The following is a 232,822-nucleotide window of genomic DNA, read 5'->3' as shown; positions in this document are numbered from 1 at the left end:
ATGGATGGCATGCTAGGGGTAGCTAGGGGGTACACGAAATTTAAATTAGTTAAAAGGTTGGGGCAATCAGCTGTTTCTTGAATTTATGAAAACGTTAGTTTATTATGAAATTAGTTATATTTTGAGTCTAAAAAGATCTTTCAAAATGTAACATTATGCTTAGGCAAATTGTTGTTTTGTTTTATTTCCATCATGAGATTATAGATTGGGTATTAATATTTTTGTTAAAATCGTCGAATAGTATTTTAGATATTCTCATCGCAATTCGATTTTCTGTAATAAATACTGGCACCGAATGCCAACCTTGCCAATGTGACAGTGCAAATATTCTTCTAATAAATCTGATGATAGGGGTGGATAATTAGATTTTCAGTGGCTAATCAACCCTCAGGGTTCTTAAGTACTTTATTTACTTAATACAAATCGGTTTAGTCGCTATATATATTTAGTTAATACAGTAAATTTAATACAAAACAGTATTTTGCAAATAGCGCTTTATAAAAAGTGAAGCGGCTGGAAATTGATACATAGTAAGGCTAATTTGGTGTCTTGAATGTAAATTTTGGACAATTTTTAACTAATAAATAAAAGGTACAAGTTAAGTAAGCGACATAGCTATACCATCCTTTTCTCGAAACAGTTTAGGCCATTTTTGATAGCTTCATTGTGGAAACCAGCCTGAATTTTAACTAGTAACCATTGCATTGTATAAAACGGTTAAAATAAATTTCATTCAAATTGAGCCAGTAGTTTAAGAGTTTAGACAAAGTTTATCTCTTCTTTTTCGTGCCCCCAGATTTTAATTCTGACTTTATTAAATACGTCCTACCGTGTCCTTCAAGAATCTGCGTCACGGTTCGGGGACCTTAGATGTGGATAAGTGCCAGAAGATGCCTTTGCTTATACGACAGATTTATTTTAACGCGTTTACAGTACTCCGTATACATATATATATATATTATTTCTAGGAAACATTATTTAGTTCAATAAAAATATCTATCTTTTATGATAAAAAATAGGGGTTGATATTAGAGGAGTGAAAATTAGGGGTTGTATGTATTTTTGTATCATAAAAAAATAAAAACAGAATTTTGGGTGAACACCCCTAGTCACTACCGGTTCTATACGGTTCTCAGACTTACTGAATAAGATTAAATAATTTCATAAGAATCGGTCGAGCCGTTTCGGAGGAGTATGGAAACGAACATTGTGACACGAGAATTTTATATATTAGATATATGCATGTACGCCAGAGATATATAAAGCATTTAAAAAATGTCTTAAAATACATACAGGCATGCACATTATCATGTGGCGGAGACAACATCAGGAAAACTTCTGCCTTTACTTCTAATTAAAAAAACTTTCTATAAAGACGGCTCATTGGTCTAGTGGTTACTACCCCTGACTGCGAATCCATGGGTCCCAGGTTCGATCCCCGGCTGAGACAAACATCGATGTGATGAGCATTTGGTGTTGTGCTTACACAATCTTCACCAGCTTAGCATGGGACTACGTCAATTGGTGTGAATTGTCCAATAAAAAAAAAAAAAGATTTTTTGTTGATGACATCTAGACAATAAAACTGATAGAATAGTTTGTGCGATTACGTCCCAGTTTCGATGTCTGCGTGTTTGCGTGCCAGTGACGTTTGATGTTGCGTGCCACGGCGGTCGCGTTCATTGTCGCTGTGTCAACAATTAGTAACAGACAGGCTTATATATATATACATATATACATATATAGTATTTATTCAAGGTTGGACGTAGTGTGTTGTTCCATAAGTAAGTACCACAAAGTCGTTGTAAGCTTTGTTTATTGAAAATGAAGTATTTGTTATGGAAGCAGGAAAATAAATCGTGAACAAAATAAATTTTGTCTGGTCTTTATTGCCCTCACTGTTCGTGTTCTCTAAAGCCATCGTGACGTGGTATAGGGTTCGATTCCCGACGAGAGCGTGTACTTTGTTGACTATGATATCAAATTTTTAATTCTCTTTCTTGGCCGATACAGTTTTCACAAAAACAAGAGATTTTATTGCGAATTACTTCTCAGAAACTTCTTTGTTTGTTGTATAGTGTATTCTGTGTTTGGGAACCTGGTTACGATACCTAGAACACCCCTTTAAGGTTCGTTTAGCTTAAGCGAGCTAAAAAAAAATTTGACTAATAAAAATGTTATTTACTCTTTTCTAACAATAATATGAAAGGAAGGATGTTTAATAAAAATAAAAGCTACATTTACAAACATAAATAAAGATTTAATTGAAAATAGTACGCAAATTGTTACCGATATTAATAATTAAATTCGGAAGATAGTATTTCAAAAGAGCCTAATAGGGCGGGCGGGCTACGTATCGTGTGCAAGGTCGGTGGGCGGGAAGAGTTCGCCTGATTCAATTCTCTCTACATTACAATATTTTCTTCAAATTAAAATATAATAATGTTGAAGAGATTTCTCCGAAGCTGGCAAATTGCATGCATTTGCAATTTCTTTTCCACTCCGCAATGAGTGGTCTTAGTGTCTGCTACTCAGTGCATCTTCATTTACTTTATGTTAATAAGTTGGTGCTTAGCCGGGGAATAGTCAGCAGTTTTAAGGAGGCAAGCTGCAACCTTATCGCAGGGGCGAAGGAAGCTCTGGGGATGAAGAGGGTTCGGGGGGAGGTCTGTGCCCTGTGGACCTGTCAGTGCTGGCCGTCCCGCCCTCGCGTGTGGACGCTACGTCGCTGTTTCATTTCGATTGTCGTGCTTTTCACGAACACATATTTCAATTCAATTAAGTGTGATAAACATTGCAGGTGGATAAAGTTTATTAAGGGATGATAACGGCTGAACTATCGGGTTTGTAAACAATGTTTTGTTATTTAACTTTTAATAATATTTACACATACAATTTTGATCATTGTATGTACATATATTATAAAAAAGTCTTTAACTTATATGGTAAACTATTTATAATGGTATATTAATTACTAGAAGTAATCATAAAACTCCTATTTTTCCTTCATACATAGAATGTTATAATACTGTTTTTCCGGAAGTAAATGAAGAGATTTAATTAATAAAGTATATACGTATAATTCTTCACAACTTGCAACAAAAACAGGCATAATTTGTCTTAATTTATATTAATATAAAAGTTTCGAAAAAATCTTTTCTTGATTAAGTAAAGAATAAAATACAATAAGGTTACGACGTGGTGTAAAAGACTGCAGTTAAATTGAATTTAAACCTTAAGTTAGGTGGATACGGTTGATATTTCAGAATGGTTGTGTTAGTGACTATCTAATCGTGTCTGCGCAGACGAAGATTGACGACATAGGTACCATAATACATTTGCGGTTGACCTGAAACTTTGAAACGACTTTTCCACTATCAGATAGGTAAAATTAAGCTCTAACTTGGCAGTAATTATCATTTTTTTATTTTACAATTATAGCTTAAACTTCTTTTGTTGCCTATTACTGGAGGTTGACTGTCAGTCTCGTGAAACCACTTAACACAGCCTAATAGTTAAGAAGTCAATAATGTGACTCTTTATTAAGAATGAGATTGTGATGAAAATAATAATAAAAATGTACCTTTTGAAGGAATGGACTGTAGAATCACCTGATGTTAGGTTTATAAAAGGGCCTGGGACTAGTGCTAGACAGGCTACTTCTAATTAATTTGCGATATTTTTTTTAAATAAGTGTTGTTTGATGATTTGCTATTTTTAAAGAGTACCGAGAGTTTTCGCCGGCTTTTTCTCTCGGCCTACACCCTCTGTCTTCTTTGCCGATGAGTAGGGATGCCTACAGATTCAAATTTAATGACGTGGAATAAGTGATACCTGTATCTTATTTCCATAATAAACATATTTTTTTGACGTGATAACGTCTTTAAAATCGTTTTAGTCGGGTGACATGTTCAGAAACTTGTGTCACACCAAAACCTCACGAGCGCGATCGCAGGTATAACGAGAGAGAGACGGACCGATCTCCCGTCTCATCTCGAGCGCTGCCAGTCATTCCGTGAATGTATGAAGAAAAATGTATATCATAGTCGAATAAGTAAACTTGTCATTTTACACCCGAAACTTATCATCAAAAGTGTGAATAAAACGATAGATGTAATTTAAAATTTGAAAAAATTGTTATCTTCATTAATTCCTTACTTCCCAAAAACTTATATCACCAATAAGACGTTATCACGTAAACATCTCAATCGTAAACCTACTTTACAAACAACCAATATTTTTTTTTAAGTGACAGTGTCTCCAATGGACTCTCACATTGCCACGTGGATCGCAAGTTCATAGTCGTCCTTTGTAGAAATGGTACTCTTCAAACCTTTGAGTTAAGATTCAGAGTCGAGACTTTGAGAATTATAAGTCCCGTAGGACTTTGACTTTGTCTATATATAGTATATACTTTAGTCTCTATATACTTAGGTGTACTTAATATACTTTTCAATGCCTTAAAATTAATAGTAATATTTTATCAGACTTGTTACGTACGTACAATGTTCGTAAAGTAACCTCTATGACGACGTAACATTCAAATTAGGGATGCATCGATATGCCCTTTTTGCCGATACGATACTAATGCTGATACTCTTATAGAAATATCGTCGATACTGATACCAAAGCTTAGTGAATTAAATAATAATATTAAATAATGTAAATATATCAAGTTTGGTTAAAGTTTTTAATTTTTATTAAAAAACAAAAATAGTCACAAACTTTGAATAAGATTAATGCTCGATATTAAAATTAAGAATTATAATTAAAATAAAACAAATAACTCTTGATAATTTAAGTTAACATTGATACGATTTTTGTTTTAAAAACAGAATACTCATGTTTTGGGGAGCAAATCGATTACGCAATGTCTGTGTAAAACGCGGGGATTCCCCGGACATAGATAGACAGTGCCTCATTTGCAAAGAACTAGATCAAACAACAGACGTTCCGCAACCACGACTTCTTCCTTCTACCAGCCCGTCTCTTGCCTTGAATTTTGCTCATTATTATAAGCTGCAACAAGTCGTATCGATGATGACACAAAACGTTCCCGAGAAATGCGACTTTCCATATTTTATAATAATAATAATGATTTATTTATTGCAAGAATATGGTAGAAAAATGTGTAAGGTAGTACAATCGTAAGTTCGCATATTCTGCCACACAATGGCGCGCAAATTTGTCTTAAGGAATTTTACATTATTAGTCAAAGCCAATTCTTATATTATTTGTATCGTACATGCCATCATACTATTACTATTAAATTTTTATCAACCACAGTGTCTCACGCAAATAATCATTAATAATAATAATAATAATTATACACCAAGTCGCTTTTTAAAGACTCTAGTCGGAAGATCCTTTAATTCCTTTGATAATTTATTGTAAACCTTAATTGCCATACAATTAATTTAATTTAACAGTATGCATAAAATTTCTTCTCTCTGCTCGTTCACGGCAAAGCGGCAGGCAAAAGGAGACCTGGCCGCAGACGCACATCCTGGTTATTCTATGTATAGAATATAAAACATCGATATATCAGAATAAGTCTTATATTCTTGGCGGGTCAAAGGACGACGTTTCTTAAAGTTTTGTGCTTGTCTTCGTCGCGTTTTCATTCACGACAATTATACAATGGAGTTATATTATATATATTAGGTATAACACATTGTTATCATATATCAGAACATATCAAGCAAGGATTATCAAGATAATTACGTGTGCGGTAATAACGCTTTTGCTACTCTCAATGTTAGTAGGCACTTAATTAATAATGTACGGCACTGTATAGCTCCCTGATTCTGTCCATACGTATATAAGGAAAATTGTCCTCAAGGGGCCACTAAATTAGCTCGTTAGATTCAGAATGTAAGGCCGAGGTTACATAATGGGATTAAGTACGGCCATCTAAGTAAATAAAGCCTTTTTTCTGTTTGGTTTGAATAATAGATGTTAATTCTATTATAGTAATTTACTAGCCACCGATGTATCTAGTCTAAGTCTTATTGTCTTGGACACTTTATTCAAATTTAATTTTGAAATATTTACGTATAACACGTGTGTAACTAAACAAAGTGAAAATACATTTTTTGTGATTTTCTTGTTTGTCTTTCGTTCATCTAAAAAAAAAAAAGCAAATTTTAGGTCTGTATATATCTGTATCTGTTTCATGTCAATAGGTGATCAGCCTGTGCCTGACACACGCCGTCGACTTTTTGGGTCTAAGGCAAGCCGGACCCAAAAAATCGACACCGTATATGACAGAAGGTCTATTAAAAAATCCAATGATCACGAAACATGCAGAAATCTGAAGCTTAGACCTAAAAAGGTTGTAACGCACTGTTTATTTGTAATTATTGTTTTATAATTATTAGGAAATCACTAAAACAATTTCACATTAAACCTTCGGTATATTTTTTCATATTAAAACACATATTGTTTAAATTCTCAAAATCTATTGAATTCTGATATACGGGATTCATACATAATTTCTGAACCTTCTATATCTTTGTTTTTTTTAAGACAATTGACCTAGTCCCATGCTAAGCTGGTGAAGCTTGTGTTATGGGTACTAGGCAACGCATAAACATATTATACATAGATAGACCTAACACATATAAATACATATAAGGCTCGCGAGTGCATTGCCAGCCTTTTAAGAATTGGTACGGGCATTGGTATGGGCAGCTGGTTCCACATAGTGGTGGAAAAATCTTACCTTTTGTAGAAGCTAATTAGTGTAGCTTTTGACGAAACAAAAATCTTGCCCACAGCTATTAAAAGTTACATAGTCTAGCTACATTCATTAGCAGAGGTTCGGACATAAAACGCAACAGTTGCACGCGGACATGCTTTCGTCTCGCAATTACTGTTTTGTTGCCTCTACTTCACGTTATGTTTGGCCGATGAGCAACGTTTCAAGTAGGGGTACTGTGTACAACAGAGCAACAAATAAATAGTATAGAACACATTTTGTGTTAAACAAGAGAAATTCTCTGTACAGCATAACACGTATGAATTGTGTAGAAATAATTAACATTTAATTTACACACACAGTTTTAACACAAAATATGTCATAATAAGAAGTAGACGTAAGATATATATAGGAAATCTAACTAAAAGCAGTTTTTTCTAAACCCAGATGGAAATTGGCTATCAAGAAACATTAAAAAAATGTACATTAAAATCACGAACATAAAGAATACAGCAAAGCTTTAATCGTGGAATCGTTTTAGTGTTACTTTGAATGTGTGTGTTGTTGTTGAGTAGAACCAGCTGCCCACTGAAGTTTTTCCGAACCGATACAGCTAAGGGTCCTTTAAGAAAAGAGCGTACCAATTCTTAAAGACCGGCAACGCACGCGCCCTCTGACATTGAGAGTGTCCATGGGCGGGTATCATTTAACATCAGGTGAGCCTCCTGCCCGGTTGCCCCATTCTATACAAAAATGTCCAAAACAGTAACTACAAATAAACCACAGCGTTAAAACCTTAAAAGGTTCCGCCTCAGATTTCTGAATAGTTCGGATTTATTGCTTTTTTCTTAAAGCCTACTGTGCCTGATATACGGGGGTTTATTTTTCGGGTCTAAGGCATGCCAGTTTCCTCATAATTTATTTATTTATTTTTATTTATTTATTTATAAAAACACCTGCCTTAACAGGGGACCCTAAATTGACACGAGCGAACAATAAGGTATATACTGTACAGACGAAACACAAAAAAACAAACATATGAAATTACATAATAAAAATACAAGAAATTTACTAACTACTATAGGCACTAACAAATAATATTACTTTTGTCAGCTCACTCAACTCACTCAACGGACGATAAAAAAGGTCATATGTATTTCGTTATGTAAATTAATACACCTGTACCATACTGTTTCCTTCATCATACAAGCGAGTGTTAAATGCGCACATAGACAGAAAGTCCATTGGTGGGTTTGAATTTACGATCTCAGTGATGGTACACTGATGCCACTAGGGCAACCGTGCATTCATATTGAATTCGAGGGAATAATAGGGTAAGCTTACATTGGAGGTCGTAATTAAAGTCAATATAACATTATTGTGAATGTAACTTTATCAGTTAAGTATAGGATTACGTGTGTAGCGGGTTTATATTGGCTTATTGTTTTGTTCATTCAATAAAAAATAAAAACAAATCAGTGGCGCTTCAACCTTTTTAGGCCTAGGCGTCAGATTACTGTATCTGTTTCATGATCATTTGTCAATCTAATAGGCAAGTAGGTGATCAGCCGACTGTGTGACACACGCCGTTTTTGGGTCTAAGGCAAGACGGTTTCCTCACGATGTTTGAGCAAATGTTATATGCGCACATAGAAAAACAGTCCATTGGGGCACAGCTGGGGATCGAACCTTCGGCCTCAGGGATGAGAGTCGCCCGCTGAAGCCACTAGACTAACACTGTTCATGCAATACTATTATTTATACACAGAAATATATTCCTTATAGATTGTGTATAAACTCACGATTTGACAAAGTATAAAACAAGTGAAGAATTTAATATTTATACATACAAATATCGAAATGTATGGAAATAGGATTATGCAAAAATATTTGATCATTCACAGAATTTGATCACCTAGTCTAAAAAAGAAATAAAAAAATTCGTTCGTCCCATGACTCTTTTAGCCATAGTCATAGAGTATGTTATAGTGTATGCAAAAACATATTCAAGATTTTTTGCTTAGAATATAAAAGGAAGAAACTAAAAACTAGAGACTTTAGGAAAGTAAAGAGACAGTGTTTTCTTATCTACGCGAACGATCGTATCTTGATGAACGTTAGGTCACGACACACTTACGATACATGCTCCAACTGAAACTTGTGTTTTATTACTTTCTCTAAAAGGGTCTTGTAATATTCCTGTAATATTATTACACATAAAATGAAAGTCATATTGGACACGTTTATTAATCATAACTAAAATTAATAATAATAAACTTTTTTTGCCTCATCACAATATTGCATTTTACAGGTTTACTGCTTAATGCTGCAGGTTTTCACCACGTTAGTCATTGACTGGTGGCTATAATAACTAGACCGGGACTATAGAAGTCCTGTCGTAACAGATCACCAGCCTTCCATCGCGGATGGATAATATACAAAGATATTTCTAATTATAAATGATAATAAAAATTGACTATAAAGTTCCTAGTTCTATTTAAGTGGGTTTGAACTATCGGAGGTATAGTTGGTATTAATAAAACCATATGTTATGAGTCGAGTTCGGTGGCAGTTGTTGTTTGTATATGTACAAATATATGTTAAATAAAACACTTTGTTTGAAGCTGGGTGTCAACTGGCTTTAATTGTTTGAAACATGAGCTTATAATAAAGATAATAATAGGGGTAGTGGGGTTGCGACGCTGGATTAATAAAAAACTAACTTGACTTATTGAAGAGTTCGTAAATCTAAGTGACACTTATGTTATTGGACATTATCGGAATCGAGAATGTTAATGTTATGTTAAAAACTAAAGGATGGCCTTTGCGAAGTGCGATGATTGTACATTTTGTTTACGCTACTAATTATTAACTACTTAACTAATGTTAGGTAACATAACTTAAGTTTAAAAAAAAGCATAAATAATAGAATCAGAAAAGTTTCACATAATATTAATTGTATATTTGCGATCTTAGTTGTAGCATGTTCTAGAACACCGGTCTAAGAACAATCCAAAAAAAATAACTTTACGTAAATTAGTGTGCGATATACCCTCTCTTAAAACAATAATAATAATCTTTATTCATTTTCTCACAAAAACTTAGTACATAAACAAGGGACAGTTATATACTATTATAAATAAATAATTGTCTTACTTCTATTTAGGGAAAATGCTACTTTGTGTGAGACTGATGCCTGCTAAAGGTAAGAGTACCTGTGTTACAGTTCAACAGGCCTCTACCACTTCGGATCGACAGAAGGTCATAAAAAGTAGAGAAAAATTTAGTGAGAATAAACAATCATTATTACATAGGCTGCAAGCGATCGTAAACCACATGTAATGCTTGCATGCTTGCTTAAAATCTTATGTTGTAGAAATAAGAAAACATTTCAGTCACTCTATCTTCGTAAAGCAAAGGCGATGAGAACTAGGAGAAACTGATCGTGGTTGGACACAGGAGGCAAAAGATCACGTGGCCCTTCACCAACCAGATGGACCGATCAAGTGAAAGACTCATCGTCCTCAAAACTATACAGTGTTATAAGAGAGGCGTTGGACAGAAACCGGTGGAAACAGATCCGTTCCAGATGTTTCCTTTACCTGAAGAGAGAGAAAGTATTTTTAACATTAACCTACGAAGGCGCACAGCTGCTTAACTACCCACAGATATAAAAAATATTACTTCTATCAATTCATTAAAAGCTAAGTGAATATGTTAGACAAAATAACTTTTAAATTCATTTCTTATTACTTTTAATTCTGATTTCTTTGGTTACTTTTATTTTTAAGTTTATTGCATGTACGGCTATCTTTTATTGTGATTATTTTAAGAACGACTACAATGTTATGTTAATCTAGAGTATTATTCTCATGTACGTGACATTTTTTGTCTTTTTGAGAAATAACGTCTTTAAACCTAACATTAGTATACGTCAGTAACTCGTTTTTAAGTATTGTTCATGCAAAAGTTTCTGCTTAAAGATGTACCAGAGTGTATCAGGCGCTATTGCGCTACAAAAAATCTAATATTATTTTAGCATACATATCTTAAAATGAGACGCATTGTAACTTTAACCGAAACCCTTTAATAAAACTGAGAATTCTCTTGAATTTAGCTTCATTAATTCCTAAGGCGAATACTTACTTTAGCAATAAATACTAAGCATTAACGTTTATCTCAAATTTAACAAAACAGTTCACTGAACTTTACTGACAATTTCTTGTAAACGGTCAAACAACACTAGTTGGAATAACCTAATAACCTCATGAAGCTATGAACTCGTTTCATGACAAAACGCAATATAATTTTCACGTGGAAAGTCAATGCAAAGCTTAACAGTCTTAATATCATTTATGCATGCACACATAATTCATTGAAGCATAAATAATAATTTAAAAATAGAATAGTATTTTTATACGTTTAAATTTAAATGGTAGCCTAGCTCATAGCCTAGCGGTCTTATTAAGTGGCAGCTAGGTGAGGGGTACCGGGTTTGATTCCCGGTTCGAGGGAAAGTTTTAATTTAATTTAAATTTGTTCTCGGCCTTTGGGAGGGTTGTGCGGTACCGGGCGAGTGCCTAAACCGTACATGGAGGACACGGTCGAATTTCTAAAGACAAGCACGAATTATAAAAAATCCCATACTTGACGCTGGCTAATGCACAAATCGTGCCAAGCCATAAAAAAAAAAATTATATGGCATGAAATGGAAAAGGCAAGTTCGAATATAGAATTCACGTCGGCGAGGTTTCACATAGTGTGAAAAAAATTAATGAACATATATAAGATATCAGATTTTGTGCAGTGGGCAGTGTTGGCCTAGTGGCTTCGTGTGTCATCCCTGAGGTCGTTGGTTAACGTATGTCTGCATTTGCTATTACTTTTATTTTGACGACTCATTGGTCTAGTGGTTAGGACCCCTGACTGCAAATCCATGGGTCCCGGGTTCGATCCCCGGCTGAGACGAACATCGATGTGATGAGCATTTGGTGTTGTGTTTAGGTCTTGGGTGTTTAAATATGTATTTATATGTCTATCTATCTATAATATGTATGTATATCCGTTGCCTAGTACCCATAACACAAGCTTCACCAGCTTAGCATAGGACTCAGTCAATTGGTGTAAATTGTCTTTAAAAAAAATATTCTCTTCGGCGAAGGAAAGTGAGGAAACAGAGGAAAACACAAAAAGTCAACGGCGTGTCTCAGGCACAGGGCTGATAACCTACTTGCCTTATAGAAGACAAAAGAAGCTACCTACATACTTACTATATTTTTATACAAACAGAGTAAATTTTTTCCACGCTTGAGTAGTAGGTATAGTTTATGGTGACGCATAATCCTTAAACAAATTAAGTATTAAAAAACGGATTAAATAAACTCTTATTTAGACCTAGTTTATACACCTTCTAGACGAGATACTTGTAGCGTTAGAAAACTATAACATTTTAAGAATTCCACGTTCGTCGCATATTATTTTTTATTACTTTGTAGCAGTCTTCTAGGCTCAGTGTGTCTTTACTAAATTTATCAAATGAATTGAACTCACAACCTTACTAGAAAGAGAAAACCTCGTAGACCGTTGGTAGGATGGAGTTGTCAAGGAAATAATAATAGGGTATCGAAGTTGGACGCAATAAGGCCGAATTAGACCAACAAAGGGCTGTATCTGATGATCATGATGAAATTTATGTAACAAAGATGCATTGTAGATATTCAGAGAGTTTATTCAAAATTCGTTGTGGTACGGATGGCTTGGAATTTCACGAGGTCGACTTTATTTCGCGCTATTGAGCACTGAGCGGTGCACGGCGCTCTCAACGCAGAGTACTTCAAATACGTCTTTCGAATCGATCGATGTTTAATACTTTTTTATTCATGTCGCCGCAGTGTGAGCTAACTCTTTGGCTTATGAAGAAAATAAGAACTATTTGGTAGTGGAAATATTCACTATTGTTTTGAGAAATGGTTACTAACAAATTTGTTTTAATTTTCTCCATTTGTCAAATCTGTATTGAGAAATGTTAAAAATATACTCTTTTATGATGAAATGGAATTCATCTCTATTTTCACTGATGTTGATTGAGAGACAAACCAAATATCAAATAGACTTTTATCTTTACGCTGTGTAAAGTGTGGCTTCATTAACTAAATGAGGCTTGTAGTACGTTCAGAAATTAAGATCACTTAAAGAAGAGTATACAAGCAAATTAAAACTTTATTAACAATAAAAATAACATTAATAATAACACAAAACAGGTAATATTAATTTGTCAAGTCATTTGTAAATATCATTCGCAAATTAAAGCTTTATTATAAACAATTGTTATCTTAATGTAGACGTAAGCTAGGAAATACCTTATTTTCGTCGAGAACATTTTGTTAATTGATGGTGTTTTGAGAAATAAAGGATGAAAATAACATATTTCATTTCAAAACACTGTTTTTCAAGAAAATAACACAATTAGGGAGTTTACAGGAAAACAACATGAAAATTGAGTGCTTTGAGTGGCTTCCTTTAAACTTTATCTAACTTTTTACTTTTGAAATAACGACCTTATCAGCATAATTTAATATTTGTAACGGATTTATAACGAATCACACTGTGTAACTAAGGTAAAGTTAGTTTAGAGAGCATTTAAGGCAGTATTTGCACCACCACTATGTGGAACCAGCTGCCCACTGAAGTATTTTCGGACTAATTTGACTTAGCGTTCTTCAAGAAAAGAGCGTACCAATTCTTATTAAGCTGGCAACGCACTTGCGAGCCTTCTGGGAATGTAAAAGTAATTTTTAAAAAAAGTTGTAGTCAAAATCATTTATTCATATAGGTTCATAAGTGTTCATAACACTGCCAAAAAAGAAATACATTTCAAATGCTTCTATTTTACATTTACTGCCAGTTCTCAAATCAAGGGCGTAGAACGGAAGAGAAGGACTGGCAATCTCTCCGCCACTCTTTTTAATCGCCAAGTTTTTTATTTTACACAACGTTTGTAAGAAGCTGCAATCATTACACCTTGTTCCACATGACTTCTTAAGTAATTAATAGTTCATTAGTAATAAAAGAATAAACTAAAATAAAAGATGTGTCCTCTATCAGCAGGAGGAATGGTGAAATAGGAGCACGCACTTACATTCTCGTGGGGACATCACGCAGCGGCGGTTATCACATTAACATCAGCTGAGCCCGTTTGCCCCAAGTTACATAAAAAAACAATCGACAGCCTGTGGGCGGTAGTATGAACTTGTTTCTAAGTGACCCATCTGCTCGTGTCTCATAAAAAAAATTTAAACTTACCTTAAACCTTCTCCTCGGAATTTTATTTGTTAAAAATACTAACACGCTTAACCACTAGGCTAGCTATATATCGACAATATAAAACTCATAAGGGATAAAAGCTTTTATAATATCAACGAAAGCTTTTCAATAGTATTATACTATCAATTTAATCGACTTCTATTGAGTTTATACAAAAATATAATCAATTAAAGGTATCAAAACGTATTCATTGTTATAAATGAAATGTGGTACATAACAAAACACGATTTATCTAATATTTATTTTCTTCCTTTTGTTAGGATAACATTTTATACCACACAGCTATCCATGCAGTTTAAACGTAAACAAAATTTTGTACTTTAGAAAGCAGTAATAATTATTACTGTAGGGGAGTTTAATTTTATGATATGAAGTAACTAGCAAAAATAAACAGTATCTTACGTATTTCATATTATAATGGTAAGTTAGTAGTTGGTATTTGTGAGCAGTGTTGGCCTAGTGGCTTCAGCTTGCGACTCTCATACCTGAGGTCGTAGGTTCGATCCCCCCGGCTGTGCACCAATGGACTTTCTTTCTATGTGCATATTTAACATTTCCTCGACGGTGAAGGAAAACATCGAGAGGAAACCGACATGTCTTCGACCCAAAAAGTCGACGGCGTGTGTCAGGCACTGGAGGCTGATTACCTACTTGACTGTTAGATTTAAAAATGATCATGAAACAGATTCAGAAATCTGAGGCGTGTAAACGTACTTTGGTATGGACTTGTATGTACCACCTGTACGTACCTCTGTTATAATAAATAAAGGTTTCTAATAACACATATTACTTAATTACGAGAAGAGGCATCAGTAGTAAAGAAAACATTTGTTCCTGCAATTATAATACTTATTATATGATTGTAATTATATAAGTTATTATATAAATTGTATTGTAATATATTGTATATACAATGTACATTGTTTTATCTAGAAAATACAGTTCTAGGCTTAAATAAATGAGGATAAGGTTTTGTTATTAATATAACATGCCATGTCTGATTGCTAGGTATATTAAAAGCTACCGTTCGATAACTAAAACTTTGCCATTTTAATTAATAATGCAAGGAAGAAAAATAGATTCATTTTAGTTGGATTTTATTTGATTGCTGTAGATAGTAAAATTATTTATTGTACGCACTAAAATGATAGAAGAGTTATCTTGCATTACGGAGCGTTCAAGTATTACGTATTATGGGAGGGGGGGTTCTTTTGTAAAACGTTACGATGCGGGGCGGAGATTAAATTACGCGTTATTGTTAATATTTTTGTCGACTTACACCACAATAGTAACTAAAGAGTCAGTAGGTGGTCACGAAACGTTTTACTATACTTGGGTACTGAAAAACGTTACGACGAGTTACATGGGGGAGGGGGGGTCAATAATCTCCAAAAATTGTGTTACGTAATACTTGAACGCTCCCTTACCTAAAGTACGTACGAACTACGGCAAAAAAAAGTTTACCTACGAAGGCGCACCGCTGTATAATTAACTACCCACAGATATAAAAAATATTACTTCTATCACTTCATTCAAATCGAAGCTAAGTGAATATGTTAGACAAAATTACTTTTAAATTCATTTCTTATAATGGTAATCCATATTTCTTTGGTTACTTTTATTTTTAAGTTTATTGCATGTACAGCGATCTTTTATTGTGATTATTTTAAGAACGACTACAATGTTATGTTAATCTCGTATTATTCTCATGTAAGTGACATTTTTTGTCTTTTTGAGAAATGTAGTCTTTAAACCTAAAATGATGCAAAATAAAACATGACACATTACTAAATCAGATTTTGCAGTGTACAACTTGAATCTGGAGCAGCGGTTAATATAACAGTTGAAATAACTTGACGAATAGCCGAGTTTCTGTCGTATTACCGCTACCAGCTCCGTCTTCTATTGACCGGTTAGGATATTCAACAAATACCATTCATTGTTCGAATTTCAATTTACAATTAAAATGTTACAGTGGATGAATACACCGGCCCAAATTCGATGATTTTCGTGAAACTTGAATTTGACAGCAAGTTTGAATAGCACGAATGAATGCGTATATGTTTGTGTTATTAGAGCGTATTTTATCAATAATAAATAAATATAAATAGTACTGGTATTATTGTGAAAAAGCGTGGGTTGCTCTATAGACGAAAAATATGGCACAGAGCGCCCCGCGCTTTTTCACAATAATACCAGTATTTTTTGTTCATTACCATTTGCCTAAATTAGGAATTATTTTTCACTTTTTAGTTTGATGTGCTTTAAAAGCGTGTTTTTTAGTTTTTTTAAACTATTATTTATTTTTTAGTTTATTTTTTTTTCGGATTATTGCATTGTCATCGATCTTTGACAGGTGCGCAAAATTTGAATAAAATCTGTCCGTTTAAAGTGGGTCAAAATCGAGTCCGAAGGAGTCGGTTACATACATACATACATACATACATACATCCATACATCCATACATCCATACATCCATACATCCATACATACATTCATACATACATACAGGTGAAGCTAATATAAAGCGTGTAGAAATGGTGCGTATTTCAACAATAGAAAGGCTAAGGAAGACAAAGTTTAAATAATTGTGAAATTGAATCGGAAATTATTATGGTTTCTTTTAAATGTACTGCTTATTTAGGTAGTTTGGTCGATGGAAGGTTTGTGAATAAAGATGATCATATATTTTTATGGGACAGGAGCAAACGAGCAAGCGGGTCACTTTAAGTAGTGCGGCTGCTCATGAGCAACAAGAGTTATTAAACTCATATTTACTGTAGATTTCCTTTGCTTTCTTTGTAATTAAATGTCTTCTATACGTACCTACGGCTTGCTTCAATGCAACTGGTCCAGTGAATACAATATTGATTAAAATATTGAAATATTTTACAACAATCTTCCAACTTACCGTGTCTTTGTTTATCATGCTTCTTAATGAGGTTTAAGTTTCTATTTAGTCTTAGTTATTTTTTTTTCATCGTTTAATTTTTTCACTTAGCTTGCTTATTTTCTAATATAATTGATGTGTATTTGGATGTCATACTTTCTTGTATAATTGAAGTGAAAACTTCTTTAGCGGCGTTGTACACTTTTTTGTAATGGGTAAAAAATTTTAAACCCGCGTCAGGACACGTGACCTGATTGAAAATTCGTAAGACGGATGGAGAGTAGACAGCTGGAACGGCGTATTTAATGTAATATAAATTGTCATGTTTGTGTACGATAGCGCAATAAATAAATGTTGTATTCTACCACATAAATGATAGTACTTTTATACTGTAAATTAAAGCAATTCCTGCAAAATTATTCCCTAACCATTCCAAAATATCAAAAAAGTACAACGTTAATATTCAAGTTTTCACTTCTGCCCGCACTCCCGGAGTGCATCCCGTCGTTTTTTTTTAATGCATACACGTTGTTTTAGAATTTATAAATACATTAATTTATATTATAGTTTTATTTAATTTATGCTCCCAAACAACACACATGTTAAAACTAAGATAATATAACACTTATGATATTTTGTTAGAAAAAAGAAGTATGTGAAGTTGACATGAGAACTTAAGAAGGCAAATACATTACGATCGAGTAGCCTGTAATATCGCATTTTTTTTCGCATACAGACTCGTTTTTTCAAAAGCAAATGCAAAGGATAATTAATAAAATAAGGAGTACATCATAGTCATAGGTTGAAGGTATATTTGCTGTACACAACACGTTTTATAGAAGAGGGGGCAAACGGGAAGGAAGCTGATGTTAAGTGATACCGCGTATTGAACACTCAATGCCAGAGGGCTCGGGACTGCGTTGCCGGCCTTTTAAGAATTGATACGCTTTTTTCTTGAAGTCGCACTGGTTTGGAAATACTTCAGTGGGCAGCCGGTTCGATATAGTGGTGGTGCGCGGCAAAAACTGCCTTAAAAACGCTCAGTTGTGGAACGATGGACGTCGATATGGGTGGAATTACGTATACTGCCTCAACGTCCGATGATAAAACTCAGCTGCAGGTATTAATCCGAATGACTCCTCTGAACACTGTCCATGGTAAACGCAGTAGAAGATGCAGAGTGACCCCACACGCAACGCCAAGGGATCAATTGCCCGTCAACGATTCGAACTACTCTTTGTTGAATACGGTCAAGTGGAAGGAGCTGATACTGGGGGGCTCCCGCCCAGAGATGAGAACAGTACTCGAGATGCAAGCGGTGGCCCGGATTGAAGTACCGTCTTGCCTTGCTGAGGACACTAAGCTTTTTGGAGGCTAATTTAGCCTGAAGACAGTCTTATAATATTTAATTCAAAATCATAATAAAACAAGTTTTAATCCAAATGAAAGTCTTGAAAATATATATTTTTAAACCACAGGTATAATTGGACAGACTATTTAAGGCATGAAATTAAATAAAAAATTCAATTAGAGGTGCCTGTTCGTTGAGCCTTTTCCATGTAAATTTTAGGGGCTTAAGGGAGTAGGGATCTCGTAGCTGCCGTGGTTAAATAGTAGACAATAATATAATTTAAATTTTTACTACAGTGTTATGTAGATGTAATTATAATATGGTATTGAATTTGTAATGTTTTATAATTTGTATAGGTTTATAATTTGTGTAGGTTTATAATTTCGGATATATCTTAAATTAAATACACGATGTATTTCAATTTATCATCATCAAGATCATCAAGACATCGTTTTTAATTTGATTAATAAACCATTTATTAATTTTAATTTGACTGGTACAATTGTTTTTTTTAAATAGAACATAGGGCAAACGGTCAGAAGGCTCACCTAATGTTAAGTGATTCCGCCCGCCCATGGATACTCTCAATGCTTCAAACGCTCTGTCGCCAAAGAGGGCACGCAAGTGCTTTGCCTTTTAAGAATTGGTAAGCTCCTTTCTTAAAGAACAATTAGTCGAAATAGTTCGGAAACACTTCAGTGCATAGCTGGTTCCAAATAGTGGTGGTGCGCGGTAAAACTGCCTTAAAAACGCTGATTTCATTTAATTATATTACACATCATACACATCGCAACCTATATATAAGCTACCCAAAAACGCTTTTTCTCCTTTATTCCCTAATGATTCCAAACTTTAGACATTCACTAACAGTCTTAAACAACATCTTCTGAACCTGTAAATTGAAACAGAAAATATTCTAATTAACTAACAGTAGTAATATCATAAGTGTTATGTAGTTATTATTGTCAAGTACCGTTAACTTGTAAAAAGGAACAGACTAGCTGCCTACCATACAGGGAATCTTTCTTTTACCTAAGACACTTTCTTTTTACCTAAATATACTTTTATTATATAATAAAGTTCTTTCTTTCATAATAATGAATTGTATTGTTTGTAGAAAAACACTTTTTTAACGGATTGAAGTTATGTGTACTCCCTCAAAGGCCGGCAACACACCCACTAAAAATGGGTGTCTATGGGCTGCGAAGACTGCTCTTTTTGGTCGTCCCGCAAGCTCGTTTGCCCCCCTATTATATAAAAAAAAGTATGTATCATAAATTTACAATTATTTTATATAATTTTAATAACCGACGTTTAAGACAGAAGGTGTTGAATGTCAAAAAGTATCACAGCTGTAGAAAAAAAAAAGTTGTTGTATTGTTTGCATAAGTAAAATATCTAAGTGTAATACAAATGTAAGGAATGTATATCCTTATTAATAATAAAAATTACGTCAAGCAAGAGTTAGGAATGCCTTTGTAATGGTAATAAGAGATACGGGACTCTCCCAGAGGAGCACGCAACAAATGAATTTCGGTCTCAGCTTTTCGGATAGATTACACCTTTAATCGAAACAATTGAAAACGTTCATATATTTATGTTTATTTAAAAATACACAATTTAATTAATTACACTGAACACAATAGTGCCAAAAAAAATTATTACACTCTTTGCATATCAAAATTAAATATTGATAAGTACATAAAGTAATTATAAAATATACAATATACGAGATTGTATATAAAATATACAATATTGGACCATATGTATGTTAAAAAGAACCAGTGGCGTTACAAACTATTAGGCCTCAGATCTGTGTATCTGTTTCCTGATTATTTGTTTTTTCTAATAGGCAAGTAGGTGATCAGCCTTCTGTGCCTGACACACGCCGTCGATTTTATGGGTCTAAGACACGTCGGTTTCCTCACTATGTTTACCTCCACCGTTCGAGCAAATGTTAAACGCGCACATAGAGAGAAAGTCCATTGGTGCACAGCTGGAGATCGAACCTACGACCTCAGGTATGAGAGTCGCACGCTGAATCCACTAGGCCAACACTGCTCATGTTAAGTAAATACTAAAATAAAAACCCGCTAGGTCATATTATTTTCAGAATTTGTCTAATACATACAAAAAAGCCAGCGATGTGTACTCATGCGTAAATGCAATTATAAGTTCAATTAGCTTAATTGAGGGCGCATTTGTAAAAACCCACTCTAGGCCTTGTTAAGTCATTATCGGTTTATGTCATTATTAAACAGGCATTTAATTAAATTCCATATTTGATTTCGAAGTTTGTGTAAGTCGGGGGCTTTGAGATTAATTAAACACAAGTTGCGAACATTACATTGATTGACAAAAGGATCTCGCTGTCAGGATTCTCTTTGTTTGCTATTGAATTAAACAATAGCTTGCATTCCCCATTATTATTTGTTTGTCCTACGGACATATTTTAGTTCTATAAACGGTCAAGGTAAACTTAATATAGAGAAGTTCTGTTCCATTATCCACACACGCTCACAAATTTTGTACTAAGAATTTCAATGCTAAACATATTATTAATTGCTTACACTCTAACTATGTTTTTATAAGAGGTAAATGACAAAAGCGGCGCTTATAAAACAAAGAAATCCCTGCGATGACACAATATTCTTAACAAATTTAACTGCAAAACTGTAATCAAATGTCCAATGCACATACTTTTAATTTTAGAAATTAGTTGCCTAAAGGGGCAGAAAGATTAATGCGAATTAAGAAGGAAGATATTTATAGGACGTACGTGCTCCTTTAGAGTACATAGTTATATCTTGAGTCCGTAGTGCTTTAGTACAATACAATATAGAGATAGTATAAAAAACTAACACAGGGCACGCTTATATCAACTCTTAGGTACACTCAAATACATGCGCACACACACCCATTCATACACTCACATATTCACACGTACTTAATGTCTTATAAGACTTGTGTTTGATTAGATGTAACTTACTTTTTCTCAAACTGTTTTAATGTACCATGTACCACTGACTAATTTTTATCAAGTTACCCACACAGGGACTCCCTAGTGTGGGGACTAGCGATAAATGAATTTTGTCACTACCCTTTTGTCATGAATAAACTTTTTATTATTATTATTATTATTATATAGTTCAATAGTAAGTTCTATATTATTATTTTTTTGTATCCCGGCTACCCCCGAGTGGTACCTCTTTTTATAATTCCAAAATAAATCGCCACAAATCAAAACATCAATCAAAGTACGCCAGTCTTTTTACACTGTAAACCATTGAGGAATCCAATCCGTACTGACTTTACAGGATAAAATTTGCGAACTATTGATTAAATTTACGGACCCAAGCGACGTAAACAAATAGCCGAAGCCATTTGTCACGTGGTAAAATACTGCAGTGTGACAAAAACAGAGCAAAGCAACTGATCAAAGATTAAGCGGGTAAACTTTTCAGTGCCCCCATTCCATTTTCAAAAAGTTTCATTAAGGAAAAGTTGACGGGTACTTGCCGCTTTATTGTCCAATTCATTTGTGTGAAAACCGCAATGGTAAATAATGAAAATGCTGCGCGTCCGACGCCTCTGACGATGATTCAAGCGAGATTATTGTGCACTAAGTTTGCCTTGCCGCTTATTTCATTTCAGAGTTTCAACAAATAAGTTTTTGCATCCCTATTTAATTATAATAAATTCACAGTTATGTAATAGAATGTTTAAAAGTGGAATTATCGTTTAATTTTAAATTTAGAATTGTAAAACTGTTTGGTCATAATACAAGTTTTCGAATCCCTATCTAATTATAATAAATTCACAGTTATGTAATAGAATGTTTAAAAGTGGAATTATCAATTAATTTTAAATTTAGAATTGTAAAACTGTTTGGTCATAATACAAGTTTTCGAATCCCTATCTAATTCTAATAAATTCACAGTTACGTAATATGTATAATGATTAAAAGTGGAATTATCGTTTAATTTTAAATTTAGAATTGTAAAACTGTTTGGTCATAATACAAGTTTTCGAATCCCTATCTAATTCTAATAAATTCACAGTTACGTAATATGTATAATGATTAAAAGTGGAATTATCAATTAATTTTAAATTTAGAATTGTAAAACTGTTTGGTCATAATACAAGTTTTGGAATCCCTATCTAATTATTATAAATTCACAGTTACGTAATAGAATGATTAAAAGTGAAATTATGAATTAATTGTAATTTAGAATTGTTAATCTGTTTGGTCATACTAAGGCAAAACGTTAGGAAAGTTTTAAAATTCTAAAGTAAATTTTGTTTAAAAGCGCTATCAAGTTTATTCTTTGTGTATTTGTATCACGTGTAATGCAAAGTAATCCAAATAAGTACAGTACAAGAAACTTCGAGAATTTGTCTACAGTGCCAAATGTCCAAATAAAAACTTCGAGCATTATCTTAAGCGCAAACAGTTGGAATATTTTAAGGATATTCCACACAAATAGTAGGTAAGGAATGCTAAATACCTGTAATTACTGTTCATCCTTCCAAACATCACAAAACTCATTTGGCATTTGGCCACCTGAAATAGTCACGTTTATGAGGCTCCGTTTTTAAGCCATTTTTTCACCCAAATTTCGAGGCAACTTGCCATAACAAAGTTAAGCGAGATACAAAATTAATTATCACAGTACGCTTATATACACGGCCGCATAGTTTATTTAAGTACTTAGCGGGCTTATTTCGAACATAAAGATATATAGTGGTTGGTTAGTTGTTTTCCACGAAATACAGGTGGGGAGTTTTGAGGCAGTTTTAGAATTTAATTATTTGTAATACTGTGTTAGTTAAATTCTCCAACGTTACGGCTGTGATCTGGCACCAATTAGTGATGATGGGGTAAGCATCTCACTCTCTTCTACCGTATTAACCATGGACAGAGAAAAAAGAGTCGTTGGGATGAATATTTGCAGCGGAGTTTCGTCATTGTACGTCGTGCTAGAATACAATATTCCATCCGTATTACCTCGACGTCCGTCGTTCAAGTGTTTTAAGAATTTTTTGCCGCGCACCACTAAGTGGTACCGAAACAGCTTAACAAATAAATAAAAAAAGGGTGCGTGTACTTATGTACGCGCGTAAGAAGTTATACTTCTTTGGTATTATTAAAAATAGTTTTTGATTGCATGCAAATAATTAATTACAATTAAATAAACAAAGACTGGAAAAAGAGTCATATTATAGTCAATAAAGTTCAGTTTACATTTGAAAAATTAAATAAATAAATAATTTCTTAAGCATGTGGATAAATATTATAAATATAAATACACAGTGAACAGAGGCGGCGTGCGTGCCAACATGCGCCACTAACTTCATTCTGTTAATTTTATGTCACACGGTGCGCGCGCATCGTAATATTTCACTCTCATCAATTTTTCATAACGCGCCTATAGAAGTATAACTTTAGTAAATACAGTTAACTTAGTAACAGCTAATCTTTGGTAAATATCTTTTTATTTGTGTTATCATACTTCCCTGTGTGTTTTGTTTGTTAGCCTAGTTGACACCCCGAGGTGTCTAATTACGAATGTGCACTAACGGATCTATCTATGTGCGCAATTAAACTTTCTACTAATGAAGATAAACATTAACAGTATCCAACTCAAAACAATTGACGGCATTTCTGAAGGCTGATTAGACTCTAAGAAACCAATGAAATCGAAGGACATATATATATATACCTAGTCCAGCCAAAAGTTCAGTTACAAATGAAGTACGATATAGCATTAAAATGTATACCTATTTATTAAAGTCTAAGCAAAACATAAAATATATTCTTAAATGGTCACCTTTGGCTTTTATATAGGCTTTAATCTGTTTGTCCACGAATCTATGGATATACGCACAGTTTCCAAGGAAAATAACGCCACTGCTTACTCCAAAGATGTTTTAAGACTCAATGTCGCAGAGTTGTTTTGAGCAGGTTCCTCTAAAACTGACCATAATTTGAAGTCTAAAGGGTTGAGGTCTGCTCTTATAAACTCCGGAAATCGAGTCACGGGGAAATCGGTATGACGGTATTTTTGATCCCCAACAGTTGTTATTTGAAGAATTTTTTAAATATTTTGGAAATAAATTTAGTCTACGTGCGTCCTAATGTAGCATTCTAGACCGCTGCGATTTGAGGTGGCTACTATCCTAAATTACCTTTTCTGTACTCAACACTGTCATTATGGCAGCTTGACCCTTATTATGAAAAATTAAAAGTATATATTTTGTGAATAAAGGACGCGTAGCAATGAAGAAAATCGCTTCGCTTAAATGCTGTTTCCGCTTGGAATCTAATTGTGAAAGAGTTTGTGTAACAAACATACAACATACAGTTTGTGGAATTTAAACACGTTTTCTAATATAAGTTAATTGTCGTTATTCTATCACAATCTTGGATTTATTTCTAAATGCGGTATTTAGTCATAAAAATTATAATAAACCATATAGGTTTTCCATTAAGTATTATAATTAGCCTGATAATTGATGACTTGTGTTCTGTACCATATTTGCCGTTGCACGCGAAACATAACTTCAGTACAAATTCGAATATTTGCCAAATCCGATATTGTGTTAGGATTTGCTGAATTTTCTAAATTAAATAGACTAGTCATTCATTTTGTATGGATACACTTACACTTATTTGATATTATTTAATTGCGTCTACTGCTTGTTGCGGCGTCCATGCGTCGGGTTGTGTCTCTTCCTAAAATATGGCGAGGGGACCGATGGCTGGCCATGCGTCATACTCGTGAACGGGTGCTACTTGTGGTGACTGGTCGTACTTGAATTCGTGTATGGGATGATATTAGTTATTTCGACTATGTGTTTGCGTGTTGTTCCCACGAGTATGTAAGTGCGTGCTCCTATTTCACCATGTCTCCTGCTGATAGAGGACAAGTCTTTGTTTTTAATTTATGTTATTATTATTAATTACTTAAGATGTCATGTGGAACATGGTGTAATGGTTGCAGCTCCTTACAAACGTTGTGTTTTTTTTTTTTTTTTTTTATGTAATAGGAGGCAAACGGGCAGGAGGCTCACCTGATGTTAAGTGATACCTCCGCCCATGGACACTCACAATGCCAGAAGGCTCGCAAGTGCGTTGCCGGCCTTTCAAGAATTGGTACGCTCTTTTCTTGAAGGACCCTAAGTCGAATTGGTTCGGAAAAACTTCTGTGGGCAGCTGGTTCCACATAGTGGTGGTGCGCGGCAAAAACTGCCTTAGAAAACGCTCTGTTGTGGAACGACGGACGTCGAGGTGATACGGATGGTATTTTGTATTTTGCCTTGACGTCCGATGATGAAACTCAGCTGCAGGTATTAGACCGAACAACTCCTCTGAACACTCTCCATGGTAAATGCGGTAGAAGATGCAGAGAGATCCTACATCTCTACGCAACGCCAAGGGATCAAGCCGCACGGAAAGTGACTGGTCGTCGACGATTCGAACCGCTCTTCGTTGAATACGGTCAAGTGGAAGGAGCTGGTACTGGGGAGCTCCCGCCCACAGGTGAGAGCAGTACTCCATGTGGGGCCGAATTTGCGCCTTATATAGTTGCAAGCGGTGGCCCGGAGTGAAGTACCGTCTCGCCTTGCTGAGCACACCAAGCTTTTTGGAGGCTAATTTAGCCTTTCCTTCCAGATGACCGCGAAACTGAACGTTATTCGATATGTCAACGCCCAGTATTCCGATGCTAGCTGAGGCTTTAAGGAGAGTGTCTTCGAAGAGGGGAGTAGCGACAAAGGGAGTTTTTTTAGCGGAAAACGCGCATACTTGTGTCTTCTTGGGGTTAAATTGGACTAGATTTGATTAAATCGGACTAAATTTGGAATAGATTGTGTAAAAAAACATGGCAATTAAAAAGACTGGCGGACTACGCCCTTGATTTGAGAACTGGCACTAAATGTAAAGTTAGAAGCATTTCATATACATTTCTTTTTTTTTGACGATCATAAGTATACATTGTGTTACCTATATGATTAAATGATTTTTGAATTGGAATTTATTACGTTTTTAATTTATGAAATTCGATATAAAATTCAACATAAAACTTTTTCGACACGCTATATTTCTTTCATAACCTTTTTTCGTGTACGGCAAGTAATTGTATATTTATAAAGGACAAATCGCGTTCTTTCCTGCAGAATTAAGTTTTGCATAGAAAATGAGATTTCACCGGCTGATGTATCAAGGCCTAAAGGCAGGTTTCGTATAATTCAAACTTATTAGGAGACTTTAGCTTTTGTTTTTTAAATATCGAACAAGTAAATATTTAAATTTGGAACTGGTTTCTTTGACTTGGCACGTTACCGACGACATTATTTTTTAAATATTCTATACCATACAAAGAGTTGCTTGAAAACCAGAAATTCTAGCGCTGGAAGATTCTCATTTCGGAGCCCAAAACACTTTTTGGGTAGCAGAGCCAGCAGCGGGAGTGAGTGAATAGCGATTCTGTTGTTAAATTCGTCATTTATTGAAAAAAATTACAGGTGTTGACAAATTTTGAAGTCATTTGACATTTTTAAAGAATTGTAATAATACCACGAATTCAAGGCATTAATTTTTTATATACCATACTTTACAACCTTCTAAATTATAATGCAATAACAACTAACTTAATCATTGACAAAATCTTATTTTATTAACAAATTAACAGAACTAATCTAAGCGTACGACCAACCAGGCTCCAGAAGATAAAACACTCCTTATATATAAATTGTATTCGTTTTTACAACAAACTCCCGAGCGAAATTAGAGAATTATAACTGAATAAATTCAAGCTATTTAAATGATCCTAATCCTTGGAATTGATTTGCTCCAGTTGCTCCTCAAAACTTAGCGATTAAAAAGAGTGGCGGAGAGTTGCTTGCCAGTTCTTCGTGCCCTCTACGCCCTTGACTTGCGAACTGGTAGTAAATGTAAATTTAGAATCAGTTTATCATCTTTTCTGTTGACATTTATAAGTGTACTTGTTTACCTACATGAATAAATAAAGAAGACTCCAAAGAAGCACTCGTAATTGCAACTATATTTTAAACACAGAATCTCAAAGCATTGCCAAATCTCTCAGTACATAAAATATATCTCAAAGTTTGTAATGACTTTAATCACAAGCGCTGTGATATTCTGCACGATATTTTAAAAATCCTATGTTAGTAAATTCTAAATGAAGTCATAAAGCTTGCACGACCTCGACATTGACGTCACTATTTAAACAGAAAAACAACTAGAACGACCTTACTTAATTACACCGTTGAAAACTTGCTAACAATGCTTCATTTTTTATTATACTCTGCTATAATACAACCTTTTTGTTGAGTCAGAATTTTTGAATATTTAGAATTTTTTATCGCTTTTTTATCTTTGTTTATGTGAAAGTATACTGGGGGTGATTTATAAAAAGTAATAATGAGCTTGACGCAACTATCTTTTATCAAATGTTTCTTTCTTCTTAATTCTTTTATTAATTTTATTTTAAACCGTGTGAACTTCACTTTTAAGAACACGACAAGACAAAAAAATACTTCTATTTTTAAAAACAAAAGAGAATTTATTGTTTATTTTTTTATTTCTGGGCTATGCCTGCCAGTATTTATGTTTTTCTTTACAAGAAGCCTGTATAACATTATCACTATTTATTAAACACATATTATTTATTATTTGTATTGGAAAGATCTAAACATTTTTTTTTTATATCAAATATATAAAATTTTCGTGTCACAATGTTCGTTCCCATACTTTTCCGAAACGGATTGACCGATTCTTACGAAATTTTGTATGCATATTCAGTAAGTCTGAAAATCGAACAACACCTATTTTTCATCTCCCAAAATGTTAACCCCTAAATTTTAATTTTAATTTTTTAGACAAATTTTTTTTTTTTATTCAGCGTACAAAAATACATACAACCCTTAATTGTCACCCCTCTACGATCAACCCCTATTTTTTATTATAGTAGTTTAGATAGTTATTTTTATTGAACTAAAAAAATGTTTCCTGGAAATAAATAAATGGCCTACCATGGTATGTAAGCATTCCCTCTTTTTAAATGTAGGTTTCCCTCCAATATTGCCCTGATTAAAAAACAAATACGAATGCGTGAAGTTCATTATGGTTCCTAAATGGAAAAACTGTGTTTGTGTCATCGCATATTCATGGGGCATTTTCGTGAGTCGACCTCCCAAGATTTGCGCAACGATTGTGTAAACAATGTCTAATGGAAGGATTTTCAACTGGTTACTTGATATATTAATGTGTTATATAATGGTGAACAACTCAAAACAATTGACGGCATTTCTGAAGACTGGAAATTAGAATCAAAGACACCCATGAAATCTAACGTCATATAGAGTTATTGAAGATTATTATTATATATTAGCACTAGCAGACCGGCCAAGCGTTGCTGTGGCTAAGGTTTTTGTTATATTACATAGTAGTAAACTATTCAAGGGAATCGGTAGGAGAACACCAGTCATGGGGACCACCATGATTCTTGGTGGTTATGCCATTAAATTGTAGCTTATGTGAAACGTTGGTGCTTTCAACACAGCGCCATCTGTTAGAATTGTGACTATCAAATAATAAACAAATATTTTGCTATAAAATAATATTGCGGGTATAAATTGAGATGTAAGCGTTTCCTATCTTTTAAGTTAGATCAAAGTGCACACAATGTGCAAATTTGATTGATATCAGTTCGGTAGTTTAGGAGTCCATAGCGGACAAACAACGTGACACGTAATTTATATATATTAAGATTTAAAACTTGCTTGTTTTTATGTTTGTCTACATCGCGAGAAAATTGGTATCACGGTGATGATGTATGTCTGATATCAAACTGTTGGCCTGTGAAGAATAAAATATCAATAAAACACAATGTGTCTGCCCCACAATATACCAAACTAAACCAAAATATAAACCCGTTAGGTGGCTTGTTTGGCATTATTTGTCTAATGGCAGAGACTAGCTACCCTACCCTAGATTAGGTAGTTCCTAATTTTTTTTTCTTTCGTAGTCTTTTTTATATTTATCTATTTTGATAATTACTATAATTCTTCGTAACTGTAGTTCACGTACGCTGAGTTGCTTGGATAACAATAAGAAACTGTTTTCGGACGTCAAGGCAGAATACAAAATAACAAGTCATCACATACAAACAACCCAAAAAATTATACAATTGAAGAATATAGGTGGTGGTCGTGGGTTAAGTGTGGTACTACTCGTACATTCCAAATCTGTCAGTGGAAAACACATTACTTCTAAGAAACATATTGTCTTCATGGACGTAGATAGTAGAGACTATATAAATGGTTTAAAATACAAATTAAAAAAAATAGTGGCGCTACTACCTTTTTAGGTCTAGGCCTCAGATATCTGTTTCATGATCATCTGTTAATCTAATAGGCAAATAGGTGATCAGATTCCCGTGCCTGACGCAAGCCGTCGACTTTATGGGTCTAAAGCAAGCCGGTTACAAACGACCTCTTCCAGGCAACCCTAGTAAGGAAAAAGAATAAAGAAATAATAAAGGTTAAAGAGTATAACTAAATAAAAAATAAATTTACAGATAACAATGTAGACTTACACTATTACAAAACAAAACAAAAAGGGTGCGTGTACTTTATGCACGCGCGTAAGAAGTTATACTTCTTTGGCATTATAAAAAATAGTTTTTGATTGCATGCAAATAATTAATTACAATTAAATAATCAAAGACTGGAAAAGGAGTCATTATAGTCAATAAAGTTCAGTTTACATTTGAAAAATTAAATAAATAAATATTTATTATTATTCTCTTACATTAAGTGTAACATAAATTCTATTATTATTCGAATGGTGTTTATAAATTATGTTCAATGCATGTTCCGTGGGCAACTTCATTCTGTTAATTTTGTGTCACGGTGCGCGCGCGTCGTTAAATTTCACTCTAATAAATTTTTCATAACGCACCTAAAGAACTGTAACTTCAATAAAAAAGAGTCATGAATCACAATGCTACATTCAGAGCATAAAAATAATACACGGTATCTATACTTTTTATGATAGCTATAATCTCTTTTGGCTTTGTATATTGTCTAAGTGTATTCTTTTACAATATGTGTAGCTGTAAGATTACTTATAAATAAATAAACTTAAGTGAATTCACGATCTTTATATTACGGTAAATAAAAACGACGTAGAATTTTGAATCTGTACCAGTCAGTCACGAACTCATTGGGCTTATTTCTTTTACGTCCAAAGTACTATAAAAGGCAGTTTAGTGTGAAGTGCCAACAAAAAGTGTGCCATTGTTTTCCACTCTTTATCAAGCGTTAGCGACGTATTCTACGGTCAACGACTTGTCACTGACATTTGAAATAAAAAGAAACGGAAAAATGTATTTTTGCTTCAAGTTTCTGTCAGTGCTACTTTGAAGTTTATTAAATCATGTTAGATCGTGTTCTTATTTCTTGATGTCGTGTTACTCGTGGAAACTTAAGTGTGAGCTTTTTAAATATATCTTTATGGTGTTATATGGTATATGTTATGTCTATGTAATGTTTTATTTGTAATGTCTTGAAATTGCTGTTAGCAGTTAGACCGCTTATGTCCATCATTTGTCATTGTTTTGTGATATTATTTGTGATCAAACAATGTTTATGGACAGGAAATTAAAAGCTTTCATTTATAAAAGATATTGACCTACTCTTCTGTAAGAAAAATTATATTGTATAGTTGAAACTGACTTATAACTCAAACTCAAAACTCAAACTCAAAATATCTTTATTCAAGTAGGTAACCAAGTACACTTTTGAATAGTCAAGTTAAATTAATCGTAAATTTACATTTACTACCAGTTCGCAAGTCAAGGGCGTAGAGCGGGTAAGAAGAACTGGCAAGAAACTTTCCGCCACTCTTTTTAATCGCCAAGTATTGTCATACAAATTGTTTGAACTGGAGCAATTCAATCCCAAGGATTAGGATCATTTAAGTAGTCCTCAAATTTATAAAAAGCTTTGTTGATTAATTTTCGTTTAACGAGGACTTTGAATTTATTTAGTGATAATTCTCTAATTGCGCTTGGGAGTTTGTTGTAAAAACGAATACAATTTCCATATAAGGAGTGGTTTATCTTTTGGAGCCTGGTTGGTCGTACACTCAAATTAGTTCTATTTCGCGTATTATACTGGTGAAAGTCACCATTTGTTTTAAAATCGTTTATATTTTTTTGGACATACAACAAGGCTTCAAGAATATATTGACCAGATAGTGTCATAATATTTAATTCCTTAAACTTATTCCGTACCGACTCCCTCGGAGAAACACAACAAATACCCCGAACAGCCCGCTTCTGCAGCACAAATATGGATTGAACCTCTGCAGCAGCACCCCACAGTAAAATGCCGTACGACATAACGCTATGAAAGTAGCTATGATACACAATTTTAGCCGTGTCCTCATCAGTAAACTGTCGGATTTTCTTTACTGCATATGCTGCAGAGCTCAGCCTACTCGAAAGAGTCTCTATGTGTGGGCCCCATTGGAGTTTACTATCTATTGTTATGCCTAGAAAAACAGTTTTGTCAACAAAGTTTAGTTCACTGTCCTTAATTTTCAGGTTACCAATATCTCGCTTTACGCTAGTAGTTGTAAATCTAATACATTTTGTTTTATTCTCATTAAGCAATAAGTTATTTACATTAAACCAGTTAACTATACGAGAGATAGAATTGTTTACATCGTCCAATAATACGTTATTCCTATTCACTTTAAATAGAAGTGAAGTGTCATCAGCAAACAATACCATCTCATGAACTTCGTTGACAAAGAATGGGAGGTCATTTATGTAAATCAGAAATATTTAACTAATCTACCTGCCAATTAAAGGTATATCTCGATATATTTAACTAAGTAGTGTTAAATGATTAATCGCCTCTGTGGCTATTGCTTAAAGCACAAGGCGTATAACGCAGTCGATTCCCTGCGAAACATTTAATGTTTCGGGTGGTTACACACAGATGACTAAGTAAATATTGGCTTAATAAATCAGACGCAGAAATAAGTTTGTCTTATGAAGGGTGTTCATTTGTTAAATAAAATCTAATACATACGTTAATCAGGTTTTTTTCTATATGTTAATAATTTTAATTCGGCTCCCGGGGGGAGGTCTTCCCTCAGAGATACGACCTCCAAATGTTTAAAAAGCGAGTCTACTCCTCCCTCAAAGGCCGACAACGCACCCACTGAAAGTGGGTGTCTATGGGCTGCGAAGACTGCTGCTATCATATAAAAAAAGATAATAATATCCTTATAACGGCCAAAGGAATTATATATGTTTATCTGTATACATATAAATACATTCATACCGATGGGGCTATAACTTTTTTGTCAGAGTCAGATTTCTGTATCTGTTTCGTGATAATTTCTAATTGGCAGGTAAGTGATGAAGCTTCTGTGCCTGACACACACACCGTCGAGTTTTTGGGTATAAGACATGTCGGTTTCCTCACGATGTTTTCCTTCAACGTACGAGCGAGTGTTAAATGCTCACATCGACAGTAAGTTCAATGGTGCACACCTGGGGATCGAACCTACGACCCCAAGGGTGTAAGTTGCACGTTAATACCACTAAGCCAACACAAGATTACACAAAAATATACCGTACTAGCTGGCCTGGCGAACATCGTACCGCCTAACAGTCGATACTTTTTTTTTTTAAATACTTATTTTGCTATAAGGGACACCGGTCTAGCTAGTAAGATAAAGAGAAAAGAAAGAAAGTTGATAAGACAACAAATACATTATGTCAAAAAATAAAAATTTACCTTCCCGGAACCCCTCTACTAACACTTGAACTTTATAATATGGTATTAAAGTTCAAATTGACTTTTAAGTATTATTACGAATATTTTGTATGGGAATATAGAAAAGTGTTGTTTTAGACTTTTTCACTCAATTTTTTTAATTTTTTTCTCCGTAAGAACCATCCTCGTACTTCAAGGACTATTATAAAAAACGAATTGGCCAAATTAGTCCAGGCGTTGTTGAGTTACGCGCTTACCAACACATTTTGCGATTCATTTTTATATTATAGATAAGCTTCTTACATAACAAAACTGTATAATAATGCAAAAATAACTGCGTTCTGCGTCTGTTGACCTTTTTCGCTCCGGATTCCGATAATAGGAACCGAATTGGGGCCTTCAATGCGTAAAAACAGTTATGCAAATGTTTATAACAATAACTTGTGTCTATATATAGATGATCTCATAAAATAGAATACTATAATAGCAGGTAGTTTGAATGGTGCAACTTCCTCTGAAAAACGGAAATTGTAGCGTAATAGCGCGACGGAAGTGATAGTTACGTAAAGTAGGTTTCGACTTTGCAATATTAAATTTGAAAAGGGTTTTTTTCGTTTGAAGGTTTAAAATTTTATTGACATTAACTGAATAAGATATATTTTTGATTGAGTTAGTTACCTTTTTTAAAAATAAGTAAGGTTTTCTTTAGCTGTTTTCTTTTTTGTGTTGTGTAACTGTACATAGTCGGTACAGAGAGATTAATTATAGGTATATAATTGTTTATATGTAGTAAACATTACAAATTGTAATGTGACGTAACGTATCTATAACCATAAGGTTAAATCAAATTCAGTATAATTGGACAATTTTGACTAAAATACTTTCTTGTCATAACGTCAATAAAAAAATTGTATAACTACATATTTATAATAACTTATGTCTAACGTGTCACACCTACCTAGACTATTTTAATAATTGGATTTCATTGTTTGTTTTGCTTTACCTGCGTCGTCTTCATGAATGTGGCGCCATCTCTGATTAAACCATAAAAAGTTTAACGTAAAAGTTTGCGAATACTTGGACATATAACATAATATATATCAAATCAATTATACGCGTATATGTTATATATAGTATAATATACATATACACGTATAATTGCTAAATATTTGTAAATTCGTCGGAGAAAATTTAACTCGCTTGGGTTTCTCACTTAATGGCGCACCATTCTTCTTGAACATGTCCTTACTAAACTAAAATTATCCCGTTGTTCATAAAAAAACTAAATCAGTCTAATTGCACTCTTTTCACTATAGTACTCTTTCATCTCTTTTTGTATAAATATGTTTACGCTGTGATGAAAAGAGACAGCTCATCTGTACTTTATTCAAAAGTGCAATTTTGACTTTTTATACCATAATGGGAAAACTGGCAGGAGGCTTCCTCGCCGTCTTCTTTCTAAGGTTGGTAATCATCATGACTTGACCAAACTGACTTGAAAAAACTATTGTCTAAGATTCTTCATCGAAGACGTGCATCTACGGCGAGGTCTCCTGCCACTTTGCTTTGTATGATTAGTTAAAGGAGCTCGTATTATTCGGTGATTATTTCAGCTCTTTTCTTGAAGGCGCCTAAGTCGAATTGGTTCGGAAATACTTCAGTGAGTAGCTGGTTCCACAAAATGATGGTGCTCGGCAAAAACTGCCATAAATTCCACTCAGTTGTAGAACGACGGACGTTGAGGTGATGCGGGTGGAATGTCGTATTCTGCCTCAACGTCCGACGTCCGTTTTGGTCAGCTTTGCTTGGCTTGGAATCGAGTTGACGATGAATAGCAATCTTTCAATACTCATAGATATCTTGGTCTTGTTTGATACTTCAGACAAAGAGAAATAAAATATTAAAACATGACTTTTTATCATGGGAAGAAGGCTACTCTAATTTCTACCGTGGTAGCTTTTACGCGAACAACGATTATGACTTTTGATTTCATACTAATAATTCGAAAATTTCATCTCGGTATAAAAGTAGGTCGCGCTTTGTGATTTCGCAAATACCTATTGTATTTTCACCTTGATTGTTCTGTCATATCTGTATCGAAAGGTGACAAAAATGCTCTTTGTAATCTTGAAATGAATGCCCAAGCTTTGTTTTCATTAAAGTATTGTATTAAGGAATTGTCATAAAGCAGTTTTAAACTATGATTACTACAAGAACTGGAGTTCTAGAACTGGCTTGTAACCTTCTTGCCTCTTCATAATAAAGGTTACAAAAACAAATACGACCTTCTTGCTACATTTTCTTTTGTAATCCAAGAGTTACTAGAACTAAAAGTATTTTATACGTACCTACGGTTTGCTTATCTATATTTAATGCTCCAGTGAATAGGTTACCTCGATCTTACAACTTAATAAACATTAATTAAAATATTGATATATTTTACAACAATCTTCCTACTTACTTGGTTTTAGGTTATCTTTAGTTTTATTTATTATTTAGTTTTATATATTTATTGCTGTTTGCTTGTGTTTATTTTTCCTTGGTAGTTAGTAATCGTGTGTATGTGTGTAAAGTTTCCTTTCAGTCCGTTTCATTATCATTTTAAAGTTGATTGATTGATTACTGTCAAAATACCGCAAAATTTGATAAATTTCAGCGGGTATTAAAAGGAATGTTTATTTATTTTATATATTTATAAGTCCTAATGTATGCTTAAAAGGTACAAAAAATTATGACGTCATAAATTTTACACATTCTGAGCCTAGGCCTCAAACTAAGCATTTATTTTTGATCATGAAATAAAGTACTTTAGACAAACCGCCAAGGCAAGATAGTGTTTTTTGATATCATCAGCCGATATTTTATCGAACCACCATACCATAAATATATTTGTTGGAATGATAAAGTATCATTTCTTGGTTATGTTTAAATTAAGTTGTCGCAAAGTGACAATTCTTTCTTGATTATTTTCATATAGGTGCCTTCTGTCGGAGGTTTACGACGCCGTATCTCTTGCGAGGGCGATAACTTAGTCATTTTATGTTCACCTCTTGCCTCGCTACTTTGGAAGTTCAACGTGCGACTCCCTACGGACCATAAATACATATACATACATATTGCATGGAAATATTTTAAACTTGTGAATTAAAATAAACTTTGCATATAAACAAGGTTAGAACTTCAAAGGAATGATAATTTTCAGTATATTTTCCCCGTTGTGAAAGGTCTTGTCAGCGTTAACCGACTTTAAATAAAAGGTGATTAATATAAATATTTTATCGTTCACATAAAATACACTTATATAGATTTCATAATTTCACAGCAATATTCTGAAATCATTAAAAACTTACATGGAGTTTTATATTTTGACTTGTTACGTTGAATTATAAATATTGTCTATATGAAGTTTCCATAAATTTGATTTGATTATTATTATTTTCGTGTGTCTGTGTTTGTGTTTCGTTGGTTATAAATGTTATATTATGTCTATCTCTAAAGTAATTGTTAGATGAACCACTGTCCGCATAGCTTTTACCGTTTTTGTTAATCTCAACTCGCAAATTACTGCTCAATAAATGCGACTATAAAAGGTAAGGTTCAAGCAAAAACCGTAGGTTGGTCGTGAATCGTAAGGCTGAATCGTTTGCAAACCACACTTTATAGTTTTAATATCTACGCGGTCCTGTGGTCACCGGAGTTTATAGCTTGTCGAACAAGCTTTTTTACCAGTTCAATATTAGTTAAATTTACGGGACTTGGGTATTAAATGTAAGACGTATTTTTTTTTTTTTTTTTAAGCCTTAACTTAATTTCCTAATACAAATATATCTAGTTATCTCATGTGTTAGTGAATAACTTTTACAGTTAGTAATTATCAGGAACCCTCTCCGGTAAAGGCCTCCTCCAAGGCTTGCCATCTTTCTCTATCCCGAGCTATTTGGACCCAGTGAGGACCCGCGATTTTTTTGATGTCATCATCCCATCGAGCGTAGGGTCTGCCTCTGTTTCGTTTGCCTGGTGGGCCACTCCATGTAGTTACTGTTTTCGTCCACCTATGATCTGTGAGGCGCGCTACATGACCCGCCCACTTCCACTTCAATTTTTTTGCGTGGCTTAGAGCATCAATCGCTTTCGTCTCTTGTCTAATTTTAATGTGTCTTATTTTATGTACCTTTTTAATATTTAGCATGCTCCTTTCCATTCCTCGTTGACATGTATTTATTTTATTTTTTGTTTTATTTGTAAATTTCCATGTTTGGCATGCATATGCCAGACATGGCAGAAGGCATGAGTCCATAACTCTCCTCTTGAGTCCTATAGGCATGTCACTTTTAAATATTTCTTTGCAACTTCTTTGTAAGACGTATTAGTATTAGACTACAAGCCCATGAACAAAAAATACCTGTGAAATGACCCAACCTGAATTACGCTTAGAAGGCTGTTACTATATCTGAAAATAGCTCTGAGCACTATGCCGTCATTTCTGAGCGGTACATGTGAGTACGTGAGTGAATGGACTTTCTCAGGTACAATGGGGGAATTCCGACTAATTATTAATGTACGGCTTTGTTATAAGTGTATAGATGATTAAAAATAAATGTCGAAAAACCTAGTGCCGTACAAAAGTGATGGTGCTGGAAGTCGGTGCAAATTTTTAATTCGACGATAGTTGCAGGGGCAATATAGGTCATTTATTACTGTACGGCATTTGTGTGATTCCTTTTGGACACATATACAGATACTTTACCCGTAAACGCCGTACATATTCCCAGCGGAGCGGTCGAAAGCCAAGGGTCGCAACATATGTCTGATTAGCATATAGGTGATGATGATATGAAACAACATAAAATTAAATGATCTTGAGAGAACTTCACAAATAGATAACATTTTCCAGCATGCCGTACATTTTTTGTGGAACACATAGGTGTATGGGGTAAATTACTTTCCTCAGAAAAGAGTCATTTTCCGGTGACTTTTATCTGTACGGCAATAACACAGGTTATTAATACTTTAGACAATCTTCAATAAAAGATAAATGCCGTACACTTTCGATAGTCCGCTACCATCGCCTACCAATACAGGGCGTGCCAAAGTTATGGGAAATGAAGGGAAAGTACCTTAAATATCGTACATATGGTATTTTACTAAAAGAAGACTTTATGTTATTTTTAAAAGTTATTAATTCTGCATTCAAAGATTTTTAAAAATAACTTGCCTCGTCTGGGAATCGAACCGACTTAAATGTAAAAAAAAAACACCCCTACTTTTATGATGCCAATCGAAAGAATGGCCAAAAACTAATAACTCTTCTTAAGTAACATAGTATTTTAAAAGAAAGTAACAGCGTGAATATATCTTTTTAATCAAATTAAAAACATTATCTATCGTATTCGGCCTAAAAAAATCCCCTACGAGTCTGTTACTTTAGAAAAGTTATTAGGTTTTGGCCATTCTTTCGATTGGCATCATAAAAGTAGGGGTGTTTTTTTTTTAATTTAAGCCGGTTCGATTTCCAGACGAGGCAAGTAGTTTTAAAAAAATCTTTGAATGCAGAATTACTAACTTTTAAAAATAGCATAAAGTCTTCTTTTAGTAAAATACCCTATCTGCGATATTTAAGGTACTTTCCCTTCATGTCTCATAACTTTGGGACGCCCTGTATTATATTTTTATTTTTGTTAAAAATATTTTTCCTTTACCTCTCTCTGCTGGTACGATAAGGCTGTAAATATACTTTACAGCCTTATGGTAGTATACTCAGATATGTTCAGTTATTAATGACCTTAAGGGACACCTCAAACGTCGTCGAAGTTTTTATCAGCTGTAAAGAATAATCTGGAGTAAAATGTACGGCATCTGGTTTTTTTTGTTTATTTATATTTGTTACATATAAAATAACAATAATCTTTGAAAATATTACTCCCCATTTTACTCTAGGAGCATTTGAAAAGTCATCTAAATTTCGGAAATTTCATATATTTTTTATCATAATATTTTTATTTGTTACCATTTATAATGAACGGCTATAATGTACAACGGTAATATTTAGTAACATTATGTAAAAAACAAGTTGCCGTACATTATTCTCTGATCTTACAGCAGTAAGAACCTGGTAAATCCTGAAATTTCGATAAATATTTAATTACAAAAATATTAACTATAATATTTGGACGGCATAATTATAAAACATTATTGTCCGTGTTAAATAATGTTTTGAACATGTTGCCGTACATTTTACAATGACCTTAGGGTATATGGGTGTAGGGGTAGGGTTCCGACCCTTGGCTTTCGACCGCTCCGCTGGGAATATGTACGGCGTTTACGGGTAAAGTATCTGTATATGTGTCCAAAAGGAATCACACAAATGCCGTACAGTAATAAATGACCTATATTGCTCCTGCAACTGTCGTCGAATTAAAAATTTGCACCGACTTCCAGCACCATCACTTTTGTACGGCACTAGGTTTTTCGACATTTATTTTTAATCATCTATACGCTTATAACAAAGCCGTACATTAATAATTAGTCGAAATTCCCCCATTGTACCTGAGAAAGTCCATTCACTCACGTACTCACATGTACCGCTCAGAAATGACGGCATAGTGCTCAGAGCTATTTTCAGATATAGTAACAGCCTTCTAAGCGTAATTCAGGTTGGGTCATTTCACAGGTATTTTTTGTTCATGGGCTTGTGGTCTATATTTGACAATAGCTAAAATATAAATTTTGGAATGGTTAGGGAATAATTTTGCACGAATTGCTTTAATTATTAGTATAAAAGTACTATTTTATACAATTTATATTACATTAAATTTGCCGTGCCAGCTGTCTACTCTCCATCCGTCGTCAATCTGACCAAATCGTTAGTAATAAAGCTTTAGACGTTTCGCAAAATTAAACCTTGAAATATTGACTTAAGGTCCAATTCCCCATGCATCAATGTATCTGAGGAAAGAGACAAATTAATTAAAACCGTAACTATATAGCGCAAAGGTTCATAATTCTTTAAAAAAATATCCGTCTTACGAAATTGTCCTGACGCGAGTTTAACATTTTTTACCCATTCCAAAAAAAGTGAACTTCAAAAATTATATCCAGTTTTAATTAGGTAAACATTATATTTTAATAAAAGTCTTTAATGAATTTATATAAGAATCTATAACATTATTTACTGAAATAGAAAGTATTAAATTAACATTTAAACGGATGAATTTAAAATAAGATCAAAGAAAAATTCCCACACACCTTTTATCTAAAACCGTCTAAAAACTCTCTGAATTTAAAATAATTCCCACACACCTTTTATCTAAAACCGTCTAAAAACTCTCTGAATTTAGAAAAATTCCCACACACCTTTTATCTACAACCGTCTTAGAACGATCTATAAGTCAGAATCAACACACTCAAGGAAACAGAAAAGTAATAAGAAACATTTCCAGCGAAAACGCTATATTTATCGCCCTCATATAAAAATGTATTTACATGGCTTAGGCGGGCGTAAGTTATTTTCGTTTTTACGTTTTCCTTAAGTCGCCTGGGACGGTTTCTCTCGGGGAAGATAATTTCGTAGCTACGTGCCACGACCCACATTATTGGAGCAACTTGACCTGAAGTGTCTTAAATGCTGATTCCATTGTATTGTAAGGTAAATCCAATTAAATAAATTCTTTGAATGGAATTAGCTTTCTATACTGGATCTGGAAAATGAGCTTAAGCTGTTCAAGGATGTTCACTATTGTTATGTATGACTGTTATTTGAAATGTTGATTTGTTATAATTTGTTTTTGTCAGTTATTTTTGTTTCTTTTTCGTGTGGTGTGTTTAGGTAAAAAAAAGGACTACCTGGGGTTGCTTGGTTCCATAAATGTATGATATTTAAATCTTACAATACATTTTTTATGTTTCACTATTTATGATTAAGTTAGGTTCGATTCCGTTGTTTTTTTCTTTTTTTACGCAAACGGCCTTACCTGATGTTAAGTGATAACGCCGCCCATGAACACTCACATTGCTAGAAGGCTCGCAAGCTTGGTACGCTCTTTTGTTGAAGGACTCTAAGTCGAATTGGTTCGGAAATACTTCAGTGGGCAGCTGGTCCCACATAGTTTATGGTGCGCGGCAAAAACTGCCTTAAGAAACGCTCAGTGGAACGACGGACGTCGAGGTGATAGGGATGGTATTTTGTATTCTGCCTTGACGTCCGGTGATGAAACTCAGTAGCAGGTATTAGTCAGAACAACTCCTCTACATTTAACATTCGCTCGAAGGTTGAAGGAAAACATCTTGAGAAATCCGGCTTGCCTTAGACCCAAAAAGTCGACTGCGTGTGTCAGGTACAGGATCAATTACCTTGTTGCCTATTAGATTGACAAGTGATCATAAAACAGATATAGAAATCTGAGGCCTGGACCTAAAAAGGTTGTAGTGCAACAATAGTGTTGAAAGTAGCAGTAGTACAAAAAGGGTTTAAACTAGGACCTAAAAATTAGTTGTGTCCCAAAATACAATATATATCTAACCTTCAGGCAAGGTTAAATCTCCCCCCCTACCACCCAGATAAAACAATAGCAAATAAAAAACAATTGAGGATCCTAGGTGAACAAAGTAAATCTTATATTTGATAAAATTATGTTCATTAAATAAAAGTATGAACATGAAAAGCATATCCAGTTAGACTAGCGTTCTTAATTACCTCTCTCGATAAAATTCAAAAGACCAAGTGTTTTTACCTTGCTCCAGTTTGTTCTGTATGGACTTGTTTATTCTGGTTGTTAGTGAAAGATTAGAAGCTGACAAGTGAATAATACTCGTTATATTATTACAACATTTCTTATAATTTCCTGTAAATCAGTGTAAGAAGCTAGCGTAATCTAAATGTTATTAAAATAAATGCAAATGAAAACATGAATATTATGAGTACTTAGTTGAGAGGCTGTTGTTAATAAATGTACGCAGTATGTTCTGAAAAAGTACTGGCGGAGGGAGAACCAGAGAAAGGGGGGGGGATGTCTAGTCATACTATGTCTGGACTCTGGGTCTTATTCTTAGCCATCAGGTGCTGCAGGTTTCCAGAAGCAGTGGTTACTTTACTTTAAGTGCCTAGTTTGCTTAGACATATCGCATGAAACACAGAAATGTTACTGTACTTGATATTATCGTCTATACTAATATTATAAAGAGGAAAGGTTTGATTTTTTGTTTGTTTGAAATGAAAAGGCTCCGAAACTACTGGACCGATTTAAAAAATTCTTTCACCGTTGGCAAGCTACACTATTTCCGAGTGACATATACTGTGTTTCATTTTCAAAAAAATTAGGGATGCTTACTAAAACTTGAATAATCTAACCCAAGGTGTAAAAAATAAACAAAAAACTTCCGCCGCTAGAAAAGGCTCTTTATTCGTACCTAGGTATTGATCCTTATCAAAATAATTACCAACGTTTCACATAAGCTACAATTTAATGGCATAACCACCAAAAAAGCATGGTGGATTGGTGTTCTCCTGCCTTTTCTCTTGAATAGTTTACTACTGTGTAATATAACAAAAATCTTAGCCACAGCAACGCTTGGCCGAGTCTACTAGTAGTAAATAATACAAATAATAGTTTACAAATAAATTGAAAGATTTGCTTTGCCAAACAAAAATAAAAAATCAACAAAGGTTCTTTTTATGTTTATGGCTTTACGTGATTCGAAAGTAAGTGGCGGCCATGTATAAAATTAGCAATGAGACACCTAATTGCATCCATGAATTGAATTTAAATGAACGTTTGAATACTTAGATTCGGAGTCGAAACTTAGCCGCTAAATCTATGAACTGAATACACACTGTCAGGACATCTATAAAATTCTCGTGTCACAACGTTCGTTCCCTTTCTCCTCCGAAACGGCTCGACCGATTCTTAAGAATTTTTTATGCCTATTTAGTAGGTCTTAGAATCGGTTACTATCTATATTTCAAACCTAAGTGATAAAGGGTCCACCCCAAAAATAGTTTTTTATTTTTTTGAACAGCATTTTTTGGTTTATTTTTTATGATACAGCATACAAAAATACATACAACCCTTAATTTTCGTCTATCCTCTACGATCAACCCCTATTTTTATAGTTAGTTAAGAACTTATAACATGAACTCCGAGGTTTATATAGAGAAAAATTCACAGAAAACCTAAAAAGTTTTAATTCCGCAAAACTGAACATTCACTGGGGTAGCATAGCAAAATGTTTCATGTTGGTATGTACTAAAAAGGTAGGCTAAGTAAAATCACATTAAGGAGAAACGAAGTTCACTGAGGCGCCAAGTATATACAATATATATATATATATATATATAATTATATAATATAATAAAGTTATTTTAATGTTATGTGTTATTGTTTCTCAATATTCGATTTTCATTACTCACACTTCTAACTTTAATATTATTATTATTTATTTTATTTTATTAGAGGCGCAAACTAGCTGCTGTGGTCTCTGGCAGAATGACCAGCGCTGTGGAACTTTTTGCTCCTTAGCATAATGCTGAGCCAGGGCCAATTACAACCACAGTACACACACATTGCACACTGGAAGCGAACCGAATGGCAAAAGGGAGTTTTTAATTTTTATTGTTTTTGATGTCTTATTTTTTTTTAAGAATTTTTATTTTGTGTGTTTATGTGTGTGTGTTTTCGTTTGAAATAAATGTTATGTCTATGTCTCTGGATTATGTCTAAAAAACACAAACGATCCCGAAAAAAAAATATACGAGCTATTTAAAGATTTTGAAACGAATACGAAAATGTGAGCACTTATAATTAACTGTATAAAAGAGAGTTAGATAAATTGTGACCAGGGACACTATAAAACAGAACGGAAGGTAAGCCACACGCCCGTGTCCTAGATACGACCTTTTTTACGACAGGACGCTATCGACTTTCGTAACTCGAAACTTTAGATGATAACGTTCATGGTAACTTTATACGGCTTGGCCAAATATTTTTCTACGCAACGCCTACGAGTGTTTGAAGCCTGCGAAAATAAGTTGTTAACTAAAAACTATTTATTGTGTTTTCGCAAAAAATAAAGCGAAGTATGGGGTTGTGTACAGTTAAAAGTTTAATAAACATCGTGTTTGATGAATAAAAACTTGAAGAAAGAAATGTAAATCACGTAACTATGGTAGATTAAGTCCTTTACTGTTCTATTCTATCATGATATGATATTCCTGAATTTGTTCAAAAATGGTTTGACACGTTTACTTTCTGTGCAAATTAATTAAACCGCGCATACTCGTTTGATTTGCAACTAAATATTTAAAACTACACTAGTAAAAAATTAGTACAAATAACAGAGTGTCTTCCACTTAGTAGACTGTAAGTCGTTTTATTGGATACTTATGTTAAATATCCTTTTTAGTAAATTAAGTTAGTTTTAAATTACTTATAAGTCTTAGTTAAGCTAGATCGTATAAATTGTCTTTGTGCAGAGACAATTTATATTTAAAAAAAAGTAAAAAAACACTGAATTTCTTCCCCTTATTAGAGACTGTAAGTAGTTATTGGACACTTTCTCGTGTTAAATATTTAGTAAATTAATTAGGTTAGTTTTAAATTATGTCTTTGTGCAGAGAAAATGAACGACTGAATATTTAGAAATGCGATGTAATAATTATTTCGACTTAGGGTCACGAAAGGAGCCAATTCATAAAAGGCCGGCAACGCACTTGCGAGCCCTTCGGCATTGAGAGTGTCCATGGGGGGCCCTTAGCATCAGATGAGCCTTCTGCCCGTTTGCCCGCTGTTCTACATAACAACAACAATAATGGCGCTACAACCTTTTAGGTCTCAGCACCTCATACTTTATAAGTTTTTCTAAAAGGCAAGTAGGTGATTAGCTTCTGCACCAGACTCACAATGTTTTCCTTCACCGTTCGTGCGAGTGTTAAATGCGCATGAAGGAAAAACCATTGATGCACAGCCGGGGATCGAACCACGACCTCAGGAATGAGATTTGCGTGGTGAAGCCAATAGGCCAACACGTCTTCTACCTTATTTCTTCAATCTGAATGATCTATAAACATACAAATACTTAGTATATATTTTATGTAATATATGTTTCATTTCTTTATCTGTCTCATTGATAGGTTTTTTTAATAGGTCAACCTGCTAGGGCTGACGTCATCGATTTCTTAAGACATGCTATCGTATAGCATGGGTTAAATGCGCATATGCTTCAATACAAAGAGTCCCTTCGAGAGTTGTGTTCTCCGATATTGCGGGCTCCTCGATTGTAAGAAAATTGCATGGATCTGGTTAGCGCCGCCCCTTCTTAAGTACTTACGTCATTTTCACACATGTATATCCATTCTATAACATATTTTCAATTAAAAATAGAACAAAGGCACGACTTTTAGCCCGTTTAATAGGTCGTGAATCAAACTAAAACTAAGTCTCACAATCAAACCATGTTTTCACAATAAAGTCTGACATACAGCGCTCAAAATTAACTGGAACGTTTTGGAATTGGAACCTAGAATCATACGGCACTTAGCTTTTTCTTTCCTTTATTATTTTTAGAGCAGTGTTGGCCTAGTGGCTTCAGCGTGCGACTCTCATACCTGAGGTTGTAGGTTCGATCCCCGGCTGTGCACCAATGGACTTTCTTTCTATGTGCGCATTTAACATTTACTCGAACGGTGAAGGAAAACATCGTGAGGAAACCGACATGTCTTAGACCCAAAAAGTCGACGGCGTGTGTCAGGCACTGGAGGCTGATCATCTACTTGCCTATTAGATTTAAAAATGATCATGAATCAGTTTGAGAAATCTGAGACCAAGACCTAAAGATGTTGTAGCGCCACTGATTTTTTTATTATGTTTAAACCTATAAAATGGTAGTGAAATTCTTTTAAATTTAAAAAGATGTATTGCACACGCTTCTTTCCCCAATAAAACTGTGAACCAGTGACACAGATTGTGTCTCACAGTTATGTCAGCAATTTTCCTCTAGATTTATGATCGTCACCCCAACTTGTAGTAATTCACAAGTGCGCGAGAAAATGTGAAAGTTTTAATATAAAATCACAGATTTTAACATACTGTTATATTTCCCTATATTTATAATTAAATATTAGTTATTATATACAGTTGTCTATTGATACCTAGAAGTAGATTAACTTAGTAAATATATCTACGTAAAACAATAAATATTTTATTATTATTTCAGCATACGACTCTCATCCCTGAGATCATTGGTGCGATCCTCGTCCCTGTGCATATCTGACACTCGCTTGTACATAAAGGAAAACATCGTATGGAAACCGGCTTGTCACAAAACCAAAATCGATTACAATCGTCAGGCAGAAGTCTGATCACTTAATTGTCTATGAAATAAAAATGATCAAACAAATGCAATTTGACGCCAAGATAGGGATTTAGCACGACTGGATTAATAATATAGCCTGTTATTCAGATCGACTTAGCTACACACATAAACATAGAGCATTCTATTAAAATAGATATTAGAAGGTTGAAAAAAAACTATTCTAATACTTGGATCTTGCTTTCTGCAGATCTGTTTGCCAGTCGGCAAAGGCCTCCTCCAACCTTTTCCATTCATATATTTCTTGGGCCACTCTGCTTTTCATCACTCCTGCCGCTTGTCGGATGTCGTCGTCCCATCTTTTTTGCGTTCTCCCTCTACTCCTTTTGCCTTCCCTAGGGCAAAACTTTACTCCATCTGGATTTTCCTCTTATCATGGGTCCAGCCAATCGCCATTTAAGTCTTCTGATTTTAGAGGTAATGTCTATGACTTTTGTCTTTTCTTATGTCCCAGTTTTTCAATCTGTCTGATTTTTAACGTTAAGTATACTACTTTCCATTGCGCGTTGGTAATACTGGGCTGTTATTATTATAATAAATAAACTAACATTTATCAAGCCGCAAGTTAGTACCGAAAATATACCCGATGACGTTACCGGACGATTTAAGGAAACTACCATGCCTTCCTTTATCTGTATTGAGTCTTCAAGATTAATATATTTAAACTAAAGTTTTATATTTTTATTTTTACTGGATGCCTTGCATGCTATTGACAGGCGGGCTAAGCGAATTATAGACGACGATTCACTCGTTGGATCTCTTAGTCTTGTCTATTGCCGTTTTTTGTGCCTGCCTTTCAGTATTCCATAGATTGCACTCTATAGAATGCTCCATGGAACTACATTAACTCAATCCGTCATCCCCTTTCAACCAACGCTCATCTAGAAGCACGCCGGAGTTTCACCCCTTCGTTGTTGACATCCTCAAGTGCCGCACTGCACGATTTGAATCGTCGTTTCTTGTAAAAACAGCATAGGAGTGGATCGCACCATCCTTCTATCTTCCTTAGACATTTTAATATATAATAGGCATATCCTGGATAGGCGTGCCCTCCAATAGGCCGCATCTCACTTAACATCAGGTAAGATTGCGGCCACACCTCTCTCCAGTTCTGTATTTAAAAAAATAATAATATAATTATTCTGCGTGTACACATTATATCTCCGCATGTGTTACATAATTCACAGGGCCAATCTACTTCAATAAAAGTGTAGTATTTAAACATTTTACAGGTATAAAAGTTAATATTCGTGGAAATTCGATGAAAGCATTATTACTGTGATAAATGCAATTTCGCTTAATGAGGTTAAGGTAATATTAATATCGGTGTAAGTGATTTTTCCTTGAATGAAATAAAATATTAAATTAAAGCAAACTCTTTAGGTATAAGTGGAATAGATTAAACAGAGCGGAAATAGCAGCATCTATTTGAGGTCCTTGAAAACCTTCATAGGTATAGACAGAGATATTAATTCTCAAGCATTTAGTTGCTATAATGTAATAATAGTAATTGTAAAAATCGTTAAGTAGTAGATTGTAGCCCAGCGGAAATCTCTAAGAATTAATAATTGGTTCGTAATTGTCAAAAAGAATTTTATCGAGTCGTAATAAAAAGGCGAGAGTTTCTGGCTAGTTCTCTTAGTCCATTCTATACCCTTAATTAGAAGTAATAGTAAGGTTTAATCATTATTTCTATTGAAGTGACGTGATATTGTGATTCGGATTTATAGCTTTATTTACAACTAGTAGACTCAGCCAAGCGTTGCTGTGGCTAAGATTTTTGTTATATTACATAGAAGTAAACTATTCAAGAGAAACGGCTGGAGAACACCAATCCACCATGCTTTTTTGGTGGTTATGCCATTAAATTGTAGCTTGTGTGAAACGTTGGTATTTATTTTGTTAAGGATCAATACCAGGTACGAATAAAGAGCCTTTTCTAGCGGTGGTATTTTAATAAAAAAAAAAAAAAAGGACGCTTATTGTGACGTAACTATAAAAGATAGAGACATGCTGTCGCTACATTTTTTATAGATAGTGATGTGTCCTGAAAAATTGTATCATTCTCATTCTCATTCTGTATCATTCTTATCATCAAAATCATTTTGTTCTATCATTAATACTCTTCGCAGCGCACGCGATTGAAGAAAGTTTTTTGTTTATTTTCTTACACCTTGGGTTACATTATTCAAGTTTTAGTAAGCAACTCTTATTTTTTTTAAATAAAACATAGCCACTCGGGAATAGTGTAGCTTGCCAACGGTGAAATAATTTTTGAAATCGGTCCCGTAGTTTCGGAGCCTATTCATTTCAAACAAACAAAAAATCAAATCTTTCCTCTTTATTATATTAGTATAGAAGTATGCTGCTCACTTCACCAGGAAAAATATGAAGATACTTATTACGAAATTAAAAACCAATAAGGTTTTTTTTTATTTAGAACACGTACAAAAGTATTACATGAAAGTGTTGGAAATGGAAATCTTTGTTTACGGTCAGAATGTACAAAACAAATAGGAAGGCAGTTCGGAATCTATAACTCAATGCCAAGTTTTCTGAAGTTTGGCAACTCGTATAGAAGTACTTTGCCCGAAGCAAACAGCCAAAGTCGAAAATTCGTTGTTCTAAACTTACCTGTAAACAAAAACATTTCTGCCAATTCACCAATTACGATCCCGAGAATATATTTTGCGATCGGAGTGATTTGTTTGACTATACACTTTCATTATTATTATTTGACGACTCATTGGTCTAGTGGTTAGTACCACTGACTGCGAATCCATGGGTCCCGGGTTCGATCCCCGGCTGAGGCGAACATCGATGTGATGAGCATTTGGTGTTGTTCTTAGGTCTTGGGTGTTTAAATATGTATTTATATGTATATCTATCTATAATATGTATGTATATCCGTTGCCTAGTACCCATAACACAAGCTTCACCAGCTTAGCATGGGACTAGGTCAATTGGTGTGAATTGTCTTTTAAAAAAAAATAAAAAAATTTGTCAAAATTAGTTTTTAGCCGATCATCCTTTTATGTTATTTGTAAATGTGAACTTTGAAATAAACGATTGTCTACTGGTGCATAATCGGGACAGAAACCTTCGACATCAAGACTCTCCAGTGTTGCAAGTGTAACATTGGTCAAAGGAATATGTATTTGATTAAATTCAAATGAAACATTTATAATTTCAAGGACTCGCTAAAACGCTTCTTTAGGCAATACACACCAATTTATGTACCCGTTTGTTATTTTAACCTGTATGTATTGTTATATTGAGTAGTTTAGTGTATATTGAAGCTCTGTATTGTATTTAATTTTTATGTACATATTATCTACGTTTGAGTTGTCTGGATGAAACCGTTTTTAGCAGTAAGACCGCCCAATGACATCCGCGGTCTTAATTTATTTTAGTTTACTGTTCTCCTGTTTTGTGTTATAGCGATGTAAATAAAGTGATATTAATATTGTTACGACTACGTCACATTTACCTGTTAATAATCATTCTTGAATTACACAAATACACATATTTATCGATCCTAAACAGTGACCAACGAAATCAAAATCCAAGATTTGATGTAAATCTGAATTGCAAAAGGGGTATTAGGATTATTAAACATATTATTTCCTGGGTTCATCGTCGATTTGGATAATTCGTGACGGTTTCGTGTCACATATATTGATATGTATTTAATTATTTGAAAAATTAATGATTATTTACAAGTTATTTTACTTCATAGAGCCTTTTAAAGTCTTATTTTATAAAGTGTACATTATAACAGTATATGAATAACATATTTTTAATAATGACAAGTGTTAGATGAAAAAAATGTGTGCGTGTACTAGTGTGCACACGTAAGAAGTGAAACTTCTTTATGACCTTAATTTTAGAAAAATGATCTACTATATGCAACTTTACAGAAATTGGTTAAATAAAGTTAAATTAGATATAGTTTAAAAAAAGGCTTTTATTATCATAGACATGAACACAAATAATACAATTATTATTTCATTTTACCTTATTACTACTAAGATTGTTACAGAATTTCATTAATTGTAATAGAATTCTTACTATCATTGTTATCGTTATTATATATTTTTGTTATTTCTTCGAATCTCTTCGAATCAACCGAGATAGGGACAAGGAAAAGATGCGCGTAACGGAAAAGTGTGACGCGTAAACGAGAAATTTGTCGGTAATTTTTTTCCAACGACGATAAAGAAGTTTCACTTCAAATTCAAATTCTAATAATAATATTATTTTGGGTTTTAGGTAATTAATATACTTTGGACTCTCTCTGAAAATGGTGTGTACAGCAAACTTAAAACATTTGTTAAGGATTATCTGTGGTGTTTTTCAAATTATATTACATACTTATTTTCTTAATATACTGTGCCGTAATGTACCGAGCATGCACTTTGTAATTAAAAAAAACATAAAATACAGAAATCTGAGGATGAAAGTTAAGTAATAGTATTACGGAAAAGGTACACACATTCATTTCATAATGACACAAGCTGTTACAGGTTTCCTATATGCCCATATCGTATGCCGCTCTCACTCCGAACATAATTTATTTTTAATCTCATTGCTCATGTTTCAGCTCACGTAGAGCTGTCGACGTAAAAGTTCACCACCTGCAAATTGGAAACTGTTCATGTCATTTTAATGCACGTTTTTACAGGCCTTATGTGGTTAAGGATGTGTGTTTAGAATTTTAATTAAGCATTAGTTGAACAAAACATTTATTATATTTTTTATTGAAGTTCAATGGGTTACGAACGATTCATATTTTTAGTTACGAACTTCGATTCTACCATGACGTTCACTGCAAATAATTATTATAATTAAAGCAGACAATCAAATAAGTCCATATGGTTATTGTGTTACTTACAATATTGCCCTGAATATAATATTTGTAGATTAGCTTCAATCATAAAATTAAAAGTAATGTAATGGTAATACAGCCTTCCCGCTATGTCCGCCAGCATGCTGTTAGGGCTCCACCGCTCTCGCCTTACCAGAGATATATTTCGCTTGTGTCATAACTCTAATTACAAAAATTGTAATCAATTATTGGTAAGTTATAAAGCACATTTTAAATCAATTAAAATCACTGTGTGTGACACACATCATTTGTGAGTGTTTTTTTTTTAATTTACCTCATCTTTTAAATAGAAAAGAAGGCTTTGATTGGCATTATATTTATATATTGACAAAACAACACCTTTAAAAAAATTATCAACCTTTAAATAATTCATTCCCACCTCCCCGTTCGCCTACTTTTTAATACAATTATTGTATGTTTAGTTTGACACTTTAGTATCTGTAAGAACTACTAAACTTTATAGCTTCACTAGAAATCGATTCCCCAATATCAGAGTGACACGCGTGCATTACCAGAGACAAAGGCTAGGACTGGTGTCATCGAAATAGAGTAATACATTAGTTAGTAACTTTTTATCAGCGTCAAGTTAAAGCTGTGAGCTACTGCGGTTTTCTCGACCTGAATAGTTTAGTGAATTTCACCGAATGGTCCGCTGGCCGCGTGCCGAATGTTGCAGTTAAATAATTTGTGATAACCGCTTTCATTTATTCAACTAACTTGAAATTTCATGAGTAATTGGTGTTTGTATTGTTCACGTCTGAAATGACTTAATTGTGAAAAGTGTCAGTATATTTTTTGTACACTGTTTCGGATGAATCTTGTAGTTAAGTGTATTTTTAAAATTAAAGTTTTATTTGGTAGTAAAGATATTTTGTAGACGTGGTTTTGCACAAATTTATTGCATTGAAATAAATTAATAAATCATGGTCTTAAAGTAATTAACGACTCGGTACCGTGAATTTAAGAGCTTTCAAGAATGTCTTTTCTCTACTAAGAAAAGTCGTACATTATGCATAGATTTCATAAATCTTTATCAAAACGTATGAACGAAGCAATGACGTGTGTATATTTTGGTGTATAAGAGATATGGTTTAATGGACCATTACCGGTACAAAAACATGCTTTCAAACATTTTAGGACTAATGACAACCATCTTAATACGTAAAGCATTTTACGAAAGAAACATTCAAATTAGCAAATTCAAAAGCACCTATGTAAGCTAATTCAAAGTCAGACACATCACTAAACATTCCAAGTTTGAATTTTTATATAAAACTAGTAGACCGGCCAAGCTTTGCTGTGGCTAAGGTTTTTGTTATATTACATAGTAGCAAACTATTCAAGGGAAACGGTAGGAAAACACCAGTCATGGGGACCACCATGCTTTAATGGTGGTTATGCCATTAAATTGTAGCTTATGTGAAACGTTGGTACTTTCAACACAGCGCCATCTGTTAGAATTGTGACTGTCAAATAATTTGCAATAAAATAATATTGCGGGTATAAATTGAGATGTAAGCTATCCTATCTTTTAATTTAGATCTAACTGCACACGGTGTGCAAATTTGATTGATATCGGTTCGGTAGTTTAGGAGTCCATAGCGACAAACAACGTAACACATAATTTATATATATTAAGATAACGTAGACATTTTCCGATTGAAAAATATTGTATTGCCAACAATAGAAGTTTTCATTGCAGTTAGAGTCTATTACTATGAATTTGTATTCTTCGAGTTGTAATTGTTGGAAAGTCTTAACAATTGCTGACTTATGTCAAGTTGCAACCAGACAGGCTCGGTGGCCTTCCCATTATCCCGCACTCTATTCTTGAAAAGGAAAAAGTTGAACTCTTTATGAGATTTTGTTTGTTTTCCTCCGAGTTCTTATTAGCTCCCCTGTTTGCGTCATGTTGCTTTAAAATTGCTAATTACCTTGTTTAACTTTACAAAGGAATTTAAATAAGGTCTTGTAAAAATTAAAACTTGACGTTTTGTAAATAGCTGTTAATTACAAAATAAAGTGGCATTTTCATGTTTAACACTGTCTAGAAATAATGTTGAATTATTTGTTTTGTTCTTTTAAAGTCCATTCGTCATATATCACATTCAAAGCAAAAATTATGATTGCATATTTAATAGATATATTTAATTTAAAACACAGGTACGGCGGGATCTGGAGGAGGCCTTTGGCAAAAGGGTACAAGGATATTTAAAAAGAATGAGATGATTGACATATAAACGTGTTTAAGTGTTAAGGTACTAATAATACAAGAGGAAATACAAGATACTATTATTAAATATCAATTTAGTTTCAGTTTATGGCCCTGATCAGGTACTGTAAAAAGTAAATTAATTTTAAAAGTATTTAATGAAAAAGGATTTTACTTAATAAGGATACCATTGTGTCTGTGTAAAATCGTTACGATTTGACAGGTATTAAAAAAAAGATACGTTTTTAAATCACAATATTCACTAATCCATCACGAGCCAGCGCCTGGCGACACCTGCTAATGGAATACGAATAAATTTGTAACAAGATCAATGGTTTTTTTTATTCAGTAGGCTCACCTGACATTGCCAGAAGGCTCGCAAGTGCGTTGCTGGCCTTTTATAAAGGTTATTCTGTTTCTTACTCATATTCTTAATATCATGGTTCATTGTTCCTTATATGGAATAAGTTTTTGCTATAAATATTCTTATTAAACTTATTTGTTATACATGAAAATATACCTAACTAAAGTTTTGTCTATTAAAGTTGACTCTTATTAAGTTAAGCATTTTAATCATTTCAATAATAATAATAAAAAAGTGATTCACGACAAATTGGTTATGACAAAATTCATCTATCGCTAGTGTGGGGCTAAGGAGTCCCTGTGTTGTGGGTAGATAGATAAAAAAAATCCGTGGTAATAAAATCAAGTTCAAAGTTTGATCATTACGCACGATATATATATAGCTTAGAAATACTTAATGAGATAAGTAAAACAAAGGTCTGTCACCTTAACAATAAGAATAAAATTAAGACTAATAATTAATTAATATTAGGACGGCTCATTGGTCTAGTGGTTAGTACCCCTGACTGCGAATCCATGGGTCCCGGGTTCGATCCCCGGCTGAGACGACCACCGATGTGATGAGCATTTGGTGTTGTGCTTAGGTCTTGGGTGTTTTAATATGTATTTATATGTCTATCTATAATATGTATATCCGTTGCCTAGTACCCATAACACAAGCTTCACCAGCTAAGCATGAGACTAGGTCAATTCGTGTGAATTGTCCAATCAAAAAAAAAAAAATTAAAAAATTATTGTTTCATGTAAAGATTGTTAGATATTTATGATCACCGTTCATTCCGATGACAGTGGAATTCATTACGTAGAGCCCTAACTGTTATCTCAAAAGATGTGCTTTTGTAATCACATTACGCAAATGAGAGCTCGAGAATTCACGGCTGCTTCAAGATAGGGTCGTGATCCCAACAAATGTCTCACACTTCACGACAAGTAAATCTGGCTTTTATCAATGGCACAAAACCGCTGATTTTGATACTTTATTATGTAAATTACGCGTTAGCTTTGTTGGCCTAGTGGCTTTATGATGCAATTTTTACTCTTGAGGTCTCAAATCGCGGCTGAGAACTATTATATAATAGCAGACCGGCCAAGCGTTGCTGTGGCTAAGGTTTTTGTTATATTACATAGTAGTAAACTATTCAAGGGAAACGGTAGGAGAATACTAGTCATGGGGACCACCATGCTTTATTGGTGGTTACGCCATTTAATTGTAGCTTATGTGAAACGTTGGTACTTTCAACACAGCGCCATCTGTTAGAATTGTGACTAATAAATAATAAACAAATGTTTGGCAATAAAATAATGTAAGCTATCCTATCTTTTAAGTTAGATCAAACTGCACACGGTGTGCAAATTTGATTGATATCGGTTCGGTAGTTTAGGAGTCCATAGCGGACAAACAACGTGACACGTAATTTATATATACTAGCGGACCCGACAAACGTTGTCCTGCATGATATTTCAAGCCATTAGGATATTAAACAAAGTATGAAAGTACCGACTGCAGTGCCATCAGCCGGGCGGATTTGTAAATCTAAACCATCCAGGGCTCCACCCAAATGCATACAAAAAAAAAATTCCCGTTTAAGAGGAGTTCAGCGACATACACACGTACAGTAGAATTATATATATATGTAAGCTATCCTATCTTTTAAGTTAGATCAAACTGCACACGGTGCAAATTTGATTGAAATCGGTTAAGTAGTTTAGGAGTCCATAGCGGACAGACGTGACGCGTAATTTATATGTATAAAGATTTCAATGTGCGTTTCTAGCACTCGTACGGTGAAGGAAAATATAATGTAAAAATATAAATATATAAATCGGCATGTCTTAGATCCAACGATTATACACAGAATACTGTTGACTACAGTTTATAAAAGTTGAAATGATCACAAAACTGGATCAATGGAAAAATGGAAGTCTCATTTTTATGATTTTTTTATCATATGCCATAGAAGAGTAATGTAATTTATGGTATAACAACATTTCTGCACAACTTAATCAAAAGTTTAAGTATAAAATTTCATTTACCTTGGTAACGCTACACTCGCAGGCGTAGATGCGACACAACATGAGCGCCACGCAATGTTATGCGCTATGACGTCGGGCACCGCATAGACAAGACGAGTTCCTATATCATTTATTAATTCATTTATTTTGTGAAGACAATACTCTTTATTTTGAGTGAAAATACACATTTAAGGGTAGTTCTTTAAAACTTAAGACTACTCGACATAATACAAATTCCCTTAAGAACCTTCTCCCAAACCGAGTAGTGGCCGACTGGAATAGGCTTCCGGAAAGTGTAATCAGTGCACAATCTTTGAACTCTTTTAAAAATAGATTGGATAGTTTCTTCAAATCTCAAAATACGCGCGCATCAGCTTATTAAGCTGCTAGTGTTTTTATATACATAATAATAATACTCTAATACTGTTTTTGTTTTGGCGTCTTAACAACATAATTCAATTCATTTAAAAACGTTATTATAATAGTTTCTGGTTACCTGGAAGAGATCCCTTTTAGCAATAAGGTCACCTGACTAGTGCTTTCTATCTATGTTTGTGTTTAATATTTATGTGCGCACTAAAGGTACGCAAATAATTTTATTCATTCGCGTGATAGGGTAGCGACATAAAAACCTACGGTTTTTCGTTCATAGTCAGTTGTTGGATGTTTGGTCTCCTTTATTTAGTCTTGACTAGTGAAAAGGACAAAACATTTTAGATTTACAAAACGCTTATAACGTTTATAATTTGTATAGATAACAAAAACACTATGCTTGATTTGTTTCCTCTTGGATTTCGGTAACGTGCATATTTTTTACTCAAATTTATTCTGAGGTAAAATACAATCAGAAGTATACCGTAACAGCCAGACTAAAATCGTCTATCTAAAGTTCGTGCGTAATAGAAACGTTTTGTTTAATTAAAGCGTAAAATTACAGCCATTACCAGTTAACATTTAATGGATTTAACTGAAATCCAGAGTGCGCCGCGAGAGTAACTCCATTTCCTGCTACGTGCTACGATTGCTACGCCGTAGCTCTAGTTCCGTAGCTTCGAATGCCGTTCATTGTGAATAATTATTCTTTACAAATTGTTCTCCATTTTTATTTGAGATTTAAGCATGTAGGTCAAGCATCTGCGTTTATTTCACTTAAAGCTTGGTCAAGATTCAACGTATGTTTGCTAGAATACACATGATTGAAATCACAGAATTGATTATCAAGTGTTTATGTTACTGTAAAAGCTCGAACTGCAATAAATCCTAAGGTATTCCAGTAAAACCTAAGATCTACTAATTCCTAATGGTAAATGTCCCTAATCATTCTGTGGTAAATCTTAGGATTTATATTAATGGCACGGTAAATGTTGAAAAACAAAACACGTCATAAGTTAGGTTAGGTTAGATATTCAGAGATATACGTAATGTGTTTTTTCAAAATAAGTTGGTATTAGTTTATACTTATTACTTTCATATGATAACTTTATAATACTATGTACCTGTTTTGTCTAATAGTTCATTAAAGTAAATAATTAAGAATAACTCATTGTTTTATTCCTAAAACCAACATCTACCAGCTGACAGTGGTAAAACCTAGCATATACTGAATTCAAATGGTAAAAGCTCGAAAAAATCGTCGTATTTTCAGAAATACTTACATTTACATGTCGGTAAATCCTAAGACTTACACTTAAATCTTAAGATTAATCGTAGTTCGAGTTATTTATAAGTAAAACTTGTTTTATTTAAATCAATGTATTCTTCAATATAGGCATTGAAGCATAGCCGGAGTTCAAAGGCGCATTCATAGTTGAGTACGCGCGATAGTTACAACGACAAAATTGTTCTATGACAATCAAACGGCTCGCTTATCTGCTACTTTGAATGGTTCAGTGAATAGGTTATCTCGCTCTTACAACATCGATGAAAATATTGATGTGTTTTAAACAGTCTGCCAACTACCGTAACTTTGTTTATCATGCTCTTAATAAGGTTTATGTTTTCATTTAGTTTTGGTTATTATTGTTATTATATGTTTTATCCATTAAGTTTTAGTTATTATTTTATTGTTATTTTGTAGTTGTTTGTTTCTTTTTTTCCTTTGATGGCTCATGCTCTAATGTAATTGATGTGCATATGTATGTGTGTCAATTTTACATTGTTTTGGAACGTATAAATAAATAAACGAGGCGGCTTAAATCTTGGTTCCCATTAAGCAGCACTTCATTTTGAAGGTCTGTATAAATTAATAATTAAATTGCGTAAATAGACAATAAATAATAATTTACAAGAAAAGTTAAAGTTTTCCACTGATTAGAGATTTTTAATTATCAAAGCTAAACTGTGAGTGGAGTATTAGCAGCGAGGCGAACGCGACAAAAACAAAGCACTGTCGGTCGCCACTTAGCACTGTTTGTGTATGTTGCTTCTTCATTATCTACTTTTTATTTTCATACACAATATTTACAAATGTGCTAGCCTTTTACTTTGATAGTAAATATCTAAGCGTCTACTTCTTGTTCAAGTCATGAATTATGACTTACTTTTTATAGTTTTATTTATTGATGCATATTGATTTAATGCGCATTTAACATTCGCTTGAACGGTGAAAGAAAACATCGTGAGGAAACCGGCTTGCCTTAGACCCAAAAAGCCGATGGCGTGTGTCAGGCACAGGAGGCTGATCACCTACTTGTCTATTAGATTGACAAATGATCATGAAACATATACAAAAATCTGAGGCGCCACTGATTTATTATTTATTTTATAATTTTTAATACTACTGTAAAAATAACATAGTATTAGCCATAATTTATATGAAAATTCACATTCATAGTTTTGTGTATGTTGCTAACTAGACATATTATCATAAATGATATATTAATATCCGAATTTTGTACATTCTATAAGTTTGAATTTTTACGTTAATACATTGAACACTGAAAATCCATAATGCCTTTTATTTTTCTACACACACAATATTTCATATTTTATAGTTGTTCATTATGTTGGTACATAATGAATAGGGTACTATAAAATAAAGTAATCTATGGTTTCGTGAATTTTTAGGTCCTACAAGTTTTCTAATGATGTTTTACTTCACACCATAGTCAAAGTCAAACGTCAATCTAACCAAGTTTTTTGTTTTACACAACGTTTGTAAGGACTTGCAACCATTACACCAGAGTAAATGCGTTAAATTAAATTAAATGAAGTAATATACCAAATGGTTGAAAATCAAGCTTAAATCTAACATCGCATCGTAATAATACTTATTAAAAGACAATGTAAAATTTCCACACAGGAAATTAACATGTGCGTCGGCATTTATCAAGTATGTAACATCCGGCGGAGATTAAACCATTCATTATTTATACTAAAAACGCTTTATTAATATTGCAGTAATAATTACTCGTTGAAAATAAATTTATTTGAAATTACGAAAGCACATTAGTTTTCGTCAAACGTATTATTTTATGTGAAAAGGTAAATATTCATCAATTTATATTGAGTTCTTGACTAATTCAGAAATTTGTCGGTAAGGTTTTATTTTTTATCAATACTTTTAATTAATTTATCAAACCGAAATATTAATAAACCATAATATAATAAACCATACTGCGTTCGAAGATATTCTAAATAAAGTTTATACCTCCGAAAGTGAAAAATATTTTTAATTCGACAAAATACAAACTCCGCCATAATTGTACCAATTTCAGCATCAAATATCTTTAATAACCCAATATTTCACTATAAATTAAGAAACTAATAATTAGCATTACAATACCTACTAACTTAATTTTTCAGAATTATTGGTTTCTCTTACTATTTTGTTTTACTCAAAAATACCTTCGAATTTTTACAGGCACTTAATGCCAATAATGAAAAAAAAAACAAAAAAAATAATCATTAATACGCTAACTAAATAAAAAGTTGAAGTGCGCCTATTTATATAACTTTATATTGATATCCTTTATAATATATAACTTCACCTTTGACCTTGTTTTGCACTGTAGTGTAAATAAATTATAATTTAATTTCTTCTTGGTACCATAGGTATATTGATGCGTGATCGACGCAGATGTCACCAAAATAGAAATACTTTTTTTTGTAGCATCAAATGTTGTGAAAAGTGTAATACTAAATACGTTTTGTACTATACAAGAATATATAGTTTATACATTTTTTACCAGTATTCTTTATAAAATTATTTGAAATTATGTTATCACAGTTGGAAATTTCTTGTGAACGTACTTACCTTTTAGCGTTGTATTGTTGACCAAAAATAAATTCTTTAGGATTAACTTACCGAAAAAACAGTTTTTTATAAAAAGAAAAAAATTACGCGGCAATGAAAAATATTATGCATGCAAAAAGAATTATGATACAGTAGCAAATTCGCAAACATAAGTAACTAACTTTGGCATTATTATTTTTTTCCCGCCAATTTCTTGAAAGATTACTCTTTTGTCATTGTTTACTATCTAGTCTGTGCCTATCAAGACTAATACTATGACCAAAAAGGTATTGAGCGCGAAGGTTTTATTAGCCTCATACTCATTACATGAAGTATTATGAAGTTTAAAAATCGAATGTTTTTTTTTAAACCTCTTCATGCAACCAATTTAATTTGAACAAATCAGGACTTCGTCACCGCGATGAGGGTCACTTGTTTTTTATATAAGCTTTGCATGTTTTAATGATTTACCTTTGAGTTGAGCTTTTTTATACAAAGGTAATAATGATACGAGGTGATGAATATGTATGGGTTTATTAGCTCTTTTGCCTATAAAGCGTTTTTGCATGATCTTGCATAATTCATTCAGGTCATTCTCTTTTTTCGTATCATAGCGATTTTAATTGAGTCGAACAAATTTCTCATTGATATTACATGTATAAGATTTTTTTAATTTATTTTTTTTATAAATGTTTTAGGGCCAATTTTTACATTAACATCCTAGTAATTATAAATGTTCTATCTTTATAGTTTTATATAAAATTATAAATCACATTAAAAAAAAAAACAGTGGCGCTACAACCTCTTTAGGTCTTGGCCTCAGATTTCTGATTCTGTTTCATGATTATTTTTGAATCTAATAGGCAAGTAGCTGATCAGCTCCCAGTGCCTGACACACGCCGTCGACTTTTTGGGTCTAAGACATGTCGGTTTCCGCACGATGGTTTCCTTCACCGTTAAAGCAAATTTTAAATGCGCACATAGAAAGAAAGTCCATTGGTGCATAGCCGGGGATCGAACCTACTACCTCAGGTATGAGAGTCGCACGCTGGACCCACTAGGCCAACACTGCTCTAATTAGTAAAACATAACGATTGTATATTCATATTGTCACGCTATTTTAAATTAATGGAAAAACTAATAAAGGTTTAAGCAAAGTAACAATTCAAAGAATAATCCGATTGTAATGGAACGAGTTGTCAAATGGGCACGGCCCATGTCCGATGCAAAAATGACGGTATCAATTAAAAGGATGGTTCGCGCGGACCTCCATCCATCAGACCGAAAGGGGTGACATGGACAAATGAAGCGCGATTTGATCATTGGATCCATAGCCCCATTCACAACTTATGCAGCCAAGAAAAGAATTTACGCCTTTACTTTCAAATACAATAATATTCTAATCCTTACATGTAAAATGAAAAAAAAACATGTGTGACTTATGTACACGCGTTAGAATTATAACTTCTATAATAATATAAGAGCAGTATAACGCGTAACAAGATAAAAATATATAAAAAAAAATTATCCTTAGCCTTATTATTATATAGTATATATATAGTATTGTAGAAAATACGACACTAATAATAGAAAAAAGGTGTGTTGAAAGTTTTATTATAACGCATTATCTAGTTAAATAAAGTATATTTAAATATCACAAAACAAATATTTCTATATAATTAAAGAAATTGACATTTTTATTTTAAAATGTTGAGTATGCTAACTTCAGGGTGTCGGTATTTTGTGACGGTGTGCGTGCGCATCGAAAAAAGATTAATAGAGAAAGATGGAGCTGGATGAAGGCCTTCGCTCTTTCAGAGGTGCAAAAAAATATAACTAGTTTATGTAAATAGTATTATTTGAATTAATAAATAATTAGTATTATTAATTTTAAAGAGGTTGGAAAAACGTCTTGCCAATATCCATGCAATCTGCGCGGCATTCGGATAGTAGCTAGCAGATATTATAAAAGTTTGTTTGGGCGAATGCAGTAATCAAAGGAACTACTTTAAAAGTCCGCTTGGCACTCTATGTAACATCATGAAATGACTAAATTAACTTGGTAATACTACAAACCACGGATTATATTAACCTGTGTTAAATTCTTAAGTTAAGGCACTTGTCTCACCGGCAACGATTAACGAGTAACGAGTAGAGCTAGAACTAGAAACGAGTTAGCGAGACGCGGGGAGCGAGTGCGTATTTCCGATATTTGTGTAGCTCGGCTATAAGCGAGTGTGCGAGTGAGGCGGGCGATTACTCATCATCATCGTTGTCTGCACTAGATAACAATGATAATTCAAATGATTTTTCGATATTCATATTAAATAAAATAAAACGTGTACTTTCAGATACGCACTGTAGAGAAATAACCACTGGTTGCTCTCTCGCCGTGAGTTCTAATCGCTTGGCGACTATCGCCGAGCGAGTGTAATCTTTCGTAGCTCTTGTCGCTCAGCGACAAACTAGTGAAGCGAGTGCTCGCCGGTAGTGTGAACAGTCAGCGATCAACTGTTTGTATATGCATCTCTTTTGTTCACACGGAAAGTATATCTATTGTACGTTTCTTGAGCGAGAAAATAGCCGATAGTTAGTCGTTTTCTCGTCGTTGGTGGGACAACTGCCTAAAACTCGATTTTTAAGCACAACTTATATTTGGAACGTTATACTTATGTATAACGTTCCAAATACGATTCAGCAAAAGAAAACCGAGTAGAGTTATACATTGTCTATGCATTTACTGATTCCTATTTTAAAAACAAAAAGAAAAGATGTTTCACACACAGGAGGGGCTGACATGGACAAATGAAGTGCGATTTGATCGAATGGGCGCCAATGACCCAACTTATGCAGTCAAGAAAAAGAAGCCAGCTCATTAGGACAGCTAAAGTCTGATGTTTTATTCAGACGCTTGAGAAAACGCTAACCGAAGTAATTTAACTTTTAAACGAGTGACGATTGTTCGATTCAGTGCATTTTTAATAGTCACTCTTAAGTTTCAGCAATTAGGACTAGTTTAGAAGTGATTTGTTAAATAATAAATGTTCTATTGTTTTATCTTTGCGAATACAGTAATGGTTTGAACGTGAATATTGTGAGATTTTTGTTCAGTAACACAACTTCAAGAATACAAAATACGATCCGTATTTCAACAACGCGTTTCTTAAGGCAGTTTTTGAACCAGCTGCCCACTGAAGTATTTCCGAATTCGACTTAGGGTTTTTCAAGAAAAGAGCGTACCAATTCTTAAAAGGCCGGCAACGCACTTGCGAGCCTTCTGGAAATGTGAGTGTCCAGGCGGCGGTATCACTTAATATCAGGTGAACCTCCTGCCCGTTTCCTTAAATAAGTCTCAACCTATGCCGACATTAAATACTTTTTAAATATGTTTTGATTCTTATTTTAATTATTTCTATTATTACTTTGTAGGTTACGAAAATTTTAAATACTGTATACTTGATTGTGAATAAAATTTATTCTTAAACTAAAAGTACTGTAAAGAGGATAAAACAATATGATAAAAGGAGCAGCCGTAGAGTTTACAACTCATTATGTAGAACATTCATTATTACAGTCATAATATTATGATGAAAGTTGGCAGGTGTCCCGATGACCCGCGCCGGATAATTCTGTTTTCGACTACGTGTTATGAATAGTTAGTGGCTACTAACAGCCCGCTAACCAATGCATCTTAGAAGTTTTGAAACTGGAAATACCACTACCCATACAAAATGCTGTGAAGCACTAGGCTTAGTGGCAACATCCCTGAGGTCGTAGGTTCAAAACTGCGTACTAGGCTTTTCTTTCTATGTGCGCATTTAACGGAAAATATCGCGAGGAAACCAAAATGCCTTAGACCCATAAAAGAAAAGAAAAGAAAAGAAAAGAAAGGAAAAGAAAAGAAAAGAAAAGAAAAGAAAAGAAAAGAAAAGAAAAGAAAAGAAAAGAGAGAAGGTAGGAGCTTGTAGTTTATTGTTTATCAGAATGCCAAATCATAAAATGACTGCTTCACGACTGATTTGAGAGCGACCGCCGATGCGAAAACCGCTGTGTGAGTTCGAAAAGTGAGTTACAGAATCGCAAGGCTGTATCTTATGTTCCATAATAAACATATTTATTTTCTTTTCTTTTCTTTTCTTTTCTTTTCTTTTCTTTTCTTTTCTTTTCTTTTCTTTTCTTTTCTTTTCTTTTCTTTTCTTTTCTTTTCTTTTCTTTTCTTTTCTTTTCTTTTCTTTTCTTTTCTTTTATTTTCTTTTCTTTTCTTTTCTTTTCTTTTCTTTTCTTTTCTTTTCTTTTCTTTTCTTTTCTTTTCTTTTCTTTTCTTTTCTTTTCTTTTCTTTTCTTTTCTTTTCTTTTCTTTTCTTTTCCTTTCTTTTCTTTTCTTTTCTTTTCTTTTATGGGTCTAAGGCATTTTGGTTTCCTCGCGATATTTTCCGTTAAATGCGCACATAGAAAGAAAAGCCTAGTACGCAGTTTTGAACCTACGACCTCAGGGATGTTGCCACTAAGCCTAGTGCTTCACAGCATTTTGTATGGGTAGTGGTATTTCCAGTTTCAAAACTTCTAAGATGCATTGGTTAGCGGGCTGTTGAGAAGGTAGGAGCTTGTAGTTTATTGTTTATCAGAATGCCAAATCATAAAATGACTGCTTCACGACTGATTTGAGAGCGATCGCCGATGCGAAAACCGCTGTGTGAGTTCGACAAGTGAGTTACAGAATCGCAGGGCTGGTATCACTTATTCCACGTCATTAAATTATTAATACCTACTCCTCGGGAAAGAAGAGGGTGTTGGTCGAGAGAAAAGCCGGCGTAAAAAAACTCTCGGTACTCTTTTAAGGCGAGTGTCACAGAACCTACTTGCCTATTAGAAAAAAACAAATAACAAAGCAGATACTCAAATCTGTGGTGCAGACCTTAAAAAGGTTGTAGCGCCACTTGAATATAAAAATGTCTTATTCATGGACGTGAGGCGATGAATGATTAATACGTGTTAATTACCAAAAAACGTATGAAAATATCTTCATTGGTAGTTCTTTATTTGTTTGTGTAAGTATATTTATACATTAGTTAGGCACTAGATTAGTTAGTTATAGATTCGGTATTATTAAGGAATTATTGTATTAAATAAAACATAAACTTTTTCTTTTTCATGTGTCCTTTTTTATATTGTCCTTTTTACTGTTTACATGTCTTAATTGCTTTGTTTTGTTCTATTCGTTTATATGTCTTATGTATTTTTGCACTTCTTGCGCTTGCCTTATCTAATTGTATTTTCTCACATTGGTTGCCTGGAAGAGATCGCTCGAATGCGATAAGACCGCCAGTTGCCCTCCTTTTGATTTAATAATGTCCATTGTATTGTATTTCTATATGCACCTAAGTGTTAATAAATAAATAAACTATGCTATAGTAAGTCTTAATAAGTTAATTATTCCATAGAAAATGTTTTCTCTGATTTGTCCGGACACATAAAGTTGTTAAACATATTATTCACATTGACCCCAGAAAAGATTAAAAAGTAGTCTAGTAAGAGAGTGATTAAGAGTAAGGATATAAACAACTTTAATCGCTGAATTAATAGTAAACAATTACGTTGTTTTTTTTCTCTTTTTGCTATTCGATTAAGGTTAAATTTTCGACTCTGGTCTACCCTGATGTTTACTTGTATGGAAAATATATTATACTAAATGTTTATGCTTATCGCGGGTATTGTTAGCATTCTAATGGTGAAAGAATTATTCAAATCGGAACAGTACCTAGTTTTTGAGTTTTTTCATTACAAACAAATCCTATATAATATTAGTGTAGATCCTAAAACAATATAAAGGACATAAAAGAAAATAGAGTAAACATAACAAAAACAAACAATGAGAAGGAGAATTAATGGGCGTTGGAGAGTTATAAACATTGATTTGAGGGGATTTTTCGTTCAGTTATTATGTTCGTCTTTATACGTTTATATGTTCTACCGACGCTGATATGTTACACATTTTTAACATTATTATATGTTTTTAAAAAGGTTTGTATAGTAAAAGCTTACATCTACGAAACACACAGATAACAATAAAAACTGATTGTACGTTTAACAGTCAAATACAGCACACAACATATCAATTTCGGGGGGAAATTAATATATATACAACAGCAGCAATGTGAGCAGTATTGGCTTAATCACCCAGTTCAGACTGTACACTTATGAATTTCTGAAGCTTCGCTTGTACGGTGAGCGAATATCGTAAGAAAATCTGCATGATTTTGACCCAAAAGTCGACGTATGTCAGGCACTGAAGGCTGATCATACTTGCCTATTAGAAAAACAAATACAGATCTGAGGCCCAGACCTAAAAGGGTTCCAGGACCGCTGTATTTTTTACATAGTCGTAATGATCTGATTTTTTTTCTTTGGCCAAATTGCCAGGAGAGAACTGGATCTCGACAAGCTCGTCATGGTAAAGAACAGTGAGGGCATTAAGACAATTACGTGTCTCAAGATATGCCTTGACACAAGCGGATAAGGTAGTCTGGAAGCAGTAAGTTGACATATCGTTTTAGACTTTTCTAGACTGGTACGACCTTCAGTAATGAAGATTACGCAGAAGAAGTCTGAAAAGTCCCTTCTTAAAATCAGAATCAGAATATAAATAATTTGCGTTTTTTTCTAAATCTCTGTCCAAATTGTTGGATGATTCTACTTTATATTTAACCTCAATATATTTAACGTCTAATATACAATAGGCATAAAAGCCGTAAGTAAATTAGTTGCTGACCTCATAAATTTTGTGGGCTTTACGAACACTGATATTGAATAGGGCTATAAATTCGGGTTACTTTAATATTTATAGTTAGTGAAGCGGTAAGAGACAACTATAACCTCTATAGTTAATCTATACGAGTTAATTTGTTTCTATTACATTGAGATATAACAATAACCGTCTATGTTTGTATGAGATATTTTTTAGTACTTATTAAATAAATTGTTATATTGTATTCGCACATACTTTTCGATTTCGTCAAGTGTCAATACCTACTCTATACGCTACGCTACGTTTTCCGTTTGCAAATATTATCGAAAGCGAACATCAAGTTTTCATATTTAGTTCCAACTGAGCGCAATTTCCCTTACAAACTTTATACCTATACGTCAATCATCATCATCATTAATGGCCATCATCTAGCTACTTATAGTCTCCGCAATCTTTCGCCATCCCAAACTATCTCGTGCTTCTTGCGTCCAAATTCGAACAGCTGTTTTGAGATCCTTGACAACTCCATTCCAACGCTGCCTCGGTCTACCGGGATTTTTCTTGCCATCAGGCTATGAGCACATACTATAACTATTTAAGCTTGTTAGATATAGATAGAGGACAACTCTTTGTTTTTAATTTATGTTATTATCATTAAATACTTAAGAAGTCATGTGGAACATGGTTTAATGGTTGCAGCTCCTTACAATCGTTGTGTAAATAAATAAAAACCTGGCGATTAAAAAGAGTGGCGGAGAGTTTATTGCCAGTTCTTCTCTTCCGTTCTACGCCCTTGATTTGAGAACTGGCACTAAATGTAAAATTAGAAGCATTAATATGTATTTCCTTACTGACAAGTCATAAGTGTACAATGTGTTACCTATATGATTAAATGATTTTTGAATTTGAATTTGTTAAATTGGACGATGTGGGCGTCGTCAAGGATGTTTTAAAGTTCTTCATTACAGCGATTACGCCAAAATTATTTACGATACATGAATACCAGACAAATAGTTACTTTTTAAGTCAGTAACATAAACGATAATATTGTCTTGGGTTTAAGCGAGCACTACACAGTGTTAAACAACAGTCGTAGGCGGCGAGGGACTGTAAACGCATGTTATGATATAACATATACTGTGCCGTTGCCTCCATAGAGACTGTAAGAACTGTTATCGGACTCTCTCCCTTTCTCTATCTCACTATACTACTACTCTATTATTCTTATTTTAGACATTTAAGATGTTATTTCGTCTAATTTAGACTATAACAAGGCATGTGAGGATTGATTTCAATGAATAAAAGCTACTTTAAACACAGCGGCCTATAGTTTCGAGGTTTTTGAAACATTAAATAAAATTATATAGCCTATGTTATTCAGGATATTTTATTAAAATCGGTCCAGTATTCCACTTAAGAATTAGTTAATAATGTAATAAACACACATTTACATCCGTCAAAGAAGTTTTATTAAAAAGATCATAAAATTGTTTCGTGAAATTAACGTTTTATTGCGTATGTATAAATGTTTTAAATGAAAACTTTTCTGACAGTGTCACGTGTCGAATTAAGCCTCTTATTCCCACTAGTTTAGGTTTGTTATCACTACGGCTTATAGACCTTTTGAAGCAAAGGGTACTTTTGACGGCAAAACCACTGAATTATTAATGCAATACGGTGACTGTGATGTACGACGTCACGAATGTAACTAGAATTCGTTCACATGAGAATTACGAAATATTTCTATGGAATAAGAGGAACCAGTAGCAGTACAATCCTTGGTGCTGGCCTTAGATTCCTGTATCTGTTGTCATTTGTTTTTTGTGCGCAAAATAAATGCGCACGTAGTCACAAAAGGCCTGTGGTGCCGGGGTTGCATGGGTACAGAGACCCAAGCCACTTTGGCCTAGTCTCTGATCTTTCATTCTTATTTTGAATAAGCGATAAGGGAGAGAATGCAAAGACTAAATCGTGTGTTTGTTATTGGATAATATATTCTCATGAAGTATCGGAGGACACACCTATCCAGGAGACGCATATGAAGCTGTCATGTCTTTTTGACTATGACAGTCAAACGCATATCGCACGTTTCTTTCCTTAAAATACCTAGCATGACTATCAATTTCAATAGAATATATGCTTTGCTTAAATTGAATATCATACCGATTATATTCGGTTTAAACACAAAAACACTTTACAGGCATGTGTAACTCTCCAAGTTTGATGAGTTGAATAGATCAAGCGATTAATTTCACTAAGAGAGAGAATTGATAAAATAAAATAAATCAGTATCGCCTTTTTAGTTCTGGGCCGCAGATTTATCTGTTTCATTATCATTTGTCAATCTAATAGACAAGTAGGTGTTCAGCCTCCTGTGCCTGACACACGCCGTCGACTGTTAGGGTCTAAGGCAAGCTGGTTTCCTCACGTGTTTTCCTTCAACGGTTGAGCTATGTTAAATGCGCACATAGACAGAGAGTCCATTGGTACAATGCCGGGGGTAGGATTTACGACCTCAGGGATAAGAGTCGCACGCTGAAGCCACTAGGCCAACACTACTGTATTTAATTTTTATTATTAATACTCCATAAATTTTGTAGCAAAAAATATCGGTTGTCTGTAAAGTCGGTTTACTGACGATAGTTGAACGTGACAACGTCATAAGAAAATACTGATGGAATGGTTGCATTTTTTTCAAAAGAAAATTTTAATTTTATTTGTTTGATAGATATTTTGTATAGATATAGAGTAGGTAAATGGACATTACAATTGAATTGATCAAGTTACATTTATTTGTACGCATAAATACAATTATGTCAATTTTTGTGTGCAAGAGAGCGCGGAACGAGTGCTCTCGCTTGCACTTCAAGCCTTAAATGGAACGCCTCAGAGGTAACGCCGCATGAGTCATGTTTTTTCGTGCGTGCAGCCGGCTCCATCGAATTATGAGACGTTGTCACGTCAAAAACGTAATTATTAAGAATACATTAGCGGAACACAAAACGTATCCAATGTATCGGGTTTCGGGACTCATTCTATGCATATATACATGGTGGAATATTCATATATCAATTCCCGTCTCATACGGCTGTCAAGCGTTCTAATATAAATGTTAAGCTCTTCATAAAAATTGGTTCCGGAAAAATATTGGGAACTGACATATTATGTTGCTCATATGCGTTGTTCCCTGCGTACGATCCGTCGAACGTGTCTCACGTATCTGACATATTTCCCAAATAATTTGCGATGTTTGCTCGCGTTTCGTAATGTGTTTATATTACGACAGCGTTTACGAATTACAAGTGTGTACAGTGGATCGAATTGAATTTTTTTGAATTTGGAATGACTGAATGTTATGATGAAGAAACATGAATGTTTTTTTCTATTTATTGTGAGTGAAATTGAACTATTTAGGAGTGAAATAAGTGGAATTCGAATTTTGAATTCACAAAAAACAATTGAAGATCACTTTAGAAAAAACCTTAGTGTTTCTCTATTTAAGACTTCTATAGTACGTATTTTAATATCTTTAATAGTAATCATAACAATCAAATATACAGTATTTACAATTTTCTTTACCTTTATTGTAATATTAAAAATAATTAAAAACTTATAAAAAGAAAATTAAAAAGTTAAAAAAAAACGGAAATTCCTCGCTGTATCGATACTTATTCGTTGACCTAGGAAAGCACCAGCTCTTGGGTCACCTATCTACTAGGCCCTAAAAATAAAAGTAAAATTAACTAATTAAATTATTAGTTTTCATTAGTTATTAAAATAACCATTAAGATATTTGAATACAGAAAATTACTAACCTTTGACTGACAGTTAAGTTTTTTAAACTTTTGCTAGAAGAATATAATAAAGAGCAATATAAATATATTTCCTATTAACAGATATGTAAAGGCTTATTTACTGAATACGGTTTTTGAATTCGCCTAAATTAGAAATACTTTAGACTATTTAATTTTTCACATTTTCTATCAAAGCGTATTGCCAACTGGTAATTTTCGAATTATATATAGAAATGAGCTGAAATATCCACAATTCATTACTTTTCATGTTTATACTAGCGAGACCTGGCTTTGTACGGACTGATTATTTCTTAACAAATATTTATTGTACATAAAGAAGCATTATAACGGTGACAGTATTAAAAAGACGGCCAGCGGTTCTTTTTGAAGTTATACTTCTTTAGGCGCGTTCTGAAAAATTGATGAGAGTGAAATTTTACGATGCGCGCGCACCGTGACACAAAATTAACAGAATGAAGTTGCCCACGGAAGATGCTACGGCATTGGACATAATTTACAAACAATATTCGAATAATAATAGAATTTATGTTACACTCAATGTAAGGGAATAATAATAAATATTTATTTATTTAATTTTTCAAATGTAAACTGAACTTTATTGACTATAATGACTCCTTTTCCAGTCTTTGATTATTTAATTGTAATTAATTATTTGCATGCAATCAAAAACTATTTTTAATAATGCCAAAGAAGTATATCTTCTTACGCGCGTACATAAGTACACGCACCCTTTTTTTATATGCCACACACCCAATGATTCAAATATCTGCTCAAAATAAGGTAAATAGCATTTATGCGCATACAATTTCTGCTGTAGCTAAGAGCTGATGACCTTGAAACTCCATAACACCATTGCAGCTGCAGAATGTCAGCTTTCTTCACTCCACTTAGGAGTCAGGGTTCCTAATACACATTTCGTTGGAAGTTAAAAATAGTTTTTAGATTGACTAACTAATCGAAGACATTATTAATGCGAATAATTTTATTGTTGATATCAAAAATTCTTTGTCGAAAACAGTTATTTTGTTCGAACTACTAAAGTTTTTGATGAAACACGTACAATTAAAACTGTCTGAACAACGTTTAAAAGCGCACCGTGTATAATTTACGTAATTCTTAAGCGTAGGGCTGCCAAATGGCTGGTGGTGTTAGTGCGGGTTTTATCGAATAAACGAAAACTGAGAAGAAATAATAAATCTAATATATACAATTCTCGTGTCGGCGGCTTGACCGATTCTCAGGAAATTTTGTGTGTATATTGGGTATGTCTAAGAATCCGACAACATTTATTTTTCATCCCCCTAAATGTTAAGGGTAGTCCACCCCTAAGTTATTTTTTTAAATTTTTTGATATTTTTTTTTATGATACAGCATTAAAAAATGCATACAACTCTTAATTATCACCCCTCTACGATCAACCCCTATTTTTTGTTACAAATGATATAAATGGCAAAACGACGTTTGCCAGGTCAGCTAGTTTTATTATAAAAAACAGGGTGTTTTGTTAATAACAAAGTGCACTAGCCTCCACACTAGGATTGTCTGTCGTGGGCAAGTCTTCCATTTGCCACGGCACTTGACATAATAATTTCTACATAAACTTTTATAATAAAACTACTGTTGCACATTAAAATACCTGAGAAGATGTTGTTTTAGATTGTTACTAAATGTTTAAAGTTAACTATAGTTGGATTAAATACCTCAAAGGAAATTTACTATAATAAAAGTTAATAAAATCATACTTTGAAACAAAAGATTTTTGGTTAAAAAGTCAATTTGACTTGTCAAATTATAGCGAAAGAGTCATTTTTGTTTGTTCTTAGTACAATTGAAAATTATATTATTTTTAGACAGTTGAATGATAATTTCAGACCGTAAATCTTCAATAATTTTTTTGCGATCATAAATGGTTTTTCTTGCATGTTGCGCATCAATAAACGTTATATCGCGTTAGTGCAACCCCGCTCGATGAATCTCGTACTAGACCCTCTAAGGTTACGCCTTTCATCTTCCAAGATCCACTTAAACAATGCCTAGGTGTAGTAAAATGTAGCTCAAAATGCATGCTACAATGTCGGTCGTATAATGAGAGGCGGAAACATGGTTTTCTAAGACATTTGTAAGTGAAATGTATTCAGGACTGGCATACCAAGGTGAATTTACAATCTCTTGTGTAAGGTAAAGTGCAAGATAGCGTATGCAAACTGCTCTATTCAACTAGATCCATACGAGATATCTAGAAGCGGTTTTATATAAAATTTGCGATTTATGTCCAGTTGACTTATTCAGGTAATAGCCTAGGGAGCGTACAAGTATTACGTCACGCAATTTTTGGAAATTATTGACATATGTAACGCCCCCATGTAACGCGCCGTAACGTTTTTCTGTAGTCCATAGTAAAACGTTTCGCGACCTCACTGTATGGTGTATGTCGAGGTGATACAGATGAAATTTCTTATTCTCGACGTCAGATACCTCACCTACCCTCCACATTCAATAAAACACACGCTACCCACGGTTACGACGGCTACACACACATCCACGTACTCAATCAACACAAATACCTTCATACATCACACAGGCGTGAGTCAGACTTTAAGAGATTTAAGACAAGTAAATAACAAAACATAATCTGTCAGCAGAATACAATAATAAGACCTGGATACAAGTGATTTCTTCTTGAAAGATTTCAGACGTTGCATTCAGTCTTATGAGAATAGATTTCAACTATTTCTCCCCATCTGCATTGATAGATCCTAGCTCGTACAGCTCTCAAGGGCTTATCGGAACGTCTATTCAAAGAGACAAACGTTCATGAATATTTTGACTAATGTAGTTCAGCTTCTAGTCTCTAGGTATTACGATGTTCGTAACGTAGAAAATAATTAAAATCAGTGGCCTACCTTTTTTAGGTCTTGGCCTCAGATTTCTGTATCTGTTACAATTACACCAAGTAAGCAAGTAGGTGATCGACTTTTTGGGTCTAAGGCAAGCCGGCCTCACGATGTTTTCGATCCCTGTTCGAGCGAATGTTAAATGCGCACATAGAAAGTCCATTGGTGCATAGCTGGGAATCGAACATACGACAGGGATGAGAGCCGCACGCTAAAGCCACTAGGCCGTGTAGAAAATAATTAAAAATATATTTTAAATAGCTTTTATTTTTCGTAAATAGGCGTCAATGTTTGCGGACACGAAATGGTGGTACCTACTTCAATAATTATTAAAAGGGTATCTTTATTACATCAAAGTAATAAACAACACAACCAAAACTGTTTTGGCCAAGATACATTCGAAGCCGAAGATTACAAGTAGGTTCGATTCCCGTGTGTGCACCAATGGACTTTCTTTCTATGTGGGCATTTAACATTCGTTCGAACGGTGAAGGAAAACATCGTGATGAAACTGGCTTGCCTTCAACCCAAAAATTCGACGGCGTGTGTCAGGCACAGGAGGCTGATCACCTACTTTCCTGTTAGATGGAGAAATTATCATGAAAAAGATATGGTAATTGGAGGCCCAGACCTTACTGATTTATGTATATTATCTTTGATACATCACGTTCGGCACTAATGCGTATTGGTGATATAAGTTTTTGGGAAGTAAGGAATTAATGAAGATAACAATTTTTTCAAATTTTAAATTACATCTATCGTTTTATTCACACTTTTGATGATAAATTTCGGGTGTAAAATGACAAGTTTACTTATTCGACTATGATATACATTTTTCTTCATACATTCACGGAATGACTGGCAGCGCTCGAGATGAGACGGGAGATCGGTCCGTCTCTCTCTCGTTATACCTGCGATCGCGCTCGTGAGGTTTTGGTGTGACACAAGTTTCTGAACATGTCACCCGACTAAAACGATTTTAAAGACGTTATCACGTCAAAAAACAAAAATATGGTGTTTCGTTTGATGGATAATATCCTTCATTCCTGAAGCGTAATAATATAGGCAATTGAATTTGAATATTGAAATTGTATTGAGAACGCTAGAGACATATGTATTTTTATATAACTCGAATAACTTACAGTGCCTTACACAATTTGATAAATTGATATTATTAAGTCTACGGAAATATTAAGATTAACGCCATCTATTGACCCAAGGTAGGAACTACAATGGATTGAACAAAAAATTACATTGTGTCCCCGTTGACCCCCGTAAACCAGAGATATTCTATTCACGATATTATTTGTCTAAAGTTGTGCCTAGTAGTTGTTGACTGCGAAACCTCTAGGAAAAGAGGCCATTATGTATGCATTTCACACCAAGTTCGAATTTCTAACGCCATTTTAGAATACGCTCATTTGCATGTATGAAATAGGAATATGGAAATGCCTACGGTAATTGCATAATTGAGCTAATTTAGCAAGTTTGATAGTAATAAATCTAGTTAGACATAGTTTGCGGTCAGCGTAACTTAACATTAATTTCGTTCATTCGGCTTGCCTGTTTGTATCGACATTTGACGAATAGTTTCATTAGGCCTATTACCAATGTTTGTGAAACATTGGGAATAAAATCGTCATGATAATAATAAAAGCCTTTATTGCTGTAATACTAGTACATAAAAATGTGAAGTTCTAATAAATTAACACAAAAAAAAAACCGCCGGCAGAAGTGAAAACTTGAATATTAACGTTGTGCATTTTTGATATTTTGGAATGGTTAGGGAATAATTTTGCACGAATTGCTTTAATTATCAGTATAAAAGTACTATCATTTATGTGGTAGAATACAATATTTATTTATTGCGCTATCGTACACAAACATTACAATTTATATTACATTAAATACGCTGCGCCAGCTATCTACTCTCCATCCGTCTTACGAATTTTCGATCAAGTCACGTGTCCTGACGCGAGTTTTTTACCCATTCCAAAAAAGTGTCAAACACCGCTAAAGAAGTTTTCACTTAAAAAAAAAAATCACTAATAAAATTAATCGGCAAGCCGGTTAATTTCTGTCATACAGCTTGTCCTTGGAAATATGGCTCCTCTAAGAGGTTCTACTTTTCTCTATTTCTAGCTTTACGTAGCCACATAGGGCCAGCTGCTCTTCGCACATCATGTTCTTATCTTTTATTTATTTATTTTATTTATTAACACTTCGTTGCTAAAAACAATAAATCAAACACAATACAAAAAAAAAAAAATAAGGGATGCAACGGGCGGCCTTATCGCTAATAAGCGATCTCTTCCAGGCAACCCTAGTTAAAGAAAAAACTAAAAACAAAGAAACATGATTCGTGCGAGAAGTGCAGTAACAGGTGTTATATAAAAAAATACATATATACATAGTACCTTAATCTAAAGTAATACAAAAAGAAAAAAAAATTAACAACAGACTAAAAACTTAAAAGCTAATCTTACAAATACATGGACAGCAAATAGTTATGTAAAAGGAAACATAAGATTTATACAAGTCACGATTGATGAGGATAGGATAAGGTTAAGAAATGTTTATGCAGAAGAGTTTTAAAAGATGATAGAGAGGTAGCCAATCGTACGGAGTCGGGCAGCGTATTCCACAACTTAATGGCGGAGATCGTGAATGAATTGCCTAAGAAGGATGAAGTGTGAGATGGAATTTCCAATAAACATCTATTAGAAGAGCGTAACATATAGTTAGAAGGACCTAAGAATTTAAAGTGATTTTTGAGATAAGAAGGGGTTTTCGGATTGAAAAGAATTGAGTATAGAAGTTGAAGAAGATGAGCGTGACGTCTGAATCGAATAGGTAGCCACCCCAGCTGCCTGCGGAATTTAGACACATGGTCATATTTCCTAAGACCAAATATGAACCGTAGAAGAACCGTTGCAGAAATTTTGCAGGCGTTCGATCTTGTCAAGTAGCTCTTCGTTCAAATCAGAGGAGCATGAGTCCGCATAATCGAGAATAGGAAGCAGAAGAGACTGCGCTAACATAGTTTTAGTGCGGATAGGAAGGAAATTAGAAAGACGTTTCAGAGTAAAAGAAGCGGCGTAAAGTTTACGGCTGATCTCCTTTACGTGATGACCCCAGGAAAACGTTTGGTCGAAGAAGACCCCAAGGTTTTTAACAGTCTTATTGAGGGCCAAGGCCACACCGTCAAGGTAAATACCAGGGAGCTGAGCCCATTTGACTCTTGAAATAAAGAAAGGGCTTCCGATGATGATGACTTGACTCTTGGCAGGATTAATTTGAAGACCAAAGTCTTTACTCCAGTTGGCTATGTTTTCAAGATCATCATTCATCGCCTGTATTGCAAGAGGAAGCTCTACGAGTGTCGACTGAACGTAGATTTGGAGGTCATCAGCGTAAAGGTGATAACTAGCGGATAGATGTGCAGTCAGGGTATTGATAAAGATAGAAAAAAGAAGAGGTGAAAGAACGCCACCCTGCGGAACACCAGCACTTATATTATTCCACTGAGAGTAAGCATCATTCATTTTAATACGCTGCCGACGACCGTTTAGATAGCTATGAAACCAGTCAATAGCGGATGGACAGATATTCATAGAGCGAAGCAACCCAAGCAGAATTTCAAAGTTCACAGTATTGAAAGCATTGCTAAAGTCAAGCAGAGTGAGAACAGTGAGCTGCCCACCATCCATCCCTCGGCGAATGTCGTCACAAACTTTAACCAATGCCGTAGTCGTGCTATGCCCCGGGCGGAATCCCGATTGGAGAGGGTCTAGAATTGAGTTTTTATTCAGAAATCTGCTAAGCTGCGAGTGTATAAGGCGCTCTAGAGCTTTAGATAGGAATGGTAGAATAGAAATGGGCCGGAAGTCAGAAAAGTTAATGGGATCGGGCCGTTTGGGAATAGGAATAACTAAACTATCCTTCCAAGAAGTAGGGAATTTACCACTAGTAACTGAATAATTAAAAATATGAGTAATAACTTGAAGAATAGCTGGCAAGATAGGTAAGATCATAGCACGACTAACTTCATCACATCCAACAGCATCCGACGAGATAGACTGGATGCAACCCTCCACTTCGCGCTCGGTGAATTCAGTGAAATTAAAAGGCATGAAGTTTGGAGTTGGAAGAGAAGCTAGTTTATTGATTGTCTTCCTAAGAGAAGACTTATCGTGGGCAGGAGAACAGGTGAAGTGAGAGTTAAGGTTGTTTATATCTATTGCTGAAGAAATAACATTCTGTGCCGATCTGCCAATCCCCAAGGTTTTGAGGAACTTCCAGATTTTTGAGGTGTCGCCATTGGATACTGAGTCGTGGATATGTTTCCTTTGAGCATCACGACAGCGAGTATTACAACGAGTATTACAGCGAGTATTACAGCGAGTATTACAATTATCTTTTATTTGCCTTCCTAGTTTTCTTTTGTCATTTAAGCCATTCCGTCACTTTCTTCGTCCATTTATCTTTATCTTCTTGCATATGTGTCCTGTCCATTTCCATTTCAATCTTTTAATAGAAGTAACAGCATTTATCTTATTTGAAATCGTCATAATAGTATTATTTTAATATTGTGACGTTCCAATTATCAAATTAGAACGTGTTTTGATAGCAACAGCTACCACTAATAACATCACAAAAAAAATATGTAGAATAAATTTGGTATTAGTAATCATAACAATCAAAAATACAGTATTTACAATTTTACTAACCTACATAGTAATAATAAAAATAATTAAAAAGAAAAATGATACAAATTTGAAAAGTTTGGTCCCTGTGGCAGTGTACCTTTAACGCTGGCAGCATTTACTCGCTGTATTGCGATACTTATTCGTTGAGCGAAGAAAGCACCAGCTCTGGGGTCACCGGTACTATCTACCCACTTGAACCCACGGCCCAAGAGTCTCTACTCCAAAGGGATTTAAATCGAAGTTGGAAGAAAAACTCTTATATTCTAATAAATTAAGTTATTGTGTATCTTAAATATTCATTAAAAATTTCCATATAAAATATTTTAGTATTATTCAAGGAAAGCATAATAGCGTAACTTATCTAATTTTCTTTTCTAATCCAGTTTAATAAACTAAGTGTTATGTATGCAGTAAGCTGCTTAACTGAAAATGAACTGCCGGCTTAATTTAATTGTTTGCGTATGCTATTTAGTAGTTATAATAGCATTAGTTAGTTTTAAATTCCTGTTTATTAAACAAAAATAAACGATATCACAGACCACGTTGCTAGATTGTGATTGGTTAAAATCAACCAATGACAGCAATGCAAATTTCGTTCGATTTTTAAAAATGCATTTCAAATCTCACATTCACACAAAATCAAGAAATAAAAAAGGAAAATTCCAAGAAATAAATAGCCGACTTCTGCCTTTATGAGCCCCTTGTTAGCTTCCCCTTAATAAATTATTTATTTCGCTCGAACCTCGGTCCGGACTCCGGAATGACACAGTGTTAATTTTGTTGATTATTTTTAAATAAGTTTAGACAACTCTCTCGTTTGCCTCATAATTTATTCCTTTAAAGATGTTTGAATGTTTTAATTATGGCTTTTGGATACTTTCTTGTTGAATATTTATATTTTACTAGCTGACCCGGCAAACGTTTTTTTGCCATATATATTATTTCTAGAATTTTTTTACTAAAAAGACTAAAATTTATATTACATTCGGCATACTTTTATACCTATATATTTGACAAGAATTACATTTTTTATAATTAGTCAAAATATTTTGTTTATATTATGTTTTTAGTCTAATTTTTATATACGTTTTCTATTTATAAGTTACTGTATAAATATTTTTAGAAAGAGTTCTGGACTCAATTTTTTTTGTGCTCTGCTGGTAAGTGCTCTGCTAACTTCACAGACACCTTACTGGCAGTGTGTGTACATGGTATCAATTAACATATCGTGAGCCTCTTGTATAAAAAACAAAGGGGAAAATAATGTCTAACAAAATGCAATATGATTTCAACAGATTAGAATCACCGTTGCATTATAACCCTACCCGTGATATGTATTCATCTTAGCATAAGTAGAATGAATGGCGTAGGTATATTTGCGGAAAAGATTTTCCAGCAAGAAAATTTGATTTATCAGCACTTGAGGCCGGACCTTCAGCTATAAATTTTATTGTTATGATTTAGGTGCGCGTTTATGGTAAACACTTTCTTTGTTTGATTTATTTCGTGTTATGTCAATAGGAATGGTTTGGCAGGATAATAATCCAGCAACGCACTATGGTCTCAAAAAACGTGGACTAAGGGTGCGTACAGACTATGTAACATATTATATAACTTGTGTTTTATAACACGTCCACATTATGTAACCTTGTTATTCAACATTATAACATAAAACAATACTGTACAGTGTACACATTAGAATAACAATGCAATATAACAATGTTATATAACCATTTTAAATAACAAAAGAAAAACAAAAAAAACGTAGATGCTGGGTTAACATCTTATTATAACATGTTTTATAACATTCAGTGTCCACATTATCTGAAACATGTTGTATAGCAATGTTATATAACATGTTATGTTATATAGTCTGTACGCACCGTAAAGATTAGTTTCAATTTCATAAGAATGACAACCATAGTAACGAATACAATTAATGTTTAACTTTCTAACTAACGTTGTCTTTCGATTTCTTCGCGATTTTAACGGATTAAACAGTACTTATTCGGAGCTGGATGTATTCGGTAGTGGGGTGATCGGTTTTAAAGAAAGCATTTATTTATTTATACTTTATTACCTTAATCAAAAACACACACATAACAAAATTAAAAAAAAAAAGGTTACAAAAGTTATAAGGCAACGGGCGGCCTTATCGCTAACAAGCGATTTCTTCCAGGCAACGCAGTGGAACAATGAAAATGAAACACCTACAGAGGGTAGAGTACAAGTAATGAAAAATTATTAACAAAATAACACGTTACTACCTATAACTAAAATAAAATAAAGTATAATCTAAAGATAAAATAACAATAATAAATAAAAATATGTAGAAACAAAAATTTAAAATACAATCAAAAGGTTAACAGAGTCACAATAATTAATACATATCAGCAGATCTAATTACGAGGCAGATAGAAAATGATCAAAAAGAAGCTTCTTAAATAAATATAAGGCATTGTAGGCATCTCGCACCAAATCCGCTGTTTTGCTGGTAATTCTTTTCTGCTTAACAAAAATTTCTGGTATTTTTAATTTATCTTGTAAGTATATAATTTAATTGTATTTTTTATTTTTATTTGTAACCTTTATTTATATTTAAATTATAGTACATTTTAGATAAAATTGTTTGTAATATATAACGTAGATTTAGTACCTTGTATAATGTGGTAAACTTTAATAAATAAATAAACGTTTTACAATGATGCCATTTGGGTGTAAAAAACAAATTTATTTTTATTTTTGACTAAATACAGATTAGGCAGTAACTATGTACATTTATGCCACATACAAAACAACACACACAGAAAAACCAACACAACACTAAACAGTAAATGATTAAAATATTTACAAAAAGGCTATTTCTTAAAGTATAGGAACTGACGTGATCTTCTAAAGAATAAATTAAAATAACTAACAAAATTTGTTCTATAACCATTGTTTGTAAATTTATTTTAATACAACAGAGGTAAATATGACTAGTAGACTCGGCCAAGCGTTGCTGTGGCTAAGATTTTTGTTATATTACTTAGTAGTAAACTATTCAAGAGAAACGGCAGGAGAACAGCACCATGCTTTTTTGGTGGTTATGCCATTAAATTGTAGCTTATGTGAAAGGCTGGTATTTATTTTGATTAGGATCAATACCTAGGTACGAATAAACAGCCTTTTCTAGCGGTGGTATTTTAATAAAAAAATAGTAATAAAAGGACGCTTATTGTGACGTAACTATAAAAGATAGAGACATGCTGTCGCGACATTTTGTATAGAAAGTGATGTGTCCTGAAAAATTGAAATACATCATTTTGTTCTACCATTTATAGTTTTCGCAGCGCACGCGATTGAAGGAAGTTTTTTGTTTATTTTTTTATACCTTGGGTTAGATTATTCAAGTTTTAGTAAGCATGCCTAATTTTTTTGAAAATCAAACAAAGCCTATGTCACTCGGGAATAGTGTAGCTTGCCAACGGTGAAAGAATTTTTGAAATCAGTCCAGTAGTTTCGGATCCTATTCATTTCAAACAAACAAAAAATCAAATCTTTCCTCTTTATAATATTAGTATAGATAACGTATCTCTGCAAGTCGTCCCAATAGTATATTATAACACATATAGTATATATCCCGGGTCAGCATAAGCTGTCAATATTCGTTGATTTGAATAACAAAGCGTAACGGGTATTGGTTTCGAAAAATGTATTTCGAATAAATCAACGCTTAAATGTGAAGTACAAAGACACTACAGTGTATCTGCTTCCTGAATCGAAATATATAATATTTTATTCAGTTATTACAATTTATATACGAAACTAAAACGAAACTTCTACTATAGTATCTGCCTGTACGCCGTAAACTTATCGCCGATGTCGTTGAAGTAATCCGTCTCAGCCTGTGACAAAATTTTGATAACTTTTTTTTGACACTAAGACATATTCAAGATGTGATAAATTCAGTTTTTTAATTTAGTCCGATTCACACAGTACTAGTCACAGATAGGTAAATAATCGATCATAAGTCCGAATCGTTGTTTGTAATTCTTCCTAGAAAGATATTAGAGCGACTAATGGCCATGTGTAATACCTTTTCAGAATCCCTATTAAATGCGCAAAAACTTACAGGGTCACTTTTCGGTAGAGTATTTTTTTTTCACAGTGGAGTCCGAAGTAAACAAAAAGTTTTGATTTGATAAAAAATTCTATCGTATAACTTAATATTATCTTCAATACACTCAATAAACAACTATAAATAGTATGTCTAACGCAAGAACTCATCAGTACCAATCTAGTGGATATTATGAAAAAGATACAGGATGTATTTTTTTTTCGAATTTTTATAAGAATTAGTAAAAAAATCGATTTTATTATAAAAACACAAAATAAATTATAACTCTGCAGGGGTTGAGCTTAGAGACCTCCCGTAGAACAATTTTTTGCAGATGATGACCTCATCTATCCCCTATTTACGCATGAAAAATTGTTTCAGCTCGGGTTTGAACGTAGTACCGTAGGTTGTAATCGTACGCTTAGACACTATTGAATCCAATTAAAAAACGATTAGAATAAATTTGACATACAGAAGTCATACTTAAGTCTTGACTTTGATTAATAACATCGCACTATTCCGCAAAAATACTGCACTTTAAATTAGTTCCAACTTTCAACAGAAGAATTTAAAAATGCGCCGCGTTCATCCATAAATTTTGTACGGTAGCAAATTTAAAAAATTAAATGAAATCCTCTGAGCCAAGTTTGTTGGAATTTCGATTGTACATAAATATACACCTTATATAAAGTGTTATATACATTTATATAAATCACTATCACCTTGAAGCTGGAAGTCTTCCACGGTCCGCATCACAAGACTCTTTTATTGCAATCGAGTCGAGTTAAAGAAAGAATATACTTCTCCCTCAGAGGCCGGCAACCTACTTACTACAATGGATGTCTATGGGCTGTGATGACTGCCTTTTGCAGGCATTCCGTAGGTGCGTCTGCCCCCTTATACTATAATAAAAATAAACCCATAAGTTGTAAAGGTTGACACAACGAAGCGTTCTATTAACTAATCGTAATCATTTGACCAATCACACTAGAACTAAGCGATTGTCCATCAGTTCTATCGCTTTACACCCGCCATGTTTAAGAATATTTTTCCTCATCTAGGACATTAAGAACATAGGTGCTTTAAGAAAAGTGCTTTTGGCGCTTGATCTAGCCTTAGAATTCTGTATCTGTTTCATAATCGTTTTCTTCTTCTAATTGGTTATTGGGTGATCAACCTTCTGTGTCGGAATGGCCGTCGTCGACTCTAAGGCATATCAGTTTTCCTCACGATGTTCTTCACCGTACGAGCGAGTGTTATATGAGCATATAGAAAAATAGTCCGTTGGTGCAGCCGGGGTTTAAACCTACTATCTCAAGGTTGAGAGTCCCACGCATCTAATCCAACACTGTGATCATAGCTCTCAAAGATATCAAAATAAAAGTATTTGTTTTAAAATAATTTTTAATAATTTTAAATTAACATTTCTCAAACCATAAATAAAAGCTGAAAGTAAATTAAAGTTAAATTCATTCTTCGAAAGTAGAATGTTATTTTTATACGCCAAAGAACTGCTTTAAAAATTTCAAATGCGACATTTCTCTAGTTTTCTTAAAAGAGAATTTAAGAATTATTTCCCACTGAAGCCTGATGGACGGCTGAATATTCTAGAGCGATCTTTTCATGAAATTCACAAAACACACCTTTTAAGAAAATTATAATTGTACATTTCTAAAGAAATATGATTAAAAGGTTATATAATTGTATCGTAAACCTGACTCATTGTTAAGAGTTATTGATTACTTAATAGCACCTTCCGGGAATTGAATCCAGTGCCTCCAGATTAATTATTAGATATTTTGCTATGCGTTATCTACTAAGCTACGGAGCGAACACATAATTACACTAATATAATACAAATTCTACATAAATTATAGAATTTGTATGTTTGTAACGAACACGGCTAGCTGTATTTATTTTCAATATATGTATGAAAAATATTTACTCTATAGGTACACTATAATTAATATGCCACAAGTATACATGCCGGCGATGACAGCCATGTTGTATATGTGCGAAATGGTGAGTGGGCGACGCGATACAACGTGCTTGATTCCTGATAAATAAAGTAATAATTTTTTTGTTGGGCTGCTAACAATGGACTTTTTGATTTCGAGTAATCATGTAAATAATAGTCTTTATTAACAGTATTTGTTACAGCATAAAATATCATCGTAAGGGCTCATGCCCACGAGACGGTTTCAACACGGCCCGGTTTTTTGCCGGCGTCGGGTAAAAACCGTCCGAGCTTGCACACAAGACGGTTTGTACACGACCCGGTTTCATCGAGGTGCCGCCTTCATTCGCTCATTTCTTTCAATGAATTGTGGACGTATAAAATGTTAAGTGTCAAAAAGAGGAAATGCATTATTGCGTGGTACATGTATAAAAAGCTAAAAAAAGACGAGAAAAAATACATAGACGACATTGGATACCTCCCATGTTAACAGAAAGAGAAGATCATGGTGCATTTCATACGCTCATTCAGAAGCAACTAATGAAATATGACGAGAAATTTGAGAAGTACTTTCGAATGAAAAAATAAATATTATAAAAATTTACATATTTTGAAACCCACCGTCTCGTGGGCATGAGCCGTAACAATGTAGTTCAGGATGTTTTATAAAGGCCCATGTTTTTTACATAAACGCAATTATTTTGCACCCACACACGCGTATTGTGATGTTAAAAAGCATTAAGAAATTAAAATATCGTGTTGTTTTACACCAAGAAAAAATATCTTAACTTTGTTATGGCATTAACTGTTAGGTATGTTACGGAAGAGCTGGGAACCCTGACACAGGTATTTTTTAATAATAATAATCGTTTATTTACAAAGAAAGTGGCACATTTATATCGATTAATCATAATAATCCGCATAATATATAAATCATATTAATTTTCATAATGTCATAATATAATAAGAACATTACCATAATGTCAGAATAATAACTTCAGTTATTTATAATTGTTATCAAACTTATGGTCTACTCGCCCACGCTATAAATTGCTGATTATATAGTTTGATCACCTTCCTTAAAAGGGTTCTTAAGAAAGGTTTAAGAAAAACTGAAAAGGGTTCCTACCTTTACATTATAAAGTAATAGTGATTGTTTTGCAATACTTGTGATTCTAATATAAGCTTTTATATCGCTATTAAACTAAGTAAGTATTAAGGTAATTATACAAAATCAAAACTGTAACTTAAGTACAAGAAACGGTATTCATAAAAACATGTTAATTAAAGAAGAGCAAAGCTCACACAGGTCTTTGACTAACTAGGGAGGCCTCAATCTCTACTATGTATAACTACCATTATATGTATACTAGCTGATCCGGCAAACGTCGTTTTGCCATGTTTATCATTTATAATAAGAAATAGGGGTTGATCGTAGAGGGGTAAAAATTAGGGGTTGTATGTATTTTTTAATGTTGTATCATAAAAAAATAGAAATTAAAATTTTTGTCTGAAAAATATAAAAAAAATATTTAGGGGTGCACTACCCCTAACATTTAGGGGGATGAAAAATAAATGTTGGCCGATTCTCAGACATACCCAATATGCACACAAAATTTCATAAGAATCGGTCAAGCCGTTTCGGAGGAGTTTAACTCCAAACACCGCGACACGAGCATTTTATATATTAGATGTAAATAAAATATTTTTTCATTTAGAACCCAAAGACACGACCGTAAACCAATACGCCTTGTATTGAATTGCCATTTCCAAAGAAAGATGAGTGAAACGGAACGCATCAAATTTCTTGTTGCGCTGTCTGTTATTATGGTTAGCTAGTAATTACTTGGTTGCTTGTTACTGACAGATCCAATTACAGGCAAGTAGTCAAACCATACCGATACTATATTGTTCTTTGAAGAATTCCAGATAGTTGCTTAATGTAAATACAAATTGTTGAGAAAACCGCCGAGTGATTAACGCATATTTCGAGAACGCCTTTTGAAAGGTAGAAAATACTTTTATACATAATTAAAAAGGATGTATAATTAAGAAAGAAAGTGATCCCCCCCTATCCCCCCAGGCTGGGATTCCCTGTGTCGTGGGCTTGTCTTCAATTTGACATAGTAATTATTTTAGGTAAACGTATAAATTCTACATGACACAATTTTATAATTAAAGGGCTGTACAAGAATAATACTTTCAGTTTCAGGACAGAACTGCCTAGAAGATTTTACAAAGATAAGATAGGAAAGAAACAAATGTCTCATGTGTGTAAAAATCGTTCCATGAAATTATCTGTGGTTCGATTTTTTTCTATTTGCGTAATAAACATTTGTTCCTCAATGGAGGCAAACATTGTAAGGAAATTGGCATGTGTCCTATATCACCCTAAAATCAACGACATGCTTCATCAAAGAAAGGGACGCAAGCTATATTGCACTACTCTGGAGTTTTACTCTTTGCTAATGACAATATATGTATAATAATATAATATCAGACAAGTTTTAAATACCTATTTAAATACAGAACATACTCTAATTAATGTTATCTCATAAACATTAAAACGATTCTAATAATTAATATAAAATCAATTTGACAAGCGCTAAATTGGCGGCAAAGTTGACGCAGCCACAGATTACTAAACAAATTATGTCATCAAATTTTGACGTGTACTTTAGCAATCCATAGATGATCAAAATTTAATAGGTAACAGGTATTAAATCGTCTTCAGTTGTATGACCTATCAACATGGACTTTGATTAAGTTTAAGAAGTAAAAACAGATAAGTTTAATCAAGATGGGTGGGCGTCAATCGGGCACATCGTTATCTTAACGAAGCGTAATTTATTTGCTGACCTAACGCTTCGAAAACCGATCTAGCTGTCTTCACCTTTAATCGAAATCATTTTATTGTTTGCCCAAAAGTTAGAAGTTGTAGATTATAGCCACCGCTGGTATTTCACATTTAACATAGTTTTCAATTTCGTCACAGATATTTTTTGTTGTAAACAATGGCTTCTCCAATGTCAATGGTATATGTTGAGAAATTAGTATTAAAAAAATAAAATATTTATTTATACTTTATTAGGTACCTTAATCAAAAACATAAATATAACAAAAATAAAAAAAGCCGGTTACAAAAATTATTAACAAAAAAAAACTCAAAATAACATGTTACTATAACTAAAATAAAATAAAGTAAAATCTAAAGATAAAATAACAATAATAATAAATAAAAATATGTAGAAACAAAAATTTAAATACTATCAAAAGGTTAACAGAGTCACAATAATTAATACATATAAGCAGAGCTAATTACGAGGCAGAAAGAAAATAATTAATTTATTATGGAACATAAGATACAGGTATCACTTATTCCACGTCATTAAATTTGAATTTGTAGGCATTCCTTTTATCTGCAAAGAAGACAGAGGGTGTAGGCCGAGAGAAAAAGCCGGCGTAAAAAACTCTCGGTACTCTTTTAAAATAGCAAATCATCAAACAACACTCTTTTAAAAAAAAAATGTGTGCGTGTAGGTGTAGACACGTAAGAAGTGAAACTTCTTTATGACCTTATTTTTCGAAAAATGATCTACTATATGCAACTTTACAGAAATTGGTTAAATAAAGTTAAATTAGATAAAGTTTAACAAAAGGCTATCATAGACATGAATACAAATACAATTTTAACTTATTACTGTACTACTATGTAGTACTAAGATTATTACAGAATTTAATTAATTGTAATAGAATTATTAGTACCTATTACTATCATTGTTATCGTTAATATATATTTTTGTGGTAGGGACAAGAAAAAGATGGCGCGTAACCGAAAAATGTGACAAATGTGTGTAAATTTTTTTCCAACGCCGATAAAGAAGTCTGACTTCAAAAAGCAACATGGCGCGTAACCTTCTACAAAATTACTCCCATAAAGAAGTTTCACTTCAAAAGATGGCGCGTAACGGAAATATGTGACGCGTAACGAAAAAATGTTACACTAAATTTTTTTCCAACCCCGATAAAGAAGTTTCACTTCAACAAATGTTGCAAAAGCTTCGGATTAAATTGTTTAGTCTATAAATAAATGATTTAGAAAATAGTGCACCATAGATGTACAGTGTACACAGTTCACAGAACATTATATTATAAGATGTATCGTCTGTATCTCTTTAATAGCATAAACAAAAAGATCGAAGGCTTTTGTCAAGTTCCATACTAGGTTTTGCCTGTCAACATTTCATATTCAAACTATGAGAGGTGGGTGAGAGCTAAGTGATTGGTTCCCACACACGAAGTATATACGCTGTACCAGAGAGATAATAACGCTATGCTATTACGTTGTTTTTATTTACATGCCATATTTTTAAAAAAATTGCATAAGTTTGGGCTCGATAGTTGGTAACAATTTTGTCAACAATTTAACAAGTACTTAAAGATAGTATTGTCTTACTAACATAACCTAATTAAGTATGTAAAATATTATAAACTTATAATTATTTTACATAATTATTCTATTGTATAACATAATAGAATATACATAACATCAATCCGAAAAAAAAATATTTTCTTTAAGTTTTTAAAGATTTTCGCTAAAATTTTCTTTTTTTTATATAGCATACAGGGGCAAACGAATCTATGGGACACCTAAAAAGGGCAGTAGTGGGTGCGTCGCCGGCGTTTAAAACTTGTTCTTAGATTAATGAAACAGTAGTGTATTTATACTCTTTGCATATATTGTTTGACGATATTTTTATTGATACAAAAACATTAAAATATTTTTCATATTTATCTAAGGAATTTAACATTTCTATCGCTTACCATCATAACTAATAAAACACGTTCTAATTTAATTTTAAGTCTATCTTAATAAATTGCAAACGATAGCTTAATCTCAAAGTGAATTTAGAAAAGTCGTCGAAGATAGTATCTAGCGAATAAGTTGCAGGATTGCAGTGCCAACCAACGGGTGTGATTATCCCGAGCGCAGACTCCAGGCTATAATGATAGCAATAATTTGACCGTAATCGGCCGCATGCCGCTTTGTAGCCGCCTTGGGATCCAGGTCCGATTTTAAGCTCGGACTATTTTGCGCATCAGTGGACAACTATCTAAATCAACCTGGATAATTGCCTCTGTTGTGTCGTTTGCTTATCGAATGCTTTTAAAATTTGGAGATGGCTATGGAAGTCTAAAGTCAAAATCATTTATGAAGGTCAAAAAGAAATATACATTAAATGCTTGTAATTTTACATTTACTGCCAGTTCTCAAATCAAGGGCGTAGAACGGAAGAGAAGTACTGGGAATAAACTCTCCGCCACTCTTTTTAATCGCCAAGTTCACTGTTTATTTTTTATTTTATTTTTGCAAGGAGCTGCAACCATTACACCATGTTCCACAGTACAGCTTATGAAATAAATAATAATCAAATAAAAAAACTATAGTACGAACAGAAAGATCGCCTAGTCTATGCAGAATCGGGGCTATACGAACTAATATAACTATTGTTTGCTTTTTTAAGTAGTACAGGGGGCAAACAGGCAGTAGGCTCACAAGTTGCTGGTCATTCAGGAATGGGTACGCTCTTATCTTGAAGGACTCTTAGTCGAATTGGTTAGGAAATACTTCAGTGGGCAGCGGGTTCCATATAGTGGTGGTGCGCGGCAAAAAGTGTCTAAGCGCGCAGTTGTGGAACGGCGGACGTCGAGGTGATATTAGAATTGAGGTGTAATTATTATTTTTCCTCGACGATCGATGATGAAGCAACGGGCTTTCATTGGTTGAAAATATATATACTTTTAATTTTTCCTATTTCGTATCAAGGCTATTACTGTGTTGCATATCAAAGAAGGTATTTTACCACTGTGTACAGACAGAAAGAAAAGAGATTGAGAGAGCGATTGAGACCGATTGAGAGAGAGTGAGAAGGGAACCTTATAGAAATTCTATTTTTAAAATTAAAATTTCGTAAAGAGAATTTATGAAATATTAGTATTTTATATTTTATGCAAAATAATTTATTGAAATCTCAAATGACGTATTGTAAATTAAAATGCCACATGTTTTTATTATCGAAGAAATAAATTATAAAATTTAATTTATAATTTGTATTAATTGTCGACACTTAATATTTTAATAAGAATTAAATTAATTAAATTCCTAACATATCTTACTTTTTCCCTCCCTTTAAGTCAATCGGAAATCTAAAGTTTCAGATTTTTATAAATATTAAAGAGACTTAAAAATTAGTTTGCCAAAGAAGTTTCACTTCTAACATGTGTACATTGTACGCACGACCTTTTTATCGCAATAAGAAGCAGATGATCAGCTTCACGACTAGTGATGAACTTGATGATGAACTGTCATGTGTGACATCGGCGTTTAAAAAAAAATGACGGCGTTAGTTTGAAGCGATGTATGATTTAATAATTCTCTAACTTACAACTTGTTAGACATGAATGATTTAGTGAGTCGTTAATGGGATAACTTTGTTTAACTTTGCTAGTACCAGTTCATGATTTAGTTTTCAGCTCAATAATGTAAATTTTGACGGTTCATAGCACGTTCCTAGTTAAGTTTGATAATGTGTGGGTTGAGCCTAGTGCTCTCGTATGCGATTATCAATCCGGCGTTAGTTTTTTTTTTATAGAACTGGGGGCAAACGAGCAGCACAATTTAAACCGATTTTTACACTTCTTTTTGTGTTGTCTTCTTATTTGTGTGTATCTCTTTATTGTATCTACTTTTCCACTGTTCTGCTGTTGTACGTAATTATTATTTCCTCTGTGAATTTTTTTTAGGATACATTAAACTAACTTTTTGTTTTATTTCTATTAAAGTGATGTTTCAGTTTGTTTCTTCTCAAGAAATAATTGTTAGCTTACATAAAATCTATAAGTATTTAGTTAGTAGATAGAAGAACTCCTTACAACAAACTCCCAAACGAAATTAGAGAATTATCACTGAATAAATTGAAAACTCTCGTTAAACGTAAACTATTCAATAAAGCTTTTTATAAATTTGACGATTATTTAAATGATCCTAATCCTTGGGATTGATTTGCTCCAGTTCAAACAATTTGTATGACTCACAACTTGGCGATTAAAAAGAGTGGCGGAAAGTTTCTTGCCAGTTCTTCTTGCCCGCTCTACGCCCTTGACTTGCGAACTGGTAGTAAATGTAAATTTAGAATGAATTTAACTTCTTTTCTGACGTTCATAAGTGTACTTGGTTACCTTTATGAATAAAGTTATTTTTGAGTTTGAGTTTGAAGGAGACGAAACAGTACTAAAAACCGTTTTTATGTATACTTTAGCGACTTTAGAATCAATTATTTTACTCTATTAAAAATTTATACATAATTTTTAGTATTCAAAAGTGTGTAGTCGGCGTAAATATTTAATACGGCTTCATTCTAAAAATGTTACGCAATATTTCGTTACAAAGGAAATTTAAACATTGCAGTTTACGTTCAAAGATATACAAAAATATATCTCATATAAAACCTATTGACCCAAGGCGGGTGTAACTCACGTGCACACGGGACATAGACAATAATGGCAGCCATAATTTGCTTGTAATGGGCCTTACACTATCGCACTGTCAGTTTCACCAAAAATAAGCTTGCTTAAATCTTTTTGGCGACGCGACGCTGAGATGAATCGTTTAGTCCGTTAGGCCAGATGCTAAAATGCTCTTTTGTTTTCTCTCTACAGCTTCGCACAGCCCGACATTTGTTTTTCAAAATATTTTGATAATTATAAAGCAAATAGCTTCCCAATTTATCATACAAGTTTAAAAAATAAAAATAAAAAATGTGTGCGTGTACTAGGTGTACACACGTAAGAAGTGAAACTTCTTTATGACCTTATTTTTCGAAAAATGATCTACTATATGCAACTTTACAGAAATTGGTTAAATAAAGTTAAATTAGATAAAGTTTAACAAAAGGCTTTTATTATCATAGACATGAATACAAATACAATTATTTCATTTTAACTTATTACTGTACTACTATGTAGTACTAAGATTATTACAGAATTTCATTAATTGTAATAGAATTATTAGTATTACTATCATTGTTATCGTTATTATATATTTTTGTTACTAATGGCTTCGAATCTCTTCGGATCAACCGTGGTAGGGACAAGAAAAAGATGGCGCGTAACCGAAAAATGTGACAAATGTGTGTAATTTTTTTTCCAACGCCGATAAAGAAGTTTGACTTCAAAAAGCAACATGGCGCGTAACCTGCTACAAAATTTCTCCCATACGTCGATAAAGAAGTTTCACTTCAAAAGATGGCGCGTAACGGAAAAATGTGACGCGTAACGAAAAAATGTTACACAAAATTTTTTTCCAACCCCGATAAAGAAGTTTCACTTCAAAAATAATAAATCAGTGGCGCTACAACCTCTTTAGGTCTTGGCCTCAGATTTCTGAATCTGTCTCATGATCATTTTTAAATCTAATAGGCAAGTAGGTTTTCAGCCTCTAGTGCCTGACACACGCCGTCGTCTTTTTGGGTCTAAGACATGTCGGTTTCCTCACGATGTTTTCCTTCACCGTTCGAGAAAATGATAAATGTGCACATAGAAAGAAATTTCTATTGGTGCAGCCGGGGATCGAATCTGCGACCTCAGGTATGAGAGTCGCACGCTGAAGCCACTAGGCCAACACTGCTCATCATACAAGTTTACATAGTAAAATATTGACAATCTGTGTGAGGCTGGCGCCTATAATACTGTAGAAGTATAACATAACCTGTGTAACCTGTGATAACAGGACATCAAAATAAATATAGCCTACGAAAAGTGTAGCATTGTAATGGTGAAATGATTTTATATCGGTTCTGTGGTTTTTTCATCTTTATCTTCAAAAATCTTTCTTCTTTATGATATAAGTATAATAGGCTTTATTGAACACTGGCTAACTCTTTTATCCGCGTAAGTAGCGTGATGTTATCGCCAGCCTTTAATAACGGGACCATCCAAAACCATTTTTGTTTCACATCCGTTCCTTACTTAAAAACGCATTCAAACTATTTCTTCAACGTTATGATAGTATTCTCGTACCTGACCAGTCTACGGAGAAGGGAAATGATTCAGAAACGACACATGATATGTTTCCCGTACGTCAAAAATGTATTGGATTTTTCATGTTATAGTTCCTCACCCTTGTCTCGTCGGCGTCAATATTCAGTGTCAGAGAGTAAAAACGTAAGACTTCACATACAAGAGTCACCATGTCTCTTATCTGAACATATATCATCATCATCATGTATATATCTGTATATGTATTCAAGCGACATTCAACAATTAGCGCGATAGTATCCTTAAGTCCTTATAAAGTATTTTATTTAATTATCTTAGTCATAAATCCACTCTAAGCCACTAGGCCACTACTGCTAGTGTCAGCCTTGTGGCTTCAGCGTCAGTCGTAGGTTCGATCCCCGGCTGTGCACCGATAGACTTGTCTATGAACGCATTTAACATTCGCACGAATTTCGCGCATTTAATATTCGGTAAGGAAAAAATCGTCAAGCATGCCTGAGACCGTAGAAGTCGACGGCGTGTTAAGCACAGGAGGCTGATCACCTAAGTGGTTACTTCACCAGAACTAAAAAGGTTGTAGCGCCACTGGTTTTTTTATATTTTATTTTATTCTCTTATTAAAACTATTTAAAAAATACTTTTTTTTACTACGGGGCCGTTCAAGTATTACGTAAGCAGATCTACTGCAATTTATCCCCTCCCCCTCCTCTTTTCAGCAAAATCCACGAAAATGAATTGCGTTTTCAGGCATAGACAATGTGTGGGTAATATATGTAAAAAAAAAAAAATTATTGTTGACGTAATCACCAATAAGAAAATCAAAGATGGGGGTCTCCCCTATAGTGCTAACGTAACACTTGAACATTTTAATGTAATTTAGAATAATTTATTTAGGAATAATGAAAACTTTAAACGAATATCACAAATATAATAGTAGTTTTAGGGTAATCAGTACTTTTGGTTCAATCAACACAAATTCATATAAAATTATTAAACCCAATTCAGTATTATTAAACTAATTAGGTGCCAACTATGATGAGCTTAACGCCCATATAAAGCTCGTAATGTTTAATATAAAATGTTTATTTTTTACTTTTAAAACTATTTCCGGATTATCTATACTAATACTATAAAGAGGAAATATTTGTATGTAACGAATTGGCTCAAAAAGAACTGGAACGATTTAAAAAAAAAAACACCATCTAAATGCTACATTATCACTGATTAATGTCTATTTATTATAATAGATAGGCTATTTTCATTGCAAGGAAAAAATAAAGAACCCTACTAAAGCTACGATAATGTTACCTAAGGTGTAAATGAATTCGTTTAAAATATCTTTCATCGCATGCGCTGCGAAAACTATTGATCATAGAAAAAAAAAATTCCACCATATTAAAGAACATATCAATATCTACAATTTTTTTTTAAACTAAATGTCCATCCGTGCGAAGCCGGGACGGGCCGCTAGTGTTGTAATTAAGTTTGATTGTATAAATTGTACATTTACAATAAATAATGACTTAAAATCTGGCTAATTTCTCAAGATCTTCTTTGATTCTCTTCTTACGTCTAACACTTACAACTTAAATTTTCAACTAATAATAAATAAATTTATACGCGCCTAAAAATACGCGTACTTTCATAGATTCTTTCTTTGAATACTTTAGTTTATCAAAGTTAACAAGTCCATCTATCGCTCTGTCGCCAAATGCTACAGTAGATACCACATTGTGCTTGACGCACGTTATTAAATTTTTAGACATACTTCTTACCTCATTTCCTTCGACGTATTAACATAAATGATTGCGCACATAAAATCTATTAGTAGTACAACCAAGCAACATCAGGTAATCCAGAAGTCGCATCACCTAGCCACTAAGCTAACACGACAAGTGTTTACGGAAACTGCACATGAATTCAGAATTGTATTTTTTCAACCAATAAAATGCACGTGCGTGTAACATATCAATTCAAATGAATTGTTTTCCTAACAATCAGAGCCTACCATGAAAACCGGTACGAAAAAACATGTTATTCGAAAACTGTGATTATATCAATCGTTCTAGAGTTCTATAACTAATAATAATAATAAAGCCCGTTTATTACAAATGTTGAATATACAGTTTAGATTTGTTATATTTTTTTTCTTGTTACTCAATTTTCTATCTTCCTTCAGTACCATTGAGTGGAACTCCTACACGTTTGGTTTTCTTTCTCCATTCGCTTCCTGCTAACGTATCTATATCTTCTATTCACTTTTTTTAGGGCGCCCTGCCCTGCGATTCTGTAACTCACTTCACGAACTCACACAGCGGTTTTCGCATCGGCGGTCTCTCTCAAATCAGTCGTGAAGCAGTGATTTTATGATTTGGCATTCTGAAAAGGTTTGTACTTTATTGTTTATCAGAATGCCAAATCATAAAATGACTGCTTCACGACTGATTTGAGAGAGACCGCCGATGCGAAAACCGCTGTGTGAGTTCGTGAAGTGTGTTACAGAATCGCAGGGCTGCTCTCTTTCTACCCTCTAGATCTTTCCATGGTCCATTTCCATATTCCATCTTTTATCTTTGCATCATGCTATATTATGCATTCTTCTAATTTTTACTAGGCTTATTTTCATTGATTTCTGGCATGCTACTAGTTTGGTTTTTATTTTTCTGTTGTAGGTCCACGTTTGGCAGCCGCATGTGAGAGATAAGTAACAAGTATCTATAGATAACATAATAGAACTATGATTATTATCATCGGATAACAATACTTGCTGTTGGCCTAGTGGCTTCAGCGATCCTTATCCCTTAACTTTATGCTGGCTGAGCTCCAATGGACTCCTTTCTATATACGCATTACACATTCACTGTTACGGCGACGGAAACAATGCGAGACAGAAGGCATTCCTTAAGCTTAGGTTTCCTAGAAAAGCGGTGCCGTTAACTAACGGCCGTCATTTTACGGTTGTTAATAACGGCCGTCTTTACTTTTTAACATAAAGCAAAAAACAATCATTTTTGCTCGTCCAAGTCACGTTTCCACTCATTGTATTAATTAAATATGGGCACCGCTACATGCGAAAAACTTATTACCGCTATGACGGCCGTCATGCAAATGACAGCACCGCTATTTGACGTTACGGAGACACTCAACGTTCTCTAGAAAACCTACTCCGATGTTATTTATAGACAACGTATGGGTGACGTCACCCAACCTTACATTACGGCAGTTACAGACAGCTGAGGCTATCGGTTTTTAAAGAATACTTAATTTTGACATTTATTAATTACCGATAATGTATCCTTACGGATATAGAAGTTCAATGTAATGTTGGTTTGAAATTCGAATTTGATAAATTAGAGTAATCGAAACTTTTCAAATCAAACTCAGTGATAGTATTATGTTTTTTGCAATGTTGCCATACTATAAAATTAAAAACAAAATTCCGCAATGTTTATGAATTTGAAATCGGGTAGTGTATTATTTAGAATCAACAATAAATGTTAGTAAGGGGCCGTCTCCACAAGCGAGAGAATCGCGACGATACAATCGTCCTGCCACGCATTTCTATACAATGCCATAGAACGTGTCTCCACACGGCGATCTTAACGCGGCGATGCGACGGGTGGTTGAGTGCGAGCGAAACGTCAATACATCGCTGCGAGCCTGTCGCTACTGGTGGCGCGCACGTCGCGCACTCGCCACGGAACGTGGCGCTCTCGCAGAGAGCGCGCGACGTGCGTGACCATACATCAATAAAAACAATACAGCCATAGTAAATAATTATTTTATTGACTGATTTAGACACTACTTATTTCGGTCTCGTCTTGCACCACTGAACTCTAAATGAACACTGAACAAAATAGGAGCACAACGTGTCGTCAAAGAAACGCGGCGATTCCGTTACGAGTCGTTGCGGATACGCTGTGATTCCGTTACGAATCGCGACGATACGCTGGCGGAATAATCGCTCGTTCGTGGAGATTACCCGACGATAAAAGCGCGGACTCGTCGCGATTCTCTCGCTTGTGGAGACGGCCCCTATACAATGTTTTATCCCTGATGTTATCATAGTCTACAGTATACTAGTTGAATAGCAAATTAATTAATGATAAAAAGGCCTTTTTTCAAATTTGCTTTATTCTGTGGATATTTAAAAAAGAAATGTCATTTTGAGTTGATTTAACACTATTATTATTTAGGATATTATATTATAGTCAAATAAATTTAATAACAATAACACGAATTTAAACGTACGTGATAAAAATCCACAAAATCGTCATACAACCGGCAAAAATACTCATTCAAAATTTTTGGATATTTTTGATTAGTAATTAGATTTAAACTTATGTATCATAATGTATATTTTACGATACAGTTATTAATAATAAAACCTTTTGGGTTTAATAACTATGTTGAGTTTTTTTATTATAATCTCACTTTGTAAATCTTAAGTATTTTTTATTTCATCGGCAAGTAAAATAATAATACACTTTCAAATATTGTCTCTGGTTTAAAAGTACATCCTTTTAAATTAATGCAGAATAAATCGAGTGTGACAATGTAAAACGAGAGACGACAGACAAATGCAAACGTTTGATTGCGATTGGCAAATGGACGCAATGTCAATTGTCATGACGTATTATGTCACGTGTCAACGCGTATTAAACTAGAGATGCTGTTGACTATAATCTGCGTAATCTGTCTGGGTTTTATATTCTCTCAGCCTATGGCAGTTGGATAATTTAATTTTAATTTACAAATGAATTCATGTGAAACTTAAATCCATCATATATGTAATTTTAAAACTGAAGTTAAACTACCTTTATAAAGTAAATAAGAATTACTTTATATTTACATTAAACAACGTTTCGAGTTCTATTTAACCATTTCAACTTCGTCATATATTCATTAATAAAGTTCTTTGTAAACGTGACGTGAACGAAAGACAAAGAAAACATTATGACGGTTTTTTTGTCTATGTTATGTTTGAGTTATCTGTAGTTTCTTATTTACTTAGTGTCATCTTCACTTCTTGATTCTCTTCTTCAAAAGAAATAACCGTACAATAGGATATTTAATATTTATACCGTACAAAGGCTTGAACAAAGCAAAATTATTCTTATTGTAATATTGTTCGCTCCATTGAATCGAAATATCTATAGCGAAATGTAACTGTCCGATTTCTGGTCGTGGAAGGTTTAAAAATAAAGAGTTTAATTCAAAAACATTTGTGTTCGATTCACGGTGTAACAGTTTGTTACGCCTGATCACCTATTGTGTCAATAACGAAGTCATTTTATGAGTTATTTTGGTGCATTTATAATGGATATTGAAGTGTAGTACGTATACTACTAGTTTAAATAAATTGTTGACAGTTGACACTCGCTGACAGTTGAAATTTGTTGAGACGTCGTATGTAGATAATGTATTAAAATTGCGCTTTTTAAAATTAATTCTTTATTATATATGTGCGGGAACCTAGCTTAAAATGGCCTGGGACTAGTGCTAGACAGGCTACTTCTAATTAATTTGCGATATTTGTTTTAAATAAGTGTTGTTTGATGATTTGCTGTTTTAAAAGAGTACCGAGAGTTTTTTTACGCCGGCTTTTTCTCTCGGCCTACACCCTCTGTCTTCTTTGCCGATGAGTAGGGATGCCTTCAAATTTAATGACGTGGAATAAGTGATACATGTATCTTATGTTCCATAATAAACATATTTTTTATTTTTTATTTTAATGTAAACTGTCACCCACGTGGCCCAGACCCAGTGAGCTTTGTAGAACTAACCCCTTGTTATAAAAACTAAATCACTTTAATTGCATTCTTTTAACGTAAGAAATCATCTGCTTCTATTAATAACAGTTTAAAGAACTATACTGACGGACTCATAAACATGCAGTTTATGAGTCCGTCAAACTTCAGGATTACTTTGAAATGATTTTTTTAATGAATGCAAACTTTATCGATTAAATTATATAAATATGGAGAGACTGGCCCTTAATCTTAAAAAAAGCAATATTTAAAATTAGAACTGCAGTAAAACAAATGAATATAGCCGGTAAAAGAAAATTACCTCGTAGTATCAGATTTGCGTGTTTTTTAAAATTGATTCTTATTGATTTTTTATTCTTTTGACAATTGAATTATTGTTACCAGCAGGATTGTTGGGTTAGCTTCTTAACTCATCGAGAGTTTCTGAACCATAATATGGATACTTCTTCCGAACAAGCTGTCCAAATTGTAGCATTGGTGCGGGACGGCTTGGATCAACGAACGATTCTTAGAAATCTAAATTTAAACCAGTCTACGGTTTCAAGAATATACAGAAGGTTTGTGGAGACAGGTTCTTACAAAAGGAGACGTGGTACAGGCAGAACTCGAGCAACCACCAGTCGTGATGACCGATTTATTGTTACAAATTCCCAGCGAAATCGTTTCCTCACGTCAGTTAACATCAAAACAGAGCTTAATGAAGTGCGTGGAGTAAACGTTACTGCACTAGGCCAACACTGCTGCCGGTGGGTAGACCCAGATAATATTTGAACACTCCGATCTTCACCCATTCTCTCAAGATGACCAGTTTAACGGAGTTTTGACGTGACAACGTCTTATAATTCGATGGAGCCGGCTGCACGCACGAAAAAACATGACTCATGCGGCGTTACCTCGCTCTGAGGTGTTCCATTTAAGGCTTGAAGTGCAAGCGAGAGCGCGAAGCGACAGAGAGCGCGCGCTCTTCAGCGTTCGACATCTGTCTCTCTCCTACTTGAGTGAGTGATTCGTGACGTTGTCACGTTCAACTATCGTCAGTAAACCGACTTTACAGAACACCGATTTTTTTTTGGGTAAAGCTTTCTCGTTTCTCTTAACTCTACATGCATTTCTTTGTCTACTAATAATTTCTTCTCTTTCATGGTCAGCGTCTTAGTCTCCCATCCGACGTAGAATCTTATATCTGTAAATGCGGAGTTTGGATGGTAAGAAGGTTCTAGTTTCCGAGCGGAGTAAATACATATTTATTCGTATGGGCAAAGTCCCGTAAAAGAGCCATACGATGGGAACCTATCCAAGTGTGCCGTCTCTATCTTAATTAATAGCAGTCTTTATTGCAATGCTCACGCTTGATTTAGCACCATTCGCTCACGCAATGAACTTTGATTAATTTGTTCGTAATAAACTAATATCTCCAGTGAAGTAGATATTTTTATATAGAGTTACGGAGATGGAAAAATAAGGACATATTAAATGTCTGTCATTGGATTCCAAAAGAAGAGTCGATTCTTCGATTGAAACTTAAAGACAAAGACGGTGTGATACGAAGCCGTACAAACATAAGACGTCGACACATACAAAAGAGTTAAAGTGGAAATGGGCCGGTTATATCATTCAGCGTGCGACTCTCATCCCTGAGGTCGTAGGTATCCCCGGCCGGGCACCAATGGAATTTGTGCGCATTTTACATTCGCTCGAACGGTAAAGAAAAACATCGTGAGGAAACCAGGTTGCGTTCTATCCAAAAAGTGGATGGCGTGTGTCAGGCACAGGAGGCTGATCACTTACGTGCCTAATAAATTGACAAATGACTATGAAACAGATCCAGAAATCTGATTTATTTATTTTAAGAAACGGTTTAATTGTACTCGCATAAGGACGAGTCTTCTAATTCTTAAAAGGCCGGCAACGCACTCGCGGGCGCTCTGGCATCGAGTGTCTATGGGCGGCGGTATCACAATCTTCAATCTTAATATCAGATGAACTTTCTGCACGTTTGCCTCCTGTTCTTTAAAAAATACTATTTCTTTTTATATATATTGATATATTTGGTTTCAAATTCTATAGTTTATTATAATGATAATATACATCGGGATTTAAAACATATCAACGTTGACACGCTGCGGCTAACGCAAATGGCGGCGGCTTAAGTGTAATGCTCGCTGTGATGTATTTCGACAATATATATTTAGTGAAATCTCTGAATAATATAAAATTTAACTGGTTATACAATTTATTTGAGGCAATTTTTGCCGCGCTCCACCACTATGAGGTACCAGCCACTGAAGTATTTCCGAATCAATTCGACTTAGGATCCTTCAAGAAACGACCGTACCAATTCTTATAAGGCCGGCGACGCACTCGCCCTCTGGCTTTGAGAGTGTCTATGTGTGGCGTTTCCTAACATCAGCTTCATGGCCGTTTCTCCTGTGTTAATAAAAAAAAAATATACTGTTTCACGTTGGATAATATATATATATGTTAATACAAATATATATTATTATAATTAATGACGCCCACATGCGTTGTCAAATTTAGTTTACTTTCGCGCGCTTCCAGTGACAAATTTTTGTTAATTTCTTAGTGAACTACTAATACTACTACTTAAATCATTAATTCGTGCCAATAATTATTGAACCCAATTTAAGAGTTATTACGTCCATAAATATGTCAATTTAAATATGGGAAAATAATAATTTGTATCACAAATATAACAAATAAATCATAACTAGATGGTTTCTGACGAAATATGTCTCGTCTACTCAGTAAATTGGTACATTTTATTGAAAATATAATATTTTAATATATTTCCATTTTAATAATATTGGTAAGTATCGTAAATTGTTTGTATCTGTTTTTTTGTATCTTATGAATTATATCACATTATCCTTGACATATTATAATTAAAATTAGTGTATTTAGCTTCGTCGGCATTTTGTTTGGTCCTACTTTATAATGCACTGTGGACTTGGTAACTTTAAATAGATCACACTGCTTAGGAAATCGTAGCGAAAATAAAATGCAACCGAATAAAGATTCGAAATAATAGCGTGGATTAGTATTAGACCAAGATGAGCTAAATTAAAACAAATTTGCTAATGCTATGGCACCTAACGTTTTGGCGGCACTTCTAGTTTTAACATATTAACGTAATACACCGTGTTACCGCTAGATGGCAGCTTATAACATAAACGTTATCGTAGTTCAATTGTTACCTAACAGATGGCGCTGTACGCAATTTCTATTATAGCCGCTTTTGTTATTTTTCATGAGATTTTAACAAACGAATATAATGATAATACAAAATGGAAAGTGTAATGCGTACCTATAAACTTGAGCGATTTTAACCTGGTTTCGTAAAGATCAAGAACAAGACCATATAAAACGAAATAGTACAATATTTTGTTAACTCACACATTCACTAACTTCGAAATAGTTCGTATTGCGATCTAGTGCAATTGTTTAAAAATTTAAATTTTTATTTCTTGAAAAGTACTACAAGAGCCCAAGATGACCTGTGTCTAAGTGAGTTTCTGATGTTCCCTGTCAATATCGGACCTTGTTTGAAAACTTTTCAAAATTGGAATTCCGAACTTTGGAGACGTGCCGGCTCGTAGCACTCAGGGTACGCTCGAGATCTCAAAGGAAATTTGGTAACGGGCCATATAGCTATTTAGAACGAAATTGAATTATTTTGTTGTGACTCAGGTGATTGTATTTATGGACCGTGAAATCACATTTAGAGATAATAGAACGCAGCTAATTTTCCACTGAAATGGGCTGTGTTCATAATGTTACTTTTTAATGATAATTTACATTCATGATATTGTTATAAGTACGAAGTATTTAAATTCAAAATTGTACATTTAATTGTAAAAGTAGTATATCCTAAATAGTTTTTACATTTTTTACTCCATTTCCAAATAAATCGTACAAATAACGGCAAGAGTATGATGACGTTTGAGGGAGCACAACCATTTAATAGCCTGCCTGCGTCGAATACAGGTGCCCTATAGTTAACGTTTACGCTGTATAGAGTTGTTCGGACTAATACCTGCAGCTGAGGTTCATCATCGGACGTCAAGGCAGAATACAATATACCATCCGTATTGCCTTGACGTCCGTCGTTCCACAACTGAGCGACTGAATTTCTGCCGCGGACCACCACTATGTGGAACCAGCTGCCCACTGAAGTATTTCCGAACCAATTCGACTTAGGGTCCTTCAAGAAAAGAGCGTACCCATTCTTAAAAGGCCGGCAGCGCGCTTGCGAGCCTTCTCGCAGTGCAAGTGGCCATGGGCGGCGGTGTCACTTAACATCAGGTGAGCCTCCTGCCCGTCTGCCTCCTGTGACATAAAAAAAACCGATAGAGATAGATTTTAATGAAAATAATTGGGGTTCCACAATTTAAGCAAACAAAAAAATTGAAAAAATCCCGCTTTAGCTGGTTGGGCTTCTCCAACTCCTTCGAGACGCTCAGAATCCTCCTGGAGGGATCATATTTCCGTTGATTATTTACTAAACGATGACGTGGATACTATTCTCTTAATATCAGTAATTAGAAAACAGTGGAATTTGACTGATTCAAATGTAGAAGTTTTCGTGTATTCAACAAAAAAAAAACAAAATACTTAATTGCCAAAGTACCTACTGTTGAGTTGTTATTTGAAGGTTTAAAAAGAAATTTCAAAAATACCAAATTCCACACAAAGCATTCTAGTTGACACTTATAATTCCGGTAGTAACTAAGCTTTCAGGGCATATTAAACGCGACAACGACTCTAAAGTTGCATTGTGGATTAAACGCAACCCAATTAGCTAGGAGTCCGTGCCTGAGTCGCTTCGATATCAGATTAGTTCCTCGCTGGATTACATTAGTGGACGTCATACCGGTTAGGTACAGCCTTCACGTATATCCAATTATAGCACCATGGAGCTCAATAGTCATGGAGATTGGATCTGTCAACATACGTGTCTTATGTGAATTACATTATATAGGTTGTGTGAATCGGATTAAGTTCTACACATAAGCTATACAAATCTGTAGTAGAGGACTTTATTGCTATGCGACAGATTAGCTCTCTTTATTATATCTCGCTTTACATTATACCCACAGAAGTGGCAATGGGCGGGGCATATAGCAAGATACATAGATAATAGGTGGACCTTAGAGACGAAAGGAAAGGAGCAAGATGAAGAAGGAGAAGAGGTTAATAGAAGAAATAGAAGCGGTAACAGGAAACGAATGGAGAAAGAGAGACAGAGTCAGTTGGAAAAAGCTGGAGGAGGCTTTTACCTGTGAAGGGGTTCCCGACGGTACTGAAGGAAGCTAGGATATAGGATGACAAGCAAAAAGTAAAACTAATCTAAGCTGTATATTATAATTTGTTTTTGCCATGATTGGAAATAAAACGGGCATTATTATTATTATATCTCGCTTCATGATGTATTTTTTAAATTCATTCAATGATTCATAGTTTCTTATACCTTCTAGTACCGTTGCGTTTCGTAGTTTTGTAATTGTATGTTATCTGCCCGTTTATTCTGAAAAGGGGCGAAAATTGCCCAAACACTGCTAGAAAGCCAGCTTTAAGAAGGCCTCATTATTCTTACGCGTAAAGCTATACGATAGTCCTATTAAAATAATTACGTTTTGTAGTTTTGTATTCATATGTATGTGTTAGTATTATTTGCCCGTTTATTCATAAATGGGGCAAGTAGGTAAAAACTGCCCAATCACTGCTACAAAGCCGCTTGTTTTTCTAAAGCCTCATTATGCTGAAGCGTAAAGCAATACGATAATCCTGTTAAAGTAGTTTTGTAATTACATATATGTAGGTGTCAATTCTATCTGCCCGTTTATTCATAAATGGGGCAAGTAGGTAAAGATTTCCCAAACACTGCTAGAGCTTTTGGAAAACCTCATTATGCTAAAGCGTAAAGCAATACGATAGTCCTGTTAAAGTGGTTTTGTAATTACATACATGTGGTGTCAATGTTATCTGCCCGTTTATTCATAAATGGGGCAAGTAGGTAAAAACTGCCCAAACACTGCTAGAGCTTTTGGAAAGCCTCATGCTTACGCGTAATACGGAATGTCCTATAAAAACAATAGATTAGATGAATGTGTCACATTTTATCGTTGGTTATCAATAAAATCTGATATAATTCACCCCTAATAGAATATTAATCCGCGTTATTGGGTTGGTAATTATGGCGTGTCGTAAATTAATTAACTCCTAATACAGTGTTGATATCTGTCTCCGTTGATACATTCCGAGGCAATAATGTAACCGTGGTATGATCAGTTAGCGAGCGATTTATATACTTGTAATGTTGTATGCATTTAATATGTGCAATCAGCTTGGCCCGAATAATTTTGATATTTTTTGGAATGCCTATCCGATTACAGAAAGGGCATTCTGTTAGCTCTGCCATGTTTTGTAATCTAAGGTCTCTTTTGTAATATTTATCTTTAAAAACTTATTAATTATAAGCATTATGTTTGTGCTGTCCGCACCTATCGAGGAAACACGTTTAACTTCTTTCTTTATTTTCTTTTTTTATGGGAAGGCACACCTTGTTGGTGCGGCTTTAAAAAATAATAAATTTTTGATTGAATACGCTAATGATTTTCAAAGCTCTTAATTTTTATAATATATATTGTAGATTATCTAGGCACATTAAGCCTATGAAATCAATATAATAAAGAAAAATACTATAGAAAAATTCATAAAATATGCTGTATGTAATATATTTATATCTGTTTATTCATTTATAAACAATCTTAAATGGTTTGCGTTTAATCGTTTTTAGACAAAATCAAAACAATCGTTTTTGGGTTAAAAATTAAGTTAGCACATTATTTTGTGAGATATTACTTTGTGTAGGTCAACCTCCTATGTATTTAAAACAAAAGAAGACATTTTTATTTTCCTAGAGCTATTGACACTTGACATAGACAAAAATCGAAAACATAGATTATAAATATAGACGAGTAACCTTGTTACATTTTCCCCTATTCTTGTACAAAATGACGTTGCAAGTTTAGTCAATGCGAGCTGGGAGTTTGGGACTCACGTCGCTGAACAAATCTCGCTGCTTGTACGATCATTTATTATACTATTTTAAGTCTGAAACGAATCTTTTTAGGTTTACATTGAATCACCTATAAAGTAATAGGAAAATGTATTAAAATTTCTTATACATTCACGCAAACGTCTGCTTAATTTTTAACTGTATATACAACATAATAATAATAATAATCTTTATTTATTTCTCACAAAAACTTAGCACATAAACAAGTGACAGTTATATACTATTATAAATAAATAATTGACTTACTTCTGTTTAGGGAAAAGGCTAGTTTGTGTGAGACTGAGGCCTCCACCACTTCGGATTGACAGAAGGTCTTATAAAGTAGAGAAAAATCTAGTGAGAATAAACAATCATTATTGCAATACTTATAGGAATACACATATAAGGAAACCACATGGGGTATGTGTGTTTGCGTAAATTATGTGTATATGTGTGGGTAATAATAAATTGTCTTTGACATATGGAATGGTTAATTTCTCTATTTGAGCAATGACCGCTCGGAAGAACCCTGCCAAAACGACGTGTTAGATACCTGCAGCCTTATAAAATGATAAAAAATACACAAGGCTGTGTTCGCTAAAACAACATCTAAAGATTTACTTATTAATGTGATCGGGCTTAAATTTTTATTTTATATTAGTTCTTAAACCTCACACATGTTATAATGAGGATAATAATACTTATAAAAATATGTTATGGAAATGCTATACACGTGTGAAAATGACTTGAGAACTTATGAACCCGTTAACCAGTCCAGCAATATCGCAGCACACAACTCTCGATATTTATATTATACTCTTTGTATTTAAGAAGACGCATGGGTCCGCCAAGCATTCGCAAATATATACTGTAAATACATAATTATGTAGGAATAAATAAAATAATAATAGCAAATTATATAGCAAAATAATTTCAAGTTTTGAAGTTCCGACTCGGTATACATCAACACGGGTAAAACATTATTTTTGTAGATATTGAAACCTTCTATAATACTGTACAACATTTTTTATTCCTTCATCAATAGTTTCCTCAGCGCACGCGATAGATTTTTTATGGATAATTTTTTCACACATATCATTGCATTTTTGCTAGGGATCCTTAATTTTTTGTTGTAATATAGCCTATGTCAGTCAGTGAAGATGATTCTATTGGCGAAATCGGTCCAGTAGTTTTTTTGTGAAAACATTACAAACATACATACAAAAAACACAAATGTTCCTTCTTTATAGATTCATCGATTTTAGGCTGCTATGCCAGTCTACTATTTTTTTTAAGTAAGGGTTTCGTTCATACAATTCATTAATTTATAGTATACTAAATCCCAATATGTAAGAAAAAGTATGATAGTAACCCCCGTTTACACTAAGCGAAAGATGCAGTTTTAATATAGCAAACTCTGCGTTTAGCTCATATTTCTTATGCCTGTCTTGTTCCCCATTGGGCTCACGCTTATTTTATACGTGACGTGAACCGCAATTTTGAGTATCTATTTCTAATCTTTTGTTTTGGTTAGCGTAGTCCCGTTTAGGATTTAAGTTACTTGGTTGTAGACTTTGTGAACATTTTTTTTGAATATGAGAAATATTTCATTGACTGAATGATTATACGTATGCATTTGTTTTTGAAATGAAGCTGTCAAATACATTTCAGTTTTTTGGAGTACGAAACAATTCGATTCAATTTAGGAATATAGGTTGAACTTGGTCGTTTCAATAAAACTAAGAGGTAAATTAATTAATTAATTTTGGCAATTACGGTTATGAGTTGACAAAATGTCTTCACAATAATTACAATAAGTTTTTTAAAATGTGATACTGGCGTAAAAAATAATAATTACTATATTTTGTAATAACCAGGCCTTAAAAATATAAGTAAATCATCTTAAAATAGCACAAATATGTAAAAATTATAAATATCTACCGACTATAGTTTTTAAATCATGCTATATGATAAAAGTGTAGTGAAACTAAACCTAAATGATGTTACAGCAATTATTTAAGTGATAAGCAAACAACATAGCGCCATTAAAATGAAAAGTATCGATCGTCTCAAATTTAAAAATAGAATAAGTACACAGACCAGTACTTGTCTATAAAAAACAATCAAAGAAAGTCTGTAACCCCAAAGAGGTTAAACGAGTCTATTATTATAGTCTTAAAAGTTCCCTTTAAGGTTCAAGTATTCCAAATTAATTTGGGTGCATATTAATTGAGGCAGTCCAAATATTTGGAATGACAGTGGATATTAATAAATTCTTCCTTCAGCATTTTGTTTCCGTTTTTAATATACACTCCCGATATACATATTCATTATTATAGCGTACATCAATGAAATTGGATTTTTGTTGAGTAAACTCCCTTTGATGTCGACTTTACATTCCCGACGGCACATTATACGATTCTTAACGATATTTGCTTTTAGGAAGCTATTTTATAATTACGATTCTGTATAGAAACAATTAAAAATGTGATTAGAATATATTTCTCTTTGTAATTAATTATAATAAAATACAAATATTAACAAAGAATTCATTTAAAAAAATGACTTCACTAATGTTATTATGGAAATCAAACCTACGCATAACTGAGATTTTAGAACAATTCTGCTTTTCCTAGAAAATGAACAAGATTGTTCTCTTTAATGCTTTAACTTTGCAATGTTATATTAGATACTAGCTGATCCGGCAAACGTCGTTTCGCCATGTATATCATTTATAATAAAAAAATAGGGGTTGATCGTAGAGGGGTGAAAGTTAGGGGTTGTATGTATTTTTTAATGCTGTATCATAAAAAAATAGAAATTAAAAATTTTGTCTAAAAAATAAAAATAAAAATTTAGGGGTGGACTACCCGTAACATCTGGCGGGCTGATTTGTGAATCTTAACCATTCCCAGATCCCCTTGAAGACACACAAAAAATTTCATCAAAATTGGTCCAGTCGTTTAGGAGGAGTTCAGTCACATACACACGCACACAAGAAATATATATATTAAGATTAGTAGTGTATTATCGTAATTTTCACGTGAAAATAGGAATACTTCAGAACTTAGGATTTTGAATATAGAAGGTTTTCTCTTACACACTTAAACAAGATTTGAATTTAGAACACCAATAATTCTGCAGTTTTCTTAAAAACAATTGAACGCATGAAGATTGCTAGATTCTGACTGAATCGATATAAGTTGTTTTAGTGCGCAAAACGATCGTCGTCTGGACGGAATCCTATGGATTAGGCCTCGAACACGCACCCTCACCATTTCACCAACTTTCTATTTATGTTGGGTCGCTAAGCAAACAACTTGTAGGCTCTTTATTACAGTTGTTCGTTTCCGCTCACGACGTCGTTATGCTATAAAATAACGTGTCAGTTTTTATTTGGGGAATGGAATTGAATAGGGTTTAAATTTTGTTTCCATAACAGAACTATACAATTATTTCTAATATAGGTATATAACTTTAGTTTAGTTAGAAATTACTTAGATTTAGATCTCTAGGGCTTACGGCTGTACTGTCATATATCAGAAATAACCATAAGAGGTGTGTACTAGAGTGTTTGTAGATTTTGATATGTTCTTTAATATTGTAGAACATTTTTTTGTTCTATCATCAATCGTTTTCGCAGCGCATGCGATGAAAGACTTTATAGGCATTTGTTTTACACCTTGGGTAACATTATCTTAATTTTAATAGATCCTTATTTTTCTTGAAATTAAAATAAGTTAATGTAGCATTCAAATTGTGAAAGAATTTCTAAAATCGGTACAGTACTTTTTGAGCCAATTCGTTACAAACATACTTACATACAAATCTTTCCTCTTTACAATATTAGTATAGTTAATATACGATTATTTAAATTAGGAATAATGTATGCATTTATATCAGCATGCTTAAATTTGATTGGGCCCAATAATAACGTAACATTTTTGTCCTCAGAATAGCATGATGTTATAAACATCAAGGATGGAGCGGTCCGGTCGGCGGTCAAAGGCGGGTTCGCTGAGCGGACTGTCTGGCGGGTTCCCCAATGGAGTCGCGAATTCGGGGAGTGTACGCCGTCAGCGCTCGCTAGAATGGAGTGGTGATAGATATAGCAGCAGCGATGATGACCGACCCCAGAAGCAGATTGATGATCGGGTGTTTGCTTCTCTTCTGGCTCAGGCTACGCAGCAATTTGATAGTAAGAATACATTATTATTCAACTTAGATTAAAGACAAAGGAAGATCGTAGAAAGAAAGAAGAAAAACTTTATTACACACAAGTACACCCATATAACTTTATTTCTATAGGAATCTAGTTGACTGATTATTTTTAGAAACTTTAAATTTTCTTGCCTCCTCAGATACCTATGTACTTTTTTGTTACCACTCAATATGGCTTTTCTGTAGAATGAAAGCCTGGTTATCCACATCACAGATTCTTATCTAGCTTGGAAACCTTAATTGTAATCGTACTGTTTATTTCAAATTTTATATGGGAGAAAAGAATTTATTATTATTACTAGAAGACCGGCCAAGCGTTGCTGTGGCTAAGGTTTTTGTTATATTACATAGTAGTAAACTATTCAAGGGAATCGGTAGGAGAACACCAGTCATGGGGACCAGTCATGCTTTATGGTGGTTATGCCATTAAATTGTAGCTTATGTGAAACGTTGGTACTTTCAACACAGCGCCATCTGTTAGAATTGTGACTATTAAATAAGAAACCAATATTTTGCAATAATATAATATTGCGGGTATAAATTGAGATGTAAGCTATCCAATCTTTTAAGTTAGATCACACGGTGTGCAAATTTGATTGATATCGGTTCGGTAGTTTAGGAGTCCATAGCGGACAAACAACGTGACACGTAATTTATATATATTAAGATTATTATACATAATAGAAAAGATGTACAGTTAAAAGTGAAAATACACTGGCCACTAGAATGCCCCGTGTCGTGGGCAGCTACTTCCCTTTGACATATTTATGATTTTAGGTACTTGACGTAATAAATTCTATATAACACTTACTATAACTTAACTACTATTGCACAAGAAGATATCGTCAGCGACCAGTCTTTCTTCCGACTTTCCGACGAGACTTTCCAAGCGGTTTGATCCCTTGGCGGTGCGTAGAGATATGGGGTCTCTACCGCGCACCACCAATATGTGAAACCAGCTGCCCACTGAAGTATTTCCGAACTAATTCGACTTAGAGTCCTTCAAAACAGCGTTGCAATTCTTAACAGGCCGGCAACGCACTTGCGAGCCTTCTTACTTGAGTGTGAACACTAGTTGTGACCAAGTGGTGTTTTCTTTCTATATGCATATATAACAGTGACTCGTTAGGTGATGGTGAACATCGTGTACCGGCCCGAATGGATGGCGTCAGATGATTTCTGTGTCAGGCACATATAAGGCTGATCATCTACCTGTCTATTAAATAAAATTAATCACGTCATCACGTATAAGAGTGTCATATTATATCTATGCTGAATGAGTGCCCCGAATAATCCTTTCACAAAAATTACTTATATTGTAATTTAGTAAAATTAATTATATAATTAATTTATATAATAACGTAACGTACGTTTAACTAAACGTAATCGTAAATTATTAATTAAAGTTAAGTTAACTAACAGTTACACACTTCATATAAAATAAATCAATCTCTTCGTCACTCGTCTTTTTCAACCACAGCGTAAAGACAATTTGACGGAAAGAAACATAATAACTTATAGTCTTTAAACTCTTTACATATGCACAACCTTGCAACACACACACACATATACAGCTATATTTACACGTTACCCGTCTGTATTAAAGCGATTGCAGCCAACTAAAGCGTAGGATCAGTCCAAAATTTGTTATTCATCGGGTGACACGGTCGAAGGTCCGCGTTGAGCCCTAACAAGTGGCATCATTAGAGGAACATTGAGGGATGGGTCGGGGGGCAGGGGCTGAGCAATTGATAGGGGTGCGCTGCGGTGAGCTTATGAGGAAAACTTTGTAGAAACTTCAGCTTCAGTTATCATCTTGTGTCATGCTAAGGCACTGTCTCTTTGAAATTAAGTTTATAGGCAATTTGTAATGTATAATTAAGCATAAATATGTCTATACTAAAGAAATAATCTATGTAAAACGAATTTAGATTATTGGTTGCGAAAATCTTCTATACCATCATGCGGTAGAAGTAATACCCTGATATTATAATCAGCCCTGCGATTCTGTAACTCACTTTTCGAACTCACACAGCGGTTTTCGCATCCACGGTCGCTCTCAAATCAGTCGTGAAGCAGTCATTTTATGATTTGTCATTCTGAAAAGGTGGGAGCTTGTAGTTTATTGTTTATTAGAATGCCAAATCATAAAATGACTGCTTCAAGAATGATTTCAGAGCGACCGCCGATGCGAAAACCCGTGTGTGAGTTAGAAAAGTGAGTTACAGAATCGCAGGGCTGTTCTAATAATAGACTATAAATGAAAGAAATTTCTTTGCATGCAGCAGTATTGTTGAGTAATTAACCAATAAACAAAACCCTCATGATTCTTGGTGATATTACATGTCAAAATAGCCTGTGTTACGTTCTTATACAAATTGTTAAATGGTTAAATACATAACATTAACTAATATTCATTCTCTAGGTTCAAAACCAGCAGCATTTTCCAAATTCCGTCTGCAAAAACCAACCTAAGAGCTCAGACACCTCTCACTCGAATTCTTCGCGAATTCCTAATTCGCATTGTGTAAAAATACTAGGAAAATTAAAAATAAAAATAATATTTTTTGTAACATTTATAGTGACCATAAATGTCATATATTTTAGAATAATAGCTTCTAACATATACGGTAGGTAATAATGTTAATAAATAAAATATTATTAAAATTTACATACATTGTTAATCTAACTTCAGCTATTAGTATTTCCCCTACCTAAGAGAAAGATTGTTAAATTATTTTGCTTTGAATATTTCTTCCATTTCAATACACTTAACATTGCCAAGTATAAACCTTATGACATGATTACAAGTCCATAAATTCAAACGTTGCTTTTAGGTGATAGGCATTACCTTTGGCGGTGGCCCCTAATGTGATTAGTCTGGTCATATTTGAGCTTTATATGCACCACTAGATGCCATAACGTGTTTTCATATTCGGTATGTCTGGCACGTTCCGTTATCCCGATCAACTAATCATCTGCTAATGGATTCCTATTAATTAAGTTTCGCTTTAAGCGATAAATAAACATTGATAGAGTGGTTTAGGCGTTATATATGTCTATTTAAATTATTAATTTAAATAGTCAGTAGCGCTACAACCTTTTTAGGTTGGGCCTCAGATTTCTGTATCTGTTTTCTTGTTTCATTCTAGGCAAGTAGGTGACCGTCGACTTTTTGGTTCGAGCGAATGAAGAATGCGCACACGGACATAAAGTCCATTGGTACTTATTATTCAAATCATATCATTTCAGTCTTCATCATTAATTAAATTCCACCATTAAGTCTATATTTATCATTAATTCAGTCTTCACCATTAACTCAATATTGATGGAGACTGAATTAATATTGACTTAATGGTGGAATTGTATTAATGGTGTTGACTGACTTTATGATACCGATAATAGTCAATCACCGCCTCAATTTCATCACGATGTGTTCCTTCACCGTTCGAGCGAATGTAAAATGCGCACATAGAAAGAAAGTCCATTGCTGCACAGCCGGGGTTCGAACCTACGACCTCAGGGACAAGAGTCGCACATTGAAGACCACTGCCAACAGTGCTCTTTTTAAATTCCATTTATTAATATCGGCTATTTAATATCTTCATTGCTGTTAAACTCTCGGCTTTTTAATTAATTACATGCCTAAACAAGACAATATTGTGTTAGTTTACTAAGGTTATTTTTTAATTGATTATTATTTATTAAAAATACCCGAAAAATTGTTTCCTAAGTTTTTTCATGGTCAAGAAAAGCTTCACTGTAGAGTTTTAGCAACTTCACTGTAGACTTTTAGTAATGTTCTTAGCAAACGTGACAAGTGCAAAAACAAACTGAGTGAGTATATTCGATCGAACGTAAAGAGTGACATTCGTAAGAATTGTTTTAGACTATCTTCAAGCTATGATACTGTAGGTTGGCAAGATACCATAAAGGTACTATAAAGATACTATAAAGATACCATAAAGATACTATAAAGATACTATAAAGATACTATAAAGATACTATAAAGATACCATAAAGATACTATAAAGATACTATAAATAACTATAAATGGGTAGGTGTAGAGGGTTCTACGCCGTAGACTATGAGAGCTACACAGTAGTCCGTAGTATTGATTCTGAATGTGTTTCATGATAATTTTATTTCTCATAGATAGTAGATGATCAGTCATGCTAGACACACGCCGTCGATTTGTTAGGTCTACGATATGCGCTGAGAGATACACACAAATTTTTTTTAACGGCGTTTGATGCCTAAAATTTTGCTGAAAAAATGCATAACGTCTGATCTCGTATCATCGAAGCTAGTATCATGGTTGGGAAATGTTTTGATGTTACATAATGGGTATACTAAATAAATACATAGTATTTGGACTATCTGTGTTTATTTTTTTGCATGATGTATATCTTATATATATATGTTTATAAATATAGAAAGCACTTTACATCTGATTTTAGCATTAGAAAATTGTGATTAATTTAAAGCGTAAACCTTTAATTCAATAGAGTATTAACCGTGTACGAAAATCTATTTATTTAAGGATTTTATTTATCATTTTTAAAATATATTATGTATTCCATCTCTGGCTATATTTTCAGTGTAACTGTTTGTTATTATATATAATTTATGTTAGCTGTAGGATTACGAAATAAATAAATAAATAAATATTACCTACCAGCTAACTAACTTACTAAAAATAACTCTTAATAAACCAGCACATCGCACAGATATAAAATCTGTATTAGACATATTCAGCAAGTATAGTTTTCTTAGTTAAATAATATACTATTTGCAAAAGTATCTACATTAAAGTCAATCTAAAACATAATATATTTAATAGATAAAGGCTAACGAAGAGGCTAAACTTAAGTGAAGGCTTGCAATTACGCACTTTTAATAATAATAAATCGTTTATTTGCAAAGAAAGTACATTTAGCTTGATTAATCATAGACATAACATTAAGAAGAGTTAATTATAATTGACGCCAAAAGATATAGTCTAAATACTCTTTCTAGAGTTAATAGATATGTTATTAAAGAAAGAAAATCCCTTAAAACATACTCACAATACTCGAAATAATATAAGAAGTCTCCATTACATTTCCCTCCCGTGCCGTTGTTATTAGAAGGCCTAGCGCAATATCACGAAGCATGCTCCACAAGAATCCTTACCGTTATTGCATGGAAATTCTTCGACGTGCAACTTCATTGAGGGACTCTTTTGTATAAGGAGAATGTTTCCCAGTTATTGTTTTTCGAAAGCGAGGGAGGTGATATTACCTTTCTGGAATCAAAATAGACGGTTTATTAGATTAAGGCGGCTCCGTATCTAGGAAAATATTAGATTTTATAAACTGGTTTCCGTCTGCGTTTTATATACGCTTAAGCGATATTTTGATGTAAATATTAAACAGTTGTTTAATGATTAAAAGGGGAATACTATGTCCGATGTCCAGATTAAGCATTCTTATAAACGAGCTAGGTCTAGATATACATAGTTGCTCACTTCACAGTATAAAAATATGGATTTTTGTTTAGTTTTTTGTAATTAGAATTTTTTCTTTGATAAGTTATTGTTTTGTTTTTTTTGTTGGTTGGTTTTTTTGTGGGTTTGTTGGTTTTGTTTAATAATCTCTTTATGATCTCTATATGTATGTCATGTTTTGCCTATAAGTGCTTGACACATTAAAAATTGTATTTTGTGTTTGTTTTTACCAATGTATCAGTGTGCCAAGCGTTGGCAAGCTTTTTCTCAATAAAAAAAAAAAAAAAATATATAGTCATTTATAGCTAGTGGTAGATTAAGGGTGAGGTCATTAACTCAAGGCCTTGCGTTCGTACCTCAGCTGTCATGATTTGTTCTTTTAATCTTTATGGTTGAGTGAACCAGCAAGTACTATCAACACGATGTACACTTATGAACATCAAAAATGGCAATAAACTCTCCGCCACTCGTTTTAATCGCCAAGTTTTTTGTTTTACACGACGTTTGTAAGGAGCTGCAACTATTACACCATGTTCCACATGACATCTTAAGTAATAAATAATAATAAAATAAATTAAAAACAAAGATTTGTCCTCTATTAGCAGGAGGCATGGTGAAATAGGAGGATTCACTTACATTCTCATGGGAAGAACACGCAAATACATAGTCGAGATAACTAACATCACCGCATACACGAATTCAAGTACGACCAGTGACCACAAGTAGTGGTTATGAGTGGTGTTGAGTTATTGTTATGATAATATTATAAGTGTAATATTTTTATTTTTTGTAACATTTATGTTTATCAAAATTGACATATTTTAGAAAAGATAACTTGTATGATGATGATGTGGTGAAGTTATAAATATATAATTTCTAGCCAAAAAACCTAGCCGAAAATTTAACGAAATTGAATTACAGAGGCCGAGACTATGTAACTATACTATATACCATGATATATGTCCGTTAAAAGGCCATATGCTGAGCGAAACGTGATTATTATAAATGTTGGTAACCTGTCAGGTGGTTGAGAACGCCGGCAGGTGGGGCGCTTTATCGGCAATATTGATACATTATAAAGTCATGATGTGTCCCGGTTCTGAATAATGAAATGATAGGGAGAGACGGGAATATTACAATGTGTAACAAAACCCACATAAAAGCTTTATGCATAAAATGAAACAAGGATTTACTGATAGTGGTTTTTAATAAGTCTAGTTTTGGGTCAGTAGTTTATTATAGGTACATATATATAAAGTTTATTTATTTATTTAACTTATATACATATAACAAAAACAGGTTACAAAAGTTATAATGCAACGGACGACCCCGCTAACAAGCGATTCCTTCCAGGCAACCCTAGTATGAAGAACACCTACAGAGGGTAAAGTACAAGAAGTGCATAAATAATTATCAAAAAAAACTTAAAATAACGTATAACACTAATGGTCTAAGATCCCGCTATACAACGACCTTCACCGAGATGCTTATTTAATGAAACTTATTTTATATATAATTTAATATGTCAATAAATATAATCCATATAGGTTGCCTAGCAAATTTCAGTCCAGAGTATGTTTAATTAAATAAAAAAAAAAATTTTTTTTTTAACATTTCACCGGTATGATTACTAGATAAATTCTATACCAATCGAAAGTATGAAGCCCATAGAATATGCAAACGTTAGGTTGTTTTTAATCAATTAATTATTTATGTGTATATTTTTTATGTGACACTAAAGTATATATACATCTTTAGTATAAAAGAAGGTTATAGTGATACATATATAATACTACCCTGATTAAAAATATTGATTGAAAAAAGTTCAAAAAATTTACTACATGCAAATTATAAAAAAAATTTTTTTTTTAAATATTAATTAAACATACTCTGGACTGAAATTTGCTAGGCAACCCATATGGATTATATTTATTGACATATTAAATTAAATATAAAATAAGTTTCATTAAATAAGCATCTCGGTGAAGGTCGTTGTATAGCGGGATCTTATACTATAACTAAATTTAAAATAAACTAAAAAAGATTTAAAAATAATAATAATATAAACAAACATGTAAAAGCTGTTCTTAGGTTTAATGAGTCACACTTATAATTATTATAAGTAGTGTATCAACAACTTTAATCGTTGAAAATTTTTGTTATAGAAATAGTAGGTTTTTTGATTTATTTATTATTGCTTAATATATATAAACTAACAGTACAAAAAAAGCACTAAGGGGTTTAACCTTTCTAATAAACAGTAAAGAGTTAAAAAGAATAGGAAACAGGTAAATACCTACGAAACTGTTATTATTTTGCCGTACAACGAACACAAGTTTTCCCGGCTTAAATTTTATTTAACATACATACAAGTATATATAAATGAGATTTCTACTTATTGTTTTAAGAAATTAATTTGTAATATCACTTTATAGTTTATATTTAAAACTAGGAAAGTTTGATATGTAGTACAAATTAATTATTTTATCTTATTTAGACTTTTTAATTATACTTTAATTTATCGAAACATTCTTGGATCAGGTAATTTTTATAGTACAGGGGGTAAACGGGCTAAATGCTCACCTGATGTAACCAATGACACCACCCGCTCACGGACACTACTGCCAGAAAGTGCGCAGGTGCGTGGCCGGCTTGAAGGACCCTAAGTCGAATTGGTTTGGAATACTACTGCAGTGGGCAGATGGCTCCAATTAGTGGTGGTACGCCGCATGAACTGCCTTATGAAACGCTCAGTTGTGGAAAGTCGGACTTCGAGAAGATACAGGTATTCCTCCATGGTAACTGCGGTAGAAGATGCAGAGAGTTATATGAAGTTATATGCTATATAGGGTCTTAGAGTATCAATAGAAAATGTCATAAAAATTCAATTCGTAAAAGCGTATTTCTAAAGATATCAGCGAATCCGAACGATATTCCTATAAAAAGTCTGAAACGTAAAGCAAAGTTCAATAAAATCTATTTTATCGGACTTCAATTAATTAAATAGGGGTATTCACAAACAAAATCAGTATTGTGTCAATGGCCTCGATCTATGCGGGCTGTACTCGACTGTACTTGGTGATAAGCCACCGACCTTTCACTAATATAATTGGACATTGACTTAATATATTAGGGCTCTCAGTGACCTCTTGGTAACAATTACAGCTTTAAGAATGCATTAATGTGTCCGTCGCAGGCCCCATTGGGGCTACGAAACTTCAGTCAATCAACGCATTGTAAAGAGAATGATAAATTAGTATGTACACACAATTTCTATAAATATAAAAATTAATCTCTATTTTCCACCACGCGCATCACGCGTGAATGCATGGAACAATTTAGCAATTTTTTTTGTTGGTTATTGTCAGCAGAAGATTCTTAAGAAAAAAATGAAGGATGTTTAAGAAAACTTAACGACAATATTGATTAAACAAAACTCTTAGTTGTTTAAAATAACGTTGTTTGATGTAACTGTCAGTTTTTAGATATAAGTATCATTTGTTTAATATAAGTGTCAGTGGTTTGATATAACTGTCAGATTGAGAGAATAAAGAAGAAAGACATGTTTTTCTACATATTTTTTATTTAATTATACTAAGTCAATATTTATAATAGGACAATATCCCTCGGGTCACCTCTATCAGCCAGTGATATATAATTTAATAGCTTAAGAGTTTTATATTTAATATTTCTTATTTGATATATAAAATGTTCATTAAAGTTTCTCTTATAAGTCGCTCCCGTTGCTTGTGAACTCTCGTTATATAAAGCTCTTATAATAAGTGCTCATTAGAATCATGGTATCTCAAACAAAAGCTTTTTCTTTCAAGAAAAAAGATATTCGAGGATAACATTGAATGGAATCCCATAAATCTTGAAGATCAATTGCATCGCTTGTTAAAGTCTAAATGCGTTTTCCATTCTTAGGTAGATTTATTTTCAGAGATTTCAGAAAACCACAGACTGCGTATAAAATTTATACGATATTTATGCTCGTATATAATACTCCGGCTACGACCGATAGATGGCGCGACGGGTCAATTATAATTTACTTAACGGCGTTAACTTAATACGTTCATAAATGTGAATAAGTGTTGTATTATAAATAATAAATTATCCCATTTCGGCGGAGCTAGGCTCGTTCGCAAGTCAAGGGGGTAGCGAGTAAGCAAGAATTCCATCCCGTTGGTACGTTTCCTTACGGATCCAAACGATCTTATTTAATTAATAACGATTAGATTAGGGTAAACAACCTTCACCAGGGAAAACGTGGACCTTTACTTCGTACGTCGCTCACTCCAGTGAGCTACCGTTCTACTCTTCAAGCGGTTGACCACCTCGCGACGGCCCAAGCCGAGGCCCACAGAAGACGCCCATTGCCAAAACAGCCCGAGCTGAGCTGTAAAGGCCCTTCAGGCCATCAGACGGATACCATTAAAAACAAATGTTGTTCTAGTAGTCCTTTCAGGTCACTTCTGATAAATTCAAAGTAATATATAGTATTCTTATTTATCTAAGGTACACTTATGAACATTAATAGAAAGCTTTTTAAATATACTACCAGTTCTCAACACAAAGGCGTAGATATAACGGACTGGAACTCTTTGTAAAAGAATTTTGAGATGTGAGAGCATTGTTAGCTGTGCACTAACGGATATTTCTCCGTGCGAATTTAATACTTAAACGCGATATTAATGAATGTTTGATTGATATGTCTGAATCGATTAACATAAGTTCTCTTCTCTTCGCGTGCATTGATACAATACTAAAACAGCTATAAAAAACATTTCCGAGGTATAGTGGTGCGTTAGTTATACATTAACTGATACAATTCAGGCGATATATCTCGACGGTAGAAGATTCTTTAGGCTATTTGACTACATTAAAAAACAATGTAAGACACAGTGCTACAATGGGACTCAAAAAAGAAATTAAAAAGTCCCAAAAACCTAAGTGAATAAATATCTAAAATTGTTCTCTTTATCATTCAAAAATAATTCATCTACTTAACATTTTCTTTTATGCTAAAATACTTTGAAGTCGAGAAAAGCTCCCAAAAGTAATTTTATTAATTACGAGTCAGGAATTCAAAAGTTCCAAGCCCGGAAGGTTCTTTTCTTTTGAAACGATCCATTATCTTATAAGATTTAGAAATTCCTGCGGTGAGGCACGCCACGGGAACACAAAGTCAGAACATTTTAGCTTCACGCTCAACGATAATTTATATGAAAAAAATTAGATGAAACTATAAATAACGCAATCTGGTTTTTAAATAAAACATTGGTATACATACGTGCTTTACAGTTTTATAATATAACTTCTGATATCTATAGCGATTGTGATTCTGACTGCAATTTTCATTTTTCATGAGCATGATGCTGCTGGAAAGTACTAGAATTGTCGAATTATGTAAAAAAATATATTTTTTTAGTCTAGGTTGCCTGAACTTTTAAGCTAAGATTTACTACCGAAATATATTATCTTCCCGTACAAGGAAGTGTTAAAAAATGTATAGTATAGTCAATCAACATTTAAAAATAGAGGACGCCAACCAGAAACCTGGGGAGATGAAACTAAAGAGATAGCGGGGAAAGATTGGAAAATAATATAGATTATTTTTCCGACCCAAATATCGGCCAATAGAATTGCACCATTCGACGTCACGTGGTACAACCTACATGGTATTATACTGAAATTTTTTTGTGAAAATTTTCTCTGGTCGTTGCTTCAAGAAAAGTATTAAGTAGTTGTTTTATTCATTATGAAATTCTTATTTGTTAACTGTACATTTCGTCTCATGGTGCAATTGTATTGGCCGACATTTGGGTCGGAAAAATAATCCCCCGAATACCACACGAGCTTCAAAATTATCGGCCATTTCCCTCAAGGTTCCCTGCAAACAAATAATATAGTCGTCATGACGACTATATTAATTGTTTGCAACGAACCTATCGGGAAATATCCGATAATTTTTAAGCTCTTGTGGTATTATAAGTGAAAATTTTATTTATTCCCTAAACCTACATCTATCAATAAGCATGTCTATATAATAGACAACTTATTGATATAAAAATGACCTAAAAACATAATATAATCAAATGAAAAAACCAAAAGCCTTAACAATTTTTCTGCATTATTTTAACTAATTATAAATAATGCAATTCTTATGAATTCAGTTAGGTACGTTACGTTTAAGTTATTCAGTCTCACGTGCAATCATATTCATGGTCTTAATATGTTATTAAATGTGAGACAAATGGAAGAATTTGATGAGGCCTTCCTCTGTAGGAGGTCGTAACAATAAATAAATAACTAAGTTAATGTAATCCAGTACGATAGTACTCGAACACAGGCTATTTTTAATTATTTATTAAAGTGAAATTTTTTAGGCGCATGAGGGTAACATTTTTACGGATATAATAATAATAATATTAGAGTCATGAAAATGAGCAGCGTTTTTGTCGAAGAAAAGGGAGAGAGCGATTGAGAGAGAGTGAGAAAGGGCGAACTTAGCATGAAGGAAATAGCTTTGGAGCGAGAGGTGGTAGAGAGCTATAGTGAGAAAGATTGAGAGAGAGTGTAAGGAGATCGAGAAAAATACACGCTATTTGACGATGTATTCGTTTAGTAGTTACATATTTAGACGGCAATTCTGTCGCTTAACGTCTTGTGCAGTAAACGCAGATTTTTTATTAAATTATATTATCATTAGCACGTATACAGTGTGTAAACAGTGTGAATATAGATATACAAATACATGGAGTGATCATATACTGGTACATGGTCGTCTATTGGGGTTTTTACCTAAGTAATAATTAATTTACAAAGAAGCTTCACTTCTGTGTACTTTTACGCACGCACTTTTTTATAATAAGTCAACCGTTCGACCTTCCGCATAATATGGTTGTATCAACGCGCTTAACCCAAACAAACTCAAACAGAAATTCAGAGAAATTAATTACCCTTTACTTATTGCGGGAATTCTCAGCTGGTCACCGTCGAACTGGGAAAACAAAGGGCGTAGGGCCGCTTGCTGCCTTAGGGCCGTTTTCTCTATAAACGATTGAAGTCGGTCTGTTTTGTTTCTGCACAAGGGTCATAAAACAAAGGAAGCTGGAAGCGACTGGTCGCGGCTGATTAAAAGATAAGGCTAGGTACTGTTTTCTCGACCGACTTGACCATATCTGACATACACAATCAGTCAGAGGAGTATTGCAAGGAGACGCACTTGTACCGATAAGTTTCAATGCTCTTCCGAATCACACCTTACAGTGTAATCCCGTAATATTCATTTTATGATTATTTTTCTCATCCCACACAACTCCGTATATAATCGACCTCTGTGTCTTTGTATTGACTGTATTCAGAATTGTATATCTTAAGTCTTTAGATTTAAGTAATGGAATTCGTACAGTGGTGTGCCCCGACAGGACCTATCTTGGTGTTTATGTCATTAAAAAAGTTTTTATTTATTAATAAAAGTACAGCACATCATATAAAATAGATTTTCTAAAGTCTAAATTACAATCTATGCTAAAATACTTGATAATTAAGGTGAACATAAATTTTACAAAAATTAAAATACAGTTCCATAATAGAGAAGACAAAAAAATAACTTACAAATTTTAGTTTTATTTTTGTTATGTAATTATATAATAACCAGTCTACGGGACGCCCATAAAGGGCAGGTATTGCAGACCACGGACAACAATTTTTAACTTTTTAACTTCTACCGCATTTACGATGAAAAGTGTTTAGAGGAGATGTTCGGATTAATACCGGCAGCTGAGCTTCATCATCGGACGTCGAGGCAGAAATTCCACCCGTATCACCTCGATGTCCGTCGTTCAACAACTGAGCGTTTTACAAGGCAGTTTTTACCGCACACCACCACTGTGTGGCTATGTAGCTGCCCACTGAAGTATTTCCGATCCAATTCGACTTAAGGTCCTTCAAGAAAAGAGCGTACCCATTTTTAAAAGGACGGCAACGCATTCGCGAGCCCTCTGGCATTGAGTGTCCATGGGCGGCGGTATCACTGAACATCAAGTGAGTGCCCGTTGGCTCCCTTTTCTTTAAAAAAACATTGTTTTTAATTAAACTAATTTGCACTTGGGTAAATTTTTTTTTTGTCTTTGGTGTAATCGAATACTTTTCAGCTTTACCGGCAATAAACCCGAATTTATTACATTCTTAACTTAACTATGCTTCAGAAGGCATGAACTTTATGTGTATTATACGTCTCTACGCAAGTTAGATCGAATTTCCATACAATTTGTGAAATATTTCCGTATTCTATTCAAGTAATGCGTGTTCGCGCTATATAGTTCCAACGGAGCGCTGAGATCCTACGTAATTTTTTTATTACTTTAGATTTTGGCATTAAGGCACATCGTTTAACATTCTACTCTAATTAAATTTCATTTGATTAGTTAATTTATCGACACGTAAATGAAGATCCGAGGTAAGGTTAATTTATGGATGTCATCACATCCACCTACAGCACATAGGTAGAGATAGTATTTTGCTGAGTCTTTTGTTTTAAGTGTTTTTTCATTACTATGTTTGCCTGGAAGAATTCGCTGTTAGCGATAAGGGCCGTTGCATTCCTACTTCTCCCTCAAAGGCCGGCAACTCATCCACTACAAATGGGTGTTTATGGGTTGCGATGACTGTTATATAAAAAAAGGCGACAAAATCACAAAAAATACATTCGAAACTGTCTCATGGTTTCATCTCAAATAACAGTTTTGTTTTCTTTTACTTAACTATCACTAATGACAATGTCGTAAGGGAAAATCGTAATAGCTTTATACAACCAGTAACATTTTGTTATTTATCGTAAGTGTTAAATCGCCTATAAATAATCCGTTTATTCGGTTGAGATTTAGACGAACTACTGATTGCTGAACAATATTTAAATTGCGATTAAAATCAGTGGATCAGTATACTTTTAAAAGTAAATAAAGTAAAACGTCTATATACAAAATAATACGTTCCTCCAGCGTCTATATGTAAATTGTAATGTAAATCTAATCTGTTTGATTGTTACATATACTTCTGTTATTTAATGATCACAAACTGTAGGATCTAATTGGGATTAGAATTCAGGGAGATCTTTTCAGGGGGGTTCAATTGAAATTGGTCCTGAAAGGCAGGACGTATTCTCACTGGAGTGAGTTCAGAAAGAAGTTAGGGAATTTGGAGTTTGCGTTGATGGCGGTTTTATCTACTCAGGAAGAACTTTGGCAGTTCATTGACGCTAATACAAATATAATAACAGCATTGATATCACGTGTTATTAAGCTGGCAGCGGCATCTATTAACAAAATAAATGACAAATGGTACTAATAATATTCGTCATTCATACGTCACTTCATTCGCATTTTTATTAAAGTGAAACTTTTATTACACCATCTCAAACTTTTTCGTCTGTGTGCTGCATGTCGCGTGACGGTCGGCCGCGGAGTAGGGATAAAGTGAAAGGCGCTCGTCATAGCAGCCAAGGTCAATATGGCGGCGCCTATAGTTCGCAGCTGACCGTGTAGTGTATAGACTATTATTTAATATGTGTATATAATCTAAATAATTGTTAAGTAATGTAGGTCGTACTCTCTAAGACACAGAGTTCAATAAAAATATTAGTTGGAGACTTAGTCTACTTTTATTATTTTTATATTACGTTTATATATACCAAACAAACGATTTGTATATAAACGTCACAGAAAAACTTTGAAAGTTCAAATTAAAGCTGCTATTTATAATAGTTCCATTCAACTGGCCTTAGCAGTGGTAGGAAAATTTCATTATCTCCGTAGATTTGCAAAGAGCCGTGCGCACGTGTCCGGGATTACGAGTAATTGATGGGTACCGTGACTAATCTACACTTTGCACGGCCATTGCACGATTGCACTATTTAAATTGGAGATACTCTGTCAACAGTAGGAACGTTTTTTTACGTTGATACATTTATACAGATACCCACATCTTATCAAGCACAGAGGATGTCAACCTATTGTTGTTGTTGCATTATCAAAGAATGTTCTAATTTAAAACATTTATAATAGTTCAACGTGGGGACATCATAAATAGTATTGTCTTTTATTGACATAACCTTTACACATTTAAAGAAAAAACTTTTTAACCGGATTAAAGTTATGTATTATTATAAATTTACAATTATTTAACATAATTTTAATTTTATCCGACGTTTCGCGTCCTTTACAGCGTGCGTGGTCACGACTGAAGACAAAAGGTGTTGAATGTCAAAAATGTCAATCACAGCTGTAGAGAAAGTTGCATTATCTGTATATTTTATTTTCCCGGAGTTGGTATCGACTAAAAGATGGAGGGTTTTGGCAAAAATGGCTCACGGTGTCCTCTATTTTCGCGGATTGTTATTCTTGAGATTTTAATTTGTATATTATTGGATCCCAGGTGTTTGACAATTTTAGGCCGTCTTCTCTATATATAAAGACCACGCACGCTGTAAAGCACGCGAAACATCGGATAAATTTAAAATTATGTTAAATAATTGTAATTTATAATAATACATAACTTTAATCCGGTTAAAAAGTTTTTTCTTTACATCTTAAATGTCACCAAATAAAATGTATTAAATGAATTTTAGCTGTTATGTTGGCAATGCACTGTTCGTCAAATGGTCAGAAAATAATAACAGACTTCTAATCTTGCAGGTGTTTGGGATGTCGATAACAATTTAATCAATATGACGTAAAATAATATATAATAAGTATTGTGTATTTACGCTTTTGGTTCAAAAGATTAAAATTACAATAACGAAATGTATGAAAAGCTCAACTCTTAAGTGTTATGGCCAAACGACGTTGTGGCGTAGCACTCGCGTGAGCTTCTTATCTCTGGATATTTAAATTCCACTGTGAGCCTCAAAATAGTTCAAATTAAATGGGCCTTGTAAATTAAGTGTTGCTATCACGCAATTTCGTAGAAATTTTGGCTTTTGCGCATTGCAATCTAATTTAGAGGACAGTTTTTACTTAAGTCTGGAATGGATTACATTAAGACTGTCTTAACGCGAATTTCTTTTACATCTATTTGTAATTCGGTTACTCTGCTGTTAAATGATTCCGCCACCTATATATAGCTAGAGGGCTCGCAAGTGTGTTTTTCCAGCCTTTTAAAAATGGGTACGTTGTTGGGTCTTGACGGACCCTAAGTCGAAGTAGTTCGGAAATACATGGGAGCGCAGGTTGTTTATAGTTGTGGAACGACGGACGTCGAGGTGATACGGGAGGAATTTCGTATACTGCCTCGACGTCCGATGATGAAACTCAGCTGGTCCTAATTCGAACATCTCATTAATCTGGCAACAACCGTACTAAAACAATACATTTTCTGACCATTTGACGAACAGTGCATTGCCAACATAACAGCTACAATTCTTTGTAATACTTTTTTAACAGTTAACACAAAGCTGGTGACAGTTAAAATGTACCTACGTTGAACTATTATAAATGTTTTAACTAATGCACAACTACGAGGCACTATGGATAATTATATTATACCTATGAAGAGTCTTGAACTCCTGGATTCGATTCAGATGGACACAGCTCCTTACTTTTAAAATATCAATGACGTAGAAATGAACCCCATGCCTCATTAGAAGAATATTGACGTAGAAAGCTTTAATATAATAACTTAATTAGCTCCTATTATAAACAATTAGGCGAATCCAATATCATCGTTCATAATTAGGTATCATATAAATTATTCCGATTATAATTAAATTAATCTGGCAACACTCAATGCGTATTATCGTCAGTAATATTAAGAGTTGCCATGAATAAAAAATAACCTCTATTTGTTTTTGATTGTATTATATGTTTATTGTATATTTATCCGGGCCGGTCCAGTCAATCAAGGGATTATTTTACTAAAACCACATTTGATTACTAATCTTATTCTATTCTATATGAGAATAATATTTATGTTTTAAATATATTATTATATATTTCATTTCTATCTATACTTTTACATTGACTAACGTAATGATAATTTAAAGATACGAATCGTTTTCAGTATATTCAGTGCTGTGTCCGTTCGTGTAACATCTTCGTCACTATTGATATTAAAATAATAAGAGTATTTAAGACTAATACTGATATCCCAGTGGCGATGGAATCCTTGCTACTGTTGAATCTTTGAATTTTTTTTTATAAAATCTGACCAGTATTGTGTGACAGTTTCCGGACTGCCGTCATTGAAAGGCCTACAACGCACTAGCGGCGGGCCGCGGTATATACGGTCCGCCGTAGCGGCCTGCCGTATTCCGGCTAACCGTCCCTATTGCGGTCCTATTGCGGTCTGCCGCAATCGTCACTCGTCAGTACTTCTTGAAATATTACAAATTCAAATTGAATGACGTGGAATAAGTGATACATGTATCTTATGTTCCATAATAAACATATTTTATTTTTTTATTTTTTACTCTTTTAAAATAGGTTTACAATATTTTGTTTACATTTGTTAAATAATTATATGTGATGACGTAGGTAGGACGGCTAACCGCGCCGAGTGCGTGGAGGGGACGCGGCGCGCCGCATCATTCAACCGGTGCGGCTCGCCGGAGCTCCAGATCAACCGGAGCGGTTGACGGTTGACCGCAAGTCAGTGCGTTGTTATCGTGCGGTTTCATATAATAATCGATGTGCGGCAGCGGCACACCGCATTGCGGCCAGCCGCTAGTGCGTTGTAGGTCTAAGAGCCAGTGTTAATTACGTACATAGGAAGAAAACTTTACACAGGAAAGATTTCAAAACAACACACACACATTACACACTAATTAACTTGAAGGTAAATTTTTTACAGAACGTCACGAAGTTTTTGTCGAAGAAAAGGGAGAGAGCGATTGAGACCGATTGAGAGAGACTGAGAAGGGAGAATTACCATATAGAAATTCTATTTTTAAAATTAAAATTTCGTAAAGAAAATTTATGAAATATTAGTATTTTATGCAAAATCATTTATTGAAGTCTCAAATGACGAATTGTAAATTAAAATGCCACGTGTTTTTATTATCGAAGAAATACATTTAAAAAATTAAATCTATAATTTGTATTAATTTTCGACACTTTTAATATTTTAATGACAAATAAATTCCTAACATATCTTCCTTTTTCCTTACCTCTAATCTGATTATAATTTAGTGTGTGTGCTTCGTTAGTAATAAATGTTATGTCTCTGTCTAAAATGCAAACGTAATTAAAGGCACGATCTCAGAGCCAATAAAATTATTGGTTTACGTTACAATCTTCCAGGCCCTGGAGAACGAGTTCAACCAAAATAAAATTATTAATGAAAGCTCCTAATATACACCGCATAGGTTCTCTCTAGGGTAAATACAGCGATTGTATTTGAAAATTTAATTCGGCTCATCACTGTAGGTATCATTTTCCTTTGAATAAATTTTCTTTCCAGCAAACGTTTCTGTTTATTAAAGCGCCGCACGTTGAGTGTGCTTACTGCTTATTTAAGTATTCCTTTCGCAACCATTACTAGTATTTAATGTTAAAACAACTTGTTACTGTGTAAGAGAATTTCCATAAATGTTGAATAAACTTGTGAGTTCTGCGCTGCTTTTAACAAATATACAATGCATATATTTCTTATTTACCAAGAACATAAAGCTGAATTTATTGAATGTAGGATTATAGTTGAAGTGAAGATACATTATTTGTAGGATGTGATTGGACCATTCTATGAAAGTACGCATTTGAATTTCGAATTATTTATATTGCACAAGAATTAAATAATAATGCGAGAACAGAAATAAAATAATGAATTATTAATAAAGGCAACTAATAACTAACAAAAATAAAAAATAAATCAGTGGCGCTACAACCTTTTTAGGTCTAGGCCTTAGATTTCATGATGAAGGGATCAGGTGATCAGCGTCCTGTGCCTGACGCACGCCGTCGACTTTTTGGGTCTAAGGCTAGCCGGTTTTCTCACGATGTTTTCCTTCACCGATGGAGCTAATGTTAGATGCGCACATAGAAAGAAAGTCCATTGGTGCACAGCTGGGGATCGAACCTACGACCTCAGGGATGAGAGTCACACGCTGAAGCCACTAGCTCAATAACTAACAAAACAAAGAGAAAAAATAAAGTTTAATGATAAACACATGATAATGACTGAAAATTAATTTTTTAATATTGAAAGATTTTTTTTAATCGGGCTGTTACTGAAATTTTGTAACAATCGTACAAATCAAATTCATTATAATTTAACATAATTACTAGTATATGTACCTACAGAACAATTAATTTAACAAGTAAATTTCGATTAGCCTATTTAATTTTTTTTAAATTATTCTTAGTGTATGTAAATAAAAGTAAAACTTAAACAATTTACCTATAAATGACCCATTTCTTTCTCGTTGTGGAACGCGAATCCATAAATAATAAAAAGATGTATAAGTGATCGAATGAATTAATCGATTAAATTTTCATATTCAATCTTCCCTTGTTTGCCGAGGGGAAGCAACATAGGGATATAAACGTGGAAATATGAGTCTTAAAGCCTAATAAATAAAGGTGGAATTGGGATATCTTATGAATATTAAATAATAAACCTGTCTGCGAGCTCGAGTAGGCATAAGATGAAATATCTGATCTCAACCTAATCAATGATAAATCGACAATGAAAAAGTAATACGATACAGCAATAGTAATGATCTACTCTGGGGGAGTTATTGGTTGTTTTGTAAAATCAAACACAAAATCTTAAAAAGATGTGTACCTATAGGAAACTGGTGTCTTTTATAATGGTAGGGGAGCCCACGATGCTAAATGGGGATTTACTCGAGCGTCGTAGAGACCTATTGGGATGCAAAGCTTAGATAAAAAGAAGAAAAAAATGTTATATGATAAATTCCTTTTCATCGGTGGGGGAAGCGGCTATAGATAGTTAAATATGTAAAAAAAAACTGTTGCATGGACATCCTCGAGCGCGTCAGATATTGATAGCATCTATGCCCTACGTATTTTTAATAATGTACGTATGTTAATCTGATCGTTTGCATGATGCGGGTGGTTGTATTTAAGGGTTGAAAATTAAAAAAAAAAAATTTTTGTCGAGCGCGTCAGATTTTCTAAGGGAGTGTTAAGTGCACCAAAAAAAAGCTCTCATTCACTAATCTGACGACTTCGATGGGACGCAAACCCACAGCCATTTTCTTAATTTGCAAAAAAAAATCGCAATTTTGAAATACTCAAGCGCGTCAGATTAAGATATATGTGGTTCATCTTTATGTTCTAAACGTACTGTCTCATAATCTGACGATTATCTAGAGGGATTCGCCTGATCTGACAAAAAAAAAAATAGAAAAACGGTTCACCTAAAGGGCCATCCCTGCAACTTCCCGCTAATTCCATTCCTGGGCGCTTAAAATTCAATTTTGAGCTCGCTGAGTTCAAAGAAATAACATTTCTATGCATTTGAGCTCTCCAAGCTCGAAAGTCTGATAGAAGTTTCATAGAACACTATTTTTGGAATTTTCAAACCGCAATAACTTTTGAATGGATCAAGCAATTTTCACGCGGTTGGCGGCATTCGACGCAGTTTTATTATCCTCATAAGTCATTTTGCAATTTTAATTGATCGAACCACAAATTTCGGAGTAATCCCGAAAAAACACTTTTTCGGGTTTCTTTCGTGTACGATATCTCTCGAACGAATCAACCGCTTTTGACCAGCTTGGTGGCGATCGACGTGGTTTTTCAAGCTCAAAGGCGGATTAGTTTTTGAAGTTGATCGACCACTTTAAAAAAATTATTTCTTATTTTTTTAAGATTTTTCAAAATTTCTCAAAATCTATCGGTCCGAATCGGTTCAAATTCACAGGAAATGTAATTTTGAGGGAAATATTTAGAACGCCGTTTAGTAGATTCCGATCGGTTTAAGGAAATGTAGGCATCACGCAGCTGCACGCATTTAACTTTATCGACGAATTTTTGTTATTTCGGCTTGCGGAAATCGTCAGATTATATATTTTTCATTATTCTTGAATTATTTCCTTCAAAATAAAAAAAAATTAGCTACGCTCGAGAATGTCGAGATGACGTTTTTTTTTTACAACTTTGTTGCCCTCCCCTTTCTTTCCGTCACTCTCAAATTGTCAGATTAGTGGAATATACACTTTTTAGGATGTAATTAACTCACCCTACCTTAATCTGACGCGCTCGGGAATTCCTGATGGTCAATTTTTTTTTACTAAACTGATCCTGTCTCCTTCACGTGCGGCCTTATATATGGGCCTCATATTTTGTGGAGGTACTTAACCGGGTACAAGGTATCCCCCTATATATTAATCTGCCGCGCTTTAGTAAATCCCGAAATCCCCTCTTGGGCTCCCCTACCATAATAATTAATTTATATATAGCAAAAATGATTACCTTTTCGTACAAAATGGTTTGTTGTCTATACATACAAATTACACAAGTATAAGCTTGTATAATTTATAAGTGAGTGTGTGTGATATGTACTTGAGGAGTGATTTAGACAAAAGCATTGTTTAGTGTCTAAAATATTCCTAATCCGCTATTTTACTATGGCGTCCATGCGTCGGGTTGTCTCTCTCCCTAAAATATGGCGAGGGTCCGATGGCTGGCCATGCGTCATACTCGTGAACGGGTGCTAGTAGTGGTGAGTGGTCGTACTTGAATTTGTGTATGCGGTGATGTTAGTTGTTTCGACTATGTATTTACGTGTTGTTCCCACGAGTGTGCTCGAGTTAGTATGTGCTCCTATTTCACCATGCCTCCTGCTGATAGAAAACAAATCTTTGTTTTTAATTTATTTTATTATTATTTATTACTTAAGATGTCTTGTGGAACATGGTGTAATGGTTGCTCCTCCTTACAAACGTTGTGTAAAACAAAAAACTTGGCGATTAAAAAGAGTGGCGGAGAGTTTATTGCCAGTTCTTCTCTTCCTTTCTACGCCCTTGATTTGAGAACTGGCAGTAAATGTAAAATTAGAAGCATTTAATTCATATTTCTTTTTTGACATTCATAAGTGTACATTGTGTCACCTACATGAATAAATGATTTCTGACTTTTTTTGTAACAATTATTTTACCATAATTGTCATGTATTCTAGAAAAAATACCTCATAACATATACTGTAGATATAGCATTATATATGAAATGGTGAACTTCAATAAACAAACAATAATAATAATAAAAAAGCTTTTTCTTACAAAATGGTTTTTCCACTTTACATTATCTTAAAATGCGTGATTTAATAATGCAGGTATTTAAATTTTTTTATTTATCACAATTAAATATGAATAGGCCTTGCCTGTGTGTGCGTATATCAGTTTTTGATTGACTGTGTGTTGTGAAGGAGTGATTGACATAATGTAACTGAAATTGCCTTTTTGTTTATCTGTTTATTACTACTAGCACATTTGTACACAACCTTAATTACGTTCTTTGCAATCTCTTTGTGATCTCAACGGATATCGTCGCTTGAGCATTTCAATACTTAGTTATGTACGTGTTTTGTGTATATTTCCTACTTTATTTAATCTAATTAGGATAACAGTCAGTTTCATAACTTACGAATGGTGGAAGTAATTGTAATATGACATATACTACAGAAATTGCAGCATTTTCTTCCCAAAAATAATGTTGGCAAAACAAACTTAAATAACCAAATATGTATTTTATGATTTGGCTTAATTTTTGTCAACTGGTTCTCAGTGATTAAAACAATTTTTTTTGCAAAATGAAGAATCTATATACCTACATGTTCTAAAGACAATAACTATGAGATTACAATAAGCTTAAGAAACAGGATAATTTTATTGCTTTTCCTTCGGTATAAGGTAATCCTCGATAAACCCATATACTGGAAATATCATGTATCCGTTGGTATCTTATTTAACGACATGATCTTATTATAATGCCGATCCCAAATATTAGTACCGGCTTCTTGTAATAACGGATACAATACGAGGCGTTTTAGTGTCTCGAAAGATTTAGAAACTGATTAAAACAGGAGCAGCGATGACCTAGTGGCTTCAGCGAACGACTCTCATCCCTGAGGTCTTAGAATCGATCCCCAGCTACGAATGGAATTCTGTCTATGTGCAGCTTTAACATTCGCTCAAACAGTGTAGGAAAACATGGTGAGGAAACCGGCTGAGACCGAAAAAGTCGACGCTGTGTCAAGCACAGGAGGCTACCTACTTGCCTATTAGATTGACAAATGATCACTAAACAGATGCAGAAATCTAAAGTCCAGACCTGAAACCTTGCGCCATTGGTTATTCTCAAACGGTGAAGGAATATATCGTGAGGAAACCGGCTTAGACCTAAAAAGTCGACGCTGTGTCAAGCACAGGAGGCTACCTACTTGCCTATTAGATTGACAAATGATCACTAAACAGATGCAGAAATCTGAAGCCCAGACCTAAAAACTGACTTATTTTGATTTTATTGCCTTTTACACTAGTGAACTATTGAATAAAAATTATTTAATGCATATTAAATGTGTTAATAAACAGTAAAACAGTGTGCAGTACAATCACGCATCCTTACATTCTTCGGACACGTATATCGGCGTGGTGATCAGTCCATAGAAAGCCTTGTCGTCCAGGGGAAGGTGGAAGGCACTAGACTGCGCGGAAGGTCACCTACGCCTTGGACTGACCAGGTCAAGTTCGCCGGAGGAGTTTCAGTCAACCAGTGCAGCAGGATGACCTCTAATAGGCAACGATGTGAAGTCGTGAAGCGCATCACAACTGCCCCTTCTATTACTACTACATAGCGATCACGGCCGCCCTGTCAAGAGTGTACCAGATCAGAAGAAGAAATGTATTAATCTATATTTATATGAACGTTTAGTTTTTTAAATACACAACTGTTGCATTAGTTCATCTGCTGAAATCGGAGGCCTAAAAGGTTGTAGCGCCAATGGTTAATAATATTATTAAATAAAGATTTAAGTTATCTCTCTTATATAATAAAGCAAAACACATGATTACTTGTACAATTATCCAGTCGTTTTACCCACTAATTGAGTTTCCAATTCGCCGAGTAAACTAAAGCAAGGTGCTTAGTTTTGCATAGCCTTTGGCTATTTGTAGACCTTAAGTTAATGTTACGTTTAAGCCCTGTTAAAACAGTAATTTTAGATGTGAGGTCGAACTTGTTAGATCCCCACTGTTTAACTTAAAATAACATTTATACATAGTTATATTTACTGAAAGGTAAGGGTATTTTAAGAGGATTTTTTTGTGGAAGGCACACAGAATGCTTTTTTATTGGAGCAGTGTTGGCCTAGTGCGTTCGACGTGCGACTCTCATTTCTGGGGTAGTTCGATCCCCGGAGGTGCACCAATGGTCTATTGGGAGGAGAAGGGAAGGCATTCCTTTCAACTTACTTGCCGATTAGAAATCTGAGGCCCTATATATTATTAGTTATAACATATAGGCAATTTTTTTTATTATTTATTTATTATTAATTAGTAATAATTGTAAAGAATAATTATGTGGGGAATAGATATAGACGAAGGAAACTGTCTTCTATATGGTTGTCACACATGCAGTGTGTCATAATCTATTACTAGACAATGTTCTAGAGAAAGACGCGTTTTCGTATACTTCATTTTGTCTCAGGATCCAGCTTATAACGAACCTCTCCCCTTATTTTCATAGTGTGTGTTCTGTTTTAATATGAGTATTATTTACACAGCTGCTTAGACCCCGCGGCGAGTACCCTCTGCCAGTTTGACCACAACATCCGCACTTATGTTCTGGTTAAGAATTATTAAACTCAGTTGTTCTTAAAAACAATGGCTTAAATTAATTATGAGAGTGTTATTGTAAAGGAACCAAGGACATTTGTACCGTCTTTTGTTTTATATACAAAGGTTTACTGAATACAAGGCTACTGAATATTTAAGGTTTTCAGATCGTTTTTGATTTGGTGTAAGCAGAGCAGTTTTGGCCTAGTGGCTTCAGCGTGCGACTCTCATAGCTGAGGTCGTAGGTTCGATCCCCGGCTGTGCACCAATGGACTTTCTTTCTATGTGCGCATTTAACATTCGAACGTTTGAAGGAAATCTAGACTTAGACCTAAAAAGTCGATGGCGTGTGTCAGCCACAGGAGGATGATCACCTACTTTCCTGTTAGATTTAAAAATGATTCAGAAATCTGAGGCCAAGACCTAAAGAGGTTGTAGTCCATTGATTTATTTATTTATTTTTTATAAACAGAGCTAGCCTAGTAGCTTTAGCTTTCGATTCTCATCCCTGAGGTAGACTTACCAATAGAATATCTATGTTCGCATTTAACATACGTTCGAACGTTGAAGGAAATCTTGAGGAAACCGGCTTGCCTTAGACCTAAAAAGTCGAAGGAGTGTGTCAGCCACAGAAGGCTGATCATCTACTTGCATATAAGATTGACATGATCATAAAACAGATACAGAAATCTGAGGCCCAGGCCTAAAAACTGTTTTTTTTATGCCGTTTACATAAGTGAACTATTTCTAGAGTCTTCTAGTAGAGTGTATGTCCATGGGCGGTATCACTTAAAATCAGGTGAGCCTCCTTGTCCGTTTGCCCCTATATTCAAGACCTACAAGAACCGTGGGGTACATCAGTCCATTGAAATTTCCGCCAATTATGAAATGATGTGTGAAGTGACTGTTCCGATTAGGGGTACCTATCAGTAATAGACACAGTGTTAAACTTTAGAATATACTTGTGTTGTATACGTTGTATGTATAGTATATATAATATATATACTAGAATCCAAAGTCACAAAGTCACTTTTTTTTTTGCAGGCGAGCAACGACGTATCTATGGTTCTGAAGGTGGTGATGAAAAGCCCCGTTTCGTCAACAGTCCACAACGACAGGCCTCGCCATTTCCGATCGAAAGCACTAACCGCCGCTTCTATAGACGCAATAGGAACTCCAAAGGTACGTACTTATACAGTATTGTAGGCAGGTATTCACTAATATTTTTAATTAGTTTACATATATCAAAGTCAATGACACAATGTGGTGATGTCTTTCGGCTTGGCATAAATGAAATGGGTTCTACAACAATATTTTTTTTATAAAACGAGTCTGCATGCCTATAAGGACATGGAACGCATTTTTAAGTGTGTTGTTTAACAAATAACGCGTCCATGCGTCATACTCGTGAACGGGTGCTGCTTGTGGTGACCGGTCGTACTTGAATTCGTGTATGCGGTGATGTTGGTTATTTCGACTATGTGTTTGCGTGTTGCGTGTTGTTCCCACGAGAATGTAAGTGCGTGCTTCTATTTCACCATGCCTTCTGCTGACAGAGGACAAGTGTTTGTTTTTATTTATTTTTTTATTTGTGTTATTATTATTAATTACTTGAAATCTCATGGTGTAATGGCTGCAGCTCCTTACAAACGTTGTGTAAAAAAAATAGTGGAGATTAAAAAGAGTGGAGGAGAGTTTATTGCCAGTTCATCTCTCCCGTTCTACGCCCTTGATTTGAGTCATAAGTGTATATTATATTACCTATATGATTAAATGATTTTTTTACTTTACTTTTCTTTAATAAATCAATCTTATAAGGGAATGAAGAATTTTTTTCTGTCTCGTTATAATGTTTATTCTCGTTGTAATGTTTAATCCTAAATTAAAAAGTTAGTACGTAATCAGCTGAAAAGAAAATTCTTAATAAGATACAAAAATTTGTTTATCTCTCTGCTATCTCTCTATCTTATATAGAAGCAAGACAGATCTTATAAAAAAACTCATAAATAAATGTTTAGAAAGTAACGTTGATTTTACCTCAATTGGATATACAGGATATACAGTTATTCGATAATTATTATGCTTCCCAGGCGAGGAAATATTCAACAATGAGGGGGGCACGTTGTCACGACGGGGTCGGCGGCAGGATGACAGCGCGAGCCGCGGGGCGAGACAATGCAACCTCAATGGTATTTAGTTAATAACAGTCTATAGTTACTATTCTGTAACAAATGTATGTATATCCGACATAATATTTAAAGGCACTGCATTTGCGAGCCTTCTGGCTATGTGAGTGTCCATGGGCGGCGGCATCATTTAACATCAGGTGATGTCTGTTTGCCTTTTATTTCATTAATATATGGCTAATATAGCCTCTGCAAGAAGCCTTTAATATATCATTCAGAGTTCTAATATTTTGTACCAAAGTTATGGTCATTTTGACGATATAAACCTTTAACTAAGTTTAAATTTCGGTTACCCTCTTGGCATTTCTTCCACCCAAAACTACCCGTTTAGGGCAAAACTCACCGATATCGAGATCTAGCTCTAAATATATTTTAAAATTTAATTTTAATTGATCAAAAACATTTTATAAATCATCTTTTATTACTGCGTAAAAATTTAAATAAAAAAAAAATATATAAATATAATATAAATATAATATAAATAAATGTACCACTTTCATTGCGAATAAACGATTTATTATTATTAAATATAAACATCTAAGGCGTATAGCCGATATTCAACCATATACTCTGGAATCATGTATCAACTATGTAAAATGGATTCCCTTTGCATAATAAAATATGTTGAAAAATTATGACTGCTAATAACATTGTTACGCTGTTATGCTAACGCGTGCGTCGGGCTTTGTTGAAGTATGCCGAGCATTCTCATCAAAGGCATGCTCCCACCTTAGAGTTACGCTTATAATAGGCATGCTACACACAGAATACCTAACAACTATAACGGTATTTATTGAATATATGCCTCGTTCATTCCTTACATTTCTCGATTGTAGCGGAATATGTGATAGCATGTGCGTATTTCATCACAAGTTTAATATATTATGTATAAGCAATACGTGAAACGTATCTTTTGAGAGTAATTTTTGATACGATCAGATAGAAAAAGCGTTTTGATTTCGACTAAAGATTCCTTACAAACGTTGTGGTAAACAAAAACTTGGCTATTAAAAAGAGGAGCGGAGAGTTTATTGCAAGTTCTTCTCTTCCGTTCTACGCCCTTGATTTGAGACCTGCCATTAAACGTGAAATTACAAGCACTAATGTATATTTCTTTTTGACGTTCATAAGTGTACATTGTGTTATCTATATGAATAAATGATTTTTTACTTTGACGTTGATTAGTTAAGTTACAATTAATAATATAACTAATTTTCGAAACGGTTCAAAACTATTTGGTCATATCTATAAATATTATTATATAGCAGTGTTGAATGTTGATCAAGCCGCGTTTTCAAGCGACACTCAAGCGAGGTCGTTAGTTCTTATCCCAACACCAATAAATTAATGTATAATATATTTAGTATTATTCCTATGGTAAGGAAGGCCAAACGTTGTTTTTATTATTATTATTAATTGCTAATGCTAAAAACACACAATGTGCACACAATAAAGAAATACATATTAAATGCTTATAATTTTAGATATACTGCCAGTTCTCAAATCAAGAGTGTAGAACGGACGAGAAGAACTGGCAATAAACACTCCGCCACTCGTTTTAATCGCCAAGTTATTTGTTTTACACAATGTTTGTAAGGAGCTGCAAACATTACACCATGTTCCACATTCTTTAAGTAATTAATAATAATCACTATCAATCTATCACTAACGCTATCGCCAACTATCAGCAGTAGGCATGGTGAAATAAGAGCACGCACTTACATTCTCGTAACAACATGCACAGTCCTTTTTATGCCCTTGACTTCAGAACAGTAACTGTAAATTTAGAAACAGATTTTAAATATTTCTTTATTAACACCTGTTTGAGCAGTATTGGCCTAGTGGCTCTCATTCCTGAGGTCACAGGTTCGATTCCCGACTGTGCACCAATAGACTTTCTTTCTATGTGCGCATTTAACATTCGCTCGAACGGTGAAGGAAAACATTGTGAGGAAACCGACATGTCTTAGACCCAAAAATGCGACGGCGTGTGCCAGGCACTGGAGGCTGATCACCTATTAGATTGAAAAATGACCATGAAACAGATTCAGAAATCTGAGGCCCAGACCTAAAGAGGTTGTAGCGCCTTTATGAATAATTATATTTTGATTATTTACAAATCTTTACTTTTTTACATTTTTATTTTATTTTTGCTCCCAAACATCACACATGTTAAAACGAGGACAATCTGACACTTATGAAAATATCGGATAGAATGGATATACAGATGTGAAAATGACATAAGAATATAAGGCGCAGTGCTAACCAGATCCGTGCACTCACAATCGAGTAGCCGGCAATATGTCAGCATACAACTCACGAGGGGACTATTTTTATCGAAGTGAGGATATTTTATATCGAAGAAGTCGCAAGCATCCGTGAATATACAAATGATTCTAATGTAGAATTAATAAAAATAATAAACACAGCAAGGTTTCTTAAACGACTCGGCGAACTTAAAGTAACTTTAAGTAGAACCAGAACAACACGCGTTCTCTTCAACTACTGACTGACTGAAAGATAGCTCATGTCTGTGATTGGATGAATCACAAATAATTGAAATTATCATCCCAAATACATGATCACCGCAGAGGCTGTGATCAGTTACATAATTTTTAGGTCCAACAAATGTTTGCCAAAGTGAGAGAGAGTGTGATTCCCCACCGGAGCCAGCGCCACCTGAAGTTCCTCCGCGGGGACCCTCTCTCCATGTGACCCTAAGACACCGCCCAGCTCCTGACCAGCCAGCTGATGCAGATCGTCTGTTCCTGTCCGAAGGTAGGCATAGATTAAGTATGAATTTATTTGAGTGGTGCAATTCAATGTTAACATAATATGTTTTCTAAAGCAAAACCGTAGTAAAATGTAGTCCCGTGTATAAAGGAGACGGATTTTTATGTTTTTTACAAAAGGTGATTAATAGTGGTTTTATTTAAATTAGCTGAAGTGCAACTATTATTGTTGAAGAAGTCAATACAGGAAATCCACGTAGGCAAAGTTATCGGGTAACAAAATATTTACAATAAGGAATGGAGTGTTTTAAAAACCCTGAATAATAACTATTTAGTAAACCCTATTAAAGTACTACTCGTGTAATCTAAAACCTACTTAGTTATATGTCTATAAGTTCTGACTACTTTATAAAAAATGCAACGGTACAATACAGACCGATATAGAACGAGACATATTTAGAAATATTTTTAAATTTGTTTTTTAGCATCAAACATCTTAAAAATAAAATGGAGGTGCCTGTCAAACTTTCTTTTATACTATGTTAATAATAAAATTGATGTAAAAGAACTTGTTATAACATATACAGTGTAAACTCTTTATAACGCTCTTTATAACTCTTTATATCAAGGAATCGAGCGTTTTATTTCGTTATAGAGAGTTTCTGTTATACGGAGGGCAGTGAAAAAAAAAACAAATTTAACCGATTAGAATAATTTCTAATTTTATTACTATCAATAGGTATATTTTCTAAACACATATACTCTGTGAACTTTGCCTGACGTAATACACAATAGGTGACGATGGTGCGTTTAGTAACTGAGACCAAAATTTCCTAAAGGCAATGTAATCTAAGAATAATGGCACACGTGTTAATGCAATTAACAATAACAAATGCGAGACGGCTCTTTATAACCTCAGGTTAGTTTTGTAAGCTGGTTTAAAAAAAAACAATTACACTTAAGTATGTTGTTGATGTCTAAATATGAAAATATTTCTTCGTTATAGAGATTAGCTGTAGCGTTATAAAGACTGAATGAATGTATGGGTTTTGTGTTAAACCAAACAAATTTAACTCATTTTTACGTTATAGACATTTGTTCGTTATAACGAATCGCGTTTTAAAGAGTTAGACTGTAATTACTATACATTCTCTTGACCTTTAACAAAAGTGTATAAATTCCATTCTAATCTAAAGTTTGGTAAGTACGGCTAATAAATTTCACTCGAAACTAGTTCTGGTTGAAAATACAATTTGTTCTTAAGTGCTCAAGGGCATCGGTAGGGAAGCTCTTCTGATAACTTAGTTAATTTAATTTCTGCCGTAAGTGTACAGCTCTATTGCGTTAAGTAGGCGCTTCTTGTAGGTAAAGTACATCGGAACTTTAATCGAATTGCAGCGGTGGCAAAAGTCCGCCATTGCAAGTTTCTGCTGACAAATTAGCCATTTGATTTTGCTAGAGACGTAGTTAAACTTTTGTTAGTTACTGCAACTTTTTATATGGACTTTAAAAAAAGAAAGAGGGAGGGATTAAATGTCATTAAATCTTTGTATACAATTAAAACACTCTTATGGTAAATCATTCCATTAATGAACACTAAAAAATTACATTAAAATTGGGGTAGCCCAAATCGTTTATTTTAAAAATACTATCTATTTATTTTAAATAACATAACCATTAAACTGTAACTATGGTCTAAGAATAGTTCTGATGTGGAGTGTTATAGGGGCGTGTCAAGCCCATGATCGATGATATATAAGACCTAAAAGGCTATGAAAAGTAGACTATAAATGTAACCATGTTATTAAACTGCACTATTGTTACCATGGTTAACATGTTTTAAAAAGGCAAGTTAGAAAGTCAATTGAAAATTAATATCACAGTCTATATCTAATTATAATAATGGTTTTAATAAACCAAATAATATAAAAATAAAAGTTTTAAAAATCTATCAAATCTTCGTCAAGAAAAGAGCGTACTAATTCTTAAAAGGTCGGCAACGTAAGCCCTCTGGCATTGAGAGTGTCCATGGGCGGCGGTTTCACTTAATATAAGGTGAGCCTCCTGCCCGTTTGCCCTGTTCTGTAAAAAAAATCACCTAAATAATTCTATGGTCTGTAAAATATTTCAGCAATGAATAAAATTTATGTAGAAGTGTTCCTTTATACTCTGTATGAATACTTTGATGCATTTAAAAAAAGAACTGAGCTTTTGACTGGTAACGAAAGAAAAGTGCTGGCAAATTCGATTTGTGCGAGCGCCCGACGCAGTATCAACGTTTGATGTGGCGTGCCGTGCCCCCGACGCTTTATCGCGAAGCGTCCCTATAAAATGGCGTGCACTTACAGAGAAACTCCTGCCGTAATTTAATTTTTATGATAGCGCATTGTAAGTATCCCGGGGCGATTTTTATTTTGATTTGTACCTCACTTAGTACTGAATAAAATCTTTCGAAAATATTTCCCAGCTTAGGCGAAATTAGACGAATTGCTATGGAAGCGTTCAAGTATTACGTAACGAATTTTGGGAGGGGGGTCCTTTTGTAAAACGTTACGATGCGGGGCGGGGATTGAATTACGCATTATTGTTAACTTTCCAGTACTTTACAGCACATAATGGTAACTTTTAGCTATAAAGAGTCACTGGGTGGTCATGAAACGTTTTATTATCGGGTACAGAAAAACGTTACGGCGCGTTACACGGGGAGAGGGGGGGGGAGGTCAATAAAATCATTGCGTGACGTAATACTTGAACGCTCCCTATTCAAAAAAGTAAATAGCTTCAAAAGATGTTGAAAGTTTAATGGAATCGAACGGTTTCGACGTAAGTAGTCGGAAGCTTGCACGGGTGACAAATTGGGCACTTGACCCGTACGCCGAGCGAGCCTCCGGGAGCTTGTTTCTCGAGGATCGTAATAAGTTTAACTTAAAGTAAACTATATTCCATTCCCTCTAATTTGTCCTCTTGCTACACTGTTAAGGCACTTTTTGCAGTTTCAAATTAACAGTTTCTATTTACATCTAACTTAGTACTCGAGCCGGTCTGAGATTTGTGTAATTATAAACTTGAAATTTGTTTTGCGAATACAAAGATTTTCCACCCGTATCACCTTGACGTCCGCCGTTCCACAACTAAGCGTTTTTTAAGGCAATTTTGGCCACGCACCACCATTATGTGGAACCAGCTGCCCACTGAAGTATTTCCAAACCAATTCGACTTAGGGTCCTTCAAGAAAAGAGCATACCAATAGTTAAAAGGCCGGCAACGCACTCGCGAGTCATTGAATAAAAACAGAAAATGTTTATTATGGAACATAAGATACAGGTATCACTTATTCCACGTCATTAAATTTGAAAGTAGGCATGTCTACTCATCGGCAAAGAAGACAGAGGGTGTAGGCCGAATGAAAAAGCCGGCGTAAAAAACTCTCGGTACAATTGAGAGTGTCCATGGGCGGCGCGGTATCACTTAACATCAGGTGAGCCTCCTCCCGTTTGCCCCCAGTTCTATAAAAAAAAAAAGAGAACTGAATTACTATCGTAAACTGATAGGTAGATAGGCGTCGACTAATTATGGAAATTTAAGTTGCAAGGATATTATGCAGAGAGCAGCAAGCAGCGTCTCAAGTTTACGGAGCATTTTGAAAATTGAAACTTGCTGGATTCATTGTAATTTAATTTTTTGCGTTGTTGAATCGTTGGAGCTTTGAAAGGGATTCTTTGTTTAATATTGGAGATTTTGCTTTGCATGTTGCTATTAATATTTTCTTTTCGATTTGGTTTTATATTTCTTAAATCTGTTTAAGAAGAAAACTTTCTTTGTGACTGTTTTTTATCGTACAGCACACAGGAGTATTTTTGTAAATATCTCTGCATCTTCTACCGCATTTATCACGTTCGGTTGAGTTTCATCATCAGACGTCAAGGCAGAATACAAAATACCATCCGTATCACCTTGACGTGCGTCGTTCCACAACTGAGCGTTATTTAAGGCAATTTTTGCCGCGCACCACCACTATGTGGAACCAGCTGAAACTGAAGTATTTCCGAGCCAATTCGAATTAGGGTCCTTCAACGAAAGAACGTACCAATTCTTAAAAGGCAGCGTGCTTTTTTTGCCTGTTTGCCTGAAACAAAAAAAATGTTAATATAAAAAAGACAAGAATTTAATTTAGCAAGTATTTACTAGAACCTGTATTCATAAACTTTTTGTAACTGGCCATAAAAATGTCCTCGACGATGAAATCTGACATTGTCATGTCATAAGTAGAGCCTACTCGATCCCACTGCGGTCTCGGATGCTCAAGTTTTAAGCATCCTCTTCGGTTGGCACTTAAGTGCTCATAAAACACTCATACGTCTCTGTCTAGATCATTCACTAATTCCTTTTTCATTTGAATTTCGAATTTTTACATTTTAGGATGGAATTGTATTTTTCTTTTTTAGTTATAAAACCTCTTTATAGAACGCTTATGCATTTTTAAAAAAAGAATTACAATAAATATTTTTTCGCGCGTCTTTTGAGTCATTTCTAATTTTTAGTTTATTAAAAGAACTTATTAGTTTTAAGTTTCCATGGCTTTAACTTTCAATAATGAGATAAAGAGATTTTTAAGTTTCAGTCAATTAAACCCAGTCAAGCCTTACTTAAACCTCTTTGCAGTGAGAAACTTTAACTCTCAATTTAACTGGGGTATGCTTGTGAGGCCGTTAACTTCGTAATAATGTAAACATGTCAAACTTTTAATTCAAGTGGGTCGTGCAAATGATCAAGTGTTCGATGTGTCACAGTAACATGGAGCACTTTAAAGTTTTTCCTCGGCGTGTATTCGCGGAAAGTAGGATAAATGATTGATGGCGGTCCTCCAAGTATAAACTCGATTATCCGAGACGCGAACAACTTACAAGTTCTGTAACGATGGATCAGGATTATGCCGAAGTTTGAGGGAAAAATCGACTCATGACAAACATATTTGGAGTGAAGTACAAAGTATTGACTGGTGTTAATTAGGAGACTTTAAACTTAGAACAAATTAAAAAGGTAAAAAAAAAGTAACTGCTGTTTTGTTTCGGTGAATTTTTAAATTTAGAATAGCTTAACATTATTTCGAGTTCTCTGTGTCGTGATTGTCTAGTAATGTTCCTAATGGCGCGTGTTTTTAAATTTAGAATAACTTTAAAATTAATTCGAGATGTGTCCGGACTGCTGGCTGGTTGTAAATTAGAGATTTAAAAAAGTACTTTTAATAGACCAAGTTTCAAATTTAGAACAACAAACTAATGGTTTCAAAGGTTCATTTGTTATAGTTGAAAAAATTAACAAAATTGTTTATGTTTCTTACCCAATGTTTCTATGCAAGAGCAGTGTTGGCCTTGTGGCTTGAGCGTGTGATTCTCATCCCTAAGGTCGGCGAACCCCTGCTTCGCAATGGACTTTTCTGTCTCAGTAAGAAAACCAGCATACCCAAAAAACTGTGCCTAAACTGCTACTAATATTTTATTTAGGCGAATTTTTAAATTTAGAATAGCTTAGAAATTATTTGTCGTGTGATCTGTGTCGTGCCTTAAGTAGTATAGAAATGTCGCGAGTTTTTAAATTAAGAATAAATAATCAACGTGTCTCAGTCGCGAAACAGATACATGTTTGTGGCCCAGATCAAAATGGTGGTAGTATCAAAGTTTTTTTTTTAATATTTCTAATTTAAATGTCATATGTACGATTCAGGAATTTGTTTTGGGCATCTTTCAAAGGGATTTTTTTACACTTTTAATAAGTCCAAATAACGTATTTTCTTCAGTAAACATTTGTATAGCTGAAAAATTTTCTGTCATAACTAGAAAGTGCAGAAAAAAAAGTTTTCTCATCCGCACGTTTCAATATTAGTTTTCTCGAGAGACGGCGACGCAAGGAAAATTGTTTCGCCGTTTACTATTCCGAGTTTTAATCAAGGAAGAAAGTCTTGGAGGGCCGTCTGGAGATCCTCGGTGTCGCGATCATCTAACTAAATGTTAATTTATTCCTAAGGTACACATTACACACAGACACGCAAAGAGAATTTACACTAAAAGAATATAGAACGTATTCATGATATATACAGGACACATAAAAGACAAAAGAAAAAGAAAAAACAATAACAATTATAATCAATATACATAAACACGCAAAAAGAATTTACACTAAATAAATAATAATTTAAAAAAAACTAGAACACACGCTTTTAAAGCACATCAAACTAAAAAGTGAAAAATAATTCCTATGTGATGTGCTTTAAAAGCGTGTGTTCTAGTTTTTTTTAATTAATATTTATTTTTTATTTTTTTTTCGGATTATTGCATTGTCATCGATCTTTGACAGGTGTGCAAAGTTTGAATTAAATCTGTCCGTTAAAAGTGGGTCAAAATCGAGTCCGAAGGAGTCGGTTACATACATACATACATACATACAGGTGAAGCTAATATAAAGCGTGTAAAAATAAAGAACATCATACGTGTGCCTGACATACAGAGACATAAAAATAGACAAAAAACAGACTATAAAAAGACAATGACAATTATTAACAATACATATACAGACACGTAAAGATAATTTATACAAAAAACAGAACACAGAGACACCTAAAATAAAAATTATTAATGAATAATAGTTGCATAAATTTAACGGAAAAATAAGTTATTCTTTATCTTACAAATCTGTGCTTACATTGTCAATAATAAAACCAATGGAGTTAATAATTGCCAAAATTCAATATCGCCTTGTATTGGCATTTTACTAAAATTGGAAAAAGGATGCGTTATGTATCAAGTTGGCTAATGCTAAGCATAGATGGCACAATTTTAAAGTAATGAATGACACAAAATAAGATATGATAATATAGCTGAAACGGGAGCAGTGTTGGCCTAGTGGCTTCAGCGTGCGACTCTCATCCCTGAGGTCGTAGGTTCGACCCCCGGCTGTGCACGAAGGGACTTTCTTTCTATGTGCGCATTTAACATTTGCTCGAACGGTGAAGGAAAACATCGTGCGGAAACCGACATGTCTTAGACCCAAAAAGTCGACGTGTGTCAGGCACTGGAGGCTGATCACCTACTTGCCTATTGAGATTGAAAAATTATCATGAAACAGATTCAAAAATCTGAGGCTCAGACCTAAAGAGGTTGTAGCACTGATTTATTTTTCAATATAGCTGAAACAGCGCATTTTATAGCATTGCATCACGTTTTTATTTGAAAGGTATTGAATATATTTATAATAGTACAAAATTCATAATCAACATAGTAATAATAATTAAAAATGTATTAATAGAACACAAAAATAAATTTATAAAGTTTGGTCTGTGGCAGTGTAACTTTAATGCTGGCATTTCCTTGCTGTATTGCGATACTTATTCGTTGAATGATGTTGGGGAAATGGTGTGTCACACATCACAATTACTGTAAATTTTATGCACTAATTTATAAAATTTTTGACTCGTGATCCCAATTGATAAATTTATTGTTTATAACATTCTTTTGTTTTATTCAGATTTAAGCATTTTCTGTTGTGTTTCATAAGAGAGACGTGGGTTTATCCGGGCAATAAAAATCCTATAAATATTCAATTTTAATTTTATTACTTTCAGTTCCATATACTGGTAACATTCCCTCTATGGTAAACTTTTAAAAAACCTCTTTAAACTTAAAAAAAATAGGATTTAACAAGTTCAACAAAATATCGTAACTAGACGTGACGTAGTAACGTTTCCTTCAAGAAAAGAGCGTACCAATTCTTCCGGCAACGCACTTGCGAGCCTTCGGTCATTGTGAGTGTCCATGGGCGGCGCTATCACTTAACATTCCTGCCCGTTTGCCTCCTATTACATAAAAAAAAGACTATCTTTTACAATGTAATGTGTATTTTCTACCAAAGATTTTACACTTTTACCATTAAAATCTCTTCTCTCTCTTGCCCAGCGTATTTTCATGTCTGACCGCGAAGTCGAATTCACGAAAAGAAATGTGAGGCAAATATGTAAAGCAAGTGTTTTCGTAAACACTGAACTAAACAAAGGCACACAAAAAGGCATGTTTACCGTTCAGTTAAACATAGAGGAATAGGGATGTGTACAACTCGTTTTCTTTGATAGGAAACTCCGAGCGCTCGAGTGGAATAATTCGAAACATTTGCGCACTCAAGCCGTGTTCAGCGTCTCCTTAAATGGGATTTAGCGTTGCCACTGTCTATAAAACAAAGGTGTTTTCTTAGATCTGATAAAAATATTGCCTTGACTTGCTCCGTAGTTCCATGATCCGTTTGGTAGTAAAACCAACCTAGGAACTCTTCATCGGAACTCTTCGGGCATATAACGGAATAAACACTACTTGCGACTCTCGTACCTGAGGTCGTAGGTTCGATCCCCGGCTGTGCACCAATGGACTATCTATGTGCGCATTTTAATATTTGCTCGAACGGTGAAGGAAAACATCGTGAGGAAACCGACATGTCTTAGACCCAAAAAGTCGACGGCGTGTGTCAGGCACTGGAGGTTGATCACCTACTTGCCTATTAGATTTAAAAAAAATGATCATGAAACAGATCTATAGAGGTTGTAGCGCCACCGATTATTTTTTTTAAATTCTGATTCACTTTTCACATTCAAAATGAAAGGAGCCACGATGATTGTTCGAATTGAAACTATAACAAGAATGTTTGTATATATTTACGATAGTAAATAACCCATTATAAATATATAAAGGCAGAAACACTTTGTCTTAACAATATTCCCCATAATGCGAAATTTCATCCCTAACAAACCGATACAAAGTGAGCGTCCGTCCATAAAGGTGTATCGTTACTTGGTATTTTCTTACAATCTCGGCAAGGAGGCTGGGACAGCGCTCCTAATGGACCAATATATCAAATAGGATTAAGTATAAATGAGAGCGGTGGAGCCGTCTAATACCTTGTTGTACGTTACTGAAATAGCTAGTATTAAATTTTTCATCCTTTTATTAGCTTGTACGTTTTATTTGTTAATTATTTTTGAGAGCTTGATAATGACTAGAGATTGGCATTCTATTAGATTGGCGCTCGTAGACAATATCGTGAAGCATGGCCCAACCCAAGTTGACGGCGAATAGATAGAGAAAACCTATCTATTTAAGAAAAAATAAAGGAATTGGATTTAGAAATCCGAGACCTACCTAATAGTAATGACTTCTGATTCACTTGTTTTCGTATAAATGCTTTGGAATTGTGAACTACGAGTATTTAGTTAGGTCACAATGTTGTATGGTAAATAAATAATTTATATAAGCTATGATTGCGTTTCACACATTTGTAGATATCCTTGAGAAATTAGTGGAGGTTCAAACGAAGCATTCTAACACTAGTCTGAAATTAACCCTTTCTTTTTCTAATACAGATTTTTCTTCTTTCCATTTAACTTATATTCAGTAGTGACATAGGACTGGAAAATTTGCATTCAAAAGATACTTTTTGGGTCTCAGAGCCAGCGGAGTCAAATATCTAATATATAATATTCTCGTGTCACAATGTTCGTTCCCATACTCCTCCGAAACGGCTCGACCAACTCTTATGAAATTTTTATGCATGTTCAATAAGTCTGAGAATCGGCTACTATCTATATTTCAAACCCCCTAAGTGATAAGGGGTGTCCACCCCAAACAAAAAATATTTTTAGAATTTTGTTTTTATTTTTTTTTATGATACAACATACAAAAATACATACAACCCCTAATTTTCACCCCTCCACGATCAACCCCTATTTTTTATTATTGTATATCGTTATTTTTATTGAACAAACGTTTGCTGGGTCAGCTGGTAAAATTATGAATTTTTGGCCCTGTATCGAGAAACCTAAAGAAATTTCACGCAAATTACTGACATGTGAGTAATATTGATTGATAGCGTGGTATTCACAAATTGAAGGGATCTTGAATCGCTCCTAAATTACACTCCCCGCTTAGGCTGTCAATTCATACGCGCAATTTGATCCTATTTAATTAGTATTTTCAGAGTTTATGCAATATGCTTTGGGAAATATCATCTAATATATAAAATTCTCGTGTTGCGGTGTATGTAGTTAAACTCCTCCGAAACGGCTTGACCGATTCGGATGAAATTTTGTGTGCACATTGGGTATGTCTGAGAAACGGACAACATCTATTTTTCATGCCGCTAATTTGTTTTTTTAATTTTTAGATAATTTTTTTTATGATACAGCATTAAAAAATACATACAACCACTAATTTTCGCCCCTCTACGATCAACCCCTGTTTTTTATTATAAATGATAAACATGGCAAAACGACGTTTGCCGGATCAGCTAGTATTATATAAATATATCACAAACTTGCTTTCAAGATACATCTAGGAAAACTAAAGTTTTTGGTGATACACCACATATAAGCTTTAAGTTATAATAATCAACATTTATTATTATTCAACATAGTTCACTTTAAATGGTAGAAAAGGTATTTATGATGTTTCAAATCAAAAATCATTTATTCATGTAGGTAACACAATTTAAAATTATTCTAATTTTAAATTTACTGCCAGTTCATGGGCGTAGAACGGATGAGAAGAACTGGCAATAAACTCTCCGCCAATATTTTAATCGCCAAGTTTTTTGTCATACACAATGTTTGTAAGCAGCAACCATTACTCTATGTTCCACATGGCATCTTAAGTAATTAATAGATAAAATAAAAAACTAAAAACAAAGATTTGCCTCTATCAGCAGTAGGTATGGTGAAATAAAAACAACACGCAAATACATAGTCGAAATAACTAACATCACCGCATACACGAATTCAAGTCCGACCAGTCACCACAAGTTTAATTGATGGTCTAAATTTGTAGTAATTGTTAACAGGGCTTTTCTTATCTTTCTGTCGATTGTCCTGAGGCGATCCGTTGAGCTCATTAAGTGAGCAAATATATCCGCCAGACAAGCATCCAAAGAATCAGATAAGGTTACAAAACTTATTTTTCCGCGGCTCACCAACTAATGACCACGGTACACCAGTGTGCCGCGGTACTCATTTTGCGGATCACTTGTGTGTGTGTTAGATGACGCAGTTAACTTCATACAGATGAAATAACTTGTACTTAGCTGGAATTCGAACCTACATCTTCAAACGCTTGAGTGCACCTGTTCGTTTGTCTCGCTAAAACTCGAGAATGGCTGGAGCGTTTTGGCTAATTATGATCTTGAAATATTTGTGGAAGTTCAGGGAAAGTTAAAACGTTGAGGAACATCTTGTTTTGCTGTCAAATATATAGATAGAAGTTTGACTTTGAAATGTCGTTGAGATTATTTTTTTTGACTGTTACTGTAGGAGTATATCCTTAATTTGTAATTAAAGCGCCGATTCTGATGTCTTTTTGTGTGTATTCAAGTGGATTTGAGAATCGTTTAAATTTTTTGAAGTGAAACTTCTTTAGGCGAATGAGGGTATAATTTTTACGGAACGTCACGAAGATGTGCAGCGTTTTTGTCGAAGAAAAGGGAGACAGAGAGAAATTCTTTTATTTCTTAGAGAAATTCTATTTTAAAATGAAAATTTCGTAAAGACTCTGAAATATTATTTTATATTTTATGCAAAATAATTTATTGAAATCTCAAATGACTGTTTTTATTATCGTAGAAATAAATGTAAAAAAAATTAAATTTATTATTTGTATTAATTTTCGAAATCTAAAGTTTTAGATTTGTATAATAAATATGAACAAGACTTAAAAATTAGTTTGCTGATGTGTACTTTGTACGCACGCACTTTTTTTTATTTAAGTTCTGACAACATCTGTCAGGCTATTCTTTTTAATATAATTTATAACTACATAACAATTCAAAATTATCTTCTGAATATTGCGTAAACAAACGGTCGAAAGGCGATAACGCCTCCCTCTTTACTGATAAAAGACGAAAAATTCAATGTTCGAGAGATCCGGTATCAATCTATTATGTTTCTTACAAAGAGAGGTTTTTAAAGTCTGTAACTTGAGTAGCTTTGAGGCGATGTTTTGTACGTTCCTGTTAAATCACTTTAAAATACAATTCTTCACTAAGTATGATTTTGGAACTTAAAAGAAAACAGGTATGAAAACACGTTTATATGTCTGTTTCATGGATAGTGTTTTTTTTTGTCTTATTTTAGATTTAGTTTGGTAATTCTATAATTCTTTGATTTTCTTATTTGGTGATTATGTCAACAGTTATTATTTACTTTTTTTACACATAAACCACAAATTGTTGGGTTGTTATTTTTGAGAGCTTTGCTAAATTTTGCTGACAAGAGAAAGGGGGGGGGGGATAAATTGCAGTAAATCTGACGTAATACATGAAAGGCCCAATATGCACTTATTTTCTCACTAGGGTTGCCTGGAGGGCTTATTAGCGATAAGGCCGCCTGTGGCATCCCTAATCATTTATATTATTTGTTTTTCTTTTAATTTAACGAAGTTTAAATAAATATAGGTACCTACTATATTACTTTGAAGTGTAGAGATACCGTTTACGGCATTTTTTCTTCATCATGTGTGTTTATTGCTAACAAATAACCTTATTAGGGCACAATCGGGATTCAAATAAATTATAAAATGCTTTTTAAATGACTAAAGCATTTTATCGGTAATACCAAAAACTAATTGGTAATCTTAATATATATATATATTTCTTGTGTGCGTGTGTATGTGACTGAACTCCTCCTAAACGACTGGACCGATTTTGATGAAATTTTTTGTGTGTGTTCAAGGGGATCTGGGAATGGTTTAGATTCACAAATCAGCCCGCCAGATGTTAAGGGTAGTCCACCCCTAATTTTTATTTTTTTATTTATAGATGTTACAGAATTAAAAAATACATACAACCCCTAATTTTCAACCCTCTACGATCAACCCCTATTTTTTTATTATAAATGATATACATGGCAAAACGACGTTTGCCGGATCGGCTAGTAACATATAAAAATGAAAGCCCTGATTTTAAAATTTTACTTAATACTTCAATAAAGATTCCGGTCTAGTCTAGAAAGACTAGTCGGGTTCGTTGACACGTCGCGTGGAGTGAGTAAAATATTTTCTATGTTAGTGAAAGTGCTTGTGATGGCACGACGGCACGTTGCCATCAATCATTTATCCTCACTTACAGGAATGCGAAAAGCTTTAAAGCTCTTTTAAAATTTATCTTAACTTTAAACACTTTTATCTAGTATTAAAACTTACGAGTTTCTTGTCTGTTTAAACTAAGGGGTATTTTTTCATACGCTTTTTTGACGTCGTCGGCCCAGAGCTTGTTATAAAGATAATGCGTAGTTTTGTTTTGCCTGATAACAAAAAGGTTTTATATGGAAATGCGCAATACTGGCCACTTACATTTGAATAAAAAAACAAATGTTTTCGTTCTTTTTTCATTCATTAATAGCGATTTCTTTATTTAAAAAAAATAGAAACAAAACAGTGTTTATTAACGACAATCTCGGTTGGAATTAGTCACCTTGATGAATAATATAATGATGAGGTTTGGCTTTTTAATTAATTACCATATATTAGTATAAATTAGTGTTAATCTGTACGTCAATTCATATAATCTTGAGATTTCTGTATATACCTTAGATTAATTTTTAAAACACCCGAAAGAGTTTCATTCGAAGAGGACTTGGGAGTTAAATTTGCATACTTATTTACATTATCTCTGCTGTACACTTGGAGCCCTTTCATTATCAAATTTGAGTGGGAGTGGGGACGCAGCCGGAATATAAAGTTTACGCTATAGATGATTATCACCTAAATGTATGCAGAAAGTAGCACCCCATAAACAATGATACGGGGATTTGGAAATTCCTTTTTAAAAATTTTACTGTTAAGCTGCCACAGATAAATTTACTATTATTACTAATCTGTGGTATTCTACTTTTTAATACGTTTTCTATAATTAAGGCGTGAAAGTAATCGCTTAGTAGCATAAGCACGCCTGTTGTACCATTTTTAATTTTATTGTTAATATTTTTTTTCCTATTAGCTTCTATGCTATTATATATTTATATTTTATAAGCTTGCCAACGCTCGTTTACCAATGGTTCAGGGTAAACGAAAATTAAAATACAATTTTTAATGTAACAAGCACTTATAGGTAAACATAGCATACAAGGGATTAGAAAAATAAATTAAACATAACAATAATATAATTTACATAAAAACTACACGAAAACTACGATTGCTTTTTCTTTTATAATCCAAAATGTTCTAACAAAAAAACCTTCGAACGAAAATCGATTTTTAAGTGTGAGGGACCAACTATTGATATCCAGACCCAGCTCGTTTAACAGAATGCTCTATCTGGACAACGTTGAGTTTTGGCCAAAACGCGTTCTCCGGAAAGGAGGGACAAATGGAATTATGGGATGCCTCAGATATCTACATGGTACACGAATTTTAAAAGGTTTATGATGAATGAAACTGTATTGCATAAATATGTATTTCAAGAAACATCATTTAGATTTTGTTATTTTACTTGAAAACAATCACTTATATCATATTTCTTTTATAATTGAATTATATATGTGTTCTAAAAAATCTTCGAATTTAAATTTAAATGACAGGCCAAAACTAGCGTCTTTTCCACAGACTAACAAACACATTAAATGAAAAATCAATTAACACATAATAGATAGTTAGTAACCTAAGGATTATTTCTTTACATATTTTACACTAACCAAAATTGGACGAAAGTCACAAAGTTTTGTCTTTAGAATTAATACTTCAAGTGCTACTTTGTGTTTTACTGTTTTTTTTAAATGATACATTTATGAGCAGCTGTTCTTAAATTTTATTGACATTCATTGTAATTTATTTTATATTATAATTAAATTTACACTCAGTTTCAAATCGAGTTAAAATTACGATAATTTTTTTACAAGATTTACAGTTTCGGTGTTGAGATAATTAAATTCAACCCTTTACTCTCCAGAGTGAAAGTCTCGTAAATTAGAAAACTAAACTGTGGATCTCACCCCGAGATTCAATTACCTACTAATCATATCTAGAGGGTGTGAACGGATCGATTGAAGCCCTTCCTGCATTTCAAATACTCTGATTTTACTGGTGTTTAATGTGTGAAACAAAAGTCATTCTGATGATTTCATTTCATTTCATTAGCCTTTATTGCTGACACCCAGTACAATGTAATAACAATTATTTAAATTACATAAAAACACTTAATTCTTGTAGTACATAAATACAACATAATCTAATACGTCATTGAAATATTAAAAGTTTGACTACTATTAAAAGTTTGACTTGACCCGTTTTAGGTAATCAGCGTGTCCTGTGACACGTAGGCCTCTTCCAGCTGTTTCCATTCTTTTCTGTTATCTCTTGCTCGGTCTTCCTCTTTTCCTTTTTCCATCACGTGGTTGCCATTCTGTAATTATTTTTATCCATTTCAACCTGCTATCTCTCGTCATGTGCCCAGTCCAGCGCAATTTGAAATGGACACTTGCGGACACCATTGATTATAATAACAGTCAATCAATCAATCAAAATACGTTTATTCAGTTTAGATGCGTCTTAGCACATGCTTATGAATGTCAAAAACGAAAGAGCAAGACTACGTCATCCGATCGCAAAATTGCAAGGAGGCCTTGTTCAGAGAAGAACGGGCAAGAAACTCAGCAAGTTTTACCCTCCCTCTACGTTACAATTATTCAAAGGAAAATGTCATAAACCACAATGTCATCAGTTTAAGAAATATGTTCCTTTTATAAATATGCAAAGAAATTAACCATAATTTTTGCGAACGTGAGGTGGTTTTCGCATTTATACGCCGCTTTGGTCAGTTGTGATGAGGATTTATGTTAAGCCACAGAATGCGTGGGCGACTGATTCTTATGCGCTGAAACAGCCTTTGCAGATGGGACTTGCGACAGACAGTCAAAGACAAAGAGATGTTCATAAAGGACACAGGAATTGCGTAGATTTGGTAGATTTTCATTTTAGCTTGACGTAATTTATTTCAAATAAAATTAAAGCTACCAGCCCCAAAATACCCAATAATGTTCTATAAACATCTTCTCAATGGATGGATTTTTAATATCAACATATTTTTGAATCATGCAATCACACCGGAGTATATTTCCCGATCCCTTGCTAGCTTTCGCCTCGGAGTCTATCGAACTATCGTTTCTGAGAAAATTTTGCCAACTCATTCAACTGTAAACTTTTGTCGCACACACTGATGTTCCGCTTTTTGCTGCATATTGCAGGAATATAGAAGATGCATTTTGAAACGAGTAATTCTATTAGTTATACGTTTTTGAATATATACGGTAGGTAGAGTCTGCGCTATCTAGTGATTACTAGATTCTAATCTACAAGAGTTCTTAATTGCCTATTAAAGTCAGACCAAAGCTGACAAGTGGTAGACAATTTTGAAGAACTATCAATAACGGGATTGATTTTTAAACTATACGCCTATAAAAATTTTTTATTCGTCGAGCGAGTTTGCTTATCTTGCCGAAGCCGTGTAGATATTATTTGATGAAGTCTTATCCTAATATTATAATAATATTAGCGCGTTAAACCATTCAAAAGGGCAAGATACTATATCAGAATGAGCCTAGTAGACTAATATTAGGACGGCTGATGTGTATCTTGTTCGTATATATAAGTTTCTAATGTAAAAAAATACATTTTTTGTAATGAGAAATAGAGTTCTTTACACATTATAGACTGGACGTTGCATCCTATACTGGTATTGGCCAATTAACATTAGCTTCTTCGCCTGAAAATCGCCATGTATCAGGAACAGAAGGCTGATCAACTTGGGTATAAAATAATATTGAAAGAATGCATGCAATCCGAGACCAAAATCCATTTCTTAATTTCCCTATAGATTTTAGGTTATATTTACAAATGTAAATAGTGAACTATTATCAGTTTTATTTCCGGTTTCACATGATTTATAAACCTAATTTTCATTGATAAATAATCTTTGAAAATTAATGAAGCTTATATTGTCAGTTTTGTTTCTATAGCTAATGATAATATTAGTTATCCATAAGTTCGTTATGCATCCATTCATCCATTTTTTTTATCACAGCCTAAGCATAATTTGAAAGACAGAGATGAAAGAGTACTTATGTTAAAAGTACCATTAGAGTGTATTTTTTATAGTTAAAGTTTTATTTTTTATTTCAATTAACAGCGTTGTCTTAAGTTGTTATCACGTTAGGACTTTAGAAAGTTGTAACTACGTTCTTAAGAAGTATTTAATTTAATACACACAAATATTAACAATTTTCTTAAACTACCATTTTTTATCATTATTATATAGTTTATACTAAATTGAAAATAACAACAGTAAAAATGTTTTGTCCCTGTAGCAGTGAACGCTCGCAGCATTTCCTCGCCTCGATACTTAATCGTTGAGCGAGGAAAGCTCCAGCTCTGGGGTCACTGCAACTATCTACTAGGCGCCAAACTTATTTACGTTCTTAAGTATCTTGATATTTATTATTTATATATATATATTTTTTTGATTGGACAATTCACACCAATTGACCTAGTCCCATGCTAAACTGGTGAAGCTTGTGTAATGGGTACTAGGCAACGGATATACATAAATATTATACATAGATAGATCTAACACAAATAAATTTAAACACCCAAGACCTAAGCACAACACCAAATGCACATCACTTCGATGCATGTCTCAACCGGGGATCGAACCCGGGATTCGCAGTCAGGGGTACTAACCACTAGACCAATGAGCCGGCGGTATTTATATAAATAATATTTATATTTATTATTTATAAACCTTCCAAAATATTCCCGTAAATATGATTTAAAACAAAATGCAGGAAATAATCCGAAAGAGAATGCAGTCGATTCAGGTTCGCTAAGAATGTGCGGTATACACTTCCCATAATAAAGTGTAAACACACGAGACACCGAACTATTGACCGCCTACGTTTAATATCAAATTGCCTCAGCATCATTTAGTCGCAAATATTACTTTAATCCCAGCGCAATAAAGCTGGAGCGTCTGTGCTTGCGGGGAATGCAATAAAACTAATTTGAGATGTGGTTTCTTTACTATATGAAGTATAACCAAGATGGCAAGGCGTCCTCGTACGTATGTTTCATAATTCATTTTTCGTGATCAGTATCGTTCTGCGATGTCTATCTATGGGAGCGTTCAAGTATTACGTAACGAATTAAGGAGGGGGGGGGGGGTGCTTTTGTAAAACGTTACGATGCGGGGCGGGGAATGAATTACGCGTTATTGTTAATATTTATTTATTTATTTATTTATTTATTAACACTTCGTTGCAAAAAACAATAAATCAAACACAATACAAAAAAAAATAAGGGATGCAACGGGCGGCCTTATCGCTAATAAGCGATCTCTTCCAGGCAACCCTAATATTATTTTCGACTTTCCAGTACTTTACATCACATAATGGTATAAAGAGTCACTAGGTGGTCACGAAACGTTTTACTATACTTGGTTTTTATTTTTTTTTTTTTTTTATAATTTATCACTTTTCTACTCCCCTGCCATTTTGTCCAGGGACCTTTGCACATCACACGTCTCGCGAAAGACGCCCCGGCTACATCTGTAATATTTTTGTTAACAATATTCATGGGCGAGCCGGGACGCAATTCCTCGCGAGACCCGTTCTTGGGGTTTTATTTGCCGCCTTTATATATTCCACAATTTTTTCGCAGAACCGTTCCAGGCACGATCTGTGCTTTATTAACATGTCCTGTAGGCCGTTACGGTCTACAGTCATCTGCATTTGTTGCTCCAGGTCGTGCCTGGACGATGCGAAAATAGGGCAATGTATGAGCACATGTTCTACTGTTTGTTCTTCATCGCCGCAGTCACATGCTGGGCTTGTCCTAATTTTAAACCTATGAAGGTAATGTGCAAAGGCTCCGTGCCCTGTAAGAATTTGCGCCATCTGGGGTGTGAAACGCTTCTCTTTTATTAATTTGTACGCAGTTCTAACATTTGCGATAAATAATTTTGTAGTTCCAGCTGTTTCACCCGTACTATACTTGGTTACAGTACTGTACTTGAGTACAGAAAAACGTTACGGCGCATTATACGGGGTGGGGGGATGGTCAATAATCTCTAAAAATTGCGTAACGTAATACTTGAACGCTCCCTATGGACCGAGACATCGCAGAATGATTGAAGAGTCGAGACGCCAAAAGCTACTTTCTTCTATCTAAAATTTAATTTGACATAAGGAAGTCTAAAACATGCTGGTTTTATTTTGTAGAACAGAGGACAAACGGGCATCAGCTCACCTGATGTTAAGTGATACATGGACACTCTCAGAACCTCTTTTCTTGAAGGACCCCAAGTCGAATTAGTTCGGAACTGCAGTGGGTAGTTTCCTCATAGTGGTAGTTCGCGCAGCTCCTATGGAACGACGGATTTCTAGGTGATACGGGTGGTGTATGCTGCCTCGACGTCCGGTAATGAAACTCCACTGAACATGATCCATGATTTGAGTAGTTTCGAAACATATTTGTTATGTACCGAAGTCTTTTTTATTTATTAACCTCTTTGGTTGGTATTTAACTTTCCTTAACCACGCTTCATGTAACTTCCTAGTTCGAGTTCTAGGGAATATAAAATAACCTATGGAATTTCTTGCAGTGCCTCGAGCGCGTACAAATTTACTCAGCGCCATTTACGCGTGTCTTGCGCACCCTGAATATTATTGTGAGACTATATATGGATATATTTAGTTGCACGCTGGCATTCACAAGAATTTGATTATTTTTAATTAGTAAGGCGTAAGTTTTGTTTTTATTTTAATTTAGATATTAATCAGTGTAGTATTAATATTAAGTTACTGCTATAGGAAATATATAAATAAACCTAAAATAAATTTTGATGGCTCAAAGACTTCATTTCAGCATACGTTTCCTATTAACCTATGCGCGTGAAGGCAGCGTCGCTATCCTATTTTCCTGTATATTGCTTAAGATATGAGCCCGCGATGAGAATTCCTGTTATAAAACGAGGTTTACGTTATAATATCATGTTTTCATTACTCGGATCCACACGATGAATTTTGCCAGTGCAACGAAACATATATGAGATTTACATTTATGTGTATGGCTTCGTCTGTATTTTATTTAGTAAATATAACGATATTATGTTACATATTCATTGCACTCCCTTTGCCCCGCAAACCCAATACAAGTCACCTCTTACGAAACTACGCTATATAAGGAAAGGGACAAGAGAACCAACAGCTTTTGATCGGATACCTCATATCGGACCGGTCAAGTCTCAAGTAGTTAAGTTTATTTATCGTGCACCTAATATCGGGCCGATTAAATAATTGTAATTAGTTAAGTTCATTATTTGTAAAAGTAATTAATTAAAGTAATTTTAATATATTTTGGTTTTTTTTGGTATCCACCGCTGGCCCTCACTTAATTGGCGCAGTCGGTAGGATCGTCGAGTCAGTGCGCGTACCAAGTAATATACTCCGTAGATCGACTACGTAGAGTACGCGAACTAATAAACTTTCAAGTTTTAATCGACGATTCACAAGAACCGAGGACAGCGGACCACACACGGCGCATCCAGAAATCGATGACAAAAGGTGCCACCATCGTCGAAATGCATATGTACCTAATATTGACTCTGACAACCCTAGCCCAAGCGCAAGAAATTCGACTTGACAGCCTTGACAATGGACCTGGTTTATTTCCCTTTAAATTAGGAGATACTAAAATCATTTCTCACCATCATGTTTTCCTGAAAGACATTAACATAGACGTAATAGAACAACAAGTACTTGACTTGCAGACAAAAATGACTGAAACTATTCATAGACTACCGAATGGTTACTCATTACGTTTCAAGAGCCAAACCGACTATATTAATAATAAATTAAATAAAGTTATGTTACAGTTAAAATCATTCGAACCCGACTCCAGGGTTAAACGAGGCATCATTAATCCATTGGGTACTCTCATCAAGTTTATTTCTGGGAATCTCGATCATAATGACGCTCTGAGATATGAGACAGCTATTCATATATTAAAATCGAATAATAAAGAATTAACCTCAAGTTTTAATCAACATATTTCACTTTTTAAAGAATATAGCATACAACAAACTCAAGTATTGAATAATTTAACAGACAATCAAATAAAATTAAGTAAAGCTCTTAACTATATAATAAACATGTCTAACTCGGACAATCAAAGCGTAATTCGATACTCCCGCCTGTCGCTAATATTCAACATTATAAGCGATAACGTGCAGGAATTATATAATGAGATAATTAGAATAGAAAATATATTAGCTTTTAGTCGCACTATGTCTTTGCACCATTCTATATTAAATATTAATGATTTAAAAATAATGTTAAGAAAATTAAAAAGTCTGTATGGCACAGATCAAATTTTAGATTTGGAGATAAGAAACTTTTATGATATAATTAGCTTAGGTTCATATTATATAGACAGGAAAATAGTGGTTGTCCTTAGCTTTCCTATTACCTTACCTCCAATATTCCAACTTTATCGATTGTGTCCTGTACCTAATATACATTCTCAGGTAATTATCCCGTCCTATCCATATGTAGCAACTAATACTAAAGAATTTGTGTACATAGAGACAGAATGTCCGAAGATCAACAGGTGGCACATATGCGAGCAAAAACTACGTCATCAAATGAAGACCAAAAAGGACTGCATCTACGAAATTATTCATTCTCAAGAAATAGACAAATCATGTTCCTCAACGCCTATTACTATGTATAAAGAAGCTCTTACGGAACTAGACAGTCAGCACTATATAATATCATTCCCAAAACCTACAAAAGTTCAACTCGTCTGTTCCCACGAAAAATATGAAATACTTCACGGCAGCTATTTCGCAACAATACCTAAATCATGTATGCTAAAATCCTCAGAAATTACGGCCACCAACATCGACGACCGAGTTAAAGGAAGCGGTGTCGAAATCATTAATTTTCCTCGAATGGACAACATCATTCAACAAAATCAACCAGGTGTCCAACTTAATTCAATCGATCTCACGAAGTTACACAATATGCAAAATGGAATTACAATGAAAGCACCGGCGGAAACATATGATTCATCAAACATAATATACCACACAACGATTCCTTTGTACTTCGCTATGACCACACTCCTGGGCGCAGCTGTACTTTTCTTCGTACTCCGATATCGCCGAAATACATCTTCGAAGCCGATTTCAAAAACGGGTAATAAGAACATGTCTGCGCAAGAACTTCGAGCCGCAACTTTTGCTATAGACATCAATAGCAAATAGTTGCTCATCTTACGGGGGAGATGTTACATATTCATTGCACTCCCTTTGCCCCGCAAACCCAATACAAGTCACCTCTTACGAAACTACGCTATATAAGGAAAGGGACAAGAGAACCAACAGCTTTTGATCGGATACCTCATATCGGACCGGTCAAGTCTCAAGTAGTTAAGTTTATTTATCGTGCACCTAATATCGGGCCGATTAAATAATTGTAATTAGTTAAGTTCATTATTTGTAAAAGTAATTAATTAAAGTAATTTTAATATATTTTGGTTTTTTTTGGAATCCACCGCTGGCCCTCACTTAATTATTATGATAATATTATTTGTTTACAAGAGTTTGTGTTTACCTACCACGCGTGTAATTACAGTTTCAACAGATTTTGTCTCAATTAAATTTTTGTTCTTAGGGAGCGTTCAATTGTTACGTCACGCAATTTTTGGAGATTATTGACCCCCCCCCCCCATGTAACGCGCCGTAACGTTTTTCTGTACCCAAGTATAGTAAAACGTTTCATGACCACCTACTGACTCTTTTATACTTAAAAGTTACCATTATGTGGTGTACGACTTAAGAGCCTTCAAGGGAAGAGCGTAGTGGTACGCTTACTTAAAGTACTTACGTACGCTACCTTAAAAGCCGAGAACGCACTTGCAAACCTCTTGCTGTACAAACATTTATTGTATAAAATTAAGTTAATTTTAATAAATTATTTTCCATAAAGAACGGTTTGGTGGCCGTTGATACGCAATTTTATATTAAAATAATAAGCGTAAATACCGCGTGTCCATATATTCTTAACATGAAGAAACAATCTGTCAGTCGTAAGGATAAGGAGAAAATTAGGTTGGGAACAATAAGAGAGGTTGGACTAATAATTTACTACTAATACTTTGCATTTAAAACGGTTCACAATACGAACAACAAATTAACACTTTATTTGATCCACAGCTTTTGTTAGGATAATATTTACAATGTTTAAATTAAAAACATAGGCAAAATGGATATACGAGGAACATTACTAATAATTTATTGGTTGAGGTGTGTGTGAATGTGTATAAGTGTGTGAGTGAGCGTTTTCTTCTTTTATACGTGCATAAAAATAAAAATCGCATAAAAGCATAATAGTTCACTTAAAATACATTTGTAGCATCACATGTTATTTTTCAACGTGTGCCCCGTTTGTTGTGGCAATTTTCCCGGATTTTCGTTAAAGGAAAGACCCAATATTGTCACTTTATCGCTCTATGTTGCCATATACGAGTAATAACGTAGGGAGTGTTGTAAAGAAGTTTTATGATGGACACGTGCAGGGGTCAAAGGACGATGTCAGCTATTCAGAATTCTATTTGATTTATACAAAATTGTGTTTATATTTCATTCCTATTCACACTTTGTATTTTAATATTTTTATTAACACTACGTTGGATGTATACAGAAATATAGAACAATCTAATATATAAAATTCTAGTGTCGCGGTGTTTGTGGTTAAACTCCTCCGAAACGGCTCTACCGATTCTCATGAAATTTTGTGTGCATATTGGGTATAACTGAGAATCGGACAACATCTATTTTTCATCCCCCTAAATGTTAAGTATAGTCCACCCCTAAATATTTTTTATTTATTTTTAGATATTTTTTTTCTGTTGTTATTTTTTTATGATACAGAAAAAATACATACAACCCCTAACTTTCACCCCTCTACGATCAACCCCAATTTTTTTATTATAAAATATGATATACTTGGTAAAACGCCGTTTGCCCGGTCAGCTAGTTAATAATATATAAAACCTATAATAATTAAATAAAAAGGAGATCGCTCGCTCGTTCGCTTTAAGCTGTGAAAAAAAATAGATAAGCGCAAAAAGTGCAAAAATACATAGGACATAATATAGTTACATAAAAAACTAATGGAACATAACAACGCAATTAAACGTGAAAAATGTGCACACATGTAATAATTTATGTTTTAGTCATAGGATAGCTTATGTTTCCTAGTATTGTCTCTAATGTGTATTTCATAACAATATACAGATTAAAATACCGATAGCGTACATTTTTGTGTTCATTATCATTTAGTAGAATAAGAATTAAAACATTAAATTATCGTTTATTTCATTCATTACATAATTCTGCACTTTTAGTTTTACATAAGCAACAATAATAAAAATCTATTGAAATAACCTGTACAGTGAAGTCATCAAAATAGTTGCAAAACTGACGTAACTATTAATTTTGATTATTTTTTTATAGAGACCTAGCTACAAGCTACTAGCTAATACATAGACTTGAAATAGAATACCTATAGAAGGCAGTTTCGCAATTAAACTGAAGAAAGCGAAACAAAAGAAATAGTTAATTATCTATATTGTCTGGCCGTTGATGGGAATATGTGCTTTCATAGGTTTCCAGTCTTCCTGTAAATTAGATCCCTGGGGTTTGCTTGATTATTAAAACAACGAGGGTAGAAAACTGTAGGTAGATCAATAAGGGTAAACAAATTGCTATCGGGCGCCATATTACACGTCACATCAATCATAACATCCTTGGTGTCAGGTTGCAAGGTCTATTGCAGTTTCAACCTGTCTATAATGGATTGATATAAAGGCGTTTTATTTTGGTTATTTCAACGCAAGAATGTGTGGTTTTTCACCTAAGCTAGCTAATAATAACTGTCATCGTTAAAGAATATAAAAAAAACAGTAGCGCTACAACCTATTTAGGTCTTGGCCTCAGATTTCTGAATCTGTTTCACGATCATTTGTCAATGTATCATTTGGCAAGTAGGTTATCACCCTCCAGTGCCTGACACACGCCGTCGACTTTTTGGGTCTAAGACATGTCGGTTTCCTCACGATGTTTTCCTTCACCGTTCGGGCAAATGTTAAATGCACACAGAAAGAAATTCCATTGGTGCACAGCAGGGAATCGAACCTACGACCTCAGGTATGAAGCCACTAGGCCAACACTGCTCTTATAAATATTAATAGGTTAAAGAATATAACACGACAAATTGTTTGTTTGTTTGAAATTTCTTAAATATTAATAGTTTATTAAATATTGGCAAAAAACGAAATGCCATTTTTTTTCATCTTTAATTGTATATAACTTTTGCAATTTTTTATGTGCTAATACACGCTTTTAGCACATTTTTCTAGACGTCATTCCGCTATCGCACATAATTTTAATTTTAAGAGCAGCCCTGCGATTCTGTAACTCACTTCACGAACTCGCGCAGCGGTTTTCGCATCGGCGGTCTCTCTCAAATCAGTCGTAAAGCAGTCATTTTATGATTTGGCATTCTGATAAACAATAAAGTACAAGCTCCCACCTTTTCAGAATGCCAAATCATAAAATGACTGCTTCACGACTGATTTGAGAGAGACCGCCGATGCGAAAACCGCTGTGTGAGTTCGTGAAGTGAGTTACAGAATCGCAGGGCAGTATCTCTATTTTGTACCATTTTCAACTTGTCGACTAGACTAGTATAGTTATACGCGAAACACATTTTAGACATGGCAACAATAATGTGGCACCACAACCGTGTCTCGGCCTCAGTTTACATCCGTCATCATTTACTCTTCATAGAGAAGTAGGTGATCAGTCTTCTGTCTGACACATGTCGTTGATGTTTGAATGACACATACATGCCATCTGGATGACATAGACATGCCGGTTTTCTCACGATTTTTTTAAAATCGGGAATCAAACTTACGCCCTCAGGAATGGGACTCGTATGCTGAAGCTACTACGCCTACACTGTTTTCTTGGTGTATAAACGGCAAATTATCTGTTCTGTTTTCTAATAATCACTCTAGTCTACGTAAAAGCAATTATATTACCTCTACAAACAGTCCACAGAAAAGGGATATTAATACCAGCAGAAGCCGCGAGTTTTATTACAGTTTTCCTGGAAAACAAAAAGCTGACGACTAGACTTCATTAGTGGTCGTTTACTGTAGCGGATAATAAAAAATGTAATCGGCGGTGTGACGTCACAGGCCACTGAGCTGAGGGGGCCGCCCACCGCCGCAAATACGAGCCCGGAAATTCAATCAAGCTCGCACGGAGATTCGATCAAGATTGGGGTAATTAAAATGAGCACAGTTTTACCTAAACACTCTAAGCAGTGATTTTTCACACCCCTCATGTGACAGTTATTTGTTTATTATTAAGTGGTTACACAAAACAAATGAATAATCAAATATAAATTAGGAAGCACGTCAAAAAATTAACTACAATTAATGTTAAAAATTATGTACAACAAAGAACGGTTTGGTGGCCGTTGATACACAATTTTATATTAAAATAATAAGCCCTGAGTATATACCTTGTTTCCATGTATTCTTAGCATGAAGAAAGGCACACGAGTATTGTAAGGACAAGGAGAAAATTCGTTTGGGAGCAATAAGAAGCATCTAAAACAGTTCACAATACACACAGCTCACCAAATAATTAATAAAATTGAGGACGTAACTAATAATAAATATAATTGGAAAAACGGTAATCAAAAAATGCGTCTACCATAAGCGATACATAAGCAAGATCAAATGTGACGATCGGCCGAGTTAAAATATGGCATGGTGCTTTGTGCAAACCATTGTCTAAGGTTTTTCAACCAAGACGTGCGTCCGCGGCCAGATCTCCTTCTACCTGCCACTTTGCTATGATTAGTTGAAGGAGCTCGTACTTTAATTGTAATCTATCCAGTTCATGAATTGTTTTCATACATTGTGTACGTGTGCCCTTTACGAGAGGTTATTTCGCAAATCAATGCTCAAGCAGTTCTGGACTATGCCTCTAAGAGCCATGCGATGGTCCATGCTGAGGCTGTTTCATGTTGGACTGGGTCATCCTTGGTCTGCAAAACGTCGTCGTGTTTTTAGTGGGTTGGGTCTCGCTACGTCTCTGAATAGCAGAGGGTTTTGAGTGTAGACCCAGCCCCACACACCCCGCGTCGAGCTGGTCTGCAAAACGTTGTAATTGATCTCTATTTAATACCACACAAATCTTTATAATGACTGTGAACTGTGTTCTAAACTTATTATAAAAGTTCATTGGTGTAAACTAAATATATACTACTGAAAGCAATTTGGAAAAAATGTGTCATTACGATCTAATCGTTACCACTAATAGCATATTAGCTGGAAATATGGTGTCATATAACTTAATTACTATTTCCTATAATAAATAGGAGAGGCGATAAATTAATGTTTGTCTCAAGAAAGGTATTTATTTATTTACAAAAGCTTGCCAACGCTCGGTAAACTCATACATAAGAAAATACATGATTTAATGTGACAAACACTTATAGGCTAACATAAACACGAAGAGAAAAAACATCGAGGCATTTATGGAAAATTAATTTCAACGTGTGAATAAAATTATGGATATCCAGACCTATAGCTTGTTTATAAGAATGCTCAATCTGGATATCGGTGAGTTTTGGCCAAAACGCCAAAAAATAAATGTATTTGTACCTTACAGTAAGAATACTGATGTTCATTATGGGTTTAGATTCCTTTCCTGTGTTTACTAGGAAATTTTCCTTCGTGTGTTTCTCATTTCGCTTCGACCAAATAAATGCTAACTCCGACTACTAAACGTTAAGTACCTACTAATTACTACTCTACTATTTACTCATTATTACAGAAATATTCTCAAAAGTAGTAAACGAAAAATTATATACGTACTAGATGACCCCGTGGACTTTGTTTCACCAACATCTATTTGTATCAAACCTTTTAAAACAAACCAAAGAAATCGGACCTCATACAGCAGACTACATACTAATACTATGAAACACATATTTCTGAAAGAATCTACAAATAAATGACAACCAAGTGACATTATTTTATTTCTAAAAAGACGTCCATTTTCCCAACTAAGTACAGTTTTTATTAGAAAAATCTATTGTCGTTTTTAGTATTTTTCTTTGATTGTTATTTACGTTTCCCACGTTTAAACCTTCCCGGACCTTCCACAAATATTTAAAGATCAAAATTAGCCGTTCTCGAAGTTTAGCGAGACTAACGAACAGCAATTCATTTTTATATATATAGAAGATATATACAGTCAAAATCTGTTATAACGACATCGAAGGGACTACTCATATTGTGTCTTAAAAACCGATAGTCGTAACAGCCGATGACGTTGTTATTAAGTACCTTATACCATATCATTCAGCCGGTACCTTTGATTTTGGTCAATCGGTAAGTTGTTCTAAACGATGTTATCATAAACGGTTTTGATTGTATATAATAAGTATTTGGAGTGTATAAGCGACCATTCGTGCAAATATTTTACGTAAAAAGTACTTGAACAATTAAGAAATGCTCACAGATTAACATAAGTCAGTCTCTATGGCGGTTTCTGGACTTATTTAATCCGCCATAGAAATTCAATATTCCGATGCGACAGTGTGGTCGTGGGCAGGTCGTTGGTAATTAAAAACACGTCACTCGCAGCCGACCTTTCAATTGGACCGTGTGTCGAAATACGAAATGAATCATTTCCAGTTTATATTTGTACCGCGATTGTCGTTTTCTGATTGAAATATTCACAAGTTTTCTTGTTAGCGCGAATGAAATTCAGTATTTAAATTGCAATGACTGTATTGCAAACTATATTTCTGAAACCTGTTAAGTTACAGTCCTGTCATGCGTCGGATTTTGGTTCTAATAATATGTAAAATAAAATAAAATAATCAGTGGCGCTACAACCTCTTTAGGTCTTGGCCTTAGATTTCTGAATCTGTTTCATGATCATTTTTAAATCTAATAGGCAAGTAAGTGATCAGCCACCAGTGCCTGACACACGCCGTCGACATTTTGGGTCTAAGACATTTCGAATTCCTCACGATGTTTTCCTTCACCGTTCGAGCAAATATTAAATGCGCACTTAGAAAGAAAGTCCATTGGTACACAGCCAGGGATCGAACCTACGACCTCAGGTATGAGAGTCGCACGACGAAGCCACTAGGCCAACACTGCTATGTACTTATTAATAAAATAAACCAGTGGCGCTACAACCTTTTCGGCCTGGGCCTCAGATTTCTGTATCTGTTTCGTGCTTGCTTGAATCTGAAGGTCAAGCCTGACACACACCGTTGACTTTTTGTGTTTTTTTTTTAATAGAACGGGGGGCAAACGGGCAGGAGGCTCACACACTGATGTTAAGTGATACCGCCGCCCATGGACACTCTCAATGCCAGAGGGCTCGCGAGTGCATTGCCGGCCCTTCAGGAATTGGTACGCTCTTTTCTTGAAGGACCCTAAGTCGAATTGGTTCGGAAATACTTCAGTGAGCAACTGGTTCCACATAGCGATGGTGCGCGGCAAAAACTGCCTTAGAAAACGCTCAGTTGTGGAACGAGTTGTGAAACGTTGTGTTTAAGTCATATCGGTTTTCTGACGATGTTTTCCTTCACCTTACGAGCGCACATAGACAGAAAGTCCAATGGTGCCTAGCCGGGGATCCAACCTCAGATCGCACGCTGAAGCCACTAGGCCAACACTGCTGGTATCATGTACCAGTTAGTAAATTTACTACTGGGCTTACAAAACATGTGCCAGACATTAATGAGCTTTTGGTACTTGCATCAATTGTTGGTACTGTTGGTACAACTGTTGGTTCACTATATATCTAATATTTATTTATTTTTTTATTTATTTATTCCATATTATTATTCTATCTTTACAGCAATTACTAATTCGATAGAACGAAACAATATTTTACCCACACCAATTAACCTAAATACAAAACATTAACAGAAATATATTTATGTACCTAAATCTTATAACTAATAATATAGGAAGCAACTCTTGTGAACTCAGCCAGTGTGCAAACAAATAAGTCTACCTTAATAGAAATCTTATTTAATACGTGTATTGCTCGCGTGAGTGGTGCTTCGCTAACCAAGTTGGAATGTGCGCGCGGTACATCCAAAAGTTGAGACTTCCGCCTCAGGTTTCTACTTGGTACCCGTAGGCTCAGTCTCTCCATTATGTCCGGATTATGAACCCGACCCGTAAGTATCTTAAATATATACACCGACAAGGCCAGCTCTCTTCTGAGGCGTAGCTGGTCATATCCCACCATACCCAGAACAAACAGGGTCGGGTACATAAGTGGATAAAAAGGATACACTCCGTACAGTCTCTTGTAGAGGTATTAGATATATTTTGAACAAGGGCGCATCTGGTCACCTCCGGGCCAGCGCTGAAAGCTGATTTATCTTCGACATCCGTCACTCGAGTCTCTTATGCGGTTGCTTATCTCCCCCTATCCCGCTGTAGATTCATGATATTCAATTAACCATTCTGTCAACCACTTATTTAGAACAATCAATGTAAGAAACTAAAAACTTTTATATTTTAATATGTTGTTTCTTATTTCGCAATATGACAATTCATAATTAAAAGTAGTACATACACACAACCACAATAGGACAGTAATAATAATATAAGTATAACATATAGTATAAGATATATAAAAACACAAATTTTCATCGTCTGACGTCAACGAAATGCCACCCATATCACCTCGACGTCCGTCGTTCCACAACTGAGCGTTATTTAAGGCAGTTTTCGCCGCGTACCACCACTATGTGGAACCAGCTACCCACTGAAGTATTTCCGAGCCAATAAGAGTCCTTTAAGAAAAGAGCGTACCAAGTCTTAAAAGGCCGAAAACGCACGCGACCCTGCATTGTGAGTGTCCATGGGCGGCGGTATCACTTAACATCAGGTGACCCTCCTGTGACCCCTATTATATAAAAAAAAAATTGCATACATTCGGAACTTTTTAATTAGTATGACATATAATATTTGCTCGTATAAGACAAAGTATACATACAACGTTAAATTTTACGAAAGTGAATTTTTCGTTTGTAATCGAAATACGTAGAAATAAATGGGTACAATAACATTTTATTTAAATAAGATTTTATTGATTTGAATAGGTTTATACAGTTCTATATTACTTTGTAAAACAATAACAAATGATTTAAAAACGTCCAATAAAGTAGTATTCTGTTAAAATAAATCTCTTCAAAAATACATGTGAGCGAATTTAGTCGAAACACCTGGCTATTCAATTTCATTGGTCCTAAATCTTCCTTAATTCCGATTTGGCCTTTATTCGTTTAGCATATAAATTATTATTTTGAAAGGGTGTATTTAAATATAAGTAAAGAATTAGCTTAGTTAAGCAATTTGGAACCTAAGTGAGTAGTTACTGATAAAACCTTTCGTTTCATGAATACTTTCTCATAGTAAATTACCTAACATGTTTTATTACTATTTTTTATGAACAGGGGGCAACTTGATGGAAAATGATACCGCCCATGGACACTCAATGCCAGAGGGCTCGCGAGTGTGTAGTCGGCTTTTAAAAAATGCCTTTTTATGCTTTGTACACTGATACTGCTTAACTTTAAGCCAAATTTAAGTTGCTCATTGTATTCACATTGAGTTAAGTCAAGATTCAGAGTCCATATTTATAGTTAAATCGGCCCCTCGTATGACAAAAATGTATACGATTTAACAAGTTTTCGTTAGAAAACTATCTCTAAAGAAAAAAATTAAATAGATAAGGGAGAAATTGTAAAACTAAAGGGTATAACGTCTGTTATGAATGTATTTACTAGATTTTAGCCGATTTTCAGATTGCAATTTGCATGTTAAACGTCAATCGATGCGTCCCTACCGCTGAATATTAATGTGGAGATTTTGTTTTACTTTGTGGATATTCGATTATCATGCAAAGTAGGTGACGGTGATGCGAGGATGACGCACAAACGGCGATCGTATGAATATTTCTTATAAAATGTATTAATATGTTTCCTTCCCCTTTGTGACCACACTACTGTGCAAAACTTTTTTGTATGTAATTAACACTTGCTTGGCCGAATCTAAGACTCTAGTGGTAACACATAAAAAAATCGTCGTCCTCGCAAATCCAGATTTATAAATAGTTTTAGCGCTACTGGTACTATTGTGATGTTATAAATCACAAGAGACAGGCACTCTTTCGATAACTCTCATCTTAATGAGAACTTATATACGAACGAATAGTTAACGTAAATGTATAATCATTATAGATATTTGTATAGAAATAAGACCATTCTTTAGAATCATTGGAACGAAAATATATCCTTCGATTGAAGTCTCTAAACTGACACTGTGCGACCCTTCATCCCTGAGGTGAACAGCCTTCTATGCCTGAATCACCGCCGACACTACTACATAGGGACGTGGTACCTACGTAGGTTCGAATCCCGGTAATGCAATATGCTCATCTTCGCTTGTACGATGAAGGAAATCATCCCGAGCATGCTTTAGACCAAAAAGTCGATGTGTGTCGAGGGTGTTTCAGGCACAGAAGGCTGATCTTCTTGCTTATTAAGCAAGAAAAAATAAAAAATAATAATTAATATAAATTAAATATAAAATTCTCCGAAACGGCTCGACCGATTCTCATGAAATTTTGTGTGCATATTGGGTATGTTTGAGAATCGGACATCATCTATTTTTCATCCCCTAAATGTTAAGGGTAGTCCACCCCTAAATTTTTATTTTTTTTATTTTTATATGATACAGCATTAAAAAATACATACAACCCCTATTTTTTATTATAAATGATATTACATGGCAAAACGACAATTGCCGGATCAGCTAGTATATATATATATATATATTTCTATATGATATGATATTTACCCGAAAATAACAATTTACTTTAATAAGAATAATCCAAACGCGTACCAACCAAGTCACTGAGGGTGGATTGTCCTATAGATGTTTTAGTATAAACCGTTGAGTCACCACGTTGTGTTTGTTTTCCCCGGGGTCTACCCGCCCCAAATGTCAAAGTTTTCCTTACAAAATAATATTATCGATTTTGAATACAAGTTAAATATGCTGTATGTAGAAAACTAGTATCCTGTCCGGGCTTGTACAGATGGTTATTTATGTTCAAATATTGTAATAGAAATAAAAATGTTGTTTGTTTGATATGAAAGAAAATACTTAAAGATTTTTGAAGTTATACTTCTATAGGCGCGTTATGAAAAATGGATGAGAGTGAAATTATACGATGCGCGCGCACCGTGACACAAAATTAACAGAATGAAGTTTCCCACGGAAGATGCTACGGCATTGGACATAATTGAAAAACAACATTCGAATAATAATAGAATTTAATTTCTGTAATTTCTGTAAATTTAATTAATGTAAGAGAATAATAATAAATATTTATTTATTTAATTTTTCAAATGTAAACTGAACTTTATTGACTATAATGACTCCTTTTCCAGTCTTTGATTATTTAATTGTAATTAATGATTTGCATTCAATCAAAAACTATTTTTAAGAATGCCAAAGAAGTATAACTTTTTACGCGCGTTCATAAGTACACGCACCCTTTTTTTTTATTTAAGCGACAGAGTACACTCGTTCTTTAAGGCATATAGCTCAGTGGCTTCAGAGTACAACTCTCATAATGTCATGCGTTCAAATCACGGCTGTTCACTAATGTAATTTTCTTTCTATGTGCGCAGTTAGCACTTGCTCCTAGAAGGCTAAGTTCGTGATTGAACCGGCGTGTTAAACCCATAAATGACATGTGTCAAAAGGCTTGTCTATAAAATAAACATGAAGGAAGAAACGTATGCATGCTCAGGCCAAGAACCATTTAGGGTTGTAGCGCCAGTGGATAATGATTAGCACATTTATGAATGACTGAATTTTGATTTGCACAATTTTTCATTGTTAGAATAAAATAAATTTAAAGCGGCTTCCTGTTTCGCATTTCCATTCCATATTCAAAAAACTTTTAAATTTGGAATACACTTTCTAAGAATGTCTATGGTATTTTGATTTTAACGTAACCATGAATTTTTCAGTTAAGGCATTTATTTAATTTATTTATATTGCCTTACGAATATCAAATTATTATCTGTAATATGATTCTCCGATAGCTGTTTAAAGAAATAGGTAAAAATCGACCCTATAAACTTACATGATACGGCAATATTAAGTTAAGAAGGGGTCTATAAAGCTCATTTATAAAATTTAAAAGGCAAGTGTGAAAATTTCTTCCCCTTTTACAACCTAATGGTGTTTGTGTTACGGAGGTCAACTACTATTTAATCTAGCGTAAATGATTTATAGCCGCTTTGAAATATAGTCGGAAAATTATTCGTGCGGTTCAAGTTGTTTTGGATGCATTGTGGTTAACGAATATTTCTTCATATCTAACAGTGATGTTGGGGGCCTCATAGCCTAGCGGTCTTATTAAGTGGCAGCTAGGTGAGGGGTACCGGGTTCGATTCCCGGTTCGAGGGCAAGTTTTAATTTAATTTAAATTTGTTCTCGGCCTTTGAGAGGGTTGTGCGGTACCGGGCGAGTGCTTAAACCGTACATGGAGGACACGGTTGAATTTCTAAAGACAAGCACGAATTATAAAAAATCCTATACTTGACGCTGGCTAATGCACAAATCGTGCCAGAGCTGTTTAGTTTATTAGGTAGGTAGTATAATTATATAGTTTCATCATCGGACGTCGAGGCAGTTAAAGAAATTCCACCCGTATCACTTCGATTTCCTGAGTATTTTTAAGGCAGTTTGCTTCGCACCACCACTGTATGTACCCACTGAAATATGTATGTACGCACTTGCGAGCCTTCTGGCAATATAAGTTTTCGAGGGCGGTATCGCTTAACACCAGATGAGCCTCTTGCCCGTTGCCCCCTATTATATAAATATAAAGCAAGGGATAAATAAATGATTTTAACGGATATGTGTGTGGCGCTACTACCTCTTAATAAATTAGTAGGAATATTAGTATAGTTTTATTCAATCAGTAGAGATTACTTCATCACTAAAAAAGTTACCAATATAAACTGGGGGTACATTTGAAGTAATGTAAAATATACCTGCTAATTAGTATCTTATAGGCTTAAGGAGCGGCCATTTTTCTTGCTTAAGCGTAATTGATATAGGACCCACCCGAATTCGTGTAACAACACTAATTCTTCTTGGTTAAAGTTTTTATAAAATAGAACTGCACTTAATTAAAACATGGTTATCAGCAATATTATACAAATAAGAATTCATTTCTCTCGTTACAATACAATATTAAGAATTGTGATTCTTTTTCGTTTTGTCATCTATAGAACACAGTGCACACAATTCTAAAAAGTTACAAAGTTTAAGTTTAATAAACTTATTTAATAATAATTATAATAGTTAAGTCAATTTATATAAAACGATAATTTTATACGCAAAACTTTCTCAGGTCTGCCTACTGGTGAAAACCGTTCCAAAATCGGTAGTATTGTCATTATCGCGTTCATACAGACGCGAGACATATTTTATATATATAACATCTATTTCTTATATAAAACAATGTTGTGTAACAAGACATAATACTTATTCAATGTATTTAACCTAGCTTATAAATACAAAAAAAGGGTGCGTGTACTTATGTACGCGCGCGTAAGAAGTTATACTTCTTTGGCTTTCTTTATTTTTTTAAATATTAAATAATAATAAATTTTTAACGTTAATAATTTAATATTTAGTATATTAATTAATATTAATAATAATTATTATTATTATTTATTATTTTATTATATTATTCATTCAATTTAATAACTAGGTATGTTTCATAACCTTTTAACTAAGTAATAATAGGTCTTTGTGAAAAAGCATTGCTAAATTTCTTTGAAAAAATAATTAATACTCCTTTATTTGTTTAAAAGGTACTACAAAGGTCATTATGGTCATTCAAAATTCTTGGAATAGTTGCTAACTAGATAACTAAAAGAATTCGTTAGTGGGCAACTTCATACTGATAATTTTGTGTCACGGTACGCGCGCATCGTAAAATTTCACTCTCATCAATTTTTCATAACGCGCCTAAAGAAGTATAAATTTAAAAAGAACGATAAAAACAGTAAATAACCTTAAAATATATTATTAAAAGGAGTCCCTATAGGCAAGGTTCTGAAGATACTGGCAACGTTTGAATAGCTAGACTAATTCTTTGTTTTTTTATACAGAGTTTATATAAAAGGAATTTATAGTCGGTGAAAAGACTAAACCACAAACTGTCCACCAAGACGATGAACAGCTTATATGACAATATGTTCACACAACAAAATTTAAATTGTGGGCAAAACTGTATTATAACTAAGCCTCAAACACTAAAATGGGTGTCCAATGTCCATGGGCGGCGATGTCTGTCTTTTTGGGCGTCCAATAGGCTCGTTTGCCACCCTATTCAATAAAAAAAAAATAGAACTAATTAATATAAATGTTTTTAGAGTTTTACTTTCATATTAAAGCTCTGAAAACAAAAAAAGCTTTGAATAAAACAAATTGATGTTATTGGAGGCTTTACCTATCGGCCTTTAAGTGGATTGAATGAAAATATTAACAAATTGGCCTGCAGTGGATTAAACAGTAAATTCTCATATCCTATATTAAAGTTCCCCTTGTGCAAGGGTAGCCTAGGGGATGCAACCTCAATCGTTGCGCAAATCACTACAATATTGTTTAACTATAGCTATATATGTATGTGTGTCTGAGGTGTAGTTGTAGCTTTGTTTATAGTGGTTCAATTCTCATGACGTTTGAATCAATAAAATTGTATTTCTTAGGTAATTATAGATAACTCTTTTATTTATTAATACATACTTAGTTGCATACATAAGATACATTTTTAAAGAAGCTACTGGTCGTATCGCTAACAAGCTATTTCTTGCAGAAAGTCTAGAAAAAAAAATGTAATTAGTAATTAATATTAAAGAGTTTCACCATCGGACGTCAAGACAGAATACAAAATACGATCCGTATCACCTCGACGTCCGTCGTTCCACAACTAAGCGTTTTCTAAGGCAGTTTTTACCGCGCGCCATCACTATGTGGAACCTTCTCCCCACTGAAGTATTTCCGATCCGACTTTGGGTCCTTCAAGAATGTACCATTTATTAAAAGGCCGGCAACGCACTTGCTAGCCTTCTGGCAACGTGAGTGTCAACGGGCGGCGGTATCACTTTACATCAGGTGAGCTTACTACCCGTTTGCCTCTTGTTACGAAAAAGGGCAAAATAACTAAAGTGACAAAAATAAAATAACAATGTACTTGTTAATTAATCATGATTACAAATCGTTGTGATTTAACATGTATTGCATATATGTCTAAAGACAGTTAAAATAGTTATATTGTGGCCAATTGAGAGGCACACGTAACGTTTTTACCGTCGTTAATAAGGCGTCGGTAAAGAGGTTGATGTATTGTGAAGAACACATCGAAATCCGTAATTGCGTTATCCAAATATGTAAAATCTCCAAATCTATAGTGTCGTGAATATTACTATAGCTTTATTATACCAGTAAAGATGCCTTCATCACTAATTATAAAGTAACTAATATAAACTGGGGGTAGGGGACATTTGAAGTATTGTAAAATATACCTGCTAATTAGTATCTTATAGGCTTAGAGGACGGCCATTTTTCTTGCTTAAGCGTAATTGATATAGGACCCAACCAAATTCGTGTAACAAAACTAATTTTTGGTTAGTAAAAGATTTTGTCAAATACAACTACACTTAATTAAAACATGGTTATTATCAATATTATACAAAATTTATTTCTCTCATTTGTTTTACAATATTAAGCTACCAAGAATTTTCATTTCATTTCGTTTTGTCATCTATAGAAAATTCTCTGTCATTTCATAACTCAAATTTGTGGAAATCGCCAAATCTATAAAGCGTCATGGATTATTAAATATTATTTTGATAATTTGATAGCATTAGTACTTATGCTATCCATGTAAACCTACATTCATACATTACATACATTTATGGGAAATTTAAAATATTTATAATTTTTAAATGACACGTAATAGACAAAAATATAATGGACATTCATGAAATGGTTGCATTGTTTTAACAATTTTAGAAATACTCATCTGTTTCTTTTCATTACAGCTTAAACAATATTGAGAGAGAGAGACTGATTTGATATTTATTTTAGAAACAGCAAATTAGTATTTCGGTTTTAAATGGCGCTTTTCGTCACAGAATAAACACAATTGATAGAAAAAGTACTTTAGTTAATTTGGTATTTTCTTTGTATTATGAATATCCATAGCGCTAAATCACCTGCATTATGAGCACATACCACATACACACCCTCACATACATACCCTCACTTTCACACCATCACACAGCACAACCGAATAAGGTATTACGATTTAATAATTTTTATTGATTTTTTCCTTTCCAAATATTTGAACCTTTTTGTATACATTATGTATTCCATATTTGGCTGTATGTTTAGTATAATTGTTTTTTGTTGTATATATTGTATAAGCTGTAGGAATAAATAAGAGTTGCGACTGTAAATAAGCATAATAAATACACAAGTAATTTCAGTTGCAAAAATCAGATAAGGTCGGATGATTTGATTTGGTCTTCGAAGCCCGATTCGATGAGTTTCTTTTTGAGGGAGGCAGCCGTGCCTACGAACTGTCGCAAGACCAATATTGCCGAGGAAATTAGTTTATGGAAAATGTAGAACAGGAAAATATCTCAGGTAAATTGAGTATTGGGAACACGATAAATACGATTTTAATATTTTCTTATTCATGCAAAGTGTTACATATAACGGTTTTGATATAATTTAATCTAGTTATATACTCTATACTCGTATGGAGGCTTCGTCGTAAAAATGTTTATTAGTAATCGATGATATTAGTTACCGATGGCTGGCCATGCGTCATACTCGTGAACGGGTGCTACTTGTGGTGACTGGTCGTACTTGAATTCGTGTATGCGGTGATGCTAGTTGTTTCGACTATGCGTGCTCCTATTTCACCATGCCTCCTGCTAATAGAGGACAAATCTGTAGAGGTGTAATTATTGTCTATATAGACATTTCGCAATTGTATTTAATTTTGTAATATTGTCTACGTATCATTATTTCGTAATTCCACTTGCACGTGGATCAATCAGTCTCCCTAAAACCGCCATGTAAGTCAGAGGAAAATAAAGCTAGTGAATTCTATTATGGTTTTCATTTGCTGTACCTCAAACACTAAAAATCTTTGTTTTTCATTTATTTTATTGTTATTTATTACTTAAGATGTCATGTGGAACATGGTGTAATGGTTGCAGCTCCTTCCAAACGTAAAATAAAGAACTTGGCGATTTAAAAGAGTGGCGGAGAGTTTATTGCCAGTTCTTCTCTTCCGTTCTACGCCCTTGATTTGAGAACTGGCAGTAAATGTCAAATTTAAAGCTTTAATGAATATTTCTTTTTTGACGTACATTGTGTTATCTACATGAATAAATGGTTTTTGACTTTTGGCTTTTGAATCATAACAATCAGATATACAGTACTTACATTTTTTTAAATATACATAAAAATATAAAAAATTTTTTTGAAATTTGTACTTCCTGGACATAATCAGTTTGATAATATTGGTACAGAATAATTAGTATAATGTATCATACTGTTAGGAGTACGTACTTCTGAGCACATAGACAGATATCTTTCAGGCCGCTAGTTAAATGGCGCTATTTAGTTAAAAGGCTAGGCTGTTAATTGAACAGCTTATTAAACTAGTTGGCTGGGACATATATATATATATATATATAATATATATTTAATATTAAATAATGTACAATATGTCCATTAAATTATATGTAACGTTAGAAAAAAGACTTCTCTAACGACTCTAATTATTGTTATTATTCCTCAAAAATAATTATTAATCTGTATCAATTTCGGGAATCATGAATAATAGATTTGCTGCAATAATCGACTGCCATGTGATCGGATAATGGCGGACTTTGCTATGAATAATTTAATTAAATAAATGTGTTATTATGATCGTTCAAAATAAACAAGCCTAAAGGAATTTATATTTTATATACTAATTGAGATGTTTCTGTTTTAAGCAAGTTACGTGTAGGTAAATTTTCGATTCTAGTCCTAATAAACGCGTTCCAAATTTTAAATAAAGAATTGTAACAAAAAGTTTTTTATGGTTAAATTATGTATGGCCAGACTTTATTATTATGGTTAAATTATTTATGGTTAAAAATAAATAAGAAAAAATATGAATTTATTTCGACAAAAATCCAAAATATAAAATATTATCTATATTAAATAATTAATAATTTAATAAATAATTTCTAAAATGGCAGGAAATCGAATCTTTTCAACATAAAAAACGTGTTCTTTATTTAAAACAAACAATTAGTTTAAAACAAAAAGTTTTTATGGTAACGCCGTATTTATGGCCAGTTACAGTTTTAAAAGACATATGAATATTACTTCTTTTACACAAATAAAGTTCTTTGTGTAGTAGTAGTAGTAGTGGTAGTAGTGTAGAGTATATTTAGAGTCCATTTTAATTTGTAAATCTGTAGGACTAGTATCTGTATATCTACCACATAATTTTGTCATTTTTGAATAAATAACAAAAAAGTATATTTTAAAAGTATAGATAGTATTAAGTGCACGTATATTTGTGATTATATTTATTGTCATCTGCGAACTTGGCTTATTGCTGACGGTTATTTGTTTTAATTCATTGTTAAAATTAATTGCATTAAGGTGCTACAAAGGGCAACGTAATTATTGCATTACAAACATTTTTGTGATCAGAATACTTGCTGATTTAAAAAAGAGACAAGTTTTCGGCCAGTTCCTTTCGTTCGTTCTACAGTCTTGAATGTGTAACTGGCAGTTAATACAAATTTATTTTCTTCTTTTTCAAAGTATTTTATTCTTATTTCAAATTTTCTCAAATCTATTCTGTTACAAGAATGCTGACAGCGAAAGACAGAATTCGAAATTCGAATATATTAGAAAAACGTTAAATTATGCAAAGCCGTGGCGTGTAGCCAACTCAAGGATGCGTTCAAATGCAGCCGTTGTGCATCCAATTATGTTTCAACCCTAAAATATTAAACTATGTGCCTAGAATACAAATTAGCTAAATAAATCAATTCACAATGAAGAAAGGGTTGAGATAAAAAAATTATACCCTTTCCGTTTGTTACATCCCCTTCTAAAAGCTTTCACAAGTATTAATTTAATAAATAACTATATTTTAGGTATTATAGGTAATATAAGGTCTGGTCTATAAAAAGAGTACAGTGTTTAAACGATCCACAACTCGGAGGATGTGCGTCAAAGTAACTTTTCATTTTCTGTACGAAATAAACCCTTGCACATACGGTTAAGGAAAACATCGGAGGAAAACATGTCTAAGGAGTCAAAGAGTACAGACTTCTAAAGCTAGACTTCTCCTTGTCAAATTACAAAAGATTTTACTCAGCTAAGTATTCATACTTAATTCTCGAATCTGAATTTCTCTGAGAGACTCAAGACTAAATCGACGATCGATGGATGGATGGTTGCAAGTAGTGTTGACCTAGTGTTATCTTAAAATAAAAAAATTAATCACATAGGTAACATAATGTACACTTATGCCTCCTCAGTAAAGAAATACATATTAATGCTTCTAATTTTACATTTACTGCCAGTTCTCAAATCAAGGGGAGAGAAAAACTGGCAATAAACTCTCCGCCACTCTTTTTAATCGCCATTTTTTTTGTTTTACAAAATGTTTGTAAGGAGCTGCAACTATTACACCATGTCCCATGTTACATTTTAAGTAATTAATTCGAGCTCTAAGGTCTTAATTTTGATCTCCAGTTGTGCATTTAAGACTTTCTATGTGCAATTAAGACTCGCTCGTACGGGGATGGAAAACATTGTGAGAAAACCGATATTAGACCTATAAAGCCAACGGCGTGAAGCACTGAAGGCGGATCACCTACGTGCTTATTATAAAATCAACTTAATGTTTGTAGCGCCAGTGGATGAAAACATACAGAAATATAACGCCTATAAAGAATCCATAAATCCAGAATATGAGTGAGAAATAAGGGTCCAAAATCCCTATTCTAAGTGTCTCAAAAACATTCTATGCAGCGCCAAACATCAGGGGATCAGTTTATTGACGTCAATTGCATCGAACGAGTCCGTAACCGAGTCGTCCAAGTTTGGCTATTACTAGAGAGTTGTCTGGTGAATTATGCAATATTGATATGTTTGGTATGGCCCCAAGTTCAGTGATTTTGGGAGCTAAATTCCTGTCAATGTAGGTATAACCTGCCAGTTGTGAACTTTGATGAGGAAACTTTGACCTGGCTTGGTCGATCCCAATTTATAAGCATAGATTTAGTTTTTAATCCCTAGTAACGAAGTTATTGTTTTTGTTTGCTTTAGCCGAGTGCACTTACATAAAACATTTTAAAGGATAGACGTCGAGTTATGTAAATAGTGTAACAATTCACGTTAAAGTAATTTTATTTCAATTAATAATAATATATATAAATCGCTGAAAAATAGGTTATGGTAAGAAAATTAAAGGATATAATATATTTTATTTAGGGGTATAAAAGTTAAAGGTCCCACTATCAGACCTACAGAATATACACAAAAAACTCATATAGATCGGTCAAGTAGTAGTCGTAGACTTTCTGGCTACGAAGTCGAGAATTGTATATATAGATTTTAACACTACTTTCTCATGTAGTATTAGTTGATTATGACTAAAATAGAATCTATGCAGACTGTGAAAAGCGGGCAAACGGGCAGGAGGCTCACCTGATAAGTGATTACCTTACGGTTAAGTGATACCGCTGCCCATAGACACAAGTGCGTTGCCGGTTGAGAATTTGTACGCTCTTTTTTTGAAGGACCCTAAGTCAAATTGGTTGAGAAATACTTCAGTGGGCAGCTGGTTCCACATAGTGATGTTGCGCGGCAAAAAAACGCTCAGTTCTAGAACGACGGACGTTGAGGTGTAGGTGCATGTAATTACACACAACAGTACTAAATAATTATCTCATGCGTTTTAACGTGAAAGGGTAACAATTTATCACAGCTTCCATTGATTTGTCTTAAATATGAGCCCGCATATGTTAGGTTTGAACTACATCGGGTTCAATTAGGATTATTAACTGCCGTGATTTGGGATTGGTAATGCGTGCTAATAAGTTTGTCAACAAAAGCCTTAATTGCGGGTGTTTTGTGTGGCAATTTGATTTATTCGTGCTATTTTTTTTTAATTAACTTTTATTAAAAATACTCATAGTATGTACCGCAAAGGGGCTAATCAAAGATTTAAGTGGGCGGACGGTAGTCAGTTGGTGCTTTCTTCTACAGCGACAATTTTGTTAATTCGCGGTCAATATAATTTTTATCCAATTAATAAATTTTTGTTGATTGAAATTATTTCCTATTATAATTCGAAGTCACTACGACGATTTTGACATATTGCATAATAATTCGACATTGACAGTTTGTAATTCTATTCCATGTTTATTGTACCGTTTTCATGTCAAATAGTTTCAATAACTAAAAAGTCAAAGTCAAAAATCATTTATTCATATCGGTAACACAGTACACTTATGAACGTCAAAAAAGAAATATACATTTAATGCTTCTAATTTTACATTTACTGCTAGTTCTCAAATTGAGGGCGTAGAACGGAAGAGAAGAACTGGCAATAAACTCTCCGCCACTCTTTTTAATCGCCAAGTTTTTTGTTTTACACAACGTTTGTAAGGAGCTGCAACCATTACACCATGTTCCACATGACATCTTAAGTAATAAACAACAATAAAATAAATTAAAAACAAAGATTTGTCCTCTATCAGCAGAACACTAACAACAAAAAATTGACTATTATTACATAAGTGCATCACCCTTGACAATTGTATATAAAATCAATATACGACACAAGCGGCTAACAACAGTGCCCTATCGAGAATTCCTCTTTTGTAATCAGTCATTATGATGATAATCTACCTCTGTAAAGCACGTACAATTTGAGTGCACCGCTCGACGTTCGCAAATCCACCATTGATTGTGTGTGTTCGTCGGGGCTTGGCAACTGTACAATAGCTGTAGTTGAATAGGACCTCGGATACCGGCATTGCTATATGTCCCTGTACGTAATAATAACCATGTGTTGCGTCCAGTTAATTTAGTGTCTGGACAAAATTTTGTATGTGTATCTAAGTTATAGTAATGTTAAAATTATTAATAAAAAAAATGTATTTATTCATTACAAGTACATATGTACAATGTAAGATTTGGGAACCCTTTAAGTAAAAAAAAATACCTGTGTCAAGGTTCCCAGCTCTTCCATAACAAACTTATTTATAAATTCTTTTATTTTTGTTTTTTATTTTTCAACTGTGCGATCAATGGACTTTCTTTCTATGTGCACATTTAACATTCGCTCGAACGGTGAATAAAAACACCGTGAAGAAACCGACATGTCTTACAAAAAGTCGACGGCGTGTGTCAGGCACAGGAGGCTGATCACCTACTTGTCTATTAGATTTAAAAATGATCATGAAACAGATTCAGAAATCTGAGGCTAAGATATAAATGTTTCTGTAAAATTGTTTTAAAGGTCAATCAAATTCAGTTTAATTTGACTATTTTAAGTATAGTACTTTCGTTTCGCAACGTCAAGCTCTGACAGCTCTATAATAACTTGGGATTCAAAAAGTAGTTAACACATTCTTCTCGAACGCTACACAAGATTAGTAAAAAAAAAATGTATTTACATACATAAATCTATCGTTGCTTTTCTATTACGAAAACTATTTACGTATTAATTGTGCGACGGTTTCTAATGACTAAGTCAGTACATTACAGTACAGTACAAGGCAGAAAAGGAATCGGTTCCAAAGTGTGAAATATTGGTATCGGATAATATTTGAGTATTACGATCTATTTAGGCTTCCAAGCACGTGTAGATTTGGTAAGTGAATGGTCCACAACTCACAGAAGCTAAATATCGAGACGATTCTGATTTGAATCGGAGGTCATCCAACTAAATGATCAGTTCGGGTTTCATCAAAATAGTTCAGCAGTTTTGTGAGATGTAGACATGTATATATGTAAACATAAAAAGGTATTAAACACTAATTAAACATTATAATATATAAACCTTTTAGCTGTGGGCTTCAGATTTGTGTATCAGTTTCGTGATCATTTTTCTAATAGGCAAGTAGGTTATTGACGTTTAGTTACATATTCAATGGTGCTACAACCTTTTAGGTCTGGGCCTCAGATTTGTTTATCTGTTTCGTGATCATTTTCCTAATAGGCAAGTAGGTTATTGACGTTTAGTTACATATTCAATGGTGCTACAACCTTTTAGGTCTGGGCCTCAGATTTGTTTATCTGTTTCGTGATCATGATTCTAATGGGCAAGTAAGTGATCAGCTTTCTGTGCCTGACACTGTGCGAGTGTTAACACAGCTAGGGTTTAAACCTACAGCTTTGCTCTATTTAGTTACACATATATAATCCACTAATTAAGAGATAGAAATAGATAGTTTTCAACTTTCATATAGTTTTTTTATACTACACAATTTGGTAAATAGTTCAATAGTAGCTTGAGTTACCCAACTTGGTGAAACGTAAAATACAAGTCAAGGGGGAAAGTCACGCGTATTTGCTCTTTATAACATCCGGAAAAATAGAGGCAAGATGCAATATTGTTGTAATATAATTGACGACTCATTGGTCTAGTGGTTAGTACCCCTGACTGCGAATCCATGGGTCCCGGGTTCGATCCCCGGCTGAGACGTACATCGATGTGATGAGCATTTGGTGTTGTACTTGAGTCTTGGGTGCTTAAATATGTATTTATATGTTTATCTATCTATAATATGTATGTATATCCGTTGCCTAGTACCCATAACACAAGCTTCACCAGCTTAGCATGGGACTAGGTTAATTGGTGTGAATTGTCTTTAAAAAAAAAAAATTGTAGAAATTTTCAGGTTATTCTTGCCGTATAGTAATGTTAATAGGCAACTAGGTGATTGAGGTTTAGTTATATATTCAATGGTGCTACAACCTTTTAGGTCTGGGCCTCAGATTTGTTTATCTGTTTCGTGATCATCTATTTAGTTACACATATATAATCCACTAATTAAGAGATAGAAAAGATAAAGTATTTTTTATACTAAACAATTTCGTAAATAGTTCAATAGTAGCTTGAGTTACCCAACTTGGTGGAACGTAAAATACAGGTTAAGGGGGTCACGCATCCCCATTTGCTCTTTATAACATCCGGAAAAATAGAGGCAAGATGCAATACGTATTTGATATTGTACAAAAACATTGCTTTGAAATAGTATTTATAATTCAAAAAGTTCATACATATAAAGTTCAACAAATACTAACACCAGTATACGGAATACAAATTTAATCTCCTGAGCTTCACTACATGTAAAGGACGCACTAAAATACATAATATTCAGTAAATTGTATGTGAAAAGTCCAACTTTACACGGCCATGCCTGTCTAATGTAGCGCTGGTGTTCCGGTGGGGAGTCCAAGAGGCATTTAATCTCGCGTTGAATTATGTGTTGACGTCGGAAACCCGGAAAACGCCCTTACCCCTGTAATTCCGTTTTTATCATGTCCTTCACTTTTTGTAAGGTGAATTAACACGTAACCTTTATGGTACAGTTTCAATTTTTGAATTTCGAATGTGAATCCACTGTTATCAGTCAAAGGGAATTAATAGCATTTTAGTTCGAAATTTGAAAAATAGACTTACTGTCTTGTTTTGTTTAAAGTTATTTAAATCTCTAGTGGGTAGACACATTTTTGCGTCCTTTCTATTTAGCATAATGGAAATATCGTTATATGTGTCTATTATCCCATAACAATTATTATATCGCTGAGAACAGTATGCATTACTTACAACAGCTGCAGTTGTTACATACCTCTATATATCTTTGTTTTTCGTTACTATTAATATTTACAAACACAATTGTATAAAAGTGATTTTTGAAGATATCACTTATCATACAATAGTGTATGTACCGTCCAAAAATCGTTCCACAAGTATCAAAAACACCACATTCACCCAGTTCAATTCCCTATCGTCATCCAGTAATGTTATTAATATAAAAACATTTTATTGTTTTTTGTGAAGTGTTTATTTTCTACCACGTGTGTAAGTAGATCCAACAAATAAAGCTATGCTATATTATACAGATACAAAATTGCGTAATACTTTGGAGAAGGCTTATACCCGTTGGCGTGGTTAAATTTAATGCAATATATTATGACTTGTCGTTTGTATTTTAAATAGCTTTATATTATGTCCTTACCTTTTGTATGTATAAATAGCTTTGTAATACAAACACTTATACATAAGCCGTCGCGAAGCAAACTAAGAACACTTTGCTATTACCCAGATTCATTCACAATTTATCGTCATGATCGTAGAACAATGTCGGATTTGAAAAAAATCCTGAATCGACTAAATATTACGGCTACATTAAAAAATATTCCATGTGTTTTAAATTTCAAATTAATAACATACAGTCGGTAGAGACCAATTTGATAGACGCTCATAGAAGCATTTTCTAGAAAACTATGTAATTTAAACCCTTTTGTTTGCTTGTATGCCAATTTTCATAATAACAGATTATGAATTAAAAAAGAGGCAAATGGCTGCCCTGTAAATTTTACTATATGTCAGATCCATCACTATTCTACGACTATGAATTTATGAATTTTGTCTCAGTTAAAGCACCCAGCGGAGTGACACGGCATAAACTCAATTATTTACTTTAGGTATTGTTAAAATTCCTATTTACCTAGGTGCAGTGTGAGAGCGGAAAAGGTACGGCAAACTTTGTATTCCCTGATGTAATTATTGCAAAGTTGCCTGAATGTATCCTGTTACACAATGACCTACGTCCTGGTTACGAGTTAGGCAACCTTACACGGGAAAGGCGTTTTAATGTGAATTTTGTATAGCTGACCCGGCGAACGTAGGTTTGACATATAAGATTACAGTGCTAATATCGCTTTGAAAATTGTGGAATGCTTAGGCATTTTACCCGTGGGCGTGGTTAAATATAAATACAATATTTTATTACTTGTCGTATAAGTGTTAAATTTATAGTTAGTTGTTAGGACAATTATGTTGCTAACCTTATCAAAACTTTCCCAACGTTATGTGTACAAAATTTCATTTGCTTCAGTATAGGCGTAAAAGAGCTTTTTTAATAGTAGTAGAGAAACATGCATTCTTAGTGTGTATATATGATATTTTAGTTACAATATAAATTCTAATAAATAAATGCTAATATTTCATGACAGACTGGGGACGGCTTGGTCCAGTTTAAATATTAGACTAAAATTTTATTATTATTTACACTTAGATGAGCTAGAATTCTAAAATTGAAAGAATTCTTAATTCGAATTTTACAATAAATATCTTATTTTACACTGAGATGAGCTAGAATTCTATAATTGAAAGAATTCTTTTACACACTCCAGTAGTTTTGAGTTTAGTAAAAACATAAAAATAAACTTTACTCCTTGTTATAATTTTAATTTGTTTTTATTATTGTCACCAGTACCTAATACTTGTCTAAATACAAATAAATCTGCGGACATAAGCCATCATAACCTTTTTACTATACTGTGAGATATAGTGCTTAATCAGTCTGAAACTTGTACAACATATTTCGTTAGATTTTACATGAAATATTTTTCCCTAGCCCCAAGAAAGTTTGCTACTAACAAGTTACATTGCCTATGTCATAAACAAAATCCGTGAGACCCTAGTTAGCCTTACAGATTTATCCTCGGAGCGTGTTAAGGGGTCTAAGATATAAAAAGGAAATGTATCAAGATAAAAGTTGTTATTAAATGTGATACATTTTACGACTCATTTGTGTGTGCCTGTTTATAATTTGAATTTGGAATAGAATATTCCTGTAATCCATAGAGTTTTGGTAGAACAGGGAAGTAAGACTATTGTTTTATAACGCGTAAAAAACAATAAAATAAAAATCATTTATTCATATAGGAAACACAATGTACACTTATAACCGTCAAAAAAGAAATATACATTAAATGCTTCTAATTTTACATTAACTGCCAGTTCAAATCAAGGGCGTAGAACGGTAGAGAAGAACTGGCAATAAAGTCTCCGCCACTCTTTTTAATCGTCAAGTTTTTTCGTTTTACACAATGTTTGTAAGGAGCTGCAACCATGACCGCATTTTCCACATGACATCTTAATACAGGAGTGTATTGAGCTTTAACTTTTTTAGCGTGTAACTTTTCCTTAAAATACTCCGCTATTATGAAGTAGGTACTATCATAAAACAAAAGACATTATCCCACTGCGGATACTTTTGGGCCTAAGAAACATGAAAATATTTCTTGTATATTCCATGGGTTTTGGGCATCCATGAATTTATTTCTATACATAGGCAGTTCACTGCGTCAAGTCACACTGGGCATATCACAATTCCACATACATTTACCATTACCGTGTTCAGAGGAGTTGTTCAGACTAATACCTGCACCTGAGCTTCATTATCGGACGTCAAGGGAGAAAATACCATCCGTATCACCTCGACGTCGTTCCACAACTGAGCGTTTCTTTAGGCAGTTTTTGCCGCGCTCCACAATGTGGAACCAGCTGCCCACTGAATTTCCGAACCAATTCCAGGGTCCTTCAAGAAAAGGCCGGCAATTGCGAGCCTTCTGCCAATGTTAGTCTATGGGTGGCGGTACTACTTCATATCAGATAGAGAGGAGTCCCTATTACATAATAAAACATGAGAACTTTTTTTTTTGACGTGACAACGTCTTTTAATTCGAAGGAGCCGGCTGCACGCACGAAAAAACATGACTCATGCGGCGTTACCTCGCTCTGAGGCGTTCCATTTAAAATTGACATAATTATATTTATGCGTACAAATAAATGTAACTTGATAAATTCAATTGTGATTTCCATTTACCTCCTTCTCTATATCCATACAAAATACCTATCAAACAAATAAAATTTAATTTTTTTTTTTGAAAAATGCAACCATCTCCTCAATATTTTTTTATGACGTTGTCACGTTCAACTATGGTCAGTAAACCGACTTTAAAGACAACCGATTTTTTTTTAATATTACGGCAATAGTTTTACATGAGAACTTTCTATTTTTTAAGATATACCTAAAGTACAGTCTTGTCTTGAGAGATTTTCCTGTATGTAACTAAGCAATTAATCAGTCCAATTTTCAATTAGATGCTACATTGTCGCCGAGTAACAGTTACTATTTTAAATCAAATCAAGGACAGCCCACTCGTAAATAATTAAATCATACCTTCAAAGTATTTCGGTTTTATATAACTAAGTGAAAGATAACTTTATTGTATCGTTTTTGCCGTACGAAGCGATGCTCTGTCGTAATTCGATAACGCTTGCAGGCAAATCCATTTACGGTCAATTAAAAGTATGCCACTCTCCCACCGGTTAACAGGGAATCGAGTTATGCCTCTGCAAAGATCTTTGAGCGGGGCAAATTAAATATTTGGTTGGGTAAACTTGTTTTAATAACGTCGTAGAAGGACAATGAACAATAGTATACGCACCTGTGCAATAGTGTAACAAAAATCGTTTCTACTTTGTACTTTACTTATATTAGTAATTAATTCTTAAAATAGCCTAATTTCGGGTTGATATTCTTGATTTTAATATATTGTAAGGGCCAAGTCTAGGCGAGATAATCGGCTTTTTAGTCAAAAGTAACCATGAAATAAACTATCATATAAGACGTTAGATTTTCTCGAGAAGAGATTGTCTACAGACACTAACAAAATACGGCAATCTAAGTCCTTTACGCAATAAATACAATTTTCAATAATTTGTTGTTATTTGAAGAAATCATTTATAAATGGAATTAACAATCATTGGTAATTGCTGTGATAATTTAAAAATAGAATAATAAACTTTACTAAGGCTAGCAACCTTCAGTATTAGTTTCAAATTTTAATTTAAAAATAGAATTAGCGATCATTGGTTATATTTTGAAGTATAGATTTGAATTAAGAATAAATAACCATTAGTACTTTGAAGTTTAAATCTAAAATGCAATGCTTTAATTTAAGAACAAGCAAGTTTTAGTATTAGTTTCAAATTTTAATTTAAAAATAGAATTAGTGATCGTTAGTTCTATTTTGAAGTATAGGTTAGAATTAAGAATAAATAACCATTGTTACTTTGAAGTTTTAATTTAAAAATAGAATTAGCGATCATTGGTACCATTCTAAAGTATAAATTTGAATTTAGAATTAAAACCATTAGTACTTTGAAGTTTTAATTTAAAAATAGAACGAATAGAGCCAGACTATTGGCAGATTTTCCAATCAAAGATAATCGCGCGTCTCGCCGCAACATCGTCTAATTTAAACTTGAAACAAGGCTCTTCGGGTACAAACACGAGAGTTCTTCTCCCGTGCGTCTGAATGAGACAGTGTCATTAAATTAAAGTTTCATTTGTCTTCATTTGCTAAACAATAGCAATTATATAAAGCCCCACAGCGGGCGAGTAATCAAGCGTCCCTTTAATTAAGTACAGAAACAGTGCCAAGTAATTGGATCTGAACAACTGAGTAAACAAATCGAAATGGAAGGTAATAAATCTAGCAAACACCTCCTTTGGAATCAGTGAGCATTGAGTTTATATCAAAAATAATGCTTCACTAATCACGCCGAAGCAATAAACCTCGACTAATTTGAAATGTTAAACCTTCAGGTTTATATATTCGTTGTTTTAACGTAATATAAATACGCGCTAAATGAAAAGGCTTCGTGTCTGCTTAAAGCTTTGAAGAAAACCTAAATAATGAAAAGCTACCTTATTTTTGTGCTCAAGCAATGATGGAAATATCTTTAAGACGCACTCATACTGCAACTAATGCTGTGAAGGGCTATCATTTTTATTATATAAAATATAATATTATTATCTAATATATAAAATTCTCGTGATTTGATGAAAAATCTTTATTCCAATACTTCTCTGATACGGCTCGACCGATTATTATGAAATGTTTTATGCATATTCAATAAATCTGATAATCGGCTACTATCTATCTTTAAAACCCCTAAGTGTTAAGGGGTCTTTTAATTTTGTTATGCTACAGCGTACAAAAATACATACAACCCCTAATTTTCACCTGTCTACGATCAACCCCTATTTTTTATTATAGCAGATAGTTATATGAATTGAACTAAAACAATGTTTCTTAGAAATAATATACATGGCAAAACAACGTTTTTCGGGTCAGCTAGTATTATATATATATTATTATTATATTTTATATTATAATAAAAATTTAATGAACATTGAAATCTAGTGCACCTCTTCATCGGATATGGGTGCCTAGTACTTTAAAATTTTAGTAGTAGAAATTTTGTATACATTTTATTACATGTAAATTACAAATAAAATAACTAAATAAATAAGAGGTCAACTGGCGGCATTTAGGCGATCTCTTCCAGGCATCCACTGTGGAAAAAAAATTAGATATTAGATCAAAAAAGTCAAAACTACATAAAACATAAAATTATTTATAGAAAAAAGGGACAAAGAAAATGGCTTCAAATCTATTTCAAATTTCGAATTCTTTTCGCCACAACTATACTTAACGAATTACTTAGTTATTTATTAACATGCACATCAACTACTTGACAGTAATTGTAATTCTTAATTTAAATCACGTAGATGCCTAACTACGCTAATTCACAAAACACAAGCCAATGATTTAATTATATTCAATTTAAGTAATTTACACACAAATTTAAACATGAATTTGAATGTATATGTAGTTTGTTTCATGTTCCTCACATCAACACTAACTATGCAAAAAACTCACGTTTTGTATCGCGCAGTCCGGACATACAACGACCAATATTTAAGCCTTGACTTGTAGCTATCACGGAATATGGTTAAAAGGAGTATTGAGAATATCCATAGCGCAAAATCACCTGCATCATGAGCATACCCCACATACACACCTTCACGTACATACCCTCACTTTTACAACATCACACAACACAGCTAAATTAGGTATTACTTACTTAAATGTATTGATTATTGTTTTATTGTTTTTTCCCTTTTATAATATTTATTTATAAAAAAAAAATATTTTAGCCAAAGATGGAATACATAATATAGTGTAATTGTTTGTTATTATATATCATTTTTGTTAGCTGTAGATATTACGAAATATATATAATATCCTTGGAAAGGATACCTCCTTTTTATTCCTTTACGCAGTTGCGACATAAAAATTTATAAAATAATTCAAGATACAATTTCGTTTTAGTGTCTCTACAAAGTCGAAAAGCTTAAAAATTTAAAATAGTTTTCCCGAGGAGGAAATATAGTAACTGCATTTCCTGTTATAGACTGTATGGTCGAGTCCCCACCTCCCTGGATACGTAGTCGTATTCATTTCCGGTTTCTTGCATTTTTATAACCTTTATACTGTCGCCATTCCCATATCTAGGGATAAATTTTACTGCTACGATAGCATATTAACTTTATTGTACTATAAAACCTTTATTATTTACTAAATGTTGCAACAACCTCGATTTCTACTGTACCGTCACGCAATTACCTAGTTCCATATTTAAATTCTAGCTTTAATTCTGAGAGGTGGGAACAACAGGCTGATAGCCTACTTTGAAGTAAAAAATATTAAAGAAAAAGATGGAATCTGTAGCGAAGCCCGGTAAAAGATTGTATCGTCACGGATTGTTATTTCTATTGTATTTTATACAACTCTTTAGGTCACAGATTTCTGTATGTGTCGTGGGCATTTTTCTAAAAGGCATGAATTAAGCAGTTTTTCAGTAAAGGTATGCCGGTTTCTTCGTGTTCGAGAATGTTAAATGCGCAGAGAGAAATTCGCACAGCCGGGGATCGAACCTACGACCTCAGGGATGAGACTTGCTAAGGATTATACTCTTTATTATAGAGTATAGATTTGATTATAGAACCCTGATTAAAGTACTTGAACTTGACAATCTAAAAACATATTACAATAATTACTTAGAAAATGATTTCAGTTGATATCTTCAACCGAGTGATTGTATGTATTCAACGAATACCCTCATTTTAAAGATACTTTTCTACCCAACCAAGGTACCCGCATTTCCAATTGCTAGAGGAAGAAAAACTGATGTCATTATAGCAGTAATTAGTGTTAGCACTTAGCGTGGATACAGATCCATGCTGGAAATTTATTGAAAACTACGCTTTAATTAATGTAACTTTACCCATATGTTAGCTTTTATATTAAAAAGTAGGTCAAGTACTACAACTGTAATTTTATTTTAATTGAAATGTAATCTCGCTGTTAGGGACCTTGACAGCTAAGCTCGGGCTGTTTTGGCAATTGTAGCTCAGCCGGAATGGGCAGTTCCCGCGACTAGCGCAAGGGCATCTCCTGCGAGATTCGGACCTTGGCTTGGGCCGTCGCTGGTTGCTCAATCGACGGGCAGAATGGAATCTAGTGAGATTCCATATAGTAGTGACTATAAGGTCTACCTTCTTCGGTAACGGCAGTTTTTACTGTAATCTGATTTTGATTTAAACTAAAACTGAAATACTTGTATAACTTGTAATAGCTTGTATAGGGTCAAAAATCATTTCAAATATCGAATTCGCTCACGACAAGTATGCTTAACGAAATGTGTCCAATATTCTACAATATTTATATTCATAGTCGCAAACCCTTTTATCTCGATACTTCTTACGATTCACAGCAATAAGCTTTACTTTCTCGATTTGATTGTAGGGATCTCTTTTATTATCGGATTTATGGACGATTCGAATTTAAAGAAGTTGTAGGTAATGAGAAAGCAGTTTGTGAAATAGCAATATCGTCCCCAAAATGTATTTTTTTTTTTTTTATTTTTTATTTATTTACACTTCGTTGCAAATAAAAGAAACACAATACATAAAAAATATAAGGGATGCAACGGGCGGCCTTATCGCTAATAAGCGATCTCTTCCAGGCAACCCTAGTTAAAGAGAAAAACTAAAAAAAAAAGAAACATGATGCGTGCGAGAAGTGCAGAACCAAATGTTATATAAAAAACATATATATATAATATAATATATACACCCTAAATCTAAAGTAATACAAAAAAAATATTAATATTTATTTCTATTTTTACAGTAACTTATAGTAATAATTACTAATACTATTACAATAAATAATGTCTTATTATAAAAATTAAACAATATATCGTTTATTAAAACCTAAACATAATCAAATATACAGTATTTACAATTTTCTTAACCTACTTAGTAATAATAAAAATAATTAAAAAATAATTAAAAAATAATAAAAAGAAAATTTAAACAAATTTAAAAATTTTGTCCTTTAACGCTGGCAGAATTTCCTCGCTGTATTGCGATACTTATTCGTTGAGCGAGGAACGCACCAGCTCTGAAGTCACCGGTACTATCTATCTAACTATCTAAATTAAACTAAGAACATAATATAAACAAAACAAGAAACATTTAAAAACCAAAACCTTTATATAACTAATTTTAAATACATAATGCAATTCTTGTGAATTCAGCCAGTGTATATATCCGTCTCGCATGCAATAATATTCAGGGTGCGCAAGACACGCGTAAATTTCGCTTCTCTGAGTAAGCTCGTACGCGCTCAAGGCACTGCAAGCAATTATGACCGCTTACCACGCGGAGTGTGATTATTTGGCACTCGCAGCCCCAATCTCTGTGTTATATATTCTACCTGTAAGGGCCTTATAAAAATATAATGTGATAGTAAGGTACCCTACCTCTAATTTGATTTGTCCTACAACAGGTTATACTAACGACGCACTTCGCAGCGAAGCACAGGAAGTCTTAAAGTATGGTTTGTTTACTTGAACTTGTCTGCGTAGCATTGAGATTACTTTAAATCGTAGAAGTCTCATGTCAAGACATTCTATTTATCAACTTTTGTGTTTATTTAATTGACATTGCGTAGAATGCGAAAGAAAGCATGAGAAGGTATTGATCTACTCAGTGTTTATATTATTATAATTTTTGAAGTCTCATAAATAAAAGATATATGAGAAATAAATGGTTTCAAGTATGAATTAATAAAATAGAATGATATGATAATAGTATGAAGTATGAAAAAAATCAAATTCGAACATCTATGTTTTGCTTGGTTGACTGATCAAGTTTATTATGTCTACCCACATTTTTGTTTCTGTTTTGTTTTGTTATTTTATATACGTACCTACATCTGTGCGCTCTAATTTTTAATCGTAGTTTTACATATTCATTAAGTGAATTTAGTATGCAATTCTTATGAGAAATAAAGTTACTCTAAAAAAAAAAAAGTTCGTAGTCCTATCAATCCAAACAAAGGAATAGTTTAAAATGAATAAACACTCCTTTTAATGTGTACAAATTACCATAAATTAACATGGAATAACGAACAACATTAAGACCGTTTTTTTTTATTATAGATCAGTACTACCAGTATTTAGTGTGTCAAACGTTTTACCGGAAATGTAACCCTGAATATTCCATTAAAACATTACATAAATCTGCAGAACAGAGCAACAATGGTGAAGGCTTTCAATGTCGTACTTGAAATCGCTAATAAACGATAGGCCATTAATAAGATCACAATAGATCAGTAGCTCATAGTTGACCTATACCACACATAAGATAATTTAAAAATTACTCTCATAACAAATAAATAAATAAATAAAATATTTTTTTTTATATATTTTTTATATTTCTTAAAAAAATATAATCTAAAATTATATATTTTTCTTACCTATTTTTTTTATATGTACTAAGTGATTGAATGATTCCAATAAACATTGATTACACTTCGAGCGTATTAAGAAAGTTCTTGTATGTTTTCTTAACTGGTGATTAGTTACACACACTTAGTGGTTGCGTCACAAACACACTCAGCGGACTGATACGAATGGATACGCAGTTAATAAATATATATTAAATATCTTAATATATATAAATTACGTGTCACGTTGTTTGTCCGCTATGGACTCCTAAACTACCGAACCGATATCAATCAAATTTGCACACCATGTGCAGTTTGATCTAACTTAAAAGATAGGATAGCTTACATCTCAATTTATACCCGCAATATTATTTTATTGCAAAATATTTGTTTATTATTTGACAGTCACAATTCCAACAGATGGCGCTGTGTTGAAAGTACCAACGTTTCACATAAACTACAATTTAATGGCATAACCACCAATAAAGCATGGTGGTCCCCATGACTGGTGTTCTCCTACCGTTTCCCTTGAATAGTTTGCAACTGTAATATAACAAAAACCTTAGCCACAGCAACGCTTGGCCGGTCTGCTAGTATTAAATATAAATTTATAAGATTTAACACCGTTTTCATCGGTCTTTCGACAAATGATTGTAATTTCCACTCGGAAATGCATCGAGAAGGCGGAATGGGCTGCTAAGCGGTGCCCATTTGGCGAGATTGCTTTCCGGATTCAGATTTTATGTCCGAATATTTAATAGTGTTTCAGAATTTTTCCGAAAGCCCACTTTAGCCGGATAGCTTTATACCTGTTCTCGAAAGATAAATTTTATACAGATGTCGCTATACATTATTGTCCATACATATTTTAATGGTAACTTTCCTACAATTTCTCATATTGAACTGAAATGAATATAGATCATGTAAAATAAATCTCTTCGTTCTAAGTATATTGGTTTTGTTATTAATTATGCTAAGACCAGAAACATCAAAAAAATAAATTAATCACATTTCCCGTATTTACTAGGAAGCCCCTTGGCCAACACTGCTCTTTTATTTTTGAAGTTATACTTCTCTAGGCGCGTTATGAAAAATTGATGAGAGTGAAATTTTACGATGCGCGCGCTCCGTGACACAAAATTAACAGAATGAAGTTAGTGGCGCATGTTGGCACGCACGCCGCCTCTGTTCACTGTGTATTTATATTTATAATATTTATCCACATGCTTTGAGTTTCTACAGTTAAAACACGTGTTTTCATTATACAAGTGCGAATTTTATATGTGCGTCTGAATTATAATCAGAAGTGATTTAAATTGAATATTTAAATCAATACTAATTAATGTTAGAAAATAATAATAAATATAATATTAATAAATATTTATTTATTTAATTTTTCAAATGTAAACTAAACTTTATTGACTATAATGACTCCTTTTCCAGTGTTTGATTATTTAATTGTAATTAATTATTTTATTTTTAATAATGCCAAAGAAGTATAACTTCTTCCGCGCGTACATAAGTACACGCACCCTTTTTTTTAATAACACAATATAGGTCAGTATGGCCTATATACACACATTTTATAAGACAGAACTGTGAAATAAATATTAAACGACCTAAACATTTGTTATAACTTCAAAGCTTTGTGTAACGTAATGACAATTAGCTTAGTATTTATTGACTGGCACCGCTTATTGCTTGTCTGATGAATCCCCTGGCACAGTGCCTTAATCCAGTAATCTCTGCTGTGCAAAGCAACACCGACTTCGGTATTAGAGGCTTTCCTACCTTTGTTTCTGCACCTATTCCGTCGCTGTGCAAGTCGTATATCAATTAATTGGATACAGTTAATCCACTAACTTTAAAACGGGGCTATTGGAAAACTATAGTTGTATCGTATTTGAAAATTAGGAACCTGTTAATTGATCTATATACGTAATCTTACAGAAACATTTCCATATCATAAAAGAAAACACTTTGACAATATACAAAGCCAAAACAGGTTGTTTAACAAAATATATGAAGCAGAAGACATAAGTAGAATAGATAAAAAAAAAATGTGTGCATGTACTGGTGTACACACGTAAGAAGTGAAACTTCTTTATGACCTTATTTTTCGAAAAATGATCTACTATATGCAACTTTACAGAAATTTTTTAAATAAAGTTAAATTAGATAAAGTTTAACAAAAGGCTTTTATAATCATAGACATGAATACAAATTCAATTATTTCATTTTAACTTATTACTGTACTACTATGTAGTACTAAGATTATTACAGAATTTCATTAATTGTAATATAATTATTAGTATTACTATCATTGTTATCGTTGTTATATATTTTTGTTACTAATGGCTTCGAATCTCTTCGGATCAACCGTGGTAGGGACAAGAAAAAGATGGCGCGTAACCGAAAAATGTGACAAATGTGTGTAAATTTTTTTCCAACGCCGATAAAGAAGTTTGACTTCAAAAAGCAACATGGCGCGTAACCTGCTACAAAATTTCTCCCATACGTCGATAAATAAGTTTCACTTCAAAAGATGGCGCGTAACGGAAAAATGTGACGCGAATTTGAAGTTTCACTTCAAAAAGAAATTAAACATTTAACTAACGTCAACTTAATATTTTAAAGATAAGATTAAGTATATCTTCGAAAATCATTAAATTGTATTGGCTCCGAATTCGTCTATTATTAAATTCAAATTGTTTGGCTAAAAAATCTTGGTAGAATTCAAAGAGATGCATATAGTATTACTGAAAGTACAATAGATGGTTTATATATTTATTAGAGATGACCCACGAGAATGTACTGCTGATAGAGGACAAATCTTTCCTTTTTTTTATTATTAATTACTTAAGATATCACGTGGAACATGGTGTAATGGTTGCAGCTCCTTACAAACATTTTGCAAAACAAAAAACTTGGCAATTAAAAAGAGTGGTGGAGAGTTTATTGCCAGTTCTTCTCGTCCGTTCTACGCCCTTGATTTGAGAACTGGCAGTAAATGTAAAATTATAAGCACTAAGCATTCTTTATGTATTTCTTTATTGACCTTCATAAGTGTACATTGTGTTACCTAAATGAATACATGATTTTGAATTTTATATATAGCGGAATGAGATAGTTATAGAATAAAGAGAAGCAGTCAGAGGAGTGAGGAAAAATTAATGGCGCAGGAATACATAACTAACAAACTTTTACTGACAATTCCAAATTTGACTTTCATGTTTTTAATTTATAAGCTATGACATAATGACAATGGCAGCTGACAGGAACGCCATTGCTCCTACGCATGTCATTTTGTGTCTGTCGAAAAGAGATCGGTCTTATTAAGTGGCAGCTAGGTGAGGGGTACCAGGTTCGATTCCCGGTTCGAGGGCAAGTTTTAATTTAATTTAAATTTGTTCTCGGCCTTTGGGAGGGTTGTGCTTAAACCGTATATGGAAGACACAGTCGAATTTCTAAGGCAAGCACGAATTATAAAATCTTATACTTGACGCTGGCTAATGCACTAACCGTGCCAGAGCCATAAAAAAAATATGTGCGTGTACTAGGTGTACACACGTAAGAAGTGAAACTTCTTTATGACCTTATTTTTCGAAAAATGATCTACTATCTGCAACTTATTGAAATTGGTTAAATAAAGTTTAACAAAAGGCTTTTATTATCATAGACATGAATACAAATACAATTATTACTATCATTGTTATCGTTATTATATATTTTTGTTATTAATGGCTTCGATTCTCTTCGGATCAACCGTGGTAGGGACAAGAAAAAGATGGTGCGTAACCGAAAGACGTGACGATTTGCTACAAAATTTCTCCCATACGTCGATAAAGAACTTTCATTCCAAAGCCGATAAAGAAGTTTGACTTCAAAAAAAACATGGCGCGTAACGGAAAAATGTGACGCGTAACGAAAAAATGTTACACTAAATTTTTTTCCAACCCCGATAAAGAAGTTTCACTTCAAAAAAAGAGAAAAAAATAGATATGCCTTCGAACCTGTATTTATCACGTTCATTCAAACAAACCACCTCATTTTATAAGTGAAATAAGTCAGTAGACACAGTGTGAAGGTGTTACGTGGAATTTATTTTCTCTATGTGTAAATAAAATTACGGGCGTATACAGTACAGATTAGCAAACCTGTCTCGAACTTCATTAATTGAATAGATACGGCTCTGCTCGCCTCAATCCAACCTTAATCGCTCTTGAAAAGACCGTAGCTTCTCAAGAGTCGAAACTGCACTATACAGGGAATCGCACTTCGATTTTGATTAACGTTGATGAAGCGTATAAGACTTTCTATCTAGAAACTACCAGTACTTCGCCATGTAATATTTTGTATTATTACATCATTTTGCAAAGAAAGTGGTACATTCAGATTTATCTATATATATATAAAAATGAAACCCATTTTCCGTTGTCACGACATAACATGAAAACGGCTTGACCGATTTGGCCAATTCTTTTTTTATAATATTCTTTGAAGTACGAGGATGGTTCTTACGGAGAGAAAAATTTAAAAAATTGAGTGAAAAAGTCTAAAAACAACACTTTTCTATATTCCCATACATAATATTCGTAATAATACTTAAAAGTCAATTTGAACTTTAATACCATATCATAAAGTTCAAGTGTTAGTGGAGGGGTTCCGGGAAGGTAAATTTTTATTTTTTTCATAATGTATTTGTTGTCTTATCAACAGCTTTCTTTTTATTATCTTAGCTAGACCGGTGTCCCGCTGAGCAGAATAAGTATTTAAAAAAATAAAGAATCGACTGTTAGGCGGTACGATGTTCGCCAGGCCAGCTAGTTTATTATAAAAATACGGTCAATCAGTCGTATAAAAATATAAATAAAATAATCCTAAATTATTTGTATTAATAACCCATTCGGTGTTGAGACCCTTAGTCCGGGGGTCCTAGCGCTATAAGGCTTTTTAAGGAAATAGTTTAGTCGACATCACAGGAGACCGAAGAGCTGGCAGCTACCTCGGACAAAGAATTAGTCTAGTTATTCAAAGGGGGAACGCTGCCAGTATCTTGAATGGGCTCCTTTTAATAATATGTTTTAGTTATTATATTTTAAGGTTAGTTATTGTTTTTTGTTTACTTATGTAGGATTACGAAATAAACGAGATATTTATATATTATTATTAAAATGTTTTATTATTATATTACAAATTGTCTAAAATTGTGATCTTAACAATCTTAACAATCATCTTACAACTGAAGACAATCAATTGTAAAACGTCAGTTTTGATAACCCTTTAGTTTTTCATACAGTCATAAATTGTTATACGAGTATTCTCGTTTCCGTTAATATCCAATAGGTTGTTACTTAGATTTGAGAACCCATAAATGAGTAAAGTTAGTTTTTGTTAGTCCAGCCCTGCGATTCTGTAACTCACTTTTCGAACTCACACAGCGGTTTTCGCATCGGCGGTCGCTCTCAAATCAGTCGTGAAGCAGTCATTTTATGATTTGGCATTCTGATAAACAATAAACTACAAGCTCCCACCTTTTCAGAACCGCCGAGCGACCGCCGATGCGAAAACCGCTGTGTGAGTTCGAAAAGTGAGTTACAGAATCGCAGTGCAGTATCGCAACAACAACAGTAATTTTCTGTTAGCTCATGATTTAAACGATTTGCCAGTTGATACCTAGCTTCAAACAAAGTGTTTCATCACATCTTTCCAACAACCGCTACCAAACACTCGCGTAAAAATAATATCGGATGACTAAAAGCAATTACATTTAGCGTAAGTGTTCGTTCACATTTGCAATTAGCAAAAACGTGAAAATCGTTAACTGCCGCCGAGAGCCGTGTCTTCGCATATTCATGGCCTGCTTAAAATATTTTAATTCGAGTCGACTCGTTTCAAGCCTTTCTACTGTTGAGTTGAAAAGGACAAATATTTGTGCACGATTTTCCAATCAAACACAATTTATTCGCGGTATTTTTATTTATAACTAAACACGTATTAGTATGAGTTTACAAGGTACGTTGGTAGGTTAACTGAGGTATTGGAATTACCATAAAACGATTCTTTAAGCAGTCGTTATTATAGTTAACGGTTACTTAACCTGTTAAGTTAAGTCTTCATTATCTCTAGTAAGTTCATTGTTTACTAGAGATAATGAAGATTAGACATACTAATCGGGTATGCCCTTAACATTCATAAATCAGTCATTACCTACCACGACATCATATAAATCGCATTGATATATTTTCATTTGCAGCCGATTTGTAATAGACATATTATTATATTTATATATGGTTCAAACAATTTGTATGACTCAAAACTTAGCGATTAAAAATAGTGGCGGAAAGTTTCTTGCCAGTTCATCTTGCCCGCTCTACGACCTTGACTTGCAAACTGGTAGTAAATGTAAATTTAGAATTAATTTAACTTCTTTTCTGACGTTCATAAGTGTACTTGTTTACCTATATGAATAAAGTTATTTTGAGTTTGAGTTTGACAAAGACCACCGACTTTAAGACCCAACTAACTAAATAAGTCATAAATATATGATAAGGAATATTTTGAAATTTCGGAAATCACAGTCTTCAATTTGGTAGGAAAATCTTAATTGTGCATCTCCTATTACTCACATACTTGGCCCCTCACTGACTTCCGCTCTCACCCTCTTCCTTCCTCGGACCCACTGCCATACTCTTAATTGCTAGTGAAATATATAATACGAAATTTTCATATGAAAGCTAAGCGGAAAAATATTAAAGTTAAATATTATTCGCGAGAGAGAAGGAGAGAGAGCAGTGTTGGCCTAGTGGCTTCAGCGTGCGACTTTCATCCCTGAGGTCGTTTACTTAGCCTACCTTTTTAGTACATACCAACATGGAACATTTTGCTATGCTACCTTAGAGACTGTTCGATTTTCTGGAATGAAAACTTTTTCTGTGAATTTTTCTCTATACAAACCTCAGAGTTCGAGTCATAAGATTGTAATTAACAAAAAAATGATTACGAAAAAGATGTTTACGTGATAACGTCTTATTGGTGATAAAAGTTTTTGGGAAGTAAGGAATTAATGAAGATAAAATTTTTTTCAAATTTTAAATTACATCTATCGTTTTATTCACACTTTTGATGATAAATTTCGGGTGTAAAATGACAAGTTTACTTATTCGACTATGATATACATTTTTCTTCATACATTCACGGAATGACTGGCAGCGCTCGAGATGAGACGGGAGATCGGTCCGTCTCTCTCTCGTTATACCTGCGATCGCGCTCTTGAGGTTTTGGTGTGACACAAGTTTCTGAACATGTCACCCGACTAAAACGATTTTAAAGACGTTATCACGTCAAAATAAAAACAATAAATTGTATATGAAAAACAAAAAAAACTAGGAGTGGACCGGACCACCCTTAACATTTAGGGGTTTGAAAGATAGGTAGTAGCCGATTCTCAGACCTACTGAATATGCATTAAAAAATTCATAAGAATCGGTAACCGTTTCGGAGGAGTATGGGAACGAACATTTTTTTTTTTTTTTTTTTTTTTTTTTTTTTTTTTTAACGTTTCCAGATTATTCCCCGACTATATAGTCGTCGGAGGTGTTAAAAAGCTTACATAAATGTATTGGTAACCCGAATGTTTACTTTCTATTACCATATTACTACTCTACTACTACCTATTTCTTTTGACAACCCCCTGCATGACCCTCACAGCAAATCCCAAAAAGATGCCCCTCAACCTAACATTGAGCATTATTCCCTTCAAACTCGTCTCCGTTACCCTCATGCCCATAGCTTGCTCAGCGTTATACCTGTCGTATCCATACATGGGACAGTCGGTCAGAATATGCAACACTGTCTCTTCAGCTGCATCGTCACAAGGACAGGCAGCACTTTGTCTAACCCTGAACCTGTGAAGATACGACAAGAAGCCACCGTGACCTGTCAACATCTGAGTAATCAATCCCGTTGGTTTTATTTGTTTAATTATCGAAAAGGCCGAAGCAACATTTGGAAGGAATAACTTGGTTGTTGCAGCTGTTTCACCGTCTCGATATCTGTGATTCCATTTTTCTATCGTGTTTCCACGTAGACAGTTCTTCAAATGCGATATGGGAAATCTATTGTACACGGGCGCCTCTTCTAGATGCGCAGCTTCCTTTGCTAGTTGGTCTGCTCTTTCATTCCCCTCCATGCCCGAATGCGCTTTAACCCAAAAAATATCAATTTTTTTGTTGAGTAAATGCGCTTTATTTATGTTCTTACGAATTTCAACTACAAGGGGATTGAAAGAGCGACCACCCGCAACACTTTCGAGTGCACTTCGGGAGTCACTATATACGCCGTAGGTTGTTTCTGGGTGACAAAGGATCCTTTGAGTCGCTTTAAGAAGAGCCACCAGTTCAGCTTGATACACGGAACAGCATGAAGATAGTTTCAATTTAAAAGTCTCGAATTCGGCACCATTTTTCCATAAGGAAACGCTGGCACCGACCAATTCGTCTACTTTACTTCCGTCCGTATATATCTTTACTGCCGGTGCATCTGTTCTAGGACGCTCTTGTTCTCTATAGGCTATAAATTTGATATCAGGTTCTTTGGAGGGGTGAGGAATATTCATCCACGATACTCTTTGCTCCAGGTCACCTTCCAATTCAGACTGAAATAATCCTCTCTTTGCTTCGTATAGCACAGCGGCCTCCTGGATTCTAAGGTCTAAGGGCAATAGTCCAGCGAGGATCAAGCTGGCATTCAGTGATACGGTTCGGTAAGCTCTGCAGAGCTTCAGCGCGAAGCTTCGTTGTACTGAATTTAATTGCTTCCTAATTCCTAGCTTTTTAGTGGCTGGAGCCCAGACTGCTGCCGCATATAAGATTATCGGCTCGATGACTGCTGTATAAATAATATGAATTACATCTCGGTGTAAACCCCAGCCAATTCTCGCCGCCCTTGCTAATTGTTTGTAAATATTTGTTGCTTTCCTGCATATATTGGAGATATGTTTATTAAAGGTCAATTTAGCATCGAGAGTCAAACCAAGTATTTTTATTTCATCTGATAGTTTCACGGACACTCCGCCCATTTTCAAATGTGGTTTGTCATATTTTGTTTTTTTTAGTTATAATCATAGCTTGGGTTTTTTGTGGAGCAAATCTGAGTCTATTTTTGGTACCCCAATCTATTACATAGGCAAGAGCAGCATTAGCATTTCGTTCTATTTCAAATGCTGATTCTCCGACAAACACCATGATGACGTCGTCTGCAAAGGCTTGACAATAGTACCCCTTTTTTTCCATTTCTTGCAGCAATGGATCCAAAAGTAGGTTCCAGAGTATAGGGCCACCTATGGATCCCTGAACGCATCCTTTCGACGTATTTCTATTTACCTCCTCTCCCGCATATTTTAGCTGAACCTTTCTTTCTTTTAGGTAGCTATCTATTATCTTTCTCAGGTTAATCGGGACCCCTAGTTTAGCCAGCCGAACCCGTATCATTGGCCACCAGGCACTGTCAAAGGCGCCCTCTATGTCCAAGGAAACTATCGTTATCAGTTTTTTCCCATTTAGTTGGTCTCGTATATAGCCGACAAGGTCGTAGAGGGAGTCTTCTGTGCTCTTTTGTGGCATAAAACCGTATTGACGGTGGCTTAGTTTGGGTATCACATGCCATTTTAATCTAGACACAAGCAACTTTTCTAGAATTTTTCCCATCACGGGCAGAAGACCTATTGGTCTATAGGACTTTGGACTCGTGTAGTCATCCTTACCAGGTTTCCTGAGAACCACTACTGTTGCGACTTTCCATAGTTTCGGGAAGTATCCAAGTTCTAGACATTTGTTTGCCATTGATAGGAACACTCCCGGATCCCGCAGGATAGCTCGTGAACAAATATCGAGAGTGAGGCCATCTGATCCAGGTGCTTTTTTGCAGTCAAAGCTACCAATCACCATGTTGAGTTCAGTAATAGTAAATGGAGGATCATGGTTGTCATCATGGTCCTGTTCATTTACTGTTTCAGCGAGCTGTCTTGTTTTCTTATGTTCCTGATCATCGTCTTCCTCTTGATCGCGCGGATAAAAAACCTCTGCAAGTAGCTCAGCCGACTCCCTTGAACATAGAGTTTTACCTTGATTATTTAGCGGTAGGTCTTCATGCCTCTCAGTGGTTTTATTTATAATTTTATATATCCCCTTCCAGACTCCTTCTTTATCCTGTTTTTCACAGTACTCTTTTCAACTATGAATCTGTGCTTTTTTTGCTTCTTTCTCATATATATCCTTAGCCTCTAGATATTCTTTTATCACTTTCTGTCTTCGAACCGCGGCAGCGCATCGAATCCTACGCTTTTTAGTCACCATTATCCGTTTAAGGTTTGCCAGTTCTTTGGTCCACCACGGTATGGTAGGGAGTGATTTATTTTTTATTTTAGGTATGCAGGCATTACTGGTTTCTGTTATAATATTTATATATGTTGCTATAATGTCTTCTAACTCTGTTTTATCGGTTATATTATCTACGTTTTGTTGATTTATTCTATTTTCCAAAAGTAACTGACCGATTTTCTCTAGAAAATTAGTCCAGTTAGCTTTTTTAGTATAATATATCCTTGTTGTTTTTAATTCTGTGTTATTCTTTGTTATTTTCTGTTTTATTGTAAAGGTAATAGCATTGTGGTCAGAGCTAATTAAGTTTTGATTTACTTGCCAATTTTCAATTTTTTGTAACATATCTAATGTGCAAGCCGTTACGTCTATAAAACTGGTATATTGTTTATTGGCTCGTATGGTATAATATGTGGGGGTGTCTCCCTGATTTAAAATTTGCATTTCTAATTGCTCCAGTGTTGCAGCCATATCTTCTCCCCTTTCATCAATTACTGAGCTGCCCCACCAGACACTTTTTGCGTTTGCATCCCCTCCAAAAATTAAGTTGCGTTTAAATTTGCCTTTGATTTTAACTAGTTGGTCTAGGTATGGCACCAAGGGTTTGGGGTAAGGTTCAAAGTAGTAAGAGACGGCTACCATTTCCCACGCACCTGTGTGAATTTTTACCACCACAATATTGTTTGTGGTAAGTTCGGGGTACTGTTCAACTTTTAAGTCGTGGTCAAACACTGCTATCGCAGCTTTTACAACCCCCTCGTTTTTTGCGGTGCTTTGGTAGACTCTAGCCCCCCTATACTGCCTCACCCTACCTCTGGCGCCGATGTATGGCTCCTGTAGTAACGCAATTGCTATACCTTTCTTCTGTGATTCAATTATAATTTCGTTAGTGGCCAGGTTCTTCTTCTGTAGGTTTGCTTGAACTATTAAGTATGATTTTGAGTTTTTGTCTGTTGGGCCAACTGAGGCAACCTTAGCAATATGCTACTGAGGCCCTTGCCAATAAGTCCCATCTTTTCCTCGTAGGGCACTCAGAGTCAAAGCTGTTATGATCTGTAATTTCCAGGTTCGCACGTTTACAGTTAATACAGGATGGGATCCCCCCAGCCATATATTCCGGGCAATCGATCTTTTTATGAGGCCCACCACAGTGTGAACAGTTTTCTTCTTCTGCTGTACATAATCGCCTACCATGCCCGTATCCTAGGCACTTCGAGCATTGTATCAGGGGTGATTGATCCATAACTTTAACCCTTTGCAAGTCGATGTGCATTTTACCTTCAGTTGTTAGTATTCCCCACAATGGAGGAGAAACTTGTACAATTATGTGATTCGTATGCAAGTTCCTAGCTCTTCTACGATACTTTACTGTAGCCCTTATGTCCTCTTTATTTAAGTGTTTTATTAGGTGTTCATTTTGAGTATTAATTGATGATATAATATCGTCATCCGTATTGGTTTGCAATACATCGTAAAGAATTATTAAAGGGTCTTTGTTTTTGGCAGTCTGAAATGTTAGTGTCTTGTCAATCTTTAACCGTTCCGATACTTTTTGTAGCTGTTGGGTGGACTCACAGCCTATAATTACTTTTTGATCCTTAGCTTTTCTTACTTTATCTACGTTTATTCCGGTCTTTTTTGCATTTACTGCCGTTTTAATGCGCTCGATAATTTCATTGCTCGTCTCTTGTTCTGTTGAAGTAACAATTAAAGAGTGAAGTGCGGTAGGCTTTAAGTTGGATGCAACCGTGTTCCTTTCTCCTTTACTTTTCTGACCCGCAACGACACTGGCATATGTGGACTGTATCGAGAATGTAGTTGTTTCTATCTTATTTATAATCTTTTTTTCCCTTATTTCGTCTGTTTTATCCTGTTTTTCGATTAGTAGTTTTAACTGTTCAATTTTATCGTTATTTTTTCTTATAAGAGCTCCTTGTTCCTCTATTCTCATTAAAATTTCTCTAGCGTCGCTGCCACATTCCGTATTTAGCGTGTTTTCTTCTTTTGACTGCTCCCCTCCAACTAGTTGACTTGTATCGACCCGTGCTGTAATGTCACCGTTCGTTTTTTCCAGTTCCTTGACAAGTTCAAAAAGTCTTTCCGCGGCACTTACAATTTTATCTTTTAGTTCCATTTTTGTAAATTTCAAACTGCTGATTGTACTCTTGATGGTCGTGTATAAGATTTTCGCCTCGCTCGTAGGGGTCTTCGTTTTGGGAGACACTTGAGAATTTAGGATCCACGTCTTTATTGAGTTGTTGGCTGAAGCTGGTGTCTTTCTTGTCATTTGTTTAGCGTCCAACTCAATTATATTATTTTCTTGTTCCCTCACGCTGCGCAGAACCTGCGATTCTTCTGTTGACATACCTGCTTCATGAGTGCAGTCCTTGGATTTTACCATGCCTTTAGGTGGTGTTTTAAACATGTTAGCGTATATGTGTTGACAGGTCGTGCGTCACAAAGAAAAAAAGAAAAAAGAAAAATGTTTTTCAAAATAATAATATGTATAATATATATATATATATACTGTCAACTATCAGTATATATTATCAAATAATAATGTTATGATGAACGCGATGCATTCATTTGTTATAGGTACCCAAATATTACAATATAGAATACCGTTCGTCGAGAAATGATTAGTAATTCTTTTAATTATATTTACCGTACCGACACCGTACCTGTTCACGTTAATTCATACAAAACCTTAATATCCAACACTAACCCTATGCTATATTCTAACAATATTTATTTGTTATGATACAAGTATAAAGATACGAAGATGTACATAGTTAGTTAATGTTTTTATATTATACTATAATTAACTAATGTCCTAAATTAACTAAATCTAATGTCCAATCTCCTATTATTTCGGCGATGTTAAACTTTGTAAAATAAATTGCACAGCAGTTATTTTGTTTTCACTAACAGTTAATTATATTCTGATAATTTTAAAAAGTTTATTGCATAAATGTTATCCTCAGGTAGTTTACTGTCCTCCGATGATAATGTCCACTTCTTTTCCTTGTACGATTTTAGTAATTGGTATTGGTAACGCCCTCTATTGTCGGACCTCTGAAGTACTTATAAAACTTGACCGTCGATCGATCGAGACGATCAAAGTGGACTTTGTTGTTATGGTACAGGCACTCGATACTAGATGGCGTTATCGACTATGCGCTATTGTTATCTTTTTGCATTCTCATTTAGCAAAAATAGGTTATATTTTTATTGATTTTGTTGTAAAAGTTCACAAATCTATAATTGATCGACACTTTAAATTTTCAGTAACTAATTTTGATAAAACCACTGTTATTTCGCTTCGACTGGGTGTCTTTTGTTAGCACTTCGACTACTTTTTGATATTGCACTTTTTCACAATTTAGCACTGAGTCACTGAATAAAAAGCTTTGCCCACACTGTATGTTAATAGATGATTGATTATTTTCCACTTTTTGGTCTATAAACTGGGTTAGGGTACACAATTATTTTTTAATGTTTCAATAAATACGGAGCTGATGTTGACAGCGGCATATGCGACCACCCTTAACATTTAGGGGTTTGAAAGATAGGTAGTAGCCGATTCTCAGACCTACTGAATATGCATTAAAAAATTCATAAGAATCGGTAACCGTTTCGGAGGAGTATGGGAACGAACATTGCGACACGAGGATTTTATATATTAGATTTATAATGCATGTATTATGTATACAACATCAGTTTTCATACAGCTTTGGGCATTTTGAATAAACTGTGGAATTAAAATTACAGTAATATCGCCGGAGTATCTAATTTGAATTCAGGGAAAATGAGATATTAAACTAATTAGTCACGTTCAAAGATTTCTAAACGGTTTCATTTATTACATCCGGGACATAGATACAGTAGGGTAAAGTTTTTAATGTAATGTCATTGGTTAATAGTTAGAATTTTGGCTGATGAGTGGTCCTGTGTTCAAACCTGGAGCCGACATTACGTATACATAGTTTATTGCCAGTTCTTATCTTCCGTTCTACGCCCTTGATTTGAGAACTGGCAGTAAATGTAAAATTAGAAGCATTAATATGTATTTCTTTACTGACAAGTCATAAGTGTACAATGTGTTACCTACATGATTAAATGATTTTTGAATTTTGAATTTTATATCATAACCTAATGCAAGACCTAAATTAGGAAGTCACCTGCGCGTTGGATAAACTCTCAAACGCTGTTGGTACTGCTCTGATCACATCAACATCACAAGATCATTCTGATCACATCGCGCTATGACTATATGCAGACTGTATGGCAGTCAATAGAAATAAACATATTGCCATTTGGTACAGAGATTACTAAGCAATGAAGATCATAGGTAGTGTTGGCCTAGTGCTCTAGCGTGCGACTCTCATCCCTGAGGTCGTAGGCTCGATCTCGGACTGTGCACCAATCGACTTTCTTTCTATGTGCGCATTTAACGTTCGCTCGAACGGTGAAGAAACTGACTGGTCTTAGATCCAAAAATTCGAGGGCGTGTGAGAAGCATAGGCTGATCACCTACTTGCCTGTTAGATTAATAAATGATCCTGAAACAGATACAGAAATCTGAGGCCCAGATCTAAAAAAGTTGTAGCACAACTGATTTATTCTTAATTTTAAACACCAAACGGTTTTGTGTATTTATAACGTTTTCCCGTTGATTTTCATTTACAATTTGCTTGTAATTAATATACTTGAGTAAGCATTTTTTTTTTGACAATTCACACCAATTGACCTAGTCCCATGCTAAGCTGGTGAAGCTTGTGTTATGGGTACTAGGCAATGGATATACGTACATATTATAGATAGATAGACATATAAATACATGATTAAACACCCAAGACTTAAGCACAACACACCAAATGCTCATCACATCGATGTTCGTCTCAGCCGGGGATCGAACCTGGGACCCATGGATTCGCAGTCAGGGGTACTAACCACTAGACCAATGAGTCGTCATTGGTCATATGTTATATATATTATGTATAATCATTGCATCAAGTAAATTCCGATTGTATAGGATACTTACGCTGTGAATTTTCGCCTTTACATAAAGAGAAGAGCCTTTACAGAAAAGATTTGGCGTAGACGTGGTTTCTCTTGTCAATAACGATTTAAGTGGAGCCGGCGAGAATTTTCAATTAGCGAGGACACTGAGTGATGTCTGACAATTGTCTCCAATGGCGTCTTTCCCGAACCCATCTATCTACATTTGAGTAACCAAGTGAAAAAGCAATGGGCCGCGTTATTACCAGTCTTTACGCAAAAATTTTTGAATTACATTTCTCATTGCCATCCAATTTACTGCGGTTTCCCTCTTCCTTGGGTGGGGATGCTTAATTTATTTACCTATAAAACTAAGTAACCATTCGTTTTACTTACGGAAAGGCTAGCTAAAGATAAGTCTTCAGCAAGGCGAACAGTTTCTCTTTTTGTCTCTTTTACGCCTTTTTGAATTAAAACTTCTTTAGGCGCGACTAGGGGAGTAACTCAGTTTTTTTTTCTGACGGAAGTAACGCTTACTTGTGTAGTTAGTTAGTCTGTGTAGTTTCCGCTATTTAAAAATAATAATTCAGATTGGTCATTAGTATCTATATGTCAATTGTCATATACTCCACGCTTCTTGACTTATACGCGCCAGCTATTGCCAAAATATATCATAATCAATTAGGATTATTTATTTCCAAATTTTTCGTAAATATTTTAAATTGCGAAGTTTTTTGAAAATCTTTAAATATACTAATTGATTTATTACTTTAAAAAAAAGTAAATTAATAATAAATTTTCTGACGATTGCGACATTCTATCATATTCAATAACAAGGTTATATTGTCATGTGCTGTTCTAACCTTCGTATTTGAATAATCTTTGTAAAGCACATGAATAATAAATATAATTAAATTATTATATGATATTTATTATTTAAGTTAATATGTAATCATTTCAGTGATATATGCCTTCAACGCCAAAGAAGTTTTACTTCAATCGCGCGTAAAGGTTACACGCACACACTTTTTTTTATAGAACAGGGGGAGGTGGCTCATCTGATGTTAAGTAATACTTCGCGAATACTCGCGAGTGCGTTGCCAGCCTTATTCCTACGCTCTTTTCTTGAAGTTGAAGGACCCTAGGTGGAATTGGTTTTGAAATACTTCAGTGGGCACTGGGCAGCTGGTTTCACATATTGGACGTGCGCGGCAAAAACTGCCTTAATAGTTGTGGAACGATGGACGTCGAGGTAATATTTGTGAACTGCCTCCTTATCAGAATGCCAAATCATAAAATGACTGCTTCACGACTGATTTGAGCGCGACCGATGCTGCGAAAACCGCTGTGTGAGTTCGAAAAGTTAGTTACTGAATCGTAAGGCTGGTAGTAAATTCAAATTTATAATCATCAGTTTTTTGTTTACCTTTATTAGTGCATTATGTTACCAATGGATAAATATTTTGATTACGATGTGAAGTATACGACCACCCAAGGTAATATACCAGAAGGCTGTTGATGTTGCTGAGTGGCTGGTTGCCTTCTTTGGGTAGCCTATTTCTGCTATTTGACAATAACGCTGATTGTCGATTTGGAGACCTAATTATTTTTTGCCCATAGTAAACAAAGTATTTTAGGTACGTTCGTAATAAATTTGTGTTTATGTTATGACATTCAGCAGTGCATTATTTTTTCAATGGATAAGAATGGCTACCAAGTCTTACAAGCTTTCGACAACAGCTTTGCTCGCTTTCTCTTCAATAGTTATCATTATCTTAATATATATATTTCTTGTGTGCGTGTGTATGTGACTGAACTCCTCCTAAACGACTGGACCAATTTTGATGAAATTTTTTGTGTGTCTTCAAGGGGATCTGGGAATGGTTTAGATTCACAAATCAGCCCGCCAGATGTTAAGGGTAGTCCACCCCTAAATTTTTATTTTTATTTTTTAGACAAAATTTTTAATTTCTATTTTTTTATGATACAGCATTAAAAAATACATACAACCCCTAATTTTCACCCCTCTATGATCAACCCCTATTTTTTTTATTATAAATGATATACATGGCAAAACGACGTTTGCCGGATCAGCTAGTATTTCAGTAAATTTACAAAATCAGTAGTGAATAAACTTATACCCTCCTCAAATCCTATAATTTACTAGAAGGAACTATATATTTGTGGCATAACTTATTACATTTTTTTTAAAGTTCAAAGATATCGGACCATCATGAAACACAAATTTCTGAAGGCGTCTATGACAACCAAGTAACAGTTCTTTATTGCTAAAAAAACAAAAGACATCAAATATTTCCAAGCCAAACTGTTTAATGGAAAATTAAATTGTTGTTTTTAGTATTCTTCTTTATTTCATTTATGTTTCCCACCGTTTCAAACATTTCAAGATCGGTCCAGCTATTCTCGCGAGGCAATGAAAGAGCCATTCTTTCATATATATAGAGTTTGGTTATTGACATAGGCGCGATAACATCATCGAGTAACGAAAATTTAATATTCCTATAATATTCGAATGACATTATCTAATTGTCTTTATTACCAAGTTATAGTAACGTATAATTAAGCATTTTCTACTTGTTGTCCTTGTTTTTCCCCATGACACGTGACAGCTTGACATTTGGACAATAATGACATGTCAGAAATGGCTTGTAAGCACGCTTCTAACACAATTAGACGTAATAAAATTAATATACAGTTATCATCACTAATTTAACGTTAATGAAGTGTGTGTTAATTTCTTAGGAATACTCATAGTAGGTACATAGTAAACAAAATAAATTAATAAAAAAAAAATTAGAAATTTACAATTATTTAACATTATTTTAAATTTATCCGACGTTTCGCGTGCTTTACAGCGTGCGTGGTCACGGTGACTGAAGACAAAAGGTGTTGGATGTCAAAAAGTATCACAGCTGTAGAGAAAGTTGCATTATTCCTGTTTCCCCGGAGTTGGTATCGACTAGCTACCAAGAAAATAAATGTTTTCCAAAGAGAAGAGGTAAATAAATGGAAACCACACACACATGGAAAGAAGACGATATGGAGCTATAAAAAAAAACAAATGAAGCCGATTCTGTTGTTATTGAAATGGAGGTCTGATGTAAGGTATCCTGCCCCTCATAGATATACACTGCCAGACGGCTCGCAAGTGCGTTGCCAACCTATTAAGCAGGTACTCGGCATTGACTGTTTCCTATTATTGTAAAAAATTGCAATTGAATTTTGCTAATTCTTTATTCAACTGTTTATTTTAGATTTAATTTCCTGTTCTTATTTTAAAAGGTTAATTGAAAGTTCCACATGACATTTTTAATTAAAACTTTCTATGCGCTTCTGAATTATCTCATCAACCTCAAAAAGAGACGAGCTGTACGACAGCAAATATTAACCGAGGGAAGATTGCTCTGCGTTATTGACGGTTCTGCGTGCAAACAGTCACCCTTCGTACTGGGACTTAATTTTCGAGGACGACACATGTCAGAGGACATCACACGCCATATTCAAGCTATTAACATACAAACCCGGCTAAATAGACGTAGGGCGTGGTCACGGCGTGATTAAAATGTGTTCCAAATTCAAAAGAGTTTGTCATGAATTAAATGGAGGACTTAGTGAATAGATTTTGACATATAATAATCATTTATCGTATGTTGGGAAAAATTATCCAATAGTGCATTTGTTATTGGTTTTTGTTTACAAAAAGTTTATTATATGTAATTTTTTTCATACTAAGTATCAAGGTGATTACTTCCGAACTATAATGATGTAACATATCCAGTTATTGTCAGTAATAAAAATGGTAATTCAGAACAGCAGCGACCTCAAATTCCTCGCCATTTCTCTTTCTACCCTACCTATATAAAATCTATACTTTTTGTTGTACATTATTAAATCAAAATGTATCATAAAATAGATACTTAGATAAATTTTTACATCTTGCCAACATTATTCGTTAAAGTTAATATGAAGGTATTAAGGAAGTCGCCTGTCAATTTAATATTACCATTAAATAATTATTACATAACTTTTTTGTTTATATTTTTATTAATAACATTTGATTTTTAAAAACTGTATAATAAACTCTACAAAGTTAACTCAATTGTAGCAAACGTAGTATTTATTTCAATTTTATAAATTCTTTTTATAAAACGATGTCTGAACGGCTAAACTAATGTGTATAATATTTTGTATAGATATTCGTAAAGAGCTTATACCTCAGACGGAGTCAGACATAAAAGCAGTACGGGTTTATTGGCTTTTATTGAAAGATTTTTACTACACGAAGCATTAAATGTCGTCTAAGCGAATTTACTCATAGAAAAAATTCAATGAAGTATGAAAGCTTTAGTATGAATCCCCGACATCGTTCGAGTCAATATTTTTACTTTAGTTTCTAAGTAGAAGAGGAGAAGAGGAGATATATCTGTTAAGGTGCGTACAGACTATACAACATAACATGTTATACAACATTGCTATACAACATGTTTTAGATAATGTGGACACTGAATGTTATAAAACATGTTATAATAACATGTTATTGATATGTATGCTAGGACGAACCCAGCATCTACGTTTTTTTTGTTTTTCTTTTGTTATTTAAAATAGTTATATAACATTGTTATATTGCATTGTTATTCTAATGTGTACAGTATTGTTTTATGTTATAATGTTGAATAACAAGGTTACATAATGTGTACGTGTTATAAAACACAAGATATATAATATGTTACATAGTCTGTACGCATCCTTATAGAAATCAATCAAAATATTATCTATAATAAATTAAATAGGCTGCGTAATATCTACCCGCTCACCGTCTACAATCTAAAAATACGACTAAAGGACTGGCTTATGAACACACCTTAAGCCGGGTCCAGACGAGTGTAACGTGTAATGTAAGATTACGTGTAATTTAGCTTTAACAGTGTGGACGGCACACGAACTCAAAGCGAATTGTGAACGCGAAAATATTTCAAAAGCTGTTTCCACTCAGTTGCTACGAACATGCCGAATAGGAAGGTCGTGATAGCTGGTGCGGCTTTTATTTTCATGTATTTACTAACTGAAGACCTATGGCTCTTCTTTACTTTTCCTTTTTCTCTTCGATGTGAAGCAAGCAAACTAATTTTGTTTTTGCATTATTCTACATCTCTTTCCAATGAATGAGCAATATCACTCCAAGCATCGTGTTTCAGATTTTTTTTATAGTATTGCGGGTTTTTTGGATCCCAAATAACAGGTTTTTCTTGATACAAACTAATAAGTTCAAGCGATTGTTCGTCACTCAACATCATGAACGTACATACGACACAACCGTCACGAACGCCGTCCAAACGAGCACTGCGAGCGTCTTTGTGTTCGCGCGAAAACAGACAGCCGATGGATCAACCCCGAGCGCCGCGCGAGCGTTACATGTAATGCTCGTAGTGCCGTCCACACGTAGAATTCGTGTTACATTACACGGTGGATTACATTACACGTTACACTCGTCTGGACCCGGCTTACGCAGTGTTAAGGTGGGAACTGACCAACGTTACGAGGTGTAATGTAACATGTAATGTACTGTTACACAGCGAGCATTCGTGCAGTCAGTACGTCGTGTTACGTTGTGTTTCTCCGCAACACGACGTACTGACTGCACGAATGCTCGCTGTGTAACAGTACATTACATGTTACATTACACATCGTAACGTTGGTCAGTTCCCACCTTTAGAGATCTGAGACCTAGTATGTAGTTTCACACTTTATTCATTTACTCACTGACTCACTCACTTACTCACACATTTGCACCCATGCACTCATGTTGATAACAATTGAAAAATCAAAAACAAAAATAAATAAAATAAACGATGTAATTAAATTACATATAAATATATTTTAAGGAATTTATACTTAAGTTTGTTATGGAAGAGCTGGGAACCCTGACACAGGTATTTTTTTACTTAAAAGGGTTCCCAAAACTTACGCATAGGTATGTGCTTAAAATGAATAAACACATTTTTATAAAAACAAAAAAAAATGAATACTCATAACATGAATACCATTGATATACAAAAAACCCAAGATGCACAGTCTCATATAAAAGTAACGCTCGAAAGTGTCCCGAAACACTATTTCTGTCCATAACAGTATATGTTACAAGCATATATTATTGCAAAATCAACCTTACGCGAATTGCTTAAAGTTGTTATTACAACGCAGTGTATACGTACTTAAAGCAATAAAATTTTACAACCGACCGTGGTCGGTAGGACAAGGTATTGAGTGGAGTCGAACATGACTTTTTTATTTACAACTATTTAACATAATTTTAAATTTATCCGACTTTTCGGGTGCTTTACAGCGTGAGTGGTCACGGTGACTGAAGACAAAAGGTGTTGGATGTTAAATAGTTGTAAATTTATAATAATACATAACTTTAATCCGGTTAAAAAGTTTTTTCTTTAAATTAAAAAAAAATGTTAAATTGGCTACCTCCTGACCCACACTTTATATAGCGTAAATATATTCGTCAAAAACTACACACAAAAAAGTTCAAGAGTACATAAATTTATTTATAAAAAAAAACACAAATAAATAACATCGACTCCACTTGTAGACGCGAGACTATTTGAAATGAGCGCACAATTTAGAATGTTGCGCTCATTTTTTGAGGACGTTTTTTTGACGTTGAGTGTGCATCTTGGGTTTTTTGTATATCAATGATGAATACAGAAAATTATGATGTTACAAACTTTACACAGCTCTTCTGTCGCGCTCTAATAATTAATAATTTCTGAAGTTCGTGTTAGCCTCACAACTTCCTCCAGTCCCCCGTGTCTTTGGCAAGCTTTATATTTTCCATACTATATATATGAATTAATTTAAACTTCGATGAACAAAAAATTATAAAGCTAAACTATCAAAAATAATCCACGATGTACGATAATATATTTTTTATTGATGTATTGTTTTTAAATAATGTGTGATCTATAACAAAACATATTTATTGCATAAATACGATAGGACATTACACGCCAATACTTTTTAGACTACCTTCACAATTGTACCTGTTGCTATCACGACTGTAGATCATGTTAGGGTATTAATCACCATGACAACCGTCATCCCTCTCCCCAACATTTCAAAATATCACTAACGATGTCTGATCACCAAAACATTGAATGGGATGGTGGGCGGTTTCACTTTATTAAAGCATTGTAAGAAAAATCAATGAAATTGGCAATCTTTGATGAAATAAATAATTTCTTTTAGCCCAAACATTGTAGACGTATTGATTGCGTTACATATGTTTATGTGAACGTAATATCTTCTGTCAAATGGTTTTTACGCATGAGATGAGACAGTATCTTGACAACAACTGCGCAACTAAACCGATATAGATGAATAAGAGGGAATACATGTAAAGAAATAATAAAATTTGTAAGATTAGATTCTTTAGATTATTAACTATCTATTATGTGTAACTGATGTTTCATTTAATTTGTTTGTTTGTGGAAAAGTCGCTAGTTAAAATTTTGGATTTTGAGAACATTTTGCATTATAAAAGAAAGATAAAAGAGATTGTTTTCAAGTAAAATAACAAACTGTTATGAAGTTTTTTACTATACATGTGAGTTTCACAGATTAAGTAACATTCTTTGTTGGACATATGATGGCTTAATTATAATTTGATTAAAAAATATTCCGATCAGCAGTAACGCTTCAAACCCATTCAGAGTCGAGAACAAATTATAATTAACAGAATCTAAATGGATTTCGTCATACTGGAATTCCCCTTTGCCTTAGATATTTATCTGTTCTATGATCTTTTCACAAAAGGTCATAATTAGTGCGTACATATCAGTCACAGTCACATCACAGTACGTCGTAACTCAAACTCGAAAAATCTTTATTCATGTAGGTAAACAAGTACACTTATGAACGTCGTCGAAGTTAAATTAATTGTAAATTCGCATTTACTACCAGTTCGCAAGTCAAGGGTGTAGAGCGGGCAAGAGGAACTGGCAAGAAACTCTCCGCCACTACTTTTAATCGATAAGTTTTGAGTCATACAAATTGCTTGAACTGGAGCAAATCAATCCCAAGGTTTAGGATCATTTAAATATTCGTAAAATTTATAAAAAGCTTTATTGATTAATTTACGTTTAACGAGGGCTTTGAATTTATTTAGTGATAATTCTCTAATTTCGCTAAGTTGTAAAAACGAATACAATTTCCATATAAGGAGTGGTTTAACTTGTCCTCGTTGGTCGTAAATTCAAATTAGCTCTGTTTCGCATGTGAAAGTCACCATTTCTTTTAAAATCTTTTATATTTTTGTATCAACAACTCAAATACGTCCCACGATTTTTAATAATTTGTTACTCGAAAGAAACCAACAATCAACCCGTCAAACATCAACTGCCAAAGACTACTTTGTTTATGCAATGTCTTCATCCCTTGCTTAATTTCGCACTCGCAAAGCTCTCCCTAAATTTGCAAGTCGCAGTGCAAGGGTGCGTCACGTGCCAAATAGATGACGGGATTATTTTTGTGTTTGACATAATCATAGTGACAAACTCCTCAGAGCTGTCATATTTCATATGAGATGTTGGGGTTTAAAGGCGTAAAGACCTTGTGAATGGTTGTCGGTGAACAAAACATCTAAATTAATATTGTTTAATAAATCATTTGTCATTTCAATTGTCATCAAGCTAACAAATACAACATTCTAGAATTCGTAATCTATATGAAAGTTCAGATCAGTCAACTGGTTTTAAAATGGCGATCATCTGTGCATCTGTCATCATTCGTGCCAACCACTTTGCTTTGTCGTGTGCAAATGGAATTTACTCGAAAAATAACAGAAAATTAATAGCAATTATTATCAACGTGTGAAGTTTTTTCTAAACTTTATGTCCTATGGCCCATTGATGGGGCAGAAGGCGTGCACAGTGAGTATCCATCGTTTTCGGTCTTGAGCTTAGTATTTCACCTCACTCCAAGTTTTCCGGCTCTCTTTACCTCTTGTGCTGTACGCTGTCGCAAGGTTTGCTTGGTACAGCAAATCAAACTCCTGCTTGGAGATTAGATGGGATCTCTTCAGAGTTTCCATCTAATGGCCCGTCCAGCTCTACTTGCGGCGTTTGATCTGCTGGATAATTGGGGTAACAGTGCCCATTTTGCCATGATATATCTTTACGCACGAAACCAAAGAGATTTATATAGAACAATGTAAAAATTGTTATTGCAATATTTAATGGTTAGTGGTGTTCTAGATTTCAGAAGATTGAATCAAAAATATTTATTAATCAGTAAATGTGTAGCCCTTTATTACATTTAATATTCTGTACAAAGCAAAAATATTGTCAATCGAAATCACAAGCCCCAAAAAATATATCTATAATAAAGTATAATCGTTTTGAAAATAGCAGATGTCGTCCTATTGTGGCTAAATAAAATAAGTTTCTATAGAAATAAGGGGATTATATGAACGTTTGTTGGTGCGATGACCGAAGACATCGCTGTTGAGGGGTCGTGAGTTTTATAAGTACTATTGTTGCATCTAGTCGCAAAATTTTGCGATGTACCCTATTTATTTAATCGGAGATAATCTTATATATTTTTTGTCAACGATAATCAGTGTCTATTGGTAACGTATTTGTTAGAGTTCGTTTGAATTTTTAGCGTATTTATTTGGTTTCATAAGCACCTTTTTGTTATGGGACAGAAGGTTATGAAGTTTGTTATGAAGCACGTGGGTCACTTTGAATGAAGTACTTAACACCAGCCATGGTAAGTTTGCGAGTGTGTTGCCGACCTTTAAGGGAATAGCACGCTGTTTATTGAAGGCCTCTAAGTCGTATCATATCGGAAACACAAAAAGACCTAAAAAGCACTATGTGTAGAAACGCCAGGCAAACATTGATTGCATTTAAAGAAAAATATTAATAAAAGACACATTTGTACGGGACAATAGTATAATTTCGATAACAAAGTAATTAATTATCAAATATTTTATTATAACAGTTAAGTATTACAAGTAACAATAATAATATCGTACATACCACCTTATTAACCATTACATGTGCATCAATCAGTCGATAAGTGTAACTGAACTCCAGTCACAAAGCATGGCATAGGTAACAGGCAATTTACTGTCTTGATTTTTGGACAATGTGATCAGCGGATGATAAAACTCAGGAACCCTTGTGTCTCAACTTTTAGATCTGTGGCTAACTCTCTCTGTTTCTTGATCATTTCTTTTTTTCATATAGTACTCGTAATCAGTTAAAACTCTTAATGTCTTAAGCCTTGTATCGTAGTTGTTTTTTTTATAGCTACTAGTTTGTTTGTCGTTCTCCTAATTTATAAATTTTGTGCTGTCATGTTTTTAGACCATTGCAGTCCAAAAAGTTGTTTTTTTTAATTTTTCACTTTTATAATTTTGAGGTTATGTGAATAATGTGTGAATACAAAAGTTTTAGATCTTTTTATTACCTACAACTTTGCCATTTATATTTCTTCGATAGGACTTTTAGTTTTGCCGGAAATCGAGATAAACCGTTTTTACCCTTAAAACTCCCCCCCCCCCCCTACCCCTTCCCGACCTCAGATCGACCGTAATTTATTTTTCCTTTCATTTTGATCATATTCCCCTCCTTTTCTAATGGGTTTCATCCTACTGTAATTTTTTTTGGTTTCAAAAATTATCTACCCTGGACTATTTGTCTTGTTTTACTTTGTATTATATTTTTTATCAGTGAAGCTATTTGTGGATATGTCCAATGTACATTTTATGTTTTTTCTTTTATTTTATTTTTACTGTATAGATATGTATTTGGTTTCGTTAATAAATAGATAAATATAGGATCCCGAGATGTTTATTTGATGAAACGTATTTATTATTTAATTTAATATGTCAATAAATAAATCGCAGGCAAATAGGTAATCAGCCATGTGGCTGACACATGCCGTCGATTTTTTGAGTCACGCTGATTTTAGTTAAATGTGCACATAAAAATCGATTGGTTAGAACCTACGACCTCAGGGATGAGAGCTGAAGCGACTAAGCCAACACTGCTCGAATTATACGACTTTGAATATGAATTTAAATAAGCCTCTGAAGAAAAATGTGTTATCTCAAAGTTTAATATCATGCAATCACAAGTTAATTTAAGGAGCATGACAGGTATATTCGATGTCTTAGCGGGAAAATGTAAAATTATCTTTCATCATCAAAGAGATGTCACCCACATCTGTGGGGCGGGCAGTTCCAAAGTTGTTTGCGTTCAAATCGCTTACCTTATCCTAGCGCTTTGATATTATATAATTTCCAAGTAATATTTGACAGATAGAAGAAGTGTTTTATTGGATAGTATTTCGTTTTGGCAGGCGTACATGTGTTTATTATCGCGTTAAGTTTTGATCTAATCTTTATATATATATAATTCTTCTGTGAGTGTGTATGTCACTGAACTTCTCTCAAACGACTGGACCGATTTTGATGAAATTTTTTGTGTGTGTTCAAGGGGATCTGGGAATGGTTAAGATTTACAAATCAGCCCGCCAGATGGCGCTGCAGTCGGTACTTTCATACTTTGCTTTACTAATCGCTTGAAATATCATGCAGGACAACGTCTGTTGGGTCCACTAGTCTATATATATAAAAATGAAACCCGTTTTCCGTTGTCACGACATAACATGAAAACGGCTTTACCGATTTGTCTGATTCGTTTTTATAATATTTCTTGAAGTACGAGGATGGTTCTTACGGAGAGAAAAATTAAAAAAATTGAGTGAAAAAGTCTAAAAACAACACTTTTCTATATTCCCATACAAAATATTTGTAATAATATATAAAGGCAATTTGAACTTTAATACCTTATCATAAAGTTCAAGTGTTAGTGGAGGGGTTCCGGGAAGGTAAATTTTTATTTTTTGTATTTAATATGTATTTGTTGTATTAACAACTTTCTTTTTTTATCTTATTAGCTAGACCGGTGTCCCGAATAGCAGAATTATGTACAGACTGTTAGGCGGTACGATGTTCGCCAGGCCAGCTAGTATATCATAAAAAGTTGTATATGTAAAATTATTTACGCGTCGTTATTTTTTATAGAGTAAAATCGCCAAAACTCTTCCTAATTACTCACATTACATAAATTCACTAACAATCTTAAACAAAATCTTCTCAACTTGTCCGATGCTGAAACAGTAAATATTCTTATTGTCCAACAATAGTTTAATTATAAAATGTGTTATGTTGTCAATCAAGTACATGACATAACGAAGAGACTGGCTGCCCACGACGCAGAGAAAGTGCTGTGCTGTGTCCTGTGGCTTGTGTATTTTCTTTTTACCTAAATATCCGTTTTGTGTATGATAAAGTTTTATTTTTACACGCTTTATATTAGCTTCACCTGTATGTATGTATGTAACCGACTCCTTCGGACTCGATTTTGACCCACTTTTAACGGACAGATTTAAAATTAATGAAAAAAATTAACTAAAAATTAAAAAATAAATAATAGTTTAAAAAAACTAGAACACACGCTTTATATAGAAAACTAAACTAAATAAATATAGTTTAAAAAAACTAAAAAACACGCTTTTAAAGCACATCAAACTAAAAAGTGAAAAATAATTCCTAATTTAGGCTGAAAATGGTAATGAACAAAAAATACTGGTATTATTGTGAAAAAGCGTGGGTTGCTCGATAGACGAAAAATATGGCACAGAGCGCCCCACGCTTTCTTCAAATCGAACTCAAATAAAAATAGCAGAAAGCAAATGAAGTCATGTGCTAATGAGAGGAAAATAACGTAGCCATAACGATTTTTTAAATTAAAAAAATTGAAAATAAAAATAAATCGTGTATAATTCCAACGTAAATAAATTCTACAAAGGTAGCGTACGTTTTACGCAGACTCGGGAAATGTCACTAACAGCAAACAAAAATTGCACCTCAAAGGCCCGGCTTTCTGTGAAATGGATTTTGTTCATATTACCCTGTCATGGTCACTCTTTGAAACCGAACGTTATTAAAATTGCAGTAAATTAAAGAAAGTCTTGATGTAGAATCTTCTTGCTACCTTCATATATTCATGAGTGTTTTGTTTTTCTGTTAACAAAAAAACAATAGTACAATTATTAATACTAAGCTAAACTGCATATAGCGTATGTTTAGTTTCTTTTCCGTTAAAATAGTATTTATTATTATTTTTGTTTTTGTTTTAATTTAAAATATTAAATATGATTAATAAAAAACGTGTAAATGTGAATACTTAATTGATGTTCAATATTTTTAAAGTACTTGAACCATTAGAATATATGCCTCAATACGCTTTGTTATATTTATCGGTTATTTTACTAAACTTAGTTTGGTAACTTAAACTTTTCATCTTAAGAAAATATTTAACTCAATAATAATACTCCAACCCAACATGGGTCTTGGCTGCAGATTCCATCAGTTTCTTTGATTTTAAGGCATGCTGATCCTCACGATGTTCACCTTAGGAGCAAGGGCTAACGCACATCGAAAGAAAAATTAATTGCACAGCTGTGATTCAAATGTACTTACATTCGGGTTGAGATTTTCACGCTTAAGCCACTAGGCCAAGACAGCTTACCCCATTGTAAAAAATAACATGTTTCATAAATAAATAACTATTTATCTAACATCTACATGTTTTAGTCCTATTGGCATATATATACACTTATGTGTGTGTGTGTAAACACATGCGCACACACTCCTATATTTAACTAAAGTAGGCCATTTACTGATATCAAGATAATACACAATTCTAATTTAATGCTGATTATACATATACAATTATTATAAATAGTTTAGAGTTGCGACATAATTATTCCATTGGAAACGAAGTAGCTCTCGTTTTAATTAACTTAATTGTACACGTCAAACAATATGCCAGCGATTTTGAAACTAACTGGCCGTGTCAAAAACTCTTTGTGTGAGACGGTTCATAGTTTTGTAAATTAATTCGTGGTTTCGTGCTATTACCCAAACTGTCAGCGCAGGTGCCCGCGCCTCCGGATTTGCATTTGGAAATACTAATTTAACTTCTGTGTTTGCTAAGTCAAACTAAACAACACCGCTAGTTCCTGACTCACGGGAATCAAACATTATGCAGATACAAAAGCGCTTTTTTGACTGAGTTGTGTTTTTTTTTTGAATGGAATCTCGCTATTGGCCTTAAGGGCCTTTACAGCTCAGCTCGGGCTGTTTTGGCCAGAATGGGCAGCTCGGTAAGAATGGGCCGCTCGGCCAGAATGGGCAGCTCGGCCAGAATGGGCACTGAGTTGGTCTATTACCAAGAATTATTTTTGCAATATAACTTTATCTAGATCTTCTTCTTTAAGTGCCTTTCCATTACTGGAGGTTTGCCGTCAGTCTCTTGAAATGTGTCTCGTCCTGTACTAGATGCAGAAACTCGACGTCTACTCCCTAACGTTTCAAAGCCATGATTTCTGCATTCTACTAACATGACATTAACCCGTTTTTCCCATAATAATTAGTAGAAGGTGGTGGTAGCGGGCATGGTACAACACGTGGTCCAGGTACGCTAACTAAGTTTCCGTTGTTTAATGTACTGCATAAGATTTTCGACATTCCAACTCGTTTAAGAACCTTCTGGATCTTTCTGGATCCAGCTTATACACATGCGACGATAGCACCACATCTCAAATGCTTCTAAGCGGTTATTTTTTAGTATCTATAAATATATACAAAAATAATATGTTACTTAATTGGCATTCAATAAAAATATTACCTATTTTGGAGACCTCTAAGGCACGAACCCTTTATTTATAAATTGAATCACCAGCATTTGTTTTAAGTAAGGTATTCATTTGTTTCTTGTCATCGCAACTCAATTTGACAGAAAGAGATGAAAGACTAGTTTTACTTTAGTTAAAAAAGGATTGTATATATTTTCGGATCGCCCATCCGATTACAGGAATGGCATTCTGTTATCACTTTCTTAGGTTCTTTTGCTTTACAATTTAAGGTTTTTTTTATATTTATTTTCACATTGGTTATATTTTTTACTTTTTTATACATAACAGTGCAGACTTTTGGCCACCAGATACAAAGTGAGTAGTGGCCTATTGGAGGGCTTTGTCCAGGAGATGCCTATTTGATCGCCGCTTAAATGAACCCATATTAAACTGTCAAGGGAAGATGGAAGGGGACAAGGAGGGACGACGATTTTGTTCTTTTGTTATGTGGGGCCTTGTTGGTGCGGCTGTAAATAAAAAATACTGATTTATAAATATTTACTGAAATATTACATATTTTATGTATGTTTTTACTTGAGCCACACATTTAATTTCAGACAAGGTCAACTCCATATTTCGTGCCACGTTTCCTTTTTCCTTCCTAGTGGACTGTGAATTGCATATACTTATTTAGACAGTGTACTGGCAATACCCACAATTTAATATTATTCCATCAATATAAATTACGATTCATAGCATCATCGGATGCGTAAAATACTATATTACAAGTATATATCTTGTACGCAGGCGTCAGACAAATTAAAGCCATTGTTAGATGGATTACGATGCGCCCATTTGTATGTAAAATAGTGACGGAGCAGCCGACCGTGCGGTAGGTACCTATCACCCTGCCTACGTCACACCTATTGGTGATTTCGTAAGCCATGAATTTATGCAATCAATTTTAAATTCATTCAGTAGCGCTTTATTGCTCTCGCTTCATATTTATGTTTTCAAATCAGTTTTATTTATTAGTAAACTATACCTGGCCGCACTTCTTTGGGGCCAGGTGTAGACAGGTATGATTTCGATACATTTTACGTTCATAACTTCTTATATTCTATTTCCTCACAATGTTCATCTTCACTGTGAGAGCAAGTGTTGGTTGTGCATATTGAAAAGTTCACAGCTGTGATTCGAATCCACTAATCAAAGTTGGGAGCCACGCACTTATCCACTGGTCTGATTATACTGTCAAATATTGACGCTAAGACATGCTTTGTTCAAGATATTTCCGCAACAAGTGTTGCGCACATAGAGATAATATCTATTGATGAGTCCGGAACGCCTTGTCTTAGGTTTTAGCATGTACATATTAGGTATCATAGTGGTACTATAAGTCTCAGATAGCTATGGAACGTTGCTATAACTTTAAGAGCTTGTCTAAAGCTAATATAGAACGTAAAGTAATACGTCAATCACCAAAAAGTTTTTAATCAAAAACAATGCAATTATATGCCAGTATATCCATCCTCTGAGTTTTACATAAATATTCGAAATTCAAAATTTAAGGTACTGGAAGCTAATATCGCTCATCATGAATTTTTAAGTATGCGAAATTAATAGGTACTATAATCTATTTCCAATACACAATTAATGAGTATGTACAATATTTAAACCTACAAAGTAATAATAATGATAATTATAAATTAAAACAAATTTAAAATTTTCGTTTCGTGTGGCAGTGTACCTTTAATGCTGGTAGCAAATGGTGTATTGCGATACTTATTCATTGAGCGAAGAAAGCACCAGCTCTGGGGTCATCGGTACTATCTGCCGCCAACTTATATTGTAAGTAGCCCACTGCCAAAGAGTACGTACTTTTAAATAAAATGCTAGCATAAAAATATTTTTGATTTTCTTTTTTGTAAGCAAATTTTTTGTTCGCTTCCTACCTATCAAGAACAACGCAAAGACTGCAGGTGACAGATATTTGAGCAAAGTTTCAAACAAATAACTGAAATATCGTCACTTGCAGGTCTCAGAGCTCACATTCATGTGTGAGCATTCGTGCCTTTGTGAAAGTATAATCAACGACCCTCATATGAATGTAACAACCGCGCAACTTGCTCCTTGTAATGTGGGGAGATTATATAACCTAACTTATGTATTAACTTAAAATGTACTACAAATTGCGGGTAGTTTTAAATTACACAATAGCTTCCAAAGATAAATTTAATTCTATTTAAATCATATCAGTTCAGTGCTAGTCAAGGCGTGCGATGCTAACGTACGGTCGTGAGTTTGAAGCCCGGCTGAAGACTGATGCCCTATTCTTTTATGTGGGTTAACCTTTGATCGGTACTTAATATGCTACCGTATTGGTAAACGTTTTAATTACACTACTATATTAACTAGACCGGAATATATTTATTTGTTTGAACGTCGTTACAATAAAAAAAAACAAATTATTAGGAATGCAACGGGTGACTTTATCACTAAGAAATCTCTTCTAGGCAACCCTTGTAAGGAAAATAAAATAAAAAAACGAAATACTATTAGTACAGTGCAAGAAGTGGATAACCAAATCAATAAAAATAAAATTACAAGTAACACTGAAATAACATTACATCCAAAGTTAATCTAAAACAAAAACAAAAATATTAATTAATTATAAAATAAAAGCTTATCTGAATTACATGAATTATAAAATATGCTATAATTGTAGTTCTATATTTTAAAGAACAATTCTTTCAACATATATCATCCTAATAGCTGTTTTGATGGTATTTTTCTTTTATTTTATATTTTTTGTTGTAACATTTTGTTTACATAAATTGTTATATATTTTAGAAAAGATTTGTAACATATATTGTAGATATAGTATTATGTATGCTGTGGTAAACGTCAATAAATAAATAAACATATTACTATGTTATTTGGCCTTTAATGCCTTTGATAGCAAAGTAGAATCTGTATATGAATTCTTTCAAATTTCCAGTACATTGTAATACTTCGAATGGAGTATTCGTTAGTCGGTTGTTTCAGTTCGCACGTGTTCATATTTACATTTCAATGCGTCTATATTGGTCGTGCTTGGGAACACGTATTGGCTAAAATGTAACACGAATTTTATAACAATGGTGAGTTCATAAAATCCGTTCAGACCGGTCCGCAAGATTAAACAGTTTTTTACATATTCATAGATTTTTCTGTTTGGATTTTTCGGCTCTTTGGTGGCAGAAATCCGCAGAGGTGTACCTGAAAAAGAATGCTATGGTTAAAAAATATTGATAGGTTGCCCAACCGTGGGTTAACAATATCAAACCTTTTAAATAAAATTGTGTTTCAAATTCAAATATCGAACATCTTAAAATATCAAACCTTTTTTTAAATAAATTTGTATTTCAAATTAAAATATAGAACATCTTACAATAACAAACCTTTTTTTAAATAAAATTGTGTTTCAAATTCAGATATGGAACATCTTACAATATCAAAACTTTTTTTTTTTAAAAATTGTGTTTAAAATTAAATATAGAACATCTTGCAATATCAAACCTTTTTTTGAATAAATTTGTATTTCATGTAATACGGAATATATTGTCGTATCTACGTGAAATTTAAAGACAGTCAACGACAGGCACGTTTACAGTAAAGGAAATCATTGAAATATCAACGCTTTGTATTAAAACACCTAGCAAACTCGATGAATACATATTTGGAAACTTAAGAATCCTTATACCTGAGCATAAACAAACTAATCTTAGTAATACAATACCAATAAGATATTTGTATATAAGAGATATAAGGGGATTTTACGAATAGCTAGTGTAAATTAAAGATAATTAAAACAAATTGTAAGCGTAGATTAAGAAAGAAAACACAGATTGCACACATCAGTGTTTGTATCGCGACTTGAATAAAATATTAATCATGAATGTTGGCATAAAACACTGTATATAAAATAAAAAGTCCCTTCCACGGCTAGCACACTTACGTGTATATAAGTATACAGTGTAACTATAATACATAATTAAAACAATTATCAAAGACGATAATCTCATTGTATCCACGCTATCCGATAGATTTTTTTCTATGAGCTCCTTGTTCGTGTGCCGCAGGTAAATATTGTTAGGAAATTGTTGGAAAAGGAGATTCTTTAACGAGACAGGGCGTTAACTAAGGAAGAGAGCGTTGTCTAGTATCTGAATCCTAACCCAAGACACAAAAATCTACGTCATTTAGGTCCAAATAGCAAAGAAATATGTGACCAAAGATTAAAATAAAAAAAATAAAATAAAATAAAATATGTTTATTATGGAACATAAGATACATGTATCACTTATTCCACGTCATTAAATTTGAAGGCATCCCTACTCATCGGCAAAGAAGACAGAGGGTGTAGGCCGAGAGAAAAAGCCGGCGTAAAAAACTCTCGGTACTCTTTTAAAACAGCAAATCATCAAACAACACTTATTTATAACAAATATCGCAAATTAATTAGAAGTAGCCTGTCTAGCACTAGTCCCAGGCCCTTTTATCAATTAGATAATCGTTGACTTTATAGTAAGCCTTTTTACACAGCTTTTCTTTAATACATTTCTTAAATTTATTGAAAGGCAGTGATAAAAGAGCTTCTGGGATTTTATTAAAGAAGAGTATCCCTTTCCCCAAAAAAGAATTACTAACTTTAGATAGTCTAGTACGGGGAAATTGCAGCCTGCGTTTGTTCCGTGTATTAACATTGTGCGTATGTTCTATTCTAGTAAACTTATCACTATTTTTGTATACATACATAATATTTTCATAAATATATTGCGAGGGAAAGGTAAGTATATTAATTTCCTTGAATTTATCTCTAAGAGATTCCCTACATTTTAAATTATAGATTGCACGAATAGCCCTCTTCTGCAGGATGAAAATAGTTTCGAC

The 232,822-nt window shown here is 34.0% G+C and overlaps 1 protein-coding gene across 1 annotated transcript; it reads left to right on the top strand.

Moving 5' to 3' along the window:
- The first annotated feature begins 2,707 nt into the window (after positions 1-2,707).
- On the top strand, positions 2,708-140,830 carry LOC125061553. The gene is made up of 6 exons (XM_047667024.1): positions 2,708-2,843; positions 110,236-110,479; positions 136,830-136,967; positions 137,876-137,974; positions 140,591-140,749; positions 140,820-140,830. The coding sequence occupies exons 2-6, from the start codon at positions 110,263-110,265 to the stop codon at positions 140,828-140,830; spliced, it is 624 nt and encodes a 207-aa protein (XP_047522980.1). The 5' UTR covers positions 2,708-2,843; positions 110,236-110,262.
- Positions 140,831-232,822: the final 91,992 nt, after the last annotated feature.

The sequence above is a fragment of the Pieris napi genome, chromosome 23 (genome assembly GCF_905475465.1).
Source record: "Pieris napi chromosome 23, ilPieNapi1.2, whole genome shotgun sequence".
Taxonomy (NCBI): Eukaryota; Metazoa; Arthropoda; class Insecta; order Lepidoptera; family Pieridae; genus Pieris; species Pieris napi.
The sequence above is the reverse complement of the archived record's forward strand: the minus strand, read 5'-3'. Positions and strand labels throughout refer to the sequence as shown.

What these genes read in the sequence shown, in the direction of transcription:
- LOC125061553 (XM_047667024.1), top strand. Translation starts at nt 110,263, where the DNA reads ATGGAGCGGTCCGGTCGGCGGTCAAAGGCGGGTTCGCTGAGCGGACTG. An exon ending in GGCTACGCAGCAATTTGATA is followed by an intron (nt 110,480 to 136,829) that starts GTAAGAATACAT and finishes TTTTTTTTGCAG; the next exon opens with GCGAGCAACGACGTATCTAT. An exon ending in GAGACAATGCAACCTCAATG is followed by an intron (nt 137,975 to 140,590) that starts GTATTTAGTTAA and finishes CATAATTTTTAG; the next exon opens with GTCCAACAAATGTTTGCCAA.